This window comes from Sus scrofa, chromosome 15, assembly GCF_000003025.6.
Source record: "Sus scrofa isolate TJ Tabasco breed Duroc chromosome 15, Sscrofa11.1, whole genome shotgun sequence".
In the NCBI taxonomy this organism is placed as follows: Eukaryota; Metazoa; Chordata; class Mammalia; order Artiodactyla; family Suidae; genus Sus; species Sus scrofa.
The window spans coordinates 45,752,915-46,041,272 of record NC_010457.5 but is presented as its reverse complement, the minus strand read 5'-3'; the positions used below and the strand labels follow the sequence as shown (position 1 = coordinate 46,041,272).

The 288,358-nt window shown below is 43.2% G+C and overlaps 4 protein-coding genes across 22 annotated transcripts in view; 3 read left to right on the top strand and 1 right to left on the bottom strand.

Moving 5' to 3' along the window:
* ACSL1 (acyl-CoA synthetase long-chain family member 1) lies at nucleotides 104,946–174,415 on the top strand. 9 transcript variants are annotated; one of them, XM_005671708.3, is made up of 21 exons: nucleotides 104,946–105,214; nucleotides 127,512–127,738; nucleotides 137,950–138,064; nucleotides 144,677–144,741; nucleotides 148,741–148,842; nucleotides 151,023–151,122; nucleotides 151,326–151,504; nucleotides 155,299–155,331; nucleotides 155,506–155,557; nucleotides 156,328–156,401; nucleotides 158,914–158,991; nucleotides 161,362–161,496; nucleotides 163,526–163,660; nucleotides 164,720–164,815; nucleotides 165,686–165,758; nucleotides 167,270–167,358; nucleotides 168,308–168,424; nucleotides 169,893–170,036; nucleotides 171,903–172,004; nucleotides 172,144–172,215; nucleotides 172,816–174,415. In XM_005671708.3, exons 2-21 carry the CDS (start codon nucleotides 127,541–127,543, stop codon nucleotides 172,954–172,956), a joined length of 2,100 nt encoding a protein of 699 aa, XP_005671765.1. In that variant the 5' UTR covers nucleotides 104,946–105,214; nucleotides 127,512–127,540; the 3' UTR covers nucleotides 172,957–174,415.
* CENPU (centromere protein U) lies at nucleotides 189,812–222,711 on the top strand. 3 transcript variants are annotated; one of them, XM_003133338.5, is made up of 13 exons: nucleotides 189,814–190,187; nucleotides 193,217–193,265; nucleotides 195,120–195,237; nucleotides 202,015–202,120; nucleotides 204,112–204,172; nucleotides 205,042–205,260; nucleotides 209,628–209,697; nucleotides 211,576–211,684; nucleotides 216,075–216,153; nucleotides 216,372–216,419; nucleotides 217,483–217,544; nucleotides 219,385–219,541; nucleotides 221,984–222,711. In XM_003133338.5, the coding sequence occupies exons 1-13, from the start codon at nucleotides 190,156–190,158 to the stop codon at nucleotides 222,095–222,097; spliced, it is 1,224 nt and encodes a 407-aa protein (XP_003133386.3). In that variant the 5' UTR covers nucleotides 189,814–190,155; the 3' UTR covers nucleotides 222,098–222,711. The 3 variants fall into 3 exon arrangements, with proteins under 3 accessions (XP_013839497.2, XP_003133386.3, XP_005671767.2); XM_005671710.3 differs by lacking the exon at nucleotides 189,814–190,187 and adding an exon at nucleotides 190,221–190,325; XM_013984043.2 differs by lacking the exon at nucleotides 219,385–219,541 and having other exon boundaries at nucleotides 189,812–190,187.
* Nucleotides 190,221–277,012, bottom strand: PRIMPOL (primase and DNA directed polymerase). 9 transcript variants are annotated; one of them, XM_021076332.1, is made up of 15 exons: nucleotides 276,882–277,012; nucleotides 275,951–276,010; nucleotides 271,583–271,822; nucleotides 269,371–269,468; nucleotides 268,389–268,518; nucleotides 263,491–263,638; nucleotides 259,705–259,992; nucleotides 240,638–240,800; nucleotides 238,308–238,390; nucleotides 235,926–236,015; nucleotides 235,740–235,848; nucleotides 225,393–225,475; nucleotides 225,252–225,298; nucleotides 223,116–223,197; nucleotides 190,221–190,327 (listed from the first exon to the last, which is right to left on the bottom strand). In XM_021076332.1, the coding sequence occupies exons 3-15, from the start codon at nucleotides 271,760–271,762 to the stop codon at nucleotides 190,308–190,310; spliced, it is 1,521 nt and encodes a 506-aa protein (XP_020931991.1). In that variant the 5' UTR covers nucleotides 271,763–271,822; nucleotides 275,951–276,010; nucleotides 276,882–277,012; the 3' UTR covers nucleotides 190,221–190,307. The 9 variants fall into 9 exon arrangements, with proteins under 9 accessions (XP_020931991.1, XP_013839491.2, XP_013839495.2 ...); XM_013984037.2 differs by lacking the exon at nucleotides 190,221–190,327 and having other exon boundaries at nucleotides 221,319–223,197; XM_013984041.2 differs by lacking the exon at nucleotides 190,221–190,327 and having other exon boundaries at nucleotides 221,319–223,197; nucleotides 235,926–236,012.
* The window catches only part of CASP3 (caspase 3), a gene marked incomplete at its 3' end in the record, with an annotated part of 8,933 nt that continues 8,595 nt past the window's right edge, over nucleotides 288,021–288,358 (top strand). Inside the window, 1 exon segment of the mRNA NM_214131.1 lies at nucleotides 288,021–288,073. Coding sequence (NP_999296.1) covers nucleotides 288,021–288,073 — 53 coding nt within the window.

Below are 288,358 nucleotides of genomic sequence, written 5' to 3'. Positions count from 1 at the left end.
TGGTGACCCCAAAACTGGCCCAGACTGGCACAGTGCAACCTCAGCTGATTCATTGGTTTTTTTAAAATTGTGATACAATACACATAACACAAAAATTACCATTTTAACCATTTTTCAGTGTGGCATTAAGTATATTCACATCATTGTGCAACCATACCCACTGTCTCAGAAATTTCTTTATTCTCTACAGGTGAACTCTTGTGCCCATTGCATCTTAATACCTCTCCCCATCCCCCAGCTCCTGTCAGCCCTGGTTCCTCTCTCCATCTCTAGGAATTTGACCACTCAAGTCCCTCATGTGGAATCATACAACATTTGTCCTCTTGGACTGACTCTTGATGGCACCAGAAATGGAATGGCCCAGACTTTGTGAAATGGACCATTAATTACTCTAGTGACTGGTGAGCAGACCCTGTGGGTGGGCATGGACGTTTTCTTCTGAACCAATGGATGTTCCTACTGTTAGTCATCCTAAAAAGAGCTTAATCTTGGAATAGGAAAAAAAGAGGACACTGGGAGTGGGGAAAGTAGGATTTTTTTTCCCTCTGGGGCTGATTTGGCCTTAATTCCAAGATGTGGAGCTAAGTGAAGGTCCTCATTAGTAGGCTGTGGGCAGGGGTGGTGGGATGGCACCCTGGGCCCAGGGAAGCCTGTTGAGGGCAGAATGGTGATTGGGAGGGTGACCGAGCCTATGGGGCTGAGGCTTCACCCTTCCAGTGCAGGCACCGTCCGTCTGGGTGGTCTGTCAGTTATCCCTGAGGCTCTAGCGATGTCTGGGTCATGGTCAGCACACCGTGTCAGCTGAGCCGTGGAGGATGAGAGCACCCTGTCCTTTCCATGAAGCTGAGTGCAGGTGGCAGTGGTGGCCACCAGCTCAGGATAGCTGTGCCCAATGGGACAGATATTTCCCAGAATTGTAGAGATCAAAGGCTCCTTCACGGCAGCGCCTTGAGGTGGGAAAGGGCAGCAAAAGCAAAGTGATGTGTCCTAGGGTATGTGAGGCGATGCCCTCGGGAACTCCTAGAAACTCCAGTGAACTGCCTGGTGTGAGCTCCCAACATTATAATTCTAGTATTAAAAGAAGACTGTGGGAGTTCCCATTGTGGCTCAGTGGTTAACGAATCCAACAAGGAATCCTAAGGTTGTGGGTCTTATCCCTGGCTTTGCTCAGTGGGTTAAGGATCCGGTGTTGCTGTGAGCTGTGGTGTAGGTCGCAGATGCTGCTCAGATCCTGAGTTGCTGTGGCTCTGGTGTAGGCCGGCGGCTACAGCTCTAATTAGACCCCTAGCCTGGGAACCTCCATATGCCGCAGAAGCAGGAGCGGCCCTAGAAAAGGCAAAAAGACACCAAAAAAAGGATTGTAATTTCCTTTTTAGACACCGACTTGTGAGACCAGGCATACCAAGTCAAGCATGTTTACTTACTGTGACGATGAAATTTAAAGTTCCTTTCCACGAACCAAAGCTGTTAACTCAAGGGAGAGCCGGTGTGCGTGGCCCTCCACTCCCCTTGCCGCTCTCTTAACAGTTTTCCTTTGTAACATATAGCAGCATTAATTGCACTTGCCATGTTGTAGATTATGTCCCATTATACTGATGTTTCCCCCCTGGGGTTGTGCTTCTCCTTTGATAGCTGCAGGTATCAGACTCTCTGGGTTTGAGCATCTTTGCCAACCTCATCAACAACTTCAAAATCTTGGTAAAGCCCACTGGTCTGCTGCTCTCAAATCAACATGACTTTTTTTTTTTTTTTTTTTTTTTTTTTTTTTTTGTCTTTTTGCCTTTTCTAGGGCTGCACCCATGGCATGTGGATGTTCCCAGGCTAGGGGTCGAATTGGAGCTGTAGCCGCCAGCCTACGCCAGAGCCACAGCAATGCCAGATCCGAGCTGCATCTGTGACCTACACCACAGCTCACGGCAACACCGGATCCTTAACCCACTGAGCAAAGCCAGGGATCGAACCCACATCCTCATGGTTTCTAGTCAGATTCGTTAACCACTGAGCCATGACGGGAACTCCTCAACATGACTTTTGAGCGCTGTCTCAGAACCATGTCTTCTGAGAAACTTCAGCCCAGGCTGATCCCCATCCTGAGAAAACTTCCACTGCACTTGGAATCAGCACCACACCATGGAGCACGTAATTACACACTTTCTGGAATGGTTTGCTGCTTGCTTGCTAATGACAGGGTGAGCTTTCTGAAGAGTAGGCACCCAGCTGCATCCCTCACCTTTTAGGTGCCATTCATGGTGTCTAGAAGCAGCTGAACTGGGACAAGTGTCTAATACAACTTTCTGAGTGGTGTTTGGACCCTGTGGTGTACACATGCTTGTGAGTCCATCATCTTTGAACTGGAGGTTTCCACTGCTCTCTCCCACCCTTCTCCACCCTAGGCTTCATTTCTCTTTCTACACAGTGGTTATGAGTACCATTGTATTGTGCTATTTACCTATTTATTTATGTGTTTATGGCTGTCTCCCCCACGAGAATGTAAACTCTAAGAGAGGGAGGCCCTTCTTTTTTCACCAGCTCCTAGAACACTGAGTAGGTGCTCAATAAAACCTGTTGAATGAATGAATAAAGGTCTATAAAATGATGCTCCATTTGTTACGGCCACCAGCCCACTTGCATGGGAATCATTCAAGATGTTTGTTAGAAATACAGGTTCTTGGCCTCATCTCAGTACGACCAGATTAGAATCTCTGGAGGTGGGACCCAGGACATAGCAATGTTGATTTTCATGTATATTAAAGTTAAGAAGTGGTATGCATTTTTAGATGAGAAATTTGAGCCTCAAAGATATAAAGGGATTTGTTCAAGTTCACCAGATAGACTATAACCAAGCTGTTTGTAGAACCCAGACTTCAGACCTCAAACTCTCCCCCCCCCTTTTTTTCTTTTTTGGCTTTTTGGCTTTTTAGGGCCACACCTGCAGCATATAGAAGTTCCTGGGCTAGGGGTTGAATTGGAGCTGCAGCTGCACCACAGCCACAGCAATGCCAGATCCAAGCTGCATCTGCAACCTACGCCACAGCTTAGAACAATGCCAGATCCTTAACCTACTGAATGAGGCCAGGGATCAAACCCACATCCTCATAGATACTAGTTGGCTTCTTAACCTTGACAGGAACCCCCAGACTTCAAACTCGCATTTCAGAGCTCTACTATACCAGCCTGACTAATTGATAGAAACCAGAACATTTTCAGAAGGTTTAGGAGTTTCTGCTGTGGCTCAGCAGGTTACAAACTTGACTAGTATCTATGAGCATGTGGGTTCGATCCCTGTCCTCGTTCAGTGGGTTAAGGATCTGGCATTGCCATGAGCTGTGGTATAAGCTGCAGATGCGGCTCGGATCTGGCGTTGCTGTGGCTGTGGTGTAAGTGGGCAGCTGCAGCTCTCATTGGACCCCTAACCTGGGAACTTCCATATGCTGTGGGTGAGGCCCTAAAAAGCAAAAAAAAAAAAAAAAGAAGAAGAAGAAGAAGGTTAGATCCATCATTTATATGATGTCATTTGATTTTTAAAACAAGGCAATGTAGTAGATATTATTATTATCTACAGCTTAAGGGCAAGAACTCAGCAGCAAATGGTAATATGCTTATTTAATAATAATCCCAGCCTCCTGATGGAATGGGACTTTAGCCCAGCTCTTGCAAATACAAGTTTCTGCCACAGCAACTGCCCTTCCTTTCAACGATGTCATATATATTTCCTAAAGATTAAAGATAACTAAAATTACTTAAGTAAGTTGGATGATGTTTAAATTCTGTGTCAGCAAAGAAATAGATGTCTTCAGTTGGATGTTTGTAGCTATGCGAGAGAAAAAAAATTACAATTAAAAAGATTTAGGGAGTTCCCGTCATGGCTCAGTGGTTAATGCATCCAACTAGGAACCATGAGGTGGCAGGTTCGACCCCTGGCCTTGCTCAGTGGGTTAAGGATCTGGCGTTGCTGTGGTGTAGATCACAGACGTGGCTTGGACCTGGCGTTGCTGTGGCTCTGGCATAGGCCGGCAGCTGCACCTCCCGTTTGACCCCTAGCCTGGGAACCTCCATATGCCACAGGTGCGGCCATAAAAAGAGAAAACAAAACCCAAATAGGAACCTATCATGTGTGCTTCCCAACCCTTTCCTCCTTTCCGGGGGGAGGCATCACCATTCTCTCCACAGGCGGGAAAGGCAGGATGGTTGGATGCTTCCTTCTTCTCCTTCTCCCCCTCTTCATCTCCCACTAAATAGCTGCACAATTCTGCACCTCCATTTCCCAAAAGAGATTCTTGGTCCTTTAGAAGCTGAAGAAAGAGCTGCTAGGGCTCCGACGTGAAGCTAAGTGAGTGCGTGAAATACTGACTTTCTCCCTCAGGCACTGCTGGCAGGAAGCAGCAGAGGCTGGAGCCCTCCTGATCTTTTCTATCACAAATGGAATCTGCAGCAAATCTGGCAGCCAGGGTTTCCAGCCACAGCACTCTTGTTGGCTGTGGGTTTCAGCGGTCAAAGCTGCCTGGGATGTCTAGGGTTTAGAATCTTGCTTTCGTTCTTGAGAGTCTTCGGGTTCAGGAGCCACTGAGTCTAAAGAGCTGGTATCAGAAGAGGCCTTACGGGTCCGCTCTACATTCTTACGCAAGAGGTGGGAAGGCGGCTCATTAGAAACAGATCGTCTGCCCCAGAGCTGCTTCATTTCTGGAAATTACAGAGTGATGTCCGAACTGTAAGTCGAGGATTTGTTTGTAGCACAGTAGTTCCTACAGCGTGGGAGTGAAACTTAGTCTCTGTCCCCAGTCAGAGGACTATATCCAAATCCTAATCACCAGGTGTACAAACTCACGGGCATTATGCCTCGAATCGTCATCCTTGTCTTTCTCCCCGAGGCCTCTCTGTTCACATCTTCATTTCCACATCACCGCACTGTCAGGAGAACTCCAAACAAGTGGCTTCCCCTGGTCTTACCTCCTCTTGTCCCTCCACGCCTCTGCCAGATTATGTCTAAGGCTTTTGATTATGGGCAGAGAGAAACCTGTATCCTCTGGCACAGCCCTCAAGGCTCTCAAGGGCTGATCCCAGCCCATCTTTCCCATCTGATTTCTCTTCCTCTCCTTCTCACACCATATCATCTAGCTGAACTTTAGCAGCTGGGCTTGGAGCCAGATCCTGGCTTTGCCCCTGAATTGCTGTTTGACTGTAGGATGTCTCTTAAGCACTGGATAATAGTGGGAATAACCAACCCTAATTGAACCCCTAACTTAGTCTTGTATCAGGCCCCAGTGGATGATTTTTACTTAATTTTCCTAATAGACCAATTCACTAAGAACCTTAGGGTTTTTGTTTTCTTTTTTGGCCACCCTGTGGCCCATGGAGTTCCTGGGCCAGAGATCAGATCCCAGCAGAAGCTGTGGACCTAATGCTGCATCTGCAGCAACACCAGATCTTTAACCCACTGTGTCGGGACAGGGATTGAACCTGCGTCCCAGTGTTCCAGAGATGCTGCTGGTCCTGTTGCACCACAGCGGGAACTCCAAGAACCTTAGGTTTTACACAAAACATTTAGAAGGCAAAAACATTTAGATACCTTGCCTAAAGCTGTGAAACCTCAGTTTCTGCTTCTGTACAATGAAGATAGTAATGGTTTCACCTTGTGTTACCAGAGACTTTTTCCAGTTGCAAGGGAAAGACACCTACGTCTAACTAGCACACGTCCTGTTTAGAACTAACATGCTGTCAGTCCTAACATCCGGGCAGCGGATCCCAGGCCTCCTGCTCTGGGCTCTGGCTCTGCTGCTTCAGACTCCAGCGTACTTTCTCCAGGGCGGTGGTGACAGCTCACAGGACTTGCAGGCTCACAGGCTCTCTGGTGTTTGTGATCTCAGAAGGAAGGAAGCACCCTCTCCTAGGGACAAGAGTTGTCCCTGAGAAGGACCCTGGCTGGGGTTGGGAAAGGGAGAGCATGTGCAACAGTCCCACTGGGTATGGGGTGGGGGGATATTCAGGACTGCGCAGAACTAACAGACGTCTGCTGACTTGTTTAAATTATGCAACCAAATATTGAGCGGCCACCCTGTGCTGAATGTTAGGGAAGCCGATTCCCGACTCTGCAGGAACTCTGCATGGAGGGTGCTCTGGAGGCTGTAAGGTACCGTTCTAGCCTCTCCAGCACCTCAGCCTCTCCTCCCAGGGAAGGCAGGCACCCTCTCTTTCCGCCTCATCGCACATGTAAGGGGGTGGGCGCAGCCTCTCAAAGGGAGGTCTGTGTCTGTCCAGGGTGGCTCTCGGCCCAGTGGATGAGTCAGTCTAATGCTAGGATTCCCTGTCTTGAAGGCAGCTTACTTATCAATATGAACCACGCTCTGCAGAATCAACTTGCAGTAAAAGCAACATTATTTTGATCTCAGATTGCCTGTGACAGTATGTCTGGCTCTCTTAATTGCTTCTAGGTTCCTGCAGGAACAGGTGTTGTCGGTTAGACTCCCTGAACCCCAACAGCAGTCAGTGGGGATACAGCAGGGAGCCAGATGGGTGAGCCCATGACCTAGCTCAGAACATCTAAGCCCTTGTCATGGAGGACCAGCTTGGATATTCACAAAGTTGTGCAACCATCATCAGTATCCAATTTTATCCATCAGTATCAGCATTTTATTCACTCCAAAAGGAAACCCCATAGCCATTAACTAGTCACTCCCACTCCCTCCTCCCCCCAGGCCTTGGCAACCACTTGTCCACTTTCTGTCTCTAAGCATTTGCCTATTCTGGACAAATGCTTATTCAGACTTAATGGAGTTATTTCACATAAGGGAAGCATACAGCAACTTGGCCTTTTGTGTCTGGTTTCTTTCACTCAGCATATTATTTTCAAGGTCCAGGCACCTGGTGGTAGCATGAATCATTCCTTTTATGGCTGAATAGCATCCCATTGTTTGCATATACCACGTTTTGCTTAGCTGTGGACAGTTAGGTTGTTTCACCTTTTGGTTATTATGAACAAAGCTGCTATGAACATTGGTGTACAAGCTTTGATGTATTCAGTATTCTTGGGTACACATGTAGGAGTAGAGTTACTAGGTCGTAAGAAAACTCTGTGTTTAACTTAGTGAGGAACCACTGAACTCTTTTCCACAGTGGTTGCACCATTTTACATTCCCACCACCAGGGTACAAGAAGGTTCCCATCTCTGCAGATCCTCTCCAACACTTGTCATTGTCCATCTGACTATAGCCATCCTGAGGGGTGTGATGATGACTCTTGAACCTTCTCATGGTGTGCTGGACAACTCCTAAGGTGGCTTTTTTTTTTTTTTTTTTTTTTGTCTTTTTGCCTTTTCTAGGGCCACTTCCCACGGCATATGGAGGTTCCCAGGCTAGAGGTTGAACCAGAGCTGTAGCCACTGGCCTACACCAGAGCCACAGCAACGCGGGATCCGAGCTGCATCTTTGACCTACACCGCAGCTCATGGCAACGCCAGATCTTTAACCCACTGAGCAAGGCCAGGGACTGAACCTGCAACCTCATGGTTCCTAGTCAGATTTGTTAACCACTGCGCCACGATGGGAACTCCGTAAGGTGGCATGTTGAACTTACCTTCATCTCCCTCCTCTCCAAACACTTCTGCCCAGTGTTTTCAGGTCAGCTCAGGCTTTATGTCTTCCAGAAAACTCCCGTTAGCCACTCCAGCCCTCCCAGATTTCACCCTTTTTCACCCCTTCCTATAGAGCTTGAAGGGACATACCACATATTTGTGTTAAGGATGTGATTATATTCTGCCTAGTACTGCTGTTTCTCAATTTCTGGAATAATCGCCTTTCCTGCCATTGCCACTTTTCTGGACAGATTCTTCTTCTCCTTTAAGACTCAGCTTCACCTCTGCCCTAGATATTTAAATCCTTCCCGTCTAGGCTGGGCTCTCTCCCTTGGCCTCCAGTCTGCCCTACAAGAGCACTTAGCACTTTCTTTTATTTTGAATGTGTCTGTCTCCTTGGCTAGAGGAGAATGCAAATTCTTCAAGGGCAGAAATGAGAATCACGCCTAGGTTCTACTCATATCCAGAAATACAGCACAGAAACTGACACTCAGTAGACACTAAATAAATGTTTATTGAAGGAAGAAAGGCAGGAAAAGTATTTTCTGGTTGGCTCATGTTTTTCCAACTAGACTGTAGGCTTCTCCAGGTTAAGAACAGTGCTTTTTATTTTATTTTATTTTATTTGTCTTTTTGCATTTTCTAGGGCTGCACCCAAGGCCTGTGGAGGTTCCCAGGCTAGGGGTCCAATCAGAGTCCACCAGCCTACACCACAGCCGCAGCAATCCAGGATCTGAGCCATGTCCTCCACCTACACCATAGCTCATGGCAACGCTGGATCCTTAACCCACTGAGCGAGGCCAGGGATTGAACCCTCAACCTCAGCACCACTTAGCCATGACGGGAACTCCAGAACAGTGCTTTTTAGTTGTGTGGATCTTTCCAGTTCCCTCAAGTGTCTTAGTGCTGCACATGCCTACTCTTTCCTCTGTCAGTCCTCCAAGGAGTGGGGCCAGAACTTGCTCCATCAGCTGTCATGGCAATGTCCTATGAGTGATGTGACACAAACTTGCCTCTCCAGCCACAGATGGGACCAGGGATTGGTGCCTAAGTCAGAAGCAACCACATGATGAGGTGGGCCTGGGAGAGCCTGGCCTTCTCCCAGATGACTTGGAACAATGCTGTATTTCAAGTGGAAAAGTGCCAATAAACTCAATAAAATGCTTGTTCTTAAGGAATACAAATGCTAGGTGAACAAAGATCAGGCAAACCACTTGCACCTGAAATTTCGTTTCCAAATAATGCTGAATTGATAAGAAATATTAGCAGCCAAGATTTCTTGGACACCTGCTATGTGCCACTCTGCTGAGCACTATATTCATGATAATACAGACTCACACTTCTCGTTTCATAGTTAAGGGACTGATGTTTAGAGAGGGTCAAAATTTAGCCACAGAGGGAGTTCCCGTTATGGCGCAGCGGAAACAAATCTAACTAGTATCCATGAGGATGTGCCTCTCGTGTCTGGTGTTGCTGTGGCTGTGGTATAGGCTGGCAGCTATAGGTCTGATTCAACTTCTAGCCTGGGAAATTCCATATGCCTCATGCCTAAAAAGAAAAAAAAAAATTAGCCCTCAAAGGCCACAGTGTTTTGTCACACTTGGCACATGCCCCATGTTTGGAAATTCCGTGGCCCACGGCAACTGTGCAGCTTACCTCACAGCCCTGAAGGTCCTGGCAGTGGGAATTCCAACCCTGCAGAGGACCCACAGACTGTGAACCTGCCCAATCTGATGTTCCACCCAGTACAGCTTCACGTGTGGGTGTACCAGGCAGTTATTCATCTGGTCTTTCTTTTTTTTTTTTTTTTTTTTTTTTTCCAGGGCCGCACAAGCAGCATATGAAAGTTTCCAGGCTAGGGCTTGAATTGGAGCTACAGTTGCTGGCCTACACCACAGCCACAGCAATGCTGGCTCCTTAACCCACTGAGCGGGGCTAGGGATTGAACCTCATGGATACTGGTCAGGTTTGTTTTCACTGAGCTCTTCACCTGGTCTTCTACAAGGGCCTTGGGAGGGCCTGCATATGACACATCCCTCCACCAGCGTGTCAACGATGTCTTTTTTGCCGTTAGGGTTTTTTTCCTTTGAGTTAAGGATGTAGGAGTGAGAATCCTAGTATTTTGAGGGCACGCTAGTCAGAATAGTGGTCTCATACCCACTTTTCCTCCACCCTCTCTTCAAGGCAGAGTTTTCCCCTCAAATTCTCTCTCCAACTCATTCCATGAACTATTTTTCTCACTCTTGGGTCTTTGAATAGAGGCAATAGATAGTTTGCTGCTATGTACTATAATTTGATTTGGGAATCACAGTCTAATCCAGAATTCTATCAAATATATGAAAACGGCAGCTAATTGCAGAGATCCTTCCATTTCCTTTTTTTTTTGGTCTTTTGTTGTTGTTGCTATTTCTTGGGCCGCTCCCGCGGCATATGGAGGTTCCCAGGCTAGGGGTTGAATCGGAGCTGTAGCCACCGGCCTACGCCAGAGCCACAGCAACGCGGGATCCGAGCCGCGTCTGCAACCTACACCACAGCTCACGGCAACGCCGGATCGTTAACCCACTGAGCAAGGGCAGGGATCGAACCCGCAACCTCATGGTTCCTAGTTGGATTCGTTAACCACTGCGCCACGACGGGAACTCCCGATCCTTCCATTTCTGTTGTAAATTGACAAAAGGTGCAAAGGGCATCCATTTTGGTGATCTCTCTTCACTGCAAACATCCCTAGAAGGGGTAAAACATTAACATGCATAAATGTGCATAAATTCAAGCATCAGTGTGTTCACCAGGCCCTCTCCAGAAGACTATGCTTAGCCAAGAGCATGAGTTCCTGGTGAGCTGTGGAACAAGAGACACAGTAGGCCAGTTACTGTTTGGGGAAAGCCTAAAGTTATGCATGATACAGCATAATTGTAACACAGTAATTGAAGCTTGGACTCACCCTTTGGGGCTGTGGAAGGCACAGTAGAAGGACCAGAAGTTTGGCAGGGGAGTTGTAACTTCTAGGCTTCTAAAGCCAAGAGGAGGTGAAGGGGAACTTGGTGCCACAACCAGGGCCGCGGCAAAGTGGTCATCTCTAGAAGTCTGGGGCTTCCCCTTTCCACCCACCAGCCCGTCTTCGTTTCTGGGAGAGGAGAGATAGATGGGTAGGAAGAAGGAAGGAAGTCATCAAAACCAGAAACAGCCACAGTAGCAAAACAAGCTTTAACTTATAACTCGTCTCCAGTGGTCTGAGAAGTGTTTCCAGGCAGATGTAAATCACTGCGGACCTGCAGGCAGACCGCATGCAAACCATATTCAAAGATAGCAGGGCTCATCTCTGTTACGTGCACAATGAGCAATACTTGGGGAAACCCTAGGGGAGGAGGTGCTTAAAGTTAAAAATTGACACCAGTTGGGATGAAATTAAGTTGAAGCAAGGGCTCTGCCAGGTCAGTCACTGAAACAGTCTCCCTCCTTCTCTCTCTCTCCCTCCCTCCTTTCTTGCCTTCTTCCCTCCCTCCCTTTTTTCTTCCTGCTTTGAGAAGATCAATAATATTTAAGAATAACTGGAGAGATTGATCAGAAAAAAAAAAGCAACACTCTAGTTTTTGGAGACGAACTCATGTTCTTCCACTAATATAAGTTTGAAATAAAACCCCTGACATTATGGTGCCAGAGCGACATTTGCCTCTTTCTTGGGGTGGATTTCACTGCTGATGCTCCCCTCACTGGCCAAGAATACTTCTGCCCGTGCCATCCAGGTTGAGTGGGTGGCAGGGGAGGCCACCATGAATTCCATCAGACTGGTAAGACTTGGCATGTTCTGTGTGTGGGAGATCCTTGGTGCTAGAATGTAACTGGGCTGGGAGCTAAGGGAACTAAGGAAGAGGCAATTAAGACTGGCTGAACTTAAAGGAAGGTATCTCTGAGCATTCTGCTCTCAAACCCAAGCCCAGCCCAAGTGACTGAAACAGAAAAGCAGATGTGTTTGCAGGGAGCAGCCAGTGAGCGGAGGAGAGGGACGGCTTAACCACCGGGGGAATTACAAGGAGGAATCTCAACATCTGGGACCCCTAACGAATTCCAGAAGAGTCATAAGCCACACACCAAGACCCTTTCTACTTTAATTACTGTCTTGGATTTGCTTCTCAGGTGTAAAGGAAGTTTCACTTGTTCAAGGTCAAAGATGGTTTTTCTACACAGTGTTTAAAGTTTTTAATGGGTTTCAGTTTACATTCCAATACCAACAGAACACTTTTCCTAAATCCAAGCTCTGTATTATTTTTGTTATTTCTTTTCTTAGGCAACGAACACTAGTTGCCGAACTCCAGGCAAGGTGGGAATCTCTTTGGATCTGTGGCCTCGTCTGCACCACGGAGGGCATAACAGGAAGTTCACAGCTTGGCTGCTCATCAGCTGTGTGATGTGGGGGTGTAAATACTTCTAAGGCAAGGCAGATTTTCTTTGGGTCTCCTCCTGGGAATAGGCTTCCCATGCGGCATGACCCTACTCTGGGTCTTCATTTCTTCTTGGTGACGTTAGGGGACAGAAATAGACAATCTCGAAGGTGTCCTCAATGATTTCATCATTTCATGTACAAATTTCCTTTACACTTGCCACAGACAAGCCTGGCTCCCGTAAGCACACACCCTGGCAAGCACCCTGACATGCCCTCACACCCTCCGTGTCCATCTACGCTGGAGAAGCAGGGCCCCCTGTCCTGCAGGGTGGGCTTTCAGACCCTGCCTGCTGGCATCCTGCCAGGGTTAGGAGGTGCATCTGAGAAATGGCTCCAGCCCTGATCAGCACCCCCTTCTATGAAGGCCTCCTGGATGGAGGTGAGGGTGCTTCATATGATGGGTGGGTCACCCACTATTATTGAAAATATATGGTGTGGGAGTTTCTGTTGCAGCTCAGTGGGTTAAGAACCCAACATAGTATCTGAGGATGTGGGTTCAATCCCTGGCCTCACTCAGTGGGTTAAGAATATGGCATTGCCATGAGCTGTGGTGTAGGTCACAGATGCGGTTCCAATTCAACCCCTAGGCTGGGAACTTCCATATGCTGTACATGCAACCCTAAAAAGCAAATTAAAAAAAAAAAAAAAAAAAGGAAAAGACAGAAAATACATGATGACTTCATGGGAAGGAGCACAGGTTGAATTTGCCTCTGATATCCCTGTCTCCTGAAATCCCCCTGCAGCTCCACCAAAGGAATTTTTAATGGCCTGGAGAGAATGGGAGAGGACAACTCAGAGAAAACTTCTGGAATCTGGAAAGGAAATAAGAGTGTTAACTGACTTAGCAGACATGAGGAAGCAGAATCTTAAGTCAGCAGGGGAAAGCAGATTTACACCACAAAATCCCCCCCAAGGGCTGTGAAATGCTAACCTAGAGCACCTCTAGAAATAGGGGATAAGGGAGGAGCCTAAAGAAGGGTTAATGGAAAGCTTTTTAAGGAGCGACTTGTTCTGGGATCACCTTCTCTACATTGTGCAGTCAGACTGTTGGCCCTTCCACACTCACAGAATATGAAAAGATCATTTCTGCAGAGGGAAACAGAAGGGCTCTGGGTTGGAGGACAGAAGGCCAAGATGGAAATGGGTGTGATTCTAGAAATAGATGATATAAATATATTCTTATTGGATTCTGAGACCCTCAGCCTTCCTCATCCTCTTTGCTCCCAGAATATTGACAGCCAGATTTTTTTCCCTCCAGGTGTGAGACTGGAAATATCCTCTGGGAATCCAACCAGCCCATGGAGAGAGTCTTAGAGATACTGATTATGAGTTTCCCAAAGAAACAACTCAGCTAGATAAGCTAGGGCGAAGTTCACTGTTGAAAAACCCCAGACTCATATCACTCCTATGAGCATCTGATGGAGGTTTACCACATATGAAAAAAACCCTAATGTGAGAGATCCAGACCAATTCAAACCAACATTAAAAAAAGGCACATGAGGAGTTCCCATCATAGTGCAGCAGAAACAAATCTGACTAGGAACCATGAGGTTGTGGGTTCGATCTCTGGCCTTGCTCAGTGTGTTAAGGATCTGGCATTGCAGTGAGTTTGGTGTAGGTCCCAGATGAGGCTCAGATCCCTTGTTGCTGTGGCTGTGGTGTAGGCTGGCAGCTGTAGCTCTGATTGGACCCCTAGCCTGGGAAATTCCATATGCCACAGATGTGGCCCCAAAAAGAAAAGAAAACAAAACAAAACATGAAAACAACAGAGATGTTCAAAGAAAAGAAGTGTTAAAAACACAGATACACACACAACTTGTCATGGGAGTACTCATCATGGGATTTCCCATCATGGCTCACTGGAAATGAATCTGAATCTGACTAGTATCCATGAGGACAAGGGTTCCATCCCTGGTCTCGCTCAGAGGGTTAAAGATCCGGCATTGCCATGAGCTGTGGCGAAGGTCACAGATGCAGCTCGGATCCTACGTTGCTGTGGCTGCGGTGTAGGCTGGTAGCTGTAGCTCTGACTTGACCCCTAGCCTGGGAACTTCCATATGCTGAATGTGTGGCCCTAAAAAAAAACAAAAAACAAACCAAAAAACTCATCAATAGTATCTTCAGGGATATAAAAAAAAGATATTTCAACCTTGAAACAGTAGCTGAGTGGTAGAAAACTGGAACTTTTGAAGGAAAAAGTGCTTTAAAGAAGCATGATAATAGACTTTTTTTTAAAACAATAAACTGGAAGATTAAATTGAAGACTTCTTCCAAAAAATAGGGAAAAACCTCAAAAGTGATGTGACAGAGAAAAAGCCAAAAAATGGAAGACCAGTCCAGGATGTCTAATTATCTAAATAATAAGGGATTCAGAAAGAGAGAATAGAGGGAAGAAGTCATTGACAAAATAATCCAAAACAGATGAGAATGGTACATTTCCAGGCTGACAGGGAGCAAAACAGACACACCAAGATGTGTCATTGTGAGACCTTAGATCTCCTGAGATAAAGAGAATATTTTAGATGATTAAAGGATACAGAGATCAGATTAAAATGTCACTGGTTTTCAAAGTAGTGAGGCTAGAAGACAATAAACAATGCCTTCAAAACTCTGAAGAAAAATGGCTCCTACCTTAGAATTCTGTGCACGGGCACACCATCAATTATGTACGAGGACTGAATAAGGATGCTTTTGAAAGGCAATGTTTCAAAACTTATATTTCCCACGTGCTTTCATGAGGAAGATACTAAAAGAGATGTTTTGCCAAAACAAGGGAGTAAACCAAGAAAGAAGACACAGGATCAGGAAGAGGGATCCAACACAAGAGCAAAGTGAAGGGAGTCCCAGGAAGACGATGAAGGAACCCCCACCCCATCCCCACTCCCACCCCACCCCCGATAGTGGCTCTGCCCCAGTTGCTGGAACAGAGAATCCAGACTGGAGCCTGTGAGAGAGTCTGGGAGATATTTCTTTTAAAAGGTGAAATCGATGGACTATATGATGCTCTGAATGTCCTGAGAGGATGGATGTTTGTGTAATCGAACGAGACTTTGTGTTTGAATTCATGATAAGCACTGATTGCTGTCATCATCATAAGATTGTTATCCAGGGAAATAAAGCATTCCTCACTTTAGGGAAAGTCATTATAACTTACTACAGGACAGTTCAGGGTAGCATTTATGTGGTCATAAAGAAATAAACACCGAATAAAGATCTCACAGAAGTGCTATAACCATGTTGGAAGGACAAGGGGATGAGAAGGGGATGTGTGTTTCAGGGTGTTCCCGGGAGGAGAGAACCAGAGCCTACCCAGCTTGCAAAGGGGTAAGCCAATAGAGGATGCCTGAAAGTGGACAAGCAAGGAAAATGTAGGGTTGGAGAAAACAAGCAGAAGTGCATTGACACGTATGCCTCCTGCATGCTTAGAAAATGGCCAGAGAAACCGAGAAGCTCCCCAAGGTGCCTTTGAATTCACGCCAAACTGCTATCTCCATAGGGAAAGGGGAGGGGAGTGGAGGCCTCTTAGGGGAGAGGAAATAATCTTTAGAAAGATGAAGGGCTCTTAGAAGAGTAAGCAAGAGGTGTGATAGTTTGTGACAACGTGTGTCTGGGTCTGGGGTCATGTCTAGTCTTCTCTCCAGTGGCAAGAATCCACATTCCCTAGTTGATCAAACCTCCAGGAGGCATCTGTGACAATGGGTCCCTTTTGGACCATCTGTCTTTAGGCAGATAAGGGGAGTTCAGAGAAAGCCTCTACCAGCATTGCTGTTTTTCAGGTGTCTACAGTTCGAAAGAGCGAATATGCCAAAGCAACCTACTTTGGGCTGTCTTATCCTGCTACCCTTCAAAAGCAAGAGTTGAGCATTGTATTTAGAGATAGATATAAGGTTAATACCAAAAGCATTGACTCAGACACTTGAAGGTTGTTCTCCTGGAGAAGAGGTAGTGGAGGAATTACTGTTTATCAAAACAAACATTGTAGAACTGATTGACTCTTTAAAATTCATGCCTGTATTACTTTGTAAACAAATAGCCAAAGGCCCATATGGCATACCTCTCTGAACTAGTAAACTAGTAAGTGATAATATTTTATAGCGGGATTCCAACCAATATCCTTTGAGGCCCTTTGAGTTCAGAGCCAGAAAGTTCCAATTTTATTTGGTTTTGGCCATGCCCATGGCATGTGGAAGTTCCTGGGCCAGGGATCGAACTGGAGCCACAGTGGCAAAATGCTGGATTCTTAACCTCTAGGCCACCGGGGAAATCCCAGAAAGTTCCAATTTTAAATGTGAAGAGAGGTGCAGCCCTGGTGCTGTGATAGACACAGAGAGGGTGGGAAGCAGTACTTTCCCAGATGTGGGAGAAGGCACAAGCCAGGTATGCAATCCCACTTTTATTGATGATTCAGTAAATCCCAGGTTACCAGCTAAAACCTGGGAGTTCAGTTTTGAATGTTTATTATATGTCATGATGGTGAGAAAGAAATCTTGAGAACTAGGAAAAGATAATTGGACATCCAAAGATTAGCTGATTTTGGAAGTTCCTGCTGTGGCTCAGCAGTAATGAACCCGACTAGGATTCATGACAATTCAGGTTCCATCCCTGGCCTGGTTCAGTGGGTTAAGGATCTGGTGTTGCCCTGAGCTTCGGTGTATGTTGCAGACGCAGCTCGGATCCTGCGTTGCCGTGGCTGTGGCGTAGGCTGGCAGCTACAGCTCCAATTAGACCCCTAGCCTGGGAACCTCCATATGCTGCAGGAGCAATCCAAGAAATGGCAAAAAGACAAAAACAAAACAAAACAAAACCTGTATATTTATAACTTCAGCATTTAAACTTTCTGATGTGGAACCAAGCCAAAAATAACATGAAGAAAATATTGAGCACGAGAGGTGACTTGAAATTCAGAGTTGTTAACCTGTGAGTTACCTGTCCCCATTGATTCAGCTTGCTTGCAGATACTCTAGTCTTAGCCCATTGTTGATAAACTCAGGTGAGGTTGCTTTTATCAGAAGTTAAGGAATGAGTAAATAAATCTGCTAAAAGAGACTCACAGAGTGGGTTGTGGTGGAGAGCAAACATTTGGCATTCCAGATCTGCCAAGGAGCCCAGAGCATCAACTGCTAAATACGGCTTGTACACCTGAGCCTCTGGGAGAGCCAACTGAGGACGTTTGCAAGAAAACAGGGAATGAGTTCAAATAATAAAATCAATTCCTAAGATTTTTCTTTTTCTTTCTTTTCTCTTTTTTTTCCCAAACCCCTAATTTGGTTTCAGGTTAGCTTTCCCATAATCTATTCAGACTTTAATTTCATGGTATAATCATTCAAGCTTTGGTAACCACCCAGTTGTAATTTGAGCTGGCTGGTCAATAAAACCAAAGCCATCAAAGCTTCTCATTTGTGTTGCTAAAGTCCAAAACATTGAAAGGATTAAATGTAAAGATGAACCTGTGGTAACAGGAATCTGTGCATATGATAAGATGATAAACATTGCATCACCGTCAGTTTCCTGCTTCTGATATTGTACTACAGTTACCTACAATGTAACCATTGGAAGAAATTGGCTGAGGGTACAGGGTTGCAGGGTCCCTCTTGCTGCCTCCCCTCTAATCCCCGGAAACCGCTAATATACGCTCCATCCTTAAATGTTGTGCAAATGAAATCATGCTGAACACATGCAGCCTTTTGTGCCTACCTTCCTTCGCTTAGCATAATGTACTTGAGGTTTATCCATGTTATTGCGTGTGTCATATGTGTGTGTTCATGGATGCATGTGTATATATACGTGTGTGTATGTGTGTGTGTAAACTTTTCATTTTGAAATAGAGTCACAGGAAGTTGCAAAGATAGTGCAACCCTGTACCCTCAGACAATTTCCTCCAATGGTTACATCTTAGGTAATTGTAGTACAAGAGCAGAAGCAGGAAACTGACGTTGATGCTGTGTTGGCCGTCTTATCACATGCACAGATTCCTGTTACCACCACCTCAACCAATAAAGGGAACTATCCCATTACCACAGAGACCTCCCTAGTGCAACTCCTTTGCAATCACTGCTACTCCGCCCGCCCCCCCCTTTCCTCACCCGAAGCAAACGCTAATCTGTTCTCCATCTCTACAATTTTGTCATTTGAGGAATGTTATATAATATAAATTGAATCATACGGTATGTGGCCTTTGGAGAGTAGTTTTTTCCCCCTCAGCACAAAGCTCTGGAGGAGTTGTGTGTAGCAACAGTTCATTCCTTTTTATTACTGGGGTGTGTTGCAGGGTAGGTATTTGTGAGACTTTGTTTATGCATTCACCTGTTGGTGGATGTTTGGATTGTTTTCAATGTTTGGCACTTATGAATAAAGCTTCTATAAATACTTGTGGATTTGTATGTGAACATAAGTTTTCATTTCTCTTGTGTAATAACACCTAGGAGTGGCAAAGTCATATAGTAAGTGAATGTTTATACTTATAAGAAACTGCCAATCTGTTTTCCAAAGAGCCTGCACCATTCGCGTTCCCATCAGCAGTGAACAAGGATTCTAAGTAGTTGCTCCTCATCCCTGCCAGCACTTGGTATTTTTTGTTGTCGTTGTTGTTAGCCAATCTAATAGATGTGAAAGCAGTATCTCACTGCTTTCATTTGCATTTGCCAGGATAGATTTTGAATTTAAAAAAAGAAAAAAATCAGTTCGAAGAAACGTAACTTTGATTTCCCTATTTCATGTATTTGTATTATTTATCAGTGAGTCTAAAGCGATCACAAAAATGTCTGGGCCCAACCCCAGCCTAGGAACCTGAAAAATGAAGATTATGAGGATAGCTGCTGTTTTAAGAGATTGATAACCAGTGTTATTAACCAGTCCTTATGTGGAATGAAAATGGTTAATCTAGTCTTTATTAGTTCCCTTAACTTTAAAAAACAAGTTTTCTTCTCACTTTGGAAAAATATGTACTCCAGAAGTATTGTGTGACTATATCTGTGTTCTTTGAATTTAATTTAAAAAGCACTGAGAATGCTTGATAGTTTGAGGAATTCCCAGAGGAACCCATTTGTTAAAAAGGAGTCAACAGGGTTTAGAGGAAAGAGCACTGGAATGGGACTTTGGAAGTCCTGTACTGGAAACAGTTCTACCTGGTCCTACGGTGTGACCCTGAGCACACCTCTGAAACCTCATTAAGTCTGCATCTCCTCCTCTGCAAGAAGAAGGTTTGGACTTATTTCAGCCACATCTCCTGGCATGTAGTCCACAGAACATTCCATCTATGGAAATAAGATGCTTGAAAGAAAAGAAGTTCTATATTGAAATTAACTTGGGGTGTTCCCATCGTGGCTCAGTGGAAACGAATCTAACTAGCATCCATGAGGACTCAAGTTCCATCTCTAGCCTCGCTCAGTGGGTTAAGGATCTGGCGTTGCCGTGAGCTGTGGTGTAGGTTGCAGATGAGGCTCAGATCCCGAGTTGCTGTTGCCATAGCACAGGCCAGCGGCTATAGCTCTGATTCGACCCCTAGCCTGGGAACCTCCATATGCCCTAGGTGCAGCCCTAAAAAGACACACACACACACACACACACACACACAAAATTAACTTTGGAAACATTGATTTAAAATTCAAGATGTTTCATGGAGGGAGGAATTTTCAGAGTCTTTAATTTGCTAACATATATTTATATTTTAATTTTTATTTTATTTTATTAAAAAAAATTTTTTTGGCTGTGCCTGCAACATATGGAAATTCCCAGGCCAAGGATTCAACCAACGCCACAGTCATGACCTGAGCCTCTGCAGTGACAACGCCGGTTCCTTAACCTGCTGTGCCACAAGGGAACTCCAACATATATTTTTAATCTCCATGAGAGGGCTGTCATTTATAGTATCTTCCAAATTCACTTGAGGACAGAACTCTTTCACTGAACAGTATATGAACATATATTCCTCTTGATTTTTCCTAAAACTCACTTTAGGAAATGCTGGGCCAAAGGATGGTTAAGGTCCCTTCCAAATCTAACTTTTCAATATTACAGTTTCTGTGAAACACTCAAACACCTCCTAGTGTATTTGCTTGGAATGTTTGCATTTCACATGTCATTTTGTACACACTGGCTCCGTGGTATTGTACAGTGATATAATCATAGCCAAAATACAGCAAGCTTGCTTTTTCTTTGTAAGGTCTAGCTGGTAGAGATCAACCAGGGGTTAGGACCTGGCAGGGCAGGAAGAGCTGGGAGATGGAGGCACAAGTGCAGAGCCGGCCTGGAGAAAGACCCAGATGTGGGCAGTTCCAGCATGAGTGTCCAGAGTGAGGCCAGAGCTATATGGAAGATCAAAGGGGTCAGCGAGTGAAAGGTGCCCTCTGCTGAGCCATCAGGAGTCCAGGAAACACACAGCCAGGTTAATGTGAGGTCTTGGGTCACAGGACAGACAAGGAGAAAGGAACTAAAAAATGGTGGATACCCAAGGGCATGCAGGTCATTCTCTCGGTAACAGACACAGGAGCTCACTAAGAAGGGACTTTTAATCCTGAAGTTATCACACCAGCTATGAACCCCTCTTCCTGTTGGGACAATGGCCAAGACCCGAGAGAGGCTCCCAGCCCTACAGGTCAGGCCGGTAGCTTTGCGGTTTGGGGCCAGGCTCAGAGATGGCAGGGTTAGCACCCAGCAGGAAGAAACCTGCCCCACCTCCCACCCACCCCCTCCTGTTCCTCAGTGCCCACTGGAAGGGTTTTCTCCCTCTGTGACCCTGAGGAGTATAGAATGAAGAGATTAATTTTCTAGAAATGAAGGTGTGAGACAGTTTACCGCAGTGGAAAGAGTATAGATTAAGAGTCAAGAGGCCAGTGAGAGTGGGAGCTCTCTGGTGGCCTAGTGGTTAAAGGATCTGGCACTGTCACTGCTGTTGCTCAGGTGTGATCCCTGGCCCAGGAACTCCCACGTGCTGCAGGTGCAGCTCCCCCCGCCCCCCCAAAAAAGATCAAGAAGCCAAGATCAGGTCCTTGACCTGAGCTGTGAGCTTTAGTTTCCTCAATCATTGTTAGTTCAAGTTTTCTTCCAGCTCAAAGGTACCAAGCTTCCAGCCCCTTCTTTTGAGTTTGGGAGGGGAGAGCCACACTCCATGTAGATGAGGAGGTGGGAGAGCCTTCTATGTGGGAGAGCCTTCTGTCTTTTCTAGATCAAGGCTGCCGGCCTCTCCTTGCCCTCACTAACCTATGGGCATTGCACTGTCCGAATGCTTGTTCTTGAGGAGACCAGTGGAGGTGACAGCCCCTAGGGGAGAAACCTCAGGACAGATCAGAGAGGGGCCAGACCCAAGATGGCTATTGGAAATCAGGCCGATGGAAGTCAGGCCACTGTGCATCCTGGAGGTCAGCACAGGACGCAGGCCAAACCCGGGCATAGTTGGGAGACACTAAACTCAAACAGAAAGTCCTATGTGGTGTGCAAACCACAGGCCCCCACTCTCACCTCACTGCAGGGGACACGTGACTTGGGGTGGGTTCTGACAGAAGAAAGGAAGCAGAGGAGTGTGTTTTGAAATGAAAATGGGCACAGTAGGTACAAGTCACATTGGTTAGAGGACTGTATTCCTCCTGTGAGACTGAAAAATGCGACCTGGAGGAAAAGCAGTGCTTATGGTAATGAGGTCAGCTTCAGAGGCAACCAGCAGCACTGGTTGTTGGTGGAGAGACTGGTTGGGAAATAAACTCTCCACAGGCCCCACCCACCTCCCTCTCCTTTCACAGAGCCCAGGCCCCTGGAAATCAGCAGAAGCACAACAGTAGGTGGCCACAGCCCCCGGGCAGCTGAGATTGCCAGATTCAATGACACTGGGACTCCCAGGGCTTTAGGGGAGGGGCTGGGTTTCCCCAGAGAAAGTTCTGGCACCTGGGCTAGATGAGATATAGCTATGGGGGCACATAAGCAGGGCAGTGCTGCAGGGAAAGAGATCTTTATTTACCCAAGTTTTTTTTTTTTTTTTTTTTCCTGCACCCACAGCAAGTGGAAGCAAAAGTTCCAGGGCCAGGGATCAAGCCTGTGCCACAGCAGTGACCTGAGCTGCTGCAGTGACAACACCAGATTCTTAACCCACTGGGTGCCACAAGGGAACTCTTGAAGAGATATCTTTAGGAGAGGCCAGCGTCCCTTAAAAAATGCTCATGTTGAACACTGTGGGGGCCCCTGAGGGCCAGCGACCTTCCCAGGAGCAAGGAGTTGCCCCCCACAGGCAGCAGAGTCTGTAGCAGTCCCCCCTTTTGGTGTTGAAGGCATTGGGGTACATTCAAGTAAACACGTCAGGACTCTAGTTTCCTGCCCAAATTCTCTATGACTTTGTGTATGGGTATTTTTTTCCGAGATCAAAGGCAACTGGCATTTCCACACCTTATTTAAAATTATAAGTCTTCTGAGAGTTCCTGTTGTGGTGCAGTGAAAATGAATCCGACTAGCATCCATGAGAATGGGGGTTCTATCCCTGGCCTCGCTCTGGCGTTGCTGAGGCTGTGGCATAGGCCAGCAGCTGTAGCTCTGATTCGATCCCTAGCCTGGGAACCTTCATATGCCAAAAGAAAAAAAAAAAAAAAAATTAGGAGTTGCCATCATGGTGCAGTGGAAATGAATCCAACTAGGAACCATGAGGTTGAGGGTTTGATCCCTGGCCTTGCTCAGTGGGTTAAGGATCCGGCGTTGCTGTGAGCTATGGTGTAGGTCGTAGACGTGGCTCGGATCTAGCGTTGCCGTGGCTCTGTCATAGGCCGGAGGCTACAGCTCCAATTTGACCCCTGGCCTGGGAACCTCCATATGCCTCAGGTACAGCCCTAAAAAAAAAAAAATTAGAAGTATTTCCTTGTAGGTCACGTCTTCTTTCTTCCCTTGCAGTGCTTGGTGACTTAACCTGTAAAGGTTGTTAACTATTACTTAACACGTAAGTCCAAGTGCACAACAAAATAACTTTCCTGTATATCAGTTGATTATTTTGAATTCTTGTTATTTCCGGCGAAGCCTGAAAAGTAGTCAGATCAGAGCCTCCAGGATTCTTTCCTTCTTGACTTACAGGTAATGCATCCGAGAAAGAGTCATCCACTGAGTTTTTCCACCCCCTTCATCTCCTTTCATCCAAGCGGAGGAAAAGTGATAGCCATCTGGCAAACATCTCGTCAAGGTGCCTTTGAAATGGTCTGCTAAAGCCTCTCTGGCTCCCAGCATTGCTGTTGGAAGAAAAGCAGTCTCCTGGTAAGTAACACTATTAATAACAATGGCAATAGCCACCCCCAGAAGCCGGGTCTTGAGTTGTCTCCTGGGGAGACTCATGCTCGGGGTAGGGTTCTGGGTGGCCAGGAACAGAGATTCACTGCGGGCCTCTGCCTCTTCTTTCTCCTTGACTTTCCTTTTTCCTTTAATCAGTCCCCGAAACATAGCATCTGAGAAGTTTAGAGGTTTCTGCAACCCAGCTGTCTGGATTTGGATAAGATTAAACCAAAGTCCTTGCAGAACCATCCTGGTTTTAACATTCTCCAAAGAATAAGGATTCAGTCACCACCCAGAGGGGCCTGACCGCAGGAATCCATCACAGCAGTGGTTGATTCTCATTCAAGGCTTGTCTTTCTTCCCTGGTATGCAAACAATTCCAGTATTCCTCAAAGCAGTTCTTAATCTGGCATTTCCAGTGGCTATCAGGTGGAATTTACCACTAAATGAAGGTCCTCGCCTTGCATTGAAGTCTAGTGAGTTTTGTTTTACAAAGCGATGGTGGAAACTGTCTTTTGGGGACCTTTTGACTGGTTGATCCTCTCCAACCTTCTCTTCTTCATGTTACAGATTTTTATTTCTTTCTCCTTAAGAAAGGCCCCCAGCCCATGGGAGGCGTAACCAGAGGGAGAGTTCTACTTGGAAAGTGGAGAAGTAGGAATAGTTTTCCCCAGTAACCAAAGCAAAGGCAGCAAAGCTCTATATTTGGTGGGTCCAGGGTTGTGGGCACTCAGGAGGTTGGTGTGATTCTAACCATTACCAAGGGTATAAATCTAGACTCTGTCCGGCTCTCAGCTGCCTCCTTGCCCAGGATCCTTCCAAGTCCCTGGAGTTCCCAGGGAGGCTGGGACAGGCCCATAGCAGTCCCAGCCCTGAGTCACCCTGAGGCCATGACAACGTCCCAGAGAAGCGCTCTAACCAGGGCCCCTGGTTTCAGAGAAGGTCCTGCAGCCCACCCTCCTCTCCCAGTCATGGGTGTTAGCATCCTGGAGCAGCGCCACTGAGCCCCCAGCTCAGCCACTGTGTTGGGCAGGGTTCCGAGCAGCCCTGGCTGCAAGATGGATGAGAGCCGACTCTATTTTCAGGAACTGAAATACGTCATTTAATCAAAGACTATGATACAAATGACCCTTCTGTGGTAACATGATTAAAAATAGGCAAGGGAAATTTCTCAACTCCTGAGACATTAATGGACGTAGATGTAAAAAGAAGTAGACTTAACTTCCCTCATCTTCCGATCGGTGACATGTGCGGACAGACAGGGCTGGGTTCTGCCGCTTCGACAAACAGAATAGCACCTGTGCATGGGATAGGAGGCTTTCTGGGCCATTCCCCCAAACTGAGGTTGCGGTGTCTATGTACAGTACTGATGGACTGGCTCGATTACCCAAGTATGAGTGTGTTTTATTCTTTGGGTTTGGTGGCTGGATTTGTACATGAACTACAAGGGTAGCTGAATTCTCCCTTTCAGCACACCCCCTCTAGATCAGAAGATGGCAGACCTTTCCTGTAAAGAACCAGGATAGGATAGAATCAAGGCTTTGTGGACCATACATTTTCTGTAGCAACTAGTCAACCCTGCTGGTATAGCGTGTGGGGAAGCAGCCACAGGCAGTAGGCAAACAAATTGGCTTGGCCATGGTTACAGTAAACTTTTGCTTGCAAAAGAAGGTGGCAGGCTTGATTTGGGCCTGAAGGCTGTAGATGCCCGCTCCTGCTCTGGAGTCAAAGAGATGAGAAAATTTGCTCTCCTTCACTATTTACAGGTAACGCCTGACAATTATGTGTTTGTTAGTTCCTGCATCCATTTAACAAGTACTTATTGAGCAGTCTACTACTATGCCAAACTCTGTTGTGTGGGTTTGGGCTACAACAGAGAACAAAACACACAGAAGTCCCTGCCTCATAGAAGTGACATTGTAGCAAAGAGGGGCATGTTCTAGGAATAGCTTGGAGACCAGTGTGATGGGAAAGAAGTGTATGAGGAAGATGTTCATGGCAGGGGATGAAGTCAGGGAGGTAATGGGAACTGATCTTAGTGTCTTATATACAGGCAGTTATTAAGACTAACTTCTCCTCTGTGTGAAATGAGGAACCACTGGAGAATTTTGAACAGAGAAGTGACATGATGCAACTTGTGTTGAAAATAAATGTAAACTGCGTTGATAGTAGACAAAAGGATGGATGCAAAGATACCTCCTAGGAGGATGTAGCAGTACTGCAGGAGGAAGAAGATGGTAGCATGAACTAGAGTGGTAATAGAGAGTAAGAGGTGTTTAGATTCCTGGTGTATTTTAAAGGCAGAGCCAGCATGATTTCCTAATGATTGCGTGATGTGTGTGAGCATAAAGGGGTCGAGAATGATTTTGGCAATTGGAATATGGAATTGCCACCAAGAGGATGGAGAATACAGGGTGGTTGAAATTTCTCTTCACCATCCAAGTGGACATATCCAAGCTTGGCATTTAGGGGAGAGGTCTGAGCCGGCAATGTAAACGTATATGTTGTCAGCATAGGAAAAATGCATGGTATTTAAAGCCATGGATTAGATGAGATCATCAAGGGAAGGAGAATACAGAGAAAAAAGATGGGCCAAGACCCTTGGGCAGTCCAGTGTTGAGAAGTTGGGGAAAGGAGGAGGAAACTGCAAAGGAGATTAAAAAGGAGTGATGAGTGAGGCAGGAAAAAGAAACCAAGAGAGTACAGTGTCCTGGAAGCAAATGTAAAAAATAGACCCAGGAGGAGGGAGTGACCTACTGGGCCACATACTACTCAATAGATCTAGGATCCAGCGTAAGAGGGGGAATAGGAATGTTGATCATTGGATGGGGCAACATGGTGGTATAGCTGACTCTGATGAGAGCACTTTCTATGGAGGGGGTGAAAGCAGGACTGAAATGGGCCTGAGATGGAAGAGAAGACAGTTGGCTGCAGCAATTGTAGAAAGCTATTTCAAGGGGTTTCACTGCAAAGGAGAGCAACCTAATGGGGTTACAGCTGGCAGGGGAAGTAGGGTTAAAAGAAGTCCTTGTTGTCATCATTTTTTTTTATTATTACTCAATGAATTTATTACATTTGTAGTTGTACAATGAGTTGTCGTCATTTTTTACGGGAGAAGTTACTGCATGTTTGTGGGGTGGAAATGATCCAGTAGAGAACAAAAATTTGATAATGTGGGAGAGACAGGAAGAATTGTCCAAAAGCTGTCCTTCAGTAGTTGAAAAAGACGGGATCTGGTACACAAAAGTGTTGCTTTAGAGGGCTTCAACTTTTGGCCATGAAGGAGTCACTGATTCTGGACTTTCTATAGAGAATTAGAAAATTAGGAAAGGACATGTGACTGAGAGAAAGGAAGTAAACGAGTGAACTCTACAGTCACCTGGACTTTCTGCCTGGTGGCACTCCAGCGTGCAGGACAAGGCAGGAGAACTCAAGCAGAGCAAGGCACGCTTGCTGAGTTGAGGATATGGAGTTTGAAGAGACCAAGGCATCTGGGATAACACACAGGATGGAATACAGCAGAGGAGGATACTGCTCTAGACCAATTAGAGTAGAAGGCCCTTGTTGATTAAATTCAGACCCTCAGAAGGGTCATGCCTTAGCAATAAGGATTATCTATCAAGTCTCAGTTACTCACTAGCTTGAAGTAAAGACTACTCTAGACTTGTCCTAACAAATGTGAATGCACGAAGCATAAGGATCAAGCAGGTAACTAAGTGCCTATCAAAATAAACTTCAATGCTATTTTTAAAAAGACAATAAAATCTAGACTCAAAAAAAATAGCCAATCAAAATACTAGACATGTGAAGAAGTAGGAAAATGTGACCCATAACCAGGAGAAAAATAAATCAGTATAACCAGGACTCAAAAATGACAGAAAGGATGAAGTTAGCAAATAAGAACATTAAAATAGCTATGATAACAGATCAAGAATTTAAAAAAAAATAATGTGATGGGAGAAATAGAAGATATTTTTTAAAAAGAATAACTTCTAGGAGTTCCTATTGTGGTGCAGTGGAGATGAATCTGACTAGAAACCATGAGGCTGCGGGTTCGATCCCTGGCCTTACTCAGTGGGTTAAGGATCCAGTGTTGCCGTGAGCTGTGGCGTAGGCCGGCGGCTCCAGCTCCGATTAGACCCCTAGCCTGGGAACCTCCATATGCTGCAGGTGCGGCCCTAAAAAGACTAAATAAATAAGTACATAAAAAGAATAACTTCTACAAGTAAAAATATGTAAGATTTTAATGAAAATTTTACTGGATGGGCTTAATAGCAGATTAGACTGTATTTTTAAAAAGTGGTTAATTTGAAGACATAGCAGCAGAAACTATCTAAATCAGGACACCAAGGAAAAAATTGATATATGCTCAGGAAAAAAATGAACAAGGTCTCAGTGAGCTGCGTGACAGTATCAAACATCTTCACATATTTGTAACTAGCGTCCCAGAAAAAAGGATGTGTGGAAATATTTGAAGAAACAGTGGCTGAAATATTTTAAAATTTAATACAGATCTAAGGAGCTCAACTAACCCTAAGCTGGATAAATAAGAAAATCAGACCAAGGCACATCAATATTAAATACTGAAAACACATGACAAAAAAGAAAAGTATGAAAACTGCCAGAGAAAAAGACAAGTTGCATACAGAGGACATACATAAGAACTGAACAGATTTCTTGTTAGAAACAATGTGAGTCAGAAGACAACAGAATGTTTTTAAGATGCTAAAAGAAAAAGCTTGTCAACCTTGAATTCTGCATTTGAAGAAATTATCACTCAAAAATAAAGCAAAAGTAAAACTCATTCAGACAAGCAAAAGCTGGATGAATTTGTTGACAGAAAACTTGTACTGCAATAAATATTAAAAGATGTCCTTTAGGCCAAAGGAAAATGATACCAGATGGAAATCTGGACCTATGGAAAGGAAAAAAAGAGTGCCAGAAATGGTAAACATGTAAGGAATTCTAATAGACTTGTCTCTGGTTGTAAGTGTTTATTAAAGAGTAATTGCTTAGGACACAAAAAATAATGTATCATTAGATTTTTCAGAAATAAAATAATTATTTGATAATAACAATCCAAAGGACAGAAAAGGGAAAATGGAAGAAAATAATTGCTAGAGTCTTACATTATAAATGAGGTGGTATAATATCATTATAAACTCTAGAGTAACCACTGAAAAAGAAAAACCCAAATAGGTATAAGTAATTGCCAGTAAAGGAGGTAAAATAGTAAAATACACTAAATTAATGCAGAGGGAGGAAAACAAAGAACAGATGGAACAAACAGAAAAAAAAAATATCAAGGTGATAGATTTAATCTCAAACATATTGATAATTACATTAAATGTAAATGGCCTTAGTGTTCCAATTAAAAGGCAGATAAAAAAGTATCCAGCTACATGCTACCCTTAAGAAATACATTTTAATTATTTATTTATTGCTCTTTAGGGCCACACTCGAAGTATATGGAGGTTCCCAGGCTAGGGGTCTAATTAGAGCTACAGCTGCCGGCCTACACCACAGCCACAGCAATGCTAGATCCGAGCCATGTCTGCAACCTACACCACAGCACCACAGCTGACGGCAATGCTGGATCCTTAACCTGCTGAGCGAGGCCAGGAATCGAACCCACAACCTCATGATTCCTTGTCAGATTCGTTTCTGCTGCACCACAATGGAAATCCAAGAAATACATTTTAAATATACAGGTGTATATATGTTAAAAGCAAAAGGATGAAAAAAGTACATGTCAAGAAAATGCTAATCATAGAAAAGCTAAAGTGGCTATATTAATATCACACAAAATAGACTTCAGGATAAAGAGTATTGCCAGGGATAAAAAAGAATATCTCATAATATAAATATGTCAGTTTATCAGGAAGATAACAAATCGTACTAAATGTGTAGATATCTAATAACAGTTTCAAAATACATGAAGCAAAAACTGATAGAACTGAAAGTATAAATAAACAAATCTTCAATTATAGTCAGAAATGTCAACACTCCTCACTTGATGACTTTGCAACAAGTAGATATAAAATCAGTAAGGAGATAGAAGACCGAAATGACTTGTCTTAATTGATACTTGCAGAATACCCAATAATAGCAGAAACCATATTCTTTTCAAGTGTATATGGAATATTTACTAAGTAAACCTCATGCTGGGCCTAAAACAAGTCTCAATACATTTAAAAGGTTTGAAATCATACCAAATATGTCTCTGACAAAAATCTCTGGAGACAAACAAGAGCAAATAAACCCAAACTAAGTAGGAAGAAGAAACATAACAGATTAGAGCAGAAATCAAAATAGAAAGTGTACCAGAAAAAAAAAAAAAATCAGTGAAGCTAGAAGCTGGTTCTAGATGAGAGCATGCTCAGTAACAGAGTCTATGAATTCAGATGCTAGAGGGAGTTAGCTGTGTGGTGGCTGTTCTTTTCACACCACCTCAATATTCTCAGTGAACTAGGAAGCAAATCCAGCAGCTGAGAGTGAGGTTGGGGTCAAGGTACCGGGGTGGGGGTGGGGTGGAGATAGAGAAGGGGAAGCTGTGAGCTTGGCCTTGGGGAAAGTAGAAGAGTCAACGGCCTCAAGCTATATGCTAGCCTGGCAATATTAAGGCTCTCTTGAGCTTCAGAGCACCTTCAATATGCAAGGGACAGCAATGACTCTTTTGACTTTTAGGAAGTATTTGTATTTCTGTAAGTGGATTCAAGTAGGCTGATGTAATTAGTCTTATTGTGCAGAGTGTTTTTTTTCCTAGACCATGTTATAGATTCGCCTGATTCAAAATTGTGTAAGCAGTCTGTTTTGCACATATGCCTTCTTTTGGGCTCTGTGTCCAGTGTCTAAAGGTACATGTAACCTGGTTTACTTATTGCAAAATCTTATTGCAAAGTCAGAGCCAGTTTCTGGTTGCCCCACATAATAAGTAAACATCAAATACTTAGTTTCTCTGAATCAGTCTCTGCATGTTAGTTTCTGATTCTGATATTCAGAGGATGGTATGTTGGTATGTTGTTCAAGATCTGTGAGAATCACAACCATCTTGTCCTTGGTGTGAGTTGTAAAAATAATTTCAAGAGTTTTTCTTTTGTTTTTTACTTGGAAAATTTGGTTAACACTGTCCTTAAACTGAGCATTCTTAAAGGTTTTGTAAAATATCTGGAAAATGCATCAGATATTACAAAAGCCTTTAAAGCAACCTTGCGAGGTCTGTGATGATTCCCATCTTGTTAATGATGTGTCTGAGCTTCAGGTGAGAATGTCTGCTGTATGGGAAGGCCAGGACCTTGTTCTTAGCCCAGTGCTCTTAGCACAATGATAAACCTTTACCTAGAAGCGTACTGACTGGTCAAGGGCTCAGGCTAACGTGCTGGCCAGATCACCATCTTAGAAAAACACATGCCCTGACTCTTCAAGTTGTTTGTTTTCTGTGACTGCATTTCATTTAGGACTTCATACCCAACACTATTTGGACCACTCTATGGCATTTAAAAGAAGGAAAGAGATAAGGGACCTAGTTGGTGTAGTTGAAGAGATACCCAAATTAAATTGTCCTTTCATAGACGTGGGTCTTTGGGCAAATCAGATACAAAATGTGAGAAAGCTTGGGCTCTCTTGAAAAGCACGGAGATGACAATCACTTTATCGTGTGCTTATGTAAAAAGTCAGATGATAAGCTGCAGATCCAAGTTGTATATTCATGGGAAAGGCTGGGAGCCTTTCACAGAGGACTGCTGGTTGCCTTGGCAACCTACCAGCCCTCTAGGACAACTCCAGATAGACAGGAAGAACAGACACCAGGGCCAATGTCAGTGCTTAGCCTTCCCTGTCAACATTTATATCTGAACATGAAAGCCCCAAGTCTGTGTTCAGGAAGCCTTTTTGACAGTCACTGGGGGACCAAAACTGATCTAGTGTGATCTGCCTGAAAAAAACCTGTGTTCCTCTTTTCCTGTACACAGCTCCACCGTTTGGATGAATCCAGAATAAAAAAGGCTCATGGAATCATGGTTCTTGTTAGCTTACTACCTTTCTGAAAATTACTTAGCTTACTACCTTTCTGAAAATTACTTAGCTTACTACCTTTCTGAAAATCATGACTTAGAAAATCATAGGAGGTAATCTTTTAACATACCAGAATTCACCTACCTATGTAATGGCTTTCCTTCAAAGATGTGGGTTGGAGTGGGGTTGCAACTATCGCCCAAAATATAAGTGGTGCTTAAGTGTTGCTTTTTTGTTTGTTTGTTTTTGTTTTGTCTTTTTAGGGCTTCACACATGGCATTTGGAAGTTCCCAGGCTTGGGGTCGAATCAGAGCTACAGCTGCCAGCCTATACCACAGCCACAGCATCTAGGGATCTGAGCCTCATCTGCAGCCTGCACCACAGCTCACAGCAATGCCGGATCCTTAACCCCCTGAGTGAGGCTAGGGATCGAACCTTCATCTTCATGAATTTGTTGGATTTGCTTCTGTTGCGCCACAACAGGAAGTCTAAGTGTTGCTCTTTGGAAAGTAACTTCATAGGAATTTGCTAGACACGCAAGACAATATGATTAGATTTGGGAGTCACACTTCAAGTTTGTTAGTTTTTATTAAAAACATGAACTGTGATATGTCTCTCCCTAGTGCCCAGGAGTACATACTGGTAGTTCACTAAATGTTTGATGAATGTTCAGTTAACCCTCCCTCTCCGTCACTGGATTTCCCCCAAAATCAAATCCACCTTTAAAGATTCACCAGCACCAGTAAGTCAAAAATATAGTCAGTAGAGTCTAGCTGGGTTTCCAAGAAGGCATTCTAGAAAGTTATAGGCAAGCATGGCAGCATTGGGACAGTTACGTGGTATCCCAATGGGACCACTCTGAGGGAGACAATATTCAGTTGATCTCCACTTTGAAGGGGGCAATATTCACTATGCAGGAGTTTTAAATCATGGCCGCAATTTCTTTGACACTTTTCCAAAAAAAGATGGGATTTGTGTCCCCTTCCTTGAAAATGAGCAGACTTGTGACGCCTTTGGCCAGTGGAATTCAGTGAAAGTAATACTATGTGACTACCAAGGCTAGGTCATAAAACGTCATGCTGTTTCTGCCTTGTTGACTGGAATACTCATTTTAGAGCCTTGAGCTGCCATGTAAAAAGCCTAATTACCCTGATTCCACCATGCTGTGAGGAAGCCCAGTACACATGAAGAGGTCGAGTGTAGATGCACTAGCAAAGGTCCAGCCTTTGAGGCATTCCAGGTGAGGCATCAGACATATGAGAAAAGACATCTTCAGATGTTCTAGTGCCCAGCTGTTCAAGTGGCTCCCAACTGTTTGAGTTTGCTGAGCTGGGGCCCTCATCACTGTGGAGCAGAGACAGGGGTCCCTGCCATACTCTAAATTCTAGACCCAAAGAATTTGTGAGCAGGGAGTTCCCTTTGTGGCTCAGCGGTTAACGAGCCCAACTAAGATCCATGAGGATTCGGGTTCAATCCCTGGCCTCACTCAGTGGATTAAGGATCCCGAGTTCCCATGAGCTGTGGCGTAGGTTGAAGATGCGGCTTGGATCCCACATTGTGGTGTAGGCCAGCAGCTGCAGCTCCGATTTGACCCCTAGCCAGGCAACTTCCATATACTAAGAGTGCCGTCCTAAAAAGTAACAACAACAACAAAAAAGAATTTGTGGGGATAACAAAAAAATGTGACGGTAAATTTAGGACAGTTTGTTATAAAACACTAGATGACTCAAGCACTTAGTTTGACAAGTACTTGATATCTATTAAAGTTAGTCATTATCACTTTAAAATTATACCTCTCCTATCTGCTGCAAATAAACTGAATAAAGATTGTGAAAAATAGTGCATTCATTTTACCATGATTGCACCAAGTGATGAATCTGAGTTTTAGATCTCATGGTGTTGGTGTCTCCTGTTTAGGCTCCCACCAGTGTGGGGCTGGTGTTTCTGAGCCCTTGGATCCGTAATAGATAATTTCCAATGACTTCATAACTCTAAGGATTCAGGCATGAACTGGGTGCAAAAAGCATTATTCCATACCAGGGTTGACAGTGGCATTATTCACACTAGCCAAATGAAGTAAGATAAACAAAACGTGACATAGACCTACAGCACAATAGTATTCAGGCCTGAAAAAGGATACAGGCTACAACATGGATGAACCTTGAAACATCCTGAGTGAAATAAGCTAGACACAAAAGGAAAAATATGATATGACTCCACTTAAATGAGATATTTAGGATAGGCAAATTCACATACACAAAGTAGACTAGAAGTTACCTACCCAGGGCTGAGAGGAGGAGGGGCAGAGGAGTTAGTGTTTAATGGGTACAGAATCTCAGCATGGGATGATGAAGCAGTTCTGGACATGAATAGTAGTAATGACTGAGCGTCATTGTGCTGAATTATACCCTTAAAAATGGTTAAAATGCTAACTTTTATGTTATATATATTTTACCATAATAAAAACAATTTTTTTTTTTTTTTTTTTTTTTTTTTTTGTCTTTGCTAGGGCTGCTCCCGAGCATACGGAGGTTCACAGGCTAAGGAGTCTAATCGGACCTGTAGCCGCCGGCCTACGCCAGAGCCACAGCAACTCGGGATCTGAGCCACGTCTGCAACCTACACCACAGCTCATGGCAACGCCAGATCCTTAACCCACTGAGCAAGGCCAGGGATCGAACCTGCAACCTCGTGGTTCCTAGTCGGATTCATTAACCACTGAGCAACTACGGGAACTCCTAAAAACAATTTTTTAAAAAAGTTTTGTCCCCATAATCTTTAGCTTTATTCCCATATTCCCTCAGCCTCTCATCGCTATGAGGAATAAGGGTGTGTATGCTTGCTTACCTTCACATAGTCACCTAGGGTGCACTGGAAACGTCCTCAGCCTTCCCAGTGGTCCCACAAGACAGCTCAGTCATTCATCTCATCACAAAACACCTCAGTCATTCATCTCCTGAGCAGAGATTTCTGGATGCTAAAAGGAGCCTCCACAATTAGCGGCCCAAGGTCCTCACTTTGCAAATGAAGAAAGAGGAAATCTAACTCAAGGAACCATCTTCTGTGGGGGAAAAACAAAAGTAATCCAGCTAAAGTTAATCCAGTAAAAGTTATAAATAAACCAAATCTGAAGTCTTTCTTTCTTTTTTTTTTTTTTTTTTTTTGGTATTTTTATGGCTGCACCTGTAGCATACGGAGGTTCACAGGCTAGGGGTCCAATCGGAGCTGTAGCCGCCGGCCTATGCCACAGCCACAGCAATGTAGGATCTGAGCCGCATCTGTGACCTACACCACAGTTCACAGCAATGCCAGCTTCTTAACTCACTGAGCAAGGCCAGGGATCAGTCGAGTCCTCATGAACACTAGTTGGGTTCATTAACCACTGAGCCATGACCAGAACTCCTAAAAGTCTTATTTTTAACGTGCTTGTCATTTTTGTGTTCATCTCTAAGCGAGGAAGTAATGGACCCCAGAAGAGGTCTCTGGTGAGATTATCCTATTAAAGCTCTAATTTGAAATCTCCTTCTCAACACATCCATCTAGGCAGCCACTACAAACTCATTAGAGCTGGCATAAAAGAGGGACTCTACTTGCCATTCCTGTTACAATGTGCTTTATTGTGATATGGTGCCAGGGGCACTGAGCATGAAGTCCAATGACCTGAATTTAAATCTAGACTCTGCTATGACCTAGGGCGGTCATTAAACCTCCCTGCTCTTCAATTTGCTTCATCCGTAAATAAAGCAATTGGAGGAAATAAGCGCTAAAATGACTGCCAGCATCTATGATTCTATAATTCTCTGATTATGATTTTATTTTTTTGTGTGCTTTAAAAGTAAGGAAGTGACCGTAATACTTGAAGGTTAGGCATCGATCACATCTACTTTGTATTCCATGTGTATGTAGAATTTGCATTGTCTCATTGTAGAAGCAGCTCTGTTGCATTGCCCCCCCAATCCTGCCCCGCCCCGATTTTCATTCTAGCTCTTGGGGTGTCCTCTGCAGACAGCTCTCCAGTGTCTCTAACCCTAAACCACTGCTCCATCCCAATCCCCCCACCACACACACACACACACACACACACACACACACTGGGCTCCTCCTTGTTTTCCACATGCAGTGAACCCAGACTGTCCCAGCAGGATGGCCTCTGCACAATCACCCTGGACTACTCTTCTCTGGTCTTGGAATTTCAAAAACCAGTACTTTTTTTTTTTTTTTTTTTTTTTAATGTGGGTCATGGGTGTTTTTTGTTTTGTTTTTTGTCTTTCTTTCTTTTTAGGGCCACACCCGCCCTATGGTTCCCAGGCTAGGGGTCCAATCGGAGCTGCAGCTGCTGGCCTATGCCACAGCCACAGCAATGCCAGATCTGAGCCACATCTTCCACCTACACCACAGCTCACAGCAACGCTGGATCCTTAACCCATTGAACAAGGCCAAGGATCGAACCCATGTCCTCATGGATACTAGTCAGGTTTGTTAACCATTAAATCGTGATGGGAACTCTTTTTTTTTTTTTTTTTTTTAAATGGGTGTTGTTTTTATTAGGTCGAGTAAGAGAGGCTAGAAATTATAATGACATCATTTATTATCACCTTGATTTTATAAAAAAGAGAAAAATTACAACACTCCCAAAGTAGGGAGAAAAAAACCTCATCTCAAACCAAAGACTCTTTAAATTGAATAACTCTAACTTTAATAAATATTTATTAAATCTTTATTTGGTCTTATTTAATCTTTAATAAATCTTTTATTTAAATAAATTTAAATAAATCTAACTTGGAAAACTTACTGCCTTGCCCTCATTTTTCTCATTTTCCGTAGATCAATGAAAAGTTAATCACCAGCATCTGTCCTGGGCTTGCATTTGAGACTCACTACCCTACTCCATCTTTCCCTCTCTAGAAAATTCCCACCCATTCTTTAAGATCAAATTTGAATGCTACTTCTTTAGTCTTTCCTGATTCTCCAGGTCAGAGGTAGGCCCTGTTTTCTTGTTTGTATTTTTGTTATAGTGTAAAAAATATGGATTTTTAATGGCAGTTTCTTGGGGATACAGAAGAGGGAGTTACACCATAAATCACTAAAGCCCCTTAAAAACCTTCTTGAAGTTCCCATTGTGGCTCAGCAGGTTAAGGACCCAACGTTGTCTCTGTGAGGATGCAGGTTCGATCTCTGGCCTTGCTTGGTGGGTTAAGAATCTGGTGTTACGGTGGCTGTGGCTTAGGTCACAGATGCAGCTCTGATTCGATCCCTGGCCTGGGAACTTCCATATGCTGTAGGCATAGTCATAAAAAGCGAAAAAACAACAAAACAAAACAAACCCTTTTTCTTCATACTCTCTTCTCCCACATTCCTTTTCCCTATGATAGCTATGCTCCCCTCAGTCTCTCTCCCCTTTTTAAGAATTTGCTAAAAATATTTTTTTTTGGTCTTTTTTTTTTTTTTTTTTTTTGGGCAGCACCCACAGCACATGGAGATTCCCAGGCTAGGGGTTGAATCAGAGCTGCAGCTGCCGGCCTATACCACAGCCACAGCAATGTTAGATCTGACCACATCTGCAACCTACACTATATCTTATGGCAACGCTGGATCCTTAACCTACTGAGCAAGGCTGGGGATCAAACCTGCGTCCTCATGGATACTAGTCAGATTCATTTCTGCCAAGCCACAGTGGGAACTCCAATAATTTTTTAATTAAAGTCAAAATTGGAATATAATGTTACATTAATTTTAGGTGCACAATATAATGATTCAGGAGTTCCCTTCAAGACTCAGCAGTTGATGAACCTGACTAGGATCCATGAGGATGCGGGTTCAATACCTGGCCTTGCTCAGTGGGTTAAGGATCTGGTGTTGCCATGAGCTGTGGTATAGGTCACAGATGTGGCTCGGATCCTGCGTTGCCGTGGCGTAGGCCAGTGGCTGTAGCTTGCATTCAACCACCAGCCTGGGAACTTCCATGTGCCACAAGTGCAGCCCTAAAAAGCAAATAATAATAATAATAAAAAAAAATGACTCAATATTTATATTGTGAAATGATCACCACAATGTCTTGTTAACATCCATCACCATATATAGGTATAATTTTTTTCCTGAAATGAGAATTTTTAAATATGCACTATTATTAACTGTTGTTGCCATGCTGTACTTTACATCTATGTTTCTAACTGAAGTTTGTACCTTTAACAAACTTCATTCAATTCCCCCACCTCTGCCTCTGGCAACCATCAGTCTGTCCTTTGTATCTATGAACTTTTTTTTCTCTAAGTGAGATCCTACATTATTTGTCTTCAAAAATTTCATTGCACATAATGCCCTCTAGTCCATCCACACTGCTGCAAATGGCAGGATTTCATCCTTCTCTGTGGCTGATCTCAATCTCTCACTTTTTTTTTTAGGGATAATTATTTTTAACCCCTCCCCCAAAACACACACAACAGCCTTCCCCATCCCAACTGGAAGCAAAAAAAAAAAAAAAAAAATTTGGAGTAAAGGCAGTGATAATCAACATGCAGTACTGTGCAAATAGGTCGTCCATTGGAATCCTTAAATTCTGGGCAGAGGCTTGGTCTGCAGCTTAGATGCACATGCTCAGTTGGGTGTCCTCAGTGTCCAACATTGGCAGGACTGCAATTCAAAGTCTGCTGCTAAAAGTGAATCACTTTAGCAAATTTACAAAACTGATGTTGACTGTTATGAGAGGAAAATCCCAAGTACCAAACAAGTCCATCCACTGCACAGAGTACAAATTCCTTTTTTCACCAAAAAGTAGAAAAATCAAAAATACTCCCAAATGGGTCAGTCTCTTTTTTAAAACATCTCCTTCAGCCTTTCCAAGCCCCCTTCTCCATCTCCACTATCTGAAACTGTGTGGGACCAGAGTTCAGTAAAGCCTAAATCTGTCTTCAGCCTGAATGTAAAACCACTGTGTCTTAAGCATTCCTTTAATACAGCTTTTGCCACTTATCCATCTCCTTAAAGTCTTGTGGTCTCAAATAAACCAGTAAACAGGGCAAAAAGACGTCAGTTTTTCCTGCTGTGACTCACGCACACACATGCACGTGCACAAACGTGCCCATACATGCACACATACATGGAAATGTGCATACATACACACAATTTTTTTTTTTTGGTCTTTTTGCATTTCTTGGGCTGCTCCCTCGGCATATGGAGGTTCCCAGGCTAGGGGTCTAATCGGAGCTGTAGCCACTGGCCTACGCCAGAGCCACAGCAACGCGGGATCCGAGCCGCGTCTGCAACCTACACCACAGCTCACGGCAACGCCGGATCGTTAACCCACTGAGCAAGGGCAGGGTCGAACCCTCAACCTCATGGTTCCTAGTCGGATTGTTAACCACTGTGCCACGATGGGAACTCCCAATTTTTTCTTTTTTTCTTTCTTTCTTTTTTTTTTTTTTTTTTTGCATTTTCTAGGGCCATCCCTGTGGCATATGGAGATTCCCAGGCTAGGGGTCTAATTGGAGCTGTAGCCACCAGCCCACACCAGAGCCACAGTAACGTGGGATCCAAGTCACATCTGTAACCTATGCCACAGCTCACAGCAACGCTGGATCCTCAACCCATTGAGTGAGGCCAGGGATTGAACCCACAACCTCGTAGTTCCTAGTCTGATTCATTTCCACTTCGCCACGGCAGGAACTCCAAGTTCATTTATTATGCAATGTTCACATGTATATTTTTCCTGGCAAGTGTGGGGTGTGGTCACTTAGCAGACTTGAATTCAAGTTTTGGCTCCAGCAGCAATCAATTGTGAATACTTTGGCAAATTACTTAACTTTTAGTTCTTTTTTTTTTTTTTTTTTTGTCTTTTGTCTGTTTAGAGCTGTACCCAAGGCATATATAAATTCCCAGGCTTGGGGTCCAAGAGGAGCTGTAGCCACCGGCCTATGCCACAGCCACAGCAACACCAGATCCAAGCCACGTCTGTGACCTGCACTACAGCTCACAGCATTGCCAGATCCTTAACCCACTGATCGAGGCCAGGGATTGAACCTGCAACTTCATGGTTCTTAGTCAGATTCGTTAACCACTGAGCTACGATGGGAACTCCATACATACACACAATTTTTAAAAATAAAGTAATGAATAAAAGATCTATAGCCAGTATTGATACAGTAGATGCTACTCTTCAGTTCGTTGGGGCATCCCCGCTATCTTCTCCTATTTGATACAGTTCTTGTTCCTATAACCAGAGTCTCCTTCTTCTCTAGAATGAGGAATAAAACATTTTTAAGAGAGCAGGGCAACTCCACTAGGACATCAACATTGGGCAACCCCATCATCATGGGAGACACGATGTTGAAACGTGGATAAAAACCATGCTCTCTCCTGAGCCCCCGTCAAAGGCAGGGTCTTTGGTGATGGAATTGAATGGCTCCGTGGACGCCAGCATTCATTGCTTATTCCTATGACCACTTTGGCTAACTTCCTGAGCCTGACTATCGGTCTATTTAAGAGTTTGGAAAGGAGAGGCCCCATGTTCGCATTGGCATTGGGGACAAATTAAGACAATAACTGTACTCTGGAGTTCCTAGAAACTGCCTGTTGCTCACCCAGGCCTGATGTGAGCAGGGTCTCGTGCCAGCTACACAGCTTGGCTGATGAGCAATGAGCTACTGGAATGAAATCACGCCCTCTGTCCTCTTTCCTCTCTTGCAAACTGTGGGCACTGTTTGTTCTCTGGGGACTCCTTTACTATGTTAAACCTGTCCATTATCTGTCTGGGGAGAGGGCTGCCTGAGCCATGGGTTGTGACACTGCATTCAGGCTAATCGAGAGCAGAGTTAAGTACTCCATGTTCAGGGGCTTCTGTTCACTTGATTCTTCCCTGTGTGTCTTGCTGCTTATTGGCAATTCTTACACAGAAGGCAGTCTGTATTCAAGGTGCTTGAGAAAAGAAGTACACTTACCTGCCTTGAACAAGACACTGTTTCTCCCCTTGGGCTGTTTGTTCAAACTCATAGAATTAGGAACATCATATCATCTTCCCAAAGAAATTACATAACCCAATGATGCAAACATGGAGGACAAATGGCGTCTTATCTTATGAAGGTAGCATTCAGGCGTCAGTGATCTGGGTGACAGAAAGGGTAGGTGTTGAAAAGGTCTTTTTTCTTGGAGGAGAGTCTAGATCAGACCTCTCATGTACTTGAACGCTATTACCATGCTTTGCTTTTGCTTTTGTTTATTTGGATGGATGAAGAGGTACAGCAGTCAGGGAGCAGAAGGATATTTAGTTTTGATCAAGATCACCTGTTCAGGAAGTTCCCATTGTAGCTCAGTGGCAATGAGCCCAATTAGTATCCATGAGGATGTGGGTTTGATTCCTGGCCCTCAGTGGGTTAAGGATTATTGTTGCCATGAGAAGTGGTATAGGTCACAGATGTGGCTCAGATCTGGCGTTGCTGTGGCTGTGGCTAGGCCGGCAGCTGTAGCTCTGATTCAACCACTAGCCTGGGAACCTCCATATGCCACAGGTGCGGCCCCAAAAAGAAAAAAAAAAAAAAAAAAGATCACCTGCTTCAAAATTTAGCCTCTAAAAGAAGCAATACCCTTTGTCCAGCTTCTCTGAAGAAAAGGAAAAGCCTAGTGATGAAAGACATGGGCCTTTTGCAAATAACCAGGTTGGTCCCTCTGCTGCTTGGCAATCTCACATCCCCTGGTGTTCCCATGAGGCCAGCTCACTCCTGCTGCTTGAGCTGCACGCCTGGCCCAGCCACCCATGACTACTGGTGACCCTAGAGGCATCTGTCTTCCCTCCCCTGCTCCACCACTGTGGCTTTCAGATAATCCTGTGTGAGTGCCCATTCCGCTGCTCCTGTCCAGCCTTTGTCACAGATTCCTTATCCAGGTGAGTTAAGCTCTCAGGAAAATCGTTCTTTAGTTTGAATTCTTTTTTTTTTTATGTATTTATTTTTTCTTTTCTTTTTTTTTATTACTCAAATGAATTTATCACAACTGTAGTAGTATAATAATCAGAACGATCCAATTTCACAGGATTTCCATCCCATAACCCAAGCACATCCAACACCCCTCCAAACTGTCCCCTCTGGAGACCATAAGTTTTTCAATGTCTGTGAGTCAGCATCTGTTCTGCAAAGAAGTTCAGTCTGTCCTTTTTTCAGATTCCACATGTCAGTGAATGCATTTGATGTATGTCCGACTTCACTTAGCATGATAATTTCTAGGTCCACCATGTTGCTAAAAATGCCGTATTTCATTCCGTTTAATGGCTGAGTAATATTCCTTTGTGTATATGTACCACCTCTTCTTGATCCACTCCTCTGTCAATGGGCATTTAGGTTGTTTCCATATCTTGGTTATTGCAAATAGTGCTGCAATGAACATTGGAGTACATGTGTCTTTGCAAGTCGTAGTTTTCTCTGGATAGATGCCCAGGAGTGGGATTGCTGGATCAAATGGTTGTTCTATTTGTAGTTGTCTGAAGAATCTCCATCCTGTTTTCCACAGTGGTTGCACCAATGTACAATCCCAGCAAGAGTGTACTAGGGTTCCTTTTTCTTCACACCCTTTCCAGCGCTTATTGTTTGTGGACTTTTTGATGATGGCCATTCTGGCTTGTGTAAGGTGGTACCTCAGAGTGGTTTTTGTTTGCATTTCTCTAATGATGAGTGATGTTGAACATCTTCTCATGTGTGTTTTGGCCATCTGTATGTCTTCTTTGGAGAACTGTCTGTTTAGATCTTCTGCCCATTTTTTGATGGGGTTGTTTGTTTTTTTGGTATTGAGTGGTAGGGGGTGTTTATAAATTTTGGAGATTAATCCCTTGTCAATTGATTCATTTGCAAAAATTTTCTCCCATTCTAGAGGTTGTCTTTTTGTTTTTTTTTTTTTTTTTAGGGTTTCCTTTGCTGTACAGAAGCTTTTCAGTTTGATTAGCTCCCATTTGTTTATTGTTGTTTTTATTGTCAATACTCTAAGAGGTGGATCTGAGAAGATATTGCTGTCATTTATGTCAGAGAGTGTTTGGCCTATGTTTTCCTCTAGGAGTTTTATAGTGTCTGGTCTTATATCTAGGTCTTGAATCCATTTTGAGTTTATTTTTGTGTATGGTGTTAGAGAGTGTTCTAATTTCATTCTTTTCCATGTGCCTGTCCAGTTTGCCCAGCACCACTTATTGAACAAGCTGTCTTTTCTCCATTGTATGTTCTTGCCTCTTTTGTCATAGATTAGTTGGCTGTAGGTGCCTGGGTTTAAGTCTGGGCTTTCTATCCTCTTCCACTGATCTCTGTTTCTGTCTTTGTGCCAGTACCATATGGTTTTGATGATTGTTGCTTTGCAGTCTAGTCTGAAGTCATGGAGCCTGATTCCTCCAGCTCCATTGTTCTTTTTCAGGATGTCTTTGTCTATTCTGGGTCTTTTGTGCTTCCAAACAAACTTTAAGATATTTTGTTCGAGTTCTGTGAAGAATGTCCTTGGTAATTTGATAGGGATTGCATTGAATCTGTATATTGCCTTGGGTAGTACAGTCATTTTGATAATATGAACTCTTCCAATCTGCAAACATGGTATATCTTTCCATCGATTTGTGTCATTCTTGATTTCTTTCATCAGTGGCTTGTAGTTTTCAGAGTACAGGTCTTTTGTCTCTTCAGGTAGGTTTACTCCTAGGTATTTTATTCTTTTGGGTACGATGGTAAATGGGATTCCTTCCCTAATTTTTCTTTCTGATCTTTCATTGTTAGTGTATAGAAATGCCGTCGATTTCTGTGTATTAATTTTGTATCCTGCGACTTTGCCAAATTCATGGATGAGCTCTAACAGTTTTCTGGTAGAGTCTTTAGGATTCTCTAGGTATAGTATCACGTCATCTGCAAATAGGGATAGTTTGACTTCTTCCTTTCCAATTTGCACTCCTTTTATCTCTTTTTCTTCTCTGATTGCCGTGGCTAGGACTTCCAAAAGTATGTTGAAGAGTAGTGGTGAGAGAGGACATCCTTGTCTTGTCCCTGATCTCAGTGGGAATTCTTTCAGCTTTTCACCATTGAGAATGATGTTTGCTCTGGGTTTGTCATATATGGCCTTTAACATGTTGAGGTAGGTTCTCACTATGCCCACTTTCTGAAGGGTTTTTATCAGAAATGGGTGTTGGATTTTGTCAAAAGCTTTTTCTTCAGCTATTGAGAGGATCATATGGTTTTTATTCTTCAGTTTGTTAATATGATGTATCACACTGATGGATTTGCAGATATTGAAGAATCCTTGCATCCCTGGGATAAATCCCACTTGATCATGATGTACAATCCTTTTAGTGTATTGTTGGATGCGGTTTGCTAGTATTTTGTTGAGGATTTTTGTATCGATGTTCATGAGTGAAATTGGCCTGTAGTTTTCTTTTCTTGTGGTATCTTTGTCTGGTTTTGGTATCAGGGTGATGGTGGCCTCATAGAATGAGTTTCGGAGTACCTCTTCCTCTGCAGTTTTTTGGAATAGTTTCAGAAGGAGAGGTGTCAGCTCTTCTCTAAATGTTTGATAGAATTCACCTGTGAAGCCATCTGGTCCTGGACTTTTGTTTGTTGGAAGTTTTTTAATCACAGTTTCAACTTCAGTTGTTGTGATTGGTCCATTCATCTTTTCTATTTCATCTTGGTTTAGTCTTGGAAGATTGTTCTTTTCCAAGAATTTGTCCATTTCTTCTGGGTTTTCTGTTTTATTGGCATCTAGTTGCATATAGTAGTCTCTTATGATCCTTTGTATTTCTGTGATGTTCATTGTTATTTCTCCTTTTTCGTTTCTGTTTTTATTGATTTGAGTTCTCTCTCTCTTTTTTTTCTTGGTAAGTCTGGCTAAGGGTTTATCAATTGTGTTGATCTTTTCAAAGAACCAGGTTTTCATTTCATTGATCTTTTCTGTGGTTTTCTTTGTTTCTATTTCATTGATTTCTGCTCTGATCTTTATGATTTCTTTCCTTCTGCTAACTTTAGGTCTTGTCTGTTCTTCTCTTTTGAGCTGCTTTAGATGTAAAGTTAGCTTGTTTATTTGAGTTTTTTCTTGTTTCCTGAGGTGGGCTTGTATTGCTATAAACTTTCCTCTTAGAACGGCTTTTGCTGCATCCCGTAGGTTTTGGACTGTTGTATCTTTGTTGTCATTTGCTTCTAGGTATTTTTTAATTTCCTCTTTGATTTCTTCAGTGAGCCATTGGTTGCTTTGGAGCTAGTTGTATAGATTCCATGTGTTTGTGTTTTTTTTGCAGTTTTGTTCTTGTTGTTGATCTCCAGTCACATAGCGTTGTGGTTGGAAAAGATGCTTGACATGATTTCAATTTTCTTAAAGTTACCACGGTTGGATTCGTAGCCCAGGATGTGATCAGTCCTAGAGAATGTTCCCTGTGCACTTGAGAAGAATGTGTATTCTGTTGCTTTTGGATGGAATGTCCTATAAATATCTAGGAAGTCCATCTGGTCTAATGCTTCATTCAAGGCCTTTGTTTCCTTATTGATTTTCAGTCTGGATGATCTGTCCATTGCTGTAAGTGGGGTGTTAAAGTCCCCCACTATGATTGTGTTATTGTTGATTTGTCCTTTTAAGGTTGTTAGCAGTTGCCTTATATATTGTGGTGATTCTATATTGGGTGCATATATATTTAAAATTGTTATATCTGGAGTTCCTGTAGTGGCTCAGTGATTAACACATCTGACTCTGAACAATGAGGCTGCAGGTTCAATCTATGGTCTTGCTCAGTGGTTTAAGATTCTGGCATTGCCATGAGCTGTGGTGTAGGTCACAGTTGCGGCTTGGATCTCACATTGCTCTGGCTGTGGCTTAGGCCAGCAGCCACAGCTCCAATTAGACCCCTGTCCTGGGAATCTCCACATGCCATGGGTGTGGCCCTAGAAAAGACAAAAATAAATAAATAAAATAAAATAAATAATATTGTTATATCTTCTTTTTGGATTGATCCTTTGTTCATTATGTAATGTCCTTCCTTGTCTCTTTAAAATATTCTTCATTTTAAGGTCTATTTTGTCTGATATGAGTATTGGTACTCCAGCTTTCTTTTGATTCCGATTTGCATGGAATATTTGCAGTAGAGAAAGTGTGACTAATTTCCGATTACTTCTCTATGTAGAGAATACCGCTCCCTCCTCCCTCAGGAGGGGATGGGAGGCCCATCCCACATCTATCTGCTGATTGCATTTATAGTTCATAATCTGTAAAGTTATGAACCAAAATATTCACAGTGCTTATTTTAGAGGATGTAGTTATGGGTGATATTTACTTTCATATTAGACAAAATGGAACTATTTATATTTTTAAAAAATGAGTATCAGGTCAATTACTCAGATAACATGCAATGTTTTAATAACAAAATATTCTGTTATAGTGTTTGCCTTCAAAATACATTTTAAACCTTCCAGTTCAACTGTCCCTTCTTCTAGCTCTGTCTAGTAGGAAGTTTTTCTATATCAGAATTGACACAAATTTTACTAAGTTTTTTTTTTTAAATGTCAGTCTTAAAGACTGTGAATTTGTGATATTAATTGAGCATCCATTTTGTGCATAATGCTGTGTTTGGAAACCACAAATAAAGACAGATAACTATATATATATATATATAGTTTTTTTAGGGCCGTACCCCTGTCATATGGCGGTTCCTAGGCTAGGGGTCAAATCAGAGCTACAGCTGCTGGCCACAGTCACAGCCACAGCCACAACAACATCAGATCTGAGCCACGTCTGTGACCTATATCCCAGCTTATGGCAACACTGGATCCTTGACCCACTGAGCGAGGCCAGGGATCAAACCCGCAACTTCATTGTTCCTAGTCAGATTCATTTCTGCTGAGCCAAGATGGGAACTCCAAGACATTTGTGTTTATACTCTTGGGTTATTGCAATAAAAATAGACTAAATCCATGTAATATACATAAAAGTATAAGATCTAAAGACAATTTCCACCAACCTCAAGAGAAATGCTTCTATCACATGCTGTATGTGTTTGGAAGGTGGAAAGCTTAATGCACCACAAGGGCTATTTTCCTTAGGGTTCAGTTTTTGGGAGAGCCAGAAAGGTCCTGCTGTTTCTCTTAATCTCTGCAGCCCTGGAGGCCACAGCCCCACAATAGACAGAAATACACTGTCACCTCAAACACTTTCATGGCAGGAACTTAGATGAGCAAGGCAGGCAGGGTATAGGATGGTGACCATATCATTGATCGTCCAAATGCAAACACTTTTAAGGGTGGAGAAGGGAACTCTTATTAATTACACAGGGATAACTGGCATAAACTGGGATCATCTGGGCAAATCAGGATATGTGCTCCCTGCTGTTTAGAAGCCATATGGAATGAGGGGCCTCTAGCTCCAACTAGAGTGCTGGTCCTAGAGACAGTGTGATAGGGCAAAACAGGGCTCCAACCAAACATGCAGCCACTGATTTCCAATATTTGAATACAATGCTACAATGTTGAATACAAAAATTCTACAAGATAACCAATATAACATGTATAATATGAAACCAATTATGTGATATATATATACATACACAGATATAGATAGATATATACATGTACAGATGATTTTATATATATATATAATATATAATATATATAATATGTGAAAGCAGGAAAGAAATATAGGAAAGTATAGTTTGCCGCAGGAGATGGTGAGGAATGATTTTTGTCTCTTAAATTTTCCATGAGTTTTTTTTTATTAAGTATACATTTCAGAATCAGAAAAAAGCACTTTGTATATGTGTTTAAAAGTGGAATATATGTGTAGATGTATGTAACATAATCTATTTTCTCATGTGATCTGTCCAGCACCAGTCCATCTGGCCAGAGACTCCTGTCATCTTCTTATACTCGGCCTTGGGTGGTAGTCTATGTCGGGATCAGGCAGGGCCCATGGAAGAGCCGAAAAGAATCCTCAGAAAATACCTGTTCCCTGAATTCTCTGCCCAACCTGGTGCCAAGTAAGAGAAAGGACAGACTCTTGTTAAAGATTAACAGGAGTGGCTATGCACACATTTGCAGTGAAATGTTTTCCTATCATTACACAATCTTTAAAAATGATTTAAAAATTTAAAAATTCCAGTCTTTAAAAATTGTGTAAAATTTTCTGTGTATAATCTGTTTTCTTAATTATCTCCTCTCTGTCCCACCCCACCCCACGAAAGGAAGGTTGTTGTTGTTGGTTGCTTGTGTTAAAAGCAGTTCTGCTGGTGAGACTGGATCCCTTTGCCTGGCCACAAAAGGAGACCTGTTCAAGGTCTCTGACCCCAGGATCCATGGGCCGGGAGATGGGTCAGAGTGCTGTCACCACAGTCTAGGAAGAGAACCTCACCTTCTTGGCTTTTCTGCTGGTTCTTTGGGTTAAAAAATCACCAAAGCTGGCAAAAGTTGCTGTGTTCTCCCCTCTGGATTCAGTAGCAGTGTATTGTATTTTCACATGCATTTTGTACTTCACTAGAAAGGCTTTGAGATGGCACAGCAGCATTTTTATTTTTAGGTTTGGTTTTACTTATTCCATTTACAATTTTGGGTGTACCAAAATGAATATTTCAATAAGATTTTTCAAAGGAAGGAAAGAAATCAGAGCAAAGGGAAAATAAATGGAGAGGAGGAGGAGAGTGGATGGAAAATCCACATAGAGAATCCCTGTGGTGAGGTCACAAAGACTGGGTGGGACACTCAGCCGGGAGGCCCTAATGGTTAAAGAGAATCCCAGACAGAAGAGTCACCATGACTGGTTCAACAAGGAGAAGACTGTGAAGCAGTCTTCTTTATGGTTGTAATAATTTTTATTTTATTTATCTATTTATTTATTTATTTATTTATTTTGTCTTTTTGCCTTTTCTAGGGCCGCTCTCATGGCATATGTAGATTCCCAGGCTAGGGGTCTAATCAGAGCCTGTAGCCACCGGCCTACGCCACAGCCACAGCAACAAGGGATCCGAGCCGCATCTGCAACCTACACCTTAGCTCACGGCAACGCCAGATCCTTAACCCACTGAGCAAGGCCAGGGATCGAACCCGCCACCTCGTGGTTCCTAGTTGGATTCGTTAACCACTGAGCCACGACGGGAAATCCCGTTTTTATTTTTATTTGCTTTTTAGGGCTGCACCTGAGGCACGTGGAGGCTCCCAAGGTAGGGGTCCAATCGGAGCCATAGCTTCTGGCCTACACCACAGCCATAGCAATGTGGGATCCCGCCACATCCTGGAACTACACCACAGCTCATGGCAATGCTGGATCCCCAACCCAATGATCGAGGCTAGGGATCAAATCCGCAACCTCATGGTTCCTAGTTGGACTCATCTTCACTGAACCACAACAGGAACTCCATGGCTGTAATCATTTTAAAGTCCTATCAGTAGGTAGCTGATACCACATGGAAACTGGTGTTGAAATGGCCGAGCTAAAAGATGGGAAAGAGCCTGAGAACCTGAATCACTGCCTGGAGGAGAGCTGCTCACCTACCAGAAATTTCTATTAAACATTTGAGAGTTTGTGTGTTACAGCACACAAACATGCCCTAACTAATATACCCACGAGGAAAAGTCATTATTGCACAAATCAGTGTCATTACCTTTTTATATGTTTGGGCCCCCCCTCTTCAATTAAACTGCAAGTTCCTTTGGAACCCATCCTTTTTTTTTTTAATTAAAAAAAATTTTATGTTCTCAGAGAGCCTAGCATAGAGCCATGCATACAATGAGCCTTCAATAAATGCTAAATGATCTATTCAACAAGCTCCTAATGGGATGGAACTGAGTCTTTGTGGTTTGTTTCTAATAGTACTGGGATTTGAAGTTCTTGCTATTAAGGAATGTTAGACCCAATATTTTCATAAAGAGTGGAGATCTAGGAGAAAAAGATAAAATAGAAGTACCCCCAAATCCATTTGGAATTTCACTGAGAGATGTTTATCTCTTTAGCCCCTGCAGTTGTTGGAAGTAATGGAATCTTCAGTAGAACTTGAACAGGCCTGTGAATCAAGAGGCTTGGGTTCTCTTAGCTCAGCTCCACCACAAATTATGACCTTCAGTTTCCTTGACTGTAAGATGAATAGTGGTTCCTAAGTGAAATTCTATGGATTAATGGAACATTGGCTACCATTCAATTCCCTATCTCTGTGTCTATGTATATATATTGTCCATGTGATTTTGATGCACAGCCAGATTTGGGAACCCCCGGACAAGGTGCTCTTAACCTATGGGTCCATCTTTTATAACATGGAAACATAAATTTGCTTTCCTGACCTAAGGTTGTAGAGCTGAGAACTGGGAAGAGAGAGAGGGCCGAATTAAACCATCTCTTTAGGGGAAAAAAATGAACCATAATAATTAAAAACAAAAAACAGGAGTTCCCATCGTGGTGCAGTGGTTAACGAATCTGACTAAGAACCATGAGGTTGCGGGTTCGATACCTGGCCTTGCTCAGTGGGTTAAGGATCTGGCGTTGCCATGAGCTGTGGTTTAGGTCACAGATGTGGCTCAGATTCCATGTTGCTGTGGCTCTGGCGTAGGCCAGCAGCAACAGCTCCGATTAGACCCCTAGCTTGGGAACCTCCATATGCCGAGGGAGTGGCCCTAGAAAAGGCAAAAAGACAAAAAAAAAAAAAAAAAAAAAAGCAAACCCCAAAAACAAAAAACACATCTAGCTAGCTAGTCCAAAGATGAAATGGAAAAATAAACATGTTTTAAGTTGACTTGGTAGAAGAAATATTTACTTTGACAGGATATTAGAGAATTTGTCAAGAGTTATTAAACATAGAAGTCAAAGTTTCCATTGTAGGAACTTAATAAATATTTGTTGATCAACCAGTTGATGTGCTAATTCAAGCAGAGAAGGAATTTTGTCACCATTGTAAAGTCAGGGTTTCTAATTGCCCATTTGGGAAAAAAAAATGCTTTGTATTGCCCTAGACAACCTAAACTGTCTATTCCATTATCCTAACAAGCACCAAAGAGGATTTAATGTGTTCTTTGGCAACCAAATATAGAATTCCCACTCAAGCTCCTTTCAGGCAGATATTCATGGTTACTTGCAGTCATTGAGAAATATTACATGATCCATGCCCTGTACTTTTTTTTGGCTGTACCCACAGCATGTAGAAGTTCTCCAGCCAGGACCAAACCCAGCTGAGATCTGTGCCCCCCGGGGAACTTCCATGCCCTGTACTTGACCAATCAAGCTTAAGTTCTGGGCCCTCCAGGAATTTCAGGCCTTACGTTTTGGAGGTGTCTTCATTCCCCAGCCCTGGGTCTTTACTGCGATTTCAGAGTGAAGCCCAAACAATGATGGCAGAGCTTTTCAAAACAGAAAGGATCCAAGGTCCTTTCAAAAGGACAGCAATCAGAACTCTTTGATTCTGAAATTGAGCAATTTCCAGTGGTACCAAAGAATTGGCATATTATAGCAATTAGAGCGTATCTTCTATTCAGCACATTTCAGTTTATTTTCCACTCAAACATATTCAAAATGTATTTTTATTCAATGTATTTAAAATGTTCCTTCTTCGAAAAATATCCCCCAGTTAGCCAGCACTCCCTCCCCCCAGCCAGTTGTTCCCACCTTTATTCTTTTCTAAGGGCTTAGTGGCCACTTAAAGGCTCTTTGCTCTGAGTTGTTCTCACTGAAACAGTCCACTCAAATTTCATGTAAATTTGAATTATGCAAATGTAAAATCATGCTGTGTAAAATAGTAATAAAATATCACAGAATGGGCAACATTTGAAATCGCGCAAATTCCTTCAAGCATGTATGATCTAACCAGAATACAGAATGGCATAACAAATCCAGAGCACCGTCTTAGGGAAATTTACACCAAGTTTAGTCTCTTGTCAAGCAGCCACCCCACATTAGTGGTAAACAGAAATCCCCACAGACCTTCATCTCTGTGAATCAACCACAGAGGATTTTGTGAATGTTTTTGGTGACTATAGTGATACTATTTTAACATTCATCGTTTTAATGGTTTGACATCTTTTCAATCCCATGATAGTACAATCTAAGCTTTTATAAAGTATTGGTGCTGAAATGTGCTGTAAATTACTATGAAATGAAGTTAGGTGCAGTAGATAAGGAAGGCACTGGCTGTGATCCACAGTGCTGTTAATTTGGGAGAAAGACTGCAAAATAAAAAAGATCTCTCCAAAGCACTTTTTTAAAGCATCGTTAAAGCAAAAAATATGTTACTATGATTGTAGATTTGTGTACTCTGAGTACATAGTCCCCTCAACCATTTTGTGATTGTAGCTATAAGAAAATTATACTTGAATTAGGTGTGTTTTGAATGATGCCATTCTTCAGGAATTCAGTTGTCTTTAAACTATTTTCATGTGACTATAGTGCACCTTCCTCCTAGATTGCAATCTCTTTAAGAGGAAACAGAAACCATCTGCTATTTGCATAGTCCACACGCCAAATACCAAATAATAATCATGGTGATATTGTTGTAGATATTCTCTGTTTTCAAAGGGAATTGTCTCAATTCGCCCTCATAATGACCCTCTGAGGGGAGTTTTCTTATTTTCCCCATTTTACCAACCAGAACCCAGAGGTGTAGATTCCTTGATTTGCTTGGTCATTCAGCAAGACGTGGTAGGTAAGAAAACTGTCAGACTGATCGCTGAGACAAGAACATACAGGCATCCTAATGGATTTCTTTCATTCGCCTCATCTGAAGCCCTCAGTCCAATTCCTCCCTCTGTATTATAGACATGTCCTAGCAATACCACAGAGGATGACAGCCTCTCTGATGGTTCACAAACTGGCCCCCATACTTATGGGGCAAGGAGAGACTGAAGAAAGGTGCAGATCACTCCATATAGGTGGGTGGCAGGTTTAACAAGCAAAGGAGCTTATATATGATCTGCAGATAAGTAGATCTCTGTACATATCGCCAAATCTTAGAATTGTATAGAGAGGACTTCACTGGGCTTAGTCACATATGTCATCCAGACGGTCTCAAACCATGTTACTACCTCAAGGTTGCGTCCTTGGGGCAGTTTCTGGGAGCAGGAAAGGCAAGCTTGGAACGCACATTCCAAGGAAAGTCAGCCCCATTAGGACTGAGTGGTTGGCAAGAGACATACATAGACATTTAAGAAATAGCACAGGAACCCAATGATCAAGTCAAAGAAGGAGCTCATTTGGGGGAGTAAATGGGCCAGAAAAAGTGTTAGGGCAGTTGGCTAAATCCACTGAACTGTGGACAGGATTGGCCCCAAGGCCATAGGCCAGATCTGCAGATTTGGGTCGTTTAAAGGGGATGGTAGAGGGACAAAGGGGAAGACTGCTGACCAGGAAGAACTTTGCACTGACTTTTAGCCCAATTCTCTTCTCCATTAAATATTTATCTGTTAGGAGTTCGGCAGAGCTGGAGAGTTTTCACCCTTTTACCTAAAAACAGAATGAAATAAAGGGTAAAGAGATGGGAGGTTCTGATTCGCATCTGCCAGTTTGGGGAAAGCAGTTGTATTTACCCAGATTTGGCAACTGCATTTTGGAGAACTCAAGCCCTCAGCTAGTCTGCCATGGCCTGGCTTCAGGGTCTTCACAGGAGTCCCCATCGTGGTGCAGTGGAAATGAATCCGACTAGAACCATGAGGTTGCATGTTTGATCCCTGGCCTCGCTCAGTGGGTTAAGGATCCGGTGTTGCCATGAGCTGTGGTTTAGGTCACAGACGCGGTTTGGATCTTGAGTTGCTGTGGCTGTGGTGTAGGCTGGCAGCTGTAGCTCTGATTGCACCCCTGACCTGGGAATCTCCATATGCCATGGGTGTGGCCCTAAAAAAAAAAAAAAAAAAAAAAAAGACAAAGAAAAAAAAAAGGTCTTCATAAATACTAGGAAAATGGGCCCTAGAACTATGTGACGCAAGTCGTCCTTTTAAGAAGGCAAGCAGGGCCTGAAGTGTGGGATCAGTGGGATGACTGTCCTGGATGCTTGTTATGCAGGAAGAAAGGAATTTGACCCGCATCTGGGACGGGATAGAGATGGGGGAAGATGACTGGTCTTGGAGTCAGAAAACCTGGGTTCTCAACTAGTATCCATGAGGATACGGGTTTGATCCCTGGTCTCGCTCAGTGGGTCAGGGATCCGGTGTTGCCATGAGCTGCGGTGTAGGTCACAGACACAGCTCGGATCCCGAGTTGCTGTGGCTATAGTGTAGGCCAGCAGCTGCAGCTCCAATTCAACCCCTAGCCTGGGAACTTCCATATACATGGGTGTGGCCCTAAAAAGCAAAAAGGAAAAAAAAAAAAAAAAAAAAAAAAGAAAAGAAAGGAAGGAAGGAAAAAAGAAAAGAAAAGAGAAAAAGAAAGCCTGGGTTCTGAGCAAGGCTCTGCCATTGCAACTGCTCTGGGCAATGTCCTTGTCTGTGACTTGACCACACACCTCGGAGGGGGTAAGGAACACGAGGAATCACGTCTTCACAAGTGCGCTGAAAGAAGCTGCAGAGCATCGTTCTCCTGTCCTTGAAGTCCTTAATCCCTTCCTTCCTTGTCAGCTTCTCAGATATTCTTGGCTGGGTGAAGAGAGGGACTCCACCTGATGTGGCTTCTGGAGCCTGAGCCTGTGACAACTTGGCTGTCCCTCAGGGGCTTGGTGGCTGGTCCAAGCTCTCACCTTGTGTGCAGTCACACCCTCTTGGAGCAGGAGAGAGGCTCAAATCCCTGTCACTCTCAACACACCTAAGGTGACTGGGCTCAAGTCAGATCAAACTAGGAGGAGGGAGGTTGTCAAGATCCAGGAGAAGGGGCACATAGGTCCCCTGGAGTCCCTGCAGCCTCTCGGTGACTCCCCGGTACAAACCCTCTCTCATCCCCCAGTTCTCCCTTGGATTCATCCACGGTATATACCTGGGAGGCAGGTAGCTCATGCTGCCTCACTTCTGAGAGGCTTCCTGACTTTGTCCTCTGGAACTGGCCAAAGCCAGGAGGCCAGAAACCAACCATCCTAGAACTGGTGTGGTCAGTGTGGTCTGGCACAGGAATCAGAGAAGGTTCTGGCAGGCCCTTTCAAGGAATATGGCATTTATTTCCTGGGCACGTTCTAGAATACAAGCCTGGTGCTATGCTGTCTGCCATCTGTATATAGTAATTCTCACAAACACTCGAAGAGTATGTCATTACAGAGGTGAGGAAAAGGAGGGTGGTAGGAATTAAGTGGCTTGCTTAGCGTTACCTGCTGGCAGGTAGCAGAGCCAGAATCCAAGCCCAGGTGGGCTAGAGAGCAAAGCCCATGCTGTTTGTATGGCCCCACAAAACCTCCTTCTCAAGAGGATTCAGGGGAGGGCTGTGTCCTGGAGCAGGTGAATCAAGGGCTCACTGCCCCTTAGACCAGCCAAGAGTCCAACACTGACAACTAAGACCTCACCCTCTCTTTCCTTCACCCTCTCCCCTCCCTCCTCTTGTGCCTTTACCAGTGGGGAGACCCCGGGACTGATGGGGGAGCTTGGGCTGGGTCTGGAGGTTCTCCCAGTGACCCAGGCTCTGTAGACCACACCTGTGAACCAATAGCTGTGAATGAAGTCCCACAAAGACTCACTGAACACGTGCCACGCACTTGGTGCAAATGGCTTGCATCTTCATCGGGGAGCAGGACATTCACTTCAAATTGCCAAGTGACAGTCAGGGCTGTGTCTGACTGGAGGCCAGAGGAAGGCTCCAGACAGCGAGGGTTCAGTTGGTTGTTGAGATCAGACGGGAGAGTGAGATGAAGGGAAAGGCTCCTGAGAGGCACAGAGACCCAGCTTCAGCCTATGCGGTGTCTGGTTCAGAGGAGTGTTTGTTGAATGAATAAATGAAAACTGAATGTGGTTTGAATTCAGACAAGAAGAAATGAGTTGAGATGACATTCCAAAAATAAGGCAAAACATCAGAAAAGTCTTAGGGGCAGGAATAAGCAGGAACAGGGAGAGAAAACACTGTGGTTCATGCTGGGAAGGAAGGGGGTATGGGGAATAACGTTGGATGGCTGTGTGGGACTGAGAAATGCAAGGTTTTAAAGGCCTCGGAAGAGTCTGTTCAGTCCCCTAGGCACATGCTACTTGCAGGCATGCTGGCATCTCCATTGAATATCTAAGAGCATCTCAAATTCTACTGGTTTCTAGCTGAGCTCTTACTCTTTCTCTGCCAAATCCTTGTTTGGCACTTCTTGGTCCCATCCTTCCAGTTGCTCAAGCCAAAAATCTGGGACCAATCCTTCCTCTCACAAGCTACATCCAGTCCATTAGGAAAGCAGGCGGGCTCCACCTTCACAGTCTCTAGATGCTGGAACACAATCCCATTTCACCTTGTCCACTCACCTCCTCCTGCCTAGACCCCCACCATTGCTCTGGGCTGACCTCCCTCTTGCCACCCCTGCTGCCCTCACGTCTGTCTCAGTGCACCAGCCAAAGACATTCTTTTCTTTTTTTTTTTAATTTTAATTTTTATTTGCTTGTTTGCTTGTTTGTTTGTTTATTTTTGCTTTTTAGGGCTGCACCAGCAGCATGTGGAGGTTCTCGGGCTAGGGGTCTAATTGGAGCTACAGCTGCCGGCCTACACCACAGCCACAGCAATGCCAGATCGCAGCCATGTCTGCGACCTACACCACAGCACCACAGCTCACAGCAATGCCAGATCCTTAACCCGCTGAGTGAGGCCAGGGATCAAATCTGCATCCTCATGGTTCCTAGTCTGACTCATTTGTGCTGCGCCACGATGGGAACTCCAAAAGGCATTCTTTTAAAATGCAAGTCAGAGCATGTCACTCCTTTACTCAAAACTTGTCATTGGCTGGAGTTCCCATTGTGGCACAGTGGAAACGAATCCAACTAGGAACCATGAGGTTTCGGGTTCGATCCCTGGCCTCGCTCAGTGGGTTACGGATCCAGCATTGCCGTGAGCTGTGGTGTAGGTCACAGACACAGCTCGGATACTGCGTTGCTGGGCTGTGGTGTAGGCCGGCAGCTGTAGCTCTGGTGATTTTCTGATTTGACCCCAGTCTGGAAACCTCCATATACCATGAGTGCGGCCCTAAAAAACAAACAAAACAGGAGTTCCCGTCGTGGCGCAGTGGTTAATGAATCCAACTAGGAACCATGAGGTTGCGGGTTCGATCCCTGGCCTTGCTCAGTGGGTTAAGGATCTGGTGTTGCCGTGAGCTGTGGTGTAGGTTGCAGACTCGGCTCGGATCCCGTGTTGCTGTGGCTCTGGCGTAGGCTGGCGACTACAGCTCCGATTGGACCCCTAGCCTGGGAACCTCCACATGCCGCGGGAGCAGCCCAAAGAAATAGCAAAAAGACAAAAAAAAAAAAAAACCAAAACAAAAAAACCACAAAAACCAAAACCAAAACAAAACAAAACCCACAAAACTCATCATTGGCTGCCATTGCTCAGAGTGAAAAGCCAGTGTCCTTACACATCCTCTAAGGCCTGTGGTCCCGAGCACTTGCCTACACCCACCGGAGGCTCAGCTCCTCCTGCCCTTCCCCTCACTCCCTTTGCTGCAGTCGTGCTGGCCTCCTTGCTGGTCCCCAGGTGCTCTGGGCACCCTCCAATGTCAGGGCCTTTGTAACTGCGGTTCCTTCTGCCTCGCCTACTTTTCCCCCAGAGCTGGCCTCTCCCAGCTCCTTTAGGTCTTGTCAAGTGTCGCCTCCTCAGGAAGCTCTTCCCTCGCTGTCTAAGCTAAACTTGTGTTACTCCTCTCCCTTAGCCCTCTCCCCCTTCCTTGCTTTGTTTCTCCTGGCAACACGTACTGTCATCTGACCTATTTAGGTTTCTCTCTAGCAACTAGAACGTAAACCCCACGCGGGCCAGAGTTACTGTTTTGTTTTGTCCATTGCTGGGTATCCAGCCCCTAGAAGAGTGCCTTGCCCATGGTATGTGCTCAGTAAATTGTGATGAATTGATATCTAAATGCTAGAAAACTTGGTCAGGGAGAATGTTGAAAGCAAATAACAAGAACCCGGATTGTAATGCCAAAGCTTTTCAATTTCCCCTGGCATCTGCTTCTGTGTTTTAGCTCCACCTGGGTTAAGAAAGACGCCCCTCAGCTATTGTTTCATTATCTGTCTTCGCCCTCTTCACCCCTGGCCGATAGTAGTCTCGCAGTTCAGCTGACAGAGCAAAGGGATTAGGTGATGTTATGAGGTGAATTGTGTTCCCCCCAAAAGAGATAGGATGTCCCCCAGTAGAAGGTGGCCCTGTGTGGAAATAGGTTCTCTACAGAGAAATTCAAGTGAAAATAAGGGTGGGCCCTATTCCAGGAAGACTGATGTCTTTTATAAAAAGGGGAAATCTGGACGTGAGACAGAGGGAAGGTGACGTGAAGACACACAGGGGAAGAGGCCATGTGAGGGTGGAGTCAGACACTGGGGCTATGCTCGCATAGCCAAGGAACCCAGGGCCACCAGAAGCTGGGAGAGCAGCCTGGAGCAGATCCCCCATTCCAGCCCCAAGAAGCAGCCAGCCCACCAGCACCCGATGTGTCTTGGGCTTCAGGCCTGCAGAACCGTGAGCCGCCAGTGCGGTGCTCTGTGGCAGCAGCCCCAGCAATAGAAAGCGAATAGGTTGCTTCCTCTGCACCAAGCCTCCCCCCGACCCACGCTGATGGGCAGGCATGGAGATGAGCCGGGTGAACATGAAGGGCTTGGGCTGCACGGTGAGGGGCAGACGAGCTGCCAAGGCTGCACTGGGGCACCTCGGACCAGGGTTTCAGTCCCCACCTCCGGCACAACCGGGCCCTGTGCTGCAGGCAAGCCGCCCCACCATCTGGGCCAGCAAAATGAGTTTTTGGAGTGAATCTTGTCTACAGCTCAGCCAGCGCTCCGTGTTCCATTGTTCTACGGCATCCTTGGAGGTCTAAACATCAGCGGGAAGGCAAGAGAACATTTGATTCAATGATGACCTTGAAAACCTTTTCAAGATAACTCTTAATTTGCAGAGCCCAGTTAAACAATTAAAAAAACTTTGTCTGTTCCCACTAACTGGCTTTTCCTCAGCATTTATTTCCAGCCTGGGCTGATGTCATTGATAAAATGAATGGAGAGATGAGTCAGTGCTTGAGCAAGGCGCTAGGCTCTCTGCGGTAACTCCTAAATTAAGCTAGCTGTAGCCACCAAAGTTCAATTTAAAAGCAGAAGTCGGGGGGGGGATCACAGAAAGGAAAAGGCCCAAAGGAAGATCACTGTTGGTCCGTCGGAGAATAGATTTGTGCCAAAGGGGCCCAAAATAATACATAATTGGCAAGCTTCTTGTCAACGCTGCTACTTTCGTCCCAGCAGAATTGTATGGCAGTTGTGTAAATTGCTATGAATAATTATCATTTTTGCAAAAATTATATCCAGGCAGAAAAGCAAGTGTCTTGGGCAGCGACATCTCTGAAATATCCAGATTTGGAAACAGGATTAACTGCCTCCAAAACCCGCCACCACAGCCTGCAATCACGTACATGTTGCAGCAACACAAGTGCAAGCACTCCCCTCCCCTGAAAATGGGTTTGTGGGGTCAGGGGGAGAGTGTGCCAAGTTGGTCCTGGACAAGACGCAGCTGTTGTCTGTGCCAGAAACGGGGACCTTAGAGGTTACTATGCCACCTCCCATTCAACTCAAGAAATTAGAATATGGTAGAATGAAAGAACTTTTTCATCAATTCATTCAACATATCCTTATGCGAACCCACTGCTTCCCAGGTGCTAGACCCTAGAGATATAAGACAGACACTGTTCCCTGCTTTACAAAGCTTACAGTTTCAGATAAAAACCTGGAAATTATGATAAAATCTGGGAAGGAAGCAAAGACTAACAGAGACGCTTAGCTTTCACAAAGTGATCTTTGAAAAGATGAAATTGGGGCCTAACACATGGGGAGGAGCTGTCCATGTGACGATTAAGAGCAAGGCCATTCCAAGCAGAGCGAACAGCATGTGCAAAGGCCCTGAGGTAGGAAAGTTCAGTGTCTGCAGTAGAGGGAAATATAGAGATAAAAATCTGCACATCGGACAAAGAATTATGGATCTAGAAGAACCATAGAGAGCTCTTTGCCAAACACCATTATTTTGTGTTTTCTATAGTTTAAAGTGTCTCTGTATCTTCCCTAAAGTCACAGAGACCAGTGGAGGAGGAGAACTAGGCTCCAGAATGCTGGACTATATTTCATGTTACCAAGCCCTCTCGTTAACCAAGTTGAACAACTGAGTTTACCCCAGTCTCATTCTCCCAAGATACTAGTAGCTCTGTGTGTCATACAACAAATGAATTCCAGATTTGGAAGCGCTATAGGAGTTCCTTATATGTGATTGCATCCATTCATCCATTCTTTCTTTCACTCACTTTCAACTACTTAGTGCAAGGAAGCCCATGTACCCACAGCATCACTCCTTTTCTGGGAACTGTACTTCATCACACTGTTCTTATGTCCTGTGTACCTGTCTGGACCTCCATGAGGAGGTCAGGATCTATCCCGAGCACCAGGGAATCTCCAGAGCTTACTTAGCTCAGAACATACAAGTTGCTCAATTAATATTTACTGAAAGCTGGGAGTTCCCATTGTGGCTCAGCAGAAATGAACCCAACTAGTATCCATGAGGATGCGGGTTCGATACCTGGCCCCATTCAGTGGGTTAAGAACCTAGCATTGCCGTGAGCTGTGGGGTAGTTCGCAGACAAGTTTTGGATCTCAAGTTGCTATGGCTGTAGTATAGGCTGGCAGATGCAGCTCTGATTTAACCCCTAGCCTGGGAACTTCCAAATGTCATAGGTGCAGCCCTAAAAATCAAAACCAAAACAAAACAAAAACCGTAATTTACTGAAAGCCGAATGCCTGGATGAATGAATAAGTGAAGGCTGAATATCCTCAGCTGTTATGTCCTCAGCTGTTCACTGGAAAATTCACCTGTGAGAACATAGTTCTGTATTCATACATGCCCCAGTCTCGTCTTCAGACCCTGCTGATAGAGAGTTGATACATCATTAAATGCTCATCCACTATTAAGACCATTAAAATCCAGTAGCAAATTTTACAATTACCCTGATATTCACAAATATTTTCTCAGTTTTATTTCTTGTTGTTTCCCATAGGTAATATAAATGCATGATTTCAAAATCAAAGCAATATAACAAGGTGACTTTGTGAAGTGTTACTCCCACATGGCCCTAGTTACTCTGTTCCCCAAGCCCCTTCCTCACCCCTCTAGGTTGCAGACTGTTTTGCCTAGGATAGTGTTAAGCTGTACCCATTGTCTTGGTATAAATATTAATAGTGTCCCCTTTCATTCTCAAAAATATCCCATTTATGCAAAAAATAATTTGATTACCCTAGCCATAGCTAATCATTTTCACTACTTCCTTCAAGCTTTTCTTCATGCAAAATGAAACAAATAAGAATATATATTCCTTTTTTTTTTGGCCACACCCTCAGGATATGGAAATTCCTAGGCCAGGTATCAAATCCAAGCTGCAGCTACAACCTATGCCACAGCTGTGGCAGGACCAGATCCTTAACCCAATGCTCCAGGCCAGAGATCAAATCCATGCCTCTGCAGCAACCAGAGCTGATACTTAAACCACTGCAGCACAGTGGGAACTCTTCAAATATATGTTCCTATTTTCCCTCTTTCTTATGTATTCTTTTCAGCACTTTGCTTTTCTTTTTCTTTCTTTCTTCCTTTTTTTCTTTTCTGGCTTCCCCATGGCATATGGAGCTCCCAGGCCAGGGATCAGATCCAAGTCTCAGTTGCAACCTATGCCACAGCTGCAGCAACATCAGATCCTTTAACCCACTGTGCAGGTCTGGTGTTGGAAACTGAGGCTGGACGCCTCTGTTGTGTCACAGTGGGAACTCCTTGCTTTTCTCCTTAACAACTTGCAGCCTTTCCCATAACATAACATAGAGGTGGTCTCCTCATCTTTTCTTTCTTTCTCTCACTCTCTTTTTTGTTTGTTTGTTTTTTTTGTTTTTTTTTGTTTTTTTTTGCAGCTGCATGGCATCCATTGCATAGATGACTATGGTATTTAACCATTCTGCTGTTGATGGGCAGTTGACTTATTTCCGCTTGTTTGCTGTTACAATCAATGTGGGAATGCTGTATCATTTACATGTGTGGAGTTGTGTCTATAGCAAAATACCCAGAAGTAGGATCACTAGGTCAAATGGCACATGCATCATCATCTGCAATTTTGATAGAAATTGCCAAATTTCCTCCCACTGGGGTTGTGACATTCTGCAATCCTAAAACAAGGTATGAGAAATCCTGATTTCCTAAAACCTTACTCTCAAATGTCATAGACTATATGGCTTGATCCAGAATTAGAAACTGTGACCTAGAGGGGCATACTGTTGATTAATTCCTTCCCCAGAACCTGACTGACTCCCTACACCTGCCAAAGAAATGGTAGCATATTAATATTTTGTTCTAATATGTGATATAAATTTTTTAAAATCTTTAAATCAAGGGCTTTCATCAATACTAAGAACTTCCAGTATTTTCCCATCTTTTTTCTTAATAATTAATAGTTTTTCTATTAAATCTCCTAACAATATAATTCTAACCAGGGATTCTTTAGTCTGATGTATAAAGATTACTAAGAACTGGAGTTCCCATTGTGGCTTAGCAAGTTAAGAACCCGACTAGTATCCATGAGAATGCAAGTTTGATCCCTGGCCTCTGTCAGTGGGTTAAGGATGTGTTGTTGCCTTGAGCTGTGGCATAGGCCAGCAGCTACAGCTACGATTCAGCCCCTAGACCAGGAACTTCCATATGCTGCTGGTGTAGATCTAAAAAAAAAAAAAAAAAAAAGGAAGAAAACAAAACATTCTCTCTCTAGACTCCTCCAAGGATGATAATGGAAGGTGGTTATCTGAGGATAACAGTTGCGCTTCCATATGGTCCAGCTGCTTTTTCCCAGGGGAAGATTTGACCTCTCTGATGACCTCTGAGTTTGATTTCTTTAAAGAAACTGGTTAGTGAAATTGTAACCATATTCACAACCTTTCAGAATTAGATTTCAAGGGAGTAGAGTACCTGTTTGCTGATGTTAGCTGTAGCTGACAATGATGAATGCCGGTGGGAGCATTCATCACTGCAAAGAGAAAAGATAAAATAGACAAGATATATGCAAAAGGAAAAAGTGTACTGTGGAATATTTTCATGCCAATCAATACAGCTGTACCTCATAATTTTGTAGAACCTCAGAGACTTCCACTTTATAAATTTATAACAACTCACTTAACCCAATCTAAATTCTGAGACATTTAATTTTCTCCTATCATAAACATCTGTTACAGACAATTTTGAACTCCAGTCTGATTATTTTCTTGAGTTCAATTCTTAGAAGAGAGGTTAGAAGATTAAAGGATATGCATCTTAGAAGGGTTTTGACAGCTATTGCCAAACTGCTCTGCAGAAGAGTTGTACCAATCTAGACTCCCATGATCAGGGACCCCCCTCCCCACACCACTGTGAACTTAGGGCATTATTAGTCTTTGAAATATTTGTCAAGTATATGAGTGGAAAAGCTAGCTTATTGTTGTTGTAATTTACATTTATGTGCTTACATTTTCCACATTTTTATTAAGGTCCAATTTACCAAGCTGTTAAAGATTCAACAAGAAAAATGGAAGCTGATAGCCATTCTTTTTTCCAGTGTGCCTTGTGCAATGGCTGGTTCCGCTTGGCAGGCTTCAACTGAGTGCCCTGAGGTCCAAAGCCTCAGCTATCACACAGCAAGGTGCTGATGAGGCTAAGAAATCTGAGCCTGTGTCCCAACCCTTTGTGTCTTGCATCAAAACCACGATCTTTCACAAGATTGCAGAATGCTGTCTTAAGGCTGAAGAAACATATCTCCTTTTCTTTCTTTCTTTCTTTTTTTTTTTTTTTTCTGCTTTTTAGTGCCATACTTGCAGCATATAGAGGTTCCTAGGCTAGGGGTCTAATTGGAGCTAGAGCTGCTGGGCTACACCACAGCCACAGCAACGACAGATCTGAGCTGCATCTGTGACCTACACCGCAGCTCATGGCCAGCTGGATCCTGAACCCAGTGAGTGAGGCCAAGGATCAAACCCACATCCTCTTGGATCCTAGTTGAGTTTGTTAACCACTGAGCCATAATGGGAACTCACATCTCTTTTAAACAGAGTTTATCTACGATGAAAGACCTTTGCTGTTGGGAATATGTTGGAGTAAAAAAAAAAAAAAAAAAATTAGAAACCTGAATGTGAAAAGCAGTTCCAACAGCAAGAGGCCTTTTGCTTTGGGGGACAAAGATCAATCAAGAGCCTTCTCTGAATGTAGAAGGAAGTTTTATAACTGAGATGATCAAAAGGTTTCCTTTGCAGCACCTGCAGTTTGGGTTTGAGTTCATCTTGCCCTCTGTGTTACTGACCCAAGGGTACAGGCTTTGGTTTCCTCATAGTCTGCAATGATTGCCTCGGTCAGCAGCACAATGGGGTGAAAGCTTTGGGGCTTTAGAGGATTGCAAATGATAGCCAATCACAGCTTCAAAAGCATAAAATGGCATTTTTATCACACAGTCAATGAAGTCCTCTGGTTTTCTTCATAGAAACAGAAATTATTATATTGCATAGGGCCATCTTTTTCTTTGAAATGGAAGAAAAATCCACTTCCAATTCAGGTAGGATGTTGAGGAGTGAATGCTTTATGGAATTACATGCTTGTACAGACAAGGGACTGCTGAAGAACTATAGAAACCAAACTTACTGAAGGGTGGAAAAGGTCTGGCAGAACATTCAAGCCACAAAAAGTGCTTCACTCATAGCAAAAATGTGCTTAGCAGCCCGTGTTCAGTGGTTCCACATCAGGTTTGCTTCTCCTTGGAGCAGGGGTGGCCCCAGCACATGCCCTCACATCTGGCATTCCAGCACCCAGCAGGGACCACCCCTTCAGGAGAGAGGACAGAACTGCATCTTAGAGCCTGGGGGACTCAGAATGTGCCAAAGTAAACTCCTTGCAGCAGGTTAACAGCCAGCCCAGAGGAGATCAGTAGACACCCGGCAGGACCATCCTTCTTCCACTCCCCCAGGGCCTCTCAAGGCCCATCACCCATTAGCTCTTTCTCTATGGGAGCAGGAGGAAGGCTCTATACACACTCACATCCCTTTACAGACGAGGTATAGGATGGCTAAGGTTTCTAGAGATGGGGAGCCACTGGAACGGGCAGAGATGAAACCAAATCAGCTCTGAGTTGCTAATGTTAAAGTTGATCAGGGAGACGTGGAGGTTATTGCAACTATTCTCTCTGCTTTCATCTATGTTTGAAAATTTTCATTAAAAAATACTTTTTAAAAATTATGAGAGGAGTTCCTGTTGTGGTGCAGCGGAAACAAATCCGACTAGGAACCATGAGGTTGCAGGTTTGATCCCTGGCCTTGCTCAGTGGGTTAAAGATCTGGCATTGCCATGAGCTGTGGTGTAGGTTACAGATGCAGCTTGTATCTGGTATTGCTGTGGCTATGGCGTAGGCCAGCATTTGTAGCTCCAATTCAACCCCTACCCTGGGAACCTCCATGTGCTTCAGATGCAGCCCTAAAAAGAAAAAAAAAAAAAATTGAGACAGGGAGTTCCATTCACGACTCAGTGTTTAACGAACCTGACTAGTATCCACAAAGATGTGGATTCGATCCCTGGCCCCCATCAGTAGATTAAGGATCTGGTGTTGCTGGTTACCAGATGAGGCTTGGATCCTGCATTGCTGTGGCTGTGGTGTAGGCTGCCAGCAATAGCTCTGATTCGACCCTTAGCCTGGGAACCTCCACATGCCTCAGGGTATAGCCATAAAAAAGAAAAAAAGAAAAAAATCATGAGACAGTGAAAAAAACAAAAACAAGAAACAAATCCTCTCTAAAAATCAGAGTGAGGGGAGCTAGGAGATTCCTGCAGAGCACTGTCCTGTACACAGCTTCTGGCCAATAACTGGATGACAGCAATAAGGCTCAGAACAGTGACATGGGGAAAGCCTGATACAGAGGAACCCAGTAGATATACAGGCAGTTCAGGAATCTAACCTTTGAATAAGTACTTCAGATGACTCGGGGCCAAGTAATTGGCCCAAGGGCCACAGTTTGAAAAACTCTTCACTCATGAATTTGATTTTTAGCTTCCATTGGGCTCACTTCCTTTACTTTAGCACAGCCACTCTAGCAGTAGGATGTGGGCAATCGACTTACAATATTAGGGCTAAGGGTTTGAAAACTTTGAAGATGGGTAAGTGCTTTTCAAATGCTCTACGCTTGATTACTGCAGCCCCAACATGTTTCATGCTTTTTTGACAATCTTCCCGAGTAATCTATTTTTTTTTTTTTGGTCTTTTTAGGGCTGTACCCACAGCATATGGAGGTTCCCAGGCTAGGGGTCAAATCGCAGCTATAGTTATCAGACTACACCACAGCCATGGCAGTGCCTGATCCTTAACCCATAGAGAGAGGTCAGGGACAGAATCCGAATCCTCATGTATCCTGGTCTGGTTCCTTAAGGTTGAGCCACAGCAAGAACTCCTGAGGGAATGTTTTCTTATTCCAAATTTTTCTCAAAAATGTCTTGATGGAAAACTGGAAATAAAATGACAAAATGCTAATTTAATACTGAGGTAGGTAGAAAGGAGGGAGATCCTTCATTATTTAAAAGTCTTCGAATTTCACCACACCAAAAACCTATAAAAATGAAAATACAGAGAACAATAACTCAGATGAGGGAGAAAGGAAAAACCCCAGAAAATCAGCTAAGTGATGAGGAGATTCTTAGCCTCCAGGAAAAAGACTTTAGACTGTTGATGCTGAAGATGATGCAAGACATTGGAAATAAACTAGAGGCAAAGATGGATAACTTACAGGAAACACTGACCAAAGAGATACAAGATATAAAACTTAAACAAGAGGGGATGCAAAATACAATAACTGAAATAAAAAATTCACTAGAAGCAGCTAACAGCAGAATACAGGAGGCAGAATGAATAAGTGAGGTGGAGGACAGATTAGAAGAAATTATGGATGCAGAACAGAAAAGAGAAAAAAGATTGAAAACAATTGACGAGAGTCTCAGAGAACTCTGGGACAACGTTAAACACACCAACATCTGTATTATAGGGGTGCCAGAAGAAGAGAGAGAGAAGGGGACAGGAAAAATATTCCAAGAAATAATAGCCAAAAACTTCCCTAACATGGGAAAGAAACCACTCACTCAAATCCAAGAAGCACAACGAGTACCATATAAAATAAACCCAAGGAGGAATACACCAAGACATATTAATCAAACTAACCAAAATTAAAGACAAACAGAAAATACTGAAAGCAGCTAGGGAAAAGAAACAAATAACATACAAGGGAACCCTGATAAAGTTCTTGGCAGATGTTTCAGCAGAAACTCTGCAGGCCAGAAGGGAGTGGCATGATATACTTAATGTGAAGAAAGGAAAAAACCTCCAACCAAGATTACTTGACCCAGCAAGGCTCTCATTCAGATTTGAAGGAGAAATCAAAACTTTCACAGATAAGCAAAAGCTGAGAGAATTCAGCAACACTAAACCAGCCTTACAACAAATACTAAATGAACTTCTCGAGGCAGAAAAGAAAAGACAGCAACAAGAAACAAAAATACCACAAATGACAAGGCTCACCAGTAAAGGTATATATACAGTAAAGATACAAAATCATCCATGCACAATTATGCCACCAAAATCAGAAATCATGAGAAGAGGTGGGTACAAGTGCAGGACACTGGAGATGAACTTGCAATTAAGAGAAAAACAACTTAAAACAATCTCATATATATATGAGACTCTTATATCAAAACTTCAGAATAACTGCAAACCAGAAATCTAAAATTGGTACACAAAGAAAAATCAACTCAAATACAGCACTAAAGATAGTCATCAAACCAGAAGAGGAGAGAACAAGAGAAGGAAAGAAAAAAGAGCAACACAAATGAATACAAAGCAATTAATAAAATGGTAATAAGAACATATATATCAATAATTACCTTAAATGGTAATGGGCTAAACGCCCCAACCAAAAGACATAGACTGGCTGAATGGATACAAAAACAAGACCCATATATATGCTGTCTTCAAGAGACCCACTTCACTTCTAGGGACACATACAAATTGGAAGTGAGAGGATGGAAGAAAATATTCCATGCAAACGGGGATCAAAAGAAAGCTGGAATACAAATGCTCATATCAGACAAAATAGACTTTAAAATGAAGAATATTTTAAGGGACAAGGAAAGTCATTACATAATGATCAAAGGACCAATCCAAGAAGAAGATACAAGAACTGTAAATATCTACACACCCAACATAGGTTCACCACAATCTATAAGGCAACTGCTAACAACCTTAAAAGAACAAATCAACAATAACACAATCATAGTGGGGGACTTTAACACCCCACTTACAGCAATGGACAGATCATCCAGACAGAAAATCAATAAGGAAACACAGGCCCTGAATGAAGCATTAGACCAGATGGACTTCCTAGATATTATAGGACATTCCATCCAAAAGCAACAGAATACACATTCTTCTCAAGTGCACAGGGAACGTTCTCTAGGATTGATCACATCCTGGGCTACAAATCTAACCTTGGTAACTTTAAGAAAATTGAAATCATGTCAAGCATCTTTTCCAACCACAACGCTATGTGACTGGAGATCAACAACAAGAACAAAACTGCAAAAAAACACAAACACATGGAATCTATACAACTAGCTCCAAAGCAACCAATGGCTCACTGAAGAAATCAAAGAGGAAATTAAAAAATACCTAGAAGCAAATGACAACAAAGATACAACAGTCCAAAACCTATGGGATGCAGCAAAAGCCATTCTAAGAGGAAAGTTTATAGCAATACAAGCCCACCTCAGGAAACAAGAAAAACTCAAAAAAAAAAAGCTAACTTTACATCTAAAGCAGCTCGAGAGAGAAGAACAGACAAGATCTAAAGTTAGCAGAAGGAAAGAAATCATAAAGATCAGAGCAGAAATCAATGAAATAGAAACAAAGAAAACCACAGAAAAGATCAGTGAAACGAAAACCTGGTTCTTTGAAAAGATCAACACAATTGATAAACCCCTAGCCAGACTTACCAAGAAAAAAAAGAGAGAGAGAACTCAAATCAATAAAATCAGAAATGAAAAAGGAGAAGTAACAATGGACATCACAGAAATACAAAGGATCATAAAAGACTACTATATGCAACTAGATGCCAATAAAACAGAAAACCCAGAAGAAATGGACAAATTCTTGGAAAAGAACAATCTTCCAAGACTAAACCAAGATGAAATAGAAAAGATGAATGGACCAATCACAACAACTGAAGTTGAAACTGTGATTAAAAAACTTCCAACAAACAAAAGTCCAGGACCAGATGGCTTCACAGGTGAATTCTATCAAACATTTAGAGAAGAGCTGACACCTCTCCTTCTGAAACTATTCCAAAAAACGGCAGAGGAAGAGATACTCCGAAACTCATTCTATGAGGCCACCATCACCCTGATACCAAAACCAGACAAAGATACCACAAGAAAAGAAAACTACAGGCCAATTTCACTCATGAACATCGATACAAAAATCCTCAACAAAATACTAGCAAACCGCATCCAACAATACACTAAAAGGATTGTACATCATGATCAAGTGGGATTTATCCCAGGGATGCAAGGATTCTTCAATATCTGCAAATCCATCAGTGTGATACATCATATTAACAAACTGAAGAATAAAAACCATATGATCCTCTCAATAGCTGAAGAAAAAGCTTTTGACAAAATCCAACACCCATTTCTGATAAAAACCCTTCAGAAAGTGGGCATAGTGAGAACCTACCTCAACATGTTAAAGGCCGTATATGACAAACCCACAGCAAACATCATTCTCAATGGTGAAAAGCTGAAAGAATTCCCACTGAGATCAGGGACAAGACAAGGATGTCCTCTCTCACCACTACTCTTCAACATACTTTTGGAAGTCCTAGCCACGGCAATCAGAGAAGAAAAAGAGATAGAAGGAATCCAAATTGGAAAGGAAGAAGTCAAACTATCCCTATTTGCAGATGACGTGATACTATACCTAGAGAATCCTAAAGACTCTACCAGAAAACTGTTAGAGCTCATCCATGAATTTGGCAAAGTCGCAGGATACAAAATTAATACACAGAAATCGACGGCATTTCTATACACTAACAATGAAAGAGCACAATGAAAACAATGAAAACTGGACAGCCACATGGAAAAGAATGAAATTAGAACACTCCCTAACACCATACACAAAAATAAACTCCAAATGGATTCAAGACCTAGATATAAGACCAGGGGAGTTCCCGTTGTGGCACAGTGGTTAATGAACCTGACTAGGAACCATGAGGTTGCAGGTTCAATCCCTGGCCTTGCTCAATGGGTTAAGGATTTGGCATTGGCATGAGCTGTGGTGTAGGTCACAGACATGGCTCAGATCCCGTGTTGCTCTGGCTCTGGTGTAGGCTGGGGTACAGCTCTGATTAGACCCCTAGCCTGGGAACCTCCATATGCTGCAGGAGTGGCCCTGGAAAGGCAAAAAGACAAACAAATAAATGAATAAATAAATAAATGAAGACCTAGATATGAGACCAGATACTATAAAACTCCTAGAGGAAAACATTGTCCAAACCGTCTCTGACATAAACAACAGCAGCATCTTCTCAGATCCACTTCTTAGAGCAATGACAGTAAAAACAAAAATAAACAAATGGGACCTAATCAAACTTCAAAGTTTCTGCACAGCAAAGGAAACCCTAAACAAAACAAAAACACAATCCACAGAATGGGAGAAAATTTTTGCAAATGAATCAATTGACAAGGGCTTAATCTCCAAAATTTATAAACACCTTCTACAGCTCCATCCCCAAAAAACAAACAACCCCATCAAAAAATGGGCAGAAGATCGAAATAGACAGTTCACCAAAGAAGACATATGGATGGCCAAAAAACACATGAAAAGATGTTCAACATCACTCATTATTAAAGAAATGCAAATCAAAACCTTACAAGAGGAAATTGTGCCATCAGATGGCCTTCCAACTTAAACTGCAGCATCAACTCTTCCTTCATCCCTAGACTACTGGCCCATCCTGCAGATTTTAGACTTGCCAGCTATACTTATGTTAACAGATTCCTTAAAATGATTCTCTTTATATATGTGTGTGTGTACATGTGTGTGTGTATGTGCAGGTATACACATATAAGTGTGTGTGTATTTTTCATATATATATATTTGTGTACTTGAAACCCCTAAATGACTTGGAGTCCTTGCATATCCATAGATGTACATAAAAAAGAGTGAACACTACACATATTCATGTATCTGCTTTGGGACTAGAGGTCAAAATACCTTTTCTAGAGACCTTGTTGAGTCCACTTGCTTATTACTGCCTTTTTAGACTTCCTTGGACTGTGAACTCTGTTTGCCTACTGAAAACCACGACAACAGCTTTGCTTCTTTTTGATTTGTTTGTCTCATTTCATTTTAGACTCCACATGTAAGTGAAATCATGCTGTATTTTTTTTTGTCTGACTTACTCACTTAGCATAATGCCCTCAAGGTCCATCCTTGTTGTTGCAAATGGCAAGATTCCATTCTTTGTCATGGCTGAGTAATATTTGTGTGTGTGTGCATGCGTGTGTCATGTGTATTACGTCTATCCATTCAGCCATTGATGGGCACTTAGATTGTTTCCATGTCTTGTCTATTATGAATAATGCTGCAGTGAAAATAGTGGAAAATTTTTTCAAATTAGTGTTTCTGTTTTCTTCAAATAAATACCCATGAGTAGAATTCCTGGATCATATTGTAGTTCTATTTTTTATTTTTTGAGGAACCACCAAACTCTTTTCTGGAAAGCCATTTGATAAGCAAATAGGAAAGAAACTATCAAGAGAAGTTTAGGTAATATAATTTTCATAGTAATTCACCTTCTGAGACCCTGTCCTTAGAAAACAACAACATCACTAACACACTTAGACAAAGACTTATGTCCAAGGATGTGGCAGACTTACTTACCAGGGCAAAAGTCTGAAATAAATGAAATGTTCAAATGTAGGAGAATGATTAAATAATCTATTATACACCTATAGGAACATTGTCCATCAGAGAAAATGTGTCTCCCTAAAATAAAATAATAAAATATATAAATATATAACAATATATTTGTAAATATATTTACTATACATAATATGTAATAAGAAATATTTTACCAAAATGGAGGAATTCCCATTGTGGCTCAGCAGTAACGAACCAGACTAGTGTCCAAGAGGACATGGGCTCAATCCCTGGCCCTACTCGGTCGGTTAAGGATCTGGCGTTGCTGCAAGCTATGATGTAGGTTGAGGATGTGGCTTGGATCTGGTGTTGATGTGGCTGTGGTGTAGGCCGGCAGCTGCAGCTCCAATTGACTCTAGCCTGGGAACATCCATATGCTGTGGGTTCAGCCCTAAAAAGACAAAAAAAAAAAAAAAAAAAAAAAAAAAAAAAAAGATAATGGTGAAATAGTATAAAGTGAAAAAAGAAGATGCAAACCTGTAAGTACTTACTGAAAAAACCTAAATGTCCATCAGGAAATGAATGGATAAATGAGATATGAAATACACACACACACACACACACACACACACACACACACACGGAATAGTTATCAGTCCTTCAAAGGAAAGAAATTCAGATACATGCCACAGCATGGATGAATATTGAAAATATTATACTAAGTGAAATAAGCCAGACACAAAGGGACTAATGATGTATGATTCCATTTATAGAGGTACCTAGAATATGTAAATTCACAGAGACAGAAAGTAGAATGGAGGTTATCAGGGACTGGGGGAGGAATGAATAGGGAATTATAATTTAATGAGCACAGAGTTTCAGTTTGGGATGATAAAAAGTTCTGAAATGGATAGAGGTGGTGGTTGTACAAGGTTGTGAATGTATTTAACACCATTGAATTGTATTCTAAAAGTGTTTAGGAGTTCCCGTTGTGGCTCAGTGGTTAACGAATCCGACTGGGAACCGTGAGGTTGCGGGTTCGGTCCCCGCCCTTGCTCAGTGGGTTAAGGACCCGACGTTGCTGTGAGCTGTGGTGTAGGTTACAGACGCGGCTCGGATCCCGCGTTGCTGTGGCTCTGGCATAGGCTGGTGGCTGTGGCTCCGATTAGACCCCTAGCCTGGGAACCTCCATATGCCGCGGGAGCAGTCCTAGAAAAGGCAAAAAGACAAAAAATAAAAAATAAAATAAAATAAAATAAATAAGTGTTTAAAATGATTGATTTTATGTTAGGTGTATTTTACCACAATAAAAAGTATGCAAAGAAAAATACATGCAAATTTACCCTCCAAAAATGCATGCTTTGAAATATAGGATAATGTGTAATTGGATATTAAAATGTAATCTCTGGATACCTATTAATTCATTTTAAAGTATGGATTGGAGTTCCCATCGTGGCTAAGTGGTTAATGAACCCAACTAGTATTCATGAGAACTCAGGTTCGATCCCTGGCCTTGCTCAGTGGGTTAGGGATCCCACGTTGCTGTGGCTGTGGTATAGGCTGGCAGCTATAGCTCTGATTTGACTCCTAGTCTGGGAACCTCCATTTGCCATGGGTGCGGCCCTAAAAATACAAAAGACAAAAAAAAAAAAAATTACGGATTGATTCACACAAAAGAACTATGGTATTGAACACCGACCATGTGTCAGTTACTCTTCCAGGGTCTGGGAATAGAGCTGGGCAAACAGGACAGGTGGCCCCTTACTCTAAATGCAGGGGGTAAAAGATAATGAGATTATAAGAAATTCTTTCTTTTTTGACTCTTTTTATATTTTTTTAAATCCTTCACGCTGAGAATATTATTTTTATATTTGGGTGAAAAGCATAAGTGAAAGAAGGGAAGCAATTATGAAAAGCAATATTGGCTCGAGATGGACATTCTGCCTTGGTATAACCTCATCCATCCAGAAAGGAAGAGGTCTGCTGCTGATGAGTGAGGGGCTGATAGGGATCAGAACTTGTGGAACCAGAGAGACCTGTGGTTCCTGCTTCATCTTGCCATCCCGCTCTTCTCCCTGTTGTGTTTTGGGCTTTCCAGCTTCCAAAAGCCTCTGGATGGCGGTTATTCTCTTAGTCCTGCCCACTGCATCCCATTCCCGTGGTTTACATCTGTGTTCGAGAGACTAAGAGCTTCATTCTTCTGGTGTCAGGATTTTACTCCTTTGGAAACAGTCCTGCCGTAACTTTTGAATCATGGTATTTGGCCCTCTCTCTACTTACAAAAGGCCATGAAACGTCTTCTAGAGACTCACGAAGCTGATCTGAAAATATCAGGCAGAGGTCAGTAGACTTCCTGGCTCAGCACCTCTCCACCAAGGAATTGTTGCTAATTGTTGGCTCCTCTTACAACAGAGCAAAACTGAGACTATTTTCAGGGCTTTGCAATGTAGAAAGTCCTCCATGGCCTCATTTCTCCATCCGCTTTCCACCTAGTTTTTGTACTTTTTGGTCTAATATGGCTGGGATCAGGGGAGGGAGCTTGAAAAGGCAAAAAAGAAAAAAAGAAAAAAAAAAGGAATTAGACCGAAAAAAGTTAGAGAGATGAGAATTGGTAAAGATGAGGTACATGTATGTATATATGGATGCTACAGTAGTTTATGGGTAAACCTTTCAGAATCAATTATAAAACTAAAGCAAACAATAAAAGAATTCTGAAAGATAGCAAGATATAAAGTTAATACTCAGAAATCAATAGCCTTCATAATAATAACCAGTTAGAGGATATAATGATAAAGAAAATCCCACTGACAATAGCAAAAAAATAAAATTAAGTATTTAGAAGTAAATTTAACGAAAAATGTAAAAAAAAAGTGAGTAAAACAGCAAAATATTTGTAAAAGATACAAAATAGACTCAATCAAATGAAGACATTCATTTTTGGATAAGACAATTCATCATAAAAATGAATGAATAGGATTTATTTGAGTTTCTTGATGATAATGCCAAGAACCTCCCCCTTCCAGCTGCCACCACTGCCTGCAATCTTCCATAACCTTTGGCCTAGGTATCTATTTTAGTCAGCATTTTCCACACTCTGTCAGAAACCTCTCTTGTCATTGAACTAGATTTTGGAGGTATGAACATCTGGTTTTTAGACTGCGAGTCCCCTAAAGGCTGTTATGATATTTAATTCTAGCAATTCGGTGAATGTTTAATTTATCAGTCTATGATGCATAAATAAAACCATCTTTGATGGCTTCATGTTTGTCTTACTCCAAGACAAATTTTACTCCGTATATCTTCCCCGCAAAAACTGACTTCTTTCTTCTCCATTTTCATTTCTTTTTATCTCTCTCTCCCCCAAATCTCCAGTTATCAGTTCCTAGCAGTGAAAATTCCTTCTCTACTCTCTGTCCCTCCGTGTTCATATCTAGCAGCCTTATATAGGAGAGACTATGTGGTTTGGTGGTTTTAAAGCACAGACTGCCTGAGTTCAAATTTGGATTCTACCCCTTGGTTGTAATTTCTGTGTGCCTCGGTGACTTCATCTATAAATTGGGACTAATTAGAGAAACTATGCGATAGCGTTGTTGGGGGCGGGGTAAGGAATGCAAGGCATCTAGTGTGGAATCTGGCAACTGAAGAAAGATTCAATGACTGTCCATTGGGAGTGATGTTACCTGAATGAGTGTAGGCAGTAAAATTATTTAGGAAAGCAGTCCTGCCTTCATGGCCTTTGTCCAACTCCTGACTCCATCCTATGAGGAGAAAATGGATCACCAACTTGTGAGGACAAATCTGGAAGAATGGGTTTGGCCCCAGAGAAGAAGTGACTGAGATGCCACAGCTACCACTTGCTCAGCACCTTCCAGCACAGCGAGCACTTCCTTGTCCTTCAAAGCCCTTGACGCTGCAGCACCCGTGCCATATGCATATGCTCCTGGGATTCGGTGCCCCTGCCTAGCACCTAGAAGAAGCTGCAACCTAGCAATATGAGCCATGTGCCAGGGGCCCACAATCAACGAGTGACAAGCTGAGCTGAGAGTCCAAGACTTTGGAGGACCAACCGAGGACCTTTGGGAGACACAGCGCTGCTGGGTCTGGTCTTCATTTCCCATTTAATCTATTACATCTACCCTGCTTCTGGGAGCCTTGCCTTCCTAGTCACCCCCCAGCTACATCCCCCACCCCCACCCCCACCCCAATTCCTGGATGCCACAGATGCAAAACATGAGTGTCCCCGCCCCTCTTCACATACCTAGTGGGTCTTGAGGATAAGCCACTAACCCAGACTGGGTCCCATGGCCTGGCCACAATTGCTTGGCTCAGGTGATTCCCAGACGGACCTTGCCACAAGACCTGGCACCTTCCAGGAGCATCTGGGGTGTTCACTTAGTTCCTAGCCCTCTCTCTCCCTGTGCTGTCTCTTGCAAAACACTCCCTCCTGGAGGCTGACCTGTTGCCCTCTCTAGTCTCTAGGCAGTGGGGAGGCAGCCTTATTCTGAATCCCAGTGTAGTTGTCAGTGGCCTTGGCAGCAGCCTGGCCTCATCTCTGGGATTTGAACGGACCCAGAGTGCCATTTCCTGCCATAAACAGACAGATGTCAGGGAACAGCGCTTTGTCTTCTCAGCTCCTGAGCACTTGAAGCTGCTACATCCCCCGATCCCAGGCCTTGCCCACCTGACTATAAACGTTCTTTACCCCCTGCTTCAGAAACTAGGGCCCACCTTCTTTCTTTCCTCCCCCACCTGTGTTCTCAAAGAACCCATGATATTGTGCATCCAAGTAGTCTCAATCTCATCACAACCTCAAGATGCTAATATCACTCTATGGAGTAGAATTAGACTGTCCACTCCAACGTAACTTTGGGCACATTATCTTATTATCTTACTGCTTTGAGACTTTACTTCCTTTCAGTTGTGATGTGCATTAAATTAGATGACATCTCTCTGCTATAAAACTGTGTATTTAGGAGTTCCCATCGTGGCACAGTGGTTAACGAATCTGACTAGGAACTATGAGGTTGCAGGTTCTATCCCTGGCCTTGCTCAATGGGTTAAGGATCCGGCGTTGCTGTGGCTCTGGCGTAGGCCAGTGGCTACAGCTCCGATTCGACCCCTAGCCTGGGAACCTCCATATGCTGTGGGAGCGGCCCTAGAAGAGGCAAAAAGACCAAAAAAAAAAAAAAAAACCTGCGTATTTAGAGCCGAAACATCTTTTCTGTTACCTGAGGACTTTGAGAGAGAAAGCATGGTTATCAGTCTAATGACTTTAAGTATGTCTGTCTATCTTCCAGGGGGAGATACAGCAAATTTTCTCTACTATGGATAAAGAGTTCTAGTCTTTATTTCCAACTCGTATCCCTCATGCTTTAGAATGAGCTTTTCTATCTTATGTCTTTTTTTTCTTTTTTTCTTTTTTCTTTTTTTTAACTTTCAGATCTACCTTTGACACTTCTGTAAAATACCCTCAACTTTTGACATTAAGCTTCTTGCACGAAAAGTGTGATAATTTCCAGGACTTCCTGTCATGGCTCAGTGGTAGCAAACCGGACTACTATCCATGAGGATGTGGATTCAGTCCCTTGCCTCGCTCAGTGGTTTAAGGATCTGGTGTTGCAGTGATCTGGGGTGTAGGTCGCAGATGCGGCTGGGATCCTGCATTGCTATGGCTGTGGTGTAGGCTGCAGCCCCAATTTGACCTCTAGCCTGGGAACTTCCATATGCTGCAGATGTGGCCATAAAGAGAAAAAAAAAAGAGCATGGTACTTTCCTTCAGTCTGAAAGTACTTTGGAGACATAAAATAATGAAAATAACTTTTGAAGTGAAGCGTCACCCTGATGCAATTATAAAACATTGAAGTTGCTAAGACTTCAGCTATGTCAAAGCTTTGTACTTTTGTCTCTTGATATGTTCTATAATTGTTAGCTAAATGATTAATTTTTATAATTCTTTTCTCATTTCTGCTTCTTAGATTTTTTTAAAAAATTTCTTTGTTTTTTGATGGAGCAGAAATAGCTCCCACAATATCCCTGTAGAAGCTTCATTAATTCAGTAACTCATTCATTCAACAAATAAACTACCGCAATCTTTATTTATTCAAATTCTTTTACCAAAAAGCATTCCTTTTAGGTCTTCACAAACCCAAAACATCTGTTTGAAATGAGAAATTAAATCATCCATGCTTGTAGGCATGTTGATTGGTAGAAAATTTTGGATCATTATTTGGATTTTTAGAAATCCAACCCAATAATATTATTAATTCATCCCTCCAATTTTGTGCTCCTAGGAACATGGTCATATTCACCTCCCAGTCCTCATGGCATCTAGGTGAGGCCCTGTGACTGGCCGTCACAAGTGGACTGCAGAGGAAGTGACACTGCCACTCGGGGTCTAAGGAAGTTCTCTTCCTACCTCCCCCATTTGCCAACTGGATGATTCCAGGATGATGGTGAAATCTTGGATTGAAGACAGCAAAACTGCACGAAAGGAGATGCGTCCCCCTGAATTATTATGTGGAAGGCCACCTGCCTAACAGGTGACTGGAGGGTGAGGTGACTCATTAGAGTTCTGGGATTGTCTGATACAGCACTTAGCAGACCTGGTGAGTACATTCCTTTCATCCTTTTTTTTTTTTTTTTTTTTTTTTTTTTTGGCTGCCCTGCAGCATATGGAATTCCTGGGCCAGGGATTAGATCTGAGCTACAGCTGTGACCTATGCTGTAGCTTCGGCAATGCTGGATCCTTTTTAACCCACTGTACTAGGTTCAGGGATGGAACCCGCATCCCAGAACTCCAGAGATACTGCAGTGGGATATTTTGGCTATAGTTTGGAATGATGATAAGACATCAAGGAGTATGTACTCCAAGCTTTGGCAAAAATGTTGGCTCTGGAAATGCAGATTTGGAGATTATTGTAATATGCATATTTATTTGAAAAGTAAAGAAGAAAAGAGTCCAGGGCAGAGGGCTGGAATAGACACCAGGGGTGCCCACAGTTGAGGTGCAGAATATGGAAGAAGAGCCCTAGAAAAATGTAAGGCAGCAGCAGAGGGAGGGATAAGGCACTGATGTGGGTCACACAAGTCACAAATCAGGGAAGGGACTTTCCAGAAGGAGAGAAGCATCTCTGGTGCCTAGGACTCCTGTGGTGAGAAAAGATAAGGAGATTAGAAGCCTTCAGTTGGCATGGTGATGGCCCGGAGCCCAGACTGGGAAGAACCAGGTGTGAATAAGTCAGCAGGCCCTGCCCAGGGACTGGAGAAGTAGGTACGCGGAGAGAACGAGGCTCTGGCTAGAGGTAGTAGCAACACAACCGGAGGCAGTTACTTTTTGTTCTCAGAGAGGCCAGTACCACCAATAATCCTCATAGTGAGCTTCCGTTCATCTCTTCCATTGCCACGGCTCATCTCTTTGTGCACACGTGCCTTTTCCCATAGCTTCTGCCTCCATCCTAGTCTGTTAGCTCCTGTCTCTTTTATTTTTTTTTAATTTAATTTTGGTGTGTGTGTGTGTCTTTTTGTCTTTTCTAGGGCTGCACCCACGGCATATGGAGATTCCCAGGCTAGGGGTCGAATCGGAGCTACAGCTGCCAGCCTACAGCACAGCCACAGCCATAGCCACAGCCACAGCAATGCGGGATCCGAGCCGCAACTTTGACCTACACCACAGCTCTCAGCAACCCCGGATCCTTAACCCACTGAGCGAGGCCAGGGATTGAACCCACACCTCATTGTTCCTAGTCGGATTCGTTAACTCCTGTGCCACAACGGGAACTCCTCCTGTCTCCTCCTTTAGGTCTCATTATTGCTGCTGTACTCAGTCTGATCCCCTGGACCCAACTCTCCATTCCTTCTGACGTCGCGTGGACCCTCTGGCCTTTTAACAAATACATCTAAGGCTGTTTCTCTTTCAAGGGCGTTGAGTCATCAGGAATGAAGATTATTTTTACCCAATTTATTTTCTTCTGCTTTGACATGGGTATCTAAAAAAATGATAGCAATTACTATTCAGATCACTCCTCTCAAGCACAGTCAACGTTCCTTTACCTCTTACCCCGTAATTGCATCGTGAGCTGTACCCAGCTGTTCTTTGGAGCTTGCACGGTGAATAACTTCCCTGCCCACCCCTCTTTGCAAGTGATTCTTAGAATCCTTTTCCTCCACAAGGCCTCTGCAGTTGGATTTCTGATTCCTGTCCTGTATAGGACTTCCGTGACTGTTTCCCATATTTTCTCTTCCCAAACATGCTACCTGAATTCCACCTCAAGTAACAAATATGTGTGCCATTGAACAACATAGATAGAGTTACTGCATCGTATAACTCTTCTTCTCCTTCTGCTGTTGGTTTTACTGCATAAACTAGCCTGGGTTAGCTTCATTTTACATTACCTTACATCTTACAGGTCAGGAACCATGTCTATTCCAGCGTGTCTATACTCCAGGATCCCCGCACAGGGCCATGTAAGAAATGGTACTTTATCCATGCTTTTTGCTGATGGGTTGATAATGACCCCATTCCTATTCTCAACAAGTGACAACTCGTTTTCCTTCCACTTCCTGCAAACTCACCACAGGCATCATTCATTTTCTCGGATGTCAGCAGCCCTGAGTTCCTGTCTTCTTTTCGTTTCTTTCTTAATACTTGTATCATAATGTTTTTCTGCTTTCCTTACATTTTATTCTGCCTTTGGGCAGGTACAACAATTATTTTCTGGTTGGAAGGATGCTCCACAGACTAGCTTCTGGTTATGTACATTTCAAACTTTGTTTCTCCTCATGACCCATATGTTTTCATTCTAATTCCGGATGTCAGGATACGGTCATGTCACGGTGTGACCTCTGACCCTGGACTTTTGTATCACATTGCTGGATGAGTTCCAGTAAACCAGAGGAGTATTCTTGGACATCACCTCGACTTTGAGAAGCCCAGTAGTAACAACTGCATGTTGACGTTACTGAAAATCACATCTGTAAATCCTACTCCACCAAAACTAAACATATCCATAATTCACCTTCCCCTTAACTGCATCTCCAAAATGCCCATAACCACTCCAGTGACAGCTGACACAAGGAGAGATGTGATGGAGAGGAGGATGAAGTGAAAACATATGATAGATTTAACCAATTGCAGTTAAGATATCTTACCTCTGAAAATTTAGAAAGCATAAGCTTTTGTGAAAACAATTCTGGGATCTTGAAAGCAGTTCTCAGTGCCAATGAGGGGCTCTGAAATGAAAGCTTCATTGAATTCATGGTAAATCTACCTTTCTACTCTCTCTCTCGAAGCTTTGTTTCCTCGTCTGCAAAATAAGGATAATATTAGCTTTGTGTCTTTGAAAGGGTGTCGTGATATATATAATGAAATCATCTGTGTTTTTAAAACGCACTTTATATTACTCTTTAATGTATTAATAGAGTTTATTCTTATATATATTTTCCAAATTTAGCTGCATTATCTTCTTCCCACATTCTCTTCTTACAAAAAACATAGACACTCCTCCCACTGAGAGGCAAAGCCTGTGTTCCTGCTCTTTGAATTTGGGAGGGCTTGTGCCCGCAGCAGATGTGATCCTGTGACTCCTGAAACCAGGTCATGAAAGGCAACACATCTTCCGCTTGGCTCTTTGGGAATGTTTACTCTTGCAACCCAACAGCTGTGAGGAAACTCAAGCAATAGAGATGCCCAGAGAAAGAAGAGCAAACAGCCACCTCCGACTGTCAGCCATGTGAGTGGTCACTAGGGAAGTGGATCCACCAGCCCCAGCTAAGCTGACACCGAGTGGAACAAAAATAGCTGTAGATTCATGAGCAGGGTAAATGGCTGTTGTTGTTGTTGTTTTAAACCTTTAGATTTGGGGGTTGTTTGTTGCTTTTTAGGGCCACACCCTCGGCATATGGAAGTTCCCAGGCTAGGGGTCAAATAGGAGCTACAGCTGCCAGGCTACACCACAGCCACAGCAATGGGGATCCGAGCTGCATCTGTGACCTACACCACAGCTCACGGCAATGCCAGATCTTTTTTTTTTTTTTTCTTTTTTTTTTTTTATTATTTTCCCACTGTACAGCAAGGGGGTCAGGTCATCCTTAGATGTATACATTGCAGTTACAGTTTTTTCCCCCACCCTTTCTTCTGTTGCGACATGAGTATCTAGACATAGTTCTCAATGCTATTCAGCAGGATCTCCTTATAAATCTATTCTAGGTTGTGTCTGATAAGCCCAAGCTCCCGATCCCTCCCACTCCCTCCCCCTCCCATCAGGCAACCACAAGTCTCTTCTCCAAGTCCATGATTTTCTTTTCTGAGGAGATGTTCATTTGTGCTGGATATTAGATTCCAGTTATAAGTGATATCATATGGTATTTGTCTTTGTCTTTCTGGCTCATTTCACTCAGTATGAGATTCTCTAGTTCCATCCATGTTGCTGCAGATGGCATTATGTTATCCTTTTTTATGGCTGAGTAGTATTCCATTGTGTATATATACCACATCTTCCGAATCCAATCATCTGTCGATGGACATTTGGATTGTTTCCATGTCCTGGCTATTGTGAATAGGGCTGCAATGAACATGCGGGTGCATGTGTCTCTTTTAAGTAGAGTTTTGTCCGGATAGATGCCCAAGAGTGGGATTGCAGGGTCATATGGAAGTTCTATGTATAGATTTCTAAGGTATCTCCAAACTGTTCTCCATAGTGGCTGTACCAGTTGGCAATGCCAGATCTTTAACCCACTGACCGAGGCCAGGGATTGAACCTGCAGCCTCATGGATCCTAGTCAGGTTCATTAACCGTTCATTAACCACTGCGCCACAATGGAAACTCCAAGACTTTAGGTTTTGGAGTGGTTTGACATGATGTGAACCGTTCATCTTTCCAATGAAATCCGTCCCCACTCACTCCAAACTGAATTTCTCTCCATTCCACAATCGCACCCCACAATCCCCTGTGCCTATGCCTTTTCTCAGACCATTGCTTTCATCGGAACGTCCTTTTCCCAGTCCTTTTCCTTTACCCATCCTTGAAGGGCTCTCTCAGTCACCACATGCTCTACGAAGCTTCCCTCCCTTTCCCAGATGCTTGTGATGTCTTCCTTCTCATAAGCCTTCTAGAACCTTGTTTCCACCACTTATAAACACTTATTGCCAGGATTGAAACCCGGCATATTTCACAACTGGCAAGGCCAAGATCTTAAATCATCCAGGCTGTGATTGATGATCCTCTGGCCTGCAGCAAAGTTGGTTCCACATTGTCTTAGCCCCTTCTGTGGCCTGCATGAGCCTTCTGGCCAGGGTGTCTCATGTATTGCTGTTAGTGTCCCCATCCCGCACACAAAACCTAAGGTCTTGTGTGTAACATATCATGTATATTATTTATGAATAATTTGCTGAGACTTAAAAAACAGATCCCTGACTAATAAAAGAGAAGGTCCAGAGATTATACCCAGGGATGCTGGCAGGGATAGGGAAAGAGCTTAAAACTTTAAAGCTGTAAACAACTGAAAAGTAAGATAAATTTTCTCAGATCAGGATCATAAGGCCACAGGGTTTTTGATCTGAGAGCTTGGCGATCACAGGGTTGGGGCTCACACTTGTGTGCAGAAGAATCACTTGGGGAAATTAATGTGTGTTAGGGGTTGCAGAGGGAGAGTTTAGATTCTGGATTTCTCACCTTGGGACATTCTGAATAAGTAGGTTGGGGTGCAATTGATGGCATCTCCCTGGAGAGTGCTTCACGTGACTCCGACGCAGATGGTCTGTGGACCACAATCACAGAAACCCAGGTTTAGTCAGACCCCCTCTGTCAGCGTCTCATTTATTCCCTCTTGCTGCAGTCATGTGCTTTTTTTTTTTTTTTTTGCTTTTTTAGGGCCATGCCTGCAGCATATGGAGGTTCCCAGGCTAGAGGTCTAATTGGAGCTGTAGCTGCTGGCCTACGCCAGAGCCACAGCAACGCTGGGTCCGAGCCACATCTGTGACCTACGCCACAGCTCACAGCAATGCTGGATCCTTAACCCACTGATCGAGGCCATGGATCAAACCGGCAACGTCATGGTTCCTAGTCAGATTCATTTCCGCTGCACTACAGTGGGAACTCCAGCAGTCATGTGCCCTTTGAAGTGGCCACCTGGGCAGAGGGAAAGAGAAGTTGAGAAAGCCATAACTTTAGGGATGTCTCTGAAAGAGAAATGGCTGCCTTTAAATCTCCAGCTGGTGGCAGAATGAAATAAAACACTTCACAAAATCGGCAGGGAGCCAAGTAGCTGGTTAGGGAGCCAAGTAGCCGTTTAGGGAGCCTTCTGTCTAGGGGTGTCCTTGGGTGGGATGACCTGTTTCCTCAGAGTTGAAGACACTGTTAGTGGTGTGAATCATTCCGTGCAGTTGAGGCTCCACCCTTGGCTGCTTGGCTGGCGACTTTGACTCAGGCTCCCTTTGGCCTTGCTGAAATTCCCTTCGCTTGCACAGGAGCCAAGGACGAATCCATCCCTCCCTCCTTCCTCCTTTGCTCAAGTCTGATGGCCGGCCCACCTTTCTCCAGCTCCCTGGTCAGTCTGTCTGCTGCTTCTCGGGGTCCCAAACCATCACAGCCGGTCTCCTTCCTTTGTTGCCAGCGCCCCCACAAGGCACAGCTCCGGGCTGAAGAAGCCAGAAGAGAGAGAATCTGGCATTCAGAATCTCTAATGAAATAACAGAGGAGCCAAGAAGGGAAAAGATAGAAAAACTGGGCAAATTTCTGCATGCATGCCCACACTGGGCCAAATCTGTCCTCAGTTGTGGCATCTGCAGGGAAAAATGTAAACAGGGTTGTGGGCTTGTCTGCATGGGCAGCCTTCTTGAAACCACTGGGAAGAAGCAGTTTTCCTAAGCAGCAAGGCTCCCACTCTCACTGTGGGAAACGAGTTGTTCCTGTCCAAGCTTCCGCCCTCCCCCTGTAACTTTCAGAAGCTCCTGTCCTCAAGACCTGTTTCCCTTGACCTTTGAACTGCAGGTGATGGGGAAGAGGTGCCCAGCTATGACAAATACTTGTTAAAGAAAGAAGCACCATGTTACTTCCTCCTGAGAGGAGGATGTCAGGGAAGGCATTAGCCTTTGTCTGTATCTGTCATTTGAAGGAATGAACTTCAAAAACATAATCCCGCACCCTCTCCTCCCCTGACTGATGGAATACATGCTGAGCTCGACCATGGCCAGATGCTGGGATTCAGAGGGGAAGTAGCGTCTCATGGAGTCAGGGACCCGTGATAAGGGAGGTTGTCCAGTCCAGGGAGACTCTAGACTAAAACAACTTGATTTACTAAAAACACACTTCTTTTTTTTTTTTTTTTTTTTGGTTTTTGAGGGCCCAACCCTCGGCTTATGGAAGTTCCCAGGCTAGGGGTCCAATCAGAGGCTATGGCTGTCGTCCTACATCACAGTCACAGCAAAGCAGGATCTGAGCTGCGTCTGCGACCTACACCACAGCTCATGGCAATGCTGGATCTGTAACCCACAGAGTGAGGCCAGAGATCAAACCTGCAACCTCATGGTTCCTAGTCAGATTTGTTTCTACTGCGTCACAACGGGAACTCCCCAAACCCCACTTTTAACCTTGCCCATAAGTATATTTACCATGGCAGCAATGCTCCCACTTTTAAACACCTGCAGTGGTTACCCTGCAGGGGGGTCAATAATTATCCAGGTGTGGCTGGGCACAGCTGGATACTGATCTCTGGAATGATGGCCCTTGTATCATCAGGCGCCCATTGCTGGCCCTTCAGACAGCATGAACTGATGGTTTTGCTCTGGGGCTGCGAATCTCAGGGTTTCCACTTCTCTGGAGCTCCAAATGGTCCCCAATGTCCTGAGATGGTCAGTGGGCAGAAGGGAGGGGTTTGCATATCAAGGCGCAAAGTGAGACAACTTGCTCTATGTCTGTGCTGCCCAACAGCCACATATGACTACTGAGTACCTGCAATGTGATGATGCTGAATTGAGATGTGCTGTGCATGTAAAGTGAACAATGGATTCTGAACACTTACTCAAAAGAACTAAAACATCTCAATAATTTTGATATTGATTATGTTTTGAAATATTATTTCAGGACATACTGGGTTAAGTAACATATTAAAATTAATTTCATCTGTTTCTTTTTACCTTTTTAATGTGGCTACTAGAAAATTTAAACTTACATATGAAGCCTAGATCATATTGCTCAGTTCTGCTCTAGGTGCCAAGTTCATTGAGGGCAGCAATTGCACCGGTTTTGCTCCTCTAAGTACCATTGTACCCACAGAATTCAACACGGTATCTTGCGCCCAGAAGCACTTAAGAAGTATTTGGGGAATTAATGAAAATATGAATGAACAAATGGACATCATTACTCGTTTCTCTGAAACCCAGAAACATTTCTTCCCCCTCCTTTCTTTAACCTAACATCTGAGGAGGTTGGAGATTTGCAAAAAATCTATCTCCCAAATTTGAATCTCCAGCCCTGGACTCTATCTGACTGCTTGCTCAGAAACTCCACTTAGCTGGGTAATAGATGTCTTAAACTTAACATCTCCAAAGCCAAATCTTTTTTCTCTTTCAAACTGGTTCCGTAAATGGCACCATGATCCACCAGTTTTTCAGGACAAACCCTCACTCATTCTTAAGTACTCTAGTTACAGGGGTTACCATCATCACCTAGTCAAGAAACTAGTCTTTTTGGCTCTACCTCCAAATATATTCTATCTATATCCACTTTCTGTCCTGCTGCCACTTTGGTACCAGCCACCTTCATCTCTCATTGGCACTACTGTTCCTAATTGGTCCCTGTGTTGCTGCCACTGCCCCCAGAAACTCTGTGAGCCATTATTATCCTTCTGACAAAGACAAAGCAATGAATGCCCAATAAACTTGATGGTGAGCTGATTGTTATCTGTATTTAACAAATGTGCTTCAACCAAGCATGCAAACTGCAGGATGGAAACAGGTGGAGCAGTCACCTAAATATACATACACTTGCCTTCAGGCAAGTCCTCACTTAGGCTGGTCCAGACAGAAATCGACTCTATTTATAAAGCTCTCCACAGATGTGGGCTCCAGAGAGGGGCTGGCCAAGGCTTTGACTCTGTGTTATTAGCTGAACAACCCTGGCCTTCCCCAGGTGGTGGGTACAATGGCCAGAGCAGCATCCCTCTCCATACCAGCGGCTTGGGGCGCCTCACACTAGGACGCTCCCCAGCACAGAAGCTAGTAAAGTAGAACCCGCCCCCCACCCCTAGAACTTACAAAACATGCAAAGGGCCTTTAACTGCTGGAGCACAGATAAAATAAAGGAATGCGATCATAGGCACATTTTGCTGACTGGCATATTTAATGAACTTGTACTGCTGCAGAACTGCAGGGAAGAGTAGCCGCAGGAAGGAGGGACATGCTGAACAGGAACCTTTCACAGAGACTCCTGTCTGGTCCCTTCTGCCACAGGAGAGCTGGCTCCTTCTGAGAGTTGGGGGGATGGGGTGGGGGGGTGGCAGCGGCACGGAAGCTTCAGCCCCTCCTTCCTCCCACCCCCAGATTTCACCCTCTCCCTAAGCATCCTCCTCCCTTCCAAAGCCGCCATCCTTCCAGTGCCTGGTGTCATCTTTGGCTCCTCCTTCTATCTGGTGCCTCATACCCATCACCAGCCCTCAGATGTTCCCTAGGTCCGCAACATGACCTGGAGCAGATCCCTGTCACCTTCCGCAGGACTCCACGTTTCCCTAGGGGTGGCCTTCTCTTCACTCTCCTCGCTACTCACTCCTACTCTACATGGTCACTTCTGCCAGGTCAATCTTTCGGAAGCACCGTTTTTTTCTAAGTCAAATAGGAATCTGTGTAGCTCTTTATGGCTTATTCATTCATTTTTTTAAAAAAAATCCATTTAGGAGTTCTGTTGTGGCTCAGCAACCAACCAACTAGTATCCATGAGGTTCCATCCTTGGCCTCGCTCAGTGGGTTAAGGATTCCACATTGCAGTGAGCTGCAGTGTAGGTTACAAACGTGGCTGGGATCTGGCAGTCGCTGTGGCTGTGGTGTAGGCCAGCAGCTGCAGCTCCAATTCAATTGGACTCTTAGCCTGGGAACATCCATATGCTGCAAATGCAGCCCTAAAAAGCAAAAAAAAAAAAAAAAAAAAATTCCATTTAGTCCACAAACATTTGCATCCGGCCATATGCTGGGGACTGTGATGAGGGAAACATGCTAATTCCCTACTCCACACTCAGCTGCAGGATTTGTAAGACTTAACCATCTCCATGACAGGACTTTGCTGTCATTATTTCCCCCGATTGGAGTTTCACCTTCACTCATTTTCATCCTGTGAATTTTGCTCATCAGCAAAGGACCAGTTCAAAGCCTTCCTCCTCAATACTTCCCTGAATTTATATCATTTCCTGATCTGCTTCCTATCCTTCACTGTCTTGCTTTTTTTTAATTCAGTTACCTTTTCATATGTGTAGGTCTTATTCCCAGAAGACTATACATATAACATTCTGAGGGGAGTCTCCCACAGTGTCTAGTTGGTAGGGTGTTCTGCAGTATTTTTTAATTGATTGATCCATACAGAAATTTATTGTTTGAGAGATCTACTCCATTATCAGTGAAAGTCATGCATAGATATTTTTGTCATACTAAATTATCCAATTGAATTTCTATTGTTTGAACTTATTTTAAATCTTTAATAGGCAGATATTTATTATCTATTCTCTACACTGAAAAATTGTTTAAAATTCTATTTGTAAAACAGGAGACATGCTTAAAGTCAAGATTTCATATTTTACTTTGTTATATTTTCACTGTGTTTAATGTGGCACTGAGCAAATACCAACTGCCTGATTAAAAAAATAATTGACAGTGGGAGTTCCCTGGTGGCTCAGTGGGTTAAGGATCTGGCATTGTCGCTACTGTGGCTCTAGCTGCTGCTGTATGGTTTTTTTCTTTGTGGCTTTTTGCTGTGGTATGGGTTTTAATCCCTGGCCTGGGAACTTCTGCATGCCACAGATGAGACAAAAAAAAAAAAAAAAAAAAAAAAAAAAAAAAAAGACTGATGGAAATATTTCCCTGTATTTCAAGGCTAGATTTCTTGTCAAATGTCACCATTTCACTCTGATGTTGTCGAAAGCAAGACTGTGTTTTGCCCACTGCTGCATCAGCAGTGCCCAGGATAGGCCTACTACCTATTAGAAAGAAAAAGAATCAATGAGTGTGATGGCTGGGTGGATGGATGGATGAATGGACAATAGAGCAGCAGAGATTTTTTTTCAAGCCGAGGATATTAGAAAAACCCTCAAGGAACCGGTATTGGAACTATCCCATAAAACCTAAGGAAGGTTTACATGTGTGGGATGGTAATAAGGGCAAACCTGGGCTAAGCAAACATCTTAAGCAAAAGCTTGATAACTAAAAGAGTTTGAAGCCGGCAAGCTATGAAGTGATGGAAAATCAGGTTGGTGAGTGAAAATATGTCTGATGTTTTCAGGAGTCCATTAGAAGGAATTTAAGCTCCTTGAGGGCATGGCCATCTCGGGGTTGTGTTCTCAGAGCTTGGCACAGTGCCTACCACCCTGAAATAATGGGATAATAAACAACTCATGGACAAGGGTTTCCCAGTGGCCACTTCTCTGACATCGTCTCTGTCACTGTTTTCCTGGCTCACTCTGTTATACCGTGTTGATAGCTTGACTTTCCTTAAACCAGACTCAGAGCCTTTGCATTGGCTCTTCCCATTTCCTGAAACAGCTCTTGTTTGGCTCCATCCTCACTGGCCTTCCTGCTCTTCTTTAAACTTACCACCCTGGACCCTTTCGCTCACCCTTATTTGATCACTCTGCATGGAAAATTCTTCTCTCCTATCTTCATGGGACTCAGTCCCTCCCTCCATTTAAGCCTCTGCTCGAAGTCTTTCACTTGGTCCAGAAGCCTTCCCTGCAGCCTGTATAAAAAGTGCCTCTCAGAGTTCCCATCGTTGCGCAATGGTTAATGAACCCGACTAGCATACATGAGGACGTACGTGGGTTCGATCCCTGGCCTTGCTCAGTGGTTTAAGGATCACAGTGCCATGAGCTGTGGCAGATGTGGCTCAGATCCAGCGTTTCTGTGACTGTGGCATAGGCCGGCAGCTATAGCTCCGATTCAACCCCTAGCCTGGGAATCTCCATATGCTGCTGGTACAACCCTAAAAGACAAAAATAAATAAATAAATAAAATAAAAAAAAATAAAAAGTGCCTCTCTCCTTCTGTCATTATCAATCCCTCAACCTTTATTTTCCTATAAAGTTTTTGAATAGCATACATCAACATCTTATATTATTAGAGTTGTCTTTGATTGTTGATTCCCCATCCCTGTTAGAAGGTAAGCTCTCATTCTGAAAACCTCAAATGGTAGCGAGAACTTTCCTTGTTCACTGCTATTTCCCTGGAGCCTACCTAGAACAGCGCTTGACACATAGAAAACACTCAATGAACATTTGTTGAATAAGTCAATAAGTAGTTTAAATACCTTTTCCTGAAACTGAAGCCCTTTTTTTCTTTGTTGACTGCAGTCATGGCATATGGAAGTTCCTGGGCCAGGGATCCAACCCATACCACCCCAGTGAATGTTGTCAGATCCTTAACCCACTGTTCTGCAGCAGGAACTCTGGGAGGACTTTTATATGCATATTACAATGTACCTTTACAGTAAACTAATTCCTACAACTTTAGAGGTAGAATGGACCACATTAGAATTATCTTATTCACCCAAAGCATTTTTTTTTTTAATGGCATATGGAAGTTCCCAGGCTAGGAGTCAAATCGGAGCTGCAACTGCTGGCCTGCACCACAGCCACAGCAATGCAGGATCCAAGCCACATCTGTGACCTATACCACAGCTCACAGCAACAACGGATCCCTGACCTACTGGGCAAGGCCAGGGATGGAAGCTTCCCTCATGGATACTAGTTGGTTTGCTTCGGTTGCATCACAACAGGGACTCCTAAAGCATTTTTTTTTTTTTTTAATTTTTTTGGCGATATCTGTAGCATGCAGAAATTCCCAATCCGGGGCTCAAACCTTTGTTTCAAACCAGTCCGTGCCTCTCCATTTACCCGGTCCAGGCAGCTGGGCTGGCTGAGAAAGGCTGCCCTTTCTGCCCCATCTCCTTTCTCTGCTCCTCCAAGTTCACACCTCATGCTGTTTCATATTTATCTAGACCTCATGCATACTCACTGTGCCCGGGCTTGTTCTTATCTGCTCGCAGATTCTCACCTGTTCTTCCTAGAGCAGGTACAGTGATGACCTTGTGCTTTGGGGCAGCCGAGGTTTGAAGCCTGACTTTCCACTCATTGGCTATGCAACTTCAAGTCAGTAGCACCAGTTCCCTAGGCTGCAACTTCTCTAAGGTGGGGGAAAACCTCTCATGATAGAATTAAATAAGAGTGTATCTGGAGTTCCCGTCATGGCTTAGTGGCTAACAAATCCAACTAGGAACCATGAGGTTGCAGGTTTGATCGCTGGCCTTGCTCAGGGGGTTAGGGATCCGGCGTTGCCGTGAGCTGTGGTGTAGGTCGAAGACGAGGCTCCGATCCCGAGTTGCTGCGGCTGTGGTGTAGGCCGGTGGCTACAGCTCCGATTGGACCCCTAGCCTGGGAACCTCCATATGCCACGGGTGTGGCCCTAGAAAAGGCAAAAAGACAAAAAGACCAAAAAAAAAAAAAAAAAGAAGAATTAAATAAGAGAGTATTTATATAAACTCCTTGTGCAAATTTCAGTAAATATGAGCACTTAATGTTAGCAATTACTATTACCATGATGTATCCATATAGAGTAATTCAGTGATCCAGCCTGCCTCCCTCACCCTATTCTTGTAAATTGTCTACTTCTTATCCCCTGAATACATCTTGGGTACTGTTGCCCCCTCGCTACGGGGCTCTGCACTCACTCCATTGATTTAAATCCTAACCGTGGTTCAAGGCCCTTTGCACCTCAGGGGCCATCTCTGGATTCCAGTAGCAGCCCTTCCCCATCCTACTTACAGTAGATGGGATTATTGGTGTCTATCATTTGTAGCCCCTTCTGTGAAAGTGCTATGGTCACCCTTATTAACACTAGGCTTGTAACTTGGGGCCAATAAAATGGAGCAGCAGTGTCTTAGGCCAAGGGCCCTCGGACCTCTCAGAGAGCTCTCTTGTGGTCTTTGCTGCACTTTCCTCTCTGCCGAGAGTGGCATCTCCTTAGAGAGGCTGTCCTTCCATCTGGGGCTTGGAATGACCAAGTCTGTGGAGTCCACAGTTGGCCTGTGGCTCAGCTGTCATGAGAATGAAAAATGGACCTTTGTCACTATCAGCCACTGACATTTTAGAGTGGATGTCACTGTAACCAAACCGAGCATAAGCTAAGGCACCGTTCATTTACCTTTGTCATGTGCTATTTATTTGTCTTTAAATAAATATATCTTATGGTCATTCCTGGGTGTTTTCCAACAACCAGTTCTCCACTGATATCAACTAAGTGTCAGACAATTCAATTCCATCAATAACGCAGTTAGTGCAGACCCCACACCTTAAGGGCTCAGCCCCTCAAGTCCCCCCACTGCCACCCTGTCTCAGATGTCAGCTGCAAGTAGTGGGTACCCAGCTTACTCACATTTATGTCTGATTTAGCTATAAATCCCCCTCCTCAGTTTTCTAATTTGCTGGAACAACGGACAGAACTCAGGGAAACACTTATATTTACCAGTTTATTACAAGAGATATTATAAAGAATGTAAATGAATGCCCAGATGAAGACCAGGAGGGTCCTGGGCACAGGTTTCTAGCCCTGCCGAGTTGAGACGTGCTCCCCGAACCCCCCCTCCCCGCAAGTGGATGGGGTCACCAACAGGAAGCTCATCTCCACCCCCTTCCTCTTCCCAGAGGTCAGTGGGTTAGGCTGAAAGAGCCACCCCAGGAGGCTATCTGGGGGCCCCACCCCAAGTCACCTCTTTAGCATAAACTCAGGTGTGATCTGAAGGGGTTCACCCTGAATAACAAAGACCTTCCTATTACTCAGGAAATTCCCAGGGTTTTAGAGCTCAGGACCAGGAATGAGGGACAAAGACCAATTTTATTCCTTATTATACCACCATTCCCAACTTAACTTAAAAGCCTTTGGAGAATAGACTTGTGGTTGCCAAGGGGGAGGTGGAGGGAGTGGAGTGGATGGGGAGCTTGGGGTTAATAGATGCAAACTATGCCTTTGGAATGAATTAGCAATGAGATCCTGCTGTGTAGCACTGGGAACTATGTCTAGTCACTTATGATGGAGCATAATCATGTGCAAAAATAGAATGTGTACATGTATGTGTAACTGGGTCACCATGCTGTACAGTAGGGAAGAAAATTGTATTGGGGAAATAACAATTAAAAATAATTTTTAAAAAATTCTTTGGAAACAGGAATGAACTTACACCAGGCGCAGTTCCCAGCCAGCACATAGCAGGTGCTCAGGAAATTGGAGGGAGAGTAAAGACTTTCAGCACATTTGAAAAGGAACCAAAAAAAAAAAGAGGGATGATTTCAATGAGCCCAGACTCTGGCATTTTCCTATACATAGAAAAACACTAAATTCATTAACTTGAGATACCTGGTTTTCTTTATTTAATGGTAATCTTCTGATGTTCTGACTACTGGGTCTTTTTTTGCACACACACACACACACCCCCCAGCCGCCCCCTGCCCCAATCCAAATCCTGGCTCTTTCCTAACCTTTTCAGAGTGGTCCCTCAGAGTGAGCTGAAAGGCTGGGTTATGGGCAGAAGTCCTCAGTTTTGTCTGCCAAGTAAAACATGATGCTCCACTCTTAGGTTGTGCAATTTTTTTTCAGTCAGCAGCACCGAAGAAGGGTCAGACTTTGATCTGTGACCCAAATGCTGGAGGGATCAATAGGGCTATGTCTTTTTAGGGAGTTAATTAGCTAAAAATTTTGGTGTTAATTTTTTTTTAATTTTTAAAATTTTTATTGTATTCTCCTCTTTGGGGGGGGTCTAGCTTTATTTATTTATTTTTATTTAATTGTATCAGAATGTAGTTGACTTACAATGTTGTATTAGCTTCAGGTGGAAAGCAAAGTGAATCAGTCATTCATGTAAATATATCCATTCTTTTTTCTCACATAGGTTATTACAAACTGTTGAGTAGTTTTTCTTGTGCTCTGCAGTAGGTTCTCATTAATCATCTATTTTGCGCTAAATTTTCTTAGAGACTGGATGCTAGGGACAGACAGGCACTGGGTCCTCACCCTATGAGCTCTCTGAGGTCCTGTATTGTACTCAGTTCTTACACCCTTTGTGAGCAGGTGTACACACATGAACACACAAACACACACATACCTGTACACTCCAACACCTCCCACTGTGGATGGCATACAGTCAAGGCTCAGTAAATGTCTTTAGGTGAAGCTAGGAAGACCTGGACTTAGAAGGCAACTTTGGGAGTTCTTGTGATGCAGCAGAAATGAATCTGACTAGGAACCATAAGGTTTCCATCCCTGGCCTCACTCAGTGGGTTGGAGATCCTGCGTTGCTGTGGCTGTGGTGTAGACTGGCAGCCGTAGCTCTGATTCGAACCCTAGCCTGGGAACCTCCATATGCTGTAGGTGCGGCCCTAAAAAGCAAAACAAAAAACCAACACACACCCCCCCCCAAAAAAACAGAAAAGCTTTACCAAGGACTAATTGAATTTTTAAAACTCTGAATAGAAGGGAACTTTGACCTTTCGCTGCCCATGTGTACCAAGCTGACAGCAGCAGGTACTTGCAGATGGTTACAACACCGCATTCCTGGAAGTGAGGACCAAGGACCTAGTATGTGGCAGACCCCTTCCCACCTGCAGAGCTGGCTGTTATTATCCTTTGGTTTCAGATGTGGAAGCTGAGGCTCAGAGAGAGAAGTCACATGACTAGTGTCAAATAGAGTTCTAGGCCCAAGATGGAGCTGGCCCTGCCCCAGGTGCTCCGTCAGCAAACCAAAACTCAGATAAGTCCCTGTGAACACTCCACCTCACTTTAAGAAATGTGGAATGATCAAGACCCTCGCCAAAGTGGGTATAGAGGGAACATTCCTGAATATAATCAAAGCCATTTATGATAAACCCACAGCAAATATAATACTCAATGGGGAAAAACTGAAAGCCTTCTCACTCAAATCTGGAACAAGACAGGGATGCCCACTCTCACCACTGCTCTTCAACAGAGTTTTGGAAGTCCTAGCCACAGCAATTAGACAAACAAAAGAAATAAAAGGCATCCATATAGGAAGAGAAGAGATAAAACTGTCACTGTATACAGATGACATGACACTATACCTAGAAAACCCTAAGGACTCAACCCCAAAACTCCTTGAACTGATTAATAAATTCAGCAAAGTAGCAGGATATAAGATTAACATTCAGAAGTCAGTTGCATTTCTGTATACCAGCAATGAAATATTAGAAAAGGAATACAAAAATATAATTCCTTTTAAAATTGCACCTCACAAAATCAAATACCTCGGAATACACCTGACCAAGGAGGTAAAGGACCTATATGCCGAGAACTATAAAACTTTAATCAAAGAAATCAAAGAAGATGTAAAGAAATGGAAAGATATTCCATGTTCCTGGATTGGGAAAATCAATATTGTAAAAATGGCCATACTACCCAAAGCAATCTACAGATTCAATGCAATCCCTATCAAATTACCCATGACATTTTTCACAGAACTAGAACAAACAATCCAAACATTTATATGGAACAACAAAAGACCCAGAATCGCCAAAGCAATCCTGAGAAACAAAAACCAAGCAGGAGGCATAACTCTCCCAGACTTCAAGAAATACTACAAAGCCACAGTCATCAAAACAGTGTGGTACTGGTATCAAAACAGACAGACAGACCAATGGAACAGAATAGAGAACCCAGAAATAAACCCTGACACCTATGGTCAATTAATCTTTGACAAGGGAGGCAAGAACATAAAATGGGAAAAAGACAGTCTATTCGGCAAGCATTGCTGGGAAACCTGGACAGCTGCATGCAAAGCAATGAAATTAGAACACACCCTCACACCATGCACAAAAATAAACTCAAAATGGCTGAAAGACTTAAATATAAGACAGGACAACATCAAACTCCTAGAAGAAAACATAGGCAAAACACTCTCTGACATCAACATCATGAATATTTTCCCAGGTCAGTCTCCCAAAGCAATAGAAATTAGAGCAAAAATAAACCCATGGGACCTCATCAAACTGAAAAGCTTTTGCACAGCAAAGGAAACCCAAAAGAAAACAAAAAGACAACTTACAGAATGGGAGAAAATCGTTTCAAATGATGCAACTGACAAGGGCTTAATCTCTAGAATATATAAACAACTTATACAACCCAACAGCAAAAAAACCAATCAATCAATGGAAAAATGGGCAAAAGACCTGAACAGACATTTCTCCAAAGAAGATATACAGATGGCCAACAAACACATGAAAAAATGCTCAACATCGCTGATCATAAGAGAAATGCAAATCAAAACTACCATGAGATATCACCTCACACCAGTCAGAATGGCCATCATTAATAAATCCACAAATAACAAGTGCTGGAGGGGCTGTGGAGAAAAGGGAACCCTCCTGCACTGTGGGTGGGAATGTAAACTGGTACAGCCACTATGGAGAACAGTTTGGAGATACCTTAGAAATCTATCCATAGAACTTCCATATGACCCCGCAATCCCACTCTTGGGCATCTATCCGGACAAAACTCTACTTAAAAGAGACACATGCACCCGCATGATCATTGCAGCACTATTCACAATATCCAGGACATGGAAACAACCCAAATGTCCATCGACAGATGATTGGATTCGGAAGAGGTGGTATATATACACAATGGAATACTACTCAGCCAGAAAAAAGAATGACATAATGCCATTTGCAGCAACATGGATGGAACTAGAGAATCTCATCCTGAGTGAAATGAGCCAGAAAGACAAAGACAAATACCATATGATATCACTTATATCTGGAATCTAATATCCAGCACAAATGAACATCTCCTCAGAAAAGAAAATCATGGACTTGGAGAAGAGACTTGTGGCTGCCTGATGGGAGGGGGGGAGTGGGAGGGATTGGGAGGAATCGGGAGCTTGGGCTTATCAGACACAACTTAGAATAGATTTACAAGGAGATCCTGCTGAATAGCATTGAGAACTTTGTCTAGATACTCATGTTGCAACAGAAGAAAGGGTGGGGGAAAAATGTAATTGTAATGTATACATGTAAGGATAACCTGACCCCCTTGCTGTACAGTGGGAAAATAAAAAAAAAATTATAAAAAAAAAAAAAGAAAGAAACGTGGCATGTCCAGACAGCCAAAATCCAAAGGCCAAGCCAACTCTGGATTCTACACTTGTTTCCTGTTCTTTCTTACCCCAAGCTTGTCCCAACCAATCAGATGTTTTCTTTCTTTCTTTCTTTCTTTCTTTTTTTTGTCTTTTTGCCTTTTTCTTGAGCCGCTCCCACGGCATATGGAGGTTCCCAGACTAGGGGTCTAATCGGAGCTGTAGCCACCTGCCTATGCCAGAGCCACTGTAACGTGGGATCGGAGCCGCACCTGTGACCCACACCACAGCTCACAGCAATGCCGGATCCTTAACCCGCTGAGCAAGGCCAGGGATTGAAACCGCAACCTCATGGCTCCTAGTCGGATTGGTTAACCACTGCGCCATGACAGGAACTCCCAATCAGATGTTTTCTATTCTTCTCTTCCTTGTTCTTTATTCCTTATCCTACAAAAGCTCCAAATGGAGACTGTCAGCTTTGTGATGTGTTAAAGTCTGTATCATCTCATTTGTCTTTCTTTAATCCACTTTTTAAAAACACTGGTAAGAGGCAGAATCAGGCTTTGAACTTGGATCTTTGTAGCTCTGAATATAATGTTCTCTCCATTCTATCAGAGGCTCTTAACCTAAGGACCCTAAGAAACCCATAGGAAGCAATGGGAAACATTTATGAGCTGAGGATCTGTATCTTTCATCAGATTCTCAAGGTGGTCCATGGGCTTTGGAAGGCTGAGATGTGGGCTTGTTTTTACACACAGGGTCAGGCTGGTGTTTGCCTGGTGTGATAGAGAGAAAGGACTGTGTGAAAGCAGAAGTTGGAGGAGGCTGTTTGTTCCTCCACTTGCCCAGTTTCAACATCACTCTGAGCTGATGTACCAGTTCCAGGGGGTTTTACCAGTGCCCTGTCCCCAGGGACACGGGATGACAAATGGCCTGGTGCAAGTCCCACGTAGTCCCCATGGCATTTGCAGACACATTTGCTTACTGAGAGAAATGGAAGCCGCTAGTGGGTCTTGCAGGCCTGCCACATAATTAAATCTTTAGGTCAGGATGCGTGGGTCAGAGAGGCTGCAGGGATGGGGGCTGTGCCTGAAATTAATTGCCCTCTCAAGCTCATGGTGGTGTAGCTGTGTCATGACTGAAATGGAGAGGGAAGCCAGTATTGCTCAGACTCTAAGAATGGAGTAGAAACAGCTATTGATGCATTAAATATTAAATCTAATTTTCCTCTGGACTTCTAGGCCATGGCCTTGTTGAGTATAAGAGGAATGGAGGGAGTTCCCATTGTGGCGCAGTGGTTAACGAATCCGACTGGGAACCATGAGGTTGTGGGTTCAATCCCTGGCCTTGCTCAGTGAATTAAGGATCCGGTGTTGCCGTGAGCTGTGGTGTAGGTCACAGACTCAGCTTGGATCCTGTGTTGCTGTGGCTCTGGCATAAGCCGGTGGCTACAGCTCCAATTAAACCCCTTGCCTGGGAACCTCCATATGCTGTGGGAAGCGGCCCTAGAAAAGGCAAAAAGACAGAAAAAGACAGGGGAAAAAAAAAAAAGGGGAATGGAGGTTGGAAATGCTTTTAATATGCATGGAATAGTTATTTGTAGAGACTTCACTGCTCCTGCCAGGCATGGTGCTAGGAACCCCTTGCCACACAAAGGTGAATAAGGCACAATCGATATATGTTCCTGTTACATAAATGAGTAATCACAATTGAATGTGACAGGTCCTATACTAGAAACGTTATAAAGAGACTGTGGGGGTCATCTCCAGAGGAAGGAAAGATTATATCTAAGGGAACGAGAGCAGTTCTATTGGAGGTGACATGTCAGTTCAATTAAATAAGAATGTATTGAGCACCTGCCACTGTATTGGCACAGGGCTGGAAGATGTCTAGATGCTGAGTATCTGTTGTCAAGAAGCTCAAAGCCAGGCCACAGGTCTAGAAGCATAGACAAACCTGCTACAACAAAGGCCTTGCCGGGAGTTCCCTTCGTGGCTCAGTGGTTAACAAACCCGACTAGGATCTTTGAGGATGCGGGTTTGATCCTGGCCTCACTCAGTGGGTTAAGGATCCAGCATTGCCATGAGCTGTGGTATAGGTCGCAGATGCGGCTTGGATCTGGCGTTGCTGTGACTGTGGCATAGGCCATCAGCTGTAGCTCCGATTTGACCGCTAGCCTGGGAACTTACATATGCCGTGGGTATGGCCCTAAAAAGCAGAAAAAAAAAAAAAAAAAAAAAAAAAAAAACCCTGCATCTGAAGTGCAAGGTGGCACAGCTCTAGGAAAAACAAAAGTGTGTGTGTGCATATCCTGCAGAAATTTATGCCTAAGTTAGGTTTTGGAAGATAAATAAGAATTTAAGGTGTTGCAGGTAGAAAGAAGAATAGATACAAAGGCTATTCAAAGAGAAGCAAAAATACTAGTAATTATAGAGTTCTCACTTGGAGCCAAGCACTGTACTAAGTGCTTTGCAGACATTATGTCACAGAGAGACCACCTCCCTTTTTTTGCATAATGGTCCTTTCTTGCATAGAAGCTGATACTCAGTCTCCAAAGGGCCTGCCATAATCCAAACTATCCACCTACCCATCCATCCATATCTATTCAGCTATCATCTTCATCTACTCATCTATCCATATCTATTCCAGTGTTTACTCAGGAATCAGATATAGGATTCTATTTTCTTCGGACACCATGGTGTTTTTCTAATAAGCAGAAAATACACTTTCCAAAGTATTGGCTTAAATATTCCTCTACTAGATAAGGTGAGTGATTTCTGAGCAATAAGAGAGCACCATGTTTGGAAGACCGGGGTGGGATTAATATTTAGGTACCTTGAAAGGAGCTCTCTTGGGGATATACTTTGTCTTGTCATCCTCAATTGTTTAAATTCCAGGTTATAAACTAGAAATATGTGGTTTGTCAGAGCACTAGCAGTTATGGATTGGGAACTTTAGTTCTATAAACCCTGCGGACTCAGTAAAAGTTATGTAAGGGTGGAGGACTCAAACGGTGGACCTGCCAGGGAGTTCCTGCTGTGGCACAACGGGATCTGTGGTGTCTTGAGAGTACTAGGAAGCAGGTTAGATCCCTGGCTGGGCACAGTGGGTTTAGGACCCAGCATTGCCACGGCTGTGGCTTAGGTCAAAACTGCAGCTCGGATCTGATCCCTGGCCCAGGAACTCTGTATGCTTTGGGGCCGCCAAAACAAACAAACAAACACAAACAAACAAACAAACAAGCAAAAACAGTGGATGTGCCAGGACTGCTCCAGAGTAGAAAGGCCTAAAGGAAAGCAGGGTACACCATCATTGTCCATCTGGACAGTGCTACAGGTTTTCAGATTGATCGAGAAACTATTTCCTCGGCAAAACCCCACAGAAGCATTATTTTTCCTGTGAGAGCATTGTTTCTTCCCCTGAAAACAGAGGACAGCAGGATTGTAATCTCGGAAGGAAATGGGGGGCAGGGCGGTGGTGGGAAGGCATTGTATCTACTCTTTATTTATTTACTTATTTTTGTCTTTTAGGGCCGCACCTGCGGCATGTGGAAGTTCCCAGGCTAGGGGTCGAGTCAGAGCTATAGCTGCTGGCCTATGCCACAGCCACAGCAGTGGGGCTCTGAGCCTCATCTTTGACCTACACCACAGTTATGGCAACATTGGGTCCTTAAGCCACTGAGTGAGGCCAGGGATCGAACCCAAGTCTTCATGGATCCTGGTCGGGTTTGTTACCGCTGAGCCACCACTCTTTCAAATGGAAAATATTTGACTGACTTTAGTCATAAGTGTGAAGAGAGTGGGATTCCTTCCTCTTTCAGCTCTTATATCTTCCAGTTTTATCTGTATGCCCTTGTGCCTCTTTCCCTCTAGTCCCAGAAAAAGGTCTTTTCCCCTTCTAAAAGCTTGACTTATTTTCAAAAACATTTGCTCCCATCTCTTCCAACACTGAGGTCTGACCACCAATAATCCCTGTTCCTATTTTATTTTCAGTCTCTTCCATTTTCCTGGCTTCTGACTCAAAGCTTACAGATTTATATGTGCTCTAATCCCTCTCATCTCTGTTAGTTAAAGCTACAAACAAAATACTCTAAACTCTACGTTCCTTTTAGAGACTATGTTTCTTCTTTATGTTTTTAAATTGAGATACAATTGACATATAACATCATATAGTTTCAGGCATACAACAAATTATTTGATATGCATATATTGAAAAATGATCATCATAAGTCTAGTTAACATCCATCACTATTACTACATTTTGTGTATACTTAGATGCATAATTGTCCAGATTTTTTTTTATATGCATTTCTAGAATCAGGACATATGGTGGATTGTTTGCAAAAGGGCCACTGTAGTTCCCCTCCTTGTATCATGTCCTTGGGTAGTTCTTTCCCACATGGATTCTTGACATGGTTGTGTGGCTTGCTTTGGCCAATAGAACAGCAGTGAACATGATACAAGCAGAGGTCTGAAAAGAAATTGTACCCTGGGGCTTGTCCACTTCACTGACCTTGGAGCCCTGAGACCACTGATTAAAATGCTTGAACCAACTTACCAGAGTGGCCATGAGGAAAAGAACAAAGGGACCTCAGTAAATAGGCTGGTGACCATCAAACATGTGAGTCAGACCATCCCTGGACCACCCAGCCCTAGTTTCTCCATTAGCTGACCAGCTGTAGGAAAGCCCAGGAGAGACCAACAGAGGAACTGCCCAGCTGAACCCAGCCCAACTGCCAACCCACAGAATCATAATCTAAGAAGCAATTATTGTTTTAAGTCATTAAGATTTAAAGTGATTGGCTATAAAAGCTAGCCAATGTAGGGTGTATCTATATTCTAATTGATGATGTCGTACAGTTAAAATGGGTGACATTTTTTTTTTCAGAGACACATAAAGTAATGGTGCATCTTATAATGGATTGTGATTTAGATTGGATGAGGTACAGAATCCTACTCCTTTGGCAGATAAGAAAGCTAGGGACTAGAGGGTTTTTTGCCATAGGTCTGTAACTAGTAAGTTTTGGAATTTGAATCCAAGCAGCCTGACCCCAGAACCTTTGCTCTTAACCTGCAAGTGGTTCCACCCAGCTGGTAAGGGGAGTAGCCAGAGAGCTGGTTGATAAAGAAACCAACCAGCATCTTATGAAATTCTGGCAAAAGGTTTGAATTTTCCTGGTTGCCAATGAGAAACTAATTGAACTGGAAGAATGGGGTACTTACATAGTTTCTTTTTAATTGACCAAAGAAAACCTTCATCTCACCTCAAGAAAAAGAAAGTTGACTGTTGTGGGGGTGTGGGGTGGAGTCCAGAAACCGTGGCCTCATCTGACGGCTCTGCTGGAACAGCATTGCAAAGCCAGGAGGAGCCCTGGAAGGCAAATCCAGGAGAGCTGGTGGACTCCCACCCAGCAGGAAGAAATCACTGCCTATGCAGCTGTGGACTAGCTCATCCTCATAAAGGCAATAAACTTGGTAGATCAAATACATTCAAAAATAAAAGGGGAGATCCCATCGTGGCGCAGTGGAAAAGAATCCAACTAGGAACCATGAGGTTGCGGGTTCCGTCCCTGGCCTCGATCAGTGGGTTAAGGATCCGGCGTTGCCGTGAGCTGTGGTTTATGTAGGTCGCAGGTGCGGCTCAGATCCCGAGTTGCTGTGGCTGTGGTGTAGGCCAGCAGCTGTAGCTCCGATTCGACACTTAGCCTGGGAACCTCCAAATGCTACGGGTGCAACCCTAAAAAGCTAAAAAAAAATTTTTTTTTTAAATAAAAGGGATGTGGGGAAAGGGAGGACTATGGCTTAATTAGGGCCACTAAAGACCTTGTGATAATCATCATAGTTAGGGAACAGTGTCAGTTTGTGAACATATCCTTCTTCCCTATGGCTGGAAGCCCAAGAAAGCCGGACTAGCAAATGTAAGCAGTAGCACAGGGACTCTGCAAAACATCCTGCTGACTACGAAGCTAATGTAGCTTAGTTTTCAGGACCCCTCTGTTACAGGAGCCCCTTGCAAGATCTGGGAAGGGGCTCTAGCAATATTTCACATAATTCAGTGTTCCTGCAAAATTTGCAAAAGTAACATAATTTAGCTGCAATCAGGTAATACCATTGCCACTCTCTACTCTCTTCTTTAAGTCCTCTCTGTCACCACCCCTCCCTTTCAGCCAATGCTAAAATGGCCAGGTCATTTCTGGCACCCAGCTAAGGAGTTGGGCATATAGGATATTTATGGGCTGTTCAGGCACTTGTATTTCTCTAACCTTCCCAGAGCAGGAATGTCTCGGGACTATTCTCTCTGCCAACTCACTCAGCATCTTGGCAGGAAGGTTCAGAGCCAGTGGTCATATCTTCTTATCAACCTGTCTTAAGGCATCTGGCAGTATGTGGGCCATGAAAGAGAAACATGGGGTTAAAGGTACACAGCTAGGAGCTATACTGCTGAAAATTCTGATCAGCACTTGTTTAAAATGAAAATCCCTGGCGTTCCCGTTGTGGCTCTGGTTAAGGACCCAGCATAGGCTCTGTCAGGATTTGGATTCAATCCCTGGCCTTGCTCTGTTGGTTAAGGATCTGGCATTGCCACAAGCTGCAGAGTAGGTCGCAGATGCAGCTCGGATCTGGTGTTGCTATGGCTGTGGTGCAGGCCAGCAGCTGCAGCTCTGATTTGATCCCTAGCCAGGAACTTCCATATGCTACAGGTGAGGCCATAAAAATTAAAATAAAATAAAATAAACAAAATGGAAATCCCTGGATTTGGTTCTCATCAACATCTAATCAAAACCCATTTTTGGAGTTCCTGTCATGGTGCAGCGAAACAAATCTGACTAGGAACCATGAGGTTTCGGGTTCCATCCCTGGCCTTTCTCAGTGGGTTAAGGATCCAGCATTGACGTGAGCTGTGGTGTAGGTCGAAGACACAGCTCGGATTCCGAGTTGCTGTGGCTCTGGCGTAGGCTGGCAGCTACAGTTCCGATTAGACTCCTAGCCTGGGAACCTCCATAAGCCAAGAGTGCAGCCCTAAAAGGATAAAAGACAAAAAAACAAAAAACAAAAACAACAACAAAAAAACAACTCATTTTTAAAAATTCATCAGCCATGTTGAAGGAAAGAAAGAGTACTTTCCATCTATTGTCTCTATAGAAAATCATGTTGTAAAATGTCATATGGGGTCTCCTGCCCCCAGATGTATAGCCCAGGCTTATTAGGAGAAAAACATCAGACAAATCCCAATAGAAGGACATTTTACAAAATAAAGCGACCAGTGATTCTCAAAACGGTGAAGGTCCTCGAAAACAGGATCATCTGAGAAACTGTCAGAGCCAAGAGGAACCTAAGGAGACATAACCACAAATGTGATAGAGCATCCTGGCTGGGAACAGAAAAAGAACATTGGGTAAAAACCAAAGAAATCTGAGCAAAGTGTAAATTTTAGGTATAAAAATGTATCAATGCTGGCTCATCAGTGTTCACAAATGTACCACACTAATGTTAGACGTTAATCAGAGCAGCAGTTGGGTGTGGGGTTTATAGAAACTCTGCATTTTTCCTGTCAATCTAAAACTGTTCTAAAAAACAAAAGTTTTTTAAAATGTCATAGTAAGAAGCAATTAATGAGTATGCAGCCAAAATGGGGGTGAGAGTGCTTATTATAAAGTCAGGAAAAAACAATTCATAAAAGGCTTATTTTTTTCCCTAGTTTTGGTGAAATGTATAGTGTTATAAATTTTTTAAATTTGAAATTTACTGGGATTTCTGTTTTCGATCTAAAGAAACATTTAATTTCATATCCAACTTTGTCATTTTCTTGAAGAGGCCCTCTAAACTACATAAACTTCCCACTTCACAAAACCTGAATCCTTGCTTGGTTGACCACATGTGAATACTTAGAAAAATATGTCCAGTTCAACAATGGAGTAGGCACCGTGTGTAAATACCATGCTAGGATGTGCAGAGGCGTGCAGCGTGTTGGTAGTGGTGGTGGTGGTTTATGAAGATTCTCTGTTCTCTGACCACTTACAGTTTCATGGGAGAAATGGTTATATGCCTAACGTAGATGCAGCCTCCATACATATTGTGACACCCACCTCCTGCCACCAACACCTCCCAAGGTCTAGAAGTGAGAGCACATTGGCCATTATTAATCCATGTGGCCATAGTTCAGAGAACTGTGCTCAAAAGTTGTAGCCAATAGTAATCATCACAACTTTGCAGGGGCCACTGGCCTGTGAGAGCTTTTGAGATAAAGCCATTGACAACCTGCCCTTCAGCTTGTCTCCAAAAGGACTTTGACTCACTTTAGTTTGTCTAGAGGATTGATCAGTTTTAGACAGATATAGATTTGGACCTAGCCAGAATTAACCACAAAAGTTTTCATCAACCCAAAATGTAACAGGGGTGAGAACAACTGAAAAGACTCAGGCTTCCATTAGGAAATTCGTTCCACTGCAGTATCCAAGTGGCTCTTGTTCACTTGGCCACAGAGGAAGTTGGAAGAAAGAAAGTAAAGAGGTTTAAGACTGGATTCCTACTGTTCCACGAGTCACAAAATGGAATCCCTCAACCATAGACTGTGGAACATTCATTTAAAGAGAAGACTGAGGCCATAGGCTGTTCTTGTGGCACCTCCCTTCTAAGGTACGTCCTACTAATCTCATTTTACAGAGGAGATGGGGCTTAATGCACAGTGGCCCAACTCCAAAGCCTCTGTTCTCAACCATTGTGCAGTACGGCCTCCCATGCAAGTCTAGCTGATGGTCGCGGAATAACCCCATAAATTGTGAAACTTTTAAAAATGATTAGGAAGCAAAGTTGTCGGCATTTTTGTAAAGTGCCGAAAAGGACCCGAGGAATTATTTCATCTAGCTGCCTTACTTCCTGAGGAGAAACCTGAACTTCTGGGGAATGAAGTTGCTTCCCATTGTCACACAATAGTTTCTGCCAACAGAAGTGGGACTCGAGATGCAATGGATGCCTGTCCCACTCTTGAGCTGAGAAGCCACCTGCATTAAGGGCTAAAACCCAGGGACAGGCATGCTATAGGGGGAAAATGTCTTGGAGAGGAAGGGGATAAGAGGAGACAGCCAAGGACAACTGTCACGTGTTATGGGTTGAACTGAGGGCCCCCCACCCTATATATGTTGAAATCTTAACCCCTAGAACTTCAGAATGTGACCTTGTCTGGAGAGAGATTCTTAACTGAAGTAATCACGTTAAAATGAGGGCATTACTATAGACCCTAATCTAGTTTGACTAGTGTCATTGCAAGGAGAAATCTGGATACAGGCACATAAGAGGGAAAACCATGTAAGGGGACATAGGGAGAAGAAGCCATCTTCAAGCCAATGAGAGCTGCCTGGAACAGTCTTCCTGCACGGCCTGCAGAAGGAACCAACTCTGCTCACACTATTTTATTTCATTTTATTGCTTTTTAGAGCAGCACCTGTGGTATATGGAGGTTCCCAGGCTAGGGGTCAAATAGGAGCTACAGCTGCTGACCTATACCACAGCCACAGCAATGTGGGATCTGAGCTATGTCTGTGACCTACACCACAGCTCACAGCAATGCCAGAACCCCAACCCACTCAGCAGGGCCACAGATTGAACCCAAATCCTCACGGATACTAGTTGGATTTGTTTCTGCTGTGTCACAATGGGAACTCCTATTTTTTCATTTTTCTTTTTGTTCTTTTTAGGGCCAATACGGTAGTTCCCAGGTTAGGGGTCGAATTGGAGCTGCAGCTGGCAGCCTACACCACAGCTCAAGGCAACACCAGATCCTTAACCCACTGAGCAAGGCCAGGAATCGAACCTGCAACCTCATGGTTCCTAGTCGGATTCGTTAACCACTGAGCCATGATGGGAACTCCCTATTTTTCTTTTAAATGGAAAATCCAGATCTAGAAGCTCTAGATGGGAGTTCCCATCACGCAGCGAAAATGATCCGACTAGGAACCATGAGGTTGCAGGTTCGATCCCTGGCCTTGATCAGTGGGTTAAGGATCTGGTGTTGCCGTGAGCTGGGGTGTAGGTCAGAGATTCGGCTCAGATCCTGTGTTGCTGTGGCTCTGGTATAGGCCGGCAGCTACAGCTCCAATTAGACCCCTAGCCTGGGAACCTCCATGTGCTGCAGATATGGCCTTAAAAAGCAAAAAAAAAAAAAAAAAAAAGACCTAGATGGAGAAGGAGCTCAAGGAGAAGTGACCTGTTACAGAGGCCATCAGAATGCGGAGTGCCCCCACCATCACTGTAGCACAGCGCTGAAAACGCTGTGGGAGGAAACAATTACTGTGGCCACTGTTCAGATGTTCTGGGACTGTGAGAGAAGCCCAGTGACAGTCCTTAGGCTACTGTCATACAGTCAGCCTGAGTATTGTCACATAGTTAAGGTTGAGTATGAGGCCTGAGTGAGCACAAGCTCACACCAAAGTCAGTACAAGTACATTCGCCTATTACGGACTGCTCTGGAGGCAGATTGCCTGAGGCCCAGTGTACTTCTGCCCTCACTAGCTTTCGACCTCCCCGTACCTCTGTGTCCTCATCTGTAAAAAGGGACTAATGACAGCACCCATCTCATAAGGTTATGATGAAGATTCAATAGGATAATTGTGAAATGTTTCAGTAAAGGCTGTCATTATTAGAGGCATTATAAAAATAATTCTTCTCATGCCTCAAACTCAAAGCAGTTCCAGATAAGAGCCGGCCATGCAGTGCTGGACACAAGTACCACTGTAACCAGGACCTCGGTTATTAGAGGTTAAGGTACCAGCAGACCTCAGGGGGCTAAGAGGAACAATAACATTTGGGCTAGGAGCCTGAAAAAAGCTGGCCTCTGAAAGGCCCCTAATGGGCATCGCATGGATGCAGACAGTAGCCCTCAAAACCGCACCGCCAGGGCTGAGCAGCAGACAGGCCCCAAGAACTTGGCAGGTGAACACTGCCATTAGTGACGTGGAACCAGTGCGCGGCCCCAGCTATACCCGGGGTGATCTCTTCGGTTGCTTCATGTCCAGGCAGCTGCAGAAGTACAGACTGGGGCCTTCCCAGCCAGGTCTGTGGCAAAACCCCACGTGGGAGCAGTGGTGAAACCGGGTTAAAAGGAGTCCTGCACATCGTTGCCAAATAAAATAGGAAAAGAAAGCCCCCGCCCGCCAAATCAGCGGGGCACGCGGTTGCGGAAGGAAGACACGAAAGGGCGTCTCCCGGCCTCCAACTGCACCGCAGACTTCTGGGCTGAACCGCCACAATTTGCTCTTTGCCCCCCTCGGATTCGTTATGAAATCCCGGGACAGTTAGGGCTACTTCAGAGGCGTTTCCCCAACGCTTCCCGGAACTCCCCCACCTGCTGCCCGGCCGGCACGCGCGCGACCTGACGGGAAGGCCGGCGCGCGGCGGGTGGGCGGGACCTGATGTGGGGGCGTGTTCTGTGATGGGGCGGGGCCTGAGAACCGGGCAGGGCGGGCGCGGCACGCGCACCGGCAGCAGCCTGTCTCCACAGCGGTAGGGGCTGGGGCACAGCCAGCTCACGGCGGCGACGGCGGCGCCCTTAAATAGCATTCGGAGCCAGTGCAGGGCAGGCAGTGGGCTGCGGTGACAGCCGGCGGCGAACCGCCTGGCCTGCGGAGGAGGTGAGTGCTCCTGCCGCGAGGAACCGTGTCCGTGCACGCTGTGGCCCCGAGGTCTTAGCGGAGCCGCGAGGCTGATGCTGCTCCGCCGGCAGGAGCCTGGGAGGCGGCGGCCTCAGCAGAGGCGCGCGAGCCGGCCCTCGGCTAGCCGGGACGTGCCGCTTTTCCGGCCTCTGCCCTGCGGCCCCCTGGGTTCCCGCTGCAACTGAGGCCTCCGGGCCGCCCGAGCCGCCGCCGCTTCCTGTGCCGGAGCCGGGGATATCGGCCCTCGGCTCCCTGCGGACGGCGCCGGGCTGGTGCACCGCGGCGTGTGGGTGACGCGGGCCGCGGGACTGGATCCTTATTTTTATGACGGCGAGGACCGGCCTGGCGAGAAGCGGGACCCGGGGCTGCAGATGCGAGGGATGATCCCGCGGCGCGGTGACGGTGCTCTCTCGGTCCGACCTCCCTCCTGCCCCTGGGCGGGGTTTGAGGCGCGCTCCGATCGCGCGTGGACGCATCGGTGCAGGCTGTGACCCAGCCTCCGCGCGATGGTGGCTCCTGCGCGCGGCGCTTGCGGGAGGGTCAAAGGCAGCATCGGAAGCGGGTTGCCACATGTGGAAATTCTCGCGGTGCCTCCACAGTAGTGCCCGTGCCGCTGCGCAGAGCTGTGATGGAGTGAGTCATTTGAGGAGTCTGGCATTTTTTGAAAATAGGAAGCAAAAATGATGCTATCTATCACCTTGCAGCCTAGACGGAGAGTGCTGGTAGGTGGCTTGAACGAACACGTGGACGAGAACCTAGAGACGGATGCTCTCGCCAATCAGTGTGTACGTTAGAATAGCACACCCCTTCCTCACCCAACCTACTTCCAAGGTTATGGAGCTTAATTAAGACCATTATAAAAGTGCCCTTGCCTTTTAAAGTTCAGACTTCTAAGCTTCTTGTTAGTGCAGGAATAAGTGCCCCAACTGTTAATATGCTTCCTTTTATTTTCTAAATTTATTTTTTATTTTATTTGTTTTATTTTTTGGCCCCACCTGGGGCATGTGGAAACTCCTGGGCCAGGGATGGAACCCGTGCCACAGCAACGACCGGAGCAGCTGCAGGGACAACCCCAGATCCTTAACCCGAAGCACTATAAGAGAACTCCCCTTCCTTTAGACCAAGAGAAACTGCTTAAATTCCAGTTTCTGACACAAATTTCATCTATGATTATCTCACTGTAAACAGTTATTTACTTAAACACTTAAACAAAAAGCCAATCAAAGCCTTCTGGCTGATTGAGCATTTTCAGGTGGAGGTGGCAGGTCAGGTTGATTTAAAACCTAAGGTGTGAGTTGACAGTCTGGTTGGGTGGGCTTGAGAAGGTGGACTTTTAAAGGAAACCTTGCTTCCCATCAGTGTGGAGCCAGGCTTGGGAGTCTTGTTCTTTTTTGGGGGGGGGGACTTTTTAGGGCCTCACCCAAGGCACATGGAAGTTCCCAAGCAAGGGGTTGAATCAGAGCCACAGCTGCCAAGCTACACACAGCCACAGCAACACCAGAACTGAGCTGTGTCTGCAACCTACACCGCAGCTCATGGCAACGCTGGTTCTTTAACCCACTGAGCGAGGCCAGGGATCAAACTCACATCCTCACAGATACTGGTCGGGTTGTAACCACTAGCCACAGTGGAACTCCTAGGCTTTTAAATTTGGGGCATTTAGAAAGTTCCTGTGTGCCAGCAGCTGCAGGTTCAGTCCCTGGCCTGGGAATTTCCACATGCCTTGGGTGTGGCCAGCAATATAGTGATTAGTTAATTGGGAACATTTAAGAAATAGAGACTTGGGACAAACTCAGGTAGAGGCAGGTATATCATACAGGTTGAGTTTTCATAGCTATGGCTACTTTTGGATGAGGTTTGGAATGGCTGCAAGTGTCCCCAGGTGCCACAGTGTTGTGCTTATTTAAATGTCCAGGTCTTGCCACATTTTTTGTTTTTGATGTAGCTGTTTTGTGAAAGTTTGAAGAAGAGGCTGAGGAAAGATGACGTTTGTTTTGTCATCATAGTTTGGGAAGTTCTCCTCTCTTCAAGTTTCACTTTTCTGGCAAGAGCTAGATTATAGGAAGTCATTTCCAGATCTGCTACTCAGAAACCTTAGAGGAATAGTTTTTTAAGGTCAGTTGCCGATTTATTGTGTAAATTTGTCACTTAAGCCACATGTCCATTATTCTTTTGCCATTACTGTCTGTTATAACCAAATTCTGTCAATGTTGACAGAATTAATAATGTTTTACCAACAGTATTGTTTGGATGATGCAATAGGTGAGATTCCTGTGTTAGCAAATTCAGAAGAACTTCCTTTAAGGCAGCTCAGAGCTGTAGGTATCCTAAGGCCTCTTCAAGCTGCTCTCTGACAGGCCACTGCCAGTCAGGAGGGAGCTGGAAGGTGCCAGAGTTTTTATTGAAGGTCATCGGTCCAACTTGGTGTTCAGACAAACACGTTAGCATCACTTTGCTTTGACACTCCTGCATGGAGACCAAGTCTCAGTGAAGAGAGCTTATCTGAAGCTACCAGGGGTTGAGTTTGTGTCAACGTTCTATTACTTACAGGACCTTCGGAGAGCTTTTAAACCATCACGAGGCCTGAAGACAGAGCTGAACTTGATGATCTAGAGAGTAAAGTCACCCAGTGCTCATGTCTGCAACTTAAAATCATTTCCTCTGGTTCCTTACTTAAAATGCTGAATGCCAGCTCTTAAAAAATCCTAGCTTGGGAGTTACTGTCGTGGTGCAACAGAAACGAATCCCAATTAATGCCCATGAGAACACAGATCCCTGGTCTTGCTCAGTGGGTCAGGGATCGGTATTGCCATGAGCTGTGGTGTAGGTCACAAACTCGGGGCTCGGATCTGACATTGCTGTGGCTGTGGTGTAGGCCTGCAGCTGTAACTCTGATCAGCCTCTTGCCTGGGAACCTCCATATGCCTTGGGTACGGCCATTAAAAAAAAAAAAAATCCTAGTTTGTGTAAGCCTGAGGTGATATGTAATTTGTACCACAATGACAAAAGAAAAAGATCACGTAATCTGAATTAGTTTCATTTTTCTTTTTCACATCCTTATGTTTAAAAGTTCTTGACTGTGTTGGAGACACACAGTACTTAGCCGTAACCTTTGTGGAATCAAAAGGGGACAACGAAATGTAATGGTGCCTTTCCTGAAATACAGCTGCCTTGGAGGGATGGCACATTCTTTGGACAACAACTTAGCTGGAGGAGAGGACTCTGCTCCCCTGTGCTGCCTACCCCGGGAAAATACATTTGGCTGGAGCTCCAGGGCTTGCCTCCAGATTTTAAGACTGGTGGTTCCATGTGCTTTTCAAGTTTTAAAAAAAATTTGAGGAGTTCCCATCGTGGCGCAGTGGTTAACGAATCCGACTAGGAACCATGAGGTTGCAGGTTCGGTCCCTGCCCTTGCTCAGTGGGTTAACGATCCGGCGTTGCCGTGAGCTGTGGTGTAGGTTGCAGACACGGCTCGGATCCCACGTTGCTGTGGCTCTGGCGTAGGTCGGTGGCTACAGCTCCGATTCAACCCCTAGCCTGGGAACCTCCATATGCCGCGGGAGCGGCCCAAGAAATAGCAACAATAACAACAACAACAACAAAAAGACAAAAGACAAAAAAAAAAAAAAAAATTGAAAGCTGTCTAATATCTAAATCAAAACCACTTGTCTCAGAAAAGCAATATTAATAAAATATATAATATATGGTTATATATTATATGATATATTAATTTAAATACTTTTTATATTATAATAGGAGTCTACACTCATTATAGAAGATTGAGGAGCTTTAAAAAGTCTTGGAGTTCCTGCTGTGGCATAGTGGGTTAAGAATCTGGCCTTGTCTCTGCAGCAGTCTGGCTCAGTGGATTTAAGGAGCCAGCATTGTTGCAAGTAAAGCAACGTAGGTTGCAACTGCCACTCAGATTTGATACCTGACCTGGGAACTTCCATATGCTAGGGATGCGGCTCCAAAAAATAAATAGGTGAAAGTCTTCAAGGAGTTCCCTTGTGGTGCAGAGGGTTAAGGACCCAACATTGTTACTGCAGCAGCTCGGGTCACTGCTGTGGCGCAGGTTCAATCCCTGGCCCAAGGTCTTCTATATGCCATGGGCACAGCCAAAAAAAAAAAAGGTCTTCAAGAGATATTAACATGTTCATATATTTCCTTTTTGTATTTTTCCAGAAAATTTTTTTTAATTTAAACATATGTTTTTAATCAAAAATAAGAATTTTGATGATTTAATTTTAATCACTTAAGTTATATTGTGAACATTTTTTCCATGTTATGTACTCTTGAGAAAAAATTAGGGTTTTTTTTTTTGTTTTCTTTTTTTCTTTTTAGGGCCACACCTGTGGCATATGGAAGTTCCCAGGCTAGGGGTCCAATCGAAGCCATAACTGCCGGCCTACATCACAGCTCACAGAAACGCCGCATCCCCAACTCACTGAGCGAGGCCAGGGATGGAACCCATATACTCATGGATACTAGTCAGATTCGTTTCCATTGTGCCACAATGAGAACTCCGAAAAATTCGTTTTGAAGCAGACTGCCTTGGGTGGTTTATGAACTATACCATAGTTTGTGTATTGTTGTGTATTTGGAAATAACTATTTAAGAACAGTTCACCAAACTTCTTATATATTTCATTTTATGAATAAATATATATATATGTATGTATGTATGTATTTAAGTTAGGGCATGCTCTGCTTTAAAACTGTTGAAGCTGGCAATGACTTGGAAATTATTTTTATTAATGAGTGGCTTTAATGGACTTTGTGGTTCATGTGTTCTAGTCAAAAGCTGTTGAAATAAGGATTTCATGCTTTGGAAAGATAAATGGAAAGAAGTAAGGGCGTCACAGGAGGAAATGTGGGTTGCCTTTTATACCGTTTCCTCATTCGGGGAGGGACTTCTGATAAGTGTATTATCTGTCCATTTGCACAGTTATTTGGCTGCTATAGAAATTGGCATTTTCCCCACAGGTTTGTGGTGGAGAAAATGTCCATATATATAAAGCCAAAATGTCCTGAGTTCCATTGATTCTTTTATTAACCAGAGTAAAGAAAAAGTGGCTATAGGGGCTGGTTTCTTCCTGGAGACTCAGCATCAGCTCTGGAGCAGGGCAGGGTCAGCTGACTGCCCTGGTGGCCACTAGTGGCCCGCCTGGGAGACACAGGACGTGACAGGCAATGATGACAGCCCATAGCGCCAGGGTCTGTTCTCAGGGCTTCACATCCCTTAAACCAGTTAATTTTCCCAACCTCCCTGTGTGGTAGGTCCCACTTTTATCCGTGTTTTACAGAAGGTAAGGAACAGTTGTAGAAGTTAAGTCACCCAAACTAGGATTTGAACCCAGGCCGTCTGGCTTCAGGGCCAGAGTGCCTCATGGCTTGGCTCTACTTCTAGAACTCGAAGGGTTCTCAGTTCAAGGTTCGGGGGAGTTCCATTTATCCAGCTGGTGGCGAGACTGAGGACAGAGCTGGTTTGGTGTCACTGCTCCTGGATCGTCCCCTGTCTCCTTACATACCCACTTTACCACCAGCATGCTGAAACAACAACAGATTTTGATTTAGCTACATTTAGCAAGTGATAAGATCATCTGCCACATAGCTGTGACTGTCTGGAGAGTTAAAGAGTAAGGGGCTTTGCCAGCCCAGGAAGCTGGTCTTGTTCTAGCTTGTGCTAAGCACTTTCTTGCTGTTGTTTTTATGGCTGCACGCACAGCATACAGAAGTTCCCGGCCTGGGCCCGGGATCAAATCCGAGCTGTAGCTTCAAGCATATACCACAGCTGCAGCAGCACCAGATCCTTAACTTAATGTGCCATAGCAGGAACTCCTGAAAACATTTAATAAGACAGGATAATAGAATTGTTGGTTTGCAGAGTTTGAAGGCACAGAGGTATCGCCCAGTGGTCATGGCCCCTTTTTGCCAGGACAGTTTTAGGCAGAACCCTGATATATGAAGTAAATAGAAGCAGGGCTGCCCTGTTAGAAGCAGTGGGGCGGGGGGAATCCCAGACCACACAGAGAGGAGATGTCTCTGAGACACTGGAGCACAGCCCCAGGCTCCCCAGATCACTGAGAGCCTCACACCCTCATCAGCCCTGCGTTTACAGGGTGCAGGAAAGGGGGTAACTTTCCAAGGATACACAGTCTGTGTCCGCTCAGGCTGGGACACACAGTGGATTTTGTTCCTGGGCTTTGTGCCTATTGGAGGAATGGATAGACCTCGGTGTCATCCTGGACTTGTGCCCTGAGATCCAGTCAGTCAGGAGACTCAGGTTATTCTGACTTACTCTCTGTACCACACTGTCCAGCATGCACCATTTCTTCCTTTCACCTTCCGAGTCACTGCCCTCATCCAGAGTCTGTCACCTCTAGTTCAGACAACAGAGGCCTTTAGTTAAAAAAAGAGGAGGACAGGCACGGCTGTTCCTAATGTAGAGTTCTGATCAAATCCCTCCTCTTCCTGGAAGCCCTCCAGATTCCCTCTGGAAGATCCCAGGTCTTGGCATAGCTTGGCCGTCATGAGCAAGAGTCTGGTTCCCAGGCGTCTTCGGAACCACCACATGCTGGGGTTTTTGGAAAGCTGTGTCAAGGTTTATACCTGTGACTCTGTAGTGAGCGCTCCCTTCTGCCCAGCCCACCTCCTGTGTCCTGGACAAGCCTCCCAGGCCTGCATGCCCACCCCCATCTGTCTGCAGTGACATTCCTTTCCCACCCTCGTTCCTCAGAGGTGCTTTTTCTGGAGTGACCCTCGCCTTCCTCAGACTCCACATCACTCACTGGAATCCTCGCTGAAAATATTCATTCTGCTTGGAAAGTAGCTGCTACCCCAGGCACCCCAACCATGATTCAGAAACTGAAAGGTTAACTCCTGGCCCACCAGAGGCTCTCTTGAACCCTGTTCTGATGGTCAGCCTCTTCTTTTCCAGTTGGTTAGTGTCTGGCTCTACTAGTTTCTCGGTTTTTTGACTGACACCCTGCCCCTGCCCTTCACTCACCTCTGTGTGTCTGTGTGTCTTGCTTCCCCAGAAAGGCCCCCAGCCGCACTCTGAGCTCTGTGCTTTTAGACCTAGTCATTGTCATTTCTGCATTTTCAGCAGCAATGAGCATAGGGTCTCACTGCTGCTAAGCACTTAAATATTATCTGATGATGAATTGAGCCAGGGGACAGTCAGATGGACAGATGTCCCATAGCAGATGTCACAAGAATGTACTTTTCATAGTTCTCGGTCTGTATGTTATGATCCCATACAATGCTTAGATCTTATAGCCGGGATCAAGGCATTGACAATCTCCAGACCAAAGCCTCTGCTTTCCCAGGGTAGAACTTGGCATGCATGAGGGCATCCAAGTTCTCTCCCAGGGCAGTTCGTTCTGTTGGAGCTGCAGGTGGCTGTAGGCTTCACAGGAAGGAGATCAGTGTCGAGTTTCAGATACTCTTGCATAACTGCACTGCTGCCTATGTTTACCTGGTACTCCTACCTAAAATCCTACCTTGATTCTATGCCATGGGTGAAATGATCACCTAGCCATGGTTCCTTTTGTAGGACAGTTACTTGCCTTGTGCCTCAGGCAAACTTCCCACATGCCTCAGACTGAGCAGTGGGCAGGGACCTCACCTGTCAAGCAATCCAACCAACCACCTCTCAGAGGAGGGCCCCGAGGGGCAGAGAGTGTGCCCAGTGCCTGGAACAGGCTGGGTGCCCTTGGTGGTGCCAGACTGCCTTCCCCCTTCTGACATGAGTCAGAGGTCAAGGCTGAGGACTCCAAGGCCTCTTCTGAGTGCAGGCAGGGGCTGTTCTGGGGACAGACTGTATCCCATGAGCCCTCCCTTTATCCTGCGGGGTGGAGTGGGGTGTCCAGAACAGCTGAGCCAGTCCGCTTGCCTTCTGAGCTGGGCCAGGTTGAGGTGACCTGTGACCGGTGCTGTCCTGCCCTCCCCAGCACACTTCTTTCCATCATGGGGCCGTGCTGAGTATTTTTGTCTCCCCCTGGATGGAAAGTCTGTGTGCGGGGTTTGTTACCCCACGTCCTGCACGTGGCGGGCTATGGCAGGTGTCCCAGTTAGCCCTCATATTTACTCTGCCCCAAGTCAGGAACTGACAGGGACTCTAGCCAAGCAAGTGGCAGAGAGGCAGCGGCACTGCTTAGGAGGTTGAGGGGTAGCCTCCAAAATGGGGTGCATATGCCCCGGGTGGGGTAGACCATCCACTGGGTACAGGTGGATGTATTAGAACTTCCATAGGTTTTTTTTTTTAGCTTTTTTAAAAAAATTCATACTTGTGTGTATTATAATATTTGCGCATATCTGTAGTTTATAAACAAGTACACCTACATATTGGGGATATATTTATTTATGATTTTTGAGGCATCATCAAACATTTAGAGAACCAGAAAATTAACTCCTTCTCTGCCATAAGTGTGGCAAAATCCCAATGAATGCCGTTTTTAGGAGAATTTGTTAGTTAGGGAGGGGGAGCAAACCTGCTTTTGACACTGGGTTGTGATTTGTGTCAAATTGGTCTCTCACTTCAGGAGAATCAGGTTAAATCCAAAATATGTTTTGCCTTTGGACTCAAAAATTGACTGTGTAGAAAGACGCCTCATTAGGACAGGGATTTATTTTTTCTTGGTTTTGTTCCCTTCCGTGCTCCCTCCTCCCCAAGGCTAGGGCTTGACTAGAGTGGGTGCCCTGTAAACATTGACGGTGAGTATGAATGTACCTTTTTCTTGAATGACAAGTATCATGCTGGAGTTCCCATTGTGATCCCGAATCAGACTAGTAACCACGAGGTTGCGGGTTTGATCCCTGGCTTCACTCAGTGGGTTGGGGATGCGGGGTTTCCATGAGCTGTGGTGTAGGTCGCAGACTTGGCTTGGCTCCTGGGTTGCGGTGGCTGTGGCTGTGGCCAGCAGCTGCGACTCTGATTGGATCCCTACCTTGGGAACCTCCACATGCTGCAGGTGCGGCCCTAAAAAGCAAAAAAAAAAAAAAAAAAAGGATACAAGTATCTTGCTGGGTTGACCACTTCAAGTCAGTGTTTGAGTTGCCTTTTCTTTGTTTAAACCTTTGCCCAATGGCAGGGTGCAGTATCTGAGATTTGCTTTTAGATCTTTTTTTTCTTTTTCTTTTTTTTTAGTGGATATAGAATGAAACAATACTGGCAAAGTGTTGATCATTATTGAAACTGGACCTGGGGTTGTGGGTACATGGTGGCTTCTTATACTACTCTCTATATTTTTGAATCGATTTGGAAATTTTCATAATAAAAATTTCAGCAAAACATGAAGGACCCCAAACCAGTGTCATCTGTTCCAAGGAGGTACCGTCAGATGGGACAGTCTCTTTTTTTCTTCCTTCCTTCTGTTAAACGCTGGTTATTCTATAATGCTCTGCAAGTGGTTAGATGTGTGTTGTCTTTAGCTTCCCCAGGGCTCATCACCGCTTCTTACAGTTAACCCGAACTCTTGGTGTAATTCGAGCTCACCAGTGCCTCCCTCGGCCCCTCACCCAGGGAACAAAATCCTGATTCTCCTTTTCTCTGTCTCTTGTGTCAGTTTCTTCCAGCACCACTGAGGGCGTTCCCCAGAGCTGAAATCTGTAAAGGCTCAAAGGGGATTTGTCCCACACTTGGGAGAGGCTAGCCTTGCTCTCCCACTGGGCAGAAATCTTTTATTCTGCCTTCCACTCACCCCTGCTCTATTGGCCGTTTATCTCTAGTTTATCCATCCCTCTGAAACCTCGATCTATTTTGAGAGGTGTCAGTAACTCTACCCAACCTTGTGTCCCCTCAGCCTTCTTATCCAGGTCACTGACATGTGATCGCCGTGACCTCTGGGAGCCACAAGGACTGGGCCTGCTTCTTCCTGAGCTACTGAGGCCAGCTGCTGCTCCGTCTGCCCACAGGGCTGCCCTCCTGGGAGGGCAGAGTCCCTGGCCTCTGGTTTATGTCACTGTTGTCCTTAACCCACCTGCCACCCTGCTCGCTCCCAGCACAGGCTGGCCTTCAGTGCCACCCGCCCCGCCTTCCCCGCCTGTGCCTGCAGCCCTGGCTCACTGGACTGCCCTCCCTCTGGCTCCAGCCCATACAGGGTGCCCTCTCTCTCCTCTGGCTCTGGAGCCCAGGGCCCTGTATAATTGGGTTGACTCTCACAGGTGGGTTAACTCCTGCAGGTAAGCATGGCTGGCACAAACTTAGATCTGTATTTTTTTTTTTTTTTTTTTCTTTATCTTTTTAAGGCTGCACCTGCTGCACATGGAGGTTCCCAGGCTAAGGGTCCAATCGGGGCTATAGCTGCTGGCCACAGCCACAGCAACTCGGGATCCAAGCTGCGTCTGCGACCTATACCACAGCTCACGGCAACATCGATCCTTAACCCACTGAGCAAGGCCAGGAGTCAAACCTGCATCCTCATGGGTACTAGTCAGGTTCATTTCCACTGAGCCTCGACAGGAACTTCTTAGATCTGTGTTTTCTGAGAGAGGCTTCACGCCACCCATCACTCTGCTGGGAGGACAAGTTGCTACCTTGAGACCTTTCCAGAGCAGGTGGGAAATACATAAATAAAAGAGGAAATGAACTGACCTGACCTAGTTATAGCTTCTTTATCTTGAGAAACTAAAAAGAAAAAGAAAAAAAAATACAGCAAAGTACAAAGAGTAATAACACCATAACACAAATACTCATAGAATTGATGGTTTTTAACATGGTCTGTTTTCTCTATACGTCCAGCCATCACCCATAGTTTCTGCTGGACTGGGATCCTCTTATTTACTCCCAAATGCCAGGACTTCATGGACACCTTCTGCCTCTTCTAGCGTCTTGGAGATGCTCCTGGGTGTTGCCGATGGGGAGGGTCAAAGCCTCCTTCTGTCCCCCTCCCTTCTCGTCCCCTCAGGGGCCCACCCAGGCCATGGGGGCAGGCTCAGGGTTTTGCAGCTTACAAGCACAGCCAGCCCTGGACAGTGAGCTCCAAGCCTGTGGGTCTAGCATTCTTTCATGATTCTGTTCTGTCTCCATCCATAGCCACCATCGGAAGTTACTGGCTTTGGACAAAGCATTTGAGGGGACCCCAGGACTTTGGTGCCTCCTCTCTGTGCAATTTCTCAAACAAATGGACTTCCCCCAGGCCCTGAGGCCCTGAACAGAGGAGAGCTGCTGCCAGCTGGGTCCAGACCTGTGACAGGACACTGGTCCTGTTTCCTGTTCCATTGTTCTCCCCTTCTCTCCTCCACGGAGCCTCCTGCCTTAGCTTTACTTTGTGGTTCATTTCAGCCAGAGAGGAGAGTCTTGTCTTCAGGCTGGTCTTATTTCGTCCTCTAGCTGATACAACAGGCTCTCCTTGTGTTGCCTAACTGCCCCGGACCATGGTGTCATGCTCCGTAACATGCAGGCCCACAGGCATGTTAGAACCCTCCCCGGGCCCAAATCAGCTGAAACAACTTGCCTGTTGGATCCCGCTGCTGAGCGGGAGGTTTTACCTGCAAGGAGACTCTTCATCTTGGTTCTTCAAGAAGCTTGAAGTCAGCCTGACTAACAGGCCTCCTGGTCTCCAGCAGCTGAAGCAGAGCCGGTGGCCCAGGGCTGCTTCCTTCTCTGGCTCTGATCAGGAAACTTCTCTGCCCCCCTGAGACATCACTTAATGGTAGCAGATTGGTGTTTGAAAACCAGTGGAAATAGCTTGTAGCCTCTGGCCTATTTGGAGTCTTAAATCAGGGCTGGGGAAAGAGGGGTAGGTGAGGTGACAGCTGGGAGTGGAAATGCATGGCGGACATGGAGGCAAAGGGAGGACCTGTGGGGCTTTGAGGGGTGAGCAGTGCAGGAAGGAAGGGTTTGGAAGAGGAATGGAGGTGGCGAGCACTGTGATACCTGCCTTCATGGCCTCACTAAGGCCGGGGGGAGAGGGGGGCAGGTTAGTCCAGAGCAGTGAGGGGAGAGAATGGAATGTTCTGGAGGCTTACGGACCCCACAGGGTCGAAACCCCCTCCCACTTCATGCTTCTACCATCCCTCTCCAGACTTAAGAACTCACCCTTCCAATTCCTTCTCTTTTTTCCATTAAAAAAAAATTTATTTTTTGGCTGCACCCACAGAATATGGAAGTTCCCAGGCAGGGATCAAACCTGTGCCATAGCAGGGACTTGAGCCACTGCAATGACAGTGCCAGAACCTTCCTTAACCAGCAGTGCCACAAGACTGCTCCTCGTTTTTCTCTTTGCATGCACTTAGTTACCAAATCCTGGTGGGTTTTTCTTTTTAAATGATTCATTTTTTTTTAATTCTGGTAAAATATGCATAATGTAAAATTTACCATTTTCATCATCGGTAAGCATGCAGTTCAGTGGCATTAAGTGTTGTATAAACAGTACCGGACTCTAGTTCCAGAATTTCTCGTCATCGGAAACAGAAACTCTGTACCTGGGAAGCAGTAACTCCCCATCCCCCACCCCTATTTCTGGTCTCTGTGAATTTGCCTATGTTAAGTGTCTCATATATGCAGAATCATACAATGTGTGTCCTTTTGTGAATGGCTTCTTTCACTTGGCCTGACGTTTTCTAGGGTCATCTGTGTGGTGGCAGGTATCAGAATTTCCTTGCATAAAGGCTAAGTAGCTTTTCAGCAGCGTGTGTGCAGCAGGCTCTGTTGTCCCTTCCTGTGTAGATGGACAGGGGGAGTCACATCTCAGCTTTTTGAAGCCTTGTGTGTCCTGGCTTTTTGTCATCCTCTGCGTTGTCTCCCACCTTTGTGTAGGTTTGAATCACCACGTGCCTGGGTCCCAGCCTCTTAAGGTCCATAGGCTTTGGCTGCCCTCAGCCCTGGGCACTAGTCCTGCTTTTTTTTTTTTTTTTTAAGGTTTTTATTTTTTCTATTATAGTTGATTTATTACATCGTTCTGTCCATTTCTGCTGTACAGCAAAATGACCTAGTCACGCATATATTTTATATTTTTAATTTTATTTATTTATTTATTTATTTAATTTTATTTTTAGGGCCGCACCCGTGGCATATGGAGATTTCCAGGCTAGGGGTTGAATCGGAGCTACAGCTGCCGGCCTACACCACAGCCACAGCAACAGCCAGATCCGAGCCATGTCTGCAACCTACACCACAGCTCATGGCAATCAATGCCAGATCCTTAACCCACTGAGTGAGGCCAGGGATCAAACCCACAACCTCATGGTTTCTCGTCAGATTCGTTTCCACTGCACCATGACAGGAACTCCTGGACACATTTTTAAATAGCTGTCCTAACATTATACACGTGTGTTCCTGTGACTTGGGACCATTTTTGCCGTGGCAGCTGCAGATGGGACTTCAAAATATAGTTCCACTTCAGCAGCTTAAACGAAAGAGAAAAGGGGAAAGATGTGCCACAGAGAACTGTTCATCCTCAAAAAGTGACTTTGCAGATTCCAGAGACCCTGTTGGAAAGAGCATGTTCCAGTGAGTAAAATGTCCCTGAAATGTGAATAGAAAAACAGGAACTCTTTCTAAAGTAATGTATATTGTTGTGTGACTTAAACATGTAGCTCTATAAATGTAGAAACTACAAGTAGACATTCGAACATTTCATCTAGTCCCTAAAAGTGTATCTGTTCCAGTTGGACACGTTGTATCTGGAATTTCTTTGTTTTGGGGCATATGTGGTAGCTGTGGCCTGTGGCCAGTGGGAAGGGGCAAGGCCTGGTCTTAATCTTACTGGTTAAAAATTAGTCTAGCTTCATACTTGCCTATAAGAGCTTTGTGTCGCACTCTCTCTCGGACAGTTTTAAGGGGAGAGGCAGGGAGGGAGTGGTTGAATGTGAAATGATTCAAATTGTCTCGACCATTTCAGTAAATCAGTTTTCTAAAAACGGAGCATCTCTGCTCCCTTTCTCTGTTTAAAATCTCCTAAGAAATGGAATTGGTGATCCACAGGATCACTTCGATGAAAATTAAGTGGGTGTAAAGTTTACTGTGCTTCGTTGCGCGGCAAGGCCCTGAGGCAGGGGATGGGGAGAATTCCCTGTGGAACTACTTGCTCCTTTGCCTGGGCTCCTGAAGTGCTCACGGCAATGCCAGAGTGGTCCCTCTCCTTCGTCTGCTCAGGATGAGGAGACGGTTCAGGGCAGCAGCGGCCACAGTCAGGAGGCCCCAGGCCAGATGGGATGGGGACAGCCACCTCTGCCTTCCTTTCTAACAGTGGCCTGGCGCCTCTGTAGAGCTTCTGATCCTCCCACTCGAGGGAGAGACTGATTGCTCTTTTGGTTCCCAAGGGGGCAGTTTAAGCAAATCTAGCCTTAGGTGGTTTGCCAGCCAGGGTTAAGGAGCAGGAGGGCAGCTGGTTTGGAGAGGCCCGTTGAAAGAACAGCGCACGGCCCGGCTGCTGCTCTCTTGTTCCTCCTGAGGCTGAGCCCTGCCTGGCCAGTGCCAGACAAAGAGGGCACTTTCAGGCCTCTGTCAAGGGGCTATTGTACAGGGAGGAGGTGGAGCGCCAGCTTGGCTCGCGGCTGTGAGGAGCGATGTCAGGAGTTGGTCTGCTGCTGCCGGGCTCGGGTGCCGCTCCTGTGGGCTTGTTTGAGGGATGCGTTCCTGGTGAAGGCCATCCAGCTGCTGTTGTTCAGCTGGATGAAAGCTTGAGGCACTTAAGAAGGAGAGAAGCATGCGGCTCACCCAGTTTTTTGATTTATAAGTGACACGAAGAAAATAAAATGCTAGTGTAAGTATCAGTTTGCAGAATTGCAGGAGCTGTGTGTGTGTGTGTGTGTGTATGGGTGCACACGTGTGGCCCTAGAGAATGATGCCCTTGTGAGTCACCTCTGGCCCTGAGCCACTTCTTTCCTGGTGCAAACAGAATGGTAAGAGGTGAACTTTGTGTGCAGTGGACCTTGGACCCACATGCTCGGAGGCCAGGGGGCTGGGATAAATGCCAGTGGTTGTATAAGACGCAGCGAGTGAGATGGGTTTCAGAGGCCGAAATGCCATGCAGCGTGAGTGTTGGAGGGGCCAGGAGAAGCCACCTGCCTCATGGTTCCTAACCAGGGGGTGTGGGCTGAAGGGGGCTTGTGAGCCCCAGGTGCAAAGAAGTACGTGAATGTTCTCAGGGAAAGCCTTTCCAAAACACCGACCTGATGCTAATTGTCATTTATTAGCCAAAGTCTGGGCGGACAGGTACCAGGATCTCTGCATTCAGACAGTCCGGTTTCTCTTCTGCTGCCTTGTTTATCTAGACCCACCCAGGCTTGTCTGAAGGCATCCTCCGCTCTGGTTCTTTGCACTGGGCTTGTGCCAGCCTCCGCAACCAATGTTGGCTTTCCTGTCTTGCAGTTTGAGACCCCAGCCCTGTAGGAGGTCTGGAAGACTCGACTGAGCAAGCTGGCTTTCTGTGGGCACGGGAGTAGCTGTAGGGAAGGAGAGGCTGGCTGCCAGGAGTCCTTGTGTGTTCAAGAAATACTGGCCGCTTAAGCCCTTAAGCCGATTGAATCATGTTCTTAGCAAACAGCACCCTGATTATATGCCTGGACTATAAAAACTTCCCAAGATGATGATGTGAAAATTTGCTTTTGAAAGAATTAGAAAAATATTCTGACTAGAGCACCATTGGAATAAGAATAAAATCTGGGTTTTTAACCACTTGTTGGCAGGTACTTGAGTCTTGATACCTCTTAGAGACCTGCTGGGGTTGTCTTTATACATTAAGGCTATTTATTGTGGCTAATATTCTTTGAATGTGGGTCTGCTTCCAGTTCTGAATAAGCCCAAGTGCCTTTTTCTTAATAGAAGTTAAACAGAAGGGAAAAGATTGGTGAACTTCTCTGTTCACATTTAAGAGTTGTTCCTAACATGGATCTAAATGAGGTATTGGCTTGGTTCTTCACTGCGTGGACTGCAGTTTTCCCACGTACAGCATTAACCAGTTTGCTCAGCAAAGTTGGTTTGCAGCTTGTTCCTGGGCTGCCAGCTAAGAGGTATGAATTAAATTACTGTAGCTTGTCATTGTCATGCACGAAAGAAATGAATTTAGGAGTTCCCATCATGGCTCAGCGGAAATGAATCCGACCAGTAACCATGAGGATGCAGGTTCGATCCCTGGCCTTGCTTAGTGGTTTAAGGTTCCAGCATTGCTGTAAGCTGTGGTGTAGGTTGCAGGTGCGGCTTGGATCCTGAGTGGCTATAACTGTGGTTTAGGCCGGCAGCTATAGCTCTGATTCAACCCCTAGCCTGGAAACCTCCATATGCCATGGGTACAGCCTTAAAAAGACAAAGAAAAAAGAAAAGAAATTTAGCTGGATTTAAATCTATAGCCTACGGCAAGTTCTCATGTGGCTCAGAGGGTTAAGAATCTGACATTGTCACTGCAGTGGCCCAGGTTGCTGCTGTGACATGGGTTTGATCCCTGACCTGGAAATTTCCACATGTCACAGGCACAGCCAATAAGTAAATAAATACATAAACCCTTAGTATTACAGATTAGTACCTAAAAAAATGTTCTTGCATGGGTGCTACGAAATCAGTAATTTTCTGTTTTGGGGTGTTTGGGTTTTGTTTTGTTTTGTTTTCTTTCCTGGACTTATTTCCAGAAATTAGACTCTTTCTTAGTTTAATGCTGTCCTCTTATAGCTACTGATGATGCTTAAGATTAAAAAAAAAACAAAAAACACCTGTTTATGACTGTGTCTGTGGAGGGATGATATAATATTCTTACACAGGGATGTAAGCCTTTTGAACAACCCAGTGAATCTGCATACTCTAGGTTTTATGGAAATGACCTCAGAGACTCTTGGGAGGAAGAGGGAAGGGCAGGGGCATGTGTGGAATAGGGCAGGGAACTGGCATTCCGACCTGACGTGCTGTGAGCAGATGAAGACAAGCGGGAGATAGACTGATTGGAGGGAGAAGCAGGTGTGCACCTTAGCATAAGGTTTCTGTGCATCCACAGAGTTGCAGTATTGTTCATGAACTCTGACCACCTGGTGCCAGTAGGGGCCTGGGCTCCATCTATCTGCTTACCCTCAAAGTCTCAGTGTAAACATGCACCCCTCCAAAGGGGCTTCCCTGATCTCAGGTCTTAATCGTGGTTACACTTACCCCACCCTGCAGTCTAACTTGGTCGCCTCCTCTCTAGCTGGTTAGCCCACTGAGAGCCAGGCCAGGTCATCAGCACCCAGCTCCTAGCACACAGTAGAGGCTCGGGTTTGTTGAATGGCTGGAGTAGCTCAGTGAGAGCTATGAATTCATCTAGGAGAAATCTGCTGTCATATACTACTGACAGACTCTTCCTTCCTTGATCTGTTTTATGTCGGTTTGGAATAACCACCCAACATCTGATCATTCATTTCAGTGTTTTTTTTTTTTTTTTTTTTTTAAATATGCCCATTGTTTCTCATTGGGAAGCCCAGCAGAAAGAAAACAGTGTCTGTCTTTAGAACTGGCACTGGCAGTGACACTAACTGATGCCTGTCCCTGCCCAGGGGTGGAGCAGTGGGGTGACTGCTCCCAGCTCCTCATTGGCCCATCCACCGTCTCTTCTCCTGGGATGTCAAGTATGGATTTTGTCTGCTAGTTACCTTTAGCCCAGTGGGCAGAAGCACAGGACTGGGCATGTGATGAGTGCCCAGAGAGACCGAGGCAGGCCAGGTCAGCCCCGCCTGAGCTCCTCCACCCCCTGCCCCACCCCCACCCTGACGCCTGGTCTGCTTCTGTAGTGGTGTGTCACCCAGCAGTCAGCTGTTGGTGGCACAGTTGGTGAGTGGCTTTGTAAGCCCTGGTGCTTTTTGTCCCACAGTTATGGCCTGGAGAAATGCTCTTATCTGCTCCTTCTCTGTTGTCATGTTAAAACTTCAAAATTTCCTGAGTGGGTGGGTGGGGGAGTGGGGTATGGAGCTAGTATATGTGCGTATGCCTGTGCAGGGCTGTTGTAGCCCCAGATTGCATTATGTTGCCCTCTAGAGTATTGATGGCCAGTGAAAACACCTGATATTCTGCAACTCGGTTTAAAAAAAAATACAATAGTATAATTTAAATTTAAAGCGTATTTCTATATTTGAAAGAAGGAAATTATCTCCAGTCTTGTGACCTAGCTGTTAAAAAGAATATATAATAAGGAGTTCAAAAATATCATCTCAACTTATAGTTAAAAGATTAACACTTGTTGCATTGCCTGGGAGTTTTTGAGCAAAGTCTTTCAGATCATTTACTAGGATTTCCTTCCCTGTACTAAATAGAATTATTCTTATTTGCACATTAATTTTTTATACCGATGTGTATATAAATTATCCATAATATTCAATTGGAGGTTTTAATATCCATGGGGTTGTTTATCTGATTTTCTTCTGTGTATTTTGGTTTCTTAACTTTGTAAACTCCTGGTAGTTAAGTATAGTTACCTTCTTTATTCAGAACTAATCACACAATAATGGTAGAAGAAATGATAATGATGCCCAGCACTGACTGAACAATTCCGATGCCTCACACTGTTCTAAGCTCTTTATGTGAGCCATTTAGTCTTTATAAAAACCCTGAGAGATAGGTCCTGTTTTTATGGATGAGGAAACTGAGGCACAGAGAGGGAATGTGATTTGTCCCCAGTCACACACCTAATGAGCTGGGGAGGCGGGCTTTGGCTCTGGAATCTGGGCTCTTAAATACTATTTTGTACTTTCTCTCAAATACTGGCTATAATCTCTCTCTTGATATGTGCTAGATGAATATCTCTAGATATTTATGCATGCTCATTTATAATTTGTTTTAGCTATAATAGCTTGAGGAATATGAAAGACACTGTTTCATCAGAATAGCCAACTACAATTTCCCCAGCCATTTATGGGGTTGCTTTTTTGGTACAAAGAGTGTGGGAAAGGTGGGGAGTTCCAGTGAAAGTCAGCCTGGTCTGTTTCACCAGCTGGGGAGCCCGTGCTGAGCTTTGTTAAGAGGTAAAACCTGATGCCCCAGGTGGTGTGGGCTAGTTTCTGCCTCTCTGTTCTTCTCCCCATTAGCCGTGATCATGAGACTCAAGTGCATTTGACTAGATGGCCGAGAACAGGGAGGGAATATCAGGCAAGAAAATGGTAACTTATGCCCCTTCTTTGAACATCGTACAGCATGCATTCTAAGTAAATCTTCTTAACATGGCTCATGAAAGCTTTACACAAGATGATAGAAGTGAAACCAATTCCTAAATTGTTTTTATAAAAGTGAAATTTGACAGCCAGAAGAAGACCTGGCCCATCAAACTGGGCTGGGGGTCTGGAGCAGCTCTTGCCACCCAGAATGAACAGGACTTTTTCTCTCCATAGACTGCAGCATAGGGCACCGCCAGCCCAGGATGATGCAAGCCCACGAGCTGTTCCGGTACTTTCGGATGCCAGAGCTGGTTGACTTCCAGCAGTACGTGAGGACCCTCCCAACCAACACGCTCATGGGCTTCGGGGCGTTCGCGGCGCTCACCACCTTCTGGTACGCCACGCGGCCGCGGGCCCTGAAGCCGCCATGCGACCTGGCCATGCAGTCGGTGGAGGTGGCGGTAAGTGGAGCCGGCTGCCCGCGGGCCCTCCCTCTCTCTGTCTTTCCCCAAGACTCCATAAAGGCGATGAGCAAGATCACAATCACAGGCAACGTGGGTTTACCTGGGCACTTCGTTGGTCAAAATGTGCTCATCCAAGAGAATTCCAGCGGTGATAAGAGGTGGAGGCCAGAATGTAGGGCAGGGAGACGCAGCGGGTGGTGCTGGCTGGGTGTCTGCCCACTTCACACGGAGCAGAGGCTCATTCTCCAAATCACGGGGGCCTTCTGCCCTGTGCTGGGCTCTGGAGGACCCCGAGAGGGGAAAGGACAGGTGCAGGGGTCTGCCCTCGGGGCCCTTGTCCCACCAGAGAGGAGGAGGGTTGTCAAATGTTAGAGAATGAAGGGTTTCACCTGTAGTCATTCTGATACTTGAAAGATCCTCCAGCAGTTGGAAGGGACTTGGGGATTTCTAATAGGAGGACTAGCCTAGGAGCCTGCTAGAGGAATGTGGCCACAGAATCTAGGATGAGCGTGGAGAAAACAAGGGCATTCGAGAGGCGGTGAGGGTGGGTTGGATGCCGTGCTTGTGTGTAACTTGGGCAAGTGAAGGGCCGTGCTCTCATCATTATAAAAACCCAATGAGAGGAGTTCCCATTGTGGCTCAGTGGGTTAAGAACCTGACTAGTATCCATGAGGATTCAGGTTCGATCCCTGGCCTCCCTTAGTAGGTTAAGGATCCAACATAGTCACAGGCATCATAGGTCACAGATGTGGCTCTGATCTGGCATTTCAGTGGTGTAGACCAATTCAGTCCTTAGCCTGGGAACTTTCTAATGTGTGGGTACAGCCCTAAAAAGAAAGAGGAAAAAAAAAAAAAAAAACAGTCACAGAGTGAGGTCCATCATTTGGGCTCACTGGCTGAGATGATAGGTCCTTCCCTAAGGGGTCGTTCCGGGTACTCCCTCCTGAATCTCTTAGGAGAAAATATGGAGTAGCCAGGACCCTTCAGCTACTCTCTGTTTTGTAGCACCTTGTTCTTCCCTACCCAAGTCAGGGTTCATTTGCAGGCTTTATTACTTGCCAAAGAAGAACGTTGTGAAATGCTTTTTTCATTTACTGCTTTTAGATACAGCGGTGAAAGGTCCACCCCCCCCCCGCCCCTGCCCCCTCCCACCAGGCTGATGGCCGCAAGAAGAGAGTGTGTCCTTCCAGATAAAGCCCTGGCCTGACTTGTACCTTTCTGTTATTTATAGGTTTTCAGTTCTTTGTCTCATTTCAGACAATTTCTTGGATTTATTAGCATGAAACTCTTAAAATACATAAAAGATGTGTCAGTCCGATTCATGCCAAAATGTAAAAATAGAATGGACTCCTGCTGAGAAAAATGACTTTGTGCTTTATTTCTCATTAGAAGATAAACTTAATATTTCACAACTAGTTATATACCAATCGTGAGTAGAATTTAATTTTTACTGATAGATAATGTGTGAGCTTTCTGGCATCTTCTCTCCTGGCAGAGGACCTGGTGTTTCATAGTAGCATTGCCATCACTATGAAAAGAGTACTTGGCAAGCGCAGTTTTAAGATATTTATAATTTAGCAGTAACTGTTAAAAAAAAAAAAAAAGCCAAATTCTTACTGTATGAGAAATTGGGGAAGCACTTACAATGTGATTTTTAAGTCCCAACTTAGCATAAAGTCATTGAGCCTTATTAAAGTAATCATACATGTCCTCTGTAGAACAATTTAAAAATACAGGTAAGCAGAATGAAAATGTAATCTCTAGTTCCATTACCTGGTACATGGGCTTCCCAATTTTTCTCTTTGCTTATAGAAATAGATTTAGCTCTGATTTTCAGAATTTGTAGGTCTTAGGAGGAGACCAGAATTTGCTTTGCATTTCTAAAAAAGAGCTTAAAATGTTGAGTTTAAGATTATCTTTGGGGTTATGATGCTTAGTAATTTTAGATGCTTTTATGTAGATAACATTGTCATATGGACTTCCATGGCAGAAAGAGGAACTTCATTCATTTCATAATTCATCAGGGGCCTCTATATCTGGCACTGCTATAGGGGCTGATTGCCAGAATAAAATTTCGTTGCTTTGTTCCTGCTTTGAAGACAAGTAGGCAGCACTTGCCCGTCCCCACCCTCACCCCCGCCCCCCACTTTGTGAAAGCAGTTTTTTTCACCCTCCTCTTCCTATAAACTTTACATGGCTGTTAAAATGAGAGGAATCTGCCCTTTTGGGTTTGGCCGCATCTCATCACTACCCACACTGACTATTTCCCAGTTACACTTTTTTTTTTGTTTGTTTTGTTTTGTTTAAAGCAGCAACACAAAACTTCCTGATAAGTTAGAGCTTTTAAGATTTCCTTTCGCATATCAGGGTAATAAGGAGGATTTAGTACCTGTGCTGTACACCTGGGCAGGAAGGGCAGTGTAGACACAAACTATAGATTAAGATAAAAAAGCTTGAGTTGGCAACAGAATCCCAAAAGTCTCTCTCAAACTTTTGAGCCTGGTTTGATCAGGACCCTCTGGGTCCCTCTGTCTCAGGTAGAGCTCACCACCTGCAACAAGGTTTGTCTTCCAAAATGCTTCTCTGCTATTGCTCCTTACCTTGGAGCAGTGGATGAAAGCAAGTTTTGGGGTGTATTTCTTTTCTTTCACTTTTTTTTTTCTTTCTTTTTTGGCCTCCCTGGGGCATGTGGAGTTCCTGGGCCAGGGATCAGATCCAAACCACAGTTGCAACCTATGCTGCAGTTACGGTAACGCTGGATCCTTTAAACCACACTGTGCCAGGCCAGGGATCGAACCTGTGTCCTGGTTCTGCAGAGACACCGATGATCCCATTGTGCCACAGTGGAGTTCCTAGTTGTCGTTTTTGTTTTTTGTTTTCCCCATCACAAGTGATATGCAGGTGTTCTGGTTTTAGCTGGTCTCAGCCTGTTGTCTGGAATTGAGGTCCCCATGTCCCCCTCATGAAGATGATCTCCACTGAAGGGACTAGAAACCCTTTGGGATGGGTCAAGGCCCAGACCACACTGGTTGAAGTTGTAGGACATAGGAGAGCACATTGGAGCTGGAAGGGACCAGAGAGGCAGGGAGATGTGGCCAAGGATGAACCGGCCTATCTGCTGGACCAGGTGGCTGTGGACAAGCTCACCCAGCCTGACCTTGATTCTCCATCCGGAGAATAGGATTGACCCTTCCCACCATGCCAAGAGGCCGCACGGATGTGGGCGGCATGTCCACTGGGCCTGTGAGAAATGTTCAGTAGATGTTAATTTTCTTCTTCCATAAAGCTCTTCTCTTATAACCTTCACTTTTTTTTTAAGGGCCACCACACCTGTGGCATAAGGAAGTTCCCAGGCTAGGGGGCAGATCGGAGCTGCAGCTGCCGGCCTACACCACAGCCACAGCAACGCCAGGTCCAAGCCGTGTCCACGACCTACACCACAGCTCAGCACCACCAGATCCTTAACCCACTGAGCGAGGTCAGGGATTGAACCCACATCCTCATGGATAGTAGTCAGATTCGTTACTGCTGAGCCACAAGGGGAACTCCCGTAACCCTCACGTTTTATGCATAAGAAAACAGCTGCCCCCGAAGAGGTGAATTTATTCTACACAATGACTGGAAGCCTGGAACTCTTTTATGCTGCCTCCTAACTGTAGTTGAAAGTTACGTGTAATAGCTAGGGCTCTTCTCGGGGGAAGGCTATATCAGAATAATAAGGAAACTTTAGATCCCTCTAGGTAAATTTAAAGAGTCAGTTTCTAGAGCTTCTGAAAATGGATTTGCAGGCAAATGAGTCTGAAGGTAGTGACAGAAATGGAAGGAGGAGTAGGGACAGATAAGGTAAGACGGAATCTGGGGTCCCCCACACAGGGTGGATGTAGGATCGGAAATTATCAGGGATGGGATGGGGGAGGGGGCAGAGTGCTGTCAGAGCCTGGGCGGCAGCAGCCCAAGCAGAGTTCTGGGAGCTTCTGCCTTCCCTGAACCAGGCCGGGCCAGAACTTGCTGCCGATGGGGTCGTAGGCCAGACTTTAAGGGGTTCAGGCAACAAACCATTCCAGAGTGTAGTTAAGAGCCATTGTCACTGTGGAGGGGACGAGAGACATCATGTAGGCATTGAAGTGGCTGTCTTCTCAAGTTAAGTTGGAAAGGTTTTTGAAAGCTATGAGATTATGACATACTGAAACAAAAACCCAAATTATTTTGTTTTGTTTTTTAAATATTAGAGGATGGAACAAATCGTAGCAAATAAACACTTTTTTATACCTTCTAGTCCTTAGCCTTTTAATGGCTTCATTTGAAGACTGTCAGAACTTAGTTTAAAAAAATGGGGTTAACAGATACAAACTATTGCCTTTAGAATGGATTAGCAATGAGATTCTGCTGTGTAGCACTGGGAACTATGTCTAGTCACTTATGATGGAGCATGATAATGTGTGAAAATAGAATGTGTACATGTATGTGTAACTGGGTCACCATGCTGTACAGTAGAAAAAAAAATTGTATTGGGGAAATAACAATTAAAAAAATAAATAAAATTGAGCTCTAGTAACTCAGCCAGGTAGTCTGTAACAGAGTCACTGTTGAGACCAGCTCCCAGACCTTTGCTCTAGTGTGGATTCATCCCTTTTCAAATGCAGAACCAGTTCTTGGGGTATAACTCATCCTGTCTCCAGGTTGATGCCCCAGGTCACGTGACATTCGGGTCACATACTGACTGGGTGACTCCTTTTCATTGAAAAGCTGAGATTTAAACATCTATGTGCTGGGATGTATATGGAGAGGAGCTTGCCTTAGCTGCTGAAGGTGGAAGGTTGACATTGTGACCCTCTGGGATGTGATCACGGAGTGTAGGTATCAGGTGGGCACGTGCACTCAGCAAGTACGTGATGTGCCGAGGACCAAGGAGGAGAGGCTGCTGCGCTTTTGGAGCATACAGCCCAGCAGGAAGGACCACCGAGGATGCCTTCCAGCCCCGGCAGAGGGCGAGGGCCATCCTCAAGCTACGAGTAACACAAGCGACTTGTTTTCATGCCATAAAATTAGAACCATGGTTCCTTGTCAGGGAAGAACTGGAAGGAAACTAAATGTAGCACATCCAGCCCATGGAAGCCATAGAAGCTGTGCTTAGTAAATAGCAAGGCTTTCAAATTCAAAAGCTTTCAGGTGGCAGGTGAATAGATCTGAGGATCTCATGTAAGACACAACAACTCTAATCGATAATGCCGTATTGTGTAATTAAAATTTGCTGAGAGAGGAGTTCCATCATGGCTCAGTGAAAATGAATCTGACCAGCATCCATGAGGGTGCAGGTTCTATCTCTGGCCTCGCTCAGTGGGTTAAGGATCCGGCATTGCTGTGGCTGTGGTGTAGGCTGGCAGCTACAGCTCCAATTCAACCCCTAGCCTGGGAACCTCCATGTGGCCGTGGGCACAACCCTAAAAAGACAAAAAAAAAAAAAAAAAAAAAAAGGGAGAAATTTGCTGAGAGAGAGAACATGTGTTGCTGCCAAAAATGGGGGGATCCTATGAGGCGATGGCTGTGTGAATCGACGGGGGCATCGTTCACAGCGCATGTGTGTATCACATCATGTGCACCGCAGATGTGCTACAGTGTTGTTGGCGATACAGCGGCAAAGCTGGAAACACACACAGAGTGGCGATGCCCCTTGCACTTGAGTCTCTGGGGCATAATGGGCGGAGCCCACAGGGAAGCTGCTGGGGTAGGGGGTGGTGGGGTGGACCAGGTGGTGGGAGCACTCTCCACGACACCAGCTCTAGGGGTTGTCGAGCGCTGGCAGAGCCATCTAAAGGTACAGCAGCCAAAGGAATGTGAACCAGGTCAACACTGGGAGGCAGGGGGATGGATTTCAGGGACAGCCACACTCCTGCAATTGTTTGTGAATATGAACATGAACACAGGCATCAGCCTCACCACTGGGAGGCCTGGGGACAGGCAACTCAAAGGGCGAAGGGCTTTCAAGACTTGGAAGGAATCTCTTCATTTGAGGCTCTGACCTCCTGTCTGTCGGGAATCCTCCTGTAAGTTGCCACTGTTTAAGCATCAGCATTCACTTACCTACTGTGCGCACACAGCCAGCTCTGCCCCGGTCCTGACTGTGTGCACTTGTGCATGTGGTCAGGTAAAGAGGAGGGCAGACAGGTGGCCTCCGAGCCCAGCCCTCGGCAATTTCACACGAGTTTTCCAGAAACATCACATCTGAGGGCATTTTCAGCAAGCCAGTTGAGGCACAGAGGGTGGGATGGAGACAGTGTATTTGGAGGGGGTGTTTCGGTTGAGAAGTGTTATTCTGGGAGTGTTTTTATACCTGGAGTTAATTTCAGCACCTTTGCTAAAACTTAATGGGCTTCTTAATAACAAACTGCAAAACCTTGCTAACTGACTTCTTCACTAAACTCCCCTGAGAGGAAACTTAACTGAGTTTCTGGTGCGATCGGACTTGTCTGCTACCTTGAGAGCGACCGGCAATTTGACCGCAGTGGTGGAAGCGTCCATGCTGGTCAGGGGGCCACGGCGGTTGGTGAGCTGAGGTTGGAGGTGAGGGCAGGTGTCAGGAAAACTCAAGGCAGAGGGGCTTGTCTTTGAGCTGAGACCAGGCCACAGGAATGTTAAGGAGCTGCCTATGGGAATTCAAAGAAATAAAGGTGATTGTTTTAGAAAAACAAAAAAGTTATTTCTGGCTTTTCTTCAACCAGGAAGAAAAAGCTCAAGTTACTCTCTGGGAACGTGGTTAAACAAGGCCTGAAAACACAATTTGATTTTGTCCAAATGTTGCTCTCGGGTGTCATAAAGCAGGGACACGTGGATGCATACATGACAGAAACGTGTGCTGCCGTGTTTAGTGAAGTTTAAAAATAGCCTCCCCCGAGCAGGGTCCTCTCCTTGAATTAAAGGTGGCAGGTGTGGGCCTTCTGAGCCTCTGGAGAGAAAACTTTCCTGCACACCAATGTCTAAACAGCCGACTGAGGAGTTCCCATTGTGGCTCAGTGGATTAAGAACCCAACTGGTATCCATGAGGATGTGGGTTTGATCCCTGACCTTGCTCAGTGGATTAAAGGATCTGGCATTGCCATAGCTGCAGTGTGGGTCGTGGATGTGGCTCAGATCTGGCTGTGGCTGTGGCTGTGGCGTAGGCTGGCAGCTGCAGCTTTGACTGGACCCTTAGCCTGGGAACCTCCACATGCTGCAGGTGCGGCCCTAAAAAGACAAAAAAGTAAAATAAAAAATAAAAAGCCAACTGAGGATGAGAAACAGACATGGTTCCTTCTGGCTCATTCTAAGCAGCAGCCACACAGAGATGGCTGCAGGAGGTCCGTTTTGCTGGAACTGTGTGCATTTGTGGGATTTGGGTTCCGTGGCTCTGTGCGCCCTCTCTGTGGAGGTTGGGGAGCTCTTCTCCCTCGTGCGGGTAGCTGACTGTCCCTGGAGACCACACTGATGTGTGTTTGGCGGTTTACCCAGCACCCCTTAGGCAGGTCCTCCCATCGGGGCGGCGGAGCTCAGGCAGCTGGAAACTGAAGAGCTTGTTGGGGGCTGGTGGGAAAAGCCTCCTGGGGGTGCAGAACCAGACCCCAGTAGGCCCCCAGTGGTCTGGGCCTGTCTGCTCTAAGACGGAGGTGAACAGAGTGTAGGCTGAATCTGAACCCAGATGCCCCACGTGGCAGGTTTGAAGCTCGTTCCACGTTAGGACCTGGGATCGAGTCAGGAAGGCCTCCCCACTGTCTCTTCTCATCTGCGAAGTGGCTGGACTGTGGGCCCCTTGCTCACTCCTTCTACCTCCTGCACTCAGATGACAACACCCAGCACCGATCTAACTGGTGCTGCCTCCCCTTCCTCACTCACTGGGCATAACGGATCTTGGGAAGTTGGCTGGTTAAGTGGTGAGCGTGAGCAGTGAACCTGAGGGTCCCCCTGTGACATTTATGTCAGTATAATAATGGGGGAGTGCTCTTAAAATGTCCTATTCATCATTTTTAAAATGTGGTGAGGAGCATCACCTATTGGCCGGTCTTTAATAAAGGCCGAGTTTGCTCTGTCAGTGACCCCGTGTTGCTGCATAGGAGAACTGATGTCCAGAAAGCCTCTAGATCCCGGTATGGAAACGTCACTCTGTGCCTGTTGATAAAAGGCGGCAGGTGATGGTGGTCTGGGCATGTAAGAGGCAGGTAAGATCTGAGTACTGGGAGGAGTGTATTTTGGAAAGAGCCAAAAAAAAGGTCGTTTTTACCAGACAGTGGTTCTACTTGCTGCTTTTGTCCCGGGAGATGGATTAGACATTGAAATCCAGCCAAGTCTTCAGCAGTCTTTAGAAGTTACTCGGTCCTTCCCCCTCCCTCTGTGTGCTGTCTCTTCCTTCCCCTTCTCTCTTCCTTCCCCTCCATCCCTCCCTCCCTGCTACTTCCTTCCCTCCCTGCCCCACCTCCACCCCCCAGCCCCTCTCCTTAGAAGGAATAAACAGTAGTAACACAAGGGGTAGTTGACTCTTAGAGTCTGTAGATAATCCATTTTCTAGATGGAGATGAACGAGCCCACAATTTACAAAGCTTGGGCCTTTCTATCGCCACAAAATCCTCAGGGATGAAGTTATTTGCTTTTGCCTTTAAACTTGGGAGTGATGCAAATGGACTCTCCCCATCAAGTGTTCCTTTTTCTCAAATATTGGCAAGAGTTCTGGTCTTGGGCTATTGCAGATGCTCACTATCTTCCTGTCCTGACTACCCCCCAGGGGCACTTGACCATTTATTTCCTAACTCAGCCCTGCCCGGGGAGCCTGACCTCCAGAGGATCCTCAGCTTGTATGGCTGTTGCCGAGTATACTCATGACCTCTGATGTGACCGTAATGTGGTCACTACACACTGACTCATGATCTTTTATTTTTCTTAAACTGGGAAAACTGTATAACCACCTTAAAGAGGAAATAAAAGGCCTGTAATCCTCCCTGACTCAATCTTATTGTCTGTTTCCTGCGCAATCCACTGAGCATGTCTTGTATAGCGCTCCCTGTTTTCTTTTTTTTTTTTTCTTTCTTTTTTTGCTTTTTAGGGCCACACTCGCAGCATATAGAGGTTCCCAGCCTAGGGGCTGAATCAGAGCTACAGCTGCCGGCCTACACCACAGCCACAGCAATGCAGGATCCAACCTGCATCTGCGACCTACACCACAGCTCACAGCAACACCAGATCCTTAGCCCACTGAGTGAGGCCAGGGATCGAACCCGAAACCTCATGGTTACTAGTCAGATTCATGTCTGCTGTACCACAAAGGGAACTCCATCTCTCCCTGTTGTCTTGAGCACAGCTGGAACCCCCACCTCCACACCATCTGCAGCTTGTGTCAGAAGTCCAGGAAGGCCCCTTCAAAGTATTTTTTCTTTCAAGAGTTCCCGTTGTGGCTCAGTGGTTAACAGGAGTGTGGGTTGCAGACGCGGCTCAGATCCCGCTTTGCTGTAGCTGTGGTATAGGCCAGTGGCTACAGCTCTGATTTGACCCCTAGCCTGAGAACCTCTGTATGCCGTGGGTGAGGCCCTAGAAAAGACAAAAAAAGATATATATATATTTTCTTTCAAGTAAGTGTTCCTAGAAATAGCTACATGTGCTTGAATAACCCAGTAGTTAAATGCCCTGCCTTTGAAATGGCTCAGTTTTTGTCACACACACAAACGTTTGCACTCTCATTGTTCTAGACACACTTCCCAGTGCTTGGCATGCAAGCCCTCATCTCTGTAGGTAACTAAGGTTGCTAACATCCAGTGTGTATGGATCGCACTTTCATTTGAGAAGAATGATAACACACGTGCACATCGAAGGTGGTGATTCTTGCAGTTCCCTGGTGGCTCAGCGGGTTAAGGATCTGTGGGTTATCACCACTGTGGTTCAGGTCACTGCAATGGCATGGGTTCAGTCCCTGGCCAGGGAACTTCCACCTGCCATGGGCACCCCCTCCCCCAAAATGATGATTCTTTATGGGCACATGTGATCATTTCATAAACAGATGTCAAAGCACATATCTTGTTGCTCGGTCTCCCTTACCCTCATTTCATTCACTCTTTTCTTGAAATTACAGAGTACACCTTACAATTAAGTGAGGTTGTGACAGTTCCTCATGTTAGGTGGACTTTTTTTTTAGGTTGACTTTTTATATTTGATTCTCTCTTCTAACATGCCATCTGTCTGTCTTTCCCTAGGGCAGTGATGGCGCCCGGAGATCCGCGATCCTTGACAGTGATGAGCCCTTGGCGTATTTCTATGATGATGTCAGAACGTTATACGAAGGTTTCCAGAGGGGCATACGGGTGTCCAGTAAGCATCTGGCTGAATTTGTGTGACTAACACTTAATGTCTCCCATTCAGAAAGAGGGTCTTTCTTCAGAAAGCTGTATTTGCGCTCCTTCCCACCCACTCAGCCTGGCTGCTGGTCCCCTGTCTCCTCTGTAACTTCCATGAGTCTGAGCACACGGCCTCTGGGTTTCCCAGACAGAGGGGCTTCTGCGGTCAGATGCATGTTTCGTGGAGACACATGTCCATTAGCTCAGTACAGACGCGGACGTTTCCTGCAATGAAGAGACCTTTTTAATTGGGCCTGATCCAACATTTTCTTAAACTTGCTTGACCCACATTTTGAGAAATAGACACTGACCTCCGTGGGAGCAGTGTCCTCTCAGAGACACTGGGGACTGCCCTGTGTCCCTGACAGAGGCACAAGGCCGGGTACCAGCACCTGCCTTCCAGCCCTGCAACTTCCTGGCTCTGTGCTCACCCCCAAGTCACACTGAGCTCTGACAGAGCCTCGGTGCCTGTGCTCTCTCTGCCCCATGGCTCCTTGTGCCTTTTTGTCTCTGATTACAAAGCTTCTTCTTTCCCATCCCCGTCCAGGGTGCCTGATAGCCACTGATTTTGTAGAAGTCATGTGACATCTCGCCTTTTTAATAAAATCTTCCTGGTCTGTCGTTTTCATCCCCCACCTCCGAGTGAGGCGATCCCCCTTTCCCCAGCACCATGTACCTATTTCTGTAGCAGCCCTTTCAGGGTGCACAGGCATAGTGGGGCACCCTATCCCCCAGCCAGGGCCACCTCTTCCCCTGGCACGGAGCCCACACACAGTTAGTGCTTCATTAACTTGCCCTCAGTGAAGGGGACAATGCCCTCTGCTCCTTGCCCCTCTTTTTGTTTTCACATCTTCCTTTTTGCTTATTCCAGGTTCCTCTCTAGAAGCGACCTTTGGGACCCATGGCTTATCATTAAATCTCTTGGTGTCAGCTTCCCTCCCGCCACTGCCAGCTAGACCGTGACTACCTTATGTCCAGGGACACTGCTGCCTCTGTCCCCCACAATATGTTGCATGTAGTATGTGTCCAAGAAGTACCCCTTGCTTTTTCCTTAACACTCAACCCAGTAAAAAGCAGCTGGCTTAGTTCAGTGTGTTTGTCCCAAGATTCCTGTGCCAAATTCATTAATTAAGCCCCACCACAAAGGAAGGCAAACTTATATCTGTATTATTTCATCTGTGAACTGCTTCAGAGGTAATGTCAGGTCAGATAAAGCAGCCTGACGTAGGCCACATGACAATATACTATCTGTATGTGTACGTATATGTGTATATGTATAGTTTATGTATGTGTTACCACTACTGCAAAGCACACGTGTGTATAAATGTACAGAAATTTTTCCCCTTGTTGGCAGAGGATGGGATTCAGCTGCAACGTGGTGACTTCCATCACACTTCTGACTCCTCTCTGATCTTAACACACATCACATTTTTTTGCTCACTTTCTCTACTTTGAAAATAAAGGTCTTACATGAATGTTTCAGAGAAGTTGAAGAAAAATAAGTTCTGTCTTCTTAACCGATACTGCTTGAGAGGAGCTGCTTTGCAGATCACTTTTTTTTCTCCTTTTTCTTCTAAGCCTTCATTTTCCTGAGCTATCATACAATGAAGCTTGTATAGGAGAGCACAAACCAGCCTCTAGATGTGGAGTTTGTTGAGTGATGGGAGAAGCTAGCCTAGAATTTGTACATGTAGTACAGTATTTTAAAATTTCCTACACCTTCCTAGGTATCCTGTATCCAAGAAGCCGTTCATAAAGATTGAGTTCCTTGTTGGAGGAGTTTTCATTCTACCTGCACTTTATACCATCTGGAGAGCTTTTCCTTTTTTCTCTTTAGGGCTGCACCTGCAGCATATGGACGTTTCCAGGCTAGGGGTAGAGTAGGAGCGGTAGCTGCCAACCTACTCCTCAGCCACAGCAACATGGGATCCTTAACCCACTGAGCAAGGTCAAGGATCGAACCCACATCCTCATGGATGCTAGTCAGGTTTTTAACCAGCTGAACCACAATAGGAACTCCTGGGGAGCTTTTAACAAGTGCTGAGACCCAGGCCCCACCCCTGTCCACTTGTGTCGGAGGTTTTATAGGCAAGGCCTGGGCCTGATAGATTTGGTTATGTTCCCTGGGTGAGCCTGGGGGTGGACGCCACTGTCCTGGAGCTGGAGTCTGCACACATGTTCTGTGAAGGGCCATATGGTAACTACATGAGGCTTATTTGACCACATGGTCTCTGTTACAGCTGTTCAACTGTACCCTTAAATACGTAAGTGGAGAAGTGAGGCTATGTTCCAATTAAACCATATTTACCAGAACAGGCGGCAGCAGGCCTGCCTTGGTCTCTGGCTGTAGGTTGCCAGTCCCTAGTCCTGAGGAATAAAATTATTGCATGTGGCAAGTGCTTTTTTTTTTTCCCCATCTGAAGACAACATCTGATGGAACTTGTGTTTGGCTCAGCCTTTGTCCCAGTCCCTGTGGATTGAAGAGGGTCTCAGAGCCTCTTGGTGTCCCTCTCTTCTTTCTTGGGACCGTCTGGGAGAGTGGAGAAGTCCGTATGGGGGCCTCTGTCTGCCCAGGTCCTGCTGGACCTCGTCCTGATTCTTGTATCCAGTAGGCATCACGCTTCTCTGCTCCAGGGTGTGACCCTGGGCCCAGGCTGATTGGGGCCCCGGGTGGGGCCCTTCTCTGTCTTCCCCTTTCTTTCCCTGTGCCAGGGTCCCCAAACCAAAGCTGACACCTCAACTGACACTCAGACCTAAACTGGTGAATCCAGATGTGCTGTGATCTCAAAACGGAAATGCAAATGCCCTGTTCAGTTGGGAGATGACAAAGCAGCGAGCCTCAGGTGTCCCTGTGGAAGCTTTGCAGGCCCAGCATCACCCAGAGCTGGGGGGATAACTGATGTGGTCAAATGATGGTCTACACATGGCAGCTTTTTTTTTTTTTTAATTTTTTTAAGGTGGACATAGCTTTTCCTTTCAACAGCTACAAACTGGGCATCAAATTAGCTTGGGATGAATCTGTAGAAAGAAACTTGTATAATTCCAAATACAGATGATTTGAGGTATACTTATTATTTTTTTTTTTTACACGTACATGTACACATTCTATTTTCTCACATTATCATGCTCCATCATAACTGACTAGACATAGTTCTTAGCGCTACACAGCAGGATCTCATTGCTAATCCATTCCAAAGGCAACAGTTTGCATCTATTCACCCTAAGCTCACCATCCACCCCACTCCCTTCCCTTCCCCCTTGGCAACCACAAGTCTGTTCTCCAAGTCCATGATTTTCTTTTCTGTGGAAAGGTTCATTTGTGCTGTATATTAGATTGCAGATATAAGTGATATCATATGATATTTGTCTTTCTCTTTCTGACTTATTTCACTCAATATGAGAGTCTCTAGTTCCATCCATATTGCTGCAAATGGCATTATGCCGTTCTTTTTTATGGCTGAGTAGTATTCCATTGTGTATATATACCATGGGGTCTTCCTAATCCAATCATCTGTCAATGGACATTTGGGTTGTTTCCATGTCTTGGCTATTGTGAATAGTGCTGCACTGAACATGCAAGTGCATGTGTCTTTTTTAAGGAAAGTTTTGTCCAGATATATGCCCAAGAGTGGGATTGCTGGGTCTTATGGTAATTCTAGGTATAGTTTTCTAAGGTACCTCCACACTGTTTTCCATAGTGGTTGTACCAGCTTATATTCCCACCAACAGTGCAAGAAGGTTCCCTTTTCTCTGCACCCCCTCCAGCATTTGTTATTTGTGAACTTATTATTGATAGCCATTCTGACTGGTGTAAGGTGGTATCTCATGATAGTTTTGATTTGCATTTCTCTAATAATCAGAGATGTTGAGCATTTTTTCATGTGCTTGTTGGCCATCTGTGTATCTTCCTTACAGAAATATCTATTCAGGTCTTTTGCCCATTTTTACATTGGGTTGTTGGCTTTTTTGCTATTGAGTTGTCTAAGTTGTTTGTATATTCTAGAGATTGAGCCCTTGTCAGTTGCATTGTTTGAAACTGTTTTCTCCCATTCTGTAAGTTGGCTTTTTGGTTTCTTTTTGGTTTCCTTTGCTGTACAAAAGCTTGTCAGTTTGATTAGGTCCCATTGGTTTATTTTTGCTCTTATTTCTGTTGCTTTGGGAGACTGACCTGAGAAAATATTCATAAGGTTGATAGAGAATGTTTTGCCTGTGTTCTCTTCCAGGAGTTTGATGGTGTCTTGTCTTATATTTAAGTCTTTAAGCCACTTTGAGTTTATTTTGGTGCATGGTGTGAGGGTGTGTTCTAGTTTCATTGCTTTGCAGGCAGCTGTCCAGGTTTCCCATCACCACTTGCTGAAAAGACTGTCTTTTTCCCATTTTATGTTTTTGCCTCCTTTGTCAAAGATTAATTGACTGCAGGTGTTTGGGTTTATTTCTGGGTTCTCTATTCTGTTCCATTGTTCTGTATGGGTGTTTTGATACCAGTACCACACTGTCTTGATGACTGTGGCTTTGTAATATTGCTTGAGGTCTGGAAGAGTTACGCCTCCTGCTTGGTTTTTGTTCCTCGGAATTGCTGTGGCAATTCTGGGTCTTTTGGGGTTCCGTATAAGTGTTTGGATTGTTTGTTCTAGTTCTGTGAAAAATGTCATGGGTAATTTGATAGGGATTGCATTGAATCTGTAGATTGCTTTGGGTAGTATGGCCATTTTTACGATATTAATTTTTCCAACCCAGGAGCATGGAATATCTTTCCATTTCTTTTCACCTTCTTTAATTCCTTGATTAATGTTTTATAGTTCTTGGCATGTAAGTCCTTTACCTCTTTGGTCAGGTGTATTCCTACGTATTTGATTTTTTTGGGGTGCAATTTTAAAAGGTGCTGTATTTTTGTATTCCTTTTCTAATATTTCACTGTTATTATACAGAAATGCAACTGACTTCTGATTGTTAATCTTACACCCTGCTACTTTGCTGAATTTGTTCTATGACGCCACCATCACCCTAATTCTAAAACCAGACAAAGATACCACCAAAAAAGAACACTATAGGCCAATATCTTTGATAAATATAGACGCAAAAATTCTCAATAAAATTTTAGCCTTCCGAATCCAACAATATATAAAAAAGATCATATACCACGACCAGGTGGGGTTCATCCCAGGTGCACAAGGATGATTCAACATATGCAAATCAATCAATTTCATACACTACATTAACAAAAGAAAAGTCAAAAACCACATGATCATTTCAATAGATGCAGAGAAAGCATTTGACAAAGTCCAACATCCATTCATGATCAAAACTCTTACCAAAGTGGGCATAGAGGGAATATACCTTAACATAATCAAAGCCAATTATGACAAACCCACAGCAAATATAATACTCAATGGAGAAAAGCTGACAGCTTTCCCTCTAAAATCTGGAATATTTATTATTCTTAGTGTGAATGATTAAAATGGATTTTCTTTCTGCTCATGCATACCTAAACTGGAATCAGGACATATTCTGATATTTCTTAACTTTTGCTTTCGTAAATTCCCTCTTATTTTCCCTTAATTTCGCATCTTTTCTTTATTTTCATTCCTCCTTAGTCAAAACTATCTATATACTTAGAATTCCAGGTGATTCTTCATACATTTAGGCATCAGAATTTGGCTACTTAAAAAATTATATTTTCCTGGAGATGCTGTTGTGGCTCAGCAGTAATGAACCTGACTAGTGTCCATAAGGACAGAGGTTCGATCCGTTGCCTCTCTCAGTGGGTTAAGGATCCAGTGTTGCCGTGAGCTGTGGTGTGCGTTGCAAACATGGCTCGGATCCTGCATTGCTGTGGCTGTGGTGTAGGCTGGCATCTGCACCTCTGATTCGACCCTAGCCTGGGAACTTCCGTATGCCAAAAAGAGAGAAAGAAAAAGAAAAAAAATATATTTTGGGTGTGGCCCCAAAAAGAGAGAAAGAAAAAGAAAATTTATATTTTGGGTGTGGCCCCAAAAAGAGAGAAAGAAAAAGAAAAAGAAAAATTATATTTTCCTGACTTCTCTGGGGGCTCACTGGGTTAAGGATCTGTCATTGTCACTGCAGTGTTGCTCCTGTGGCACAGATTTAATCCCTGGCCTGGAAACTTACACATACTGAGGACATGGCGAAAAGAAATTTTTTTTAATTAAAAAATTTTTTTAAATTTATATTTTCCTTTTCCTATTCTGAGCTAGAGTGCTAGAAACATCTTTAGGAATTGGTAGGGATACTTCTGAAAACCCATACCAAGGTCTCTGCCACATTTAACTTATATTGAGGAAGAATTCACAAATTGAGCATCCTTAAAAATTATCTTATCTCCTCCCATTTTTCTCTTTCCCTCTCCCTTGTAAGAAACAAAATAGAAATAAAGAAACAAAGAAAAACTCAGACCAAAACCCAGGTAGAAAACATTTCCAGTCTGAATTCATTATTGCACGTCTAAGGACCATAGTAGTGTCTGCCTGATACTTTGTGGAATGAAGTAGGATACAAGTTGGAATCTAGGAATATTTATGCATGTTAAGCCCATCTTTTGTTTTTTCATTGTTTTTTCTCCTTTTAGATAATGGCCCATGTTTAGGATCTCGGAAACCAGACCAACCCTATGAATGGCTTTCATACAAACAGGTGAGTTTTCTGGCTCGTGGACACCTCACATGAGCCTTAGTGTTTGGACATGTCAGTTCTTAGAGGCATTGGGCTGGAAGATTTCTATGGAGATTGTGTGCCAGCCTAGCTCAGGTCTTCAGGATGAACACGTGGCATCCAAATGGACATGTTTCACACACAGATTTGGGGAAAACTAGTTAAGTAATTGAACTGGTGGATCAAAGTATTTTATTTTAGAACTGAAGTGGGTGCATTGTGGAGTACAGAATAATCCCTTTTTTTGGCCCCACCCACAGCATGTGAAAGTTCCCAGGCCAGGGATTGAACCCAAGCCACACTGGTGGCAATACCAAATCATTAACTGTTAGGCCACCAGAGAACCTCCCCCCCCCTTTTTCGGTAATTTTTAAGATAAAATTCTAGAAATGTGCTTGAAGCAGGTGACTCTTCTCCCAGGCTCTGAAGGAAGGTGGGATTTTTTTCCTCTTTGTCCTGAGGGGGACTAGCCAAATGTAGACGCCCCAGGACAAAGTCACCCTCTCATTTTATGGACAAGAGACAGGCCCCAGGAAGGGATGGGACTCACCCTAGGTGGTAGCTAGTTGGTGGCAGAACCAGGACCAGGACAGAGGTCCCCGCCACCTGGGGTAGGGGGTCTTCAGAGCATCACACTGATCCTGACCAGCATGGGGCTGGTGTGACCTTTAACCCCAAGGCCATCATAGAGAGCAACACAGATGTTCAGAGACACACCTGTGTTACTGAACAAACAAAGCAAGCTGGGATCCGGATGTTTTTATTCCTGTCACTCTGTGGTCCCAACAGATCCGTGGCTGCAAATGTTTCAGTAGTAGTTTGTGAATGGCAGGTGGCAGAGCAGGAAAACTTGCTGTTTATTTTTAATTTCTATCATGATTACCCAAATCTCAGTGCCCCTGCTGCTACCTAGGACAGGCAGCAGCCCAAGAACACCGGGAGCCACCAGCAGTGTTCCCAGCACGGCCATCCAGGAAAGGGCTCTCTGCTGCTGGGCCAGTCACCCCATGGCATTTGGGAACCTGGAGGAGCCCCTGTGTCAGTGCTGCCGAAGTTGGTGTGTCCCAGGGGATGTGTGTGAGGGGTCATCTTCAGGAGCCGCAAAACCAGGTCCGGGTCTCCCCTCACCTAAGGATCAGCAAAATGCAAAAGGTAGAGAGACAGAGAGATAAGACCCACAGCTCAGGTTCCTTGTAGGAGTGATGAGCCGTAACCCAGGTGAGCAGAGGGATTTCTCTGGATTTCTTTTTCCTGATCAGAGCCAGAGTAGTTTTCCATCAAAATGGAAGTTTTCAGATCCCTCCTTTTCACAGGTAATATGAAAATAGTTCTTGTGTGTTGGAGATATAACACTGCCTGATGGTCTTCGGGCCTCATAGAATCTTCAAGTGCTTCTGGGTTACTTCTTGTTGTGCTAACTGTTTTGTGCCATCTCAGCCCATCAGTATCTAATGTTGTGGCTGGATCAACCCTTATCGTTCTTATTATGATTGCATGACTCCCTTCAGCAGTAACCATAAGGAAACTTGGAGAAGGTAAAGATTTCTTACTATAGGACCCGAACGTTGCATAGCATACCAGGCCACCCAGCAAGGTTTCGGGCAGGGGAGAGTGCTCATGGGAGGCCTGGGGTCAAAGGTGGGGCCTCGGTTTCAGGGGCTCACTCTTATTGATCAATTTAAAATGCAAGAGTGGAAACTCAGAGCATGGTAAGAGGAAGAAACAAGAGGCTCCAATAGTCAGTTATCAGCAGTAACCAAGATCTTGAAAACCAAGGGGGGCCGCATGTGGGGAGGTCTGGCCCCTGTCCAGTCTATGGCTGACAAAGTATTAATGACGCCACCTTGGTAGTGGATGCATCAAGGCAGGAACTTGCATTACAAAAAAAAAAAAAAAAAAAAAAAAGAGACAAACTAATCGTCAGGGTTTATACTATAGTTATAGTAATATATTCCCGTATTGTGTCATATATTGGCTGGAAGAGCGAAGATGGGTCCATCACAGGGGGGATTTTGGAAAGCAGATTGAAAATCCCTGAGGTTTCAGAAGGCGTATTGCAACGTTTCAGACAGAGGCTCGTGAAGATAATAAAAACAGACTTGAGCTACCTTTGGCTTTTTACATTTAAATCATCCCCCCACCCCCCAGCCCAGTGATCCGGGCTCCAGCTCACATGCAAGTGGGAGTTGTGAAATAGTCTGTGGGTACGAAAGTAATGAGCGTGTTCATGTTCCTGCTGTCACCTCACCAGTGTCTCCCTCACTCCCATTGGCAGAGCAGGGGTGGCACTGTGAGCCGGAACCAACAGGATTCTCAGGCAGGAATAGGTGTGGTTCTGTTTTCTGCCAGCTGTGGATATGAATTTAAAGTGCCCTTGAAAATTCACCAACTGAGACTAAAGAAAAGAATTCCAAGTTCAGATTCCAAAAATTCTTTTTGGTTCATTTCGGGTGGGAATGAAGAGAAGATGGGTGCAGGCGGAATTTTTATGAATCTACCTATTTTTACTTAGTTGTAATAATAGTATACATTTTTGTATGTATTTATCTTAAAATCATTACAAAGACTCTCAATTTGGTATGGTTTTCTTAATCATACTAATTCCTAGCCATAGAGCATTTTCTTAGAGATTTACCATCATTTACTTAACCATCCAGCCATTAGTCTTTTTTTCCCTTGACTTTTATGACTTTAGATAATTTTGAAATATGTATCTTTGTTGCTAATATTTTCTTCAAACCTCCTGTTGAGATTGGATTACCCCCCCCCTTTTTTTTTTGGTCTTTTTGCCTTTTCTAGGGCCACTCCCAGGCATATGGAGGTTCCCAGGCTAGGGGTCTAATTGGAGCTGTAGCCACTGGCCTACACCAGAGCCACAGCAATGTGGGATCCCAGCCGCATCTGCGACCTACACCACAGCTCATGGCAACGCCGGATCCCTAACCCACTGAGCAAGGCCAGGGATCGAACCTGCAACCTCATGGTTCCTAGTTGTATTCGTAAACCACTGAGCCACAACAGGAACTCTGGATTACTTCTTTTCTTTTTTTGTCTTTTTTTTTTGCTATTTCTTGGGCCGCTCCTGCGGCATATGGAGGTTCCCAGGCTAGGGGTCTAATCGGAGCTGTAGCCACCGGCCTACACCAGAGCCACAGCAACGCGGGATCCGAGCTGCGTCTGCGACCTACACCACAGCTCACAGCAACGCCAGATCGTTAACCCACTGAGCAAGGCCAGGGATTGAACCCGCAACCTCATGGTTCCTAGTCGGATTCGTTAACCACTGCCCCACGATGGGAACTCCTTTTTTTTTTTTTTTTGTACTTCTTAAGAATAAATTCTCAAGAGTAGAATTGTGGAGCCTAACAATAAGAGCTCGTTTTTTTTTTTTTTTTTTTTAAAGGTCTTCCCCAAACTCATTTCTTTGTTTATACCAAAGGATAAATTTTGGCTACTTGGTTACTTTTTGTAAATACAGACACAAAATTCCATGCCCCTGGATTGCTTTTATAGTTTTATAAAACTAGGAGTTCCCTGGCAGCTCAGTGGGTTAAGTATCTGGCATTGTCACTGATGTGGCACAGGTTTGATCCCGGGCCCAGGAACTTCCACAGGCCATGGGTATGACCAAAATAAAATAAACTAAACCTCTAAAAATTTTATAAAACTAAAATATAAAATAGAAGCATGTATGAAACCCTGACATATATCATCTGTGACCTGCAGCTGTTGGAGTGAAATTCATTTGCTTTGCCGAAGGAACTGTATAATCAGTTTCCTTACAGTGCGTTCTGGCAAGTCGAACCTTGACCTTTACAAAGATGTGTAACTAAGGGAATACCAGTCTGGTCCTCTTCTCTGGGAGCTACTGCTCATTGGCCAAGGTATCAGGCCTGGCAGGCGCCAGGAAGCTTTGTTCCTTGAGTTGGGCCTGACCCCTGATGCTGCCACTGATTTTTTTTTTTTTTTTCCCTACTTTAGGTTGAAGACATGTCGGAGTGTGTGGGTTCAGCGCTGATTCACAAGGGCTTCAAGGCAGGCCCAGAGAATTTCGTCGGCATCTTCGCTCAGAACAGGCCTGAGGTATTAACTATTAGGCACTGACTGCGTGTAGTGTGGAGAGTTCTCAGATACAAGAGCCAGTGGGGTTCACACCTGCCTCTGCTTCAGACCAGATGCTGTGATCTGATTGCTGCTGAGAGCGTGGCTTTGCGTTCTGCCCGAGTCAGTTCACATATGAAAACCCAAACCAGGTGCTTCTTAGCCTTTAGGTAGGGAAAAAACCACTTTGAAAGAAAAGTTTTGTTGTTGTTGTTGTTTTAAAGCAGCACCCCCACCCCCAAAAAACAAAACCAAGTCCCAAAACAAAAACTTTTGAAGTAATTCTTAGAGCGAATAACTAACAAAGAAGTCTTCCCACTATAAGGGCTGCCTCTGTGATTAGAAAAATAGCATTAATAAATGATAAAGAAACCAGTACATTTTTGTCAATAGAAAACTCTCATCCTTTCCTTCTAAAAGGTCCAGGCTTTCCCTCTGCTCAGGTTACAAAGTTTAAAATCCCAGGGGCAGTGGGGAGACGGCTTGACTGGGAGCTGGCCTAGATTTAGACAAGCAGACCACTGTTGGGCCATCCAGGCCCGTGTGCGGTGCTTCTGTAAACCACTGTATTAGAGTAAGTGTGAATGAGAAGCCCTTTGGAGCATTGCCTATCGTGTGAGTAAACAAATTACTGGCTCAGGAAAATTCAAGCGCTGGGCTTGAAGAAATGGAAATGACCCTTAGACCTACCTGGGTCCTCAAGACATGTTGGCTCAATCCCTGTGCTACTCTTTTATAAATTAGAATGATTTGTTAACGTTCTATAGACTCTGAAACACCATTTTCCACAGCTAGGCTCTTGGAATTTCGCTTCTTTCACATGAAGTGAAACCCATTTAAATGAACACATCCAAAATTTTTGTTTCCGTGGGATATTATAAGGAATCTATGCCTAGGACACGTATTCCTTACTTCATGGACTGAGTGGGCGTCTCCCTGTATTTATCAGTTAGTTCACTGAGGGCTTATTGAGAACCTCCTATGTGCCAGGCTCTGCCAGCCACCAGAGCACAGCAGTGGCTTGGATGTTCTTCATGAGGTACCGTGAAGACAGCCCCATAAGCCCATGGCTGCCCTGTCGTGTGTTGTGTGCAGAAGGATTATGGGCGCTCCGTCAAGGTGGACCTCCTGGAGGTGGCATCCTGGAGGAGTCTTGAAGGCTGTGAGGATGGGGAAGCCAAGGGAATATCAGAAACAATGGCCTGTCTGTGTTGGGGGATGAAGCATCTTCCTGTGGTGAGAGAGGAAAGGGTTCCAAGCTGAGTGAACGTGAGTGGGCTGAGCTCGCTTCCCAGGGCCACGGGGCCCTTACTGGTGCCATGAGATCTGCAAAAGCCCAAGAACTGTGGCTGCAGACGATGGGGGCCACCAAGGATTATAAGGCAAGGAGTGACCTGGCTGCTTACTTGCTGTGTGGTCGATGGGTTCAGAGGCAGGGAGACGAGTGACTGTACCACCTTTTTCCTTCCTCAGTTTTCTGGAGTGACTTTACCAGGACAGTTTTCCCATTAGACCACGCACGCCCTTCCCCGAGTCCCAGGCCCTGCTCTTCCCACAGCCGGGTTGCTCTTCCCACGGCCGGGTCAGTCTTCCTTGGTCATTGTTTGACCGAGAAGCCCCAGCCACTGTGCCCTGCCTAGAGGGTAGACTCTGACTCCTCCCTGGCCTCAGGCTGGCTGCAGCCCTCTGCTCCATCCTGGCTAGGCCCCCTATCCCTGCCGGACTGTCCCTGCCAGCCTCAGGGCTCACTGTCCTCTCCCTGCCTTGAGCATGCAGCCCCTGGTCCTGCAGTCCCCTTACCTGTCTCTCCATCGGTCTAAATTGTGTTGCTCTTGCAAAGGACAGGCTCGGTGAGTACCCCCACCAAGGGGGCCTCTGCGAGCTCTCTTGCCCCTGAGCCTGTCATCGTCCTGTGTCGTTAACCCTCTTTTTACGTATTTGCCTCAAATCTTCAGGCAAGTTGTACTTTCCATTAAGAGGTGAACAAGTGTCTTGCTCAGGTTCAGAATCCCTCGTGGGTACCTGGCACATCCTAGCAGATACACAGGTGTTAGTTTTGCTGCATCCAGTGTGCCACATCACATGTCTAGAGTGTTGTTTTCCCTGGCACAGTTCCGTGATGACATCTCATTTTCTCACCCCGATCTTTACCTTTTCCTTAGTGGGTGATCATTGAACAGGGTTGCTTTGCTTATTCCATGGTGGTCGTCCCCCTCTACGACACCCTCGGAACTGAGGCCATCACCTACATCATCAACAAAGGTACGTCTGTGGCCTCTGGGGGCAGGTTGGCCAAGTCATTGCTTAGAGTCAGCAGCTGCCTTCGCTGATATGTGACTCGATAGGGTTTTTCTGGTTAAACATACCCTTCTATTCAAAGAATGTAGACGTAGCCTGTGTCAGATGTTGCAGCCGAGCTTTGAATACCCCGGAGCTGACTGTGCACCGTGTCCCTTCGCTTCCAGGCGAACTCTCCCTGGTTTTTGTAGACAAGCCAGAGAAGGCCAACCTCTTACTAGAGGGTGTAGAAAATAAATTAATACCAGGCCTTAAAACTATCATTCTCATGGACTCCTACGGCATCGACCTGTTGGAACGAGGCAAGAAGTGCGGGGTGGAGATCATGAGCATGAAGGCGCTGGAGGTGAGTCACCCCGCTGCCGCCGCCACCTCCCTGCAGGGTTACCCGAGGTCATCTTGACACACACGTGGCATCCAGTACCACCACGCAACCCCAGCGCTGGCTGGTCCTCTGCAGCCTGTGAAAGCTGGAGAGCAGAAATGGCCGTGTCACTTCCGGAAGGGAATCTTTGCCTGCTTGCCCAGTGTTAATCCATCTCGTTTCACAGAAAGCGTTCTCATCAAGCAAGTCGCAGTGCTTAGCTTCTCATTCTTGAGCACTGACAAGCCATGGCCACAAATGCCTGACATGGGAGTTTCAGATTCAGGTGGAGGTTTAACTTCATCTGTCCTCCTTAGGCTTTATTGCCTTTCACTTACTGATTTGTCTCTACAACAGAGCCAGACAGAGAAATCTGCCTCATTATTCTTTTTCTCAGGTTGCTTTCGTAGGGTCCTGGTGAATTTCTAGCATGATGCTTGTTTCAGTTTATTTTCATGTCATATCAAAGATTCACATGAATCACAACTTTAAAGCTTCCCATTCTAGGAAAATGAGTGTGGTCCACATTTAAATTGGTTGTTTGACATCAGATCGCATAAAAAGCTGATTTTCCCGGTTGCACTTGGACTAGACTGCAATCTAAAACAGCAAACAAGAGGAGGGGCTATTGTTATGTGCACATCACAGGAAGTCATAGGTTCCATAGAATAAGTCATTCTCTTTCTGAAAATGTTGTAAACATTTGCTTGGAACTGTTATAAACAGAGTTTTAATTTTTATTTATAGTTCTCCTACCAAGAATTCAAGCTACAAGTAAGGATCTAGAAAACCTTTCCTGGGGAACTTAGTAATCACAGGGAATCTGTCATTTGTTCTATCAAAGCTTGCATGTGTATGCGCATGTGCGCGCGTACCACACACACACACACACACTAGCAAGGACCAAGAGTCCATAAAAGCTAATGGGTGTGCCAAATTATTAAATTGGATTTTTAGCTAGCTTTTGACCTAATGTTTCCCCATTTTTGTTTTTTTACGTGTAACCTCATTTCATAATAACCTCTCTTCCCTCATTTTTCCTCTTCCCTCACCTTGCTTTCCCCCCAGACACATACATGGGCATTTTTTTTTATTTTTTGGTCTTTTTTGACTGCTGTATGATAAATAATTTTAAGATTAAAAAATGTAGATGATTAAGTGACCAAAGATTATAATATGAAGTTTACATTAAAATATTTGTAAAAGACACTGTTTACACATACCTGTGTGATATGATTCATATCTGTTTTTTAAAAATTTTATAAGCAAAGGATTAGATTTTTAAGAAATGAATTTAAAATTAGCTTTTCGGTTGATGAAGTGATCTAGTTTTTACTAATGTCCATTTTTATAGCATCAAAAAATAGAAACATTTTGGAGTTCCCGTCATGGTGCAGCGGAGATGAATCCGATTAGGAACCATGAGGTTGTGGGTTCGATCCCTGGCAACCCTCAGTGGGTTGAGGATCTAGCATTGCTGTGAGCTGTGGTGTAGGTGGCAGAAACGGCTCAGATCCTGCACTGCTTGGCTGTGGTGTAGGCCAGCAGCTGTAGCTCCTCTTTGACCCCTAGCCTGGGAACCTCTGTAGGCTGCAGGTGCGGCTCTAAAAGCAAAAAAAAAAAAAGAAAGAAAAAAAAAAAAGAAACATGGTATTAGGAGCATTTTTTCCCCAATATTTTGTTATGTAAACTTTCAAGCAATACAAACAAGTTGAAGGAATCATACAGCAGACCACCATATATCCACCAAGAGCCTACAGTAAGCATTTTAATATACCTACTTTATCATATATTAGTTATTCTATCCCTTTATTTATCAATTTGTCTTTTTTATGCATTTTCAGTAGGGTGCAAATTTTATCAGCCCCACATACTTCAGCATTCTAATCATTAAGTGAAATTCAGTTTTCCTTCTGTTTTGAGGTTTTTTGTTTGTTTGGTTTTTGTTTTGGCATTTGGAACCCAAAGATGGCAGCTTGTTTATTTTGGGGAAAGGGTGGGTTTGTTTTTTTTTAGGGCCGCACCTGCAGCATATGGAGGTTCCCAGACTAGGGGTCGAATCGGAGCTGTAGCTGCTGGCCTACACCACAGCTCATGGCAACGCCGGATCCTTAACCCACTGAGCAAGGCCAAGGATGGAACCTGCATCCGCATATTCATTAACCACTGACCCACTGTGGGAACTCCTAACTTGTATATTTTTATAATTGCTGTATTTTTTTCTGAATGATGACATAAAATAGGCTATAAAACTTTCTTGGCAAATAATGCACTAATTTGGATAATTTTTTTTTCCTAACAAATTAGAAGTCAAGTTGCATATAACTTGCTTTATTTTACTTAACATCAATTTTTTGAAGAATTAGAGATCTTAGGAAGTGGTATAAGAATTTCAAAAAGATGAGTGGGAATTTGTACCTGATAAAGGTTATTTTGGAAAAAAATTGGTGGGATTATCATTGCTTTAGCTCTTAGTTGACTTTGATTTGGATGTCAGTGTCCCTGGTTTTAATCAGTGTGTGTGTATATGTGTATGTATAAATATATAAAATTTAAAGTATTAAGGTTGGGAATTCCCGTCCTGGCTCAGTAGTTAACGAATCCGACTAGGAACCATGAGGTTGTGGGTTCGATCCCTGGCCTTGCTCAGTGGGTTAAGGATCTGGCATTGCCGTGAGCTGTGGTGTAGGTCGCAGACGCGGCTCAGATCCTGAGTTGCTGTGGCTCTGGTGTAGGCCGGTGGCTACAACTCTGATTGGACCCCTAGCCTAGGAACCTCCATATGCTGCAAGAGCAGCCCAAGAAATGGCAAAAAGACCAAAAAAAATAAAAAATAAATAAATAAAGTATTACAGTTAAAAACTGTCTAAAACTATTCATGCTGGGTAGAAGCTCACCGAGCCCTGAATACACCCATCTAATTTCCATTTAATTCTAGGCATGTTCATTCCATTATGCTTACTCAAACTGTTTGATTTTAATAGGAAAAATATATAAATAGTTCATTAAAAAAAATAGGAAAAATATATAAATAGTTCATTAAAAAATGAATAGATATCAAAGTGGCCATGAAGACCCCTTCATGCAGGAACACCATTAGAATAAGCCCTTAGTGGTAACTGGGAGTGCACTGGAAATGCCACACCTCAGAAATGAATCTGTTGTTCTTAACCTTCATGTCCATTCAAGAGTGGTCTCAGAGCTTCTGCCATGGCCTGTTTCATGATTGGAGACCCCAGATCCTTTCCCCACTCCATGGGGGAAGCACACGTGTTTGAACCTCTCCAGAATGGCCTGCATTTAAATCTGGCAGAGACCGATTGCTCTCTCCAGATCAAAGATGTCAGTGTTGCAGAAGTGGGTGATCACGTGTCAGCGCTGAGCTCCGGGTCTGGGACGATACAGGGTGTCTGCAGTTCTCTGGTTGCAGCTGAGGGCCAGGCTTGGTTAAAGGCCATGAGAGGCAAGGGCGTGAGCACTAGAAGTACATGTAAGAGACTTTGATTCCTGTCTCTTGAATAAATCCTATTTCAAAGGCCAGTTCTGATGCTACTGATAGAGTTTTATATGAGAGAAAACAACGGGAAAATGTCTTCTTAGAACAATGGGTTCAGGCTAATTAAAATTGTTGTGGTTAATTGAATTTGAAATCTGTGCTTTGAGTTGGCTGAGAGCAAATCTCAAAATAAAGTCAGCTCGAAGTGACCTGATTGACTTTTGTTCTTTACATTTAGAAAATGCTTCCATTTAAGATTTTTTTCTCTTTTCTCATTAAGGACCTGGGACGAGCCAACAGAAGGAAACCGAAGGTGAGTGGGCCACGTTGGACCTTGCCCAGGCTCTGTGTGGTTTCCGTAGCTTGTCAGCTCGGAGCCTAGTGGAAATCTTGGGTGATAACTTACGACAGAGTTTTCTAGTCCATTCTGATTTATTCTGGCTTTTCTTTTACTTCTTCTTCTTCTTCTTTTTTTAATGTGTTGTAGCCTCCAGCACCTGAAGATCTTGCAGTAATTTGCTTCACAAGTGGAACCACAGGTCAGTTTTGAAAAGGAATTGTTTCTACGTGGTATCTGGAAGAATGTATCCCCTGCCTCCTTTTGTGAATGACTTATTCGAACTATAGATGGACTGAAAACGGGAGGTTCAAGCCCTGTCTTCTGGTCGCTCTATAAGACATTCCCAGAATCTGAGAGTGTCCTCAAGCATTTATGGAAGGTCAGGAGTTCCCATTGGGGCTCTGCGGGTTAAGAACCCAATGAATATCCACAAAGACGCAGATTCGATCCCTGGCCTCCCTCAGTGTGTTAAGGATCCGGCCTTGCCATGAGCTGCGGTGTAGGTCATAGACGTGGCTTGGATCCTGCATTGCTGTTGCTGTGGTGTAGGCCAGCAGCTGCAGCCCACTGATTCGATGCCTAGCCCAGGGACTTCTATATGCCGCAAGTGTGGCTGTTTAAAAAAAAAAAAAGGTGGAAGTCAACAGTAGAATCACCCATCTTCCTGCGACAAACTGTATCAGTGGTTTCCACAACTAAATTCCTGAGTTTTCTTTTCTTATTGCTATACACACCCTCTAAAACTTGCCCATATTAATAAAGATTGTTTAAGAAAATAAGCTTCATATAAAAGATTACAGGTTGCACAGGAATTTGATATGACCCAACATTCGGCTTTCACGGATGTACCTCACACCAGAGGCATCGGAGGCCCTTTATTAGACGGGGTTTCTGGGCTCCCGTCATGTCCATCACTCTTGGGCGGCATTTCCATCCTCTAACTTGGTTCTGCTCCTGTGTGTTCCTCAGGCAACCCCAAAGGAGCAATGATCACCCATCGAAATGTAGTGAGCGATTGTTCAGCGTTTGTGAAAGTGACAGAGGTAAACTTTGGAGATTTTATTGTCTGTCTTCGTGTCTACTGGTTGGCATCAGGCCTCAAGGGTGAAAGTGGTAAAGCCCCTGCCTGTCACCTCGGCTTGGGCTGTATTTGCAACACTATCTGAAATATAGATCAGGTCTGAGCTTTCCTATGGCCCAAGGTCACCTTCCCCCAAGTAGTTCTCACTATGAGCCTGATCTCCAACTCCTGCTTGTGACCCTTAAGGTGAATTGACATCTAGGGTTGACTGTCTTTTATTGAGTGACCCTCTTTTGGATTCTGCCCTATAAGTGTTCCTGGGAAAGGACAGGGGAGAATTGACTCTCTTGTGCTTTTATCTCTGATTTTAGGGTGGGGAAAGAAGTAATTTCTTTAAGTTGATGTTAACGAAATGTTAAATGCTGCCGATGGTTTTTAAATTGTTATTATTTTTCTTATTTATTGTATTTGATTGGACCTCCACTTTATAAGAAGGATTAAAGCCTCAAACTGCAGTTTTTTCCTGTAATCGTCAAGTTGACTGTACAGGTGTCTTAGTCTCCTGGGCCTGCCATGACAAAATAACACAGGCTGGGCGGCTTAACAACAGACATTTATTTTCTCACAGTTCTGGAGGCTGGAAGTCCACAGTCAAGGTGCCGGTGAGTTTGGTTTCTGGTGAGGGCTCTCTTCTTGGCTTGTAGACCACCGAGTCCTCGCCTATGCCTCACCTGGCCCTCCTCTGTGCGCACAGCAAGAAAGAGAGAGGTTTCTAGTGTTTTTTCCTGTTCTTACAAGGACACCAGCCTTCTTGGATCAGAGCCCCACCCTATGACCTCAGTTAACCTTAACGACTCCCTGTCTCTAGTCACCTAGGGGGCTAGGGCTTCAGCATATGACTTTGAGGGGGATGGTCACAATTCAGTCTGTAACCCCAAAGATCTGTTTCAAACTTGACTTTTTAAAAAGTCCTTATTGAATACTGTGATGAATAAGCTGTGTACATTTTTATATAGTTTACTTTTGCATGGTGTCTGTCTCTGAGAGGGCTCCGTGGGCTCTAGTTTTTGAGGCAGGATCCTGTGCTTGATGATTCAGGGGTGTCTTTGGTGGCTGGAGAAGACCGATCTCACTTTCACTTACACTCTCACTTTCGTAGTCCTAAATACTTTTGTGGTATATACTTTCTAAACAGAAGTCAACATTTGGTACCTTACCAAAGTGAGATTGTAATTTCCTAACCATTCTTCAAAGAACCTAAAATGCATGAATCAGTGAATCACTGAGACAAATAATTGTTAATATTAAAATTAATGTTATCAGGGGCATTCTCAACATTGTAAAACTTCTAATCATGCAAATGTGTATTATTTGTTTGACCTATATCGAAAAATTGGAAAGTATAGATATTATTGAGTCTGGTTTCTGATTCTATAGCACTTTTCTACAGACAAGTACTGGTTGGGAAGCAGGTCACATTGGACTGAAATTAAGATTATGGCATGGGAGTTCCCATCGTGGCGCAGTGGTTAATGAATCCGACTAGGAACCATGAGGTTGCGGGTTCGGTCCCTGCCCTTGCTCAGTGGGTTAACAATCTGGCGTTGCCGTGAGCTGTGGTGTAGGTTGCAGACGCGGCTCGGATCCCGAGTTGCTGTGGTTCTGGCGTAGGCCAGTGGCTACAGCTCCAATTGGACCCCTAGCCTGGGAACCTCCATATGCCGCAGGAGCGGCCCAAAGAAATAGCAAAAGACAAAAAAAAAAAAAAAAAAAAAGATTATGGCATGATGAGGCTATATCACATGTCACTGCATTCTTATGAAGAGTGGCCCAACTTTGGGGAGGGGAGGCATGGCCCTAAGTGGGTGCATCACCCCCAAACAACTTGACAAAGCCTTTGTTTCTTAATTGGTGTGGCAGCAGCTGCTGTCGGCAGCGCCTGTTGGGGCCAGAACTCTCTAGATTAATAACAGGAACATTCTACACACTTGCCTCACTGTGCCTGACCCTGAGTAAAGCCCGTTCTTAGCCATGAAATGGAAACCAGATGTCCAGATGTCCTCGAGATGCAGACCTCTCACGGTCAGCATTTTATGGGAGAACAAATTCATTGCGGCCAGTTCAGAGCTCGTGTCCAACAAATTGGGTTATTTTTCATGAACAAATTGGGTTATTTTTTATGGGGTTGAATAGGCCTTTAAGGTAAAAATGTTGATCAAACAGAAATACTCAACATACGCTTGTACTGTAAATAAAAGAGGCTTGGAAATCCAATTTCTCTTGTCTTTTCACCTCCTTTCCCTTTACGACATAAGATGCTGGTGCTCTGTGGGAAATGGCCTGTGTCTCTTACCTGACAATGGAATTGATATATTAAAGTATTGCTTTGCATTTCCTTCTCTGGTGAGAAAGAATTGCAGAATGTCGGCCAAAGCGTTTTGTCCTTAACCCCAAGGAATTTTGTGCTCTGAAATGAAACAGAAAATTCCTGGAAATCCTAATGCCTTTCTACCTGCTGGTGTCTTTGCTTACAGAAAACATTCAGTCCTTCCTCCGATGATACTCTGATCTCTTTCTTGCCTCTCGCCCATATGTTTGAGAGAGTTGTAGAGGTAGGCACTGAGTTTTTATTTTGCTTGCTCGCCTGTCTGTGTTCTAAGTCGTTGTGTTTTACAGAAATCACTTGTCTTGAATGCCAGTGACATACACGTTTCGTATTTACCGCTTGCACACATGTATGAGCAGATCATGCAGGTAAGTTTGAGTGTACAGGAGTTCCCGTCATGGCTCAGTGGTTAACGAATCTGACTAGGAATCATGAGGTTGCAAGTTTGATCCCTGGCCTTGGTCAGTGGGTTTCGGATCCCATGTTGCTGTGACTGTGGCATAGGCCGGCTGCTACAGCTCTGATTAGACCCCCAGCCTGGGAACCTCCATGTGCCACGGGAGTGGCCCTAGAAAAGACAAAAAGACAAAAAAATAAAATAATAAGTTTGAGTGTACAGACCACCTCCCTGTAGAAAGTACTCTGCTCAGGCCCCATTTTAAAAATTGCGCTAATTATTTAAAAGAGCATAATTTTTTTTCTGGGTCCAGATATTCGAACTTTAATTATTCATTTGAAAATCAAAAGCTCAGACTTTTGAAGGACATGGCTATGGACACAGGTCCAGAAAGACGAGCCGTGAATGGAGAATTTTTATGAATACCGTCCCACAAGCCTGGCGAAGCTTCAGTTCTATAAGAAGCCTCCATTTTCACCTGTGCTTGTTCGTAAGGCCCAAGTTGCCTTAAGACTCATTTTTTCATCAATATCCTCAGTGCCCTGGGCCAAGCAAGATTATCTTCAGCTGACTTCTGCCTGGGCTCCTCATGCACAACTGTGTGATTGATTTAAAAACCAGGAGTTCCCGTCGTGGCACAGTGGTTAACGAATCCAACTAGGAACCATGAGGTTGCGGGTTCGATCCCTGGCCTTGCTCAGTGGGTTAACGATCCGGCGTTGCCGTGAGCTGTGGTGTAGGTTGCAGACGCGGCTCGGATCCCGCGTTGCTGTGGCTCTGGCGTAGGCCGGTGGCTACAGCTCCGATTCAACCCCTGGCCTGGGAACCTCCATGTGCCATGGGAGCGGCCCAAGAAATAGCAACAACAACAACAAAAGACAAAAAAATAAAAAAAATAAAAACCAACCAAGAACCATCTTTTCTCCTTCTTGGACAATTTTGGATGTATGCTCATAAGAGAAACAGTGAGCACTGTTGCTTCATCTCATGAATGTGTTGCCGGCACTGGGCCAGGGGCTGGAGGGAGCTGGGCAGCTGATGAGGAGCCGGCCCTCTGATTAGCTAGGACCACGTGGATTTACTTCCCCCAAAGGGTCAAGGGCCTCTCATCTGATAGTCTGCTTCCTGCAACCCTGGGAGACCTGAGTTGACAGTGGACCATGGCGGGCAAGCTGGAGTTTTCCCAGGCCTGCCGGGAGGCAGGCCATGCCAAACAAAAGCCTCCGAGCTTGAATTTTTCAACAATGAACCGTGGTATCCCTTTCTAGTGGTTTCTGCTTTCCAGCCTGGGACTGTTAGCACTTCTGTTGCATTACCTCCTGAATCTCTCTTCCTTTTTAAAATTTAAAACAAGCAGACTCCTTGTCAGGTGCCTGTGACAAGGAACAAAGTCAGGCATTAGGTTGTATAGAGCTGCATGTAAGCCTCTTTGCTACAGATGGCCTGATGTCTCCACTGCAGCAGATTCTGAGTTCTTGGAAATTTAGATCCAGTAGAACAAATGAGATTTTAAGAAGGTTGGAATGAAAGCAAGTAGCTCAGTTTTTATTATGAGAATAAATTAGACCTCAAGTTTCTAGAAGTCTGGAAAGCATGTGAATTATCTAAAACCACGTCATCCCCTCAGCAGATATTTATTCGTGAAACTCAAATAGCAGAACCTCAGTGATCATCACTAAAAGCCATGCCCCTTGGTTCCTTCTGGCCTCTTTACCTTCAGGGTGGTCAGGAGCAAGACCACGTTTCCAAGGACCAGAGGACATGGGAATCTTGTTTTGAAAGCTGAATTCCTGTTGTGGCTCAGTGACAATGAATCCAACTAGAAGCCGTGAGGTTGCACGTTCAATCCCTGTAGGTTAAGGATCCAGCATTGTCATGAGCTGTGGTGTAGGTCACAGGCATGGCTTGGATCCTGAGTTGCTGATCCTGTTGCTGCAGCTACAGTTCGACCCCTAGCCTGGGAACTTCCATATACTACAGGTGCAGCCCTTAAAAAAATAAATAAATAAATAAATAAAAATAAAGCTCCCTACATTTAGGAACTTAAGATTTCTGAAAACTAGTCTGTAATGCTAACAAGCCGCATGTGTGTGTGTGTGTGTGTGTGTGTGTGTGTGTGTGTGTGTTGTATGTTGTCTGTGCGTTGTGTAACCTCTCCTTCAATGGTGAAATGTTGGATATTTCTGTTTACCTCTCTAGTGTGTAATGTTGTGTCATGGAGCTAAAATAGGATTTTTCCAAGGAGATATCAGGCTACTTATGGATGATCTCAAGGCCCTTCAACCCACCATCTTCCCTGTGGTCCCCAGACTGCTGAACCGGATGTTTGACCGAGTAAGTGCCAAGCCCAGAGCAGGAGACAGAGCATGGGACCCAAATCCAAGACCCAGGTGTGAGTCGGGCTCAGCTGGGTGCCCTCTGTGTGACCACAGACTCCACCCTTAGTCTCGCAGGACTGCAGTTCACTCCCCTGTAAAACCAGAGTCCATCACCGCCCAGGGCTGTGGGGAGGATTGTAGGTGAACACACGTGAACATGCCTTGTCAACCTGAGGCACAGCGCAGGTGTGAGGTGGAGGCTGTTTTATTTTCACAATAAGTTCTTTGAGCCTCTGTTTTCTCACCCTTGCAATGGACGGTTACCCCTTCCCCCATCTCACAAAGCTGCTAATTACATCAATATGAAAATAATAACTATGAAATGGCTTTATAAATGGTGGAGCCCCGGAGTTCCCATCAAGGCCTCATGGGTCAAGATCCCAACTAGTAACCATGAAGATGTGGGTTCGATCTCTGGCCTCGCTCAGTGGGTTAAGGATCTGGTCTTTCCGTGAGCTGTGGTGTGGGTCACAGACTTGGCTCAGATCTGGTGTTGCTGTGACTGTGGTGTAGGCCGGCACCTGCAGCTCCAATTCAACCCGTAGCCTGAAAACTTACATATGTCGTGGGTGCGACCCTAAAAAGAAAAAAAAATAGTGAAGCCCCACCACATGTAAAATATTCCTTACTTAGCCATTGAGAGACACAACTAAGTCAAGCCAGGGACCGAGAGAAAGCCAGCCCCACGTGGTGGGCCATGACAGACCCCACACCAAGTCAGGATCCCCATGTGTTGTGGCCATCTCAGAATGAATTGGATCAGGCGGTTTTAATACTATTTACTTTGAGTCATGGCTTCTGTCATCTATGAGAACCTTCTCATTTTTTAATGGTTCTTTAAAAAAAAAAAAAAAAACACTTTTTTTTTTTTTTTTTTTCCGGCCCTGAAAGTTCCTGGGCCAAGGAGCAAACCCAAGCCACAGCAGCCCCCCAAACCAGATCCTTAACCTGCTGCACCACAAGTGAACTCCTTTTAAAAAAAACTTAAAAACAGCTTTATTGAGATATAATTCATGCTATATACCATTCACCTATTTAAAATATACAATTCAGAGGCTTTTAGTCTGTTCACAGAATTCTGCAACTATTCACTGCAGTCCATTTTATAACACTTCTATCAGCCTCAAAAAGAATGTGTTATCCTCCACCCTGTTACTGCCCTCCATTCCCCCAAAATGAATTGACTTTCTGAATCTATAGATTTCCCTATTCTGGATTTTCCTATGAATGGAATCATGCAGTATTCTGTTGTGACCTCCTTCTTACTTAGCATACTTTCAAGGTCTATCCACATCATTACATGCACCCTTACTTCCTTCCCTTTAATGGCTAAATACCATTCCACTGTGTAGATGCTACACTATTCATCCATCTACCCACCCATTGATGGGCCTTTAGGTTATTTCTGCTTTTTGGTTCTTATGAATAATGCTACTATGAACATTCATGGGCAGGGGTCTGTGTGGACATGTGTTTTCATTCTCTTAGGTATGTACCTAGGAGTGGAATTGCTGGGTCATATGGTAACTCTGTGTTTAAGTAAGGAACTGCTGGAGTTCCCGTCGTGGCTCAGTGGTTAACGAATCCAACTAGGAACCACGAGGTTGTGGGTTCGATCCCTTGCCTTGCTCAGTGGGTTAAGGATCCGGCATTGCCGTGACCTATGGTGTAGGTTGTAGATGCGGCTTGGATCCCGTGTTGCTATGGCCCTGGAGTAGGCCAGCAGCTACAGCTCCAATTTGACCCCTAGCCTGGGAACCTCCATATGCCGCGGGGCCCAAGAAATGGCAAAAAGACAAAAATAAAAATTTAAAAAAAAGGAACTGCATATCTGTTGTCTAAGGCAACTGCCTTATTTTACATTCCCATCAGCAGTGCATGAGGGTTCCAGTTTTCCCCATCTTCACCAGCACTTGTTATTATCTGACTTTCCAATTCTCTCCATCCTTCTCATTGTTCACCCTTCTTGTTTCCTGACTCATTAGATTTTTGGACAAGCAAATACCACGCTGAAGCGATGGCTGTTGGACTTCGCCTCCAAGAGGAAGGAAGCTGAGCTTCGCAGTGGCATCATTAGAAACAACAGCCTGTGGGATAAACTGATCTTCCACAAAATACAGGTAGCACATTGACTCATTGCTATTATTTGTCATATAAACAAATTTGAGTTTCAAACTTTCTTCTTTTTTTAATTGAAGAATAGTTGATGTATAATATTATGTAAGTTACAGGTGTACAATGTAGTGATTCACAATTTTTAAAGGTGGTACTCCATGTATAGTTATTATAAAATATTGGCTCTATTCCCCATGCTATACTCTATGTCCTATGGCTTATTTTATATACAGTACTTTGTACCTCTTAATCCTCTACCCTTATGATGTATGTGAGCCCTTTTGAAAAGAAAAGGTGAGAGAGAGGATTTCTGGCTTTTTTTTTTTTTTTTTTTTTTTGTCTTTTTAGGACTGCACCTGGGAAGTTCCCAGGCTAGGAGTGGAATCGGAGCTGTAGCTGCCGGCCTATGCCACAGTCACAGCAACATGGGATCTGAGCCGCGTCTGTGACCTACACCACAGCTCACGGCAATGCCAGATCCTTAACCCACTTGAGCAAGGCCAGGGAGAGAACCCGCATCCTCATGGATGCTGAGTCAGATTTGTTTCCACTGAGCCACAATGGGAACTCCTGGCATATTTCCAAAAACTAAGGACAGAGCCATATCCAAGATAAATCTGAACAGTGTTTGCAGCTATCCAGGGCAAAAAAGCATCAGGGAGTATGGCCTTTCTGATTCCCCATTTTGTTGTACTTTTCTCGAACAACCATGTCACCCTTGAGGTGATTTTGTAGGCATGAGTGATAAAGAATATGGAATTATGTCCCCCCAAATGTGGTGTGCCACAAACCTACCACACTCTTGTTCTGATTCCTCAAAATCCCTGCAGGCAGCAGAGCTACTTAATTTTCCATTCCTGCCAAGAGCGAATGGGGTGGTTTCGGGTGGAAACAAACTAGTCAGGTGTCCTCTTGGACCACCTGGGCATCCTTGCCTGTTAGTGAGCTCTGTGCAGCCTGCAGACGAGCCAGTGGGTTAGGGCCTCGGGGTTCAGGAATCTCTGAGAAGCCCACCAGTTCCAGCCGCTTGACCCTCACCCTGTGTCTTCTCCCTGCCTTGCAAGTCAAGCCTGGGAGGAAAAGTGAGGCTGATGGTCACAGGAGCGGCACCCGTGTCCGCCACCGTGCTGACCTTCCTGAGGGCCGCGCTGGGCTGCCAGGTAGGTGACCTCCCTGTGGCCGAGGGTCTTGGACCACGTCCTTCCCTGGGGGGGGTGGTGGTGGGGTCTTCCTCCCCGGCATGTGTCTTAGTGTTTGGAAGATCATGTTATTCCTGGGTTGCTTGGAGAAGGCGATGTAGGCACACCTTGGCAACAGTGTAGCTTCAGTTCCAGACCACGGCCACGAAGCGAATGTCACAGTACAGCCAGTCACATGAATGTTGTGGTTTCTCAGTGCATGTAAACGTGACATTTACACTAGACTGTAGCCCATTGGTGTGCAATAGCATCATGTCTAGAAAACAGCCTATCGACCTTAATTTAAAAATACTTTATCACTGAAAAATGCTAACCATCACATGACAGCGCAGGATTGCCACAAACCTGCAAAGTGTAAGAAACGCAGTATCTGTGAAGCACAATAAAACGAGGTCTGCCCGTATGTATCTTTGACCCAAGCAGAATGTGCCTTTGCGTCTCCACTGGGTAATTTTCTTCCCGAAGTTGGGGGGGGGCCATGAGTTGTATGTGATAAGCCACCTGAAAACCATGCAGGGGACCTGTCTTGGGGGTGGGGAGCAGAGACTGGGTGACAAGGAGGACATGTGTGTCAGCGTGACCTGTCCTCATGTTGTTGCCTGTGCTTGGAAGTTTAAGTGGACATGGCCGTGGCCACGCTGGCAGGCGGGGCAGGGGTGCCGCTGCTGTGATGAGTGGAGCACAGTGTGCGGGGCCACTTTGCCAAACAAAGTTTGGAAGGAGGATTTGCCAGTCAGCCGGTAGCCAGGAGCAAGGGGACCTTGGTTACTGAGCCTCCCATCAAAGGTGTGACCATCCCCTGCTCCTCCTCTTCCTTCTCTGGTGACCCAGTTCTACGAAGGCTACGGACAGACGGAGTGCACAGCCGGGTGCAGCCTGACGGTGCCTGGGGACTGGACTGCAGGTAGGCAGTGGCGGCTCTCCTTGTTGGCCTTACTCTTCATGTTGGAATTATTGGAATTGGGTTAATTGTCTTAAACAAGTGCTGTGTCCCGGGTGATGAAGCCCTGGGGCCAACAGTCTTGTAAACCAGGGGGCTGCGTGGAAAGCACCTCCTGTGGTGGAGCGGGATGTGATTTTGAGGCTCTGACTGTCAAGCGGGGCGGGTGGCAATAGAGATGTACATAGATCCTGAAGATCATGTCTAACGATGGTGCCTTTATACCAAGTTCAGAATGTCTGGTCCAAAAGCTTTCCAGTAACGGATTGGACCCAATGACTTGCTGGTAAATACTGATTAAATTCCTGCTGTGTGCTATACCAGGTGTTGAGACTCCAGAGAGAAGTAAACTCAAGTCCTTTTGCCCCAAAGGAAACAAAAGAGGGATGACAAACAGATAGTTGGTTGAGCCCCTGTCCTGGGTGAGACTCCGTGTTAGGCTCTTAGGATGTGTTATATGCCCTTCAGCCCAGCAACATCCCTGTTACCTCTGGGAGGAAACGATTGATTGTTGGCTAAGAAGCATGACAATAACATATACGAATTTATGAAACTTTATGCCTTGGAGCCAGGATTCCAACCCAGGCCTGACCGCAAAGCTTCTGTGCTTACCCCATCCCACACGGGTGGTGTATTCTGCACTGTGATCATGAAGTCCCTGCTTTGTTTGCTGTATTACCCGTGTGAGCACGTCATGACATGGCTTCGAGTATCAGACGTTCTCTAGAAGCATAATTCTACTGGGATTGACACTAGCTGTCTATGAACCTCTTTCAGAGTATCTGTTCACTCTTTAACCCCTGGTGCGCTACCAGCTGGAGAATTTAGACGAGTAGCTTCTTTAAGCTAAAATGATCAAACATTTAACCTAAAATGATCAAAACATAGGAAGAATGATTTGTGCCTCTCTTAAAACTTACCTGGTTCCTGTAATTTTTGTCTGGGGAAAAGAAGCCAATCCTAGCACCCTTTGGCAGGAGAGTTAAATGAGCTGTGAAAGGTAGCTTTGTCCTGTCATCATAAACTCACCTATAAAACGCATTCATCCACAGTCAAGGGCATCAGGCCGTGTTGGGCAGAACCATCTGACTGATCAAGGTTTGTTCTCATAGAGAACGGGGCCATGGCATCCATGTGAGGGAGAGGGGGCAGGAATGATCAGGCTTTTGGGAAACTTGCTTCCAGTTTTTCTGGAAACCTTAAAGTCAGCAGCAAAGCGATTTATACCCTGAAAAAGAATTTGGAGCATCAGACTTGGGAACAAGTCCCTAAGAGACTTTGGGATGTTTCTGTCTCTTTTCTAGGAATCAACTCTCTAAATTAATTTATCAGGAGGAGACTGGCTGAGACAGCCGAAACCAGGGGGTTATACTAGCTGTTCTCATTCTGAGTAGGCTGGTTTGTGATGAGAAAATTTTGGCCTGGGGATATTTGCCGTCACGTTAGGAGTGATCACTCTTTTATTTGACATACAGGCCATGTGGGCGCCCCAATGCCTTGCAGCCTTATAAAGCTGGTGGATGTGGAAGAAATGAATTACTTGGCTGCCAAGGGTGAGGGCGAGGTGAGTGAGACCCCACAATGACCCCCTCACTGTGGTTTCTTCATAGCAGGGCCACTTCTCAGCATGGGGCGTGGTGACCCTGGGGTCACACAGGTTTCTTTTTGAAGGTGCATTTATGTCTAACTCTCAGGGGGGTGCAGTGGGGGTGTGGGCATAGAAACCTACCTTCTGCCCCCAGGCACGATGGGGACATGGGCCCAGGGGGTACAGAGGCTCCAGGGCCCAAAGTCCTGGGCTGCAGCTTCCTGTCTGCTCCTTGGCCTTGGCGCCTGTTAGTGGTGGAAGGGAGGCCTCGTTAATTAGTGATTTCATACCAGCTGGGACTTTCCAGCCCCCCTGAGCTGGAACATAGAGCAAACATGAACCCTAGAACTTGACTGCAGCCAAGGCCATTAAGGAAGGGAAGTGGGGGCATTGAAGGTGCTGCCGCAACCCCAGTGAGACTCCAGTGGCTCCATCTGGATCATGGAATCCAGGGCTTTGGCTAAAAGCTGGGACACACCACACACACACACACACACACACAGTTTTCTCTGGAGAAGCCCCGGTCAGTGTTCTTAAATAGATCATATTTTTTTCTCTCCAGTTTTATCTAATTGGCATCCAGCACTGTTTAAGGTGTACAGAGTCATGATTTAACTCACATGTATTGTGAAATGATCAATCACTGCAGTGAGTTTACTGAGCATCCATCATCTCTTATAGATACAAAAAAAAAAAAGAAAGAAAGAAAGAAAAAGAAAAAGGTTTCTTTTTCCACATGATGGGAACTCTTAGGCTCTTCCTCTCTTAACAGCTTTCAAATACTACACACGGCCGTGTTGTCAGGTCACCATGCTGTGCGTGACATCCCCGGTCCTTAATTACCTTATAACTGGACATTGGTACCTTTTGACCACTTTCCTCCAGTTCCCATGCCCATGCCTTGCTCTCGGTTTTTTTCCTTCAGGTGTGTGTGAAAGGGCCAAACGTGTTTCAAGGCTACTTGAAGGACCCAGCAAAAACAGCGGAAGCTCTGGATAAAGATGGCTGGTTGCACACAGGGGACATTGGAAAGTGGTTGCCAGTGAGTGGTCACCTCCCCGGTCACAGACACCCTTGTTCCACTCTGGGGAGGAAAACCTCCCCCATGGCAGTGGCTCCCTAACTTTCTCTCCTCTTTTACTGAGCAGCTGAACTTAGACCCTTCCTGTCTCCTGCGGGAAACAGGCTTTCACTTAGCATCCTTGTGAAGCATTTGCACTTCAGCTGCAGCCCATGATGGTTTGTTTTGACACTTGGCATCCTTTCTGGTTGCTGCTTCCGGCTCGAGATCTAGAGACACTTGTGTCTGGCTTTTCACCTCTCAGTGCTGTGCCTCGACGTTGAGGCCCTAGCTCAGGTCTGGGGGGCGTTGCGTAGGCTGCCAGGAATGTAGGACAGAGAATTTGTGAGCATACATGTTTCTTGGGATCGTCATCTCATTAGAAACAGTGTTGGTGAGGATTAGGCCAATTCCTTCGAACTTAGCCTCAGAACCATTTTCTATAGAGAAATACAGAGTCCATCTTGGCCATGAGACACTTATGCAAGAAGCCAGCCATAGGTTTGACCACTTTTGCTTGCAGTGGTAACAACCACTGCTTTTTAGAGTTGTTGCTGTGTGTAATTGCACACACCCAAATGGCTGGCATAGTTTTTATTATTGTGTCTTACAGATGTAAGTCTTACAGATTTAAGGTGCTATATACTCTGAAATTTCTATTGCTTTATAAAATGCTCCCCCCCAAATTAATTCACATGTCAGAATACCAGGCTCTTCAGAAATAAATTGAGTCCTTCTTTCCAGACGCGGGAGGGATTAAGTATCTGTTCTAATTCTGACTCTGTCTCCAAGGAACGTATCTCATAATCTCCCTGGACCTCAGCTGGCTCCTTTTGGAGACAGAGAACCATCTGGGCTGAGGGAACCCTTGGAACCTTCCAGCAGGTCCCTTTCAAAGGGGAGAATGAGCCAGGGTAGGGATGGTGTTTTGGTTACCAGAGGTGGGCAACCTGGCGTTGGGCGAGTCTGGTCCTTCAGAGATCCTAGCATCCCCACAGCCATCATGCGGGCAGTCGCCCCACCCCCCGCCTGACCGCCCACAGGGCCAGGAGCAGCACCCTCCCTTCCTTGCCCTGGACCAGCGACAGGGAAGTGAGCATTTGCTCTCGAACGGCTTGAGCCTGTTGCTGGAGCCCCCATGTCCTGACCTGACTCCAACTTGAGGCCGAGTGAAGGGAGCAGGTGGGCACTCTAGGTGGCTGAGGTGAGGTAGAGTGAGGGGGCTCCGGGGTCCCTCCTCTGTCTCTCTACTTGGCTTGATGGCCAAGGGCAAGGTATTTGTCCCTCTAAGCCTCAGTTTCCCCCTCTGTAAAATGGGTTGACAGCTGACCCTGCTGGAGGTTATTAGGATTAAATGACAGTGCACAGGAAGTGCCTGGTGTTCTGTGTGACTGCTGGGAGTGGGGCAGCCCCCAGGACCTGCTCACAGCTCACCCCCACCCCCAAACAGAACGGCACTTTGAAGATCATAGACAGGAAAAAGCACATCTTCAAACTGGCACAGGGAGAGTACATCGCTCCGGAAAAGATCGAAAACATCTACCTGCGAAGTGAGCCTGTGGCTCAGGTGTTTGTCCACGGAGAGAGCTTGCAGGTACGTGCTGCCTGGGCCATGAGCACTGTGCCTGCTGGCTGGTGCTGAGGAGTCCAGGGCCTTTAAATGCAGCGGGTAGTGTGCAACACATGTGAATTGCCTTTCGTGTCTGACGTATAGGAATGTTATTGACACATTATTGGTTTTTTGCTGCTTGGGGTTTCTTTTTTTAAACTTTTTTTCTTCCATTTATTTCGTAACTAGAAATTTGTGCCTCTTATTCTTGGCACTTCTTATCCAGAAAAGTTTTTTTCTCTTGAATTTCCCTATTTTTATTTTACGTAGAGTGGTCTGCTGTTCCAAGGGAAGTTGGATAAAGATACTGGGGAGTGGGTAAAATAAGCTTATAACTTAATTATGAAGGGAAATATTGATATAAGGGTTAAAAGAAAGTTTAGAATTTTGAAACATTAAATCCAACTATTTATGATATGATATATGATGTGCCTCCTACATCTTTTTTTTCATGGCCCCACCCACAGCATATGCAAGTTCCCTGGCCAAGGATTGAATCCGAGCCACAGCTGTGGCTTGAGCCACTGTAGTCAGATTCTTAATCCATTGCTTCCCAGCAGGAACTCCACATTTTTGAGCAAATAGTGGTTCCAAGCCAACATATCCTTAAAGTTGAAAACTCAGGTCAATATTGTAATGAAACATCATTTGCCAAAATGTTGAGCAGTTGGTGGGAAGAAAGAAAAGGGGGTCTGGTTTCCTGAGGATTAATATTTCTACAAATCTTAAGATTTTTAAATTACTTTATTTTGGTATTTTTTTCTGCTTTTTCTTTGGTGCGGCATATGGAAGTTCCCAGGCTAGAGGTTGAATTGGAGCTACAGCTGCCGGCCTATGCCACAACCACAGCAACGGGGGATCCGAGCAGCATCTGCAACCTACACCACAGCTCACAGCAACACCAAATCCCTGACCCACTGAGCGAGGCCAGGGATCAAAACCACCTTTTCATGGATACTAGTCAGATTCATTTACACTGCACCACAACGGGAACTTCAAGATTTTTAAATAATTTGAGAAGAATGTTTTCTTATAAGAAACACACCTGTTCTTCTTTGAGCATGCACCTAATTTTCTTTGACCTAGAACCTTTCCATGCCTTTGATTTTTATTTAGTTTCATTGTCACTAAACTGTAAAGAATGAGGTACTGGAGATTTTTTTTTTTTTTTAATGAATCTACAGGAGTTCCCTTGTGGCACAGTGGGTTAAGGATCTGGCATTGTCACTACAGTGGTTCAGGTTGCTGCTGTGGTATGGTCTATCTCTGGCCTGGGAATTTTTACATGGCATGGGCATTGGCAAAAATAGAAATAAAAATAAAATCCAGCAATTTTTAAAAAATTAATCTTCATACTTTTTTCTTTCTCTTTTTTTAAAACAGCTTTTTGATATCTATCCCCTCGTTTGCTTATTTTGACTTTTATTTTTTAAAATAGACACAAAAGTAAAAATTAGGGAGTTCCCTAGTGGCCCAGTGGGTTAAGGACCCAGCATTGTCACTGCTATGGTGAGGGTCACTCCTATGGTGAGGATTTGATCCCTGGCCTGGGAACTTCCACATGCCATGAGTACAGCAAAAAAAAAAAAAAGTAAAGAAAAATCAGAATTTTATTAGATTTTGATTTCCAGTGGTTCTTTTAAAACGTTTACTACAAAATTCCCACTGCTGTCTGTATGTAAGAGGCAGGAGTTCTTAACCTGCCTCGTGGACTCCCAGGGCTGCTAACACGCTCTGAAGGGGGCTCAGGACCTTCCACCAGATCCCTCAGGGGCACACGATGCAGATAATAAAGAACGATTTTAAAGCATCTGGATCGAGCCGTGTCATCTCTCATTCTCTCTGTTGAAGGCATTTCTCATAGCGATTGTGGTTCCAGACGTTGAGACGCTAGGCCACTGGGCCCAGAAGAGAGGCTTTGTAGGCTCCTTTGAAGAACTGTGCAGAAACAAGGTGGGTTAGGGCCCCTTCTGCTCTTGCCTTTGCGTGAAGTGCAAAGTGCAGCGCCCCCCACTGCCTACACACACACACACACACACACACACAGCAGACACATACAGGAATAAGGATCTTCTTTTTCTTACCTCATTAGGATGTCAAAAAAGCTATTCTTGAAGACATGCTGAGACTGGGGAGGGACGCTGGCCTCAAATCATTTGAACAGGTAAGCCTTCCATCCAAATGTATGAGTTTCTGTAAAACAGGATCTTGACTGGAGGATGTCCTTGGCGAATAGGTTCTGGAAGAGGACGAGGTGCTGTAAAGACGTCGTGCGGAAGGGTTAATGGAGTGGTTTGGTGGGTAGGGGATTCCTGTAACCAGGGTATGAGTTCTCTTCCTGGGGGCCAGGCTGCGGTCCTCTTCTGTCCTAAGAACAGGCCTTGCCTCTGCCCTTGTGGTGACGGTGCGGCTGGGCCTGGCATGAGAGGCTGGTGTGGACCGCCCGGAAGCCTCTCTCTCTCTCTCTGCGGAGGCTTAAGTGCTTTTCAGGCTCAAGTGTCCGACCAACCTCCCTTCCTCCTGGTTTTTTGTTTGTTTGCTTTTTAGGGCCACACTTGTGGCATATGGAAGTTCCCAGGCTAGGGGTCAAATCAGAGCTACGGCTGCTGGCCTACACCACAGCCACGGCAGCACCGGATCCTTAATCCACTGAGCGAGGCCAGGGGTCAAACCTGCATCCTCATGGACCCTAGTCGGGTTCGTTAACCGCTGAGCCACGAAGGGACCTCCCCTCCCTCCTTTTAACAGCCTGGTTTCTTTGCAGGTCAGAGGTATTAGTCTTCACCCTGAATTATTCTCCATCGACAACGGCCTTCTGACCCCGACAATGAAGGCTAAAAGGCCAGAGCTTCGGAATTATTTCAGGTCACAGATCGATGAACTTTATTCCACCGTCAAAGTCTAATGTGGGGAAGGAAGGTGGGAGAAACCGCCTCCGCGGTCCCCTTCCGCCAATGGCCTTCACGGGGTGGTTTCGACGGCAGCAAGTATAGGGAAGAAGCACCTTGTCTGCCTCGCTCATTCAGATTTGATTCTCGTCATAGGAACAGGAGAGGGCATGGAGCACGGCCTTACGGTCACCTCACGTCGCAGACCGTGTTCACGGTGATACACAATTTCCAAAATGAGCCTTAAAAAATTGTTAAGGGGAAACTATCAATGTGCTAAGTTATTTACAACTTCCTCAGTTATAAAAGGTGGGTGAAAACGTCTGTCTCCCTGTTTTGCTAACCAAGGAGTTAAGACTTTGCTATTTCTGAGACGTCTGCTGCTTGCTGCAAATTCTGCAGCTGTCTGCTGCTCTGGAGAGTACCGTGCACTGGAGGGAACCGTCCCGGCTGAAGGATGTCGCAAATGGACCAGAGGGTTTTTTTAACATCCCTGCTGCCCCCCACCTTCCCCATTTCACACTCGCTCCTACAACCCTCTGATTGACCCCTGTCGTTCCCGTCGGATCAGAAGGTTGCCAGTGAAGCAAAGGGCAGACCCAACTCAGCACAGACAGCTACCACTGGAGTCGGTGGATCCTGGCACCCACAGAGCAGAATATTCTCTGATCCTCTCCTCCAGACCCAATTCCCTCCATCCTTTCCCAAGGGTTATTGAAAAATCTGCCTTAGACTCTGCAGTGAAGACGAGCATTTCAAGAAGGAAATAATTACCTGGATCAACCGTGTTCAACTGTGACGCCTAAATAACTGTCCACGTAACCTTTGCTGAACCAGTCGCTCTGTCTGACGGCCATGGATCTTTAATGTGGTTTTCATATCAAAAGAGTATGTTGTGATTAAGTGGCTTCCCCCCCACCCCCCAGAATAAACTCTCAGGCAAGGCATGTCTTTAAAAATATTAAGGGAATAGATACACTTGGGTACTTATTGAAACGGACAGTGATAAATGCTCTTCTATCATAATGCTACCTGATTTCTATGAAATGTATTTGACAAGCCAAAATTCTAGGACATAGGAATCTGAAAAACTCATTTCCTAGGGTTAATTTCTCAAGGTTTTTTTTTTTTTAAGTTAATTTGGGAAATTAGCAGCATTTCACTTAACTGCAAGTCTTTGCCACCTGTGACTGAGTTTAGTTGTCATTTATACGTTGAAAGCCGTTGTTTTTAGACACGTAAATACATGTATTATACAAGCACACCAGGGTTTGCACTAAAGAATCATCATTGTAATAACACTATTTGGTAGCCTAACTTCATACATGTATTCTTAATTGCACAAAAAGTCAATAATTTGTCACCTTGGGGTTTTGAATGTTTGCTTTAAGTGTTGGCTATTTCTATGTTTTATAAACCAAAACAGAATTTCCAAAAACAATGAAGGAAACCAAAATAAATATTTCTGCATTTCAAGTGAGTGAGTGAAGCTTTCCTTTTCATGTCACGTGTCATATTTGGAACAGCCTCTGATGTGCCTGAGGAAAAAGCAAGAATGACTTCAGCCTCGAGCCCCTCCCTATGGTCCCCTCCCTCCCAGGTCTCCTCTCCAGGATGCGGGGCCCTTGGCCAGCTTCCCTGTCCTACCGTGTTTCAAGGAGGAAAGTCATGGTGTGAATAATGTGGGTTGTTTTTTTGTTTGTTGGTTTTGTTTTCTCTTTTGGCAGCCCCGTAGCACGTGGAGTTCCTGGGCCAGGGCTCAGATCTGAGCTGCGACCTACACTGGATTCTTAATGCACTGCCGGGGAAGGAATTGAACCTGCATCCCAGCGCTCCAGAAATACGGCCGATCCCATTGCGCCACAGCGGGTTTTCGGTCTTTTGTTTTTGGCTGCAACCCATGGCATGTGGAAGTTCCTGGGCCAGGGATTGAACCCAGCCACTTGCAGTGACAGTGCCAGATCCTTAACCTGCTAGGGCACCAGGGAACTCCCCAACATGGATATTCTTAAATGCAAAATCTCTGAGGGAAAAGCTACTTTGCAGGAGGCCTCAGCCTCAGGTGGTTCTGGAGTGGATTTCATTCTGCTGAATTTCAGTGATTCTCTTTGTACAGAACTGCTGGGGAAGATGTCTCATTGAGAGCGCCCGACTTTTCCTTTTTCTCTCCCTCTGTCGCAACCCTGTGCTGTCATGTTCAAGACTCTTTTCCAGAGGTGTTAGTTAATCTGCTCCTGATTTCCTTGATGACACGTTGTGTTTAAATAGTCTCCTTCTCTCCAGTCTTGTGATTAGGGCGCTGGCATCTGCCTTCATCCTGCCTTCATCCACGTCCCCAGTCGGGAGACTCCTCAGCCACTGTGCCTTTTTGTTTTGGTTATTTAGTTCCAAGTCTCATCTTCTTCCATCCCGCCTTCCCTGTGCTCTGGGCCCGTAAGTGGGGAAGTGTGAGCCTCCTGACGCTCAGCGCCACCTTTCAGTCTCCTCTCGTAGCTCCCAACAGAGGGCTTGGGAACTAGTGGGGGTTCCTTAAATAACTCTTTTGGACAAACATTTGAAATTTGGAACGAAGCTTCTATAATGAGGTTGATTTTTTTTTTATTTTGTTTTTTCTCTTTTTTAAAAAATTCTGGTAACATACACATAAAATTTACCGTCTTAATCATTTTTAAGCATCCAGTTCGGTGGCACTAAGTGCATTCACACTGTTGTGTAATCAGCACCACCGTCCATCTCCGGAATTTTCCCATGTTGCAAAACAGACACTGTCCCCATTAAACAGCCCCTCTCAGTCCCTCCTGGCTCCAGCCCCTGGCCACCAGCCACTGCTTTCTGCCTCTGGATTTGACTACTCAAGTTGCCTCACATGAGTGAACCATATAGTGTAAGTCTTTTGGAGTCTGGCATAATGCTCTCAGGGTCCATCCATGTTGTCACAAATGGCAGGATTCTCACTTTTCGGCCGAATGATATTTGTGAATTAGACCACATTTTGTTTATTCAGTTCTTGATGGACAGCTGGACAGTTGTTCCCACCTTTTAAATACTGAGAGTAGTACTCCTCTGAACGTGGGTGTACAAACATCTGTTTGAGAACCTGCTTTCGGTTCTTTGGGGTAAATACCTAAAAGCAGGGTGACTGGGTCATAGGGTAATTCTATGTTTAATTTTTTAGCAACTGCCAGCCTTCCACATCAGCTGCACCATTTTACATTCTCACCAGCCATGCACAGGGTTCCACTTTCTCCTACAGCCTCACTATCACTCACTGGCTTTTGATTTTTTGATAATAGCCATCCTAATGGTGTGATGTGATATCCCATTGTGGTTCTGTTTTGCATTTCCCCCATGATTCTAAGGTTGAGCATCCTTTCCTGTGCTAACTGGTGACTTGTATATCTTCTTTGGAGAAATGTCCTTTCCCTATTCTGTTTAGCTTTTTTGGCGGGGCGGCGTGTGGCGGGGGGACACACCCACAGCATGTGAAAGTTCCCAGGCCAGGGATCAAACCTGTGCCACAGCAGTAACCAGAGCCCCAGCAGTTACAGTACCAGGTCCCTAACCCGCTGAGCCACATGGGAACTCCTCCTTTCCCTACTTTAAATAATTGGATTGGTTTTTGTTACTGAGCAGCAGTTCTTTATATTTTCTGGATATACTTCCCTAAACACTGTCTTCAGTGTTGTGCTGCCCTGTATACGGGACCTCTATCCTATACAGATCAAAACTGCCCCCCCAGCCAGTGGGTCTTCTCAATCCAGCAGCACAGCCACAGCCCTGCCGCCCTCAAGAGTTCACATTGTCCCTCCTCAAAGACCTAATGACACACCCTCACTATGTCTAAACTCAGAAAGACAGGGGTATTTTTCTTTCTTTCTTTTATTTTTTTTTCTTTTTATGGCTGCACATGTAGCGTATGGAAAATCAGAGCTGCAGCTGCACAGCCACAGCAATGCAGGATCCAAGTGGCATCACGACCTACACCACAGCTCATGGCAGCGCCGGATCTTTAACCCACAGAATGAGGCCAGGGATCAAACCCACAGCCTCACAGACAGTGTGTCAGGTTCTTAACCCACTGAGCCACAATGGGAATCCTGACAGTTTGTTTTTAGGTGCACTTGGCAGTTGGTAGTTAAATAGCTTTGCTCACTCCCAATTTTTAGATTACCTGGAATAATCATAACTGAAATGCATCGAATGTTGCCACATGCCAGGCACTATTCCTAGCATCTTATCTAGATGACCCATTTCATGTTTGCAACCCTTTGAGCCAAGTGATCCTGTTGTCCCTGTTGTACAATGAAGAAATTGAAGCACATGAATTTGATCCATGTCACATACTGGACAGTCTGGCTCTAGACACAGCCTTTACCTCATGCTGTAGAAGTTTCTTCTCATTTGCCTGTGGCAATAGCTTCCTGATAAAACATGTCCTTGGCTTGTTTCTTGGTGCCCACAGTTTCTGCCTCTAAGCTTTAGTCCAAATGGTTTTGCTTCTTACTTCATGATTGTCCCTTGTCATAGCAGAGGCTAATACCGCTTCCCAGTTTTATTCTGGTTTTATGAGTTATCAGAATTAAATATGGTTGCTCTCTGGAATGTTGGTAGCGAATCCAGCAAGGTGGAACCAGCCACTCTGTTTCAGGAGGAAAGTGAGTATAAGCTGGGTGGCAGGCATGAGGCAGGTTCACGAGGTCCCTTGGAAGCTCTGGAGGTAATGACAGCCTCAGGCGCTGTGGAGTTCCTACCAGCAGCTATGCTATTTTGTGCCCTTACATCCTCATTTAATCCTCACCTGTTGGGCAGGTGATGGATCCAAGTTCCAGGTGTAACTCAGTTCCGGGTCAGCTCAGAGCCAGGCTCGGTTCTGGGCTGTGGGGATGCAGCAGTGAGCACAGCAGTTGAGAGACCCTTGCCTGGGGCTGCTCACTTTCTAGCAGAGAGAGATGGGCAGCAGACAGGGAAGCAGATGAGCACCTTCGGAGTGTGATGGATGGTTCAGGAAAACAACAGACTACAGGAGAGGGGACCACAAGGGCCTATTCTAAGTACTGTGGTCAGAGAAGTTCCCTTAGGAGGAGGTGACACCTGTGATGGTAACCTGAAGAATGAGAGGAACCAGCCTTGCAAACGTTTGGAGAAAAAGTTTTCAAATACGAGAAATGGCAAGTGCAAAGGCCCTGAGGAGAGAGGACAGATAATCTGAGCTTGGTAAGGACGCCAGTGTGACGAGCGGGGGAGAGGGGGGTGGGGGGGGTTGTTAGAGGCGAACCACATTGCCTGTATATGGGAAATCAGGAAAGCGGAAGGGTCGGTGGTGGAGCCCAGGAAACTGGGGACCTGGGTTTGGGGGAGGGGCTCATGAGCTTGGACGCGGGCCATGTCCATTGCATGCCTGCTGGCTGCCCCATGAAGAGCCAACGGCTCAGAAGATAGGTCGGGAGATCACAGCACACAAAAGGCATTTCAACCTGTGGGACCAGGAAACCTGCGTGGGAAGTGGAGGAGGCCCCACACAGAGCACAGGGGGACCTCCACGGTGGGGCGCTGAAGGAAGAACCCGCCACGGGAGTTGACACCTGCTGTGAGGAAGGTGGGAACCAAGAACCCCAGGGGTCCCTGAAGCCCAGAGAGGAAAGTGCTGCAGAGAGAGGGGTCAGCTATGCCCTGTGCTGTTGAAACAGGGAATTATTATTATTATTATTATTATTATTGTCTTTTTGCTATTTCTTGGGCCGTTTCCGCAGCATATGGAGGTTCCCAGGCTAGGGGTCTAATCGGAGCTGTAGCCGCCAGCCTACGCCAGAGCCACAGCAACGTAGGATCTGAGCCGCATCTGCAACCTACACCACAGCTCACGGCAACGCCGGATCGTTAACCCACTGAGCAAGGGCAGGGATCGAACCCGCAACCTCATGGTTCCCAATCGGATTCGTTAACCACTGCGCCACAACGGGAACTCCGAAACGGAATTATGTGGGGATGGGGCAATGTCCACCACCCTCGGCCGTGGTGCCAACCTTGGCAGTGCGTGTCCAGCAGAGCAGGGAAGCCAAAAGCCTGTTGGAGCGAGCTGAGGCGTGAGCCCCTGCAAAGGCAGAGAGAGGGGCAGACAGCTCTCTGTCTGAAGTTTTGCAGTGAAGAAAAGCGGAGGGATGGGCAGATGGTCACTGGAGAGAGAGGGGAGGTAGATGGGTTTGCTTTTCTTTGCCGGTGCTGGTAGTCGTGAAGATGAGAGATGCAGAGCCTGGGGATGGGACGGGACAGGACCAGACGGGATGCGATGGGGATGACCCAGTGGAGAAAGTGACAACAGGTGAACAAGGGCAGCCTGCTGATCTAAGATGGGAGGAGCTCCTGCGGAGGTAAGATGCTTCTTCCAGTGCGCAGGAGAGGGTGCTAGAGAAGGTGGGGGTATTTATAGATAGATCCAGAGCAATTGATGCAGAAAAATGAAGGAGCTCCTATCTAAGTACTTCTTTTTTTTCATTGAAGTTTTACCTCCTCATGGATGAGAAAACTGAGGCTTGGAAAGCCGAACTCGTCCGGGTGAGTGGCTGAGCTGGCTTTTCTGACTCTGGGGCCTCTCCGTGCCCAGGTCACCACTGTCCTGCCCCTCCCCCTGGACGGTATGATCCCCGGTGGCCCGAGTGTCCCCAGGGCCCAACTTCTGATCGGGATGCATTTTCATAAATCCCCAGCCAAGGGCAGCTCCAGTCTCCTTGGCAGATTAAGTCAGACCCCGAGGGGGAGCAGGGTAAATGCCAGGGACTCTGGACTTTGCCTTCCATGTTCCATCCTTATTCCCAGTGATCATTTGTTTTCAGGGCAGATGGAGCAGAAGGAAAGTTCCAGTCTGTCTCCAGTTGCTGGGCAGAGCAGGTGGACAGAGAGCAGAGGCACTGGCAGCACCGGGAGAGGTGTGAAGCGATGGGTCTATTGGACACTCAGGCCCAGAACTCCCTGTTCCTCTTCCTCCAGCCCCTCAGCTATTGCCGATGGTGCCCGTGGCCTTGAGTCTGATTGAAGGTCACAGCCAGGGTGCTTCCTCTGTGTCTTCTGCTTGCAGAGCAATGTTCCCCCCCCCCACCCCCACAGCTGTGCTTTCACTCCTGCATCCTGGAGTAGATGCCGAAATCTGTGTTCCACCTTCTCATCCCTTCACCCGGCATGAATAATTGGGAAATTGACCCAACTTATTATTATCTATATATTTGGCATAAAAAGGAATCTGGAATTTTTCCTTTGTCTTTCTTTCTTTCTCCTTCCTTCCTCCCTCCCTCCTTCCCTCTTTCTTTCTTTCTTTCCGAACCCGAGGCACATGGAGGTTCCCAGGCTAGGGGTCTAATTGGAGCTGTAGCCACTGGCCTACACCACAGCCACAGCAACGCCAGATCTGAGCTGCATCTGTGACCTACACCACAGCTCACAGTAATGCCAGATCCTTAACCCACTGAGCAGGGCCGGGAAAAAAACCCTCATCCCCAGTTGGGTTCCTTATGGCTGAGCCACAATGGGAACTCCTCCTTTGGCTTTTAACTCCTCTGCTCCTGACTTGTTCAAAAGGTGGGTGTCTTGCTAGGTGAGTTCTGCTTCTCAGCACCGTGCCTCAGGTACAGAGGGATTCTGTTCTTTCCAGGAAGCAGAAAGATTCTGTTCTTTTTCACTACTATATATTGCTTGTAAGTTCTTTGCTACTCTCTTTTGTTTAGATTTTTAAAGAGGTGCTGGTTCTATTAGATTTCTCTAACAGTGATGGTCCTTGTTATAACACGATTTTCTGGATTTTCCCCCAAGAACCTGAGGCGGTCTTCCTGCTTTGCATGTGGCTTGTAAAGCTGGAGGGTGAGTCAGTGTGTGACAGCAGTGCTGCTGCAGGGGACATACGTGGAGCGGGCGTAAAACCAGTCGGCTGGCATTCTGCATTGGGCAACATGTGCAGGCACAGAGGGACTCTTGTCTTTGAGCCTCTTGCTTTCCCACGCCCACTGATACTGCCGCCCCCACCCTGCTGGTACCTGCCAGCTTCCCTCCCTGCCCCACCCTGGCTGAACTGTCGCTGGGCTGCATTTGAGAGAAACTCCAGGGCCTCCCCAGGCAGCCACATCTCACTGATGCTTTTCCCTGCTGTCCATCAAATCCAACCATAGCATTCCAGCCCTAAATCCTCCTGCCAAGCAGGATGGCACCACCTCTGGCCAGGCCAGCTGCACCAGCCTCTCACCTGACCTCCTTGTCTCCAGTTTTGCTCTCTACTAACTCACCCACGTTTCTTCCACCTTGTGGCAAGAATCATCTCTCTAATGCACAAGTCTTAATCTGGTGATTCCTCTGCTTAATCATTCCGAGGTTTCCTACCCCTCTCAGGTTTGATCTGTTGACTGTACTTAGAGGAGGTCTTCTCAAACGTGATTGTGCATCAGATCCCTGGGAGATCTTGGAATGCAGATTCTGAGTCAATAAATCTGGAATCAGGCCTGAAATTCTGCATTTCTAACAAGCGCCCAGGCAGTGCCAGTGCCACTGGTCTGTGCGCTACACTTTGAGGATTAAGGACCTGGAGGGTCCCCACCTGTCCCCCACCGCCCAGCCTCATCTCTCGCCACCTCCCCATCTCTGTTCCAGCCACATTGAGCTTAGTCTTGCTCCCAGAATGCATCACGCTCTCACACACCCCTGGAACTTTGTGCATGCGCCCTCCCTAGAGCAATCTCTTACTCCCGCTTGGCTGCTCCTGCCCTTTTATTTCAGTGAGATTACAGCTGTCACTTCCTCTAGGAAGGTTTTTCTAGTTCTCCAAGTGCAGGAAACAAATTGTTGCGCATGATTGTGGCTTGGCAGTGGTGTGGTGATAACCATCTTTTTATGTTAGGGGACAAGGTCAAAAGGGTGAGTGACCGGGACCATGAGGTACAAGGTTGCAGCCAGAAAGTGGGCGGAGGTGTTTCTTCCTGCAGAAGGTTCTAGGAAGAAGGTTTTTATGTCACCTGGGGTTAGAGGGAAGCCTGTCTGACCTGGATTTGTCTGAAGGGTCCCTGGCTCTTCACTGCTCCTTCCTTGGCTGAGCAGAAGGGATCCCTGAGGAAAGGACCTTGCTTGCCCCAAGCATTCTGAACAAGGTCAATCTCACAACTGTGTGTGTTCTCAGGTCACCCCAAAGTCACATCTGTGTGAGCAAGGTCATTACAAGGATGAAAACTTTTTCCAGAAAGTTCATTTTTAACCAGAGCATGAGTGAGAATACAGAGACAAGTTTCTACTATAGAAACTTTATTTCTCTTCTTTCTTAAGAAAATCTTTTTCTCTGGAGTGTTCTTTCATTTTCTTTTCTCTTCCTCAGCTTCTGTGCCCCTTTGGTCCTTGTAGAAATTTGAGCTATAAGGTTACTCCACGGGTTAGAAGTCAGTTTTTCTTGGCTAGTGAAATCCTGAATTTTGCTAGAATGTTCCTGCTGGGGTTCCTGCACCAGACTTTCTTAAGTCCTGCAGGGAGCTGGGAATGGAATCTGAGCTATGTGACATCACATCGTCAGGATGCGGTGATCCGATCTATTTGGCCATGTGACCTCAGCTTGGGTAGGAGAAGTGCCAGTTAGGTCTGGAAAAAGTAGAATATTAGTTACAGAGCAAACAAGTTTAGTAGCTGGGTATCAGAGCCAGGGCAGTGTCAGAAAGCATGTGACATGGGGAAGGCAATGTTCAGTTTGCTCCAATGGAAAAATCTTTTTCCTTCCTTCCTTCTTACTTTCTTTCTGTTTATCTGCATCTTTTAAAAAGGATTGAAGTATAGTTGATTTATAATCTTGTGATGATTTCTGCTGTACGACAAAATAAATCACTTATATATACACACACATCCATTCTTTTTCAGATTCTTTTCCCACATAGATTATCACAGGATATTGGGTAGAGTTCCCTGTGCTATTCAGCAGGTCCCCATTGGCCAATCATTCTATATACCTCAGTGTGCGTATGCCAATCCCCAAACCCCCAGTCCATCCCTCCCTGGAAAAATCTTTGTTTATTGGCATGCAGTACATCTTTATAATACGTACTTACATTTCTATGAATATAGATCTATATTATTGTTTTATGCATTTACTTTTTAAATCACATAGTAAAACTAGAAAGTTTAGAAAGTATAAATGCAATAATAATGGCTTTTATACGTATCTTTATTACCTCTATATAGCTAATGATATCTATAGTTGCCTTTACCATTGTTCTTTATTTTCTTAAAATACAGTTGATTTACTGCCCTCCAACTTTAATAACACCAAATAGTATTTCCTTTCTGAATTTTTGTTGCCCCTTTTCTTTCAAGCGAGAATCCAAGGGAAGGTCTCCTCCCTCCTGGCCTGCACCCTCCTCCTTCCTGGGACATTTTGGGTTTGTTTTGTTGTATCTTAGTTACAGATGTCAGGCAGTTGGTCTGTTTGAAACAGATAACAACTTTAGTTCCTTCCTGATGAGAACTGCCAGGAATGGGGGTTATTCCTGTGTACCCAATAATTCATAGGTGCTGTAAGAAGTTAAAAAAGAAATTTGGAAAATCTGATAAATAAATGATCTTATTTTCCACAAGAGAAAATTATACTCTTTGCCCTAAAGGAAACTCACAGGAGTGGATTTGATAAATTATGGAAGAGGATCATGCACATAAAGGGGAAAATGAGTTGAGCAAAGGCAGTTGATAAGATGTTTAGTCTTATTAATCTTGAACCAACTTTGAGCCAATATTTGCAATGTCTGAACCTTAGCAAGCAACTCCGGTCTCCGGTTACATGTTCCGATCTCCAGCCCCGTTCTTTCTCTGCCCTCTAGTGGACACAGCCCTGAATAGGCAATTCAACAGACCAAGATCGCTGGAAAGAAAGCAAAGAGGCATAATAAAAATTCTAAGCCCGGGAGTCCCCTACTGGTCTAGTGTTTAGGATTTGGCACTTTCACTGCTGCAGCCTGGGTTCAGTCTCTGGTCGGGAGCTGAACCCAGGTCTGGGAAGTGAGATCCTGAATCAAGCTGCTGCGTGATGCAGTCCCCCCAACCCAAAGATAAGCCCTTCTATATGCCTTTATTTCTTATCCTCATGGTAATCCTGTAAGATCAATTAATATTTGCACTTGTATTTTCATTGAACATCAAATTAATAATTCCAAAATGTGGAACCAATAAATAAATCAACCTACTCCGCAGGGAAGTGTTCTTACCTAACCACTCAATTTATTCCAAGCATCCAAGATGATTTGTACCTTTCTTTTCTGAATTTGTATAAATAAAAGCAATAGGTTTTTTAAAATTATTATTTTCCAAACATGAGAGTTAATTACAGGACCTCACGACCCGCCTCATAGACGCCTTTCAGCACCTCCAACCTTCTCCACCCCCTGCCACCCCATTGCTCCGAGTTACCCTGAGGCTCTGGAGCCACTGGCTCCCTCCTAGTTTTCAGCTCCCTTCCAACACCCCATCCTGAACACTACCCCTACTTCACCACTCCAGCCCCCACCCCCTCAACACACCCCGACAAGGTTTTTGAGTTTAGCAAACATTTACAAAAGTTTAACAGTGATGGGAAGAGTACAGCTCAACAGGCAGCATCTTGAAATAGAAATCTTATCTATGGCTTCTTCCCCCCACATTATTATGAGTGTCCCGTTGACCAGCTCTTCCCTTGGCTGTAGCTTCTCTGATTCGCTGAGTCCCTCCTCTCTCCTCCACTGTCTCTCCTCCCCCCTCCAGCCAGCCTCCAGCCCCACGTTTCTATTAGTGTCTTATGATGAACCTTCCTGTCCTCCTCCTCCCTGAAACTGGGCTCTACTCCTGCCATTATCTGTTCAGATGCTCTCAAGGGGGCTCTCATGTCCATTCCCAGCAGAACAAACAACCAGCAGAAGCTTTGAGGTTGTTGGTCAGCATCAAAGTCTTAGACCAGGCTCTTACCCAGCCTCTGACCACAGCAAGCTGAGCATGGTCTCCACATTATAGTGTTGATTTGCTTTGTCACATGACGCATGCCCCAGAGACCCTGGAATGTGCCCCTTTCCCTCTCCCCTTCCCTTACCCAAACAGAGAGTCACTGCTCTAAGCTAATGGTCTAACTGGGCAAACATCATGATGGAGGAGAACAGCGTGAGTTTGGAGGCTGGAATCCTGGCTTCCCTATGACCGGCTCTACAATTATGGGGAAGTTCCTTTAGTGGATTTGGGTTGTCTGTTTCCAGAAGATCCATTTCCCACTTTCCCAGTTTCCAACTCCCTCCCCCCACCATCTACCACCCCAGTTCCGGGAGGATCCATGTGGTACCAGGAAGCTAATGAATGCATTCCATTGGCAAGGGCTAGTTTAAGGGTAGTGTGATGGATAATGCGTAAACTTGTTGAGGCCATAGTGCCCACTGGCTTAGTCAAATATCCATCTAAATGTTGCTGTGAATGTATTTTTTTATTTTATTTTATTTTATTTTATTTTTTTGCTTTTCAGGGCTGCACCTGCGGCATACGGGAGTTTCCAGGCTACAGGTCGAATCTGAGCTACAGCTGCTGGCCTACACCACAGCCACAGCAATGTGGGATCCTACCCCGGGATTTGTGACCTACACCACAGCTTAGGGCAATGTCAGATCCTCGACCCACTGAGCGAGGCCAGGAATCAAACCTGCATCCTCATGGATACTAGTCAGATATGTTTCTGCCGCACCACAATGGGGACTTCAAAGATATTTTTTTAAGGTGTGATTAATATTTACATCGGTAAACTCTGAGTAAAGCAGATGGGTGGGCCTCATCTAATAAGTTGAAGACCTTGAGAACAACAGCTGAGATTTCCCAAAGAAAGAATCCTGCCTCAGGACTGCACCATAGATACTATGAAGCTACAGCCATCAAAATAGTATGGTACTGGCACAAAAACAGACACATAAATCAATGAAACAGAATAGAGAGCCCAGAAATAAATCCATGCTTACATGGGCAATTAATCTACAACAAAGAAGGCAGGCATATACGGTGGGGAAAAGATAGACTCTTCAATAAATGGTATTGGGAAAACTAGACAATTACGTGCTAAAGAATCAAACTGGACTACTCTCTCACACTATGTACAAAAATTAACTCAAAATGGCCTAAAGACTTAAATGTAAGATTTAAAACCATAAAAATCCGTGGAAGAAAACATAGCACTATGCTTAGTAATATTTTTTTCTCATCAGGTAAGGGAAACAAAAGCAAAAATAAACAAATGGGACTACATCAGACCAAAGAGCTTTTTGGAGCTCTCTTGTGATGCAGTGGGTTAAGGATCTGGTGCTATCACTGCAGTGGCTCTGGTTGCTGCTGTGGTGCAGGTTCAATCCCTGGCCAGAGAACTTCCACATGCTGTGGGAATGCCCCCCCCCCAAAATGACAACAAATAACAAGTGTTGGGGAGTATGTGGAGAAAGGGCACCCTCAGGCACTGTTGGTGGGGGGAAAATTGGTGCACCCACTACGGAAAACAGTATGGAGAGTCCTCAAAAAATTAAAAATAGAATTGCCATGATCCAGCAATTCCACTCCTGGGTATTTATCTGAAGAAAATGCAAACATTAATTAGAAAGATGCATGAACCACGCCCCCACGCTCATTATTTACAATAGCCAAGATATGGAAACAACCCAAGTGCCCATCAACAGTTGATGGCTGGTAAAGAAGATGTGGTATATATATATACACACACATACACACAATGGAATCTTAGCCATAAAAATGAAATCTTGCCATTTGTGACAACATCAGTGGATCTAGAGACTATTGCGCTCATTGAAATAAGTGAGGCCAAGACAAGTACTCTATGATTTCAATTATACGTGGAGTCAAAAAAAAGAACAAGTGAACAAACATAACCAAACAGATTTTGAGATACAGAGAACAAAGTAGGTGGTTGTGAGGGGATGGGGACTGGGAACAGACTTCAACTTGGAAATTCTGTCTGCGTTTCTAGGCTGCTGCTCTGAAGAACTCAGACTCAAGGCTGCAACATCAACCTTTACCTGGATTTCTAGGTTGCTGGTCATTTCTGACTTGCCAGTGTCCATAATTAATTGTGTGAGATAATTCCATAAAACTATCTATCTATCTATCTATCATCTATCTATTTATCTATCATGTATCTACACACACATAGCTGTCTGTCTGTCTGTCTACCTACACACACACACACACACACATATCCTATTAGTTCTGTCTCTCTGGAACTCTGGCTAATAATGGTAGGTACATCATGACAGCTCATCTAATCAGAGTAAATCTTAGGCCTTCTTCTGGGAATGCTGGGACATAGCTGCTCTCTGTCTCTGAAGGATGGAATTCTGAGGTGAGACTTGGAAGGGCTGCCAGATGCAAGCTCTGGGCCAGAGTCCTCAGATCTAGTGCAGCCAGAGCCACTTACTACCTGCGGGGCTGCTGCTTAGTTTCCTCATATGTACAGTGGGATTCTGGAGCCTACCACATAGGGTTACTGAGAGGATTAAATGGTTTCATAAATACTAAACACTTAGAACAATGACTAGATCATAGTAAAAGCTCAATAAATCCAGGCGATGATGATGATAATGGCAGGATCCAGGCTGAGGAAAAGGCTGACCATATAAGAAGGGCAAGAAAATGGATTCAAAGCCTTGATGGCTTCTCCAACCTCTAGCTCAAACTAAGCTTGACAACCATCCTAGCACTGGACTTTTCAGTGACATGAGTTCATAAATTGCTTTATTATTTAAACCTATTTGGTTTGAGTTTTTATTTCCATCCAGAGCACTGAACCTCTTCTTGTTTTAACAACTGGATAGTTTCTTTTTTTGGACCCATAGCACAAAAGGTTTGACAACAGTCGCTTTCCTGGGAAATGAAACTTCCTTTCCACATTCCCTTTCTTATTCCTCCCTCCCTCTTTCCTTCCTTCCTTCCTTCCTTCCTCCTTCCTTCCTTCCTCTCTTTCTCTCTCTTTCTTGGCAGCACCCACAGCATGCAGAAGTTCCTTGGCCTGGGATAGAATGTTAACCATTACGCCACGAGACAACTCCCCTGACACTCTTAAGGGTGACAATTTTCTGAGATTCCAGGAACACTATTTCTACATTCAGTGGGGAAGTACCTTCAATACCTCAAAGGCAATTTACTCTTCTCTGGCAATTGCCCTAGTGATTCATAGGTGGGGTGAGCAGGTATTTTTCTGAAAAGGAATCAGGATGGACCTATAACCAAGGAGAATATGATCAACTTAAGAGAAATGCAATCAAAAACACAATAAGATACCATTTAACTTGCTAGTTAGGTAAAACATTTAAAGTATTGAAAATTCTAAGTATTGACAAGTATATGTAACCAGGAAGATTTTATTAATTGCTTATAAAACAATGTGTAAATATTGGCATTCTCACATAGCTGAAAATGTCTCTATCCCATGAGACAATAATAGCTCTGCTGCGTCTATCCCTGTCTCGTAGCTGTGTACCCTGCAGGACACTTACAGGGACGTTTAGCTGGGCATCATTGGTAACAGCAGAAAGACTGAAAACAACTGATCTATCCATACATAGAAGAATGAATAAAGAAAATGTGATATATTTACTTAATGCATTACAAAAATGAATGCATGAGAGCTACATGCATCACTGTGAATAAACCTAAAATTTATATCTTTGAGTAAGAGCACTTGCACAATACATCCAAATATTATTTGTATAAAGTTTAAAAATATACAATAAATAACATTTTAGGAATATAGCAAGGTAGAAAAACATGGGAATGAGAAACGCAACATTGGAAGTGTGGTTATCCTTGGAAGAAATGATAAATAAATATATATATATGTATTACTTTGTAATTATGTAATTAAGTAAATATATATGTGTGTGTGTGTGTGTGTGTGTGTGTGTGTGTGTGTGTGTGTATAGTCTATTTAGGGCTGCACGCATGGCATATGGCGGTTCCCAGGCTAGGGGTCCAATCAGAGTTATAGCCACTAGCCGATGCCACAGCCACAGCAATGCCAGATCCAAGCTATGTCGCCACCTACACCAAAGCTCACTGGCAATGCCAGATTCCTAACCCACTGAATGAGGCCAGGGAGCAAACCTTTGTCCTCATGGATACTAGTCAGATTCATTTCCACTGAGCCACGACAGGAACTCCAGGAATGATAAATATTAATTTCCTATCCAGTGGTGACCATCTGTGTGCTCCATTTTATCTTTGTATATGCTATATTATGTGCATGAACTCTAATAATTTTTATTGTGGTGATATATACGTAACATATAGTTTAGCATTTTAGCCACTTTCAACTGTACCATTTAGTGGCACTACTTAAGAATATTCACATGGCTATGCAACCATCCACCATTAGCCACTTCTAGAACTCTTTCATCATCCTAAACTGTGCTTTTTGATGTCTTGATTCAAGATATCATTGCTAGATCCAATGTCATAAAGCTTTTGCCCTATATTTTCTTCTAAGAGTTTTATAGTTTTAGCCCTTATAGTTAGGTCTTTGATCCATTTTGAGTGAGTTATTTTTTTTGGGGGGGTGATAGGGGTCCAAAATCATCTTTTGCAGGATAATGCATTTTTTAGAGAGAAAGTAAAGAATCAGAGAATATTAGCTCCAGAAAAGGCCCTCCCCACTTATGAGTGAAAAAACTGGGGTAGAAATAAAATAATAAGCCAAGATGACACAACTGATTACAGGCGTTGGCAGACTAAAAATCAAACCTTATTTCCAAATCTTTACTCTAGATAGCTGCGCAGGCGCTTAAGCACCCAGCGGTCCCACCCTGGGTTTGGATCCGCCCCTCACAGGCGGGCGCCCTCTCCAGTTCCGGCTCTGGCTCCTCCCCCTCCCGCCCCCAAGGGCGGGCCCTGGCGGCTCTGACTCTTTGGAACTTAGGAAAAAGGGCGAGGCACGTGGGTGAGAGGAAAAACCCGACAAATGTTTGGCGTATCATGCACTGTCAGCAACTGGTTTTAAAGCCTGGACTCCAAATCCGCTCTAGCGCAGTACCAGACCGGGTTTTTTCTAGCGCTCTAGGACGGGGAAGAGCCCTAGCCCGCCTGTGTGTAAGACCGGGCGCGGGGCGGGAGGCGTGCCCGCGTGCTCGGCCCCGATTGGCCGCTGGGAGCAGCGCGGGGTTTGGCGGGAGCTTCAGGAGCTGCGCGGGCGCAGGGAGCTGTGGGCCGTGATGGCCCAGCCGGGACGAGTAACGCGCTCAGGGTAGGTATTGAGGACCCTCGCGACGCAGGTTGGGGCCCACTTTATCTTCTTTCTCTTCCGCGGATCTTGGGCCTCTCGGAGCTGTTGGTGCTGCCTGGTTCTGGCACTGTGCTGTTTGTCCTAGCGATAAGTTTCCAGGTCTGTAAAAGGGGAGTAATAATAGTCACAATTTTCTAGGAATTACGGGGAAGCTTAGAGGAGTTACAGTTTATAACGGTGCCTGACGGGCAGGCGAGAACGCTGGCTAGTGTTAGCATCATTTTGGGTGAGTGTAGTCTAAAGTAGACAAAACATTTTAAAACGAACTGTCCAACAAATAACTTATGAGGGCGTACCACTCTACCACTTGCCAGACATCACATTCTAGTGGCTTTTACACTCTGGCTGGTAGTCAGTATTCTTATTTTCAAGACCTTGCTTGTTTTTATAACACAAACCACAGACCATAAAGTTGAACTACATCTCCGGCCGGCTGCTTGTGGTTCTTAAAGGAGCACTCCAGCCAGGATGGGGCAAGGTTTTTTGTTTTTAATCAAAAAGGGCATGCAATTTAAAATAGATTGCAAAACTGCTCTCTAAAATGTTATTCCCTCTGGATTTGTTGGCAAGTATCTTGCTGGTGGTGTCTGGTCCTGGCTGGAGGGGCCTTGGCTTGCTTTGATTAGTCTGCAAAGGAGTTCCACCTGGACCGTGGGAAGGCTTCCCGGAGAAGGTGCATTTGTAGATGTGGGGTGATGGTAGAGGCAAGCCGACAGCATAGGGGAAAGGCTGGGGCAAGACAAAGCAGGGAGGTGGAGTAAACTGAGACTAGATTCCAGTGGCCAGTGGGGAAGAACCTAAGACGCCCACAGTGGGGAGGAGGACTGGGAAAAAATATTGGAGCCTTGAAACATCAGGTGACAAGAGTTAAACTTTATCTGCTAGGCCAGTGGGGGGGTGGTTCTCTCTCTCTGTACACAAACATATACACATACATGTAACATTTTTGCCTTTTGAGATTCATGAAATCTGTTCATCCTCCCCCCCCAAAATGAAAGTTTGACATATGTTATCAAGGAGATTTCCATCTTTTAGGAGTCTCTTCTTGCTCCTTGCCTAGGTGAGAAGGAAACTTGACCTGTGGATCTGAGCACAGATAAGGCAGGGGTCCTTAGAAAGAGTAGGTTAAGAAAGTATGTGATCGGTTTCTAGTCCCATTTCTGTCACTTGGCTGTGACCACTGACGTTACTTACCTTTCCAGGACCCCAGAATCATAGATGCCTTACACCAATACCTATTCTCCCTTCTTTGGGGTCTGAGATTCAAATAAAGCAGTGGTTTTCAAAGTGTGGTTCCCTGACCAGCTGCACTAGGAGCATGCTAGAAATGCAAAAGCGTAGAGGCCATCCCAGGTTTACTGAATCAGCTGCTGCTCTGGAGATGGGCTAAGTGGTCTGTTCTAACAAGCCCTCCAGGTGAGTCTGATGCCTGAAAGCTTGAGAACCAAACTTTTTCTGTTCTTACTGTAATTCACAGCAATGATGTTTACATCACAGTGAGTACACACACACACAGTACGTACACACACATAAAACAAGGGGTATATGAAATACTATGTTCAGTGCATGGTACTATTATATTTTATATTCTCTTCTTAAGATTTCGGAGTTCCCGTCGTGGCGCAGTGGTTAACGAATCTGACTAGGAACCATGAGGTTTTGGGTTTGATCCCTGGCCTTGCTCAGTGGGTTACGGATCTGGCGTTGACATGAGCTTTGGTGTAGGTCGCAGACGTGGCTCCGATTTGGTGTTGCTGTGGCTCTGGTGTAGGCCGGCGCTGCAGCTCCGACTGGACCCCTAGCATGGGAACCTCTATATGCCACAAGTGCAGCCCTAGAAAAGACAAAAAAGAAAGAAAATTTTCTTCTTGTTTTTTGGGGGTTTTATTTGTCCTTTTAGAAAATGCTGAGTGTGGGGGAAAGGTTAAAGGATGTGATGGGGCAGTTGATGAAACTTGGATATGATTAGATAATTATGTCAGTGACCTGAAAATTGTGCTGTGACTACACAAGATTTCAGCTCCCTAGGAAGGACACACTGCAGTATTCCCCATTTACCGAATACATACAGAAAGCAGATGAGGCAACATGTAAACAGTAGTGAAGTGGGGCAAAAGGTATACAGAAGGCTTAGACTATTGTCACAACTTTCCTGTAGGTTTGAAATGATATCAAAGTTACTCAAAGAAACACTGGTTCAGACACTAAACTGACTTTGCTACGCACTCTTGGGGGTATGCAGGGCATGTCTGAAGTCAGGTCTGTGTATGGGGACATCCCCGTTGCCCTCCCACCTCTCTTGGTGCACGGACAGTAGGATTTCCTGCTTATTTTCTGTTTCCTTTCTGGTTTGTTACATCTTCCTTATTTTAAGCTTGTTGGAGATGCTCGGGCTTTATCCCCTTGTCCTAATGCCCACAGGAAGGGGCCTGAAGGGGTAGAAAGTGAGGAGGGCTCTGGGTTGAAACTGATGCAGATTTTAATTTGAGATTCCCTTCCTCTTGGCTGCATGTTGCTTTGGGCAAAAAGACATCTGGACCATGGGGTTCACGTCTTCTTAAGGCCCACTGTGGAGCCACATGAGAGAATGCGTGTGAAAGAGCAGGCACCGTATGGAACGGGCTCGGGTGCTTGACAAAGTTTCGGGACCTCTCGCTCATCTCTGCAGAAAGTCAGCCCTTGTTGATGTGACCTCAGGAACAAGGATGACAGCAGGGTTAGGGGGTTTCTGTATCCCTGAGAGCAGAGCTATGCTGTTTATACAAAGGTGATATGATTAGACCTAGAAAAAAATGTTCAGCGCATGAGAGATGGGCTTGGCTTTCTAAAAGGGTTTTGCCCTGTGCATTTCACCATGTGCGTGTTGTTAGTACAACTAATGAGGAATGTGACTTGGAGAGAAAATGCTTGGAAGAGGTTGTAAGTTCTGGTGTTTCCCCTTTACTTTTAAAGCTTTCCTAACTCGTGTGTGTGTGTTTGCTCTTTTATAGTGCAAGATATTCAGAGAACACTGTAGGAAGAACACAGTCCATGAAAGATGTAAGTTATCTTTTTATATTTTAATATAACTTTCTCATAATTGGCAATACAGAGATTAAAGATTGTACAACATTTAAAGATCATGCAACATTCTGTATTTGCTTTTTTTTTCACTTATAGCCATTTCTCCATATTGTTGTAATTTTCTTTTTTTTTTTTCTTTCTTGTTTTGCTTTTTAGGACTGCACCATAGCATATGGAAGTTTGCAGGCTGGGGTTGAATGAGAACTACAGCCACAGCAACTTGGGATCTGAGCCCGGTGACCTATACCATAGCTCATGGCAATGCTGGATCCTTAACCCACTGAGTAAGGCCGGGGATCGAACCTGCATCCTCATGGATATTAGTGGGGTTCGCAACCCACTGAGCCACAAGGGGAATTCTTGCGAGTGGTAGTTTTGTTTGGTCTCTTAGTTTTCTTCCATCTCCTGTATACCTTCCAGAATTTCCCCATATTTTCTTGTCCATTAAAGGCACTTGTCCATATTTTCCAGAGCTACTGCGGATGGTTTTCTTCCTTTATATTGTGGGCTTTCATCAGGATTTGGTGAGCAGTCTTAGGCAGCTTATTAGTAGATTGCACTGTAAACCTGTCTCTCTCCTGAACTCAGGAGTTTTTACCCCACTCGTCTTCAGAAGTGGTGGTGGACTTGGAGGTAGGCGGGCAGATTTCTGGGGATGGGGCTGCACTAGCTCAGTAGTCGGCAGACCGTGGCCTATGGGCCGGACCTAGCCTACCCCCATTTCTTTTTTTTTTTTCCTTCTTTTTTGGCCGCCCCGAGGCATATGGAGTTCCCTGGCCAGGGATGGGATCTGAGCCGCAGTTGTGACTGAGGCACAGCTGTGGCAACACTGGATCCTTTAACCCACAGTGCCAGGCCAGGAATTGAACCTGCATCCTGGCTCTGCAGAGACACGGCCAATCTCGTCGTGCCACAGTAGGAACTCCTGTCCCCCTGTTTTTATACAGCCCTGCGAGCTAAGAATGGTTTTTATATTTTTGCATGATTGAAGTAAAATCAAAAGAAGACTATCATATGTGAAAATATGAAATTCAAATCTCAGTATCCACAATAAAGTTATATTGCAGTACAGCCGTGCCTTTGCTTTGCGTTGCCACTGTCTGCTTTCAGGCTGTAACGGCTGAGTTGCATAGTTGCAACTGAGACCCCCTGACCTGCAAAATCTAATATACAGGTGACCCTTGGGCAGCACAGGTTTGAGCTGCATGGGTTCACTTGTACCCAGATTATTTTCAGTATTAACTTACTATTTGTAGTTGGTTGAAACCATGGATGTGGAACCTTGGATAAGGAGGGCCAACTGTACAGTTATATGGATTTTCAACTTCAAGGAGGGTGGGTGTCCCAGCCTAAATGTCCCTGTGCTGTTCAGTGGTCAACTGTACTTACTCTCTGGTTCTTCGTAAAGTTTCCCAGCCCCCAAATTCCCATTGTAGCTCAGTGGAAATGAATCTGACCAGTACCCATGAGGACGCAGGTTCGATCCCTGGCCTCGATCAGTGGATTAAGGATCTGGCGTTGCCGTGAGCTATGGTGTAGGTCACAGATGTGGCTTGGATCCCGCATTGCTGTGGCTGTAGCGTAGGCCAGCAGCTGTAGCTCTGATTTCGACCCCTGGCCTGGGAACCTCCATATGCCATGGGTGCAGCGCTAAAAACAAACACAACAAAAGTTTCCCAGCCCTGCCTTAGATTATCAGAAATGCATCTGCCCCCCAGTGCTAAGCTCTCTTCTTTAGGGAGCAGGAGTGTCCTTGCCTAATAAGCCAGCTCTATAATATTCTTGTCTGCTAGGGCCAGGTCAATGACTTTGAACTTTATTCACTTTTAGAAACCTGGCCGAAAGCACAAGCCTACTGATGTATTTGATTTTCCTGATAATTCTGATATCTCAAGCATCAGCAGACTGGGCGAAAATGAGAAAGATGAAGAACCCTATGAAACCTTTGGTTAGTATTTTATTTTTTTAATTTTTTATTAAAGTATGGTTGATTTACAGTGTTGTGTTAATTTCTGCTGTACAGCAGAGTTACTCAGTCATGCATATATATATATATACTTTTTTAATATTATTTTCCATCATGGTCTATCCCAGATTAGATGTAGTTCCCTGTACTGAACAGTAGGCCTTATTGTCTATCATTCTAAATGTAATAGTTTTCCTGTGTTAACCCCAGACTCCTAGTCCATCCCACTCCCTCTTGCCTCCACCTTGGCAACACAGTCTGTTCTCTGTGTCTGTGAGTCTGTTTCTGTTTTGTAATTAGGTGAATTTGTACCATATATTAGACTCCACATTATAAGTGCTATTATATGGTATTTGTCTTTCTCTTTCTGACTGACTGAGTTATGAGAATCTCTAGTTGCATCTGTTAGGACAGTGGAGTTGAGAGAAACAGAGGCTTGAGCAGTGAGATCGCAAGCAGGTTTATCGACCAGCAGAGTGGCCGGGAGCACTCAGCAGAGAGAACTCAGGCTCCCCGCTATTGGGGCAAGGGCTTTTTTATAGTTAGGGTTTCAGGTGATAGGTCACATTGTTTCGAAGAGAAATGGTAAGGGGACTTAAGAAACAGGGAAGGAGGATTTAGATCATTAAGTGTGATTAAGTGTGTTTTTTTGTTTGTTTGTTTGTTTGTTTTTTTGGTTTTGTCTTTTAGGGCCGCACCTGTGGCACATGGAGGTTCCCAGGCTAGGGGTCAAATTGGAGCTGCAGCTGCCGGCCTACACCACAGCCCCGCAAGGCAGGATCTGAGCCATGTCTGTGACCTACACCACAGCTCATGGCAACAACAGATCCTTAACCCACTGAGTGAGGCCAGGGATCAGACCTGTGTCCTTATGGATACTAGTCAGATTCATTTGCACTGAGCTATGACAGGAACTCCTTAGTGTGAATTTTAACTGTCCTTTTGGCTCTGTTTATTCTGAGGTTTAATAGCTCCTTAAATCTTGGTCTTTGAGCCTTCATCCGCGCTGGAGTCTGTTTCCTATTTGTTCCGTCAGCTGAAACTGTGTCTGGAGCCTGGGTGAGATCTCCATGGTATGGTTGTTTTACATCCTCCATTTGGTATTCTCCCTCCAGTATACAGACACCACCTAACAGCATCCATGTTGCTGCAAATGGCATTACTGCATTCTTTTTGATGGCTGAGTAGTATTCCATTGAGTATATATACCACATCTTCTTAATCCATTCATCTGCTGTTGGACATTTAGGTTGTTTCCATGTCTTGACTATTGTGAATAGTGCTGCAGTGGACATAGGGGTGCATGTATCTTTTTTTTTTTTTTTTTTTTTTGTCTTTTTGCTATTTCTTGGGCCACTCCCTCGGCATATGGAGGTTCCCAGGCTAGGGGTCCAGTCGGAGCTGTAGCCACCGGCCTACACCAGAGCCACAGCAACGCGGGATCTGAGCCGCGTCTGCAACCTACACCACAGCTCATGGCAACGCTGGATTGCTAACCCACTGAGCAAGGTCAGGGACCGAACCCACAACCTCATGGTTCCTAGTCAGATTTGTTAACCACTGCGCCGTGACGGGAACTCACATGTATCTTTTTGAATGAAAGTTTTGTCCGTATATATGCCCAGGAATGGGATGGCTGGATCATATGGTAGCTCTATATTTAGTTTTATGAGGAACCTCTACTCTGTGTCCATAGTGGTTGTACCATTTTACATTCCCCCCAACAGTGTGGGAGGGTTCCCTTTTCTCCATGCCCTCTCCAGCATTTGTTATTTGTAAACAGATTAATGGCCATTCTGACCAGTGTGAGGTAGTACCTCATTGTAGTTTTTGGTTGGTACTTTAATTAAATCTTTATCCTAAGAGCCTTAAACTTTATCCTTTGAACTCAAGCTGCAGTATTTAGGCTAGTTACTAATAAAAACATAGAAATGCTTTCAAATACAAAAATGAGGTCTGCACACGAATATAATGTTCTGGGAGGTATAGGATAATTTGAACTTTTCTCACTTCCAGGTATGTTGGAACTAGCGCTCTATTAAACATTGTCAAAGTGGAGCTCTCCTAGTCACATTTGTCAATAAGTCAGCTCTAGTGGGCTTGTAACAAGAGGAATGTATAATATATTTCTCACTTCATACCTCCAGGAGCATTATTCAATAGGGGCTTTAATTTAGGGAGGAGCAAAGGATAATTTTCCCTTTTCATAAACACACTGAGGATGCTTCAGGAGAGTGTCACCTTGTTTCTCAGAGTGTCCAGAAGACAGGGCTGGTACCTGGCTGACCAGGGGCGTGTGACTTGTCCACATGGGACTACTCTGCTGGTGTGTCACTGGTGTGTCCTGGTATATCACTGGCCACTCCAGAGGCCACAAATGATACAGAAAGTGCCATGTGCCTGGCCCCACATCTAGAACAGCAGGGTCAGATGTTTCTGCTGGAATAAGTCTTAGAGGAATTTTGAAAACATACACCTTCTAACGAATTTTTAATTTGGTATCAATATTTGTCATTTAATTTTTGTTAATAAAAGAAAATAGTGCATTTTATAAGGTGAAAAGTGGTAAGCATTACCAGAGTATACTTTTTATTATGCTGTGATAAAAATGTTTTAATTATTTATCTAAAGAAATCTAAATGTAAAAGATCCGAATCTAAAAGAAATTAATGAAGTTTCCAGGCTAGGGGTCAAATTGGAGCTGTAGCCGCTGGCCTATGCCACAACAACGCCAGATCCCTAACCCACTGAGTGAGGCCAGGGATCGAACCTGCATCCTCATGGATGCTAGTCAGATTCGTTTCCACTGAGCTACAATGGGAACTCCAGAAATTAACTTTTAAAATTGAGATGTAATTCACTTACCATAAAATTTGCCCTTTTAAGGTATACAGTTCAATTCAGTTTTAGTGTAGTCAAAAAAATTGTACAACCATCACCATTTTCTATTTCAGAACATTTTTTTGGCCATACCCACAGCAATAGTGTTTTATACTTAGTCATTCAAGAATTTCTTTTTAAAAAATATATAAAGTAATCAATTTAAGTATATAAAATTATCACTTAAGTTAATGTGACTTTGGAGGAACTGATTTTTCCAACATCTATCATGAAAATTTTCAACATACAACAAAGGAAAAGTAATTTTATAATGCATATTCATTTACTTTGGACCTAGATTTTACTGTTAAAATTTATTATACTTTGGCACTTGTCCATTAATCTATTTTAATTTTTGTCCCATGGTATACACTCTTTTATAGAAGGCTTTTTTCACTCAGCATAACTTTCTGAGGTTCATCCATGTCATTTTACATTATTTTTATTGACACACAGAGTTTATTGAAAAATGTTTGGAAGGAAAATAAAGCCTTTTCTCTCTTCAATTCTTTTCATGTTTTTCTTATTACAGAAATGTTTGTTTTAGAAAACTGCAAAGGCATAGAAAAGAAGATAAAACCGCCTAAAATTCCCCTACCCCAAAATAACTACCATGCATTTTGGTCTGTATGCTTCAATCCTTTTAGGGAGCTTTTCTCACCCTCAGTGGGCTGATAATCCTTGTGATTAAGTTCCTGGGCTAGGGAGTGAACCCATGCCATAGCAGAAACCTAGCCCCTACAGTGACAACACTGGATCCTTAGCCCTCTTAGCCGCACGGGAACCCCCTATTCCATATCCAGTAGTAGTCACTCCCTATTCTTCCTCCCAGCCCCTGGCAACCACAAAATCTACTTCCTGTCTCTATGGATCTGCCTATTTTGGACATTTCATTTAAATACAGTCATATCCTGTATGGTCATTTGTGACTGATTTCTTTCACTTAGTGTAGTATTTTCAAGGTTCATCTCTGTGTTAGTAAGTATCAGTACTTCATTCCTAAAAAATCTTTATAGCTGAATAATCCATTGTTTGGATGTACCTCATTTTCATATCCATTCATCAGTTGATGTACATTTGCATTGTTTCCACGTTCTGGGCTTAGGAGTTATCCTGCTGTGAACATTCATGGGTAAGCTTTTTATATGGACATGTGTTTTCATGGCTCTTGGGTGTTCAGTCATCCTTCAGTATCCACAGGGCACTGGTTCCAGGAACTGCCTTGGATACCAGAGTCCCAGGATGCTGAAGTCCTTCTATAAGACGGCATGGTGTTTGCATCTAACCTGTGCACATCCTCCTGTACCCTATAAATCTTCTCTAGGTTAATTATAATACCGAATACAATATAAATGCTACCTAAATAGTTGCCCGTGTGCAGTGAATTTGAGTTTTGCTTTTTGAAACATTGTGGAATTTTTTTCTTTTTCAATTATTTCAGTCCATGGTTGGTTGAGTCTGCAGCGTGGATACAGGGGGTGACTGTTCACCTAAGTCATACGGTGATTCTGCTTCGGCTTTTTGAGGAACTGTTCACACAGCAGCTGCACCATTTGCATTCCCACCAGCTGTATAGAAGGTTCCAGTTTCTCCACATCCCTGTCAATCTTGTTATCATCTGGTTCTAGCCATCCCCGTGGGTGTGAAGTGGCATCTCACTGTGTTTGTGTGGTTAAATATACAGAACATAAAATTTACTATTTTAATCATTTCAAAGTGTCAGTTCTGTGGCATTAAGTATGTACTAGCACATTGCTGGCCGAGCATCAGCACCAGCCATCTCCAGACTTTGTTATTTCCCCTAAATGAAACTCTGTACCCGTGGAGTACAAGACAAAGGCTCCTCATTCCCCACTCCCTCCTCCAGCTCTCCATGCATCTGACCACCCTAGATGCCTCATGTGACAGAGTCATACAATATTTGGCCTTTTGTTTTCACTTAGCATTATGTCTTTAAAGTTCACCCATGTTGTAGCATGTGTCAGAATTTCCTTTTAAAATGTGTGGTATATGCATTTGATGTATATACTGAATTTTCTGATCCATTCAGCTGTCCGTGGACACTTGGGTTGCTTCTGCCTTTTGACTGTTACGAGTAATGCTGCTCTGAACATGGTGTGCAAATATCTGTTCCAGTCCTGCTTTCCCATCTTTTGGGATATGACCAGAAGTGGAATTGCTGGATCCTGTGGTAATTCTGTGATTTTTTTTTTTTTTTTGAGGAATTGCACCATTTTTATTCCAATGAGCAGTGCACAAGGATTCTAATTTCTCCACATCTTCACCAGTGCTTGTTCTCTGGCTTTTTTGATAATAGCCATCCAAATGGACGTGAAGTGGTGTCTCAGTGTGCTTTTGAGCTGTATTTCCCCTAATGATGTTGAGCACTTTCCAGTGTGCTTTTTGGCCATCTGCACACAGGCAAACCGTGGAGACATTGCAGGTTCTGTTCCAAACCACTGCCATAATACAATAAAGTCACTCACACAAAAAGTTATGGTTATACTGCAATAGTATTATGTCTAATAAAACAATATATACACCTTAATTATAAAAATGTTTTGTTGTGGAGTTCCCTGGTGGCCTAGTGGTTAAGGATTCAGCATTGTCACTGCTGTAGTGTGGGTTTGATCCCAGGGCTTCTGAACTTTTGCATGCCATGGGCAGGGCAAAAACAAAACACATACACACACACACACACATACACAAACTGCTAAAAAATGCTAGCCATCATCTGACAATGCAATGTTGCCACAGATCTTCAATGCATAAAACATGGCAGTATCTGCAAAGCGCAATAAAACAAAGTGGTACAACTGTATCTTCTTCAAAGAAGCATTTACTTATATCCTTTACTCACTTCGAAATTGGCTATTTATCTTTTTGTTGAACAGCAAGGGTCCAGTTTGTATGACTTGTTACATGTGGAATTGCTCTAGTTTTCTTTTTTTCCTTAGTGTTCACAGCAGTGAAGTAAATAAACCCCTTTGCCTGGTGGTGGCCAATACAAAGTATGTTACTGACTTTTAAATTGTGCAGTTGGTCTGTTCATCATACACACAGCTGTTTATCTGAAACCATGTTTAAGTTTGTGCACTCACGCTAAAGACCGAGGAAATGGGTGCTTGGCTCTTACTGGGCGTCCTTCAGCAAGTCCCCCCACACTCCTGGCCCATCCCGTCCCCGGTCACAAGCCCAGCCAGTCAGAGCCACCTCTTCCGTGTGTCTTCCCCCCAAGGTCATTTGGTCTCCTCTCTGTCTTTTGCCTCATTCAAGTTAACTTCTGCTTAGCTGAGGGCTTGAGCACTGCAGAGAGAGGGAGGAAGGGTGCCCTCCCCAAAGGGCGGGTCATCCACAAACGTACTAGCGTCAAGCCTCAGGGTTTACAGGTAGTGCAGTGGTCTCCCAGCTAGATGTGTGACGCTCCATCAGGTGCGGGAAGAATGTCACACACACCCCCCCCTTTATATTTACCTGCTAGCTCATTTAAAAGTTTCCATATAACAGCAGTTACCCCTGTGGTGCAGTGGGTTCACGGTCCGGCATTGCTGCAGCTGTGGCACGGGTCGCAGCTGTGCCTCAGATTCGATTCCTAGTCTGAGCACTTAACAAATGCTGTAGGCGCAGCCAAAAGAAAAAAAAAAGTTTCCATATACTATGAGAACAGTAAGGTTATAATTGACACCTATCCACGTGTGTATTGGTGGAATGGTTTACTTTTTTTTCTTGTCGAGGTAGGAGATCACGGTAGGAGGAGGTGTGATTGATTTTGTTAGCCATTGACACAAACGTTGTTTTGTACTTCAGTGTAAAGGAGAACAAACTTGAGTGCTGCCCTGACAGATTTCTAAATGCCCTTTTCAAAACCATCTTTTGTAGACCCTCCTTTACACAGCACTGCAATCTATGCTGACGAAGAAGAATTCTCCAGACACGTCGGGCCATCTCTCCCCTCAACGCCTCAAGGAAAAGAAGCGAGAAGCAGGTATGGGTAGATCTCAAGCAGTTACTTGTTCATGGTTGCTGGGACTTCTGGGATGCTCTTTAAGAAAAAGCTTATAGAACTAAAGCTTTCGAAAGATCTTTTGAGCCAACTTTTGTTTTTCCTCAAGAGCACTGGATCATAAAAACTTAATTTTTGAGTTTTTGTTTTTGTTTTTTTTTTTTGTCTTTTTTGCCTTTTCTAGGGCTGCTCCCACGGCATATGGAGGTTCCCAGGCTAGGAGTCTAATCGGAGCTGTAGCCGCCGGCCTACGCCACAGCCATAGCAACGGGGGATCCGAGTTGCGTCTGCGACCTACACCACAGCTCACGGCAATGCCGGGTCTTTAACCCACTGAGCAAGGCCAGGGATCGAACCTGCAACCTCATGGTTCCTAGTCGGATTCGTTAACCACTGCGCATGATGGGAACTCCGACATCACTTTATAGTAGCTATAACTAACATCTGATTATCCTTTGAGAAAACATGCCAGTGTGGTGGCTTAGCTTTGAGATAAGACAAGTAAGGAGAGGGAAAGGTTTTATGAGCATAGAATTTTAGGTGATTTTGAGATGTCCCTTTAATTTACAGGTTATCTTAATTATCATGAGAGAAATGGTCTTGAGTGCAAGTTGGGAATGGGGGAGACGGGCTGGTAATCCCAGAGGAAACACAAATGCTATTGTTAATCTCCGCTATTGTCTCTAAGGAGCCTGGGTTTCAGTTTTACAGATTGATGTGAAGGCCTGGATCCGAGAAATCTTGTAAAAATGACCCTAGAGACAACTTGCGAACACATTATGTATGAAGAACTCTTCCATAGCTGTAGTACTAATGATAAATTATGAGCTAGAGCAAACCCTTGACTTGAGGCCCTCTATTAGGTCAGTTCTAGTTACTTTGTTTTGAGAGTAACAAAACTGAGTTTCAAAACAAACATCCCAGAGTTCCCATTAGTGGCACAGTGGAGATGAATCCAACTAGTAACCATGAGGTTGTGGGTTCGATCCCTGGCCTTTCTCAGTGGGTTAAGGATCCAGCCTTGCCATGAGCTGTGGTGTAGGTTGCAAATGTGACTCAGATCTGGTGTTGCTGTGGCTGTGGTATAGGCCAGTGACTACAGCTCTGATTGAACCCTAACCTGGGAACCTCCATATGCCTCAGGTGCAGCCTTAAAAAGCAAAAAACAAAACAAAACAAAATTCCATTCCACTCAGGCAGAAATCTGCATTAGGACATCTCTCTGGGGTTCTTTGCCACCAGTTTTTGGAAAACTCGTTTTTCTAGATGTTGATAATCAGTAACAAAAGCCAAATATTTGGAAAACCACACACTTCATTTTAAATAGTGGTGTGTACTTTTTCAAGGAGGATTTTTTTGTTTAGGTGATGCATTCACATGGTTTAAAAATAGAAAACGGGGAGTTCCCGTCGTGGCGCAGTGGTTAACGATTCCGACTAGGAACCATGAGGTTGCGGGTTCGGTCCCTGCCCTTGCTCAGTGGGTTAACGATCCGGCGTTGCCGTGAGCTGTGGTGTAGGTTGCAGATGCGGCTCGGATCCCGCGTTGCTGTGGCTCTGGCGTAGGCCGGTGGCTGCAGCTCCGATTCAACCCCTAGCCTGGGAACCTCCATATGCCACGGGAGCGGCCCAAGAAATAGCAACAACAACAACAAAAAGACAAAAGACAAAAAATAAATAAATAAATAAAAAAAATAGAAAACGGTTAATAATCAGGTCTCTGGCTCCTCTCCATCATCACCCATCCCTCACTTGCCTGCCGGCATTAAACCTACGTGGCCTGGGATGGAGGACTGGCCTGGGATGGGGGATGTGTGGGAGGCGACCAGTAAGTCTGAGGAGGTGGCTGGCCCACCTGTGCCAAGTGGGAAATTTCATTAACTTGCGTTTGGTTTCTTGTTGGATGAGCACCTTTTCAAACATATGTGAATAAAGATGAAATGTGTGCAAGATACTGATTGTTTTTTGCTACAGTTCAGACACGTCTGAAATTGAAGAAAGTGAAAATGAGTCTGTGAAAATTAGTGCAAAGAAGGTATGTAGGCGTGTTCTCTTTGCTATCTTAATTTGTAAGATATTGCATATCCTATTTAAATTGGATGCAAGTAGGAGAAATGTGTAAATATTTCATAGCTTGTTTGGATGCAAAGAGAGAAAATGTTCTGTAGTGACAATTTTCCTAAAGTATTGTTTTCGAAGATAATTTTAAATAAAACATGAAATGTTTTTATATCCAAAGTGGGGTTTTTTTGGCAGCATGTGGCATGTAGAAATTCCTGGTCCAGGGATCAAACCTGTGTACACCAGCGACCTGAGCCACTGCAGTAACAATGCCAGATCCTTAACCTACTACGCCACAGGAGACCTCCTTGAAGTGTTTTTATTTACAAAGATCTCAGATTTCTGTGTACCTTGTCAGTTTTCATAGTGTTCACATAATATGTTTAGATGGTGATTTACAAAGGCAGGGTGATTTTTTGGAACTCTTTGTACTGGTTTCTCATCCTATCTATTAATCACGTCACCATCTTCCTATTATGTTCAGTCTTGAAGTTTATAGATAACAAATGTGGGGAGTTCCCTTCGTGGCTCAGCGGAAACAATCTGACTAGCATCCATGAGGACACAGGTTCAATCCCTGGCCTCGCTCAGGGGGTTAAGGTCAGCGTTCCTGTGAGCTGTGGTGTAGGCTGCAGACGCGGCTTGGATCTGACATGGCTGTGGCTGTGGCATAGGCCAGAGGCTATAGCTCCAATTTGACCTCTAGTCTGGGAACCTCCATATGCCGGGGGTGCAGCCCTAAAAAAAAAAAAAAGGAAATGTGGACTTTATGGTTATCTTTTAACACAGTAAGAATGATAGCATTTGTATTTTCTAAACAGTAATGCTGTTTTCTTGACATAGCCAGGAAGAAAACTTAAGCCCATTAGTGATGAATCTGAAAGCACTGAAGAAAGTGATGTAAGAAGAAAAATTAAACCAGCAGAGAATATAAGCACACAACAGCATGAAGCTGTTGCAGCAACGGCATCTTCAGAACTTTCCGAGAAACCAGCTGAATCAGTTCCTCCTAAAAAGACAGCACCCCTGAATGATGAGTCCTCTGTTGAAAAAGAGATTCTGGTAACTGGTAAGAGACCATCTACCAACTCCCTGGAGAAGGAAAAAAAAAAGTTGACTGAAAATGTTTAGGAGGAAAACATTTTCTTTTTCCTTCACTTTTAGAAGATAAGTTTTATATATATATAATTTTTTTTTTTTTTTTTTTTTTTTTTTTTTTTTTTTTTTTTAGGGCCACACATGGAGGTTCCCAGGCTAGGGGTCCAATCGGAGCTATAGCCGCTGGCCTACACCAGAGCCACAGCAACTCGGGATCTGAGCCGTGTCTGCGACCTATGCAAGAGTTCACGGCAGCACCGGATTCTTAACCCACTGAGTGAGGCCAGGGATTGAACCCACAATTCATGAAGTCAGATTGATTTCCCCTACGCCACGACAGGAACTCTGTATTTTTTAATTATAAAAATGTTTATTGTAGAAAATTTGGAAGGTATGGAAAGGAAGATAAAATCACCTATAATCCCATCACTGCAAAATAACCAGCGCATCTTACAGTTCTTTACTGAGCTTTTCTCATCCTATGTGGAACCGCATCCTGGTCATTAAGTATTTTACATACCATTTTTTGCTGCTGTTGTTCTCTTTTTAGGGCCGCACCTGCAGCATGTGGAGGTTCCGAGGCTAGGAAACTAATCAGAGCTACAGCTGCTGGCCTACACCACAGTTCACGGTAACACTGGATCCTTAACCCATTGAGCGAGGCCAGGGATTGAACCCGGGATACTAGTTAGATTCTTAACCCACTGAGCCACAATGGGAACTCCAACCATACCATTTTAATGCGTGACATTTCATTCATGAAGGTGCCATAGTTTAGTTAATTTCTTACTAATGAAGAATTACAATTTAAAAAATTTAAGTGTTTTGATGAATTTTTTTTTTTAACCTAAGTCTTTGTGCATGTTCTTGATCATTTCCTTAAAAAAAATTGCTATGATAAGATTTCTGGGTCATATGTGTTGTTTTAGGATTCTTGACATATAGTATTTTTTATTTTTATTTTTTTTTAATTACTCAAATGAATTTATCACATCTGTAGTTGTATAATGATCATAACAATCCAATTTCACAGGATTTCCATCCCATAACCCAAGCACATACAGTATTTTTTAATCAAGCCTTAAATGTGTTGTAATATACCAGCACCTTGATTTGGGGCCAATGCAATAGATTTAGGCTTCTGAACTTCAAAACTGTTGAAGAAGAAATTTCTGTTGTTTTAAGCCACCAAGTTGTGGTAACTTATATAGCAAAAACCCAAGGAAACTAAACCACCATCCAGTGGTTTTTCCTTTTTAGTAGTCTGCTTTTGGGTCTAGAATTTCTGGTTTCTTTTTTTTTTGTAATTTCTATTCCTTGGCTGAGATTCCTATCTTTATCTTAGACTTATTTCAGATTGTTGTGCGCATGTTACTGATAGGACCATGAGGTTCTCTGCCTTGTCATTCAGTTCCTTATGACTTTTATTGAGATGGCCGATCCTGCATTGCCGTGCTCTGCGTAGCTGCAGCTACAGCTCCGATTAGACCCTAGCTGGAACTCATATGCGTGGAGGAAGAAATGAAAAAAAAAAAAAAACAACTGTCATTTCCTTCTTTGAACATATTTATGATAGCTGCTTTAAAGTCTTTGTTTTCCAAAGCAGGTAGTCAGCCTTCCATATCTGCAGCTTCCACATCCACAGATTCAACCAACCGCAGATAGAAAATATTTGGAAAATTTAAAAAAAAAATTCTAGAAAGTTCCAAAAGAAAAGTTGCATTTGCTAAGCACCATCGACTACATAGTATTTATAGCTACTTACATAGCATTTATATCATATCAGGTATTATAAGTAATCTAGAGATGATTTAAAGTTTATGGGAGGAGGTTTATAGGTTATATATTTTATATAAGAGATTTCAACATGATCGGATTGGTATCTGTGGAGGATCCTGAGCCATATTCCTTGGATATCGAGGAATGACTGGATCTGGGCTACCTCAATGTCAGTTTCTTTCGAGAACTTTTTGTGTCTTAACTATAGATTACATTTTTTTTGTTGGTTTTTTTTTTTTCGTCTTTTAGGGCCGTACCTGCAGCATATGGAGGTTCCCAGGCTAGGGGTCGAATCAGAACTGTAGCTACTGGCCTACACCACAGCCACAGCAATTCAGGATCCGAGTCGCATCTGTGACCTACACCACAGCTCAGGGCAACGCTGTATCCTTAACCCACTGAGTGAGGCCAGGGATCGAACCTGCGTCCTCATGGATGCTAGTCGGGTTTGTTAACTGCTGAGCCACAATGGGAACTCCTAGATCACGTTTTTTGTGTAACATTTTCAATCCAGTACTTTGGAATTGTGTATTGCTTACTGTTGTTGATAGGTTATTGAGATTTTGAATTCTGTTTTCTTCTGAACATTGACTTCCATTCTAATAGGTAGTTTGATTACTGACTGCTTGTCTTGGACTTCTGTAGGTGTCATTTTATCCTTTGTTAGGGTTGGTTTATGGAAAGCCCAAGATATCTTCCAAGCCCCTCTAATTCAGTGGGACTCGACCTCTGTATTAGTTTTCATTTGTGCATAACCAGTTGCCACAAATTTTGTGGCTTCAGACAGTACATTTATACATCACAGTTGTTATAGGTCAGAAGTCCAGGCTCACCTCAGCCAGATTCCCTGCTCTGGGTCTCATGTACTGGAGTCTAGGTGCTGGCCAAGACTGAAATCTCAGTTGATCGTGCCGGCTGGTAGTAGAACGCTAATCCTTGCTGTTGCAGGCCTGAGGTTCTTGTTTCCTCTCTAGTTGAAGCTGGGGGTCATGCTCAGCAACTAGAGGCTCCCCTTAGGTCCTCGTCGCTTGCCCTGTCACGCTGCGGCAGCTGATGTCTTCAAAGCCAGCCAGAGGCGCTCTCTGCAGTCTGCTGTGGGAGCATCTTACGTAACCTAAGCCAGGGAGTGACTGTCTCATCATAATCACAGGATCTACCCTCACTCAGGGGAGGAATTACACTTGCTGACCAGACCTGCCTCGCTGGTGAATCTGACCAGAGATGGTGTCAGGCTTTGTTAGGGTTGGGCAGAGTAGCCCTTACTCTAGGGCAGGGTGTCTCAACTCCTTTCATTGTTGTCCTCCCTAGAAAGCCTTTTTAGACATTTTTACCTCCTAATCTTAATACCATGAATATACTATGTATCTATTTATGTGCTTGGCAGCTCACAAACCCGTGTAACATCTAAGAGTCTTTGGCAGGCCCCCTTGGGGACATTCTCACCCTGTTAGGGATTGCATGGTCTAGAGCAGTTCTTACCCTAAGTTAGGGTCTAGCTCACTTGGATAGATAGCTGTTAACTAGCTATTAACAGGTCTCTGCATTTGCTACATCTAATTTCCCCCAGAATTTCTGGTCCCTTGTTACCTGTTATGTTCTTAATCCCATGGTAGCCACAGCCCAGCATACTCTTTGTAGCCTCACCATGGAGTAGGTGGTCAAGGACTCTGGGGACCCCCCGCCCCGACCCAGACTTCCAGTGTTGTCCTCTGAGCAGCTTGTTGCAAGAGCTTCGGCTGCCGCATTCTGGATCTGTCCCTTTGGTGGAGAGGATTGCCACTCTGTAGGACCTGGCTGGCTGTGCTGCTGTCCAAAGTTGTCCTCTGCCGTGGGGGTGGGGGAGGCATTCATGGGGCTCACCTTCTGGGCTTCCCAGTCTTGTCCTGTCTGTTATCCAAGGACAGCTGAGGGAGTCCCCGCTCCCTCTTTATGGTTGTTTATGGCAAGTGAGCTAGTCAGAAGCTGTTACTTTGTCATGGCTTGGGGTGGAAATTGAGCTGATTCCATGCATTATTACCTTAAATAATCAAAATTTAATTTACTTCAAGGCATCCATTTTTACAAGCCAACCAGAAGTTTTAATTTTTATTTTGAGGAGTTCCTGTCGTGGCGCAGCGGAAACGAATCCCACTAGGAACCATGAGATTGCAGGTTTGATCCCTGGCCTCACTTTTAGTGAGTTAAGGATCCGGTGTTGCCTTGAACTCTGGTGTAGGTCACAGATGTGGCTCGTATCTGCCGTCACTGTGGCTGTGGTGTAGGCCAGGAGCTACAGCTCCGATTTGACCCCTAGCCTGGAAACCTCCATATGCCTCGGGTGCAGCCCTAAAAGGACAAAAAGACCAAAAAAAAAATTTTATTTTGAGGCAATAATTTTTTTCAATGTTTCCTTAATTTAGATAATTTATATAATTAACTGATATATTAACTTAGAATGAAATGGGAATTGTAGCTAAAATACAGTGTCTGATAATAGTCTTTTTAATTCATACGTTTTAAGAGAAGCTTTTCTCAAATGAAAATCTTTGCTGTTTTTTTTTGTTTTCTTTTAGAAAACTCAGAGAAAGGAGAAGATGTCTCATGGCAAAAGGAAGAAATCAAGAAATGAAGCCAAAGACTTGGGTACAGAATATTGCTTTATACTTAGTCGTTCAAGTTTTTTGGGGGGTTTTTTTGTTTTTGTTTTTGTTTTACTTTTTAAGGCCACACTTGTGGCATATGGAAATTCCCAGGCTAGGGGTTGAATCAGAGCTGCAACTGCTGGCCTACACCACAGCCACAGCATTGCCAAATCCAAGTCGTGTCTGTGATCTATGCCATTGGTCACAGCAATGCTGGATCGAGGCCAGGGATCAAACCCACATCTTCATGGATACCAGTCAGATTCGTTACCACTGAGCCACAACAGGAAGTCCAAGAATTTTTTTTAAATATATTTCTTAATTTGATACAGTAGTAAATTTAAGTATATAAAATTGTCACTTTAAAAATATGACTTTGGAGGAGCTGATTTTTCTAACATAATGAGCATTTTCAACATACAACAAAGGAAAAATAATTTTACAGTACATATTCATTTACTACCAAGATTTTACTGTTAAAAAATTTATTGTACTTAGCATCTGTCAATTAATGTCTTAATTTTTGTCCCATGGTGTATCCTCTTTTCATACATCATGGTATATACTCTTTTATAGAAGGCTTTTTTCACTTAGCATAACTTTCTGAGGTTCATCCATGTCATTTTACATTATTTTTATTGACACACAGTTTATTGAAAAATGGGAGGAACATAAAGCATTTTCTCCAATTCTTTTAAAAGACAAGTTTTCTATTTTTCTTATATAGAAATGTTTATTTTAGAAAAGTTCAAGGGCATGGAAGGGAAGATAAAACCACTTAAACAATTCCCTTGCCCCAAAATAACTGCCATGCTTTTGGTCTATACTCTTAAGCCTTTTTTTTTTTTTTTTTTGGTCTTTTTGCCTTTTCTAGGGCCACTCCCGTGACATATGGAGATTCCCAGGCTAGGGGTCTAATCAGAGCTGTAGCTGCTGGCCTTCGCCAGAGCCACAGCAATGAGGGATCCGAGCTGCGTCTGCGACTCACACCACAGCTCACAGCAATGCCGGATCCTTAACCCACTGAGCAAGGCCGGGGATCGAACCCACAACCTCATGGTTCCTAGTCGGACTCATTAACCACTGCGCCATGACGGGAACTCCTACTCTTCAAGAGTTTTGCTGAGCTTTTCTCACCCTCTTGGGCACATATCCTTGTTATTAAGTACTTTTTTTTTTTTTTTTTTGTCTTTTTGCCATTTCTTGGGGTGCTCCTGCGGCATATGGAGGTTCCCAGGCTAGGGGTCGAATTGGAGCTACAGCTGCCGGCCTACGCCAGAGCCACAGCAACTCGGGATCAGAGCTGTGTCTGCAGCCTATGCCACAGCTTATGGCAATGCCAGATCCTTAACCTGCTGAGCAAGGCCAGGGATCAAACCCGCAACCTCATGGTTCCTAGTCGGATTCGTTAACCACTGCGCCACGACGGGAACTCCTCCTGGAGTACTTTTAATGGATGTATAATAGTATGCTCACAAGTGTATCATAATTAATCTCTCATATATTATACTGCAGCTATCAGTACACTCAGTAACTAGAAGTGGCCTATTACATAGATTAAAACTAAGAAAAGACAGGTAACAAAGCTCTCAGTCACGAGGCATGTTTGCTAAGAGCAGATGATTAAAGGCACAGCAAGGTAATTAAAAGGCAGCAGTGCTTTAGGCCGCTTCAGCAGAAGTGGTAGCACCAAGGACAAGGCAGTTAGGGGGTGAGGACTGACTGGGAGAGGAAGTGAGCATGTCCCCCTTGGGCTTCTTCAAAAGCTTGCTCTTTTTAGCAATATGGTAGAACTATTTTTATAGGCTCTCAGAACCCTGGACCTGGAGCTAAGTGTTTGATAATCATTGTATTAAATTGACTTATCCAAATGTTCTAGATACTTCTGACTGTGTACCTATTTGGTGTTTAAAAGAAAAGAAAACCAGTGACATCGTGGACTTAGATGTTGTTTTGTCTGCATTTGAGAACATCATCCTAGAGTATAAGTAAGTCTTTTGATGTGATCTACATACCTAATAAATGTCCCTTGAAGCAGCACTTGTGCTCACCCCACAGCTTTTGCTATGTAGTGTCTTCATTATCATTCAGTTTTACATTTCCATTGTAATTGTTTTCTTTAATCCTGTATGTTTTTGTATGTCAAAATATGTGATTTTTTGATTTATATTTTTGTATTAACAGTCTTTTTTTGTCTTTTCTATGGCCGCACCTACAGCACATGGAGGTTCCTGGGCTAGGGATCCAATCAGAGCTGTAGCCACCGGCCTACACTAGAGCCACAGCAATGTCAGATCTGAGCCGTATCTGCGACCTACACCACAGCTCATGGCAACACCAGATCCTTAACCCACTGAGCAAGGCCAGGGATCGAACCCGCAACCTCATGGTTCCTAGTTGGATTCGTTTCCAACGAGCCACAACGGAACTCCTGTATTAACATTCTAAATAGCTATGGTCAAATTCCATGGACTGGTGATACCTATTTTTGAAATATAGAGGCCTCCTTTATGGCCTAGCACATAATCTGTGGGGAATCTCTAATTAGTAGGTCTACATAGATTCTAGTTATTGGATCTATGCAGAATCAGTATTCATTTTTTTTCCTGGTACCTCTGTCAATTCATGCTATTTTATATAGAGAGATTATTTTCTTAAGACATCATGTTTAAGATTGCTTTTTTAGCTGGAACATTTTATCCTATGCAGTGACTCTTTCCATTCCAAAAAATCCTTTTTTGTCTTAAATTTTTTGTTCATTTGTTTTGCTTTCTAGGGCTGCACCTGCAGCATATCTAAGTTCCCAGGCTAAGGGTCAGATCTGAGTTGCAGCTGCCGGCCTACGCCACAGCCACAGCCATGGAGGATCTGAGCTGCATCTGCGAGCTACACCACAGCTCATGGCAACACCGGATCCTTAACCCACTGAGCAAGGCCAGGGGTCGAACCCACGTCCTCATGGATACTAGTTGGGTTCATTACCGCTGAGCCACAGCTGGAACTCCATGTCTTAAAATCTATTTTATCTGATATTAATATGTCACTAGATTTCTTTTGCTAATAATTGCCAGATTTTATATTCCTTTAACCTTCTTTTACTTCTAAGCTTTGCCTCACCTTATAACTTTGTTTTAATGATTTTTTTTTCCATTATAGCTGGTTTACAGTATTCTGTCAGTTTTCTACTATACAGCAAGGTGACCCAGTCACACATACATTCTTTTTTCTCACATTATCATGCTCCATCTTAAATGACTAGATACAGTTCCCAGTGCTATACGGCAGGATCTCATTGCTTATCTATTCCAAAGGAAATAGTTGCCTCTACTAACCCCAAATTCCCAATCCCTCAAACTCCCTCCCCTTCCCTCCCTCTCCCCCTTGGCAACCACAAGTGTTCTCCAAGTCCATGATTTTCTTTTCTGTGGAAAGGTTCACTTGTGCCGTATATTAGATTCCAGATATAAGTGATATATAGTATTTGTCTGTCTCTTTCTGACTTATTTCACTTAGTATGAGAGTCTCTAGTTCCAACCAAGTTGCTGCAAATGGCATTATTTTGTTCCTTTTTATGGCTGTGTAGTACTCCATTGTGTATATATATCACATCTTCTTAGTCCAGTCATCTTTCAGTGGACATCTGGGTTGTTTCCATGTCTTGGCTATTGTGAATAGTGCTGCAATGAGCATACGGGTGCATGTGTCTTTTTCAAGGGAAGTTTTGTCTGGATATATATCAAGAGTGGGATTGCTGGGCCAAATGTAGTTCTATGGATAGATTTCTAAGGTACCTTCATACTGCTCTCCATAGTATAGTCATTGTACCAATTTACATTTCCACCAACAGCACAGGAGGGTTCCCTTTTCTCCACACCCTCTCCAGCATTTGTTATTTGTTAATGATGGCCACTCTAACTGGTGAGAGGTGTGGTTTTGATTTGCATTTCGCTAATAGTCAGTGATGTTGAGCATTTTTTCATGGGCTTATTGGCCACCTGTATATCTTCTATGGAGAGTTAATCTATTCAGGTCTTTGGCCTATTTTTCAATTGGGTTGTTGACTTTTTTGCTGTTGAGTTGTATAAGCTGCTTGTATATTTTAGAGATGAAGCCCTTGTAGGTTGTATCATTTGAAACTATTTTCTCCCATTCTGTAAGCTGTCTTTTTGGGGTGTTTTTTATGGTTTCCTTCACTGTGCAAAAGCTTGTCAGTTTGATTAGGTCCCACTGGTTTATTTTTGCTTTTATTTCTGTTGCCTTGGGAGAATAACTTTATTTTGTATAAAATCTTTATTTATTTATTTTGTCTTTTGTCTTTTTAGGGCCAGGAGGTTCCCAGGCTAGGGGGTCTAATCAGAGCTGTAGCTGTAGTTGCTGCAGAGCCACAGCAACACCAGATCTGAGCCAAGTCTGCAAACTACACCACAGCTCACGGCAATGCTGGATCCTTAACCCACTGAGTGAGGCCAGGGATCGAACCTGCAACCTCATGGTTCCTAGTCAGATTCATTTCTGCTGCGCCACAACAGGAATTCCTGTATAAAATCTTTAAATCCAGTCAGTGTGTCCATCTTTGAATTTCAGTTGACCTTAGTCCATTTACATTTAACTATCAATATATTTGGGAGAATATATCAATCCATTGTTTTGCTTAACTTAAATTTCAACTTTTTGATATTTCTAATCCCATATAACTTTTTGGGTCTTTTTAAGGGCAGCACCCATAGCATATGGAGGTTCCCAGGGTAGGGTCGATTTGGAGCTATAGCTGCTGCCCAAACCACAACGACATCCAAGCCGCGTCTGTGACCCTACACCACAGCTGACAGCAACACCAAATCCTTAACCCACTGAGTGAGGCCAGGGATTGAACCTGTGATCTTAACGGATACTAGTCAGATTTGTTTCCACTGAGCCACAACAGGAACTCCACATCCTATAATCCTATATAACTTCTAAAAAAACAGAATTTATAATTCCCCACCAATAAGATTACAACTTTGGTCAGCTCTCATATCCTGTTTTTTCCCTCCATTCCCCCACCCCAAACCCCATCATGTTTATAATTCCTAGAAAGTTTTTAATTCTGTGGAAGGGCTGTCACAGTTGATGTGAAATGGCTTCACTGAGCTGTTTTAACTTGGGTTCTTGATTTGAACCTGCCAGGGCACTGCAACTTCTTAACTGGTTTCTGGAGTTCTCATAAAGGTTTTTGGGCTGTGTAGTTAAGCTGGTTTCCCTGTGGGGGAATGAGATCAGGGCCTTCCCATTCAATCATCTTCTGATGCCATGAGAAATACTTTTTGAACTTTTTTTGTTTTAATGAGAACTTCTACAAAAATATGTATTCAAAAGTATAGGCCTTCTCTTTTGCTTAGCTTCTGAAGAATTAAGCTTAGTCCCCTTCTCTGGGGTGACTTTTCCTCATAGATTTGCCCCAAGAAAAAATAACTATATGACAAACTGTCACTTATACAAGAGATCTATCTTCAATTAAAAGCAGAGTTCCCATTGTGGCGCAGTGGTAACGAATCCGACTAGGAACCATGAGGTTTCGGGTTCAATCCCTGGCCTTGCTCAGTGGGTTAAGGATCCAGCGTTGCCGTGAGCTGGGGTGTAGGTTGCAGATGCGGCTTGGATCTCATGTGGCTGTGGCTATGGCATAGGCCGGTGGCTACAGCTCCGATTAGACCCCTAGCCTAGGAACTTCCATATGCAGTGGGTATGGCCCTAAAAAGGACAAAGGACAAAAAATAAAAAAATTTAAAAATAGAAGCACACTTTCAATAGTAGTATCCCACTGGGTTGAGGCAGCGTAGGGGTCTAGCTGCTGCTCTGACAGAGTGCTGCCACTTGAGTAGTCACTGTGGGTCTGTGTCCAGCTGAGTAAGCCATACTGGGGGGCTGGGTTCTTTTCTCCCCGATGACAGGAACCACTTTCTTTGGGTCAGCTTTATAGGTTTTTTTGTTTTGTTTTGTTTTTTGGTTTTTTTTTTTAAATCTTCTTAGGGCCACACTGCAGCATATGGAAGTTCCTAGGCTAGGGGTCAAATCGGAGCTACGGCTGCTGGCCTACACCACAGCCACAGCAACACTGGATCCGAGTGGCATCTGTGACCTATACCACAGTTCATGGCATCACCGGATACTTAACCCACTGAGTGAGGCCAGGGATCAAACCCTTGTCCTCAGGATACTAGTCAAGGTCACTACTGCTGAGCCATGATGGGAACTCCAGCTTTATGGATTTTGAAGAACTGGATGGCTGGCTTCTGCTTACTTATGTGTGTCTATGAATGTGCTACACAAGTGAAATACAGCTTTCAAAATCCTTTATTTTTAATACCTAACTTGACTTTTTTTTTTATTCTGCCATAGACAAAAAATAGATTCTAGAATTTGTAAGGAAGCTATCAACAAATTTCATTCTAATTTGAAAGAACAACTCATCAAAATGGTAAGTTTATGGACATTAATTTGTTGGTCCTTGTATTTTGTACTAATCTTGAGCAGCATACTGTATCCTGGAAAAGCTTGCACTCACTTGCTGGCAATGTGTAAAGAACTCAGAACGATCCATTTCACATGTTTTTAAACTAGACATGATATACTGTAAACGGATAAACATTTAACTCTGGAAAATACATGCAAATATTTATTTTTTGCTTTGTGTAGCTTAAAGAAGTCCAGATGCTGCAAACTCTCAAAAGGAAGAAGGCTAAGGTAAATCATTTGTGCGACATGAAACATAGTCCTAAAGCACACACATGTATGTAGGGTTAATCGTTTATCTTTTTAGTCAGGGTTTTAATTTGGTTGCTATGGTGACTGATGAGGTGAGCACTGTTTCTACCAGCTAAGGAATGGGGACCTAGTCAGCCTAAAAATGGCTCTCAAGCCCCAAATGACCACTGGTAAGTATTCTAAGTAATGTATATTTGTCACTATTGTGTCAAAAACAAAACCTTTCAGAGTAAAGAACTGTCTCACGTCCTCTCATGTCCCAGGTAAAGGGACAGCTTGGGAAGAATCCTGGGTTAAGGGTCGGGAGCCCTCCTTTCTTGTTCTGCTACTTTCAAAGTACTGTACAGGGAGGGAAGGATAAACAAGCCAGGAACCAGGGGGCCCTCCTTGCCCCTCTGTTTGTAGCTGGACCACGCGACGTCCAATGTGCCAGCTCTAAACTTGCATGAACCCACATGTAGAAGCACAGCACCCTCTCTTCATTTATAATAGAAATGGGTTTGAAATGTTTATATTTTTCTCTCTGGTGATAGAAGTCTTTGTTATTTTTCAGTTTCAATGTCTTCTTGGTCAATTTTGCAGTTCTTATAAACAGGCAGGAAGTGAATATCTGACAGTGGAATATTACATAGTCACTAAAAGTGACCACTGATATAATACAATTTATTTGGGTTGAAATGTTCTTTAAAACAAACTGTATCATGACATTCCCCTGCTTCAATATTTTCCTAGTGTACCTAGATAAAATTGAGATTCCCTTATCGTTCATAGGGTAATAAAGATCTGGCCCCACTTCTCTTCACAGCCGTCCTGAAGTGGATACCCCTGTTCTTTTCCTTTATGGCAAATATCACAAGTTGTAATATATCCTGTTTGTACGTAATGTCTATCTTCCATATTAGACCAAAGTTCTAGTGATGATAAGAATGGGGTTTGTCTTTTTTCCCCACTTTATTTCCAATACCTGGCACAGTGTATAAGCAGTGCTCAAATATTTTACAAGATTAATCTTTACAAAATTATAATAAAGTGTTTTTCTTAGATGATTTCAGATATCGAAAAGAAACGGCAGCGTTTGATTGAAGTCCAGGATGAACTGCTTCGGTAAGATAAATATCAAATCTACTTTGAGAACTTAACTAGAAGGATTTGATTAGGATATAGCATAAGAGAGCTAGTGCTGTGTTGCATTTAAGTCCCAGGTTTTCTTTGATGTTGGAAGATCAGTGAAGGCAGATTATGCTGTGGAGTAGAGAAGCTTTTGGCAAAGGAGAACTCAGGACTAATCTGTCCCACATCTGATCTCTCAATCCTGGCCTGATGGGGCAGCCTGATGAGAGAATTCATGCATGAACTCTAGAACTAGACTGCCTGGGTTTGAATCTAGGCCATACCACTTACTGGCTGTGCAACCTTAGGCAAGTTACTTAAGCTGTTACCCTATTTTTAAATGAGCATAATGACTACACCTCACAGGGCATCGTGAGAATTAAGTGTTCATTAATGTTACTGAAACGTATACCGTGGCATGGCGCCACATGATCCATTTCCCACTACTGGGCCAGGAGAACTTCCACCAGGCTGTCTCTGTGGTCTGGTTAGGAAGACTAGAACCCAATCAGCTGGTCAACCAGCTAGTATTTCTGCGGTCTTCCCTACAGACAGGACTGTTGTGTGAGCTGGAGGGTTGTAGTAAAGCATCAGCAGCAGGTCTACTCTTTACTCTTAAGGAGTTTGAAAACAGCCCAAGAAAGTGGTATTAAGAGAAAGTACAACCTATGAATAAGTTTTAAAGAAGAGACTGCCATAGAAGTTTAGGAGAGGGAGAAGTTTGTTGTCCAGCCCTTCGCTGAAAGCTTTCACTGGCCCAGGCCAAAATGAGATAATAATGACGCGAGGCTTTTTAAACTGTTGGCTGTTGTGTGTGCTGGGCACTAAAATGCTTTATTAACTCATTAATCATCATCCTAACTCTGTGAGGTAATTTCTTTGCCTGTATAAGACTCAGATCTGTCTTAGGGATCAGCCTCTTGTTCCTTTTCTAGATAGAGTTTGGAAGTTGATAAGTATGTTTTGAAAATGCATAGAAAAAAACAAATGCAGGGTATTGTTATTTTAACCTTCCATGAGAAAAACCTAAGGCCCAGGGAGGTAGCTTACCTTTAGCCACTCGCCTAGGAAGTGGGGAGCTGGTATCTACAGACTGGCTCCAAACCTCGCACCCTTGCCCACAACCCTGACAGCACAGCACTTGTTCAGTGTAAGGAACTGTTAAGAGCGCTTTTCTTTTATAAAATGATGTTCGAGGACAGTTGCTTTTTATATCTCTATTTGTGAGAATAAAAAGTTGACAGCCTCTCCCCATTCTTTTTTATGTATTGGTCCATAAAAGCCAGGTTGCCCCTTTTTATTTTATAGGTTAAGAAACTAAGCCAGTGAGAGAGAAAGCAGGCTGTCCAAGGTTACACATTTTCATCCAGGCACTCTGATAGTTTTTCCACTGGTTTTATTAGACTTTGGCAAATAGACAAAATTTCAATAAGAGGAAGGAGGGCAAAGGGAAAGGTTTTTATCCATGCTTTTTAACTGCAGTGCCTGTCTACTTCTGCCTGAGGCGTGAAAATGTTTACCCAAGTACATTTTAATTCAGTAATTTGCAAGACTCTAAAAATGACTTCAAGAATTTTAGGATATGGAAGTCATTCTTCTGTGAGTGTCATTGCTAAGAACTCACTGTGTGTTATATTTAATCCTTTCTGTATTTTAAATTGAAATCTAGAATCTTTCACATTGATCATTTCACAGCTGAAGATATCCTAAATCATTAGTTCACTTTTTTTCTTACTTCCCCTTAGTATACATACATATACTGTCTCATACACTAGAGGCTACTGTTATACTTTGTCATTTATTCTGGGGAAAAAATATATTTTTTTTGTTTTAGGTTAGAACCAGAGCTGCAACAACTACAAATAAAGTATGATGAACTTAAGGAGAGAAAATCTTCCCTTAAGAATGCAGCATATTTCTTGTCCAATTTAAAACAGCTTCATCAAGATTATTCAGATATTCAAGAGAAAGAACCAAATGCAAAGGAAATGGTAACTTCAATCTTTACTTTTCCCTGTGCTTGAGAAGTTACAGGGTATTTGCAGGCTAAAGTACCAGAGCTTTGAGGAAAGAAATGGAGGTGCAACATTAGTGTCTACCCAAAGCAAGATCACTATAAATTGGTGAAAATTACTTACATCATCATTCCTTTAGCTAATTGAGGCTAGAGGAGTAAAAAGTCTCAGGTGACCAACTAGGCTTTTCTATAACTGTCATCAATCTAAAACCATTCAGACATGTTTTAAAAACCAACCTCTTGTTATTTGTTCAGTCTATTTTTTTAGTATCTTGTTTCTGAAAAACTCGTCATTATCTTATATAAGTGGTAGGTGTAATTTTAGAAGCGGAAAAATATTTTAAAAGAGCATGTAGGTGCTGAGACCAGCTCAGAAGGTGAGGGCTGAAGATTGGGCGCTGTGAAACTTAAGGAAAGATTAACATAAAACAAGACACAGAGACATTTTTTTCTTTTTGTCTTTTTCTAGGGCTGCACCCTCGGCACATGGAGTTCCCAGGCTAGGGGTCTAATCAGAGCCATAGCCTCCGGTCTACATCAGAGCCACAGCAATGCTGGATCTGAGCCGCGTCTGCGACCTACACCACAGCGCACGGCAACGCCGAATCCTTAACCCACTGAGCAAGGCCAGGGATTGAACCCGCAATCTCATGGTTCCCTAGTCGGATTCGTTAACTACTGCGCCACAACGGGAACTCCAAGACACAGAGACATTTTTCTTAATCATAGGTGGAAAGCAGGGACTCAAAGTCTCGGGGACCAAGAGCCCCGCCTTAAGAAACCACACTGCTTTTATTGTGCTCTTTAGGATTACATCAAGTGAGGAGGGGGCTGTAGGTGCAGGATGCAGTTTATTGTTTTAAAAGTCACATCGCTGGTAGCTGGTTAAGCTTTTACTCTGGCCTTTAGGCATTTAACAATCATTAGCATTGAGGAAGCCTGGCGTCAGCTGTCTGCATAGCATCCAAAGAATCACCATTGTGCTTCCACAGATGGTGTGCCTAGGTTTGCACCTCATTCTCCTTGCTGATGCATATCCCTCTAACGACCCCTCATAAACCCCCTGGGGCCTTGAGGCTCCTCTTCCTCTTATTTTAACAGGATGTATCAGGCGTGCCAATCTGGACAGGTCCAGCATGCCTAGACCAACACATTATGTCCGTATTCAGCTGACCACATGAATAACTTATGCCTCTTTGTTCTTAAGCTTTAGTTATTTACCAGCACTGCGACTGTTTTTCAAGCAGGAATATAGGGTAAAGGTAAAGCACAAGATGGAGTTTTCAGCATAGAAAAGAGAAGCAAAGAGGCTAAGAAAAGATTGTAGAAACATGTCTCCCGATATGTAGGAGTTCCTGTTGTGGCCCAGCAGGTTAAGAACCTGACTACTATTTGTGCGGATGTGGGTTCAATCCCTGGCTTCATTCAATAGGTTAAGGATCTTGCGTTGCTATGGTGTAGGTGGGAAGCCTGGGAAGTTCCCAGGCTGGTTTGACCCCCTAGCCTGGGGTAGCAGGTCACAGCCCTGCTGCTCAATTTCATTTCTAAGAAAACCACCTTGAAAACATATTAGACAACAAAAACTATCATACAACTGTCAGGATTTGCTTACCCTTAGGATACAATTTGTACCGTGAAGTTTGGCTTTGTTAATTATTTCAAAATCTTGAGTTTTTTCTACTTTATGGTGGGGTTTATGTTTAGTCTATGTTAATTTAGTCTCAGATCAAACAATTTTTCCAGATGATTTCTTAAATTTTTTAAAAATTTTATTGACATATATAGTTTTACAGTGTTTCTGCTTTACATCAAAGTGATTCAGTTGCACAAATATACATATCCATTCTTTTTCAAATTCTTTTCCCTCATAGACTAGTGAGTAGAGTTAGTCCCCTGTGCTATAGAGCAGGTCCCCGTTGACCATCCATCCCATGTGTAATAGTGCATATATGCCAATCCCTCCCTCTCCCACGAGATAATGGATTTTCATGGGCCTCATGTTCTTGTTCCATCAGTTTTTGCAATAAATAAATCTGTCATCTGTTTTTCTGTATTTAAAATAGGTATGAGATCAAGCAGATCCCACAGAACTCTAGCTGACTTGCCCAAACCAAGTCTTGACCTGTCCCAGAAATGATTTTGTTTTAAATAATTCAGATGCCACAGTTCTTTGAATCAACTGATATTCTGGGATGACTGGCTCAAGTTTTGCAAAGCAGTTCCTTTGCAATCTTGCTTACCAACTCTCTTAAAGAAACATTAAAACTAGTTTTCTCAAAAAAAAAGAGGAAGAGTGATTTACAGAAAGCTCTATTACACTGGCATTTGGTTGTAACACAGAGCTACATAACAATGAATGGATAGGGTTATAAAAGTTTTTTATATTTGTTAATCTAAAGTTGTTTTCCTTCAACAGTATGATTCATCTAGCCTTCCAGCTCTGCTATTCAAAGCAAGACCTCTTTTGGGAACTGAAAACCATCTGCAAAATAGCAACTATCAATTGGAAAAGCTCCTTGACCAGAAATGAACCAGTTTACTAAAGTGTACACATACAAAGATTAGTCTCAAGCTACTGCCTGTTACCTTCTGAAACTGTACTTTTTAATTAATAACCAAAAAGGGAGATAATGGATTTTTCCAACGTATTTTTCCACAAAGAAAATTGGGAGGAAAAAAACCTAAATTTTCAGTTGAAAATTTTTTTATTGTTATAGCAATATTCTCAGATACATTAAAAAATAAACTTGTCTCATTGGTCAAGCTGGCTGTATGGTTTCACCACCAAAATTTAATTTTACTTTGTCACTCTCACAGAGGAACAGATCAGTGATTGCCAAGGGGGAGTAGGGGACGGATGAACTGGGAATAGCAAATGTAAACAATTATATACAGAAGGGATAAACAGTAAGGTCTTGCTGATCTGTAACAAGCCGTAATGGAAAAGAATATGAAAAAATATATCACTCAGTCACTTTGCAGTATACCAGAAACATTATAAATCATTTATACTTCAATGAAAAAAATGTTACTAAAAATTAGGACAGTTAGTTTTAGAGGTCCTAATTTTCTGGTTAATATCAAGTAATGAGTTAAAATGTTGATACCTAATCAGCCCAAGACATACACATGTTTTACCCTACATATAAACATGCAGAATCAAGCTGATGTGAACATAGACCAACTTTGTTGATCAAATAAGATCTGTACTGAATTTAAGCACACTGAATTAATTTTTGATAAAACTGGTTTCAGTAAAAAAAAAATTGGAAGCAAAGTGATAAAACATAGTTGATACATAACACATTTTAACAATAAGTTACTATGTTATTAAATCGCTCTTGAAGCAAATCATAGCCTGGTTATATAAATGTCCATAATTAGCTACTCTTGTAATACTTCTATAATTAGTTCATCAGGAATTTCATCTACTCCATCATAACCGAGAAGACTGTTCTCTGCAGCTTCTACCAATTCAGCATCTTCTGTAGCCTCCAAAAAATAAGTGTCATCAATGCTATTATCCCAGTCAACATCAGAAAATGTACCTTTTGACAATGCTCTGGATGGTGCTTCATAAGGATTCCTGGTTTCCTTGTTTGCTGTTTCATCTGTTGTAAACTCCTCTTCCTTTAAGTTCCAAAGGGGATGGTGAGGGAGAATGGAGGAGGAAGAAAATACCAGTTATTCAATCAGAAGGTGTGACAATTTCACCATATGGTCCATCTATGTTGAATTAGGGCATTCAGTTCAATAGCTCCTGAAATGAATGCACTGGATGATAGAGGCACCATGGGGATGGGCTCACTGTTGCTGCCTTTGTGGCTCAAACTCTTAAAACTCCAAATCTGGAAATGCCTGTAGTTCCTGTGGTACAGTCTTCAGTGTACAAAGATGGGGCTAGAGCAAGGGTAGACTTTTTTTTTTTTTTTAAGTGGATAAGCCAGCTGAAGGCAAGTGGGAAAATGTATCTGAAATCTTAACAGACTCATTTCTCTACCAAGTATTTTAAAAATTAACAAGGATTGAGAAAGTTATAAAGAGCAGTTTTGAAACAATTGTCAATGTATGACTATGGATTTGTATATTATAGTATTTTATCAAATTTTCTGAATTTCACTATAGGTATATAAGACTGTCCTTATTCTCCAGCTACATGCTTAAATATTGAGATAAGGAAGGGTTTTGATGTCTTTAACTTACTCTCAGGAGGCTTCTAGTGGACTGAATGCTTCCCGCCCCCCCCCCCAATCCCACCCCCAGCCACCACCGTTCAAGTTGAAAAACCCTAACCCCCAGTGTGATGGTATTAGGAGGTGAAGTCTCTGGCAGGTGATTAGAACATGAGGCCAGAACCCATGAATGAGATTAATGTCCTTATAAAAGACCACAGAGAGCTCTCTGATCCCTCCTACTGTGGAAGGACATGGAAGATAGCTCTCAATGACCCAGGAAGCTGACCTGAGTCTGCCAGCATCCTGATCTTGGACTTTCCAGCCTCCAGAACTGAGAAGTTTGTTGTTAGATCAGCCTGAGATGCCTAAAACAGGATTCATTGAAAGTAACGTGTAATGGAGTTCCCTCAACTCAGCCACAGCAGTGACAACGCCAAATCCTTAACCTGCTGAGCCACGAGGAAACTTCCCCCAAACACTTTTTAACCCTTGTATTTACCAGAGAATCTGGCTATCAGCTCTTTTATGTCTAGCTCCCACAGACCAAGTGTGAGATTTCTACCACTTCAATCTTGGATGTGTGAGTTTTTTTCAGATTTTTTAAAAAATCAAATTGAATGGGCACCAGTTGTCCAGATTGTAAACTCAAGCACTAATTCAGCCCGAAGCAAGTAACGTTTATTCTAACCATAACAGGATAAAGGAAAAGGCTGAAAGATGTGGGGGAATAAAACCCACTAAATTAATGCCTAGAAAACATGACAAAAGAGTACTTAATAAAAAATTCTTGTAAAATATTAATAAGATCCCATAGAAAAGTAGACAGAAGACAGTTACAAGCAGTCCATAAGAGAAATACACAGTAAATCTTTTGAAAAGTTAAAGAGCATTGTTAAGAAGTGTAAATTACAACAGCTGAAATGCCCCTTTATGATACCTACCAGGTTGGTAGAGATTAAAAGGTAAAAAATAAGCAAGGCTGGCAAGTGTAGGGTAATTTAGTCCCATAAACTGTAAAGTCTAATTTCCTATCATTTTTCCCCTGTGCACTTTATGTATTTTCTAATTTTTTTTTCTATAATGAATATGAACTACTTAGGTAAATAAAAGTTTTGGTTTTTTTTAAGGAAAAATGGTAATATCTACCAGAATTGAAAATGCATACACCCTTTGACACAATTCTACTTCTAGAATTCTTCCTACCTAGATATAGCTGTTTAAAAGAAACAAAGATGAGTATTTTGATATACTTTGTAAAGCAAAAAATGAAAAACTTAAGTGTCTGAAACTGGTGAAATAGCTAGCTATACAATTTCTTACGCAGCAGTGGGAAAAAAATGAGGTTCATATTATCAGATATGTGCTGAGATGGAACAATCATTACAGAATCTTACTAAGTGAAAACAAGGTACCAAACAGTGTTTGAACACTACCTGGATACCATTAGCTCATTTATACTGCTGTACCAAGAACTAATTAGTAAGGAGAAGGAAACTAAAAACTACTTACTTCTTTGAGAAGAGACAGGAGACATACTTCAGGCGGTAATGGGAAACCTGCATCAGAAGACAGTAAAATAATTTTATCTAAATTACTTCATTTTAATATCTAATTTTTACTTTGTGGTAAATGTAAAAATTAGTAACTTACAGTTAGATTTGAAGTTTTCTGCTTTGCATACAGGGTCATGGCATTTTTGATACCAAACTTCATTTTTTAGGTCAACCAAAATCCTTTGTGTTAAAAAAAAAAATTACTATATGTGAATTAAAAAAATTACTATACAGACTGACTGGACAGAAAGCAAAATTCAGCTACATGCCATTTACAAGAGATATGCCAAAAGACTTAAAGATGGAGAAAAGTTTAAAAAGGATGAGAACAGATCATACATCAACCAAAGAAAATCATGGTTGCCAAAAATATCACCCGAAACAGGTTTTATGGCAAGAATATTGATAAGAATTATTCCCAGGAAGATATAATTCCCAAACTGTACTCTTCAAATAAGAGAACTTCGGAATGTCAGAAAAACTGACAAAACTTCAAGGATAAAGAAACATCTTCAATCATAAATCAAGATTTTAAAAAACACTCTTGATAACTGATCACCCCCCCCAAAACTCAGAATATAGAAAATCTGAATGAGAATATAAAACAATTATAAAAACTGACTATACTAGATACAATGTGAATCAAAAAAAAAATTTTTAATTTTAGGGCCACACCCACAGCATATGTAAGTTCCCAGGCTAGGGGTCGGTCGAATCGGAGTTGTAGCTGCCAGCCTACACAACAGCTCACAGCAACGCTGGATCCTTAACCGAGCAAGGCTTGGGATCAAACCTGTATCCTCATGGATGCTAGTTAGATTTGTTCCCACTGAGCCACGACAGGAGCTCCCCTGAATCAAATTTAAAAGTATTCTTTCACACACTTTCTCTGACCACAAAGCAAATTATTTAGAAATAAATAACAAAAAGATAGCTAAAACTCATAACTTAGAAATTAAAAATATTTTTAATAATCAAGTGACACAATGAAAAATGATGACAATTAGAATGTTAAGAAATGAATGGAATTGAAATTATATATTGAAATATCTGATACAGAACTAAGACAAATTTAGAATCCTAAAAAGTTATCTGCAAAAAAGAATGGCTGAACACAAATAAGTAATTTAGAAAATGAACAGATAAGCTTTAGTAAATTAAAAGGCAGGAAGTAATAAAGAGCAAAAATTTAGAAGAATCAAGGCCAAAATGTAAAGACTAATAAAATTCTTGCCAGATTAATTTTTTAAAAAGATAAAGATATAGGAGTTCCCATCGTGGCACAGTGGTTAACGAATCCAACTAGGAACCATGAGGTTGCGGGTTCGATCCCCGGCCTTGCTCAGTGGGTTAAGGATCCAGCGTTACTGTGAGCTGTGGTGTAGGTCACAGAGACGGCTCGGATCCTGCGTTGCTGTGGCTCTGGTATAGGACGGTGGCTACAGCTCCAATTAGACCCCTGGCCTGGGAATCTCCATATGCCACGGAAGCGGCCCAAGAAATGGCAAAAAAAAAAAAAAAAAAAAAAAAAAAAAGATGATATAAAGATATGTCATTAGAAATTAAATGATATAATTACAAATGCAGAATATACTAAAAATATAAAAATAGTATGAACTTTTCACAATAATGTTGAAATTTTGGCAGAGCAAAGTACTAGGTAAAAATATACCAAACCAAGCAAACTTATAGTTACAGAAAACCTCAACAATCCTGTAACTGCTAAATTTAATTTTAAATTTGATTAAGTAGTTTAAAATCTTCCCACGTTTCACAGAAAAAGAAATATAAAGTGGCTAATATTCTATGAATATGGTATTGGGACAGGTACCAAGGAATGAAAAATGCTAGCAACGCAGTCTAACTGCTGGATAAACATTGCAATAATAGACTTCCTAACACACAGACTGATGCTGCCATTCCTAAACTGCACACCGAAGTGCCCCAGGGCATGTAGGATATTTATATCTTCCTAGAGAAACACAGTGACACCTGACATCTGCCAAGTATCCTGCAAACTATGTGCTTGTAAAGCACAGCTTCAGTGTGATGTCACCCTTCATTCCTTTCAGTGATGCCCCGTTTTTGTGGAGCTATGTTTTTTGGTGGTGGCTGTGGTAAACAGTACCATAAACATCAATGTGGAATGAGACATGACCACTGTGGGGGTGGCAATGACCAGCCTCATTCCAAGGTATAAGAGTTTGTGTATGCAGTGAGGAAAACAACACACAGCCCATTAATAATACTTAAGAAGGGTCAAACGTTCTGAATTTTCAGGTATAAGGAAAGTCACATGTAATGTACACATGGTGACTGTAGTTGATACCGTATTTCTTATCTGAAAACTGGTAAGAGAATAAATCTTACAAGTTCTCATCCAAAGAAAAAAAATAACTATGCATGTGTGCATGGTGATGGATGTTAACTAGATATATTTATTTCTTTTTATTTTTTGCTTTTTAGGGCTGCATCTGTAGCATATGGCAGTTCTCAGGCTAGGGGTCAAATCGGAGACCTACAGCTGCCGGTCTACACCACAGCCACAGCAACACCAGCTATCAGCCATGTCTGTAACCTACACCACAGCTCACGGCAATGCCGATCCTTTAACCCACTGAGCGAGGCCAGGGATTGAACCAGCATCCTCATGGATGCCAGCTGGATTCGTTTCCGCTGAGCCACTAGCGGAACTCCCTAATGATTTATTGTAGAGATCATTTTGCAATGTATACAGATATCAGATCATGCTGTACATGTGAAACCGGTATATGTCAATTATACCTCAATTTTTTAAAAAATGAAATATATTTTCTTTCAATTGATGAATATTGTTTTTTCAAAGATCTACTAAATTATTAGGACAAATACTTAAGTTACTTGAAAACTGATTAATAAACAGAACTGTTAGGTATTTCTTTTGTACTTGGAGCAATGAGAAAAAATTACTAAGATTCGAAGGGCACCAGGAACCTCTCAATTAACGGCAGTTTGCCAGGGGGAGAATCCTTATCTATAGAATGCTTTTTACAGGGTGTTTCTGTTGCTGCAGATGACAAACAAGCCTAGAGTCTATGGATTTATGAGGTACAATTCTCTGGACATGTGATACATTCTCTGTAACTGTGAATATAAAACACAGACATTTTACAACCTTAACACTCCCTTCTGTGTGCAGTGACTGCTCACTTCTGCCTCAACCCGGGTTAGAGAAAGTATCCAGATGCAGGAAGGATGTGGGGAGCCTTGCCAGATGTCAGGGCCTCACTCTGCTTTACTGTGCCTTGATGCCTTGTATCTTTAAAACTATTAGGGAGTTCCCTGGTGGCTCAGCAAGTTAAGGATCTGGCATTATATCACTGCTGTAGTGCAGATTTGATTCCTGGGCCAGGACCTTCGGCATGCTGCGGGCATGGCCAAGAAAAAAAAAGGAAAGCAGAAAATAAACATATTACTAAAGCTTAATTGGGTAAAGCTTAACTAAAGCTTAACATTACCAAAGCTTAACATTGGGTAAAGTCTCCAAGTGAGGTTTAACAATCCAATCTTCAAATTCATTAGTAATCAGGGACTTTCAGATGAAGACAGCAATATCATTTTACATTCACCAGACTAGCAAAGCACACTTTTAAAACTTAATGATAAAAAGTGTTGGTGAGGAGTTCCCATCATGGCACAGCAGAAACGAATCTGACTAGGAACCCTGAGGTTACAGGTTCGATCCCTGGCCTCAGTGGGTTAAGGATCCAGCGTTGCTATGAGCCGCGGTGTAGGTCGAAGACACAGCTTGGATCCCAAGTTGCCGTGGCATAGGCCAACAAGTACAGCTCTGATACAACCCCTAGCCTGGGAACCTCCATATGCCGTGGGTGCAGCCATAAAAAGCAAAATAAAATAAAAAGTGTTGGTGAGGAGTTCCCTGGTGGCTTGGAGTGTTAAGGATCCAGTGTTGTCACTGCTCTGGCACAGGTTCAATCCCCGCTCCAAAGGCACAGACCAAAAAAAAAAAAAAAAAAAAAAGCATTGGTGAGATTACAGAGCAGTACAAAATCTGAAAACACCGAGTTCCCACTGTGGCACGCAGAAACAAATCTGACTAGGAGGATATGGGTTCAATCCCTAGCCTCAATCAGTGGGTTAAGGATCCAGCGTTGCTGTGAGCTGTGGTGTAGGTCGCAGACACAGCTCATATCTGGCATTGCTGCGGCTGTGGTGTACACTGGTAGCTGTAGTTCCAATCTGACCTCAAGTCCAGGAACTTCCATATGTCATAGGTGCAGCCCAAAAAGCAAAGCAAAAAAAAAAAAAAAAAAATTCAGGATAATAGTTACACTCTTTGAAGAAACTGGGGTCCCAAGGTGCTTCTGAGGTTTGGATAAATTGTTTCTTATGGCAGGTGGTAGATATGACTTTTTAGTATTAGTGCTCAAAATGTACATATTCATTATATACACACTTTTATATACACAATTTTATGTCTGATGTATTTCACAGTTAACTTTTAAGCATAAAAAAAAAAGACTAGAAAGATACACCAAAATCATAACCATAATTATCACTGCTTCTGAGACTATGGGTAGTGTTTTCCTTTGTGTTTTTCTATTACAGCTTTGGACACTGACTGTAGTTTTTAAAACTTTTTTTTAAACTGAATTAACTTATATAAACATAGCACTGTCAAGGATGCCCACTTTCACCACTTTTATTCAGCAGAGTATTGGAAGTCCTAGCCACAGCAGACAAAAGAAATAAAAGGTATCCAAACTGGAAGAGGTAAAATTATCATTATGTGCAGATGACATGATACTATATATAGAAAACCCTAAGGATGCCACACAAAAACTACTTGATCTCATAAACGAATTCAGCAGAGTAGCAGGATACAATCTGGATATGGTTTCCCCTTTTTGTCTGGTTGCTGTGGCTAAGACTCCAATACTATGTTGAGAGTAGGCATCCTTGTCTCGTGCTAGATTTTAGCAGAAAGGCTTTCAGCTTTTCTCCATTGAGTATTATATTGGCTGTTGGTTTGTCATAAATAGCTTTTATTATGTTGAGATACGTTCCCTCTATACTCACTTTGGTTAAGAGTTTAATCATGAATGGATGTTGGATTTTGTCAAAAGCTTTTTCTGCATCTACTGAGATGATGTGATTTTTGACTTTTCTTATTAACTAATGTGTATTATACTGATTGATTTGCATGTATTAACTATCCTTGTGAACATGGGATGAAAGCCACTTGGTCATGGTGTACGGTTTTTTCATGTGTTGCTGGATTTAATTTGCTAAAATTTTGTTGAGAATTTTTGCTTCTGTATTCATCAAAGACATTGGCTTATAAATTTTTTTATAGTATCTTTAGTTTTGGTATTAGGTTGATGGAAGCTGCATAGAATTGGGAACACTTTGGAAGTGTTCCTTCTTCAATTTTGGGGAAGATTTTAGGAAAGATCAGTATAAATTATTTGTATGTTTGGTAGAATTTGCCTGTGAAGCTATCTAGTCCTAGACTTTTGTTTGTAGGGAGGTGTGGGTTTTTTTTTAATATTCAACTTCATTTCTAGTAATTGGTCTGTTCAAATGATCTATTCCTTCTTCATTTAGTTTTGATGGGCTGTATGTTCCTAGAAAGTTGTCCATTTCTTCTAGGTTGTCAGATTTGTTGGCATATAATTGTTCATATTCTATGATATTTTGTTTTTCTGCAGTTATCAGTTGAGATCTCTCCTTTTTCACCTCTCATTTTATTTAGGTTCTCTCTCTTTTGTTCTAGGTCAATCTGGCCAGAGGTTTGTTGATTTTTTTTTTTTTTTACCCTTGCAAATCATGGTTTTATTGATTTTTTTCTATTGTTTTTTATTTTTATTTTTTTTTCTCTTTAGGGCTGCATCCGTGGCATATGGAAACTCCCAGGCTAGGGGCTGAATCGGGGCTGTAGCTGCTGGCCTATGCCACAGCCACAGCAATGCAGGATCCTTAACCCATTGAGTAAGGCCAGGGATCAAACCCACGTCCTCATGGATGCTAGTCGGGTTTGTTAACCACTAAGCCATGACAGGAACTCCTGTATTGTTTTTTAAAATTTCTATTTTACTGATTTCCTTCCTTCTGCTGACTTTAGGTTTTGTATGCTCTTCTTTTTCTAATTCTTTTAGATGTAATAAATTAGGTTGAGACTTTTCTCGTTTTTTGAGGATGGCCTGTGTCACTATGAAATTCTTTTAAGAACCTACTTTTGCAGCATCCCATAGGTTTTATATGGTTGTGCTTTCATTGTCATTTGTCTCAAGGTATTTTTTAATTTCCTTTTTGATTTCTTCATTGACCCCTTGGTTTTTTAGTAGCATGTTACTTAGTGTCCATGTAATTAGTTTTTTCTCTTTTCCCATGGTTGGTTTCTAGTTTCATGCCCTTGTGGTCAGAAAAGAAGCTTGAAATAATTTCTTTTTTTTTTTTTTTTGCTATTTCTTTGGGCCGCTCCTGCAGCATATGGAGGTTCCCAGGCTAGGAATTGAATCGGAGCTGTAGCCACTGGCCTACGCCAGAGCCACAGCAACGCTGGATCCGAGCCGTCTCTGTGACCTACACCACAGCTCACGGCAACGCCGGATCATTAACCCACTGAGCAAGGGCAGGGACCGAACCCGCAACCTCATGGTTCCTAGTCGGATTCGTTAACCACTGCGCCACGATGGGAACTCCCTATTGCTGTATTCTTGTAGTTTTTGTCTGATAAATTCTTTATTTCTCTGTTTTAAGATTGTTTTTCTTTTCCTTTTATCTTATATCTATGAGATGATGAATCTATATTAATTTTCTTGCAGTAATCATTCCATGATTTACGTAAGTCAAATCATTATGCTGTACATCTTTTTTTTTTTTTTAATGGCCACACCCTTGGCATATGGAAGTTTCCAGGTTAGGAACTGAATTCCAACTGCAGCTGCAAACTTCGCCATTCTTAACTCATTGCACCACAGCAGGAACTCCCTCCTTCTATTTTAAATGATAATCTTGCTGGGTATAGTATTCTAGGTTACAAACTTTTCCGTAATGGAACTTTGAATATATCTTGCCACTCTCTTTTGGTCTGTAGCATTTCTGTAGAGAAATCAGACGATAGCCTTATGGAGTTTCCCTTGTAATTAACTCTTTGTTTTGCTCTTGCTGCCTTTAGAATCTTCTCCTTAATTTTTGCCATTTTTATTATAACATGTCTTGCTGTAGGTCTGTCTGGGTTCATCTTCTTGGGAACCCTCTGAGGTTATCTAGGTATGTTTCCTTGGGAAATTTTCAGCAATAATTTCTTCTTCAAATACATTTTCAACCCCCTTTTCTCTTTTTCCTCCTTCTGGGATTCCCATTATGCATAGATTGAAATGCTTGATATTACCCCACAGATCTCTTATACTGCTTGCATTTTTTTAATTTGGTTTTTTGTCTGCTGTCCTGATTGGGTGATTTCCATTATTCTATCTTCCAAGTCAATTATTCATGCCTCTGCATTGTTCATTCTGCTGTTCAATGCCTTTAGCTCAGGCTTGCATTGCAGCAAATGAATTTATATAATTTTTCTGGGCTCCTTCTTATAGTTTCTAGTTCCATTTTCAAGTAATCTGCATTACTGTCAGCTGTTCTTAATTCCTTCAGTTTTGTCATTACCTCCTTTTTGAACCTGGTGTCTATTAGACTGAAGAGGTATGTTTCATTGTTGTTCCTTCAGGGGAATTCTCCTGTTCTTTTAACTGAAATGGTTCCTATGCTTCTTCATTTTGCTTTTTTCTTATTCTTAAGAGTTTAAGGAAAATAATTACTGTAGTCTTAAAGGGCTATTTATGTGTGTAGCCTGTGTGGGTTGACTGTTTTTTTGGTGTGAGGGCTGCTTTTGGTTTGGATAATTGCTGTCTCCATCCTCAGTGTGTGCAGGCTGTTATCCCCTTAACAGAGGGTGTGTAGGTGCATGGCCTTCCTTTGCTTCCAGGGAGGGGCAATGGGCCCTGCCTGCAGGCAGTGCCTGGTAGCTAGGCCTTTGGCAGTGGCAGCAAACCACAGGGAGGATGTGGGAAGCACCTAGGGCCCTTGGCAGTAGCAACGGCAGGAAATAAGCATTCCTAGGGAGGTGAGGGCAATGGGTGGTGCTCGGATGCAGGGCTTTCCACAATGGCGATCCCTGAAGTAACTGGGGCGGCAATTAGGGCTTGTTCACAGGACCCTTAATGGTAGTGGGTCACAACTACCTCTGGAGTCTGAGATGGCTGCAGTGGTTTACACTCACTCCTGTAGCCCATGCAAGAGGTGCCCTGACACCTGAGAGGTTGCATGTCCACAGAAAAACAAGTTTCTATGGCAGTCTCACCTCCACTCCTCTCACACTCTCCAACAATGGTGCCTTGCTTCTCTGGCAGGCCCAGGCCTCCTGCAGCTGAGGCATACACTCTCTAACCTTCTCAGGCTGTTTTCTATGCAGCCTAGTCCTTTTCCCAGAAATGACCTCCAACGCCTAGGTCTCAGCTGCCAGCCCTAGTCCAAGTGTCTCAGGTTGTGGTGCTCTGGGCGTTGGTAACAATCATCTATGCAACTCCATCTCTCTGCTTTGTCCTCCTTATACCAGCTGCTGTGCTTTTTTTATGATGCTCTGAGACTTCCCCTCTGTCCCTGCTGATCTCCCCATCAGTTAGTGGCCTCTCAGTGTGCAGATCCTTTCCTCTTTTACAGCTCCCTCCCTCTCAGGAGTGCTGGTCCCATCCTGATTCGTTTTTCTCTCTTCTCTTTTTTCGCTCCTTTTGTTCTACCCAGGCATGTGGAGGTTTTCTTGTCCTTCTTGGAAGTCTGAGGTTTTCTACCAGTGTTTAGTAGATGTTCTGTGCAAATCATTCTACATGTAGATTTTTTTTTTTTTTGATGTTTCTGGAAGAAAATAAGCTCCATGTCCTACTCCTCCACCATCTTGATTCTAGCCTACATTTTATATTTCAAATTCTCAGCTTTGACATTATCAAAACATAGCAACATTTCTCATATCATAAATGATAACTATTGGGTTTCTATTTTATCCTTACTCTAAGCATTTCCTTATATTATTTACACTTCTATTTCTGGTTTTACTTCATCCTATCCTTCCTCTCCTTTTGCCAGGGACCTTCTAAAGAAAACACTTCAGAACTCCCGGCACATATAGAAAGTATTCAATAAATATTTTTCCCAGAGTCCCCATCGTGGCTCAGTGGAAACAATCTGACAAGCATCCATGAAGATGCAAGTTCGATCCCTGGCCTTGCTCAGTGGGTTAAGGATCTGGCATTGCCATGAGCTGTGGTGTAGTCGCAGATGTGGCTCAGATTCCATGATGATATGGCTGTGGTGTAGGCCAGTGACTACAGTTCCAATTGGACCACTAGCCTGGGAACCTCCATGTGCCATGGGTGTGGCCCTAAAAAGATAATCAATCAATCAATCATTTTTCCCTTCCATACATTCTTCGTCTTGAACATGTTAAGATAATCTTTTTTTTTTTTTTTTTGGCTTTTTGGCTTTTTGCTTTTTAGGGCCTCACCCTGTAGCATATTGAAGTTCCCAGGCTAGGGGTCAAATTGGAGCTACAGCTGTTGACCTACAACACAGCCACAGCAACACGGGATCCAAGCTTCATCTGCAACCTATGCCACAGCTCAAGGCAACACCAGATCCTTAATCCATTGAGTAAGGCCATGGATCAAACCCACATCCTCATGGATGCTAGTTGGGCACGTTACTGCTGAGCTACAATGGGAACTTCCCATGTTAAGATAATCTTAACTCCAATTCTTAAACACGAACTGAACAGTTTCCTTCTTGCCAAATTTGCTTCAATTCAGACTATGTAGGTGTCAAACACCAAATGGCTAATGCCTCTCATTTTTTTCTAGCCCCATTCAATTCTACTTTAGTTTCCTCAAGATTAAACTATTTAGGGAGTTCCCATCGTGGCGTAGTGGTTAACGAGTCCAAGTAGGAACCATGAGGTTGCGGGTTTGGTCCCTGCCCTTGCTCAGTGGGTTGACGATCTGGCATTGACGTGAGCTGTGTGTAGGTTGCAGACGCGGCTCGGATCCCGCGTTGCCGTGGCTCTGGCGTAGGCCGGTGGCTACAGCTCCGATTCAATCCCTAGCCTGGGAACCTCCATATGCCATGGGAGCGGCCCAAAGAAATAGCAAAAAGACAAAAAAAAAAGATTAAACTATTTAGGGAATTAGATTAAAAATAAAGTACAAATAAAGATGATAGATGCTAGAGGCAAGGTAATAATTATGATACTCAAATATTAAAAAACAATTCAAATATAAATTAACAACTAAATCTACTATAAAAAATCATTTTAATATTCTCAACTTTAAAATGATAAACATTGAAAATATAACACTGGTTAAATACACAGAACTCACTAAGAAACAGTATTACTTACATGATATTATTACTCTTGTGGGCTCTTCCGATGTTTTCACACCAGCGATATTTACAAATATCATAAACCAGTAATTCTTCTGGGAAAAAGTAGTTCCAACGCCGAATCCCTAAAATGTAAACAGTGTTTCTTAAGGTATTATTACTCTGTCATGTAACAGTTAATATAGAATAAAATTATCTTTACCTCCTTTAATGTCATTTTTATTCACCAAAGAGAGAACAAACTGATCAATTTCAAAGTAAGGTGAACACTGAAAACCTTCAATGGTTTCTACTGCAACAGAAAGAAAAGTTAATTATAAATTACAATTGCTAAGAGTTGAGAGTTAAATTTTGACATAAGTTGTTATTTAGGACAATTATGGGTTCTGCATAATTTTTTTTCCACCAGTTTTTTTTTTTCCTTCTCTACAATTCGCTTTTTTTTTTCTTTTTAGGGCCACACCTGTAGTATATGCAAGTTCCCAGGCTAGGGGTCAAATTGGAGCTGCAGCTGCCAGCCTTATGCCACAGCCACAGGGGATTTGAGCCATGTCTGTGATCTATACCACAGCTCACAGCAATGCCAGATCCTTAACCCACTGAGCAACGCCAGGGATTGAACCCACATCCTCATGGATACTAGTTGGGTTCATAATCTGCAAAGCCACAATGAAAACTCCTGCAATTTGTCTTTTAGTCAGTCATGGATTCTTACAAGAAAGCAGGTAAAATTCAAACCTCTCAATTAAGTCAAATGTTAACTAATTTTCATAAAAAGCTTTTATTATCACTTCAACTGCTTTCTTTATTCTGACAAATAGAAAAGCAGTCCTTTCCATCCAGAAGCTGGCCTAGTATTTTCACTGAGGCCTTGGTGTCACTACAAGCTGGCTGGGGACTCCCAGCCCAGCCCTGGTGTTCTCCTATTAACCATAAACTATTTTACAGAACTTCAACATCAGATAAGGCTACTCTGTGGCTATGACGATTTAAGACAAAAACGAGACCACTCTGTAATCATGCCTGAACACAAGACAAAACATTTTCCAAACCACATAAATGACCAAAGCCCATCTATCTTACCTAACAAAGAGCTGCTCGTTCTTTACCAACCATAGCTTTAGTCAGCCTTCCTTCTAAATAAGTTTTATCAAGATATTCAATTATAGAATTATCAGTGACAGCACTCAGTTCAAAACAAACCCACCCTTCCTTGGATATTCTTCAAAAGCATGAATCCTACAAGCCCTTTCTAACACCCTTTTACAGCAATGCTGCACGGTCTCCATGGTGTGCACTCTCCACTGTGGCATCTGTAATAAACACAGCTTACTAACCACAGGTATGTTCTCCAGTGCTCTTTAGCTGTAGGGCACTGACAATTCAGGTGTATTTTCTTGTCTTTTTTTTTTTTTTTTTTTTTTTTAGCTATTTCTTGGGCCGCTCCCGCGGCATATGGAGGTTCCCAGGCTAGGGGTCGAATCGGAGCTGTAGCCACCAGCCTACGCCAGAGCCACAGCAACTCGGGATCCGAGCCGGGTCTGCAACCTACACCACAGCTCATGGCAATGCGGGATCCTTAACCCACTGAGCAAGGGCAGGGACTGAACCCACAACCTCATGGTTCCTAGTCGGATTCGTTAACCACTGTGCCACGACGGGAACTCCAATTCAGGTATATTTTCTAAGACTCCAGTGGAATCATTTAGAATAATTTATTTAAAATCTCATCAAAATTTAAAGACAGATAATCTATTTAAAGTAAAGCCTAATTTCACTTGTAAAAATAGTATACCTAATTAAAGACATTTTAGAAAATATATATTTAAAGCAGAAATTGGAGAAATAAACTCCAAATAAATATGTAGAAATAACTATTAAATAACCAGAGGAAAATAAACAGGTAAGAAAATGTTATCCATTTTTTAAAATGAATTTCTGATACCTCACATATAATTTTAATCTTATTATAAATGAGCATTTTCCATATTACATAGAATTTATAAATATAAATTAAATGGCCAAAGAGTATTTTATAGTACATTACCAACCCCATTTTGTGGTACATTTAAGTTTTCAGTTTTTCACTATTATAAATGATAGCCCAAAATACGTGTATAAAAATACATACTGAAGAGTTTATTTATGATAGCTTAGAAAAAGATCTATATTTTCTTCAGTATAGGAATGAAGAACATGTATATTTTTAACAAAACTATATGGCCATTAAAAGAATGAGGAAACTCTACACTTACCAAAATATAGGAAAAGCTCTACCTGCAACAGTAAACTATTAATATTAGCAGTGGTTACCCATCTCTGACTGTGGACAGAGGGATGAAGAGAACTTTCAGGTTTTTTTCTTTATTTTATAAAAAAAAATCCACGTTATCTTAATATTTTCCCCCAAAACAACATAAAATAAAAATTAGTGAATAAGCTTTAAAACACATTTTTATACTGTCTCCATTTTGGATAGAAACTCAGTTGTTCTGAAGGACCAATACATATGAATACTTGAGATTTAATTTTCTTAAAGTCTGTATCCTTAAATTTTCATAGCAAATTGCTTTCTTAAAATTACCTGAAGTATTGGTACTATTAAAATACTCAAATCGTTTTTGTTGAGGTATGTCGCATGTCAGAATTCGTAAAGTATCTGAGAATCTGAAGAAGAAATATGAACAACAAAATAACATCATGTTAGAATTAAAGAGATGTGATTACAGAAAGGGTACCATTTCAAATAGTTCCATAACAAAATCCACTCTTCGACAGCTAACCATCTATGTCATATTTGCCTACAAAAACACCAATCCTATCCATAGAAAAAAAGAGCAGTTTGGTGATCATTTAAAATACTTCCCTCAACTACAGAGTGATTCATAAGACTCCAGGACTACTGAAGCTACAGAATGAAGTATCTAATTCTATTCCTCAAATATATAGAGCCTTTGAAATTTTTGTTAATAAGGATTTTAAAAGTCTGAATAACAGGAAGAAAAAAGAAGGAAAGAGGAATGAAAACAAGCAAAAGGAAAACAGATTAACTGAAAGAAAAAGACTTTCATAACCATAAATAATTTAGCCTTTATTTCAAGAGGTAAAATACCTGATATTTAGTTGGATACACAAAAGATAATTAAGGAATTTTCACTGTGGTTCATAAACCCAACTAGTATCTATAAGGATGCAGGTTCTATCCCTGGCCTTGCTCAGTGGGTTAAGGATCATTGCCGTGAGCTATGGTGTAGGATGCAGAGGCAGTTCAGATCCTGTGTGGCTGTGGTACAGGCTGGCAGCTGCAGCTCCAATTTGACCTCTAGCCTGGGAACTTACACATGCTACATGTGCAGCCCTAAAAAAAAAAACCACACAACAAAGCTTAAAAAAAAAAAAAAAAAAAAAAAGGCAATTAAGGTAGTCCCACTCAGCAGAAGAACTTTCCACTTCTGTAAAATTAATGTTTAAACTATAAAAGAAAAGGGATTTGGTAACTAGGAGATTACCTCTACTTCAGGCTGTATTAGAAGCCAACTGCATTGCTTTTCTCATAGAATCTAACCTTATTCTGGTGCCAAAAGTGGGCAGCAAAAATCATCTAATTTTTAGGACCATATTACTTCCAGAATCTCAGATACAACTAACAAGTAACATTTACTGAGCAGATGTCATGTGCCAGACTCTGTTGTAAACACACACATAGATAGTTCTCACTTATTTAATCCTCCCAATTCTATAAAATAGATATTAATATTATTTCCATTTTAAAGGTAAGGAAACTATGATGTTACTTCTCAGATCTGCTATGGAAACTCAAACAGTCCAGATAATATATAAAGAAAAGCAAACCATCTCCACCCTCCTGAGTAACCACCATCAAGTGGACATTTGGATACACCTTTCCCTGTTGCAGTTTATTTTCAATATTTTTATTAAAATTTATTCTATGGAATTTCTCTATAAAATTATCTAGGGAGTTCCCATTGTGACTCAGTGGGTTAAGACTCAACATAGTCTCTGTGAGGATGCAGGTTTGACCCCAGCCTCATTCAGTGGGTTAAGGATCTGGAGTTGCTGCAAGCTGCAGCATGAGTCACAGATGCAGCTCAGATCGCATTCAACCCCTAGCCTGGGAACTTCCATATCCCACAGGTGTGGCTGTAAAAAAAAAGAAAAAAGAAAAAAAATTATGTCTAGGGAAGGCAAAGGAAAACAATCAGACCAAGTTAATTTAGTCTGATCTTTAACCACATTTCTTGCACTAAAAAACTGCCAGCCCAGAATGAAGGCAAATATTTCTGTTGAAAGATGTCTTTCATACCTTAAAAAAAGACTAAACCATGGGAATTTATATGTTCAATAATTGAACTGACAATAAATCTGAGTATTATCAATATATGGAAAATCACATAGACATAAAAAGTTATTTGTAATTTATTGTTGGCAAATTATTACCTTGACAAATATTCATGATATAATGTTGAGTGGATAAAACAGGTGACATAACCATATAAATAATGATCTCAAGAAATATGTTTTGAATAGAGAAGCAATGTAAATTCTATTTCTGTATGTGCATGTATAAAAAGAAAATTAAATGTTAACAGTAATTACATTCCCAAATGCAATACAAATAATTTTTATTTCCTTTTTTATAGAATGATAATCATTTTAGTAAAACTGGAAAGGATATCAAATATAATCATAAAAGGATATAAAAAATGAGTGGTTAAAAAATAACTTTCACTATTATTTTTTAGTTAATGGACAAAAAACAGTTAACTCAGAATTTAAAGAAATGACCTTCTTTTACTCAAGAAAATTTATATAATTTGCATTTTAGTAATATACAATGCCGTTGCTTAATAAATATTCACAAACACACAATGGTTCAATTCTAGTCCTGTGTACCTGACATTGCTGACCAAAGAAGAAAGGAAATACTGATTTTCCATGGAAACATTCTTCGATTGTATAGGACGAAACCTGTTATCTTCAGCAACCTCCAAAGCCACATACTTTCCTATTTTTGATGATTTATACAGCCGAAAGTTTCTATTCCTTGTATAAACTCCTACATCAAAAATTAATAAAACAGTATGAATACATGTTTTCAGTGATTTATTGTTTCAAAGAGCTCCCCCCCCTTCCCAATTTTCGGCCACACCCATTGCATATGGAAGTTCCCAGGCTAGGGATGGAGTCTGAGCTGCATCTGTGATCTGTGCCACAGCTGTGGGAACGCCAGATCTTTAAACCACTGTGCCAATGGCAGAACTTCTCAGTTATTTGTTTTTATAGTCAGCAAATATTAAATTAACTTTGTACAGCATTATTAGAAAAAACTGGTTTTCATTCAAGATGGTGACATATGAAGATCCTAACTCTACCTTCTTCCATGGACACAATGAAACTACAGCTATATGGAAAAATTTCCTGTGGAAAAAACCTAAAAACTGGTGAGGCAACTGGTTCACATCAGGCAGATGAGGGGGAAATCACATCACAGCAGATAAGAAAAGCTGAAACACTCTAGCCAGAAACCACACCCCAGGCAGCACACAGTGGGAAAGGAAATCAAACCTGGAACTTTCTGAGGAGCAAAGGGTTCATACCCACATCATGCACCTCAACTATTATGACCAGCACTTCAGAGATGTGGCTCCCAAACACCTGGATTTGAAGATCAACTGCACTCAAGCCCATGACATCCACAGGGTTGTGAAAACTGAGGATGGGCCCATAAAGAGCTCACATGTAGAGTTACCTGCCCCAGGATAGGATGCAGAAGCAGCCCTTAAAAAGTGCCCATTCGTTATGTGAAAGACTCATTTGCTAATGTTAAAGCACTGGTCCCAGGGGCAAAGTCCTGCTAAGATGTTCTCTGAGGATGGAGGCTTGTGAGTTCCAACTTCTTCCTCTCCTTCCGCCTTGCTAAAGCCAAAAGGAGCATCTTTTTTTTTTTTTTTTTTAAATCAGTGGGTACCACCTTCATATCCTCCCCCCAGCTCACTCTGGCCAGTGCATACCATCTCTGTGCCCCCCAACCATGCTCCAGAGTTCCAGCATCTCTGATGGGAGCTTCTGTACATATCTGTGCCTTGGTTGTCACATCTGGTGACAGTTTCTGTGACTACAACCCAGGGGCTATCCCTTAATCTGGCTCTGGAGGCTGGAGAAACTTGTGATCCTGGGTCACACAAAGCTGTAACAATCAGAAAGATAGCTTTTGCTAAATTATCACTTCCTGAGTACTGCTCAGAGAGCAGACTTAAGTACACCCAAGTCTTTCTGATAAAGAGGCCTATTTGCTTGTCTAGGAGCTCAGGGGCCCATGGAGAGACTCTCAGGAAAATGGAAGCCAGTGGACACCATATTTGCACTCTCCCTCTACCTCACAACAGCTCACCAGTATCTCTCAGAAAGTAGCTTAAACACTCATCTGGAGCCCCAATTTTTGCAACTCTGACCCAGCTAGACTGCCTCACTCTCCTGACTAGTAGGGCCTAAGTTTGTGGTCCCAAAGAAGTGCATATATTTGCATTCTTTAAAAGCTGCTGCTTGGGGAGTTCCCTGGTGGTCTAGGACTTAGGATTTGGTGTTGTCACTGCTACAGCTCAGGTTCAATGCCTGGTCTGAGAACTGAGATCTCACATCAAACTGCTGTAATGCTGTGGCAGAAACAAAACAAAACAAAATCTTCTGCTTGATGGTCTGGCTTCCAATCAGCTTGAATCTTAGGTGCTGACTGAGATCTTCCCCTTTGGGACACTGACTGGTCTTGATACACACTCAACTCTTAGAAGCTATTAAAATAAAACAGGATGCTTGCACAACCACTCTAAGGTACAAGACAACATGAGCTAGGACAGGATTGAGTAATCAAGTTCACCCACACAAGGCCAACTGAGAAAGGTGGCTGTTTCTCCTAATGGATAGAAACCAACACAGAGTCAAGCAAAATGAAAAAACAGAGGAATATGTTCCAAATGAAAGAACAAGACAAAACCTCAGGGGAAAAATCCCAATGAAATAGAGAAAAGTAATATACCCGATAATGAAGTCAAAATAATGTTCATAAATATTCTCACTGAACTTGAGATAGAGTGGAGAAACACTGTGAGAATTTCAACAAAGAGAGAAAATATAATAAGTATCTAAAATAAGTCATGGCTGAAGAATACCACAACTGAAGTAAAAAATACATTAGACGGGTTCAACTGCAGACTAGATGAAAGAGAAGAGAGGATCGGTGAACTCAGAGGGCAGATGAACTCATTAATCAGAGCAGCAAAAAAGAAAAGAATGAAAAAAAGTGAAGATGCTTTAGGGATTTATGGGACAACATCAAGTAGACCAACATTCACATTAAAGGAGTCCTACAAGTGAAAGAGAGAGAATGGAACAGAAACATTTTTGAGGAAATAATGGCTGAAAACATCCCTAACGTGGGGAAGGAAACAAACATACAGATATAGAAATCCCAGAGAGTTTCAAACAAGATCAACCCAAACAGACCCAGACCAAGAACATTATAATTAAAATGTCAAAAATTAAAGACAAGGAGAAATCTTTTTTTTTTTTTTTTTTTTTTTGGTCTTTTCTAGGGCCATGCCCACAGCATATGGAGGTTCCCAGGCTAGGGGTCTAATCAGAGCTGTAGCCACTGGCCTACGCCAGAGCCACAGCAACACAGAATCCAAGCCGTGTCTGTGACTTACACCAAGCTCACGGCAACACCGGATCCTTAACCCACTGAGTGAGGCCAGGGATCAAACGCACAACCTCATGGTTCCTAGTCAGGTTTGTTAACCATTGCACCACAGTGGGAACTCCCAAGGAGAAATCTTACAAGCATCAAGAAAAAAAATGTGTTACATACAAGGGAACCCTCATAAAACTATCTGCAGATTTTTCAGCAGAAATTATGCAGGCCAGAAAGGAGTGGTATGATACATTCAATCTGGTTAACAGAAAAAAATACCTCCAAGCAAGAATATTCTACCCAGCAAAGTTACCATTTATAACTGAAGGATAAATGGTTTTCCAGACAAGTAAAAGCTAAAGGAATTCGTCACCCCAACCAGCCTTGTAGAAAATATTAAAGGGACTTCCATGAACTAATAAAAGAAGACATATGAAAGTCTAAATCTCACTGGTAAAGGTAAATATACAGTAAAGGTAGTGGATTAAGATTTATAAAATTAGTGAAGGCTCAGTGAATACAAAAGTAGTAAAAATAACTACAGTAATTAGTTAAGGAATAAATAAGATGTAAAATGTGACATCAAAAATGGGGGAGGGGGGTGGAGTTTCCATTGTGGCTCAACATTTAACAAACCCAACTGGTATCCATGAGGATGTGAGTTCAATCCCTGGCCTCACTCAGTGGGTTTGGGATCTGGCATTGCCCTGAGCTGTGGTGCAGGTTGCAGATGCAGCTCGGATCAAGTGTTGCTATGGCTGTGGTGTAGGCTGGCAGCTGTAGCTCCAGTTCAACCCCTAGCCTGGGAACTTCCATAGGCTGCAGGTGTGGCTCTAAAAAGACAAAAAAAAAAAAAAAAAAAAATGGGGGGGTGTAATAAAAATTTAGAGATGTAGAAAGTGCTCAAACTTAAGTTATTATCAACTTAAACAGACTGTTATAAATACAGGCTATTATATGTAAGCCTCATGGCAAAAAAAAACTATAGTAGACACACAAAATGACAAAAGGAAACTAAGCATAGCACTAGAGAAAGTTATCAAACCACCAAGGTAGAAAGCAAGAACACTAGAAAGGAACACAGGCAACAAAAGTCAGCAGAAAACTATTAACAATATGGCAATAACTGCATACCTATTGATAATTACTTTAAATGTAAATAGACTAAATTCTCCAAAAGACACAAGGTGGTTAAACGGATTAAAAAAAAAAAAAAAAAAAGAGACCTATCTATATGCTACCTACAAAAGATGCACTTCAAATGTAAGGACATACACATGCTGAAATGAAGGGGTGGAAAAGGATATTCTAAGCAAATGGAAACAAAAAGAAAGCTGTAAGGGCTATACTTATATCAAACAAAATAGACTTAAAAAGAAAGACTATAATAGGAGGAGGAAGAAGATGGCAGAGTAGCAGGACCTGAGACTCACCTACTTCTACAAGTACACTGAAAATACATCTACATGTGGAACTATTCATACAGAAAATTTACTAAAAACTGACAAAAAACCTGGGGATTATGATAAAGCAGGAAAAACTTCATGAAACCAGACAGGACAAAAGAAAGAAGAAAGAAGTGAAAGGAAGCAAGATGGGTACAGCTCCCCTTTTCCAGCTCCCCTCCTAGGGGTGCAAGTATCTGCACTCCTAGGAGGGGAGCTGGAAAAAGGAAAAGCTCCTATACCCTAGGAGGTTCCCCGACCAGCAAAGAGATCAGCCAAGATGGGGGAACTCTAGAAAATCAGCGTGAAGCAGTTATAATGGAAACAATCCTCCATGAACGGTCAGTGCTATGGGTAACCATATGTGGGTGCCAGCAGGTGTCAGGAACTAAAACTCTGGCCTTAGAGATGACACTCAAAGAGAATGTTTGGCTGTGTGAAAACAGCCTGGAGAGACTGGAGTATAGGGTGAACACAATTGAGAGCGTTTAAGTAGAGGCAACCCAGTCAGACTTAGAAGCTAGATGCCATTGTTTGGGGGTGCTGGAAGGAAGGCACAGGATCTACCACTAGAGCCTGGTTCCCGTCAGGCACTTTCTCAAGCTGCAGTACACTTTCTGCTTCAGTGGCTGCCTAGCAGCAGCTGGGAAATAAGCCCTGCCCTCAGGGCTACAGAGTTGTTGGAGCAGGTGGAGGAGTAACTGCCTGAAGGAATAATACAAGCTTCCAGCTCTGGCAGGTGGCCCCCACACTAGAGCCAGCAGCAGCACCTATTCTCTGCAAGAGCTGCAAACTGTCCAACCAGGGAAAACAAATACTGCAGCTCTGCCCAATATCCACAAATCTATCAATGTGATACACCACATCAAAAAACTGAAGAATGAAAACCATATGATCACCTCAATATATGCAGAAAAAGCTTTTGACAAAAATCAACACCCATTCCTGATAAAAACTCTCCAGACAGCAGGCATAGAGGGGAACTACCTCAATATAATAAGAGCCATTTATGACAAACCGAGAGCTAACATCATTCTCAATGACAAACAACTGAGAGCATTTCCACTAAGATCAGGAACAAGACAAGAATGTTCACTTTTACCAATGTTATTCAACATAGTTTTAGAACTCCTAGCCATGGCAATCAGAGAAGAAAAGGAAATAAAAGGAATCCAAGTTGAGAAAGAAGAAGTAAAACTATCACTGTTTGCAGATGACATGATACGATACCTAGAAAATCCTAAAGACTACCAGAAAAATGTTAGAGCTCATCAATGAATTTGGTAAAGTTTCAGGATACAAAATCAATACACAGAAATCAACAGCATTTCAATATATTAACAATGAAAAACCAGAAAGAGAAATTAGGGAAAGCATACTATTTACCATCATATCAAAAAGGGTAAAATACCTAGGAATAAACCTACCTAAAGAGATAAAAGACCTCTACTCTGCAAACTATAGGACACAGATGAACAAAATCAAAGATGACACAAATAGATGGAAAAACATACCATGCTCTTGGACTGGAAGAATCAATATAGTCAAAATGACATACTACCTAAGGCAATCTACAGAATCAATGCAATTCCCATAAAATTACCAATGACATTCTTTACAGAACTACAACAAAATATTTTAAAATTTGTATGAAAACACAAAAGACCTTGAATAGCCAAGGCAATATTGAAAAGAAAAAAATGGAACTGGAGGAATCAGGCTCCCTGGCTTCAGACTATACTACAAAGCTACAACCATCAAAACAGTGTGATGCTGGGGGGAGAAAAAAAACACAAAAAAACAGAAATACAGAAATACAGATCAATGGAACAGGATAAAAGCCCAGAAATAAATCCAAGCACTTATGGTAAAAGGAGGAAAAAAACATACAATGCAGGAAAGACAATCTCTTCAATAAATGGCGCTGGGAAAACTGGACAGCAGCATGTAAGAGAATGAATTTAGAAAAGTTTCTAACACCACACACAGAAGTAAACTCAAAATGGATTAAAGACCTAAATGTAAGGTCAGATACTATAAAACTCCTAAAGGAAAACATAGGGCATAACACTCTTTGACATAAATCACAGGAATATCTTGTTTGATCCACCTCCTAGAATAATGACAATAAAGACAAAAATAAATGAATGGGACCTAATTAAACTCAAAAGCTTCTGCACAGCAAAGGAAACCACTAAAAAAATAAAAATACAACCCACAGAATGGGAGAAAATCTTTGTAAATAATTCAATAGACAAAAGTTTAATCTCCAAAATATACAAACAAGCATACAACTAAACAACAACAAAAAATTAACCCAATCAAAAAATGTCTAGAAGACCTAAATAGATTTTTCTCCAAAGTATATAGATGGCCAGCAGGCACATGAAAAACATCCTCAACATCACTGATTATTAGAGAAATACAAGTCAAAACTACCATGAGGTATCACCTCACACCAGTTACAGGGGCCATCAACAAAAAAAAAGGATGCTTGAGAGGATGTGGAGAAAAAGGAACCCTCCTATACTGTGATAGGAATGTAAATTGGTATAAACACTATGGAAAACAGTATGTAAATACCTCAGAAAACTAAATATAGAACTACCATATGGTCCAGCAATCCCATGCCTGGGCATATATACAGACAAAACTTTCTCTGAAAAAGAAACATGTACCTGTGTGTTCAGTGCAGCACTATTCACAACAGCCAAGACATGGAAACCTAAACATCCATCAATAGATGAGTGTATTAAAAGATGTGGTACACATATACAATGGAATACTATTCAGCCATAAAAAGGACAAGATAATGCCATTTGCAGCAACATGGATGGAACTACAGACTCATACTAAGTGAAATAAGTCAGAAAGAGGACGATGAAATACCATATATCACTTATATGTGGACTCTAAAGCATGGCACAAATGACCTATCTACAAAACATAAACAGATCATGGACAAGGAGGGCAGACTTGTGTTTGCCAGGGGGGAAGTGGGGAGAGAGGGGGACTGACAAGGGAGTTTGGAGTTGGTAGATGCAGACTGTTACGTTTAGAACAGATGGGTGATGGGGTCCTGCTATATAGCACAGGGAACTCTATCCAGTCTCTTGAGTAAGAACCTGATGGAGGAGTTCCTGGCACAGCTCAGCAGAAATGAATCTGACTAGTATCCGTGAGGACGTGGGTTCCCTGGCCTCACTCAGTGGGTTAAGGATCCGGCACTGCATGAGTTATGGCATGGGTCGCAGACGAGGCTTGGATCTGGCCTTGCTGTGGTCATAGGATAGGCTGGCAGCTGCAGCTCTGATTCGACCTCCAGCCTGGGAACCTCCAAATGCCTCGAATACAGCCCTAAAAAGACACCCCCCCCCCAAAAGAAAAGAGTGTGTCTAGGTGGCTGGGTCACTTGGTCACCTTGCTATAGAGCAGAAATTGAAGGAACATTGCAAATCAACTATACTTTAATAAAAATTAAAAAAAAAATACGCTCTTCCACCTGAAAAAAAAAAGAGACAAGCACAGGTACTACATAATGATAAAGGATACGGGGTCAATGCAAGAAGAGGATAACATTTGTAAATGTTTGTTTTCACTCAACAGAGGGGCACCTAAATATATAAAGCAAATATTAACAAAAGCAAATATTAACAAGTGAAAAGATAGCAATATAATTAAAGTAGAAAAATTTAATACCCCATTTACATCAATGGAAAGAGTATCCAAAAAGAAAATCAATAAGCATTAGCCTTAAAGGACATATTAGATCAAATGGACTTAACAAAACATTCCATACAAAAGGAACAGAATATACATTCTTCTCAAATCACATGGAACCTTCTCCAGAATAGATCATATGTTATGCCACAAAGCAAGTCTTAAATTTAAAAAGACTGAAATCATATCAAGCATCTTTTCTGACCACAAATGGTGTGAAACTAACAGTTAATTAAAAGAAAACTTGGAGGTGGATCAAGATGGCAGAGGAGTAAGACGTCATGCTCATCTTCTCCCATAAACACATCAACGTGTAAAACAACTCGCACAGAACATCTACTGAATGTTGGCAGAAGAACTTAAACCGCCAAAAAGGGCAAGAAACTCTTGACATAATGGGGTAGAACAAAAGAAAAAGAGAGAGAGAGAGAAAAGGAATCAGGACAGGACCAGCATTCCTGAGGGAGCTGTGAAGGAGAAAAGGAACTCACACCCTGGGAAGCCACCTAACTGACTGGTAAATTAGCCAAGACGGAGGGACCTCAAAGTTGCCAAGAAAATCACAGCAGCTGGACTGAGGAGGGCAAAGTAGAGTGAGAGCAGCACAGATCATCTGCACCACCGCCCTAGACACCCCAGCCTGAGATGCTCGGACAGGGGCTGGGCGCTGAGACTTAGGCTCTGGAGGTCAGTCCCTGGGAGAGGACTAGGGCTGTCTGTGTGGGGACAGCCTAAGGAGCACTGTGCCACTGGCAGGGGAGTTGTGTGCTATGGGCTGGGGAGTGGAATGCCAAGGCAGAGGGAACCCAGGAGAAGGTCTGGGCCTGCAGGAGAAGCAAGGCGCCATTGTTGGGGAGGGCAAGAGGAGGAGGGCAGACTGCCATAGGAATCTCCCTGCGCAAGCATGCACGGGCAGGCTCTCAGATGGCAGGGCACCTCCAGTGCAGGCTACGGGTGGCAAGAAGCCACTTGCTCAGGCTACAGGAACTGGGCGCTTCTTGTGTAGGCTACAGGTGGCTGGGCACCTCTTGTGTGCACTAAGGGCATCAGGGGGCTAAGTGCAACGTGTTGCCTCTTGCGGGATTTACAGGCAGCAGGGGTGGACCGTGGTGGTCATCTCAGAGGCTAGAGGGAGGCGTGACCTGCCAGCACTAGGAGCCTGTGAGTGGGCTCCACCTGCAGTCACAGTCACCTCAGGGGTCAGCAAAAAAAAAAAAAAAAAAAAAAAAAAAAAGAGGGCACTGGAACCATGCACCACATGTTATTACTCTCACCCCCTGGGAACACTCACCCTTCAGCTGCCACTGCCAAACACTCTGGACAGCACCCAGATGCTTGATCACTGTCCCTTCCCAAGACCCTACAACTAGGAGCAGATGGTACAGCACCTCCTGTGTGGGCCAAGCGGGACAGAGTGCTGCTTGCGTGCCCTGCAGGTGGTGGGCAAAGCACTGCAGTTATCTCTGACTCCAGAGGTGGGTGTGGCCCGCTACCACTGGGGATCCCTGAACAGGAACCTCTTGCAGCCCCAACCACCTCAGAGGGCACTATAGAAGAGGCCACTGTGAAGGAACACCACCTATTGTTGCTCTTACTCCCCTGGGAGCACAACCACCCTGCTGCTGCCACTGCCAAATGCTCTGGGCAGTGCCCAGACACTTGATCTCTGTCCCTTCCCAGGAACCTACAAGTAGGAGCAGCTGGTTCAGTACCTTCCTGTGGGGGCTAAGTGAGATGGGGTGATTCTTGCATGGTTTGCAGGTGGCAGGAACAAACCACCGCAGTTATCACTGACTCCAGAGGAAGGTGTGGCGCGCTACCACTAGGGGTCCCTGAACAGACACCACTTGTGGCTCTAATCACCTCAGATGAGGGCATTGCATTCTAACATTACCTACTGTTACTCTCACTCTCCTGGGAACTCACACACCTGCTGCTGCCACAACCAAATGCTCTGTGCACCTTGTAAATCTGCCTAAGGCTCATTACCACTTCCCAGAGCCCTGCAACTAGGAGTAACTTGTGTCACCTTCCTGCAGGTCCTTGCTGCTGTTAAGAGCCCAGCAACCAGGCATTGAAACCTAGCCCTACCCATTGCCTCCTTTTCTCTAGAAACACTCTCAGCACCCTGGGGATAACAGCCTGCTCACACCAAAGAAAGAGAGCAAATACTCAAACTTCCACGCAAAAAATAAATAGTAATCCCCCACAAAATACAAAGAGGTGCTCTTGCATAGAAATAGCCCTCCAAGACTACAGTTTGGCTTCCCTAAACTCACGGAAAAAGAAAAACATAAGCAAGACAAAGAAGCTCAGAAACCATTCTCAGTTAAAGGAACAGAAAAATTCACCTGAAGCAGTAAACAGTGAAACAGACCTCTGCAGTCTGACATTGAGTTCAAAAGAGAGATAGTGAAAATACTGAAGGAATTAAGGCTGAATATCAAGGAATTAAGAGCGGATATGAACAGTAATGCAAATTTCTTTAGAAAGGAACTAGAAAATATAAGGAGGAACACAGAAAAATTAGAAAATTCATTTGCAGAGATGCAAACTGAGCTAAAGGCACGAAAGAGCAGAATGAATAATGCAGAGGAATAAAGTAGTGACTTGGAAGATTGAATAATGGAAATCACCCAATCAGAACAGCAGAGAGAAAACCAACTGAAAAAACATGAAAGCAATATAAGAGATCTCTGGCATAATACAAACTAGGCCAATCTGTGCATAATAGGAATTCCAGAAGGAGAAGTAAAAGAAAAGCGGATTGAAAGTATATTTCAAGAAATTATGTCTGAAAACTTTCCAAATCTAAAGAAAACAGATATCAAGATACAGGAAGCACAGAGGGCCTCAAATAAGTTGAACCCAAACAGGCCCGCACCAAGACATACTATAATAAAAATGGCAAAAGCTAAAAGATAAAGAGAGGGAGTTCCCGTCGTGGCTCAGTGGTTAACGAATCCAACTAGGAACCATGAGGTTTCGGGTTCGATCCCTGGTCTTTCTCAGTGAGTTAAGGATCCGGTGTTGCTGTGAGCTGTGGTGTAGGTGGCAGATGTGGCTCGGATCCCGAGTTGCTGTGGCTCTGGCATAGGCCTGTGGCTACAGCTCTGATTCAACCCCTAGCCGGGGAACCTCCATATGCCACAGGAGGGGCCCAAGAAATGGCAAAAAGACAAAAAAAAAAAAAAAAAAAAAAAAAGAGAGAGAGAGAGAGAGGACTCTCAAGGCAGCAAGAGAAACACAAAGTGTTAATAATAAGGGACCCCCCATAAGGCTATCAGCTGATTTCTCTACAGAAACACTACCAGCCAGAAGGGAGTAGCAAGATATATTTAAAGTTCTGAAAGGAAAAAATTTGCAGCCTAGAATACTCTATCCAGCAAGAATATCATTTAAAATAGAAGGGGAAATAAAGAATTTCTCCAACAGACAAAAGTTAAAAGAGTACAGCAATATTAAACCCATTCTAAAATACTGAAAGGGCTTCTCTAAATAAAGAAGGAAGTAAGAAGAAATAGGATGAAGGAAACCACAATTGGAAAGCAATCACTTAAATAAGCCAGCATACAGATCTAAAAAAGGAAAGAAAAAAAAAAAAAAAACTACTGTAAAAGTGATGATAAACACAAGAAACAGCAAAAGGACACTTATGAAGATGTTAAAAAGGGACTTCAAAATCATAGAATGTGGAGAAGGAAAGTAAGAAAATATAAACTCTTTTTTTTAAAAAATAATGTGTATGAGCCTATTATTTGACTATCAGGCTAAAGAAGAAGATACAGGAAGAGGTTAATGTACTTAAAAAACAGGGCAACCACAAATCAAAATCAAACATTACAGTCACAAAAACTAAAAAAAAAAAGTACTCAAGGATAAAATAAATGGAAATCATCCAACCAAAAAAATAAAGGAAGAAAGGAGAAACATAGAATCAAGTGGAAAACAAGGTTTAAAATGACAATAAATACATATATGTCAATAATTACCTTAAATGTCAATGGACTGAATGCTCCAGTCAAAAGACACACAGTGGCAGATTGGATAAAAAAGCAAAAACCTACAACCTGCTGTCTAGGAGAGACTCACCTTAGGGCAAAGGGCACATATTGATTGAAAGTGAGAGGATGAGGAAAGATAGTTCATGTCAATGGACAAGACAGGAAAGCAAGAACTGCAATACTCATATCGGACAAAACAGACTTTAAAATGAAGGCCATAAAGAAAGACAAAGAAGGACACTATTTAATGGTAAAAGGACCCATTCAAGAAGAGGACAGTACAATCGTCAATATATATGCCCCAATATAGGAGCACCCAGATACCTACAAATACTAACAGACACAAAGGTAGAAATTGATAGGAATACAATAATGAGGGAGACTTTAACACTCCATTCACATCAATGGACAGATCCTCTAGACAGAAAATCAATAAGGCAACAGAGATCCTAAATGACACAATAAAAAAGTTAGACTTAATCAACATTTTCAGGACACATTACATTCAAAACAATCAAAATATACATTCTTCTCAAGAGCATGGAACATTCTCAAGGACAATCACATACTGGGGCACAAAGCTAAGCTCAACAAATTTAAGAGTATAGAAATTATTTCAAGTATCTTCTCTGACTACAATGGCACAAAAGTAGAAATCAACCATAGGAAAAGAACGAGAAAAAGCTGACTACATGGAGACTAAACAACATGCTACTAAAAAACAAATGGGTCTTGAGGAAATCAAGAAGGAAATCTAAAAATACCTCAAAACAAATGATAATGAAGACACAACCACTCCAAATCTATGGGATGCAAAAGCAATGCTTAGAGGGAAATTCATAGCAATACGGACCTTCCTCAAAAAAAGAAAAATCTCAAATTGACAACTTAACCCAACATCTAAATGAATTAGAAAAAGAACAAACAAACCTAAAGTCAGCAGAAGGAAGGAAATCATAAAGATCAGAGAGGAAATCAATAAAATAGAGATTCAAAAAACAACAGAAAACAATCAATAAAACCAAGAGCTGTTCTTGGAAAAGGTAAACAAAATTGACAAACTTCTGGCCAGACTGACCAAGAAGAGAAAAAAAACCAAAAATAAACAAAATAAGGAATGAAAAAGGAGGGAGTTCCCGTCGTGGCACAGTGGTTAACGAATCCGACTAGGAACCATGAGGTCGCGGGTTCGGTCCCTGCCCTTGCTCAGTGGGTTAATGATCCGGCGTTGCCGTGAGCTGTGGTGTAGGTTGCAGACGCGGCTCGGATCCCGCGTTGCTGTGGCTCTGGCGTAGGCCGGTGGCTACAGCTCCGATTCAACCCCTAGCCTGGGAACCTCCATATGCCGCGGAAGCAGCCCAAGAGATAGCAACAACAACAACAACAAACAAAAAAGACAAAAAAGACAAAAAAAAAAAAAAAAAAAAAAAAAAAGAAATGAAAAAGGAGAAATCACATTGGATACTGCAGAAATACAAAAAACTGTAAGAAAATACTATGAACAATTGTACACCAACAAATTTGACAACCTAGAAGAAATGGACAAGTTTCTAGAGACTTAGAGCCCGCCAAAACTGAATCAAGAAGAAATATATCAGGAGTTTCCGTCATGGCTCAGTGGTTAACGAATCCAACTAGGAACCATGAGGTTGCAGGTTCAATTCCTGGCCGTGCTCAGAGGGTTAAGGATCCGGCGTTGCCATGAACTGTAGTGTAGGTAGCAGACCTGACTCAGATCCCGTGTCGCTCTGGCTCTAGCATAGGCTGGTGGCTACAACTCTGATTAGACCCCTAGCCTGGGAATCTCCATATGCCATGGGTGCAGCCCTAGAAAAGACAAAAAGACAAAAAAAAAAAAAAGAGAGAGAGAGAGAGAGAAGAAGGAATAGAGCAACTGAACAGACCAATCACTAGAAATGAAATTGAATATGTAATAAAAACACTCCCTACAAATAAAGGTCCAGGAGCTGATGGCTTCATAAGTGAATTCTATCAAACATACAAAGAGGAATTTATACCCATCCTCCTTTAATTTTCCAAAAGGTTGAAGAAGAAGGAACACTCCCTAAGCCACTCTATGATGCCACCATCACCCTAATGCCAAAACCAGACAAAGATACCACCAAAAAGAAAACTATAGGCCAAATCTTTGATGAATATAGAGGCAAAAATTCTCAACAAAATTTTAGCCAACTGAATCCCAAAACATATAAAAAAGATCAGGAGTTCCCACTGTGATGCAGCAGAAACAAATCCAACTAGGAACCATGAGATTGAGGGTTCGACCCCTGGCCTCGCTTAGTGGGTTAAGGATCTGGCATGGCCATGAGCTGTGGTGTAGGTCACAGACATGGCTTGGATCTGGCGTTGCCATGGCTCTCACATAGGCCGATGGCTGTAGCTCCAATTGGACCCCTAGCTTGGGAACCTCCATGTGCCACGGGTGCAGCCCTAAAAAGACAAAAAAATCATACATCACAATTAAGACGGATTCATCCAGGTGCACAAGGATGGTTCAACATATGCAAATCAATCAACGTCATACACCACATTAACAAAAGTCAAAAACCACATGATCATCTCGATAGATGCAGAGGAAGCATTTGACAAAGTCCAACACCCATTCATGATAAAAACTTTTATCAAAGTGGGTATAGAGGGAACATACCTTAACATAATAAAAGCCATTTATGAAAACCCACAGCAAATATAATGATCAATGGAGAAAAGCTGAAAGCCTTCCCATTAAAATCTGGAACAAGACAAGGATGCCCAGTCTCACCACTTTTATTCAACAAGTATTGGAAGTGCTAGCCACAGCAATTAGACAAACAAAAGAAATAAAAGGTATCCAAATTGGGAGAGGTAAAATTGTCACTGTATGCAGATAACATGATACTATATACAGAAAACCTTAAGGACTCAACTCAAAAACTACTCTGATCGACAAGTTCAGCAAAGTAGCAGGATTAGCAGAATGTTAATTTCTGATTAACATTCAGAAATCAGTCATTTCTGTATACTAACAATGAAATATTAGAAAAGGAATACAAAAATACAATACCTTTTAAAACTGCACCCCCCAAAAAAACAAATCCCTGGGAATAATCTGACCAAGGAGGTGAAAAGATTCATATGCTTAGAACTATAAAACATTAATCAAGGAAATTAAAGAGGATTCAAAGAAATGGAAAGATATTCCATGCTCCTGGGTTAGAAAAATTAATATTGTAAAAATGGCCATACTACACAAAGCAATCTACAGTCAATGCAACTCCTATCAAATTACCCACAACATTTTTCACAGAACTAGAAAATCCAAAAATTTATATGGAACTACAAAAGACCCAGAATTGCCAAAGCAATTCCGAGGAACAAAAACCAAGCAGGAGGCATCACTCTCCCAGACTTCAGGCAGTGTTACAAAGCCACAGTCATCAAGACAGTGTGGTAATGGTACCAAAACACCCATACAGAACAATGGAACAGAATAGAGAACCCAGAAATAAACCCAGACACCTGCAGTCAATTAATCTTCGACAAAGCAGGCAAGAACATAAAATGGGAAAAAGACAGTCATTTCAGCAAGTATTGCTGGGAAACCTGGACAGCTGCATGTAAATCAATGAAACTGAAACACACCCTCACACTGTGCACAAAAATAACCTCAAAATGGCTTAAAGACTTAAATGTAAGACAAGACGCCATCAAACTCCTAGAAGAAAACATAGGCAAAACATTCTCTGATATCAACATTACAAATGTATTCTCAGGTCAGCCTCCCAAAGCAACAGAAATAAAAGCAAAAATAAACCAATGGGACCTAATCAAACTGACAAGCTTTTGCACAGCAACAGAAACCAAAAAGAAACCAAAAAGCCAACTTACAGAATGGGAGAAAATAGCTTCAAATGATGCAACTGACAAGGGCTTCATCTCTAAAATATACAAACAACTTATACAACTCAACAGCAAAAAAGCCAACAACCCAATTGATAAATGGGTAAAAGACCTAAATAGACACTTCTCCAAAGAAGATATACAGATAGCTAACAAGCACATGAAAAAAATGCTCAACATCACTGATTATTAGAGAAATGCAAATCGAAACTACCATGAGGTACCACCTCACACCAGTTAGAATGGCCATCATTAATAAGTCCACAAATAACAAATGCCAGAAAGGATGTGGAGAAAAGAGAACCCTCCTGCACTGTTGGTGGAAATGTAAAGCGGTACAAATACTACGGAAAACAGTATGGAGGTACCTTAGAAAACTCCATATAGATCTACCATATGACCCAGAAGTCCCACTCTTGGGCATATATCTGGACAAAACTTTCCTTGAAGAAGACACATGCACCCTTATGTTCAGAGCAGCACTATTTGCAATAGCCAAGACATGGAAACAACTTAAATGTCCATTGACAGATGAATGGATTAAGAAGATGTGGTATATATACACAGTGGAACACTATACAGCCATAAAAAAGAACAAAATAATGCCATTTGCAGTAACACGCATGGAACTAGAGACTCTCATACTAAGTGAAGTAAGTCAGAAAGGCAAAGACAAATACCACATGATATCACATATCTGAAATCTAATATATGGTACAAATGAATCTTTCCACAGAAAAGAAAATCATGGACTTGGAGAACACTTGTGGATGCCAAGGGGGAGCAGGAGGGAGTGGGATGAATTGAGAATTTGGGGTTAATGTATGCAAATTATTGACTTTGGAATGGAGAAGCAATATATAGCACTGGAAGTATATCTAATCACTTATGGAGCATGATAATGTGAGAAAAAAGAATGTATACATGTATGTGTGACTGGGTCACCTTACTGAACAGCAGAAAATTGATAGAACACTGTAAACCAGCTATAATGGAAAAAATAAAAATTATAAAATTAAAAAAAAAGAAAACTTGAAAATTCACATGTATGTGGAGATTAAGTAAGATGCTAATGAATAAACAATAAGCCAAGAAATCAAAGGAGAAATCAAAAAACATCTTGAGACAAAAGAGAAATACAACATACCAAAATGTATACAATGTAACAATAGTTCTAAAAGGGAAGTTCATAGTGATACAGGCCTACTACAAGGAACAAAAAAAAATCTCAATCTAACTTCATAAATCAAGGAACTGGAAAAATAAGAACAAACAAAGCTCAAACTTAGTAGAAGGAATTAAATAACAAAGAGAAGAGCAGAAATAAATGGAATAGACTAACATGATAAAAGAGCAACAAAACCAAAAGCTGGTTCTTTGAAAAGATAAACAACATGGACAAACCTTAAGTAGTCTCACCAAGAGAGGATTCAGATAAATAAAAAAAAAAAAATTCAAAGAGAAGATGTTACAACTGATAAAAAGGACTGTAAGAGACTGCTATGAACAATTTTGGGCCAACAATCAGGACAAACTTGAATAAATGGATAAATTCCTAGAAACATACAATCTGCCCAGACTGTATCGTGAAGAAACCGAAAATCTGAATGGACTAAGTACCAGTAAGGATATTGAATCAGTAAACAAAAACCTCCCAACAAATAAAAATCCAGGACCAGATGACTTCAAATGTGAATTTGACCAAACATTCAAGGAATCAATATCCTTTTCAACTCTTTCAAAGAAGAGAAGAGGATGATCATTTCCAAACTCACTTTACAAGACCAACATTACCCTGATACCAAAACTAGACAAGGATACCATAAGAAAATTACAGACCAGTATCACTGATCGACATAAACCTAAAAATCCTCAGCAAAATATTAGCAAACCAATTTGAACACTTAACATTAAAAGGATCATAGGAGTTCTCTTGCGGCTCAGTAGGTTAAGGATCTGGTGGTGTCATTGCAGCACTCAAGTCACTGCTGTGGTGAGGGTTGATTGTTTACATTATACTGTAGTCTATTAAAGGTACAATAGCAATATCTTTTAAAACGTACACAACTTAACTGAGAAATAATTTATTGCTAAAAAATGCTAACCATCACTCTAGCCTTCAGCAAATCATAGTAGTAACATCAAAGATCACTAATCATAGATCAAAACAAAAATAATAATGCAAAAATTTGAAATATTGCCAAGAATTACCAAATGCAACAGAGACACAAAATGAGCAAATGCTATTGGAAAAACTGCAGTAACAGTATTCAACGCTGGGCTGTCACAAACCTTTAATTTATAAAAAACGTTAAGTATCCACAAAGTACAATAAAACAAAGTATACCTGTTATAGTTCCAAATTTCTGATAACATGGTTGTCAGGAGTACTAGAAGGACAGGCAATACAGCAGAAACACTTCCCTACTCTCGGCCTGTTTGGTCTGGTAGTCTTGCTTATAGTTTAAACCTGCTTTCCTTCAACCTGTAGACAATGAAGCTCTCCGAGTTGCTCTAAGGATCAATGGCAAAAATGCTCTTATGGCTTTTCAAATCACAAGCTAAAACTCAATATAAAAATGAAGTTTAGTTCACCAAACTGGAGCTCAGCAGAATTAGGGATCCTGACTAGCCTGTGTGATACCTTGTGCCCAGTGTTCCATATATCTTCAGGTTTAGAGACCAGAGGCAAGTAAAGCAGAAGAAAGAGCGACTGAAGAAGCCGCCAGTTTGATCATAGCAGGAAGCTGATGACATGTAGTAGCCCCTGCTGCTACTGCAAAGCTCTTCACTGCAGAAAACACCAGCTTGACTTTACCACCTAAGAGCACCCTTTTTACATCGTATCTGTTTTTTACAATTTATTTCATCTAATCAAACCCCTCAGCAGTGTTAAAGAGTGCTGATCCACCTGTCCATCATACACCCTGTGGACATTTCAGAGTAGGAGCCAGTCAGAGTCCTTCTTTCCTGGAGCTCAGGCCAGGCTGCTGTTCCCACAGGGCTGCTCTAAGATCTCTGAACAGACATCTACTAGATTTCCTGCACCTGAGCCCCCTGATCATATTCTGCTAATGACACCATGGTCACTGTGGAGCAGTGGTGCTAGTAAGAATCCTAAGCAAAGTGACTTTGTAGGCACTGACTGGTGTCACTCAGAGGTACACAAGACCAGAGTGAGGGAGAGCTGTCAATTCTACTTACCTAGATCTACAAAAAGATGCTTTTCTCCTGTGTTATTCTTCACAACTAAAAATGAAAGATCAGGACTGCTTTGCTTAGCTGCACCCAGCCTCTCCAGTTTCTCTGAATTCAATGACCAGCTCTCTCCTATATCCTTATCTGTGGACGTTTCACTCAAGGAAATTCCTTGTTTAACTTGTGTTCCAGGAAAATGGGAAAATCCATGGTCCATTGTCTCTGGAATCATATCATCATCTTCACCAGCAAGCAAGTGAAAAGCAGGCTGTAAAATTTTTTTCACAAAATTACCTAAAGGAAAAATAAAAATGTTAATCTAATTCTTCTTTTCTGCAAACTATAACTTGAGATCTAGTTACAAATCTACATATGACAATTTTACACAGTAAGGCTTCTATGTTTAAATTCCGGTTTTAAAACTGAATTGTTATTACAAACTGTAACATAACTCTCCTGTACTTCTTATAATATCTTTTCCTATTTATTTTTGCTTTCCAGGGCCACACCCACGGCATAGTTCCAAGGCCAGGGGTCAAATGGAGCTGCAGCTGCTGGCCTACACCACAGTCACAGCAACATCAGATCCAAGCCGCATCTGCAACCTATACCACAGCTCACAGCAATGCCAGATCCCCAACCCATTGAGCAAGGCCCCAGGATTGAACTCACGTCCTCATGGACACCAATCGATTTCATTACCACTGAGCCACAACGGGAACGCCATGTAACATCTTTTACTTTTTAAATTCCGTTTGCCAGAGAAGCTTGCTGTAACTTATAAACAAATCATCTTAGGCGAGAAGGTAATGTGAGAAGATTTGTCACTGTTGCTAGTTTGGGCCTGGGCCTAACACCCTGTCACCAAAAAAGCATCACTATTATTAATACAAATTGAGTATAATTTACATTCACAATCGATGATTAAAGAATGCAAGGTTTGTATGAGGAAACAGTGCTGCCAAGATCATGCACAGAAACACAGAATCTGTCACATTCGCTTAAGTCAGGACGTTGGCCAATTTCTCAGGACCTATCCCCTCTCCTTATCTGCCACGACATGCCCCAAGAAGCCTGGCGTTCACAGCCATCAGTTTCAGGTTCTTGCTCCTCCTGCCTTTCCCTATAATTGGTCATGAGCTGCGTTGTAGCCCAATAACTAATGTCCAGAACTAAGACAAGTAAATATATTTATTGTATTTTAGTATTTATTCTAAGAGCTCTAAATATTAGTGGTGGTGCTGTCTTTACCAAGAGATCCACTGAGGGAGGGGAACTAAAGGAGGGAATTGGACTATTTTATAATCTCTGCATTTGTGGTTCTGACAGTTCATAGTTTTACAGGAGCAAAGCCTCAGATGGAACCCATGAATCAGGCCTGACTGTGTCTCTCACTGTAGTCACACTACACCCCCACCGCTCCTTAATTAGTCACAAACTCTTTATCTCTACACTTTTACTGTTCTGAGAGTAAAGCGTGTCTTTCCATATGATGGAATTTAAGTCCAGCTTGAATGTCAGCTGCCTTGGGAAGATTATCTGTAGCAGAAACTGCTAATTACCTGTCAAATTTCTATTCTCCTCTTCTTCCCTAGCAACAAATCTCCATTTTCAGCCTGTGACCAGGAGTCACAGAGCAGACTATGAGGAATAAATAGGAATCAAAGAAATATCTTGCTTAGGACTCTATCTCCACAACCAGACAGTAGAGCCCACTTAACATTCAGTAAATATTTATTAAATGTCAATTTATATTTATGATTGTTGCTGATAGTTATATTAATATTATTGATACAGACATTATTATCTGATAAGCTCTGGAAATATAACAGTGAATAAGAAACGATCTATGCCCTAAAGAAATATTAAGTAGAATAGAGAAGACAAAACACCAGAAATAAATTACCTCCAGAAGTAGTGAATCCTCTGTCATGATAGGCACTGGCCATTCTATGCAAACCAGAGGAAACACGAACCTCAGTCTTAAGAGTTTGGGATGTGACAGAAATAGCTTCTGACAATACCTACTCTGAGTCTTAACAGACTAGGTGAACTGGTCAGATGGCAGTGTCAAAGGTGCAAAGACCCGGGGACTAGAGAAAATGTGGCCCTGGTGGGAGCTAAGTGAAGGATGAAGTTAGATGCGCCAAGTGGTAAGAGAGAAGGCCAGTACACAGTGAGCCTCATCATGCAAACTAAACCGCCTGGACTTTTACCTGAAGACAAGGAATAATCCTGGAAGGGTCTGAGGCACACAGTGTTATAACGAGATCACTCTAGCCAGCTGACTAAACAAGTAAACTGAGTCAGGGTAACTACCTGGGTAAGTGGGTGAACAGCAATACCACCCTGATTATCTACATCACAGGAGGAAGAGCAAGTCTGGGGGAAAAGATGAGGACCTCGGTCTAGGACGTGCTGAGGAAGTGTCAAATGTCTGTGTGGGGGTGTTTAATAGGAAGAACGATCCTGGCTGCAGATGAGGATTTGAGAATTACCAATGCACAGATGGGAACTGAAGCCACAACTGTGGATGATCACGAAGGTTACAGAGTGAACAGATGGACAAGAATAGATTCAACAATTACTAACATCCAAGGAATGAAGGAAAGAGACAAAGAAGAAATGTCCAACTAAGCTAATAGGAAATAGGGAGATAATAAAGAGTCCTGGGTACACAGCACACAAGGTCACTGTGACCTACTATTACCCCAACCTAGCAATTATGTTCCTGACTTTTATGCCAGTCCTTTTACCCTAGGTACCCTTGAAATTGTCAGACACTTGTTCTAAAATGGATTACCTGTTACCTGAGCTTCAGTCAATTGGCTGTTATCTGGACCCAGGAATACCTGTCCCACTCCTACTTTGATATACACTCAGGATTTTGGCTTTCATCCAGACCTTGGTTTTCAGTGTTCCCTTTCTGCCTATTTGTTCCCCTTTGGACTGACTTCATTTTATACCTGGGCCTATATCTTTAAATGTGCAGTCCTGGAATTAATCCTCTAGTTACACTTTCGGACTTACACATCTAGATTTTTCCTTGACCCTAAAGTTTGGCCTGGAACAATAAACAAGTCTTCCTGGGTGTGGTCTGGAACCCAAGCCCCGGTCCTCATGTATTAAAAGCTAAGGCAAGGCTGGGAGTTCCATTGTGAAGCAGCAGAAACAAATCCAACTAGCATCCATGAGGATGTGGGTTCAAGCCCTGGCCTTGCTCAGTAGGTCAGAGATCGGCATTGCCGTGAGCTCTGGTGTAGGTTGCAGATATGGCTTGGATTCCCCGTTGCTGTGACTGTGGAGTAGGCTGGCAACTGTAGCTCCAATTGGACCCCTACCTAGCCTGGAAACTTCCATATGCCGTGGGTGCAGCCCTCAAAAAAAAAAAAAAGCTAAGGCAAGGCTGAAGCAAAGGTCAGAAATCTAGATCTGAGGCATCATAGATTAAGACTTGAATTAGGCCTATCCTGCTTAGTCATTACTTCTGGAATGACTCCTGTTGGAACAGAAACCAGGACCAGGGCATGCATAGCCATTCCAATATCTACAGCAAAAGACACTAATGCCAAGGATAGCCTGAGTACATTAATGTGTCTCAAATGTGTCTAGAACAGGAAGATAGGTCTAGAACAAAAGGCAAATCCTGAAAATATGAAAAATCAGGACTCGTTTTTTTAGGACAGGTTAATAACCATAAAAGCTGACAAATAGAAAACTTCGAGAGGAAAGGAAAATATAAGTTTTAACATAAAAAACTTTTTGTGACTTTTTTAAAAATAGCATACTTACCAACATGAACGTTATCTTTAAATGCCACATCATGGAGCTGAAATATCAAATGGCGGCTAAATTTTTCATTGGTGCTAGAATCCAAGTTGAGAACATCTTCAGCTGAACAATTGACCCCATAAAACTCTTGAAGTGCTTTACAAACATGCTGAAAACACAAGCAAAATGTAAAGAATTAGTATTTTTTTAATTTGTTTTAAAAATTTTCCAACAGCAAAAACTCAAGTATCTTGGTACAAGTTAAGTCTAACCTGTTTCTTATTTTGATGTAGTATCAGATTATTTATTTCATAACAACTATACCAATTTATACAGTTAAATATATGTATTTAAATTATTATACATGTTTATGTTCACAAACTCACAGGCTCTCAGGATTAAAGGGCTCTTAGAATTTGAACAATTTATCTTATACATTAATCTCTAAAATCACAATAAAAATATTTTTTAACCATTTCTTTAAATATCATCTGTGAGTTAAAAAGTCACTAATTTCATAGTTTTAGTTTTTCAGAAAGTTCTTCACACACACTGAGCCCAAATATACCTCCAAGAATATAGCCTCTGGGGTAAGATGATGCTGATAACGAAAACAGTTATGCATTATAGGAAGGTAGCTAATACAGGATTAGGAGCACAGGATTTGGAGTCAGAAAGATCTAGGTTTGAGTTTTGGCTTTGTCACTTTAGTTAAGTCCAAACCTAACATTCCTCAGCTTCGAAATGGAATAATAATGGAACCTAACTTTTGGGGTTGTTGTAAGGAGCAAAGAGAAAATTAAAGAGGTGGCCCAATGACTGGCACATGGAACTGCTTAAATGTATTAGCGTGCAGCCATAGGGTTAAGTCACTTCTGAACCCTCAGTCTTCTCTTTTGCAAAAGTGAGGTACTAAGAACTACCGTATAGGATTACCTTGGGATTAGCAAATATGTTTGTACACTGCCAAACACTTGGATACCTAGCAGTTATACAATAAACTGTGTTTATTAAAGCTATTTTGGTATTACAACAGCACACCACCTCTCACCATACTCTCTGATACTACTTTTCTTCAGTAAATCCTTTCTCAGAGAAATCTTCAATTTCCTTATCTACATCAAATTCCCCCATATGCTCTACCTCTATTTGTAGTACTTACATGGCTGCAATTTTATGTTAATCTGTGTGATTATTTTGATGTTTCCTTTTATTATAGAGAATATCCCTCATTATCTGGTCTCTCTGACATCTACAGAAGTAGAATCCTGATTATTAGCTAGATATGAGGCCATCCAGAATAAAGACCACATTTCCTAGACTCCCTTGCAGTAAGGTGTGGCCATGTGACTAAGTTCTGGCCAATGAGATGTGAGTAGAATGAAAATATTCCACTTCTAAGTTATAATTTTAAAGGCAAGGATCATGTCCACCCCTTCTCCATTTTCTACTGACCAGAATGCAGACACAGTGGTGGTGAGCCTCTTGGACAATGTAAATAAGGGCAACATCTTAGAAATAGCAAAGCAACAACACTAGTCCCTAATACAATGAAGCCACATGCAGGTATTGCATAAGAGAAAAATAACATTCAGTCTTATTTAAGCCTGAAAGTCTTAAGTCTTTATTACGGCAGCTAAATTTATCCTAACTTATTATCCTCCCTTACATGATAAATTCTGTGAAGGCAGAAATCAGGTTTCTTTGGGCTAACCACTGCATGCTTAGTGTCCAGGCACAGCAGAGGCTGAAAAAATTTTGATAAATGAATAAAGTCTAATTTTGTACTTTGGAGCTATACAGAATAAATGTAACAACTCTGTAGGTAATAAAAGTTATCATATCTCCTTAAGTTCTCTTTCCCAAGTTAAATTTTAAATAAAATTTTAAGTTACAGGGAATATAGCCAATATTTTACAATAACTATAAATGGAGTACAATCTATATAAAAATTTTGAATCACTATTATACACCTGAAATGAATACAATATTGTTAATCAACTATACTTCAATTTTATTTAAATTATATTTAAAGTTTAAATTATATTTAAATTACATTTAAAGTTATTTAAACATTTAAGTTGTAAAACTCAAAAGTTTAAAAATAAATGATTATTTGAGCAATGTTACCCGTCAACAGTTTTATAAAATGCATTAGCACCTGAATTCATCCCATTTGGCATAAGTGGCTTAAATTGTCAGGTTACTGAATCAAAGGGCATTATATATTATCACTAGTTATTATTAGCCATTTATTTATTAACCATCTGTTATAATAACAGCTAACCTAATTTATGCCTCCTTACACAGACTCCAAAGGAAAAGTACTTACTGCATTATACACTGGTTACATAGAAAGCAATCAATAAATGAAATTAATTTCAACACAATCATTTGTAAAGGTTATATTAAGTAAAATAATCCTAATAACTTTTCTACCAACATGATGAACATGTTAAATAAAAATGCTGTATAATTTTTAATTCAGATTTCTACAACTTTTTCCAACTTTTGTTGATATAAAAGATTAGTTGTTCAAGACTAATTTGGGCAAGACTGTATAAAGAATTAGGGGAAAAATTTTTAAACATTTACATGACCTTTGCCATACCACTGTTTACTAATCTGTGTTATAAATGATATTTGCACTAAGTATTAATTCCATTAGGGATATTTCTAGTTTCTAATACAATAAAGTACTTCCTCGTTAATGGTGTCCCGATATTAAAGGACCAGTTTCTAATACAATAAAGTACTTCCTCGTTAATGGTGTCCCGATATTAAAGGACCAGTGAAAATCTCTGAATCTTAATTTCTTCTTGACCATGTAGAGCTCATGTAACAAATCCTACCTTAGATTACAGAAGTGTATCATACACCAGAAAAGTGTCATTATCTACGGATTATTAAAAACATAATTAAGGTTAAAAATTAAACACAATTTACGAACTATAGTGAAATAAAACATTTAAAAAATTATTTTTAAGGGTCCAATGGCTATCTTTTTTTTTTTTTTTTTTTTTTAATCTTTGGTATTTCTTTGGGCCGCTCCCAAAGCATATGGAGGTTCCCAGGCTAGGGGTCCAATCGGAGCTGTAGCCACTGACCTACGCCAGAGCCACAGCAACGCGGGATCGGAGCCGCGTCTGCAACCTACACCACAGCTCATCGCAACGCCGGATCGTTAACCCACTGAGCAAGGGCAGGGATCGAACCCGCAACCTCAGGGTTCCCAGTCGGATTCGTTAACCACTGCGCCACGACGGGAACTCCAAATGGCTATCTTAAGAAAAATATAACTTTTGTCATTTTTTTCTTTCTTTTTTGAGGGGTGGGGGAACTTACATATATATTTTTTATGATTTTTATTTTTTCTGTTATAGTTGATTTACCCTGTTCTGTCAATTTCTACTGTACAGCAAAGTGACCCAGTCATACATATATACACATTCTTTTCCTATTTCCTCCATCATGTTCCATCACAAGTGACTAGATATAGTCCCCTGTGCTATCAGCAGGATCTCATTGCTTATCCACTCCAAATGCAATAGTTTGCATCTATTAACCCCAAACTCCCAGTCCATCCCACTCCCTCCACCTCCCCAAATTTCTTATGCTTCAAATCCAGGAGAAAGCTAACATTATGACTTAAAAAAAAAAAAAAAAAGAACTTGCATACATTTTTCAAATAAATTAAAACATGTAGAGATCCAACATAATCAGCAGATATTCTTAATCAAAAACATTTTAATTCGGATATATTTTTAACATCGAGTCATCCACAGTTAACATCTAAAAAGCAGTTAAAACCTACTCTGAGGCCAAATAATAATCAACATAATTTATTTATTTTTTTTTTTTTTGCCTTTTCTAGGGCCACTCCCATGGCACATGGAGGCTCCCAGGCTAGGGGTCCAATCAGAGCTGCAGCCGCCAGCCTATACCACAGCTCATGGCAACGCTGGATCCCCAACCCACTGGGCAAGGCCAGGGACCGAACCCGCAACCTCATGGTTCCTAGTCAGATTTGTTAACCACTGCGCCACGACGGGAACTCCTCAACATAATTTTAACACATCTTAATGTAACACAATCTTAAAAGATTTTAAAAACAAATCTGATAGACGTTAGTTGCACAAGCTAATGTTCCTTTTTTATTACTAATTTCTGGTTTGACACTGCTAAATCAAAAATATATACTAGAACTACACTCTCTTCTCTTTCTTAAAAGCAAAGGGAACTGACAGTTGTATTTCTTTTCTTATTTTTTGGCCATGTCTGTGACATGCGGAAGTTGCCGGGACAGGGATCAAACCTGTGCCAGAGCAACCTAGGCTGCTGCAGTCACAACACCAGACGCTTAACACACTGAGCCACCAGGGAACTCTGAAAGTTGTATTTCTAGATCAGATTTTGCCAATAATGAGCTGTAGGATCTGGCATTGGAATTAAGTCTTTCTAGGCTTTGGCTTCCTCATTTATGATGATGTAAGACAGAATATTTCTACCAGCTCAAGAATTCTATACTATTTTATCAAAATTTTCTTGATGTTTAACTCAAACATCAATTTTTAGAGTAAAAATGACTTTGCCTAATTTTCACCAGGGTCAACTATTTGTAATGTAGAAGAATATATAACTAAGAAATGAAAATTCCCAAACTGCCATCTTTCTCAGTTTTTTTTTTTTTTACTAGACACAGTAATATTATGAAATACATGGACATAAACTAACCTTTCTCCTTCCTAGAAGCTTCCTCAGAGAAGCAATATTAAGAAACGAAAGTGAAAAGGGAAGGTAACAAAAAGGAGGAGAAACAAAGAACCTCTATATTAATAGGCTGGATTCATTTAATGACTGAATGAGAAAATGAAAAATATGTAGGTAGATAGAAGGAGGAAAACATGAGTCTAATTTACCTCAATGAGTAATGCAACCATCTTTTTTCCATCAGCTTCTGGATTGGCAAGTTTGTTAAATTCCAAATCAAAATAAAGCTTGCACACAGCATTTTCAGGAATGACTTCATAGCAGTGTAAGAGGTTTCTTCTACATTGAACAGTTCAAGGTTGTTAGGTTTATATCTCATACCTTCTAAATCACAGAAGTTGCTCTTGCATCTCAAGATATTAACTGTGATTTAATGACATGTAACTGACATAATGAAGACATGATAAAGTGAATTAACTACTCACCATAGGTTTATGGATCACAGTATCAAGAGTGTCCATCAAACAACATGTAACAATCATATTGTGTTAACATTATTTAACTAGAAAATATAGTCAGCTTCATACTGTTATTTATTCACAGATGATTCTGATAGCAGATAACACTTTTCCATTTATTTTTGGTATCACTATGAGGCAAATTAAGAGCTTTCTCAAACTGAGATCCCATGGGGATTCCATGGATTTTTAAGTTTCATACTTTCATTAGGAATATTTTAAAAACTAGTGAAAACATTCTGAACCACCTGACTTCAATGAGCTTTCAAGGCTCACATTTGCAGTTACATTCTCACTGGCACCAAGAGGTGTGACTTTAACATGAGTTACTGAGAACAGATGCTGACCTGATCAGTAAATGATGAACTGCTTAGTGAAATCTGGATGACACTGTATACAAAGGTTTTAGGAATTTGAACAAAGAAAAGTAATGGAGGAATTGTGTCATCGCACAGTACAGGAACTCAAAACACATATAATTTTTCCCTCCTAGCACCTGGTAAGATAATTCAGTGTTGCTATGATAAGGAAACTCCAGAATTCAACTCTAACAATAACAGAATAACTGTGTGATTGAGAACTATGAAAGTCCAGACAGCCTGACTTAATTTCACAAGCATTTCCAGATGAAGGAAATGTAACTTTAAAGCACTGTCCTTTATAAACTACTTACCGGGATTTATAGTAATACCAAAGTTCAGTATAGGTTGTTACAAGGTAAATACGTTGTCCATCACCCACTTTGCACTCCAAAGCAAATACATGAACATCCTTCATAAAAGCAGAAATATTAAAAAAAATTAAATTTAAAATCAACTGTAGCTATTAAATGTTCATAAAGATTACCATTTGAATTTTCCAAAACTGGAATTTAAACATTTGTATTATTTAAAAACAAGAAAACTAATCACTAGATCTATGCCAATCAAAATCTAGTTATTTACTTTTTTTCGCTTTTTAAGGCCCTCATGGCATGTAGAATTCCCATGCTAGGGATCGAATTGGAGCTAGAGCTGCCAGCTTACGCCACAGCCACCGCAACGCCAGATCCCAGCCATTTCTTCGACCTACACCACAGCTCAACAACACTGGATCCTTAACCCACTGAGCGAGGCCAGGGATAGTATCCACATCCTCATGGTTCCTAGTTAGGTTCGTTAACCACTGAGCCTCAAAGGAAACTCCCTAGTCATTTGCATTTATTTATATTTAGTCACTCAGGTAATACATGTTCAAAGCAGAAACAATTAGAACATCCAGACTAAAAAAAGAGAGGAAAAATAATTTTTCAACTACTATAGTTTTGACTTCCTATCATAGTTTTATTTGCTAGTTGATGAAACTTATTTTTTAAAACTTCCTAAACATTATTATAAATGATTTGCACTAAAATTAATAAATTCTCTACAATATATAAAAACACATAGGAACCATTTTTAGAAATACAATATTTTTATATTAATCTTAAAAGCTTAAGTTTTAAAATGCTTAACTTTAACAAGTACCACAAATTACCTTTTCTCATAAAAAAGGAATACAAAAGTATCCGCTTAGCTAAGGTAGCTGTTGAACCTATAAAGGAACTAAACCTCCATTTTCATGAGAGAGTAATCATAAGATGACTGTTACTTGGCCCTATTAAAAAAATCTTGCCAAGGTAAATTTAATAAACTTGATGACTGGTAAACCCAGCAATCATACAGCTGGGTTTGACTGACCTTAAGAATTCAAGATCACGGAGTTCCTGTTGTGGCGCAGCAGAAACGAACGCGACTAGGAACGATGAGATTGCAGGTTTGATCCCTGGCCTCACTTGGTGGGTTAAGGATCCGGCTTGCAGTGAGCTGTGATGTAGGTCAAAGTCGTGGCTCGGATCCCAAGTTGCTGTAGCTCTGATTGGATCCCTAGCCTGGGAACATCCATACGCCATGGGTGCGGCCCTAAAAAAGACAAAAGACAAACACACAAAAATAATTCAAGATCAAATGAATGTCAGTATTTTAATTTCTGATACATGAATTAGGCTGACACAGAATGAGCACAAAAGATTTTTCTTATATTTCCTATTCTCATGAGATGTGAGCTTCTCTACTAGGGAAAGAAGATGCTTCCTCCTTAAAAACTTTGAACACTTTTGAGTTTTTACAGATCATCAATGATCAGAATCACAATATATTTATGATGGATTTCACACACACATCTTTTCATTATATTTCTTTATAGTCCCCACAGTGTCCAACAAACAAAAGATGTGCAACACACCCCTGCTTGTTTATTTTTGAGCACCATGCCTTTTGTGGGGTTAACATGTAGCAAGCAAGCACTTCTTCCTCCCACTCTCCTAATGTGTTGGAAATTATGTAAATCCACTCTCCTACTCCAAAGCACAAAATGGGACAGTAGGAGAAGAAAAATCATGTGTGCCTTAGTACTATGATTTAAATTCTAGGGGCTTACAACACATCTAAGCTATGATATTTGAGACATTTTCATTTGCTATTGTTTAAATTCAAATCTCCATTTCCTAATTTCATCCTTAAAATCTCACACTCCCCTCACTCATTTCCTGATATTTTTGTGGGTATTATTTTAGCCTTACTCTTAAACTCATTCAATTATTTTCCAGTCCAAGAATACAGTCACTTTTACTCTAAGCAGTATCATTTCTGTCCTTATCAATTTTTTAAACTGGCACTAGAGATGTTATTCTTTTTTATTAATATAAAGTAAAGGGTTAATGATTCATAGAGATATTTTCCCTAAATAGTATAAGATTGCAATTAAATTCTTCTGATAAAATATGTGACCTGAAGTGAAGACAAACAATAGATTCTTTTTGGAAATCTTAAGCTACAGTCACCCTAAAAAAAGATGAGAAAAATTACCTCTTTACAGCTTTTAACAAAATTAAAAGCTTGAGATTGCCGATGAAATAGTTTCCAAATGGAGGGTGGTTCTTCTGGCTTGGACAGTCTTGGTCTGTACACCGAGGACAATGGTTTCCTCTCATACAAGGATGCTCGTTCTTCAATTTGCTTCAATTTTGCTTCCCATTTTCGCTTCATTGATTCAGACGTTAAGGGGAGACTAAATCCTATCCCATGTACAATCTGTATCAGTTACCACTAAAACAAACAATGACGTCGACTTGTTTAGAATATATTTGTTTGGTAAAACTTCTCACTTCTGCTTATTTCTTTGCTTTATGGTTTATGCTTTGCATGAAATTTTGTTAAACAAGGACAGGGCTGGTTATAAGAAATCTTTAGATCTCCTCCATCTTATTAGATGTGCTACAGTTTTGAACAGGTTAATGAAGTTCCCTGAATTGTAATCAGCTGCAAAATGGGAATCAACATGCTCTTATGTAGTTATCTTGAGGGTAGATGTGATAAAACAAGAAAATATTTTGCAAATTACAATGCCTCGTGTAAACATAAGTGTTTTGGTACCACTGTGGTTTTTATCATAACCATTTTGTTGCATCAAGTGCTACTGACCTCACCCAACTGATAGGCATCATTCTTGTGCTATCATTTCTCTCTCTCTCTTTTTGGCTGTCCTACATCATATGGAGTTCCTGGGCCAGGTATCAGATCCAAACCACGGTTATAACCTAAGCTGCAGCTGTGCAATGCCAGATCCTTAACCCACTGTGTCAGGTCAGGGATTGAACCTGTGTCCCAGTGCTCCCAAGATGCTGCTGATCTCTTTGTGCCAAAGCTGGAATTCTTTGTGCTATTATTTCTCAGTGTAGAATTCATTTCTAGGCACCATTGTACAGTTCTTAGCTCCTTTTCCCTCTTTTTCTGTTCAACTGGTCTTCTTTTCTCCCCAAAACAACTATTAGTTGAGAGGATAACCAGGGTATGAATAGGAATTACAATTTTAGTTAGCTTTGGTTTGGGATGTATGGTAATCACAATCATGACTAAAAAATAAATAAATCTTAACCTATGTTAATTTAATGACTATTTTTGTGATTAGTCAATGTGAAATCATTGCATTTTTAACACTTGTTGCCAAAGTAATGGGGCCAGGCAATACTTTTCCAATTTGGCATTATGGTTTCTTTACAAAGGAAAATGGATAGGTTTTTTAAAAAGGAGGGAAAGCTTCCACTGTAGAGGAAAAAATGAGCACAACTTCTCTTGCATTCCTCCCAACAAGAGACGCCATCTAAGCCCACTCCCCATACAGACCTTGGCCATGTGACTGGTTTGGGCATTGTCACATCAAATGTGAAACAAGTAGCGGTTTAGTAAGTGCTTTTGCATTGGATTTGGCTATCCTGGGGTCCTGCCCTGAGACTGTCATGCTGTAACTTTAGCCTCATAGAGGATAAAAGGCCATCTGGAGAAAAACCAAGTTTCCCAGGCTAATAGCCAACACCAATGAACTATATAATGTGAGCTAAACCATTTTGGATCATCCAGCCATCATCTGAATTCAATGCTAGAGTATGCCTGAATGAATTCAAGTGAGAGATCCAGTGAAAAACTGCCCAGCCAACCCACAGAACTCTAAAATTAATTTGTTGTTGTTTTTAAAGCCAGAAAGTTTTGACCTGGTTTTTCACATAGAAAAACAATTAAGTTTCCTTCTTCACTGATATCATCTATGTGGTAATTTATACATGTAGAAACAGATATATTAGGTTTTGTTGTTCGTTTTTTTTAAGTGAAATAACAACACACTAAAGCATTTGAAGGTAAAATCCCTATTTACTTTTGCCAATTCCTTTCAAGTACTTGTGTTTATCAAGTTGATAATTATGCTCTCGAATTTTAGCATAAAATTTTGCAACAGGAGTTCCCGTCATGGTGCAGTGGTTAACGAATCCGACTAGGAACCATGAGGTTGCGGGTTCGGTCCCTGCCCTTGCTCAGTAGGTTAACGATCTGGCGTTGCCGTGAGCTGTGATGTAGGTTGCAGATGCGGCTCGGATCCCGCGTTGCTGTGGCTCTGGCGTAGGCCGGTGGCTGCAGCTCCGATTCAACCCCTAGCCTGGGAACCTCCATATGCCGCGGGAGCGGCCCAAGAAATAGCAACAACAACAACAACAACAAAAAGACAAAAAAGACAAAAAAAAAAAAATTTTGCAACACACTCACTGGCAACTGACACTTTCTCGGAAGGAAAAATAGAATCACCCTAAAAGATTAAGAAAGAGTAGGAATGCCATGACATTGTTAGAAAAAAAGGTGTATTTACCCACAGATTTCAAATCTGACTTCAACCATAACAAACTTAAAGATTATGCTCTCAGAGTTACACTTAATCCACATGAAAATTATAAACTAAGAAACAGAAATAAAATTCTACAGGTTTCAACATAAATTTCATAACAAACATGCCTAGGAAAGGAATACAATTTCATTGGATTGAAGAGATGGAGCAATTTTTAATACAACTGTGTTAATTTTTTGATCAAAGTGATATGGTTACTTATTGCTAGACAGAGTATTCAGTTTAATCTGCTTCACATACAGATAAAAATCCTCTCCATTTAGACAATTTAACTGAGAAACTGACTTTCTTCCATGAAGTTGATTAACTTTTAATAAAGCCCACAGATTACTACTTAATGAAGAAAATACACACAGGATGCAATCGGATGGGAATTATGACCCTAGCGTCTAACAAATACTTGACTGGAAATAACTATGTGGATGTTTCCATACAGTTACACTAACATTGGGAAAATTTATTCTGGCTTTGTAAAAATATTGGTATAACCATACAAGTATATCATATGTGAAAGTCAGAGTCACAGTGGAAAACCAGTTTAACACTTTCTAGACTTGAGGAAACTATGCATGGCAACAGAAAGAGAGGAGTTCAAAATAGGTTATGCCCTCGTTTTCTTTGCACAGTTTCAAAGACTACTAGGGCTTAGACTATTCAAGTAGCAGGGCTGAATTTTGTTTTTTAAAGCAAAGGAAATAGCGAACAGGAAGGCATCTGGCATTCTGGTTTTGGACCATCATAATCCTCATCCTTACCCTCTGGAGGAATATAGCACCATTTTAGAAATGCTTTTATGGTGGGGAAATAGTGCTGTCTTTTTTTTTCCCCCCCTATCTTTATATATAATTACACATGAAAACCTCTTTTTACACAGGGACTATAACTATTTTTGGTAACAATTTCCAAGTTTCAAAGAAAAACATCTGTTGTATTTTAAAATAACAGGCTTGAGAGCTCTATTATTTCTTAGCACTGCACTGGAATGTTTGTCTAATCATTTTTGATGCCAATTTTACAACTAAAACATGGTCAGGCTAGAACAAAGGCTAGCTTAGTCTTTTCAGAATAACTAGTGGGAGAAGGGGCAGTGAGGATAAAGGTAAAGAGATGATTCAGACAGCTAACCTAAGTTTATACCTAAACTTGCTCAGGTGTGACACTTGATGGCCTAGTTCCCAGGACTAGGCAGCACATGCTTCATTATTAGCTTCTGGGGGAAGCTGAAGCCTGCCTGCTGTGGTTCTCTCCAGCCCAGTTCATCTGGTTTCTTTTTTGTCTAATCACAAGTCAATTCCTACTTCCCAACTCCGACTTCTCCTTCTGCCCTGAGGATAGATTCAACAGTTTTTTGTTTTCTAGCATACATGTTCCAGTTTTAATATTTGGTAATGTTCTGGTATTTGGCAATGTTTTCTTAATATAATTCCCTTTATAACACCTGGCTGCCTGTAATACATTTATACTATTTCTTCCACTGCTAAAGTATTTGTAATAAAGTATGTGATTAAATTTCATTTACAGTAATAACAATTTACTTCCCAGATGAATAATACCTTAAGAAACTAAATATACTCACTGACTTTTTTTTTCCTACCTCAGTCATTCTGCCTATGCTTGAAACTACCCATATTTCCCAAAAATCTCCCGAAGGGAAGAAAACATCTAGTGATACACTGTGTTTTCCAGTTCCACCTTTTTACCATCCCCACAAGATATCCCATCCAAAGAGCCTAACTCGGCCAGATTAAACACGCTTAAGACTATTTTCTTAACATTTCCTCAAGGACATGCCTTAATGATGCAGAGCATCACATAATTAATGCACAGTAGAGTTTACCTCAGCAAGTCCAAAATCTCCAGGATCTGGCCGTAAACCAGCTACCTATTTGATTTCTTGTTGTTCAGCCTTCTCACCAAATGAATAATGACCATTGCCTGCACCTGGCTCACTCCAAGAGCCCTAAAGTATGGTTTCCCTCCCTCATCTGCAACACCCCACTCACCTTTGCCAAAGTCTTCCCCTTCGAGGCTCAGTTCAAGTTCTGCCACCTCTGACACCTCTGCTAAAAAGAAATCATCAGACTAAGTCAGAAGACATTGCCTTCAGCCAACTGTTTTGCTATAATTAAAGTTTCTCTTAAGTGTAATTTACATAACAACAGAAAACTGCTGCTGCTGCTGCAACAGAAGTTTCATTTTAGTAAGAAAGGGGTCTGGGCTTCACTATTACATAACAGCACTAGCTAAAAAAAATGGTACAGTACTGCCTTCCTTATGAATAACTGCATGCTAATCACTGTTGAGATTGGGAATGTGTCCTACTCTTCCTATTTTACTGCAGCAGAAAAAGGTCAAACACGGTCCTCTCTCAATATGGGAGGGATAAAGGCCTAGGTTTCATTCTTGGGAGGTGAGTTTTAACTCGTGTAACTGAATTAGAGCAAACTAATTAGCCTTTTAAAGCCCAGGTGGGAATTGTAATTCCTACCTCCAGGGCTTGTTGAAAGAGTAAGAAAAGGTAAGAGCACAGATGAGCACTCCACGAACACAAGCCGTACACAGAACGAAGTGTATTTGTGCACAAAACATCGCCCCTGATTGATATCCAAATGAACAAAGTGTGGGGAGTGGACTAGTCCTTCACCGGGGCCCGGACTCGTCAGGATGTCATGAACCCCTTGAAATTGGCGAAGAATAGCCTGCTCAATTGCATTGGTATATCCTTGTGCGAAAATGATACCGGGTCTGAAAAGAGTTCGTGACCCCAAATAGGCTGGGGGTTCAAACGGAGGGCGATTAGAGCTCTTGATTTAGGTACAGGGATGGGGGTGACCTAAGGCTGCGGCCGGCTTCCCTTCCTCCAGGAGCGCCCGCCCGGGGCTCCCTTCTCTTTGCCTCTGGGGTCCTGTGCGGCCTTCAGGGCCCCTCCGTTACCTCCAGAAACCTACGCTGGGGCGGAAACCCGCGGGTCCTCAGCGGCTGGCGGAACCTGCGACCAGCGGACTGTGGCGGGACCGAATCTTCAAACCTGGAGCGGGGGCGGGACCGAGGCGGGGAGCAGGGAGCGCGACGGGACGGTGTTCTTGGGCGGGGCGGGGACTTGTCAGCAGCGTTCTCGGCGGCCGGGAAAGGCGGGCGCGGACAGCTGAGAAGGCAGGAGTTCGCCAGACGGTGAAGGGTTAGTGTTCCCCGCCGAGCAACGTTCTCTCGCCGGAAGAGCCTGCGAAGGGGCGGTATTCTCGTGTGGGGCGTGGCCTTGAGAGGGCGGTGCTCTCGTGCGGGGCGGGGCCTGTGAGAGGACGAAATTCTCCGACCTGGCAAGGACTTTAAGGGAGCTGCATTCCTGGAGGCGGGGAAAGGCTAACGCGGAGAGCCGGGAATCCGGGAGCTGTTTTCCGAAGGGACGATGTTCTCCGGGGGAGCGGGTTCTCGGGGGTTGAGGGGGTGGGAGGCGGGGCGAGCTGGGGCCTGACTAACGTGTCGGCTTTGAGTGGAGCTTGCGGAGCGGAGGGGCGGAGCCATTGGAGGCGGGGTCTGCTGCGGAGCTCAACTCCAAGTTTTGCGGCGGCGGAAGCAGAGTTGGCGGGGAGAGAGAAGGTGACTGTGGTGTGCGTGCTGGACGGTGAGTGATGCCTTCCAAGATTCTTTCCTCTGTGCGGTGGCCCTGGGCCGGATCCCTCCACCCCTCCAAACCTAACGCCCGCCCCGGGGACCTGCGCGAGCCTGCAGCTTCTCCAGGGAGACGGGCAGGGTTCGGGCGGTAGGTCCTTTGTTTTGCCACGACGACGGGGGCGGGGACGAGCTGAATCCCGCAGATCCAGAGACCCAGCCCGGAGATGGGAGCCCAGGCCGGGGAGCGGAGACCCGGCTGCGAATGCCGAGCTTTGGGGATGGGAGGCTGGACTGAAGATAGGCTGGGCCGCACGGGTGGCGGGAGACCACACCGGGATGTGGAACCGGCAACGGGAGGCTGGGGAGCGGAGACCCAGTCGGAGTCAACGAGCCCAGGGGATTGGTGGATGAACGAAGATCCAGAAGCCTGGTGGAAAAAGAGGAAGTCGGTAGAACTGGGTCAGCACGCCGAAGCTTGATAGCGGGAGGCTTGACCCGGTCGCTGAATCCGGGGAGAAGTGCGGGAGGCCAGGCGGGGGCGCTGAGGCCGGGTGGTAGGAACTCGGACCCGGGTTGCGGGAGGCAGCGGGGATCTGAGACTGAAATTTGAATCGGAAAGAAGTTGAAGAGGATGGGCTCGGAGAAAAGATGACCTGAGGGCAGGAGGCGAGCTGGTCAAGCTCTGGCCCTTGGGGCTGATCCTCCCATTACTGGGTGAGGGTTTGGTCTCTCTTGCCTTCGTCTCAGGCCTAGATTTTCTCGGGTTGACTTTTGACTCCGCGCTCTGAAGAGGTAATTTCAAGTATCAAACTCCTGATCATGTTCAGACCTGAAAGCCTATATGAATCCTTCCAGCTCGTGCCTGTGGCTATGTATCCATAGCTCAAATCCCTGAGGAACTGCTTTGAAATCCCCTCAGCCCATGTTGAATTAAGAGTGCCTTTGTCATTCTTGTTTAAAATGAGTTTGCTCTCTAGCCTTATTTCCCAAAGCAGCTACCTCTTTCCCAGTTCTCAGTAAGTGGCCCCTAAGCCAAGAAACTAGGAACCAACCTTCTCAAACTACCTTTTCCGCTCCTTCAGTTAACTACCAAGTCTCCTGGACCACCTAAATACCCGCTGGATTTATCCACTTCTCTCATCTCTGAGTTAAGTCATCCTAAGCTCTCACCCAGCTACAGGAGCTTCCTCATTGGCCTCCATACTTCCAGATCCTCTGCACCTCTCCAGTCCATTCTTTATAGCACAGGCTGAAGGATCTTTACAAAATAAAAATCCAGAAAGTGGTTTCTTTGCCCATAGGATAAAGCCAGTCCCTCAACTTGATTAACAGAGCCAGGCATAGGTTGGCACCTTGGTCCCTTCCCTTCTCTTATCTTTTGTCATAGTTGTTTCACTTTCTGCATAGCCATGCAGATATGAATATTAGCTGTTCTCTGCCTGGAACACTCTTGTGTTCCCTCTCTTTCCATCACACATTTGCCTGAGGAGCTCCTATTTATGTTTCTGTTCTCATTAAACATTTCAAGGTTAAGTCTATCTGTTAGTGTTCCTTTTGCATCAGCCAGGTCCTAAGAGGAAAGTGACATTTCCTTTGCAATTGCTTATCTTTACACTACTAGCTCTAACCAAATTCCTCAAGAAACTGTGTTTTTCTTGTTATCTTGTTCCTTATTGTCTTTCCCCACATCCGGGGCCTGACATAATACTACAGAATTATGCTTTTTAATGATTATGCCCTATCTAGAAAAAATAAACCTATTTTAGGTTACTTAACATTTAAGGTTTAAGGTTAAATAATGCAGACTAGAAAGGAATGGTGGGGGTGACATAGGGAGTTGCTGTAACATGTGTACCCAGAGGAGGTGCTAAGCAACATTAGACCAGCCTGTTTTCAGAATGCACTCAGCCACTTTGAATATGCTGTGGTTACATGATCTCTAAGAGTGAAATGTAAAGTTTTGGTTCAGCTTTGCTCTTTGCCAAAAGAAGGTTTTTGAAAGTTAGAATGTGTTTTAATGAATGAGCAGTATTGGACTGTAGCAATAAAACCTGTTGCAAAGTGAATCATGTATGGAGTTACATCAGACTGGCTTTTGCTATCCTGAAAAGAAGTCTTGCCTCTTGTGATTTTTGAGAGACTGACATCTAACAGGGCAGTCGCATGATTTTTTACTGTTTTGTGCTGGTGTCTGGGTATGAAAAGTGATGTGAAATTGTCAAACTGTTAGATATTGTTGTGTACACATTTAACAAATACAAATGTAATGGAGGGGAGTGGGTACTCTGCTCTCAGAGAACCCAAGGCCATGTCCCAAAGGGTGACACTTCCTAGTGCATCCATAAATTAGGCATGTGTAATATACCTACCTTACAGGGCTATTGGAAAGATAAAATGAGATAATGTCTGTGAGGAGGCTTTGTAAATCTCTGGGCCTTGTTAAATTCTCTGCCTGTTTTGTTCTTCAGATTGCTTAGAGTTTCTGCATTAGGGTAGAATAAGGTAAAGTTAGCAGTTGTGTACCAAACCCTGGCATCCGTCTAACAAGCCACTTTTGAATGCAGTGAGCCTGAGAAGGCAGATGAAGCAGGAAATTGTGTTTGAAATTGAGTTTGAAAGCAAAACAGTAAAGAAGCACTATAATTGTGTATAAAAGTGTAGCAATAAAACCTGTTGCATAGAAAGAAATGAATCATTATATCTGATTACATCAGATTGGCTTTTGCTATCCTGAAAAAAAAAGTCATGCTTTCTGCAGTTTTAAGAAACTGACATGTGGTAGGGGCAATTCTAATGAACCTCTTGGTAAGATCCTCGCTCCCGGGGTAGGATCTTGGTCTCCTCTCTTCCTTCCTGTCCTCAGGGTTCACGTCACTACCCTGCACACAGTTGGTGTTCATTCCAGTCAGTTATTATGGCACAAATGGCAACTGAATAAATACTTCTGACCCTGGCTTTTCAGTTTCCAGCCTTCTCTGGTTAGTGGTTGTAAAACTTCTACACAGAGTGATTCTCAGCGGAGGGAGGAGGCCTTAAGTAAAGGTTATCTGTAATTTTTATAAAAAACATCCAAGATCCTTTACTCTGTATTTATTTCATGACCTGATATTTAGGACTTGCGAGGACTTTCCCATTTCTTCTTCAGTCCCTCCAGAGACACAGGCCCCTTGCTTTTAGTAAGTACTGTGTTCCTTCTGGCCTGTTGGTTTGGGGTTGTTGGGAGCCCTCCAGTCTGTCTCCCTGGTAGTGTGATCCTTGCCAGAGAAAAGGAAGGAATGGTTTTGTTTGTGTGGGTGCAACTGACCTTTATTTCATTTAACTTGCTGTATGTGAGATTCCTCCGTTATTATAAAATAAATGTTGAAAGTCTGACTTTATCAGGCCCAATGACTGTACAGTTCGGTGATTCTTCCCAAAGAAATGCAGAGACCAGCTGGGAAATGATTTCAACACAGCCTCTAGTACATTACCAGGGAAATCTCTTATCCAACTACTGTGGAAAAGTATCTTCTTTCTGTTTCCCTTACTAAATCTGGACATGTGATTGTTTTGAGACTTTGTCCCTCTCTAATTGGTAATAAATACAGTCCTGAGGTTTTTCAGGTTTTCTGGCCAAAGTACAGGCCACCCTCCTTGTCTACAGGTTCTATAAGCACATACTGCACCATTGCACACAACTGCACTGCACCATTGCTCATAAAGCACCGCAGATTTTGATGGCTGCCTGATGGGGGCGGGAAGGTAGTGTCCTAGGACCAATCCTCCACGGATACTGAGAGAGGTCTGAATAATCTCCCCAGAAATCACAGTGAAAAGGGAAATAAAGATCTAGAAACACATGTCTTAATGACTTATACTGAATGCTTCATGTGAAACCAGTTATTTTACTTTAAGAATCAGATTAGCCAGTGGCATCACACACACCATAGCCATCATTCCTATTTTCTTCATGAACTGGAGTAAGTGTCCTTTATACTATTTCACTGTCCCTGCAGTCAGTTTCTGTCGTGTTATTTATGCTCTCTGTCTCATCTTAGTGTTTCCAGGTGATGGATTTTTGTTTCCTTTCTTGAAATTAATGATAGCATTACCCCTTCTCTGTACTTCTAAGCCATGTAGATGGTGAGAGTTCACCCTCTCATCCTGGTTTGAACCCCGGCTCTGGCACTTAAAAGTTACTTAACTGCTTTATAGCCTCAGTCAACTGAACTATAAAAGGAAATCATTATGCCCCAAAGCATTGGTAGAGAGACCAACTAGAAACACATAATTAATAAATACATGTATAGATAAATTTACCTTTTAGCTCAGTTTAGCTCCTATGAGCCAACAGTAAGAGGAACTGTTATTACCCAACACTAGATCACATATTGCATTGTCATTCCTTGACCTTTTCTTTGGCTACCCATTTTGATAAATTTTTACATGGAATTTTCTTTTTAAGATACTCGTATTTGTGGAGATGATTCAAAAGTGAGTGATGTTGGTTCTTACATCTCATTTTCAGATTTAAAACCCACTCTGTAGGGCAGAGACCAGGTTTTATTGCCTTACCTCCGCTTCCTTGTAGCACAGGTAGCAAGAACTGATGGGAGACAGGAACTGAGTAGGAATCTCTCAAAGTGATTTTATTAAATTAATATCTCATTTTGAAATCTCTACTGTAGGCATTCTTATAAGCCATTTTTAATAACAGGGTGTTTTTTTTTTCCCCCAAAATGTTGATAACTTTATAACTCGATAGAGAAATTTCAAATTTAGATATTAATTCATATTCCTCTTTTTGAATTCTATGGATAGTTTATTCTGTTTTATGTCATTATTGCAATATACAATAGTCCTTGTAATTGGCTAACCACAATATAAATAGGGAAGTCATTGCAACTTTTTACTTCTTTAGGAAAACACAGCTTGAAATGTTTAAGAGTTTTAGAATGACAGTAGACGTCTACTGACAAAATTTTTTGACTTTTTAAAATCTCACTGTTAGAGTGACAACACTTGTTCAATGACAAATATTAAAGCTATCTAGGAACTTAGCTGATTCTAAGACCCAGGGTCCAGATTGCCACCTAAGGTCAGTTGGTCTACCTACAACTTTTCTGCAACCCAGTATATTTCCAGAAATTTATTATCATCAGCATCTCAAATTGATGGAAAGAATTCCACGCATCATTGCAGTAAGGAACAATACGTGTTAAGTCCATTGCTATGCTACAATATATATTTTTAAGCCCTTATTGTATATTTTTCTTTATGTTTTGTCAAATGAAAGTGTTCTAAGAACTTAAATTCCCATCATCATATAGGGTGTTATTTTTTTCCTTGGGGGACAATTTTTCCATCCTTTTGAGATGAGATCACCATGCCCAGAATAACTTATACTCAGCCAGGCATTAGCTAATGGCAGTGAGGTAATGCTGAGTGTAATCCTTAAGTTAGGTCTGCAGAGACCAAAGCTCTGCTCCCAAGAGTGTGGATTTGATGCTTTCATGTGGGAAAAGCAGATGGTGACAAGCAGAGAGCCAATGTGCAGATCCGATGCAGTGAGGATTTTGTTTACCATTATATAAATTTTCAGTAGCATATAAAGGTCAACTGATACTGTTGCAATACATATTATTCAGATACTAATAGAGGGAATGAAATACATTATCATATTTGTTCCTGAGAAATCCTTATCAAATAGAAACTGTTTTAAATCCTATTGTAAAATAATTCAGGGGTTCTCTGATGGCCTTGTGATAAGGATCTGGCATTGACACTGCTGTGGCTTAGATTCGATCCCTGGCCCAGGAACTTTCACATGCTTCAGGTGCGGCCAAAAATAAATAAGCAAACAAACAAAAAAGAAGTCTGTTTTTTTTTTTTTTTCTTTCAGCCATCAAATACCTTACTGAAAAAAAGTTGTCTATCTGATGTCTAATATCAAAATGATGTGGTTAAAGAAAGTTGATTAAATGGATAAAAATGAAATGACCACTTAAAGGTCACCTTATACTTAGACGACATCTTAACTTCATATGAACCAAGAAGCAAATACAGATGACTTTTGAACAAGAGTTTAGAGGACCCTCCCCATAGTCAAAAGTCCGAGTGTATAATTTTTAGTTGGCACTCAGTGGCCACAGTTCTGTGTCCTGCATTCAGCCAACCTCAGATAGTGCAGTGCCGTAGTGTTTGCTATTTTTAAAAATTCATGTGTTAAGACCTGCACAAAACTACTCAAGTTCTTCAAGGGTATTTGAAAACTCTGGAAAGCTGGCTACTATTTCAATCTAAAACTTCTGTTACCAGTCATCAGGATAGAATCGCTTTATCCCACAGCTTTATTGCTGACACAAAATCAAAGATTGTTAGAAGTTAGTGTCCTTAGTCCAAGGATCACTGCACTGTTGGCAGGAGTGTTGGATAAGAGATCTTAGGCCCTTGATCACTGGTGGGAATGTAGCAGCATTTAGAGGTTCCTGAATACATACTGTGTACCCTACATTTGGTAAGCTCAAATAAAGGGCCAATTTGAGGCAAGCCCTGGGGCCAGAAAGACACTGGCAGGAGCTCTAGTTTCACCTTCTGAAATTATCTTTATTAGGTGTTTTTTTGTTTGTTTGTTTGTTTGGGGTTTTTTTGGGTTTTTTTTGTTTTTTCTTGTCTTTTAGGGCCACACCCAAGGCATATGGAGGTTCCCAGCCTAGGGATTTAGTCGGAGCTACAGCTGCCAGCCTACGCCAGAGCCACAGCAATGCCAGATCCGAGCCTCTTCTGCAACGTACACTACAGCTCACGGCAACTCCGAATCCTTAACCCACTGAGCAAGGCCAGGGATCGAACCTGCAACCTCATGTTCCTAGTCAGACTCGTTTCCGCTGTACCACGATGGGAACTCCAATTAAGTCTTTTTTTTTTCCACTCCAGATTTTCCACAGGCTGACCATAAAATCTGGAAGCACCATCCATACTGTTTTCCCTTGGATTATAATATAATCTCAATAAACCATCTCTTACATATCTGCCTATGTTTCTGGAATTGTCAGCCACCCTATCTTTCTCTCTCAGTCAAATGAACTGCAACATTGTTTTTCAACCATGGATGTTTTGACATACACTGGGGCACGTTGGCCTCTGTACTTATGGTTCAAGGAAGTTTGAGATGTCCGTGCACCCAGTGCATGTTTATTGTACATATGAAAGAAATAAAGGCAGGTAGGCTGAGACATGATGCAAGCAGTCAAGGAGGGGTTGCTGCTTTCCTAGTAGTCAAGTACCCCTATTTGTTTTGCTTTGGAAACAAGGCTGAGAGCTGAAATGGCCAGTACAATCCTGATTGGTACAGTCAACCATTGTTGAAAGATGTTATTTTATAGAATAGTCTTTCTACCTCTTTCCTAACTTTTACAAATGCAGATGTTATAGAAAATAGAGAAAAATATTAAAGGGGAATTAAGTCGCCAGTGATTCCGTCACCCAGAAGTAGCCATGGTTAAACAGGTTAGTATATAAAGATGCTATATAACTACTTTTAGTCTTTTTCTTGTGTTTATTTTGAGATGATACTGTTTTTATACAGTTTTATAGCCTCTTTTTATTTAGCCTTATATTCTATGCATTTCCCATGTTATTGATAAGTTCTTTTCAGAAGTGTTGGAGCTGTGCTAACCAGTGTACAGAGACACCACAACTTAACCATTTCTCTGCCCAGTATTTAGATGAGTAGAGCAGATCCTTCCTCCGCCCTCTCCCTGATCCCTGGAGTTATTTTCTTAGGCTGCATTCTTAGAAGAGTAAATTTACTAGCGCAAACTTCAAGGCCTTTATGGAGGGGTGGGGGACAGGTTGTCATCATGTTCTCAAGAGCCAGTAATGATTTACACGCCTCCCACTCGTGTCTGGGAATGCCTGTCTCATTTGCTAGCTTTATGCAGGATTAGTTTTTGTATTACTTGGTAAAATGCACGGGTAAGTACACAGGAAGGTATGGATGGGACCTTTAGGGATTTTTGCCTCAAAGTTTTATCTTCTAAATGTAGAGAAAATAGGTGCAATGATGTGAGAAGTACCCCATCCTTGCATCATATTCACCAGCCTTCAGATGTTGTGCCAAGTTTGTCTTCCTGCCATTACAGTGGCTGAGCCTCACTTATTCTTATTATCTGAGACTAATGCCTCTCCACATGTGAACTGGATTCACAGACCATTCATCCCTTCAAGAGCTTCATTTTTCTCCTCTTGCTTTATTAATATCTCACTTTTTGTGGGCCATTCTCATCAGCATAAAAACCTGCCTTAGGTGGCACATCTTTAAAACCAGACAGGGGAGATCCCTGATGGTAAAACCAGACAGGAGTTCTGTGGTGGCCCAGCGGTTAAGGATTTGGTATTGTCATTGCTGTGGCTCATGTTCAACCCCTGGCCCAGGAACTTGCATGTGTCATGGATGCAGCCAAAAATAAATAAATAATAAAAATAAAACCAGACAAAACAAGAACTCTTCCACCCCTCATCCCTCTTCAGCTACCATCCCAACTCCTTTACCCTTCAGAGTAAAACTATGTTTACTCAGTTTTGCTGTCTTTACACATTTTTCTTTTCCCATTCTCTCCTCAACTTACTACAGCAACATTGATCCTCTTAAAGTATAACTTTCAAAAAGTATGGGACTTGGCTGTTGTATAAATATAAAATATGTGTCAAATATTTTATTCAATTAATTAATAATGGAATCAGTGGATATTAAGACCAATTCAGAAGAGACCTAGAACAACAAACATAGATATAAATTGTTTGGTGAAATGAAATGAATTCGCCAATAGAAGCAAAACTAGTTAATATCCCATTGGGCAATAAAGTGTAATTTGGGAGGGTCATCTTTTCTCCAGGTTGGAAATCAGTCACATCATTACAAGACAAGATTCACATTCATTGCTGCAGATTAGAATCATTAGCATGGCTTCCATTTCCTATGGCCTAACAACCTACAAAGCTGTAAAATAGCCTCGTCAGGAGAAGATAAGTCAAAAGAGGACACGCTGCAAAATCAGATAATCCCCAAGCTTCCTCTCGCCAACACCCAGCACCTCCTTGATGTAATATCCAGTCATTTCTTTTGCCCATTTCCAAGTCTAGGACAGTTTTTCCTGACAATACCCACTCTACCCATAACTTTCTTGCCAAAGCTACTGGTCTTCTGTCCTCATCTGAATTGATCTCTTCACAAGATTTGAAACAATCAAACATTCGTTGAAAGGCTTCGGCATGCTTTGTTCTTTATTTAGGGAGGCAGGTGCTATAGGAAGTATTTTTGATTATGGAAAGCTAGAAGAGACATGATAGAACTCCAGGGACAAGTAGTAAAGAATTGGCTTCTTCAGAGGCAGCAGGGCAGGGGAAAGAAGAGGGCCTCTATCACTTAGCTCTGGACTGTTATCAGAGTCACTGGGAGTTGGGTTTCCTGACTTAAAGCATTGTTGCAAGATAAAAGAACAATGCTAGCTCCGTACCTGCTCTGGTGCTTTGATTATAAAGCCTCATTCACTGTGAGCGAGAAACAGAATTGTCTGATGGGAGAATAAAAGCAGGAACTTCAGTTTTTACTTCCAAGTTTCCTAAGGCCAGTCCACCCCCCTAAATGAGAAGTTGGGATTCTCAGGCTTAGTTTAAGAATAAAGATTATGTGGAGGTTTGGGACTTCCTGGTGCTAAATCTCTTAGGAATTACGCGTTGTAGAGCAGTTATTATGTGAGGTATACCATTATAATAGGAAGTTTGGGGGCTCTGCTTGAACTGTGTTGAGTTGGAAGGCTGAGCTCTTAGCAACGACCAGATCTGTTGTTATAGAAACAAGTTGCAATCTGTATCTTGATCTGGTGGGGTATCCTAATGTAAAAACATGTATCAGGCTGCACACTTCTACTTACTTCATAGCTCAAAAACAAAAGAGAGTGAGAAGTGGGCTACATTAAACACATCTTTACAAAGGATTATTCTCAGGTTTGACCCCCCGAAGCTTTGAACTGAAGTGGGGAAGCTAGGGGAGGATGGTAACTGCTAATGTGAGAATGTCCATATAAATTTTTTTCCTTTTTTTTTTTTTTTTTTTTTTTCTGTCTTTTTGCCATTTCCAGGGCTGCTCCTGGGCATGTGGAGGTTCCCAGGCTAGGGCTCTAATCGGAGCTGTAGCCGCCGGCCTACGCCAGAGCCACAGCAATGCCAGATCCGAGCCACGTCTGCAGCCTACACAACAGCTCACGGCAACGCCAGATCCTTAACCCACTGAGCAAGGCCAGGGATCGAACTTGCAACCTCATGGTTCCTAGTTGGATTCATTAACCACTGAGCCACGACGGGAACTCCTAAAGTATTTATTTAAAGAACTAATCATTGAAATAAATATAACACAGTGAACTTGTAATGACTTTTTGATTAACATCTGTTTTCTTTATATTCTAGTTAATACACGTACTCATGGCGAACACTAAAAACTCAGTGGATTCAAAATCCATTAAAACTTTGGAGACGTGAGTATTTACATGGACTCTCATACAGTGAGAGAAAGATGGGGGTGTGTGTAATACAACAAACTTTGAGAACACAGAAGGAATATGGGCTTTCAAGCCAGAGAGGCCCAGAAGACTTCCTTCCTCATGTGACAGCTGTGTGGCTATACACACGTAAAATTATCTTCTCTGAATCTCCTCTTTAAAATGATCTTTTATGGAACTGTGGAGAGGGTGGAGTGTAGCCGACCTGTAGCTGGAAATCCCACCCAGTGGCAGAAGGATGACCTGTGAGAGACAGATGCA

Excerpts from the sequence above, each read along its gene's own strand:
- ACSL1 (XM_005671708.3), top strand. The coding sequence starts at position 127,541 with ATGATGCAAGCCCACGAGCTGTTCCGGTACTTTCGGATGCCAGAGCTG. Across the intron at positions 167,359-168,307 it reads CTGCCAAGGGTGAGGGCGAG|GTGTGTGTGAAAGGGCCAAA; the intron begins GTGAGTGAGACC and ends TTTTTCCTTCAG. Across the intron at positions 168,425-169,892 it reads ACATTGGAAAGTGGTTGCCA|AACGGCACTTTGAAGATCAT; the intron begins GTGAGTGGTCAC and ends ACCCCCAAACAG.
- CENPU (XM_003133338.5), top strand. The coding sequence starts at position 190,156 with ATGGCCCAGCCGGGACGAGTAACGCGCTCAGG. Across the intron at positions 202,121-204,111 it reads GGAAAAGAAGCGAGAAGCAG|TTCAGACACGTCTGAAATTG; the intron begins GTATGGGTAGAT and ends TTTTTGCTACAG. Across the intron at positions 217,545-219,384 it reads GTCCAGGATGAACTGCTTCG|GTTAGAACCAGAGCTGCAAC; the intron begins GTAAGATAAATA and ends TTTTTGTTTTAG.
- PRIMPOL (XM_013984037.2), bottom strand. The coding sequence starts at position 271,762 with ATGAAGCGAAAATGGGAAGCAAAATTGAAGCAAATTGAAGAACGAGCA. Across the intron at positions 263,639-268,388 it reads TGGTTGCATTACTCATTGAG|CATGTTTGTAAAGCACTTCA; the intron begins GTAAATTAGACT and ends TTGTGTTTTCAG. Across the intron at positions 238,391-240,637 it reads TCTTTGGTCAGCAATGTCAG|ATTCTCAGATACTTTACGAA; the intron begins GTACACAGGACT and ends TTTCTTCTTCAG.